Source organism: Mastigoproctus giganteus, chromosome 10, assembly GCF_048544385.1.
Source record: "Mastigoproctus giganteus isolate SK-2022 chromosome 10, ASM4854438v1, whole genome shotgun sequence".
Lineage (NCBI taxonomy): Eukaryota > Metazoa > Arthropoda > Arachnida > Uropygi > Thelyphonidae > Mastigoproctus > Mastigoproctus giganteus.
The window spans coordinates 92,485,437-92,729,421 of NC_143584.1; the positions used below are offsets into that span (position 1 = coordinate 92,485,437).

Consider the following 243,985-nt stretch of genomic DNA (forward strand, 5'->3'; position numbering starts at 1 on the left):
AGCTTATATCAATATTTCATATTGATTTAAAAATGAAAAGAATAAATAAATACCTTTTATGTGCATGTCCTTAGCACCAAGATGTCTGAATATTTTAATTCCTTTTATTTCTTGTTTGTGATATTTGTTTACAGTTTTCTTATTTAGAATTCTAATATCAATTCCATTCACAAGTTCTTGAACTATTGTATTCTTTTGGACAGAAAGGTCTCCAAATTGTAGCCCATCTGAAGCCATAAAGCTTTTGTAAGCAGTAATCTTCTAAAAAATTTAAATATGAAATTTTAAATTACTATTTTAGATTTTACTAAAAAATTCTGATTAAAGAATTAATATGGTAGGGAGAATTCCAGTTCATTGCAAATTAAAATTCAGGAAGTTATATACAGTACAAGGTTGTTTGAGCTCATTCAATATATAAACTGCTGAATTTATTTCAAGACAGTAATAGTTTGATTTCAAACTAAATCAAAGTTACAGAAATTAGCAAGTAGCTATTAGGCAAGTGACCAGAAAGATTTAAGATTCTCTATTAAGACCTAAAAATCACTAATGTCAGAAGTGCAAATAACAGATTATAGGCACTCCAGTTCAATTACTAGAACTTTAGATAACAAGTCAGAAGGTTGCTTCATTCCTTTTGCTTTGTCACAAACCTAGATTATACTTTTTATAGTGGGGGAATTCTCCACTCTTCAGCATTTGATTTGCTTTCTGTTAATACAAAGTTAACTGCCCTTAGTTGTCCATGTGAAAACATGTTAAATCAACACCAACCTTAGACAAGGTTGGACTTTTACTTTTTGTTGTACAAAAAGCCAATTCACATGAAACTGTTTGTTGAAAAATGAAGTTATATTCCCTTTGTTTGAATGCATATCTCTGGAATATGCTTTCCATCCAGCCATCACCTATGATGTGTTCATAAATTTCTTCCTTATTTCCACTACTTAGCCTTGTGATATAAAAGTAATCTTGTTTTTCATATCTTTCCTTTCTGAATTGTTAAGCCTTTAACTTGTATAGTTTTCAACAATTGGTTTTTCTTTGATATCAGGATTTAAGTTCTGCTTCATACTCTAGATTTTTTTCTCAGCCTTTCTGATATGATCTTTCCCTTCTATTACTGCCATTATTAACATTGCTAATAGCTTAAGAAACTTTAATCATTGCCTTGAGACATGTAGAATTCTAAAAATTAAAAGCACTATTCTTTTATATATAGAAAAATTTAAAGACTAAAAAATAGATTTGTAAAAGTCTAAGACAGACTTTCAATCACTGTTGTATGATGCAATAGCAGTTAGCCCCACCTTGTTGAAAGCAAAAAGTGGGCATGTGAAAAAGCAAAATATTCTTTTATATATAGATTCCAAGCTAAGATTATTCCAGTAAACTTCAGGTCAAATAAAGCTTTTATGCCAACTCTTGCCTTTTATCTATTGTATTAAGTGTTGGATTTCATAATCCAGTTTGAAACATACAGATAGCTGGTATTAACTAATAATTTGAAAATTGCAGTTTTGTGATAAATGGCTGAAGTGATCACTGGTTAGTATATGCAGAGTGTTATTTTTTACAAACAGCTTTTAGACAAGTGTAAAGCAGAAGGTAGTAAATAAGTTAACAGAAAGCTAGATAATTCATTATCAAGCAAATAACTTTATTGAAAAAAGTTATTAAAAATTAGAATTTACAGTTATCAGGATTTTTAAACTACCTTGGGAGGCCATTTATAGAAATCTTAAGCATAGTTTAAAAGATTATGAAAAATGTTTTCATGAAAAGATTGTTCAAAAAATTAAATCTTCAACTAATGAAATTTCAAGAACTTTCTGATCAAGAAATAACCATGAAAAAAAAAAAAATACTTATGAGTACAATATAAAACACCTGAAGTAGATCTTAAAAAGGAAGATAATACTGAATTTGATTCAGTATTAAGTACTTAAGAATAGCACATTGCACTGAGAAATGCATAGTTATGTATATATAGATGTGAAAGAGATTCTTGCACTGCTTCTATTAGAATGAGCAGAAGCCTGAAAAACAAGAGCATGATATTTCAGAGACTGCTGGGAGCCATTGTGGTACAAGTAAACACATGGGTTGTGTTAGGGTAGCTAAGAATAGAAACAGGTGCAGGTATACTTGCATGTACACCAATGCTAGGAGTTTAGGTAAATAAATTTGATGAATTTGAGGTATTGCTCAAAACATCAAAGGTGGTTATGGTTGGGATATCAGAGACATCGTGTCACACAGATATAAGGGATGCAGAACTGCACTGCAATTTGGGGAGTACAACGTCTACAGAAAGGATAGGAAGGGGGGGAGGGGTTATGCTATTAGTTAAGAAACACATAAAAACCAAGGAAGTGAAGCCAGTCGACATTGCTGGACAGTGCAGAGTTGAGTCAGTTTGGTGTGACATAAGCATTGGCAGATCAAAATTGAGTAGGAGTGTGCTATAGGCCTAATGACTCTGATGAGTATAATAAGAAACTGTACAGGGAAATAGTGGGCCAGTAAATCAGAGTCTTATAATGGGGGATTTTAATTTCCCAGATATTGACTGGAATTTGTGGGTTGGTCACTCACACTAGCAAGGCTTTTGTGGATTTATTGGACGATTGTTTTCTACATAAGAATGTTCGGGAGGCAGCTAGAGGGAGTAATACTCTCTATAATACTATCAGCAGTGATTCTTCATGCATTAAGAATCTGCAGATAAATGAACCACTAGGTGGCAGTGATCACTGTGCTGAAGTGGGATTTACTCAAAGAGGTAACTACCATTAGGGGTAAAGGGAAGGGTTATTGCTTCCATAAAGGCAACTACGATGGACTGAGATAGCATTTAAATTCTATACAGTGGGACCAACTGATGATGTTACCAACAGCAAATTCAAAATGGGAAGCATTCAAAGAACTTATCTTGGAAGGCTACTAGGCTTTACATACCAACTAAGAAATATTGTTCAAGGTTTAGGCCAAAATGGATGTCCGATGAACTAATGAGGCATATGGCAGAGAAGAAAAATGCATGGGATACATACAAATTAACACATCACACAGAAGCCTATGATAGATACAAGTTGATATGCAACCAAGTTACAAAGGAGGTTAGGCAGGCGAAGGCAGATTACGAGAAATCCTTGGCAAGGGATGCAAAGAAAAACAGCAAAGAGTTCTTTACTTATGTAAACTCTAGAAGGAAGGGGATGAATCAGATTGGTCCACTTGATATTGATGGGTCAAGTGTTGATGATCCTGCTCAGGTAGCTAACAAACTAAATGAATATTTTGCATTGACATTAACACATGAGGAGTTATTCAGCGAGGGGAATGCCAGAGGTGTATTCAACTCTAGCAGTAAGCTACAGAATCTTGAAATAACTGGGAGTAAAGTGGAGGAGAAACTGTTGAAGATAAACACAAGAAAGGCACCCGGGGTGGATGGGATCTATCCAGTTATATTAAAGGAGGCAGCAAAGGAAGTAAGCAAACCCTTAGCCATAATTATGAGAGCTTCCTTTGACTCTGGGAGGTACCCATAGACTGGAAATGTGCAAATGTGATCCCAATTCACAAAGGAGGATCAAAGGCTGACACAAGTAATTATAGACTTGTGAGCTTAACTTCTGTTCCAGGAAAATTAATGGAGGCACTGGTTAAAGAAGCACTGCAGGATCATTTAGACAAGACTTCAGTTATAGCTCAGACACAGCATGGTTTTGTTAAGGGGAAATCTTGCCTGACCAACTTGATTGGATACTATGATGCAGTCACAAAAGAACTGGATGCAGGGAATAACTTTGATATTATATACTTGGATCTTAGAAAGGCATTTGATACTGTTGCACATGGAAGACTGCTACACAAATTGGAGCAGTGTGACATTGGAGGCAAATTGCTGCTATGGATAAAGGGGTGGTTGAAGGGGAGAAGACAGAGTGCTAATCAATGGACACTGCTCATCGTGGACTGATGTTATTAGTGGAGTCCCTCAGGGCTCAGTGTTGGGTCCATTATTGTTTTCTGTATTTATAAATGATATTGATGATGGTATATCGGGCTTAATGTCCAAGTTTGCAGACGATACAAAGGTTGGCAGGGTTGTCAAGGACACTACGCTGCTGCAACAGGATCTGGAAAGGTTGAGCAGATGGGCTGAGAGGTGGCAAATGAAGTTTAACATTGACAAATGTAAAGTACTACACATGGGAAACAGCAACCCCAGAGCAACATATCAACTCTGTGGTACTACACTGACAGTGGTAGAGAATGAAAGTGACTTGGGGGTGGTTGTGCAGGCAGATATGAAGTTCTGAGCAGTGCAGACAGGCTGCAAGAGTAGCTCATGGAGTACTGTCAATGATATACAGGAATTTTTCCAGCAGGGAATAAGGAGGTGATTATTCCATTGTATAAGGCAATGGTCAGGCCACACCTAGAGTACTGTATACAGGTCTGGAGGCCTCATTTCAAGAAGGATGTAGAGCTGCTGGAACGAGTACAGAGAAGGGCAACAAGATTAGTGAATGGAACAAAGGGGTGCTCTTACGAAGAAAGGCTTAAGTTTTGCAAATTACAGTGTCTGGAGACTAGGCACCAGCGAGGTGATCTGATAGAGGTGTATCAAGCCTTGAATGGTTTAAGCATGCTCAATGCTGATGGGATTCTTCTAGCTCAGAAAAATCACCTGAGAGGGCATAAATACAAATTGAGGAAAGACAGATGTAGGATAGACATGCGGAAATTTGCCTTTAGCCAGCGGGTGGTTGGTGGAACAGACTTCTGTCCCTTGTGGTGGAGGTTAGCATTAGCATTAGTAGAGGCATTTGATGCAAGAAATGCAAGCTTATGCAGCATCAGCCAAAAAAAACCACTTCCACTTCACCCCTCTGTTCATTCAAAATACCTGTCCAGCTGAGCCTTAAACTTATTTAGGCTATCAACCTCCACCACAAGGGATGGAAGTCTGTTCCACCAACCAACCACCCGCTGGCTAAAGGCAAATTTCCGCACGTCTATCCTACATCTGTCTTTCCTCAATTTGAATTTATGCCCTCTCAGGTGATTTTTCTGAGCTAGAGGAAGAATCCCATCAGCACTGAGCATGCTTAAACCATTCAAGGCTTTATACACCTCTATCAGATCACCTCACTGGTGCCTAGTCTCCAGACACTGTAATTTGCAAAACTTAAGCCTTTCTTCGTAAGAACACCCCTTTGTTCCATTCACTAATCTTGTTGCCCTTCTCTGTACTCATTCCAGCAGCTCTACATCCTTCTTGAAATGAAGCCTCCAGACCTGTATACAGTACTCTAGGTGTTGTCTGACCATCACCTTATACAATGGAATAATCACCTCCTTATCCCTGCTGGAAAAATTCCTGTATATCATTGACAATACTCCATGAGCTACTCTTGCAGCCTGTCTGCACTGCTCAGAGAACTTCATATCTGCCTGCACAACCACCCCCAAGTCCCTTTCATTCTCTACCACTGTCAGTGTTGTACCACAGAGTTGATACGTTGCTCTGGGGTTGCTGTTTCCCATGTGTAGTACTTTACATTTGTCAATGTTAAACTTCATTTGCCACCTCTCAGCCCATCCTTTCCAGATCCTGTTGCAGCAGCATAGTGTCAGTAGTGTCCTTGACAACCCTGCCAACCTTTGTATCGTCTGCAAACTTGGACATTAAGCCCGATATACCATCATCAATATCATTTATAAATACAGAAAACAATAATGGACCCAACACTGAGCCCTGAGGGACTCCACTAATAACATCAGTCCACAATGAGCAGTGTCTAATTGATTACCACTCTGTCTTCTCCCCCTCAACCACCCCTTTATCCATAGCAGCAATTTGCCTCCAATGTCACACTGCTCCAATTTGTGTAGCAGTCTTCCATGTGCAACAGTATCAAAAGCCTTTCTAAGATCCAAGTATATAATATCAAAGTTATTCCCTGCATCCAGTTCTTTTGTGACTGCATCATAGTATCCAATCAAGTTGGTCAGGCAAGACTTCCCCTTAACAAAACCATGCTGTGTCTGAGCTATAACTGAAGTCTTGTCTAAATGATCCTGCAGTGCTTCTTTAACCAGTGCCTCCATTAATTTTCCTGGAACAGAAGTTAAGCTCACAGGTCTATAATTACTTGTGTCAGCCTTTGATCCTCCTTTGTGAATTGGGGTCACATTTGCACATTTCCAGTCTATGGGTACCTCCCCTGAGTCCAAGGAAGCTCTCATAATTATGGCTAAGGGTTTGCTTACTTCCTTTGCTGCCTCCTTTAATATAACTGGATAGATCCCATCCACCCCGGGTGCCTTTCTTGTGTTTATCTTCAACAGTTTCTCCTCCACTTTACTCCCAGTTATTTCAAGATTCTGTAGCTTACTGCTAGAGTTGAATACACCTCTGGCATTCCCCTCGCTGAATAACTCCTCATGTGTGAATGTCGATGCAAAATATTCATTTAGTTTGTTAGCTACCTGAGCAGGATCATCAACACTTGACCCATCAATATCAAGTGGACCAATCTGATTCATCCCCTTCCTTCTAGAGTTTACATAAGTAAAGAACTCTTTGCTGTTTTTCTTTGCATCCCTTTCCAAGGATTTCTTGTAATCTGCCTTCGCCTGCCTAACCTCCTTTGTAACTTAGTTGCGTATCAACTTGTATCTATCATAGGCTTCTGTGTCATGTGTTAATTTGTATGTATCCCATGCATTTTTCTTCTCTGCCATATGCCTCATTAGTTCATCTGACATCCATTTTGGCCTAAACCTTGAACAATATTTCTTAGTTGGTATGTAAAGCCTAGTAGCTTCCAAGATAAGTTCTTTGAATGCTTCCCATTTTGAATTTGCTGTTGGTAACATCATCAGTTGGTCCCTCTGTATAGAATTTAAATACAGTCTCAGTCCATCGTAGTCACCTTTACAGAAGCAATAACCCTTCCCTTTACCCCTAATGGTAGTTACCTCTTTGAGTAAATCCTACTTCAGCACACTGATCACTGCCACCTAGTGGTTTATTTATCTGCAGATTCTTAATGCATGAAGAATCACTGCTGATAATCAAATCAAGAGTATTACTCCCTCTAGTTGCCTCCCGAACATGCTGATGTAGAAAACAATCATCCAATAAATCCACAAAAGCCCTGCTAGTGTGTGAGTAACCAGCCCCCAAAATCCAGTCAATATCTGGGAAATTAAAATCTCCCATTATAAGACACTGATTTACTGGCCCACTATTTCCCTGTACAGTTCCTTATTATACTCAGAGTCATTAGGCCTATAGCACACTCCTACTCTCAATTTTGATCTCCCAATGTTGATGTCACACCAAACTGACTCCACACTGCACTGTCCAGCGATGTCGACTGGCTTCACTTCCTTGGTTTTTATGTGTTTCTTAACTAATAGCATAACACCTCCCCCCTTCCTATCCTGTCTATCCTTTCTGTAGACGTTGTACTCCCCAAATTGCAGTTCCGCATCCCTTATATCTGTGTGACACCACGTCTCTGATATCCCAACAATATCTGCCTTTGATGTTTTGAGCAATACCTCAAATTCATCAAATTTATTTACTAAACTCCTAGCATTGGTGTACACGCAAGTATACCTGCACCTGTTTCTATTCTTAGCTACCCTAACACAACCCATGTGTTTACTTGTGCCGCAATGGCTCCCAGCAGTCTCTGAAATACCATGCATCTTGTTTTTCAGGCTTCTGCTCATTCTAATAGAAGCAGTGCAAGAATCTTTCACCTCTGCCAGTGGCTACTGTCAATCTATTGGTCTTTGTCTCCCCCCAAGCTAGCAGTTTTCCCGACCCACCTAACACTGCCTCCATAGCATCAGCAAAGGTTGATAGCCTAAATAAGTTTAAGGCTCAGCTGGACAGGTATTTTGAACGAACAGAGAGGTGAAGTGGAAGTGGGTTTTTTTTTGGCTGATGCTGCATAAGCTTGCTTTCTTGCAAGAAATGCCTCTACTAATGCTAATTTTAAAATAGCTTACTTATATAGTCAAACTTCAGGAAGTGAACTAAATTCATGAATCCAGAAGTTAGCTTTAATTGAAGTACTGATGCTTCTACTTACTGATTGCTGGAACAGACTTCCATCTGTTGTGGAAATTGACATCTTAAATAAATTTAAGGCTGAACTAGACAAGCATTGAGTGACCAGATGGGCAAAATGGAAAAGGTTTTTTGGTTACTGCTGTATAAGCTTGTTTTCTTGTATCATATGCCTCAACTAATGCTAACTAAAAGCTAGAAATCCCTCAAGTATTTCAATTTAAGATTACATTAAATTGAATTTACATTTATCAGATTAGTTTTTTGTTAAAATAGATACTTACCTGAATAACAGATTTTTTAACTGCAAATTTAAGCAGATGTTGCAAGTAAACATCATTAATGTTTCCTCTGATATCAAGATTCCTTCCTCTTAAGTTATTGAATTCTGTAATATGCTCTTTGCATTGTCCAGAGCTTTTCCAGCAAGTCAGATCATGACCATTCAATAATCCTTCTACAACTATGTTTCCAACATGAAGGTTGCCAATATTTTTGATTATTGTTTTTCCCCCACTTAGATACACAGGTGATGCCAGAACCTGTGAAAGAAACAGATTAAGACCTATAAGTTGTTTAAACTAACCATAACACTAAAATTAAAAAGTTTCCTTGCCTAAGGCATACTGGTAGTTTGATTTTATGAAACTAAAATTTATAGTTTGCTTCTGTTCTTGAAGAAACAAGAATTCAATTTCTCTAAAAAGCATGTAATTAGAAAATAGTGCAATAGATTTTTAGAAAAGTTCAGATTACACTTGTAGTCTGCATTTAGATAACTACTATTCTGCATATTACAAAAGCATATTAATACAAATTGACAATTAAGGAACTAAAAGCAAGAAATTGCCTTAAACATTTAATTCAAATGCCTGAATTTAGTGAATTCTTAAACTTCAAGAAGTTTAAGACTTCATGAAATTCAGGCATTTGAAAACTTAAGTAATGGTTATAAACTTCAAAAAAGTCAAGTTGCCTGAATGAAGTGTATTCAAAGTACTTCAGTCTGTTTGACATTCAGATTAGAAATTTTGCTATGGCAGACTGCCTTGAGTATCTTCTATTCTATTTTCTAGTAGTTGTAGCACTGTCTAATAGGCCCATCAACAAGATTTGACTTGTGTTTATGGTGCAAGGGTGAATAAAGTCATGAAGCTTCAAGTCAACCCATCAGCAAGATATTACATATGCAATAGATATTTTGCAGGTAAAATCTAAGGCAATGTAAATTAACAGAATGTGGCTCTAACTTATTAATTTGACTTATGAGCAGTCCTGCTAATTGAAGCTTATGGGATAAGTAAAATAGTGATAGAGGCACAACTGCCTTCTGCTTTGTTCTTAAGCAAAGCAAAAATTAAGTCAGTAAGTGATACAAAGGCTGGCAGTGTGATTAATACTGGAAATTAAGGAATACTACTGCAACAAGACCTAGAAGAATTTTACAGATAAGTGACAATTGAAGTTTAAGTTTATAAATACAAAGTGCTACATAAGAGTAGCAGTAATTCAGGAACATTAAGTGTAGTACCACTCAAGGTGAGGAGAATAGACCTAGAGATAACTGTACAGTCTAACAGAGTTGAGCAGTACAATAAGTTTGCTAGGACATGGTGTTGTTTCTATTAACATAGAGGAATTATATCAGCATTAGCATGGATAAGTGGTTATACTATTGTATAAGGTACAGCCAAATCTTTAATGCAGGTTTAAGCCTAATTTAAAAAAAAATTAGGGTTTGAGTAGGTGCAAGGTAAACAGGAGTAGAAGGGAACTGAAGGATACTTTTAAATCATGAAATAATTTGCAATCACTGCAACTTTCAAACTAGGTACTCATAGGAGACCTTAAGTATTTAATTAAGGTACTAAATGGAATCAGTAAACAATGCTGATGGCATCTTTACTCTTTACTCAGGTAAAAAAGTGACAAATTAAAATGGATGGTTGCAGGACAAGTGAAAATTTGCTTTCAGCCAGAGTAAATGAAACTTCCATCTGGTGTTGGAAAAGTTGGTTTGAATTTAAAGAAATAGACAACTTAGAGTGTGGATAGACTAGACTGATAGTCTTAGTCATGTATATAAGCTTGCTCTTCCTTATCATTCACCACTATTAATATTAGTTAATATTCAGATGGTGACTGGTATAGACAGATACCATTTGTTTCTTGTTTAAATTAAAGTGGCTTATATTTATAAAAATTGACAAGTATAGAAGCATAACTGAGTTGTGCACTTCAATGGTTTGAATTGACATATTTTCAAAGTTAACTTATTGGAAATAAATACAAAAACCATATAAGAAATTAATTATTACACCAAGTATCAATACATAGTGAGTGTTCTCTGGCATTTTCATATAACATTGAATGCAAGCTGGAGCTTAGCAACCAACTGCTTAAAAAAAAAGGTTTTAAGTTTACTATTTTGGTTTTTAGGAGCATTAGCAACTAAGGCTATATTGCTCTGGGGATATGTGGTGGTCATTCCCTGACCTTTCTGCATCCTGTGGTCACTGGCTCTAACCCTGGTCTTATCAAGAAGTGTGCTATGCACTGTTGCTCCTGCCCATGGAGGCACCCCACAGGTTTAACTTTGGGAATAATAAAATCAAATGAAAGCAGTTCAGTTATGACACTACCACTATCAATTAGTTCTATGGGTATGTTTAGAAATCTATAGCTTAGTTTAGTGAGCATCTACATTATGCAAGATTTCTGGCTGGTGCAATAAGAGCACTACAGCTTCCTTGCTCCATACAGCTTATAATAAATAAATCTTTAAGAAACTGATCTATGAAACATTTGGTTCTAACAGGTCAACTGTTGTCATGATTTGGAGTGCTACTGCTGAGAGACAGAAGCAAGCAAAATAGTTGGTTAAAGTGAATGGCAGCAGCTGGTGACAGTTATCACTGAAAAAAGGAAAGCATCACTATAGCAATAAAGGAATGCTTTAGTAGACTTGCCAACTAGTCACTAAAGTGACAGCCTTACCATAGTTGCATATACAAGGGGTATTTGTAAAGTGTGGCCCAAGTGTTAAATCTGTACAATTGGAAGTGTTGCCTACCAAGTTACTTGCAGTTTCAATCATAGGTCCTGAAGTCAGTTGTGTGAATAAGGAAAGAGACAATAAAGTCCTTGTCCAATCATCCAATATTTAAATAAAGACTAATATACAATACAAAAGGCAATTCTTGAGGATATTGTTATAATACTAGGGAGGATGCCCCTTTCTATTCCATGATTAAGTGGGCAGAATTTAAACAAGGGAAAAGAGACTGGAAGATAACCCATACTGTGGATGACCTGCAACATTATCACTGCAGAGGTTGATAGTGTGCATAATTGTGATTGTCAGTTTATTGTAAGAAGTCTTTTCCTTCTGCTGAAAAAGGTGATGGCATTTGTTTTTGGGATGCTGATGAAATATTGCCAGTGGATTAGCTTCAGAAAAGCTAGACTATCATATTGGCATATTACATATGAATTTGAGGCAATTGTGTGAAAAAAAAAAATTCAAGGAAAAATGAAGTCTTGTTCCATCAGGAACATGTGCTACTCTCAAATCTGACTGCCATGTCTGCACTGCAACAGTATGGCTTTGAAATCTTGGACCATCTCATATTTAGACTTTCCCACTTAGATAAAATCCTTGGCTGGCATCCATTTTCCCCACAGACTGATGTCATTGCTGTAGTGTATATACTCCTGGAGGCTGAAGAACTTTCTTCACAGCTATAATTAACACATTGCAGCAATCTTCACAAAAGTGCATTGACTGCAAGTGGAATTTATGTTACCAGAATCTTAAAATAAACCCTTGATACTCTTGCCACAAGGCCTTCAAATACCCTTATACTTAAAGGTATATTTTGTATAGTGAGAATAGACTTTGCAGTAAGTGAGGCTCAGTTCAATTTGAGTGTACCCAAACTTTTCTACTTTGCACAAATTTCTTAGGCAGATTAAAAGTTTCCATGATTATCTAGAGATAAAGTAATGAATAACTATTAGAATTGTTGGTGACAATGAACAAACTATTTCTAGTTTAGAAATAACTAGTTCAGGTTAGTCTTACCTCTGTCAAGTTGCAACTGTTGATGAAACCCAAGGAACTGATGTTGTTAACCACTATGCCAGTATTGATGCTTATTGGAAAACTGATATACTGATTTTCATCCAGTGAAATTAAGTTACTGAAACTTATTCCATCTAATGTTCCAAGATCCTCCATATCCAGTTTACCTAAAGAGAAAGTGCAGATTTTAATGTGGATTTAGAAATCAGTTAATAGATAAGTGTATTGACAAATCAGAAGGTTTAATTAGTGGTATGCTGCCAATTTGACAATAAGGAACTCATTTGAATCTTAAGTGTCATTCCTAGTCATTTATTTTAGGAAGACTGATGCATAATTTATAGAAGGGACCTTGATTGAACCCAAAGTCCATCCTCACACTCATAGGTGTAAGCCTCTAGAAAGTACCCTGATATGCCATTTTAAATCTTAAATCCACTGGAAAGGTATTTAGTTTCAATCTAACAAAGACTGAGCTAAAAGTTTATGGCACTCTATAAAGTACACATGCTTGACTTGTTTTTGCTACAGCTTTTGTTTCTTTACTACACTGCTAAGCATCTAAAATTCAACTGGGAAACTTGTAGGGCTTAAGTCATTTGAGCTTATTATCCAGTTTGCCTTTTATGCCAAAAAAATTGCACAAAAATCAGCTACATGTCTGCAAGTAGCTATTTGATTTGCCCATTAGGTTGAATTATAGATATCTTATGAAAAAGATATAGGTAAGAGATTATGACTATTTGAATGTGAACAAATAAGACTGGCATCTAGAATATAACATCTTTCTCAAGCAAAAAGGCTTGTTTAAAACAAATAGCTGTCTTGGCTATTTTGACTAAATTTCTTTAGAAAGCAAAGTAATTATAAAAGCATAAAGTTTAAAAGATGATATTTGTCTTGTTATCAAATAAAGTATAGTTCAAAAGGCATTAGAGTAGTTTAAAATATTGTGAGCCTCAAAACTGATATCAAACATGGAGATCTTAACTTTTTCTGCAAAGTTCATAGACTAGTTGAAATGACTTCAGTTGTAATTAGTATGTGAAAAATAGTTACCTTTCATACCTAGTTCTCCATACAGATCTCCCAGAATATTTACTTTCTCTGAAGGCTAGTTATGCTAGAATTGGCAATTAATTCATACTAGACAACTTCATTAAAACAAACAATCAGGAAAAAACTATCTATGAGAAACCTTATTACTCCAATCATGCATCTGCTCACAAAGCACTTCTGAATACCTTTCCAAACAGTCTTACAATTTTATTCATCTAATTTATTCTCCCAAACTAAACATGAGATAATTTTTCATAAAGCAGAAGTTATAGGCCATTATAATTAAGGAACTGAACAGTTTAGTTTTTTTGCTATTAGCACCAATGGGGCAAAGCACATAGATAACCAGTGGCATTTACACCAAGCCATTTTGAAAAATGGGATAATTCTAAAATGCCGATTACAAGAGTTGTCCTACAACTAATCCTAACTTAATTTTTAAATTAAAAAGAAATTGCCCATTTAATGTCTGAGGTTGCAGTTCTATACACTCATTACTAGAAGTAATGATTTCAGCTTTTAGTTGCTTAGGTCACCATGAAGTTCAGGGTTGTAGAGAAATTCTAGTACCACCACTATTGGCAGAAGTGCATTCTTATCTATAATATTTAAGCAATTCACTTAAGTTCATTCACTCAGAAAGTTCTTTTGCTTGTTTACTCTATGTAAAACCATAGATGATTATGGGGGAAGCAAGAGTTCCTGAGAACTGAAAGCCTCATCTTCCAAGATAAGTTGCTTTTAGCACAGATTTTACTAATTTACATTTGCAAACTGATAGGGATAATCAATTATAAATGCACCAAGCAGGCAAGTATTGTTACACAATTCATTGAAAGTATAGGATTTGATTGACACATCAGTAACCAAGGCTATAATGCACCAAAACCAGGTCATAGAAAAGACCGGTTAATATTTTGGTGATCTAACAAATTAGGTCACCATGTCAAAGTACACTGATAGGAGTAAATCTAAAAGCTATAGAAGGTACATTTTAAAGATATACCAAGATTTAAAGATTTTAAATAATTAAAAACAGCTTATGATCATTTGTTAGATCAAAAGCTGATATGTACAAGGCTCAGTTGGACAACAGAAAAAAAAGTTATAATGGGGACTAATGAAAATGTTGAATGGTTAAGTCAATTCACATAAGAGAATAATCTGCCCTTAGCAGGAATGGCTGTCATGTGGAGGCAAGCAAGAACTTGCTTTGGTTTTTGCAGACCAGATTACAAGCTTTATCTGAGTAATATCAGATTGTTACCCCTGATCCTAATGTGCCTTGGAATCCAGCAGAAGTGGATGCCAAATAGATTTGTAAAGAGAATCTTCTTCTGAACCCTAGACTGGACTAGGATTTTCATTGATAGCTTGTAATGCACTTGAAGTCTAAACCATATACCTTTGATAATTATTCAGAGTAATGTGGTCCAAGGCTATCTTCTAGAGCCCAGCTCTCCTGCACTTGTGGGAATCTTAGATATTGTATTATCTGGGCTGCTGCAGTGGATCTCCCACTGATTTATCCATCAGAAAACCAAGCAGGAGTAAGCAGACTAATGGGCAGCACAGAGTTGTTGTTATTAAGCTACACCATCTGTTTACCAAGTCCCTTGTTACTAAACAACATGGATGGTGGAAAGGCTGACTTGGTGCCATTATATCATGATATTAAGCTCTGAGCAGCTTTTGGACACTAATACCAGAGGGATGGATGGTTGGCAGTGTATGTTAGAAATTTTTCCATCATAGCTCAAAAATTGATGGGCATATATGGCGGGCTTTCAGAGCAAAAGGAGGCAGTTCACTTGGTTTGATGTATTAAGTCTTAACTGATGTATTAATCAGCTGCCACTTCTCAGCCCATCTGCCCAATTTTTCTAGATCTTGTTGCAGCAGCATACTGTCTTTACTATCATTAACAACCCTGCCAATATTTGTATTTGCAAACTTTCACATTAAGCCTGATGTCTTCATTGATAAATACTTCAACAATGAGCCCTGCACCAAACCCTGGGGGACTAAAACATTAGTCCAAGTAGAGCAGTCTCCACTTATTACCACTGCCATCTCCCACTCAACCATCCCTTTATCCATTGTAGGAACTTGCCCTTGATGTCATACTGCTCCAATTTATTTAGCAGTCTTTCATGTGCAATAGAATCAAAAGCTTTCCTGAAATCCAAGTATGATATCAATTTTTTTGTATCAAATTCCTTTGCAACCACATCATAGTATTGAATCAAATTGGCCAGACAACACTTCCCTTCACAAACCCATGCTGGGTCTAAACTATTACTACAGTTGTCTAGGTGATCCTGCATCACCTCTTTAACCAGACTCCATTTTCCCAGGAAAATAAGTTAAACTAACAGGTCTGTTTGCACCACTCTTTAACACCTTTAAGTTGTGGTTAAAAGTTATGTTCTAGATTTGTCTTATGTCAAGTCACTAATTATTTTATATAACTAACCATAATATAAAATTTCATGTCTATTGTTATCTGAGTATACAAATTATAAATGGATATATGATTGAACATAAGAGCAGAAGCAAGTCTTAATGTGATAATCTGTACAGAATTTTACTTGTGCAAGTCCAGGTGAGTGCATATACATGTGTGAGAATATAGGTACAGTGTATCTTATGCTAGGTGAGGAATGATTCCATTTAACCTAAAGGAAAAAATGTGTGGTCCTATTCAAGGATCTAATTGAGTGGGATAAGTGTGTGAAAAATGGGAATGAGTGTCCCATTAGTATCAACTGTTGTACCCTAAATATGTATAATGAAAAGAGTTAAATATAAAACTAATTAGCTATTCTTGCAGGTTAAGTTATATAAATGTAAATATCACATCACCTATGTAAACTATGCAGTGTCTGTATAATGAATGTAAGGATAGATGTGAGAATGTTATTCTACTATTCAATCTGCCCCAAAATGCATAAAAAATTGCATTGGGGGTTAGAGGGGAACAGGTATCCTGTGTGTTATCAGACACTCAGCCTAAAACACTGATGGATCCAATATCTCTCTATTACAGAAGATTTAGGAGAAGTCCGGTTGGCCTGCCTCCCTAAAATCCACTCATGCACACCACCTTGATGGTAAGTCCTGTTACGTCACTTAGGTGGCAACGAACGTGTAGAGTGGTTCTCTTCAAGATGCCTGGTCAGCGTGAAGAGGAAAAGACCAAACCCTCCAGCAATGAGAGCACAACAATACAAATGGCCCTCAGTCCCCAGCAGCTTTCACTCTCCCTTTTACGGCAGCAAGAGGATCAGAGTGGAAGCAGAGGGTGCTAAGAATCTCTGGGTACGACCAGGCTGCCATGCACAGAAATTGAACTTGTGCCTGTTATAACGTACGATCACTCATCGGTGAAGACAGGATATTAGAACTGGAAAAGGAATTAGAAAATGTGAATTGGAATATCATTGGTTTGGCTGAAACAAGAAATGAATCACTTATAAGTTTATCAAGTGGAAATCTGCTGTACACCAATGGAAACAGTGAAAGGAGTGAAGGTGGAGTTGGGTTTCTGGTCCATAAAGATTTTAAAAACAACATTTTGGAATTCAAAAGTACATCACCAAGGGTGTCAAGACTAATACTCAAGATTTCTAAGAGGTACAAGCTAAAGATTATAATGATTTATGCACCAACATCGAGCCATGATGATGAAGAGGAAGAAATGTACACTGAAATTGAGTCTTGTAGATGAGCAGAAAACCCACTACACTATTATCATGGGGGACTTCAATGCTAAGGTTGGAAAAAGGCAAAACAGCGCAGAAAGAGGAACTATAGGAAATTTTGGAATTGGTGAAAGAAATAAAAGAGGTGAAAGACTTGTGGAATTTGCAGAATCTCAAGGAATGTCAGTAATGAACACTTTTTTCAAGAAAAGGGTGAACAGAAAGTGGACATGGAAGAGTCCAAATGGATTAACAACTAATGAAATCGACTTCATCCTCACTAACAGAAGATATATTGTGAATGATGTTACCGTCCTGAATAAGGTAAATGTTGGAAGTGATCACAGAATGGTAAGATGTACACTTGATATAGATGTAGGAAAGGAAAGGAAAAAAACTGACTCAAGTAAATAATACAAAGGTCTTTGAAATAACAGAGGAGGAGAAAAAGCAGTATGTACTGGAACTTAAGAACAAGTTTGAGCTTCTGCAGACTGCTCAGGACCAAGATATTGAGGAGGAATATTACAACTTTCTGAAAGTGATAAAGCCCAAGAAACCTATAGGGAAATAGAAATCCAAAGAAGAAAAAATTAGTCAAGAAACACTTGTCATGAACTAAAGACGACAAATGAAGAGCAAGAAAAACACTGACAGGGAGAAAATTGAGTATACTGAGTTATGCAAAGCCATTAGAAAGAGACTCAGAGAGGACATAAGAAGATTTAACACAAGAAAAGTAGAACAAGCATTAAGGGAAAACAAAGGATTTAAATCAGCAGCCATGAGCAGTAATACAGGAAGACAAATGATACTGAAACTGAATAGCGATGGTGTACTTACAAACAGCAGAGAAGGCATAATTCAAATAGCAGAAGACTACTATAGAGAATTATACAAGGAGCGAGGGAATGATACCAGCAGTGGGGAAGATGGATTGCAAAGTAGCAACACATACGACATACCCGATATTCTTCCTGATGAGGTAGAACATGCATTGAAGAAAATGAAGAATCGGAAAGCCCCGGGGGAAGATGAAGTTACTGTAGAGTTGTTAAAATTGGGAGGAAGAGACATAACACAAAAACTGGCAAGGCTCTTCACAAAGTGCATTAGAAAAGGTGTGATGCCTAAGCAGTGGAATAATGCAATCATAGTTTTGCTGCATAAGAAAGGAGATAAATCAGAAATTGGAAATTATAGACCAATTAAGCTTGTTATCCCATATCTACAAGTTGTTCACAAGGGTCATTACTAACAGATTAGAAAGAATACTTGATGAGAATCAACCGAAAGAGCAAGCTGGCTTTAGGACAGGATTCTCAACTATGGATCACCTTCACGTAATATCACAGCTAATGGAGAAAGCAAATGAATATAAAACACCATTATGCCTGGCATTTGTGGATTATGAAAAGGCATTTGACTCCATACAGCATAAGGCAATGTTTCGGGCACTGGAAAGACAAGGCATAGATACTCCATATATTATGATTTTGAAGAAAATATGAGAGTGCTACATCCTTTATTAGACTAGACAAAGACAGTAGCAAATTTAAAATCGAGAGGAGTTCGACAAGGAGACAATATCTCCAAAGCTGTTTACTGCTGCCCTTGAGGAAGCTTTCAGAAGATTAGACTGGTTGCAGAAAGGAGTCAATGTGAACGGAGAGTACCTAAACCATTTACGATTTGCAGATGACATTGTGGTCATAAGCCACGATCCCAAAGAATTAGAGGAAAATCTTAATCAGTTATGCACAGTTAGTAAGGATTTTGGACTAAAGAAGAATATGGCTAAAACAAAAGTAATGATGAACAAGTATGCCACGGAAAGGGAAATAATGATTGAAGGAGCAGTAATTGAAAAGGTGGAGTCATATACTTATCTGGGACAAGTTATTAGCTGTAATAATGATAAATGGCTGGAAGTCAAGAGAAGAATAAATTCTGGATGGATAGCATTCAGGAAATATAGTCACATACTGAGGAGCAATATCCCAATTTGTCTGAAACGTAAAATAATGAACCAATGTATACTCCCCACCATGACTTATGGAAGTGAAACTTGTTCACTCACCAAAAGAATGGAAGAGAAGCTGAGAACTACACAGCGAAGAATGGAACGAATCATATTGGGAATCAGACTGTTAGATAAGAAGAGAAACACATGGATTAGGCAGCAAACTCAAGTAAAGGACATTCTTATCAAAACTAAAGAACTAAAATGGTCTTGGGCAGGACACATAGCTTGAAGACATGATGACAGATGGACTAAGAAAATAACAGAATGGTACCCAAGAGGAGCTAGAAGAAAACCTGGAAGACAAAGGCAGAGATGGATAGATGAAATTCATGAGTTTGAGTAGTAAATGGATGGCCAGTGCTCAAGACAGAAGGAACTGGAAAGTTGCTGGAGAGGCCTTCATCCTGCAGTGGATTGAAAATGGCTGATGATTATGATGATGATGTAGAATTATTTTAAGAGGCCCCCAATTTGACCACTTTATCTTCATCTGTTCCTCATTCCTTGCTATCTTCCCACTCGCAGAGTTTCTCTGCTTAGACCCTCACTGACAAACTCAGGCATTGCCCATGGCTTGCCCTGTAAGAGACCTATTCTTACTACATCTAGCCTGCCTTCTTGAGGCAAGAATGGAAAAAGTGGGGTCTCACCAGGACCCCACTTTTGGGGTCCTGGTGATTAAATGACCAGAGAAATACACCAACAACTCAACACTAAAACATTGCCTCTGTCATGGTACTCTGTAAAGGGTAGAGTATCTAAGCATGGGGTTGGGGAACCTCAGTTCCACTTAACAAATGGTCCATATCTTCCTCTGAAAAAATATCAGAGATCATATTTTCATTTGCTTCCTTCACCTCTTGATTTCATCTACTGCAGGCAGCAAATGACAAGTGGTATCAATTGGGAGTGGCAAGTGATTGTCTTGCTTTCAAGTGTTTGGTAAGTAGCATGCAAAAGATCAGGGAGTGTAAGTGGAATGAGAGTTACCTAGATACTATAGCCAATTCTTTACACTGTCCAAAAAGACAAAGCAAGATCTATTGGAGTACAGTTGACCCTAACAAGCAGATTTGCCAGCCAGTTGATACTGAGTGGACTAACATGACTTCCCATCTTGGCACAAGTGGTATATTGAAGTAGGGCTGTTGACAAGGCTACTCCTTTCCAGAAAGTTCATGGGTTACAGCACATGATAAATACTTTTGATTCTAGTGATTACAACATAGAATAAACCTAAACAGAGAAAAGGTAGAGTTCACAGTGGAAGCATCTGCAGTCCAGCTGCCTTACTAGGAAAGCTGTAGTAATGTCTTTATTCTGCCCATTTACCCTCATTCTTGGCTTTCTTTGATGCAATCAGTGATTGTTGTTCAATCACAAGTGCAAGAGCTGGATACCAGCAACACTAATCTGTAGAGCCAGCAGCATCACTGGGAGGTCCCTCAGCATATATATGAGGTAAAAGTTAGGCAAAAGTAATAAAAATGGCTATCGTGTGTGTGTGTGTGTGTGTGTGTGTGGCTATTCCTTTCCTTTCTATTATATAAGCTGGTTAAGCTTGCATTATGTCAGTGGTGTGGCTCTGATCTAGAGTGCTGTCTGTTCTATAGATTATTTTTTGCTGCATAAGGACCACCGCCATGCAAATCCTCTGCATTGGTTGATCTATCGGAGAATGGAGGGGTGGTTTGGTTCTTTGATATTTCTGCCTTTGCGATGATTTGTATGACGATTGAAATGCAGCGATTCCATGACCATTATTGGCCTCGTGGTCCTCTGTCGATATGGGACATGATGGTCAGTATTTTGATATTTTAGTTTTTTGGTAGTTTCTTTAAACCTTTTTTGGTGATATTTCACGTCTTTTGGAACTGGTACCTTCGAGGGGGTTCCGCTAAATTATTTATAATTGGCATTATTTTAAATTTACATCATGTTTTATTAATTGGGTTTAATGACTTAATTGACTAAATTATACAGGGGATTATAGACTACCTTTTTGTCCTATTATCTCTACTTTCCCTTCCCTGTTTATTTTATATTATTTTGCGTTTCGTTCTGCATTATTGCCGTACTACTGGCTGATGTTTTTATTTTAAAAATCATATTTATTTTAATTCAGAGAGAGATATATATATATATATATATATATATATATATATATATATAAGTGCTGACAAAGATATAGAATTAAGGGCCAATATTAAAGTAATTAAGTGCATAGGTTGGCAATATTGTGCAGATTCCTAGTAATATTTTTACTAGAAATCTTTCCAGTTAAAAAAAAAGTAGAAACTTTGCTATTTAAAAAGATTTGTTTTGAAAAAAAAATTACAAGTAAAATGTGGTATAATTGCTACTGAAATATTTCATGAAGTTCCATATGCTTTTCCTCCAAGTATAGCAGTCAGCAGCTATAAACTTCAGTGAAGTTTAAGCATGGACATGTCTAAATACATCTAGATTCCATATATGGTTATGTAGTATTATGCCAGACAAAGCTTGCAAAGGTGAAGCAAAATAAGTCCTATGAGGCAATGAAATACTAAGTTTCATCAGCAAAAGTGTTTTCCTGTTGCTTGAGGAAGCACATGCTACTCATTTTATTCAGAAGTATTAAAAAAGTTTATCTAAGAAAAAAAACTAGAAGAAAGTGGTAGTCCAGGGTTAAAGAATTAAGTTAATAAAATACAGAATTTATTTTCTTATATCAAGCTTTTGAAACATGAAGCTAAGCAATTGAACCTATCTTGTAGAATGAAATAAATTAGAGTAAAACTGATTTTTTGCATTAGGATCATTAAAGGATCTGTAATGACATGCAGACAGTCAAGGAAGAACTCAACTTCCATACTGTTAGTATTAGAGTATAGCATTTTATTCATGAAAAGTGAATGTTTCACTTTTCTAGTGAAATTTTCTGGTCAAAATAAGATTGCTTCAAGCTGAAGACTAAGGAGAAACTGAGCAGTTTTACTCACCAGATGAGAGTAGTTGATTGAAGAAAATCTTGGCTTTAATAAGCTTCCTTCCTTCTTTCCATATAACAGAAGTGAACTCTGAAATATTGATTCCATTTAGAGAGCCCAAGACTGTTAGATTACCTATATAAACATCTCTGTAAAGAAAAAATTTTACTTATAATCTAGTTCAATTAACTCAGCACTATACATTTAAGGTTTAAGATAATACTGAAAGCTTAGTTTAAGGGGGTGGTTGTCACTTAAAATTGAGTCCACCCATTTTATTTTGGGAATAAAAATATCCTTGGTTGATTAGAACCAGAAATGAACTATTTTTGAATCCCATGTTCTTATATTAAAATTCTAGGATGATTGATTTCAATATTATATTTAAATCAGAACTCAATACTGAGATCCATTTCAATTTAAACACTAATCCTGTAACAAGCATAAATGTAGTCACAACATTAAGGACAGTAAAGCTCAAGACCAAAGTTAAACTAATCCTGGTAAATGAGGTGTTTGCTACCAGTAAACAAGTAGGGCACAGTTCATTGCTACATAAAAATAAAGCAAATTAGTCATAACTATATATGGTTATGTACATGATTTATTATGAAGCAGACTAGGTTTGCTAGTTTGTCTTAACTAGCAGACAAGTTTCCTTTGCATTATGTTTCCAAAGTATTATTCAATGCAAAAGAATTGGTATTTAAAGTGTGCCATTACCTATACTGCATTGACCCTTTTGAAGTCTCAGATTCAAATTATTAGAGTCTTCAACCTACTGATAAAAATGAAGGGTCTTAAATCAGAGTATATATAATGGCATACAATTTAACCAGTTAAACTGTATATAAAGAGCTAAGTGTTGCAAAATATGGACATATACAATTATAGGAGTAGTATACTGTTTACACTATTAGTAATTGAGCACACAAGGAGGCTGAGAATGAATTAAGTTGTTTGTACAGACTTATTTTTCATTTATAAGTTGTACAGGTTAAAGGCTAGTAATATGTAATTTTGGGCATTAAAACTAATTAAAATTGTTGATAGTTTACATTATCATTCAAAAATGAAATTACTTCACTGGAGCATGATTTATAATCTATAAAGGCAATTAAGAACAGGGATGTCCCCAGAATGGGAGGAGTACACTAAGCAGCAAGTTTAGTTTGCCCATTGCTATACACAAAATGAGGCTACGCTGCAAGCAAATACAGCACAAGTTTCATGGCTCTTTTGCCACAAGGTTTTAACTAAATTAACTGTTAATGCAAAGTAATTTTACTATTTTGATAAATATTCTTAAAAGAATGTCTGATAAAGACAAGCACATTCTGAGAAATGCACTTACAGCAAGGTGTGACAGTAAGCAGATGAACCTCTACAGATGTTTGTCTTGACAAAATACAATTGTGTTAAATGAGGTTAATACATTCTTGAAAGAATTATTTTTACATTCTTCACTTGGTTATTTCCATGGCATTAGATTGGAAACAGTTTATTCAGCTGGTCTGTCAATGTGATGTTTAATGGCAGATTTACAGTTGGTATAGGATATGGTAGGATAAGGAATCAAGTTTTAGTTCAGAGCAACTGGTCTCCCTAAACTATAATGGGGCACCATTGTGCCACTTGTCTAATCAAGGTTTTGTATAAATGTAGTAGTGCATGATGGTTGTGCACCCCACATTACACTATAGCTTTTTTTCAGACTGTGTACAAAAGATTAAAGATCTAGAAAGCAATTTTTTTTATCAAGAGTTATTCCAAGAAGGGTACTAGATGTAAGAGGTATCAGGCCATTTAAGACTTCAGGATCAGGATGCATTCTCCCTTTGCTGCAAACATTTTGACTCTGCACTTATTCTTGGTGCAAATTTATTTTATTTATTGTGCACTGAAGTAGCCTCAATTTATGCATGCTCTGTAAGTGATAGCAAGATCATTTGCATATATTTGCACTACATCTGGTATGTAGGTTGTAATAGATTATTATGGCAAATAGTAGCACTGGGCCCTGTGGGACTCATATCTGAAGAGGCTTTGACTTGAAAGGGTCTCCACCTCGGGAAGTTTTATTAGTAGTTTTCACCATAGTTGAAGATATTTCAATATGATAATCTTGAAGTTGTCATGCTTTCCATCAAGGTATATCATTATGATATGTTCATTGTAAAGGAAGGTTTTCATAATAGTAGTTTATTTTTAATAAACTAGAGTTTATCTGGCTTTCCAAAAAGCCAATTGATGGATGCTTAAGTTCTGGGTGTCCAAGAAGCAAGATAATTTATTGCTAACCACTGAGGTTTCTCTCATGCAACTAGTTAGGGAAAAAAACAAATAGCATAGAACCTGGCAGTTGGATAGGAGTTCTGTATAGAAATAAGTAAAGGTTTCTCACCAAGTTTTAGAATCATTTAATGGAGCATTTATCCCAAATAAACTTTGACAAAGAGCTTTGACCACATTGACAAAGAGCTTTGTCAATGTGGTCAGAACAGTTAACTTGTCTATTGAGAATGGCTGATTACATGGGGGGGGGGAAGTGTCCAGTATTAGAATTTAGTAATTCTGAGAGAGTGTCATGTTCTTACTGAAGAAATATTTAGTAAAGTTCACTAGACTGTCTAGAGGATAGCATTTCCTTTATTTTTTTCATTAACAAACTTATTTGCATTAACACATCTTTTGTTCATATAGGTTCCTACTGCCTTCATAGGCACCCCCACTAACTCAGATTAACTCATTGGCTCCAAGTTGTTTAATTTATTTCAACTATCAAAACTTCCACAACACATGGAAGTTGTTCTAGCAATCAACCATTCACTGACTAAAGGCAAACTTCCACACCTATTCTGTAACTGTTCTTCCTCAATCCACTTAAAAGCATTAAACACTATTTAAATGGATTAGAATTTGATGAAACCCCAAACAAGTTTTCAGAAACTATAGTACTTGGCACCATGTATAGACTGAAGTGTGAGAATATGAAGATACTTATTGACATTAATTTGTTATTGTCATTTTCAGGAAATGTGAAGGGAGGTTTGTTCCAAAAAAGTTGAAGGGATAAATGAAAAAGTTGATTCTATAAGTTTCAAGTTAGAATAAATGGATGTTGAGTGGTAGCACATGTTTGGAAAGGAGGGAGAAACTATGGAAGTATCTATAGAAAAGGCATGTAGTAAAAACATCTAAGACAATGGATACTTTGTAAGAGATTGATCAATAACTGCCCTCTTTGGAGTCTAGAAGCACAATAGATTATGGGGCACCACTCTAGATGTGGGAACAATATTCCATGGTAAAGCTGATTTGAAATTTGTACAGCATGAGTAGGGGTTCAGAATAAAAAAGTAATGTATGAGATGTAATGTAAAAAATGTAATGTAAAAAAGTAAAGTATGAGAACAGAAAATACAACTTTTAGATGGAGATGAAGCAATATTTGATGTGCTTATATGAAGATAAGTCATGATAATCCCTTAGAGAAGGGGTGATCTAGTCTAGAAAACTGAGCATCACTTAAGATAAACATAAGAGCAGAATGATTTTTTGCTAGATTAGATAGGACTGGGAATTGCCTAGAGATCAGTATTTAATGAAATTCTAATAATATTTAAGTTGAAATTATTTGTGTAAGACAAGGTTACTGAAAATGGAAGTTCATTAATTTACAAGATTAAAATTAGAAAGTGAAAGTTGGGAACACCAGCATTACTGGAGACATTAAAGCCCATCACCCATAGTGAGTGGGTAGAGAAAATGGGATACCCATTTACAAAAAAATGTAAATCTTTATGCCACAGATGGGTAACATAAGCTAGTATATTATAATTGGTGGCTCAGTACAGACTGCATCCATGGATAGGTTAAGATAGTTTAGGAGTTGGCACTTAATAGATTTCTATATTACTTTGGAATAAGTAGAAATGTGTAATGGGATGAAAGGATTAGTTACTCTTAGGAACTCACTGGACAGCTTCCAGCAGAAGGAAAAATGTCATAAAAAGGTGACAGAACAGGAGTAAGCTCAGGATGTGAGAAATACCAGAGCTTTCTTGGAATCATGATTGCTTACAGATTCTAACATCCCTTTGATGGAAGACTAAGTCTTGAGTGGTGCACTGGAAATGGTTGGAGGTGCAACAAGTTCTGGCAATGATATACATCAAGTTGTAACAAATGAGTACAGAAAAACAAGTTGCAGCAAATAGCTTTAGCTAGAGGCCAGCATGCTTGACTGTTTGGACATGCAAGTTTTCTATTATTATCCTGTTTAAAATCAAGTTTAGTATAATTGCTTTACAATTGTTGAAAGCTTTAACATAGGCAGAAAATTAACCTGGCAATTTGTATAGGAGCCAATTGCAACAAGTACCATTATCTTGAATGGCATTAGAACACTTATTGGAAAACCAAGGTTTAGATAAAAGATCTAGTTGGTACTTACCCCTTAATTGCTTTAATTCCTCCAACTGATGCAATGGTATTTTGTTGAACAACATCATTAAAGATTTCATTGCAATCTATTCCACTTAACTGAGAAGCACGCACATCACTCAGCTGAATAAGGTCTTTAAAATCTTTATTTCCAGTAATATTCTGAGGAATATCAACTCTGACAGCACGTCTTTGCAGGTGTTCAATATTTACTCCATTTACTTTCCCAATAGCAATCATATTGCCAACTGAAAGTATTAAATTAATGAAATTAAATTAGGTTAAACCTAGATCTGTTAAAAAGTTGAGAAATGCCAAAGCCTTAGTTTGGCTAATAGATTAGAGAATTTGCCCAAGTATAAAGTTACATTAAGTAAAAAAAAAGTAACTGAAGGGAGAAGGACATTTTATCTTTCTAGAAGCTTAGATACAATGCTAACAATATCTAGTATTACAGTAAAGATACTTTTAGCACTAAGCAGAAAGTGACTGTACTAAGCTAGTCACAATTTCAATATTTTCTTCTGTGGAAAAAAAAAAAAACCAGTTATTGTTAAGCATTAGCTACAATGCATGAACATTAAAGTAGAGTTCTCAAATCTGAATGACATCTTGTAAAAAACTTACTCAGTTAAGCTGAGTATTAGCCAAATCAAAGTTCAGCTAACATTAAGTATTAGCTAATGTCACATTAAAGCAGTCAAAGTACTACTTCTGCAGCTTTTGGGAATCGAGATCCTGATAATTTAGTGTGGTTAGCCCTAAGTTGTAATGGATTTACAATTGACTTGGTACACACTGACTGCCAATCTAGTTATAGAAATTAATTTAGATAAGAATTGACTATAGTATAAACTAAGATGTCCACAAGAATTAACTAAATTTAGTTAAAGAATTTAGTTACTAATTAATACAAGTTGCCTGCAAGTTTACTTAAACTTGATTTAAGTAGTTAAAAATGTTACATTAACTACCTAAATCTGGGCATTAATATGGTGGTATACTATGCTTCCCAGAAGTAACTAAATAGAAATTTATAGGTTCTGGCTAGTTCAAAACTATTCTAAAATGAAAGAAATGCCAAATTGAATAAGACTACTTACCTCTTAAAGAGCTAAATCTCTTGTGGAAGACTGGCTGGGGATGTTGAAGAATTCTATTTGTTAGAATTGTATTCTGTTCTAATTCAGAGAATTTTATTCCATTTACTGTTCCATTTATTGTTTCAATACCAGCACTTCCTTCCACTTTTAGTGAAGTTGTGAAAGTTAAGTAACCTATAAACCACAGAATTTGATCAGATTCACTGGTTCATTTAAAATGAAAGTGTTGCTTTAAAATATTAAAAGCAACATTTAAGATTAATGTAAGTAGAACAGTTACCAAGTTTATAGAATTAAACTTTGCAGTTTTAGGTGGCATAAGAAATGTCAAGCATTAAATTAAACTGTTTCACCTGAAGTTTTACTGCCAGGGAATTACTCAGATGAAGTTCTAAACTGAAATGTTAACCAGTGTTAAATTAGATCCACCAAGATAAACATGTTATCTTGTTTAAATCTTTAAAGGCTTGATTTAGTTATTGCCTGTCATCCTGAGTACTTTGAATCACTCAAGACAATGTGATATAGCAGTCAAGAATTTAAAGTTGAAATATAGCTAAGCTTTCATTAGCTGTTCTTGGAATACAAAGTTAACCAATACAAATGCTGTTTATTTAAGCAGCAAGTCATGATCTGCTGTAGACAGATTGTGAAAATGGTTAAATAGGTTTTGGGGTTGGGAAAGTTGACTCATAACTGCAATGGAATACACCAACCATACATGATCAAAACCTAATAAAAATTATATTACAGGATAAAGTTTGATAACAAACTATTGTTTTCCCCAAACCCTACAACATGGAAAATTTTCTATGTTTATTGAAAAAGCAGCAAGGAAGTTACTGGCCACCATAACTAATGGAATATGGACTAGAACTTAGGTGGTTGAGCCAGGCTAATGTAGCACCTAATTTCACCATAATCCAGAGAAAGGCTTAGAAAAGGAATTAAAGACAGGATGAAACACTGTTGTCCTACCTGCAGAACAAGAGGTAAACTGATCCTCAATAAAATTGGAAGTGTTAAATGATAGGACAACTTTACTCATAGGAATCCTTTGGTAGGATTAGAACAATATACCAAAAAAATCCTGTAGGTTTGGCTGAATACCAGGAAGATTCCCAAGGAGACCTATTGGTACTGCATGCTGCAGTTGCCTGGAATTTATGGCCTACAAAATTTCATAAGTTAGGGATCCTGCTTAAGCCAATTGTCATTTGTGGTCCATATTTCTAACCATCTCTCCTATTATAGAATAATCAAATTTTGCCATCAAAGATGGTAGAGACTTAAATTATATATGCTTGGGTAATTAAAGACATGCTATGGTGTCATTCAATGTGGTGTCCCTCTTCACATGCAACCCATCAAGCATGTATGGCATTGGAGAGTATTGACACCTTAAGGAAAGAGACCTTAGTATGGAAGATATCTATAGTACTGGTGGCAAATTATACCTTTTTAGTACTACTATGTTGTATCAAGGAATAATAGGCAGGTTTATAGTACAGCTATGGGCTCTCCAATTATCACTATTTTTGTCAACTAAAACATGGAAGAGCTTGAGTCTAGAATTTAATGTCTATTCTACCTTTCCATGTGTGCATGGAAATGCATACATTTGCCATTATAATTCAACTTTTAATTGTTTATTCCTCTTTCATTTGGTTTACCTGAGAGGTGGAAATAAATGGTATCCTTTTCCTTGATGGGGTTTATAGGGATGGCCCCAGCATAAAAAAATTCCTATACACATGTGCTGGGACAATATATGCATTACAATGCCAACAATTTAAGTTATTTAGGGCCCTATTAGATAGGACTGGGTCCTACTTCAGCACCTCCAAGGATAGAAGAAAGAGAAATGTCACAGCAGATTTCCAAAAATGGAGCTATTGCCCAGAGGATCTTTAAACATTTGAGAAGTTTCTCTAGAAACTTATGCACTTGTCAGATATGCTGTGTGTGTCAAAAGGCAAATTGTATACCTATTGAGGGTACAAGTGGAATTATGAGATCAAGTGTCCAGACTATAGGGAGTGATATTGGAGAACATGGGTTTAAAGATTGTATAGGGGAACCTACTAACAAAATAAAGACTGCAGACTGAAATTAGGCAAAAAAGTATTGCTACTGAACAAGAACTCCTGCAAGTTAGAATTTTCTCCATCTAGATCCATAAGCAAATCAAAAAACAACCTGAACAAGTTACATTCTTGGCACAAGGATCTGCTATTGTCTTTGAAGAATATAGTTAAATATTAGCTGAGTAATTAAGGCATTTTGAATCTCAAGTTTAACTTGTTATTCTTAAAGGAAAGTAGTTGACATTTGTCTAAACTTAGTGTCAAATTACTTTAAGTAGAATTACTGAATTTCTAGATCCAAATGTTCCTGAATCAAAGTTTGCAGTGGAAACTGACACCCCTGCAAAGGATGCACAAGGATTGTGTTTTAATTGCAGTCTGCAGAGTTTCCCCTATATACTGCAGTAGCATCTGCAAAGATGCAAAGGCCAAGGCTGGCAAGTATGTGTTACGTTGAGTGCAAGCACCTGACAGCTTCCAGCCAGGGGACACCTGGTTCCCTGCTGCACAGTCAAGATAACCAAATCAGAAAGGCACTTACTACAGAAAAAAGTAGTCTGGACAAAAAAAATTGAAATTCACAGCTAGCCAAAATACCAAATGAACTGTCCAGATGATTACTGCATCATAATGCAAGAGTGCACAGCCTCAATTGTAAAGAAAATTGACATGTAGTTAATTCAAACTAATATTCCTTAGTTTATCTTGCTCAGTTAGATATTTTCTAAGCTGAAGGGTGAAATAAAAAAAAGGTTTCCATTTACCAAACAAACTAAATGATAATCTCAGACTACTGTTCTAAAGCATTTAGTGAAATAGATAGAACTATTATCCAACTAGATTTTTTAAATAAATAAAAACTGAACTGGACTTTACAAGGTAAACAGAAAAATTATCTACTATGCAGGGAAGTTTTTATAAGTGGACAATAAGAGTTATTGTCCATTAAAAAGTTGGACAGTCTATTAAACAGAATTCACTTAATGCCAAGTTTGTAATAAACTAATTACCAAAAATTCTCACCTGACACGTGCTGTTCTTTATTTAGTAAGATAACATCTTTCCACAAATCAAGCATATTTATAGTCTGCTCCAGGAGAATATCTCCTATTACATTAAGATGATTTATTTGTTTTTCTCCATCTATGAAAGAGAAGTCTTTATTTGGAACTGCCTGTAAAAAAGGCAAGACCAAGTTCAAACATCAGAATTAAGTTTCCATGACAAGTAATAATTTGTTCACCTTTAGCAAGTAAAGTTTTAATCTAAGTTTTGTTGCACTGATTTTCTTAGTATGGGAATCTGTTCAAATCACAGGCAATTTGAGGTTACAAGATGTACCTTAAGGTTTGTATGGAATTTGTTTTGCATAAAGCAATGCATTAAGTTATTAAAAGAATTTCTCTCATAAGCAAAACTGGAATCTGTATAGCATTTCATTAATTTAGTTATACAAAATTGTGCTATAAGCAAAACTGACTATACTAGAGAATATTAAATTCTATTGTAAAGTCAGGCTTTAAGAAGACTTAAGATATTTATCTGTGCTATAAGTGATGAGTTCTGCATGCTGAACAAGACTACCAATAGAAAGGAAGTTTATTCTACAAGCTATAAAGAGCTTAACACCTAGTTCATTGTGATTTTCAAAACTGACTCTGTCCAGTTTAACTTTGCTTCTGTTGGTTCATTTGAATTACTTTCATATATATTTCTAAGAAATTGAAGTTTACAGGATCCTAAATCAAACTGGCCACTTCTAATAGTTGTATCATTCCCAGCTGATTTCCTTCAGGCAACCAGTGTTTCTAGAGGTACTCTAGTCTCCTAGGACTAATTTTGTATGTTAGCAGCTGAAAGTAGTTATGAATTAGAAGTCAACCTTTAGAGAAATATCATTAAGAGCAAGGCTCTTAATGATATTTCTCTAAAGGTTCTTATTTGAACCCAGGTTACAGGTCTGGTGCACTGTAAAGAATCATTAAAATAAGGCCAAATTACTCTCCAATATTAAGTAGTAACTACTCCTGAAGCAGGGGAGATGCTATCCATGCTTTATTTGAAGGCAATTTATGGTCTTGAAATGCCATATCAAATTCAAAATAACTTGCATCTAACAAGGGCTAGTTCCTTGTGATTTATATTTGTAACTCCTGAAGGAATTACAAGAACAAAGATGTGGCAATATTAGACTTGATGATAGCTGCTTCAATAGCAATGGAAATAGGCAAAGTTTCTACATAAGATTGTAAAATCAATCTGTTACTAGTCCTCTTAATAGAACTAAGACTAGTATTGTTAGCATTAGATTCAACAATTTTGAATAAGTTAAATATTGTCCCACTTCTTCAAAAGACTTTAAGAGGTAGCATTAATTTGTCAAACTACACCAGTAGTGGCTCACCTCCATTTTAGTTACTAATGATAGTATTTTTAAATAAAGTCATTCTATATATTTGTAGGAAAAAAAATGTATCTATATATATTTAATTAAGCCATAGCAGTAAGTCTTAAGGCAGGGAGTTATAATACCAACTATTGTCAGTACTTAACTGACAAGCAATGGATCTAAAGTTTAGGTTCTGTAATAGGAAGTGAATTTTTGGCAGGTCTAAATAAAGACAAATTCTTATATAGAGGGAAACTGAAGGATTGCATTGTTAAATATACAACTGATTACAAAAGTAAATTATCTTTTACTGATGTAGTGTAATATGAAACACTTAGTGTGAGGTTATGTTAGAATGAGTTCAAGATTTCTTGTGAGAAAAAAAAACTGAAACTGCTTCAACTAATGGCCAGTATCACAAATGACACTGGGCCATTAGACACCTTGTGAAAAGATACATGGCTTTATAAGCCATTGTCTATAAAGATTGTAATAAATGCATTTTTAAATTTAAAAAAATTAACACAAATTGATATACTAAATATCAAATATTACAGCATAATTTAAGTCAAGTATTTGAATTACTATGTATTTTCCTAAATTAAATAAATTTATAGTGAACAGATCTGAAAGCAATAGAACTGGCTGAGAAGAGTTGTAATGCTTCTAAATACATTATATACTTTTTCATTTTGGCCAAAATTCTATTATAAGCAATATGCTTTTACCTTTGGCTGTTTTATCCAAATATCTACAGTTAAGTGCTAGTGCCACTTATTTGGAAAAAAAAAAAAAAGTCTGGTAAATCTGGTTGAGATCAATAGTGAAGACTAATTCTGCCATTGTGGAAAGTTCTTTAAACATGCAAAATGTTTTTTATATTTACTTATTTTAGAGCAATCTAAAACTTTGCTTAAATTGAGCACCCCATAATTGGAGTGATAAGATTCAAGGTCACTGTGCTAAAATTAACTTATTTAATATAAGTCTGGACTGAATTTGCTGTGATCATTCAAGGAATGGCTTTATACAAAGGGTACTAGGAAAGTTTTTCAATACAGCTTTGTTTATTTAATTTTTTCAAAGTAATTTTCTCTACATTCAATACACCTCTCCATCCTCCGAAACCAATCTTTAAACCAGTTCTGCCAAGTTTCACTAGGGAGTAAAGCACACTTGTTGTCCTAAGCCCGTAGAAGGTCCTCATCACTGGAAAACTGCCTCCCTTTAGCTTCATTTTCACATGCGGGAACAGTGAAAAGTTGCAGGGAGCAAGGTCTGGACTGTAGGGAGGGTGCTCAAGAAGTTTCAGTCCTGTCATGGTCAAATATTCAGTGCAGGCTTTGGCACGGTGAGCTGGAGCATTATCGTGATGGAGGTACCAGGTGTCCATTCTTGACTTTGGCTGCAGGTTCTTCCTAGATCCAATGACTTCAGGCAGGCATTGTTCAGTATACCACTTAGCTGTGACTGTCTTCTGCGTGTCCAAAACGACACGTTCCACAATTCCACTCGATTTGAAAAATACAGCTATCATTTTCTTCTTTACAGATTGGGATTTTCTGACAATTACGGGTGTGTCGTCATCAAAGACCCAAACTTTGTTTTGAGCCTTGGTTGGCAGATCGTAATAGTACAGCCAAGTCTCGTCACCTGTCACAATGTTGTTCACATACCGAGATTGTCCCTTATCAAACTTTAACATCTCCCGGCACCAAGTCACACATCGTGTCATCTGCTCTTCAGTCAGTTGATGTGGCACCCAGAAAGAACAAAGTTTCTTCACGTGCAAATGATCTTGCAGAATCTAACAAATTGCTGGTGCATTTAGGCCCAAAGTATCCTCTATCTGTTGGTAGGTCACTTGCCTGTTTTCGTCAAGCATTTTCCTCACAGCAGTAACGTTTTCCTCCGTAACTGACGTTCGTGGCCTTCCCGGCCTCTCAGAATCCTCCAGAATGAAATTTCCTCTTTGGAATTCTCTATACCACCTGAATATCGTTGTATGATGTGGACAATCATCATCTAGTGCAAGATGCATTTCTTCTAAGCACTGGTCTATGGTTAAACCACGCACGAAATTATACCGCAAAAAACTGTCCTTATCTCATTTCGTGACCAAGATACCATCGCAAGCACTTTACACTCGCTACTAATGAATAACTGAGCCCATCGACTTGCCGCGGCGGCTACTATGCACGTATGAACATGTCTCAACATGCAGCTTCCTGTGATTCATTGTTGCGTCATATTGCAAAACTTTTCTAGTACCCTTTGTATGAAGTGAAAGCTCATTTGAAGATTTAAATGAATCTTCTGGAAAAAAAAAAACTTAGAAGTGAGGCTAAAATTAAAGTAATTAAACAACAAAATGAGAAAGCTACTTGTTTTGGCAAGAAAGTTGGAGTCATTATGAACTTACATATTTGTTAATGTATGACATATCCATTCCATTAATTCTGACTGAATCTTGTATTTTCAGTACTTCCATTATGATGTTTTCTAATTCTAATGTTTCTTCTATTATTTCATTTCCTTTCACATGGATAACATCTTCTACTAGATCAATGTCATTTACTGTACGATCAATTACTAGTTGCTCTATATTCAACTTGTGGAAAATAATATTTTCAGGAATATTCTGAAAGGAAAAAGTTCAGAAAAGATTATTCAATTTTGCAAATTTAAAATCAATACTGTAGTTAGGCTTTGAATATATAGTTCAGACATTCTATACAAATTCTGTTCTGCTATTTCAGTAATTTAACAAACTAAAAAAATTAGATAGACAAGCTTAACTTTAAGACATTAGCACAGGCACATAATATAAGAAAGTAAGCTTATATAGCATCAGCCAAAAAACCACCCTTCTCATTTCACCCATCCACTTGCTCCAAATATTGTCTCGTTCTGCCTTGAATCTATTTAAGCTAGCAACTCCAATGACAGATGGAAGTTTGTTCTAGCAAATCAATCACCTGCTGGCTAAATGCAAACTTCCACACATCCACTAATGCTACAACTGTCTTTCCTCAATTTGAATTTATGCTCTCAGGTGATTATTCTGAGCAAGAGAAGAATCCCATCAGCATTTAGCATGCTCAAACCATTCAAGGCTTTATACACCTTAATCAGATCACCTTACAGGTGCCTAGCCTCCAGACTAATTTGGAAAACTTAAGCCTTTCTTCATAAGAGCAACCCTCTGTTCCATTCACTAATCTTGTTGCCCTTCTCTGTACTTTTTAACAGCTCTACATCCTTAAAATGAGGCCTCCAGACTTGTATATAATACTCAAGGTGTGACCTGAGTATTGCCTTATACAAGGGGATAATCACCTTATCCCTGCTAGAAAAATTCCTGTATATCAGTGACAAGACACCATGAGCTATTCTTGTAGACCATCTGCACTGCTCAGAAAACTTGATCTGCCTGCACAATTATCCTCAGGTCCTTTTCACTCTACCACTGTCAGTGTAGTACCACAACAGTTGATGTTACTCTGGGGTTACTGCTTCCCATATGTAGTACTTTATATTTATCAATGTTAAAGTACAGTTGCCACCTCTCAGCCCACCTGCTCAACTTTTCTAGATCCTATTGCAGCAGTGTACTATCTAACTCTGCCAACCTTCATATTGTCTGCAAACTTGGACATTAACTTTGATATACCATCAATAAATACAGAAAACAATGGACCTAACAGTGAACCCTGGGGGGACTCCTAATAACTTTAGTCCATGAAAAGTAGTGTCCATTGATTACCACTTCTTCTTCCACTCAACCATCCCTTTATCCATAGCAGCAATTTCCATCCGATGCCACACTGCTCCAATTGGTGCAGCAGTCTTCCATGTGCAAGAGTATTAAAAGCCTTTAAGATCCAAATATAATCTATTCTTTGCATCTAGTTCCTTTGTGACTACATAGTATCCAATCAAATTGGATAGACAAGACTTCCCTTAAACCCATGCTGTTTCCAAGCTATTACTGAAGTCATCCAGATGATCCTGCAATGCTTTAACCAGTAGCTCCATTAATTTCCCTGAAACAGAAGTTTCACTATTAGGTCTAATTACCTGTCTCCCTTTGATCCTCCTTTGTGAATTGGGATCCTATTTGTACATCTCCAGTCCAAGAGTTCAAGAAAGCTCTCATTGATAGAGATCAGATCTGCTTTGATTCAAACTTGAAAAGTTTGAAAGTACTTGAGCAAAAAATGCTGCTATATTAATTAAAAGCACTATTAGTTGTGCAAGTAATATCCTTCAAGGTTATTCATAATTATGGTAGTATATTAAATGAACAAAGCTGTGGGACTGACTAAGTTGTAGTGGTGCTGTAACAAGTTAACCCAAAGAACATGTTTCATAACTTATCTAGACATACTTACCAATGCATGAATTATCTATTTGTGGACAACTGAAATTAGAGATAAACAGATTTGTTGCATGAAGATGCAACCAAGCAAAAAAAAAAATTTACATTTTTTAAATTTTGGGAAGTGCAAACCCATGAAATTTGTGGCTTTCTTGGCTGCTGTGTCATTCAAGAAATTCAGAATTTCTTGACCTGCTCATCTTCTGAATTCTAGGCACCCTTCAACTTTAAAAACCAATGATTCAACTACTGAGCTAATCAAATATGGTTGATGTTTAACTGAAGTGCCTAATGAAATATTTCATAAAAAAACCAAGTTTAACAAGATTAGGAATGAATGTTACATATCTTCATTAATGTGAATGGAAAGTTTATCAAGATTGATGCTGTTGACCAACTTTGTCATTACAAGTGACAAACAGCCATGGCCATTCCTCTCAATGGAAGGCTGTTTTCTAATGCCCAAGAAAGGAAATCAGATCTGAAATGCCAACATTATGCATATTTTGACTTGCATGGTATTGCTAATTATCAGTGAGCCATAGTGAAACAGGGAATCAGAAATATTAGTTTTATGACAGCTGCCAATACTGTTGAGAAAATTAGCTTCAGGGAATTGGTGCTTGCATAATACTCACTATTTAAGAAGTGCAAGTGCTCCATCCATACTCATTAAGGTTAGCTTCCTGCAATTGCTTTAAGCCCTCTTGAAAGATTGTTTCTAATCTAATTTAAGGAAACCTAGAATGTACATAGAACAAACTATTAGTTTCTAATGAAAACTATCAGAAATAGTTCTAGAAGCATAAGCAGCAGTGTCAAGGAGACCACTTTGAAGGAGCTCAATAGATAAAGCCATTGTACAATGCAATGGTTGGCCATATCTTCAGTACTGCATATATTTGATTTTGAGATGAATACAGAACTCCTGGAGTAGGTATAGAGGAGGGCAATGAGACTGGTGAAAGGAACAAAGGAGTCCTTTTACCAAAGAAGGACTCCTTTCTGAAAGTTACCAAGTCTGGAGATTAAGCACCTGTAAGGTAATCTGATATGTTTAAGGCTTTGAATGGATTGAGCAATCTTAATGCTGATGGGATTCCTCTTGCTTAGGAAGAGGGGGCATAAATTGGGGAGGGATGGTTACAGAAGTAGATAGGTGAAATGGGAAGGTTGTTTGGCTGATGCTGTATAAGCTTGTTTTCTTGCATCATTTGCCACTAATATTAAGGGTAACTCAAGTAGTGCAAGCATGTAGTATTACATGCACTTTAAGATACCTTCACTCTGAAAGAAGTGGCAAAGAAAATAGAATAGCTATAATTTAGTCCAACTTTAAAATGCTAGTTTCATCAAATGTTGATTATGCACATTTGAACATTCCTTAATAGTATAGCAAGGATATTAAAGTCCAGAGTAGTAAATGTTTATTGCTTAGTTTTTTTTGTGAAGTCTTATTCATATCATAACTGAAGAAAAGACATGTTTACCATTAGTCTAATCCAAGAAATTAAAAGCAAAGTTTAGCTTTGCTCAAGTATAAAATGATTATACTCAGATAAACTTCCATTGAAATTAATGCTGTGTTAATGTACCAAGATTGACTTCTTATTTGCAACTATAGAAATCCTTATAGCCTGTAAACCTTCCAATTTGTTCTTTAAGAACTTAAGATACTGGAAGGCAGGAATTTCAAATTGCCAATATATCTGCTCAGAAAGGCATTTTACTACAGATGTAAGCAAGCAAATAAGTTCATACATAAACGTTTTCCTGCATATAGCAGAGCACCCCAAGAGCTTTCCTGCAAGGTAACACTTATTCAATTCTTAAAACAAGAAACTTAGTTTAGTGCAGGGTATCTAGTTTGTGGACAATCTTAGCCTTGTATTTAGATAAGATATTTTTATAGGAAAATATAAAGTTACACACAAACCCTATTAGGGAAGAGACCAAAACTTTAACAAAGTTCCTAGACAAGGTCACATCTGGGCCTAAATAAGATGGATATCTTAAGTATAGAGAATGCACTTGCACCTAGAGCTAGGTTTGTATGAAGGGTAAACTGTAATGGCAAATTTTCCCAAATAGATGGTAGAGAAGACAGGAAGAGGGGTTAAATTGTCTAGAAATTTATTTAATCCAATACAGACCTCAGTAAGCTGTTTAAATAGAGCTCATGATTAGGCTATAGGTAATTGTTTACCAAAACAGTAAAAATTGCTTAATCAAATCTAGACATCAGGAATATTGCTACCCTTTAGAACAAGTGCAGTTAATTGTCACAATACAATTAATATTTAATCTCTTCAATCTTAATTGTGACCAAGTCTCAGACTGACTTAATAGCCAGGTCAGTAGCAGCCACTTCAATTTTATTGAAGTGGCTGCTAGTGTCAAGTTGGCATAGGCTTCTGTTCCAGTGGCACTATGCCATTTATTATAGAGCAATACATGCCATGTGAAAATAGCTCTTGTTTATTAAGAAGCATTTCATATGCTAAATTCTCAAAGCTGATCAACCTAACCCTGATACCAGCAAGTTTATATTTAAGTGGAAAATAAACTTCCAGTTTTTGTGATTAAGCCTTTAATCATATTAAAGGCTACCAGGACAACAAAGTGCAAAAAAAAAGTTAACTCAAAATCAAACACTAGACTGGACAAAACCTATAAGAGGCTTTCTGGAATGAAACTAGTTTTTCCCTTTAGCAAAAAAGCTGCCTATATCAGTATTGAATAAGAAACTTCTCTTAGCAAGTTTTACATTACTCTAATATAACAAAGGCTAATTAGGATTTGCAGGTAATTCACATTTTAATAAGAATTCTATAATATTAGTTCAGCAACTATAATAGGAATCTGTCATGCACCTTTCTCTAAACTTGAAATAATTGAAGATCCAGACCATATCTACTATAACAAACTAGCAACTTCAACTGAGAATAGTAATTTCCAAGCAAAATTTTAGCTTTTGTAGTTAATCTTGGGTAAGATTAACTAAAAGTATCTACAATGTAGTAATGTATACTACTGCAAAAAAGTAACCATTGATGATACAAGCATCAAGTTCATGTGAGTTAGTTTTCAGTTAACTGCCAAATCAAATTTGAATTCCAGACAAAAAAAAAAATTTGGAACCACCACATCAGGAGAGCAGCTAGTAAATGACATCTGCAGCTTACCCATTAAGTTTGATATACCTGAAGTTGTCTAATACATAACTGCATTATACCTAAACTTCCAAAATGCAGTTTAAGTAAGCAACTGACTGCTAACCTAAAATGATCTGAATAGTCTTGATTTGCTTAACATAGTACTTGTGAGAAGCATTCATGAGGGGATTGAAAATCTTAATTAGTTCACAATTATAACTATTGTAAGAACAATCAAAGGGTACTTACTTGCTCAGCAGACTTCATCCAAATATAGTCTTTTATTTCTTTTAGTTTTATTGCATTTAGTTCTCCTATAGTTATATTCTCAACTATTACATTTTCAACAAATAAGGGACCAACAAGAGTGACATCTTTCATTACTGCTTGAAAGATTAATCTTGAAGGATCAATCCCATCAATAGTGTCATAATCATCAAGAACAATTGACAACTCTACTTTGATATCATGTTCAAAGTACTTTTTACTGGTAATTTCATTCTGAGATTTTAGAACAGCTTCATCTTTTAGATTTATTCCATTAACAAAGTTTGGGATAAAGTCTTTCAGAAAAGAACTTTTACTGAAAGTCATACTGGTTATCACTTGATCAGTATTAGGAGTTAAGATGCTTTCAATATCTATTCCATTGATATAGCCATTTGACATAGCTTTAATCATATATGTTGTACTGCTAAACACTTTTCTACCTGCAAGAAAACCAAGAAACAGTTTAGTTAGTTGCACAGAGGTCAAGTTTAATCTTTACTGAAGGCTAAGCCAATAATACTAGACATTACACCAGTGTCCACCTTATATGTAAGGTAGTAGATAAATTCATTTAAATTCTAATAATTTGGATCCATATTTTAAGTCAAGGTTTATAAAATGCATTGTAAACCTGCTCACATTGTTCTAAGTTTCCTTTATGCTCTTAAGTAGAGTATACTACCAAAATTCTAGGCTATTTTAAGCCATCAGGTAATTACAATTTAGAAAAATCTAAAACATGCTCATACCTTTTCATACACTAAGGTTAAGTTTGCTGTTACTAAGAGCAACTCCACTTGAAATGAAATGAGGAAGTCTTAATTTTTAAAAATTAGATTCAACTAAGCTAACTTGGTAATAGGAACAGAGCCACCATCTAATATTGAGCTAGTTAATCAGATGCAACTGAAGTTCTGAAAATTAAATTGCTATATTTAGTCTGAAATAAATCATTGGAAGAGTAACTCAAGTTGTTTAAAAGTTGAATGAAAGCTGCAGACTAGAGAAAGCCAATGAATTGTGGCATCAAGTTTAAGACTTAGTATTGCTAGGTCTTGAAATACCCTTTAACTCACCAGTAGTGATACTATCACTTATAGTTTATTAGCATGTAGACAAATATCAAAATAATTCTGATTCAGCACCCATACCAGATTAATTTTGTAATAGATTATACCTTATTTAATAAATAAAATATTAAATTCAAAAACAGGTCATCCTTTTAAGAATGCAACTCCATTTAACAATTGAACTTTGCTATATATATAAGATCTCCACATTGGTCAGAACAAACAGAATTATAGTATATACAAATATATCAGATTACTACAAGCTAGTAGGAACAGCACTGCCTTATGGATATCATTGTTGAATGACTAGCAAGTTCCCTAGCAGCTCATCCCATTTTGCACTAGTGATTTGATAATCAAGATCAGCTGTAGTGGTCTTAGTTACCACCTGTGGCAGTAGACAGTCTAGAAAACTATCATATTCAGGTCAAGGAAGCAGATCTGAATGGATCTTGAGTGGATCAGCTGTGGGGTCAATTTAGCAAAGCAAACCATAACTGGTCTCTGCTCTATACCTCCCAGTCAGGAATAGAACATGAAGGATCAGTATAACTGGACTAATGCTACCAATCCATTACACAAGCTTGCTATACATAAAACCAAAAAAAATAGAGCCAGAAAGCATTTAAGGTAGTAGCAGAATGTGATGCAAGAAAGCAAGTGTATGAGCTTATACAGCATCATCCAAACACACACCATTCCTCCAAATGCCTGTCCAGTTCCTCCTTAAATTTAAGGTATCAACTTCCACAATGACAGATGGAAGTTTGTTCCAGCAATTAACCACCCACTGGCTAATTTCTGCACATCTATCTTTTTTTAATTTGAAAATTACTTCTACCCATATGTCCCTTAGGTTTGTAATCTGAACAAGTGGAAGGATCCCATCAGAATTCAGCATACTCAATCCATTCAAGGCCTTATATGATCACCACACAGGTGCCAAGTCTCCAGCCACTGCAATTTGCATAACTTAAGCCTCTCTTGGTAAGAGGATCCCTTCATTCCCTCAATCTTGTTGCCCTTCTCTGTACATGCTCAAGCAAATCTACATCCTAAAATGAGGCCTCCAGACCTGTATGCAGTACTCAAGGTGTGGCCTGACCATTGCCTTATACAGAGGGACAATCACCTTTTCCCTGCTAACAAAATTGCTATATCATTGACAAAACCCCATGACCTTCCCTGGCAGCATTGCTCAGAAAACTTCATATCTGACTGCACAAGTACTCCCAGATCTTTCATTTTCTACCACCTTAAGTGTAGTACCACACAGTTGGTACATTTCTCTGGGGTTACTTCTACCCATATGTAGTACTTTGCATTTGTCAAGGTTAAACCTCAGTTGCCACTTCTTAGCCCATCTGCCCAAATTATCTAGATCCTGCTGCAGTAGAACACTGCCATTAACAACTCTGCCAACCTTTGTATCATCTGCAAACTTTGACACTAAGCCTGATATACCTTCATCAATATCATTGATAAATATACAAAACAGGACCCAACACCAAACCCTGTGGGACTCCACTAATAACATTAGTCCATGAAGAGCAGCACCCATTAATTACCACCCTCTGTCTTCTCCCACTCAACCATCCTTTTATCTATTGTAGCAACTTGCCCTTAATACCATTCTGTTCCAATTTGGAGCATAGTCTTACATGCACAACAGTGTCAAAAACTTTCCTGAAATCCAAATATATCAAAATTACTTTTGCATCTAGTTCCTTTGTAACAACATAATATCCTATCAAATTTGTCAGACAAGACTTTCCCTTAACAAACCCATGTTGTGTGAATTATTGCTGCAGTCTTGTCTACATCCTGCAATGCATCTTTAACCAGTGTCCATTATGTTACCCAGAACAGAAGGTAAACTGGTCTAATTACTCGTGTCATCCTTAGATCCCTTTGTGAATTGGGGATACATTTGCACATCTCCAGTCTGGGGACCTCCCGAGTCAAAGGATGCTCTCATAATTATGGCCAAGGGTTTGCTTAGTTGCTTTGCTGCCTCCTTTAATATAACTGGATAGATCCATCCACCCCAAGTGCTTTTTTATGTTTAACTTCAATAATTCTTTTCCACTTTGCTGTCAGTTATTACAAAATCATTAAGCACCCTGCTACAATTTGATAACCTTCTGCCATTTTCAAGCCTTAATAACTCCTCATGTGTGAGTGTAGATGCAAAATACTCATTCAGTTTGTTTGCTATCCAAGCAGCACCATCAGTCAAACCATCAATATCAAGTGGACCAATCAGATTCATCCCCTTCCTTTTAGAGTTTATAAAAAAGAAATCCTTGCTGTTTTTCTTAGCATCTTTTGCCAAAGATCTCATAATTTCTTTGCCTGCCTAACCTCCTTTGTGACCTGATTACAGACTAGCTTATCTGCCATAGGCTTCTGAGTCACTTGATAATTTATATGCATCCCATGCACTTTTCTTCTGTCACCAGTCTCATTAGATGACCATTTAGGCCAAAACCTTGAACAATTTCTTAATTAGGTATGAAACTTTTAGTAGCATCCACAATTAATTCCTTGAATGCTTCCCACTTAGAATTTACTGTTGGTAACATCAGTTGATCCCACTGTACAGAATTTAAAAAAAATTCTGTGAGACCACTGTACTCACCTTTACAGAAGCAAAAACCCTTTCCTTTACCCCTAATGTAATCATATCTTTAAGTAAATCTCACATCAGTACATTGATCACTGCCACCTAGTGGTTCCTTTATCTGCAAATTCTTAATACATGAATGATCACTGCTGATAACCAGATCAAGGTTCTTTCATAACACTAGAAAGTGCAGGCTGTTCTTTGACTCTTACATGAAATGGAAGCATCCAGAAATAGGTACTTAGCTTAGTCTAGTTACAATGACTAGACTTGTAGTCTAGTCAGTTGCCAGACATCATGCAAGAAAACAGTGTTCTATTGAATGCCTATTTTGGATGGTTTGTTTATACATATAACATTGAAGCATAGACTATTTTTCTATAAAGAGTCTGGAATTATAGAAAACATGGCACAACCTGCCTGCTGATACAACCCATGCTATAACATAATTTCCTGCCTCAAAGCAATAGACTGGAAAATTTAATGAAAACTCACTGTGACAGTTATGTCATCTAACTTAGGAGACATTGTCAAGAAGCTAAAAAACAGTTGCATAACTGAATTTGGATGTTTTCTGCCTGTATTTGTTGGAGAGCTTAGTGTTTTAAGTCTAAATGTAGAGTGCTACCATTAGAACAATGGATACTGATATAGTAGATTGTGCAGTGATGCTTATTTTTTGTTAGGTGTAAAAAAAAAAAAAACACATTGGCAAATCTACAATCAAGTGTAGACAAATATGTTAAGTGAGATTAAAAACATCAGCAATCTAAAACAATGTACTTTCTTTGCTGGAGAAAAGGTTTCAGAACTATCCAAATGCTTTGTCAGACTTTACTGTAGGTCAAGGAAATTTGACCAATTCATTCACATGATCATTGAACTTCAAGAAGCCTGCACAAATTTGAATGAAATTTAGGTAGATGGCTACTGACAGTCAGTAGCTCAGATTGTTGTTTATATAACAAGCTAAATCACATAAGCTACTTTCCAAACTACAGAAGCATTTCTTTAATGTAGTATCTGAATGAATCTGATAGACAATAACAAATTAGACTAGTTGAATCACTTTAGAAAAAGTAATCAGTTAAGAATTTATTGATCCAAAAAATTTAAACCTTTTAAGGTAGAGATGAATTTAATTCATCAGAAGCCAAACAAATTAACTTTAAGATTATGTCCTGAAACTAACATATAATCAATATCAGATTACAATTCAGATTTAGTTGGTAACAAAAATGCACAAGATAAGTTACTTTTGTATTTCCAGTACAGCATTAATGAACATGCTTAACCCATAAATGCAAATTCAGGAAGTAAAGTGAGACTACTGATTTACCTGATATTTCTTGGATGGTATTTTGGTTTATACTTTCGGTAGCCAGATGCGAAATATTTACTTTTTTATTTATATATCCATCTATTTGAATATTTTTGATGTGGATAGGAGACTGGAAGTTAATGTCAGCAGATAAGACTGTCCCATCTTGATTTAGTAGAATCACTTTCTGTGAAAGATCTGCAATCTGTTTCTGCATGATAACAACAAGACAAGATTAATCAGTTCATCTATAGATCTATCAGCTAAATGCTAACATAGCAAGTATAATTAAGTCCAAATTCACTTTTGCCAATAAACAGGATGTTTAATAGGACAGTATTTCTAATTAATAAAGACAGACATAACACTAAACCATGTTAGGTTTATTATAGTGCAAGGAAACAGCTTTTTACACCAGCTAAAAATAAACCCAGCATTTGTTTCCCTCCCCATAGATAAATCTATTAACCTTTGAATTTATCAAAGGCAGTCAGCTTTAGCTACCCATGGAATTAGCTTGTTCTGGTAATCAAGCCAGGCTGAAAACTTCAACAATTTAGTCTAAACCTTTCCTCTATAACTGGTATTTATGGTCCCCAGTTCTGGAATCAAAATGAAAGTTCACCTCTACTCATTTTATTACTGTTGCTCAGAACCTTAGACTTCATTCATGTCCCTGGTTGCCAAGCTATGTAACCCACAAAACTAAAGTCTTTCCTCATATGGTTATCCTTTTCATCTTTCCATGTAGGCTGCTTGTCTTTGGACCCTTTCAAGAAGCTGCCTTTTTAGGACAAGGTCTTCACACTTGGACATTTCCTTAGACAGTGGGATGACCCATCTTTGATATGACTCATACTATATTGCTCAGAACTTGATATTGCCTAAATCATAACTCCCAGATTCCTTTCCTTCCTGTTTAATTCAATCCCACCAAGTAGGAAAGTTGTTTTGCTGTTACTATTCTTAAGTACAGGAATTTTATTGTACTATAGCAAAACAGCAATAAGAATTTTGCTTTCTTAGCCAGTGCTTCATACTCTACCTTTTCTGCCCTAACTTTTTTTGTAGTATTACCTACAGATCAACTTGGCTATTGAAGGTGTCAGTACTTTTGACTTAACTTGCCAATGCTATCCTCTCCTATAAGATAGGACCAGCTCTGTATATTGAACATGCTATACTTTAACAGCAGAAAGTATTAATAGCTTTGACTTTAAGTCATTCCATAATTCTAATTTATTATTCTGCAATCAGATTGCAGTGTATTATCTTAAACTCTCCTTCCTGATTATTAAACTAAAGCTTGAATAATCACTTCCTGCCAAGGATTCCCTATACTGTGAGCCCCTGTCATCTGATTTAGGAATCATGATCAGGTCCAGAATATTCTTACCTGTTCATGAACAAGTAATTTTTTGCTGGTTTCTCCCAGCTTTCTATCCTGACTAGGATTAGTGACAAGGTTTAACAGGATCCAGGAAGTTTGAGTAGATTCAGTTAAGTTACCATTTAAATCAACATTATTCATATTTTACATGAATTCACTGATTGTGAACCATGTCTTTACATTTATTTAAAAGAGCATAATGTTAGTTCTTGCAACTAGTAAAAATGTTAGTCACAAATCTTGTTTATATTACAAACTAGTGGTAGGTGAGCAACTAGGATTGAGAAGTCAAGTAGAAGTTGGTAAGACAGTTCCAAGTGAACTGCTCACATTCATAGCATGTTATTTATAACTAGCAGAATATAAAGCTACAATACTTTAGTTTACAAAAGTTCTTTAATTTCTAAAGATTGCAGATGTTTTTACCTTATTTATTGTTCTTTCAACCTGAACAATGATAGTTTCTAAATCACTGAAGTGTTTATGCCCATTAATCCACTGAATGCTGTCAGCAGTTATGATGTTATCTGGCACCACTCTGTTGATAGATGAGCCCAAGTCCACTACCACATTAGCCAGTTGCATATCTGTTAGCTGAACATTACCTGAGATGTGCTGTTCACCTGAAGCCATTAGAAGATCTAGGAATAAAGTTTAGGAAACTTTAGCTAGTAAATGAGCAGTGCTTTGTAATTTTATAAACTGTTGCAATGTTAGATTGATTAAAAAACTTTAATTGCAAACACAGATATAATACCCATGATATAGAAATACTTTATATTACTTAAGACTTCAGATATTAGAAGTTAATGTGTTAGATTTATTACTTATTTATCTAGTAAATGCCAATTGATATTTCATTATAAAAAAATGATTAATTCTCAATTTTATATAGCTATATAAAATTAGGCAAAAAAGTAGTTTAAAATAAACTTTAGGCTCATCAATAATGGCAGTTGTAAGATCAATTAACATTTAATTCTTAAGATATTAGAAGTTACCAGTAAAGGGAGAAAAAGCCAAGTTAGACTTACCTAATAGGTCTATGTCATTTATTTGTCCTTCAATTTGAAGGACAGTTTCAAGTCCATTTAATATAATGGATCCTGTAATTATTTGGTTTCCTGTGATCTTCAATGCCATTTCTTGAAATTTTTGTAGAGTACTATTATTCAGATAATTGCTGGTAATAGCAGATGCCATGGCTACTATGGCATCTAGTTCATTAAATGTAACTGGACCTACAAAAGTTTAATAGATTTATTGAAATCACTCTAGAAAAAATTAAGAGTCTAATTAGATGTAAAATTAATGCAGATTATTAATCAAGTTAAAGTGACTATTTCTTGGTAAATAATCAAGTAGAGCTTTGCAAGGCAAAGCCTTATTACGTCAATAACAATTTATATGCATTAGCAAAATAATGCTAGTATTAACATTAGTTAATTTGTTCATTAAGGCCCTGGAATTATAGCAGCTTGACTTTATGCTTTTACTTTACTAGAGGCAAATTATTCCTTAACTAAAAATAGTACCTATTGTGAAATTGATTTATATAAAAAAAGTCCATGAGAATAAAGTTCAAAAATTAATTTGAGCCCAGAGTAGCACAAGTGGATATTGCTTACTTACAATATTAGTATGGTATTATTGCATCAACACTATGCAAGCTATGAATTGCACCAATACTATGCAAGCTGTGGGCAAAGGTGCCCAAAGTATCTTTTACTCATTTTCAGTACTGGCACTAAGGGCAAGCTCCTTTTAAATTGGTTTATTAGGAAAAAATAAAATCACTACAATAGGATAACCTGGAATTGCTTTGTAATATTACTGTCACCTATAGGAACTAAGACTTCTCACAATATTTCCATCTAAACTTCACTATATGCTTTTTATACTTTAACCACACCACAAGTATTGTTTGTCAATCACCTGAGAAAAGTAGTTGAGTAATGTCCTGCATGTTTAACCTAGTAAACATGCAATTGTATAATTTTTTCAATATTTCTGTTTGATACTACTGCTGAGTTAAATTACTGCAATGAAGTTTGTGCATGAGCCAGAATTGCAAATGAGTGAAATCTACAAATAAAATCTAATATTGTACACTGATGTAATAAAGTATTCATTTTACTTTTTAGCACTAGATAATAGCCAAACTTCAGTTGAAACAATATATAATATACCATAATCAAATTAACATTGGAGTCTCACTAGAAAGTTTTCTTACAAACTATTAAGAGTCAAATGTTTAGCCCCCATTATTACATTAACTGGCATATAGAAGTACAGAGCAGAACACCTAATACTCAGTTACATTGAAATGTAACTTTAATATTTAATTCAAGAAAATTAAATTCAGACTGAAAGTCAAATTACACTAAAGGAATATTAAAATTCCTTTTACTTTAATGGCAATTTTTTTGGTTGAAACCTTTAATTCCATAAACAGTGGATTGTGTTTATTTGGGACAGATCTTAAAGAACAGAACCTAATTGACAAAATAGCCAGGGTTTTCTTCACTTAATTGAGACAACATGCCATTTAATTGGGGCAGAAGACTGCAGCACTTGAGATTACTGTACAATTGTATTTTGTCTGGTCAGATTTATGGAAGTCTGACCATAAAACAATTCAGCATTTCTGGTTGGAGCTTTTCTGTTATGACAAAAAAGTTTCCCATTCCATAAAATCTTCAATCATACAAAAAAAAAATTCAGAATCTTTTTCATTTTAAGCTTCATAACTTGGTACTCCATTCTTATTTGGGCATATTGTGTTATTTGCAATTAGGGCATGCCATAATCTTTGTTATAGATTGCTCATCTTTTTTACTGTTTTAAATTAACCCCCAAAATGTCAGCGAACAGAAATGTCAACTAGTTAGTATGTACATATACACAATATGTATGTAAACTATGTAGTATGAATTAGAGCCATAATGCTCAATACATTCTACATTGATAAATATTTGTAAACTTCTAAGAGAAGTTTAGATCAATATAGTATGTAGAACAATTGTGTATGATACTCTCCAGAAATTAAAATGAAAAAATCTAAACTTGTCCTTGAGGTTGTCACAGACATTGTCTCAGATATGCCAGACAAGCTGTACTTGCTACCTGGGAGTCTAAAACGCTGATGGAACTGATATTCGGGTGACACTCAAGTCAAGTGGACCCAATTTCGGCGAAGTCCAGACGGTCTGTGACAACCAAATCCTCTGCTTGCACCTTCACGATGGTGGGACTGTTAGTAATCCTGGGTATAACCTCCATGCACAAGCACATGGTGGGTGACCACCCAGGTGTGAACCAACATAAGCAGGGGTCGAGGTGTGGCGCCCACACCACATGGAGGAATGCCGCCCCTCTATGTTACCAGGCAGTACTAGGTGGTAGATGACTCTCATCAACCGGTGAAATACCACCACTTTGCTTATTGGAGGCTTGAAGTGGTGGAACCCATGTTTAGTCTCTAGAGCTAAGTTCCGGTCAACCCTTCCCTATCTCTTCCATCATGCAGTATGATTGATGACTTTTGAGGTTATGATGAACGTTGTGGTGAGATCCAATATTCCTTACATTTCGAGGGTACAGCTCTAAAACGGTTTTCGCAGGCCGGCCGCTAGTTAGTACACTGGACCGAACCTATTGGTAACTCTCTAGGAGGCTTCCTGATCAGCTAGTGTATAATCTTGCTACCTCTACTCTGCCAGATAGTGACTGGAGGGAGTCCGAGTAGTGTGTATGCGGGGAGCATTGTCGAGGCCACGTTATGTCAAGGATCTGGGTATATTCTTCCCACATGTACGCCATATCCAAAAATTTCATTACTTCATACAGCATGTCCCACCCACTTTTTCTTACTATTGAATACACCATGAATTGTCAAACTAATAGAACAAGCTTATCTGCGAAAAAATCTAAACCTCCCAAGGATTTCCTAATTCATTTCACAAATATACGTGGTCTCAATTCTAATCTCAACGATGTCCATTTCCACTTGCAGTCTGCCAAACCCCATGTACTTTTTCTGACAGAATCTCAGTTAGCGGTTGATTCAACTACTGTTCATCTCAGATGCCCAAATTATTCTCTGTATGATTCCTTTCGCCTCAAAGGTGGTACTTGTGCATATGTCTGTTCTGATATTCCCTGTCAGAGACTTGGCAATTTGGAATCTCCTCTCCTTGATCTTCTCTGGCTTAAAATCTCTCTACCTCATTGTGTCAAATTCATCTGTTGTCTCTACCGTTCTCCCAACTCCACTAATCACTTGGAGCTCTTTGACTTCCTCTCGTTGCAACTTGACTTTCTCCAGTCCAACTTTCCTAACAGTGAGGTAATTTTCCTTGGTGATTTTAATGTTCACAACTCCAGCTGGCTTCCGTTTTCTAGTCACACCGACCCAGCAGGTCGAGATGCTGAGGCTTTTGCAATTACTAATGACCTAGCACAGATTGTTCATTTACCTACAAGAATACCGGACAATCCTAATCATACAGCCAATACGCTTGATCTTTTTCTCACAAACAACCCTTCTAAGTACACGGTCGAAGTGAGAGGTCCTTTAGGCACTTCAGATCACAACTTGGTGATTGTCTCTTCTCCAATGGAACCTTTATCTCATGGCTATTCCCAACCTCGTGTTGTTTGGCATTACAAGAATGCAAAATGGGATGACCTGCGAGACTTTTCTTCTTTTCCTTGGTCGGATTACTGTTTCAAAACTCCTGATGTCAACGTTTGCTCAGATTGTGTCAGTGAAATTATTCTTGCAGGAATGGAATCCTTTATCCCACACTCCACTTTAAAATCTCGTCCTTTATCTAAACCTTGGTTTTCCAATAAATGTGCTAAGGCTATTCAAGAGAAGAATGTTGCATATCGTAATTGGCTTGTTTCTAATTCTTCAGTTTCATTTTCTGCCTACACCAAAGCTCGCAACAATTGTAAAGCAGTTATTAATCAGTCCAAACTAGAGTTTGAACAGGCTAAGAGTAGAAAACTTGCTTCTTGCCCTAATGGTAGCCAAGCATTCTGGTCTCTTGCCAAAGCTATTGGCTGCAACTTTTGCCCATCTCTGCTTCCACCTCTGTCCAAACCAGATGGTTCTGTTGTCACTTCAGCCAAGGATAAAGCTGACCTGCTAGCATCCCATTTTTCTTCCAGCTCATGTATTAATGAACTTGGTAAAACACCTCGCACCATTCCCAACACGGTCCATTCAATGCCTCCTGTGGTCTTCCGTCAAAAGGATATCAGAAGGATTTTGATGAATCTTGATGCTAAGAAAGCTCCAGGTCCCGATGGTATTTCTCCACTTGTTCTCAAAATCTATGCTCCTGAACTTACTCCTATTCTTTGCCGCCTTTTTTCACTTTCTTATTCCAAAGGTGTTTTTCCTTCTGCTTGGAAATTTGCTCATATCCAGCCAGTTCCTAAAAAGGGTGACAAATCCCTCCCATCCAATTATCGTCCCATTGCAATTACTTCTACTCTTTCTAAAGTAATGGAGAAATCAATTAACCGCCAACTCTTAAACTACCTAGAAACCTTCCGTCTGATCAACGATCGCCAGTATGGATTCTGTCGGTGTCGATCCACTGGTGATATTCTGGCTTATGTTACCCATTTATGGACTACTTCAATGGAAAGGTTCGGTGAAACACAAGCAGTTGCTCTTGACATCTCAAAGGCTTTCGATCGTGTTTGGCATAAAGGTCTTCTAAACAAGCTTCCATCTTATGGTTTGCCAACTGTTTTTAGTAATTGGTTATCCAGTTTTCTCTCTGATCGCTCACTGAGGGTGATGGTAGATGGCTCTCTGTCTTCTAACTTCTCCACTAATGCCGGTGTCCCCCAAGGTTCAGTTGTTTCCCCTACTCTTTTCCTCTTGTATATCAATGACCTTCTTCCATTGACTGGAAATCCTATCCATAGTTTTGCCGATGATAGCACATTGCATTCAACTTTCCATTTTGAGAAACCTTGCCCTGCTCAATCAGCTTCAACTTCTCGAAGCTCTGCTACCAATTCCTTAAATGCCGATCTTCAGGTAATTCTCCAGTGGGGCAAAGACAACTTAGTTGATTTCAACCCTTCTAAAACTCAGTCTTGTCTTATATCTTGCAAAAAGGATTCTTCTGCTCCTATGCTTATCTTTAGTGACACTCCAATTTCTAGGCAAAAGGATATATCTCTTTTGGGGATTACCCTGACTTCTAATCTCTCTTGGCACAAGCACATTACAAATATTGCTTCCTCTGCATCTAAAGAACTTGGTTTTCTCTTTCGCTCTCGGCGTTACTTTTCTTCCAAACAGCTGCTCACTCTGTATAAATCGCAAATCCGCCCTGCCATGGAATATTGTTCCCACATTTGGGGCGGTGCCCCCAAAACCTCTCTCAGGCTTCTTGATTCCATTCAGAAGAGGGCAGTTAGGTTAATTAATGATTCATCTCTAACAGAGTCTCTCCACTTGCTTTCTCATAGACGTACTGTTTCTGCTGCATGCCTCTTCTACAGATATTTCCATGGGCACTGTTCTTCTGAATTGGCTTCTATAATTCCCGCTCTCTTTCAAAACAGTCCGAACACGTGCCGCCACCAGCCAACATCCATTTACTGTCCAACTTCAAACCCACAGAACCAACTTTTCATCTTCCTCATTTATTCATTCAACTGCCGTTTTCTGGAACAACCTTCCTTCATACGTATTTCCTGAAAATTACAATCTACAGAAGTTCAAGTCCAATGTCAACAAATATCTTCTTTCGTCTTCTCAACCTCCAACCCAAGCACGGTACTAAGTACTATAGGTTCTAATACCTCTCTTGTTTGGGGTTCACATAAAAAAAAAAAAAGAGTAACAAATTAAATCAATTTAACAATTAAAAATAAAATTAATTTAGCAAAATGATTTTCCTTCCTGAAGCTGACAATGCTTTGACTGTATGTTGTGATCACAGAAATGAAAATTACTGAATAGGGGGCAAGTATGAACCTTAAATGGGAATTATTTGCCTTTGTGCATGTAAGCCCCAAATTGGAGATCAGATATGGCCAATGAACATTAACAGAATTAATTTAATTTCTGCAATTAGTCAATTACATTGGACAAAGTATTTGCCTTTTTAAATAAAGTGTTTTTCGTTAATGGCATGAAAGGCCAATTCTGATGCTGAACAAAAAGCACAAACTGAGGCTGCATGTTGATTAACATGAGTATTCAAAGGAAAACGTGTCAAACCTTGGTAAGACAAATTGCAATTACTGCAAGAAATGTATACCAGGTCATTAATTTGTTGCAAATGAGGAAAGGACTGAGTGATTGTTCAGTATAGTGTGTAATTTCCACATTGCCTGCAACAATTAAATTTGGTATCTTTGAAGAATCTGTTAGTGCAACATATGGGACAGAAATAAAGTTTTTTATATTACTATAGTTGGTTACTATATCTAATGTAAGTTTTGATTTTTTGTTTTAATTTCTGAAGAGTATCATATGGAAGTGTTCTACATACTATATTGGGGTAAACTTATTTTACAAGTAAGTTTTATGCAAGCATAAATTTTATTTTGCTAACCTGTGGAAAATATTCTTCCAATTTTCATGAATCATTTAATTGGTAAGGAAATAATGTAAATTTGTGTTTAATATCTACTTTGTAGCCTGTGGATAATATTCCTATTTTTGCTTATTATAATTTGTTTAATGGAAACAAAACAGTTCACAATGACTGGCACTTACTACATACAGTAGTAGCAAACTTTGCTGAGCCCATCATAATGTGATCATACAGAGAATCAAAGCAGGGGTCCACTGTTAACTACTTAAGTTAATTATCACTTAATTGGGACAGCTGCTTAAACAGGCCAAAATGCACTATCCCAATGTGTCCCAAATAACCAGAATCCACTATTTTGAATCTAGTTAAATATTATTCATTGTCTAGGAAGTAGACTTATGATTAAGGATAATTTATAAATTAAGTTGGTCCATTTCATGGATTGCTAACCTGGCAATGTATAATTTCATGGAATCAAACCTAGGCCCAAGATGGATTAATCCAAAAGGGCAAATTTATTGCCTTGTTTGGAGTCTAATATAATTTCTCTATGTGCACCTAAACTACTAATTTAGATTGAAGAATTCACTATATTTAAAATTAATTTTAAAAATAAAGAAAGATGCCATAATCTTCATGAGGAGATGATGCACCAGTGAGATCCAATACCTACCTTACAAGAATACTTTTTTTATTTAAACCCCAAACACGAGAAGTATTAGAACCTACAGTACTTAGTACCGTGCTTAGGTTGGAGGTTGAGAAGAAAGATTTGTTGACATTGGACTAACTTCTGTAGACTAATTTTCATGAAATACATATGAAGGAAGGTTGTTCCAGAAAACAGAAATTGAATGAATAAACAAGGAAGATGAAGTTGGTTCTGAGTTTGAAGTTGGACAGTAAATGGATTTTGGCTGGTGGCGGCACATGTTTGCACCATTTTGAAAGAGCAGGAATTATAGAAGCCAATTCAGAAGAACAGTGCCCATGAAAGTATCTGTAGAAGAGGCCTGTAGCAGAAACAGTATGTCTATGGGAGAGTGAATGGAGAGACTGTTAGAGATGAATTATTAACCTAACCATCCCCTTCTGAATGCAATCAAGAAGCCTGAGAGAGGTTTTGTGGGCACCACCCCAGATGTGGGAACAATATTCCATGGCAGAGCAAATTTGCGATTTATACAGAGTGAGAAGCTGTATGGAAGAAAAGTAATGTTGAGAGCAAAAGAGAAAACCAAGTTTTTTAGATGCAGAAGAAGCAATATTTGTAATGTGCTTGTGCCAAGAGAGATTAGAAGTCAGGGTAATCCCAAAAAGATATTTTGCCTAGAAATCTGAGTGTCACTAAAGATAAGCATAGGAGCAGAAGAATCCTTATTGCAAGATATAAGACAAGACTGAGTTTTAGAAGGGTTGAAATCAACTAAGTTGTCTTTGCCCCACTGGAGAATTACCTGAAGATTGGCATTTAAGGAATTGGTAGCAGATTTGAGAAATTGAAGTTGATTGAGCAGGACAAGGTTTCTCAATATGGACAATTGAATGCAATGTGCTATCATTGGCAAAACTATGGATAGGATTTCCAGTCAATGGAAGGTCATTAATATACATGAGGAAAAGAACTGAACCATGGGGGACACTGGCATTAGTGGAGAAGTTAGCAGACAGAGCCATCTACCATCACCCTCAGTGAGCAATCAGAGAAAACTGGATAACCAATTACTAAAAACAGTTGGCAAACCATAAGATGGAAGCTTGTTTAGAAGACCTTTAGGCCAAACACGATTGAAAGCCTTTGAGATGTCAAGAACTACTTGTTTCCCCCAAACCTTTCCATTGAATTAGTCCATAAATGGGTAACATAAGCAACAATATCAACAGTGGATTGACACTGACGGAATCCATACTGGCGATTGTTGATCAGACGGAAGGTTTCTAGGTAGTTTAAGAGTTGGCAGTTAATTGATTTCTCCATTACTTCAGAATGAGTAGAAGTAATTGCAATGGGATGATAATTGGATGAGAGGGATTTGTCACCTTTTTAGGAACTGGCTGGATATAAGAAAATTTCCAAGCAGAAGGAAAAACACCTTTGGAATAAGAAAGTGAAAAGGCAGCAAAGAATAGGAGTAAATTCAGGAGCACAGGTTTTGAGAACAAGTGGAGAAATACCATCGGGACCTGGAGCTTTCTTAGCATCAAGATTTGTCAAAATCTTTCTGACATCCTTTTGAAGGAAGACCACAGGATGCATTGAATGGAGTGTTGGGAGTGTTTTACCAACATCATTAATACACAAGTTGGAAGAAAAATGGGATGCTAGCAGGTCAGCTTTATCCTTGGCTGAAGTGGCAACAGAACTATCTGCTTTGGACAGAGGTGGGAGCAGAGATGGGCAAAAGTTGAGACCAATAGCTTTGGCAAGAGACCAGAATGCTTGGCTACCATTAGGGCAAGAAGCAAGTTTTCTACTCTTAGCTTGTAGAAAGCTCTAGTTTGGACTGATTAATAACTGCTTGACAATTGTTGCAAATTGTAAGAATACTATGCTCACAATTCAATCAAGTATAGGAAATTAAATTTCAGTAAGCTATAAGATCTAATAATTTAAGCAAAATGGTTTTTTACTTACCATAAAGTATTTGTGGAATGGATTTCCATGCCACATCATCAAGTTCCTCAGTAATGTTCATATAAATGGCATTCTGTTGAGCAACAGAAGTTAGAAGAGGGTGATATATATCTGGCTCTTCCTTGTCAAGATGAAGATTTCCAATAGTAACATCAGTTGACACAGTCACAGTACCTAGGAAAGATCAACTCTTGATAATAGATCTTTAATTACTGGATTAAAATGCATGTATATTTTATTCATGATCTAGTAACCTCAAGTTGAGGTAACTTAAAACAGTATAGTTTATCTGTAAAATTGAGCTAATATATTAAAGTGGAAAAATCTAGTTTCCTGTCACTGAATCAATGAGGAGTGAACATTTAATTTGCACAAGGTCTTACTTATCTTCTAAATCTGCAGATTTTGCCTCTAAATACTCTCCCTTGAACTTTGCACACTTCTACCACACACATTAAGTGTCTCAATACCCACTATTTGCACACTCAATTGGGTATTTGCACACTCAATACCCACACATTGTGTCTTGCAGACATTTTTTGAAAGACTGAAGTGCTTGGTTTTGCACTGCAAGCATCATTGCTGGATGCAAAATGCAATGCCAAGCCATATGGGGTCTGGCATTGTCTTCATGGATTGTTTTTAAAATGATCAAATGTAAATTTCAAAATAAATAACAAACTAAAATTACATGGCACTCCAAGAATGTTGTTGCAGTATCCTAGTGTGCATTGGCACAGTTGAATACTGCTGCTATAAGTCCCTGATAAGGGTCAGGTCATAAGACAAGTTTACCTTCTGGTTGTTGTTGTTTTGGTTTTTAGGGGCATTAGCAACTAAGGCCATATTGCTCTGGGGATATGTGGTGGTCATTCCCTGACCTTACTGCATCCTCTATTTGGTGGTCACTGGCTTTAACCCTGGCCAAATCAAGAAGCATGTGCTACACTGCTGCTCCTACCCACAGAGGCACTTACCTTCTTGATCATTGCAAATGTTGCATAAGGTTTGGAACAAATTTGCCATCAAAACAAATTTTAAACAATTCACAGTGCAAGACTGTATCAGTCCAGTCCTATGAATAGCCATAAGTGACATTATGGAAATAATGCCATCCTGTTGTAGATAACCCTGCAAGTTTAAAAGCAAATGAGATTCAGCATTGGTTACAATGCTGCTAACTTGTTTATTAGATGATACACTAGTAATTAATTTCTGAAGGCAATTACTTGCTTTCATTTCTAGTGAAAATGGGAATGAAAGCTGGTTCCATTATTTTAACCAGCTGAAAGAAAAAGTAATGAATGGCATTGTAGCATATTGAAGAAACCAAGTGTAGTATCATTGTGATGAATGTTGATTTTTAACAGAGGGAAAATTATTGGAATCATCACTGGTGCTCACTATAATATTTGTTTGTAATGCATAACTATTAGACCATGCAGATCAGGGTAAAGTTGGGAAGTGGTCACTCCCCAGATTACCAAATCTTTTTAGGCCCTTAAAACACTTAAGCATAAGTCATAATTGCATTCTTCATTTTGAAGAGCTGAATGAAGTAAAATCACAACTTTCCAACAATAGAAGTAATTTATGGAAATTAGTTTTATCCTAACTGTCATTTAATGATCAGAAAATCTAAGTACCATTCCTTATAAAAAAGGAATGGCCCCTTTTAACTAATCATTCTATTATTGGTCATGATAAAATAAATCATGACTTTGTTTACACTAAGTTGGCATATATTCACCTCATTTATATGGGATTTGGTGAGCTTAGATGCTTTTCTTAGTTCATCTAAATAAAAAAAAACAAACCTTTTCCCTTTCAATTATAAAGGAAATTTCCTGGTTAAGTTTGAGTTTATATTAGATAAATTTCCTTAATGAAACAAAGCTTAATTGATAATTAGCCATTCACTCTAAAATTATTTCTCTCAATATTTATTTAGCCAGAAGCTGGCTAAATAAATGCTCTTATCCAAAAAATTCAGAATGATTGCCAAACTGGGCAGGATCTACAGTGGTCAAGTCTGTTATACTTATAACAAGTATAAAACCTAGCTGATGTTAAGTCACCTTAAAAATGTATTGGAAAACTAGTATTAGTGGCAAGCTATGGAAGCTTATAGTATCAGCCAAAACCTACTAGTTGTCTAATCTTAGAGTTTAAAATTCCTCCCAATAGCAGACTAAAGTTCACTAACTATCCAATATTTTCAGCCAAAGAAACTGATTAGACAAATGTGTGGAAGCCAAGTTTTCACATATCATGGAACCATCTATCCAGTTCATCTTTGTGTTGGAGGGAAATGAGAACCTTAACCTACTGGATCAAGTTATTTCAACTGAAACAAGAGTCTTGTTAGAGCACAAAAGGTATTCTAACAAGAAAATTTCTGCACTTACTACTAGATCCATATCCTTCCAAACCTTTATTCAATATTCATCCTAGAAATTTTATTTAAATAAAACACTTTGTCCCTACAGTTCAGAATTGAGCAGATCCTATCCTTGTTCTATTTCCTTCAGTATCGTACCATCAAATTAGTACCCAAATTGCATTCATTAATTGCCACTTTTCAGCCTATCTGCTTTAAGGCAGAGTTACTGTAGTAGCACACCAACTGGTGTTTTGAGATCAGCCTGTGAACACTTTGTATCATTAGCAGATACAAATCTGCTATTAATAAACAAGGTATGACAACTTTAAGACCACTAATAATATTAGTCCATTGAGACAGCCACTCAATCATCCCTATATACTATTTGGGTATAGAAGGGCCTGCTCAATGGACTTGAAAATTGATGTTACAAAATTTATCCTTCACTGAATTAGTTTAAAAGCACCAAAGAGAAGGTAAAAACTGCTGCATACATAGAATGCATTTTAAATAACTTGATGTCTTGCTCTGTAAATGTAATAAACAGATATAAAACTGGCTAAAAATCCTAGAACATTGAGTGTACCAAAATTCAGAATGAAGACCTAGATATATCTTCAGAATTAACTATCTAGGAGATAGACAATGACTAAGTGTTGTAGACTGTTTTCAGCTGTTATAAATGTGGCTCTGCTATCCACAGTATTTTGAAGCTTTGTCAGAAAGCCATTTCTCACCTGGCTGAGAATGCTTAGCCAGTATTCCAATAGGGAATTAGAAAAGAATGCTAAGCAAGCATGACTGGCATTTTATTTTAATGCTTCCTTGTATAGTGGTCCTTGGTTGAGAAACCAATAGTGCCTCAGTTGACAGGTTCTGACTAAAACCTTTGTTTTATATATTCTTTAAATATATCCAGGAGTATCTGAAAGTTTCCAATTTGAAAATAATTGGAATTATCTATTCCTATAAAGTAACCATATAATTTTATATAATTTGGCCAGATCTTCTGCCTCTGCCATGTTGGCAGGGAACTTAATCTATTCTAGTGTGACAATTAACATGTAAAATCAATATTCACATCCCAATGAATGAGGGATATTGGGGGCCAGTTGTCCACATTAAGTAATGTCTTAATCTGACTGTTTTCCCATAGTGCTCTATCTATAGTTTAAGTTGTAGCACAAGTTGTCTTTAATCACTTAACTATATTTTAGAAGAGAACTTGTTCCCTAACTATACAAGCATTTAACTTCATTATCATGTCATCTAAGACTTAAATGTTAATTTCCTTCACTTTCAAATCAACTTCTAGTTAAACTTTGTTACTCACTGAATAAAGTTAGAAATAAGAGGGACCAACACCAAACCCTTAATTACCACTTGTTACACAAGAGAGACAAATTACTTGATCATTTTGGCTTGATGGTCCACCAGTTCTTCACTAAAAAGTGAAGAAAACAAGCAATATTTTTGTATTGCATCAGTTAATATTACTAATTTTTAGGTAGATAACTGTTTTTTGAAGTTGTTGTTATTAGGTTTTTAGGAGCATTAGCAACTAAGGCCATATTGCTCCGGGATATGCGGTGGTCATTCCCTGACCTTTCCACATCCTCCGTATTTGGTGGTGACGGACTCTAACCCCGGTCTAACCAAGAAGCGTGTGCTACGCACTGCTGCTCCTTCCCACCTGGCTACAGAGGTGCCGTTTTTTGAAGTGGTCCTGAATATTGTATATCCTTAACCACATGAGTTAATTAAAAAAAAGTAAAGTGCAGCCATTATCAACCCACTCCAGGAGTGAAGCCTCCTCTACAATTCATGCTGAGGGAAATGGACCATAATCTGCCATGCTGGTCCAGTGCGGGTTGGCAGATCAACCGTATTCAGCAGTCAGGGGCTTGAACCCTGGTCTACTCAAAGAGCATGTGCTACTGCACTCCCGCTCCTGCCCACTCTGCTACGGAGGCTGTTAATTATTGGCCTATAATTAAATAACTCCTTTAACAAGGGAGTTTGGGCTGGAGATTTTAGCACTTTGATTCAAGGGACTTTTACTGGAATTGCAGATTCCCAATTGTTTGATACTCAGAATCGAGCCTTTTAATTTGATTATATGCCATCCTCTCCTGGAGTGTACCACTTTCAGTGGGTCAGCTCTTGTAAAAAAGCTCACTTGTTTTACAGTGATCCAACTACTTAATATTCTCCAGATGTTTACCTTGTTTTCTACTGTAAAGCTATCAAGTAACTTGTCTGCCATTTTGGACCTACTACAATCCATTAAGAGACCCATCTAATTGACTTTATTTACAATAAAGTCAATAAGATGGACTTTCATTTTCTTGGGGGTCAACTTTTATCTACCTTACCCCATCCATGACTTTACATGGAGTTAATGCTTATAAAAATCTGATTATAAATTGCATGTAGCTATACTATGCTTAGCTCTGTTGCGTAGTTAAATTGAGCTTCACCTATTGTCTATTTTTGCACCCAACACTTAGAAGTTGCACAAGTTTGTGGCTTTGAGGATAAGCTCCTTGACTATCTTCATAGCATATATTTGCCAATTCTATTTAAGTATAGTTAAACCAAGAAGTCAGTTTTCTTGAAATTCTTTTAGAACCTTAAGCTTCTACCCTGAATTAATTAAATTCATAATTTTAAGTATCCAAAAGCTTTTTAATCTCCTCTCAGCCTGGTAGCACAAGTTGTAACATTCAACTGTTTCCTCCATATTTTACCATGAAATTGGTCATTATCTTATAAAATTTGTGTAAAGATCTGTTCATGTCTTGAACATTTGTTGGACTGTATACTTAACTTTAATGGGTTAATCTCCTTTTTCTGAATGAAAAAAAAAAGTTGTACAATTTTCTGTATAATTTCTTTTGATGCAAAGAGTTTGCATAACTATTTGTTTGAGACTAACTACCATCTATCTACAGTTGAACAGTTAACTATTTCAGGTTCTCTAAATAGTTACCATTTTCAAAGGAACTCAACTCTAAACAATTTCCTTCAATTTTAATCCATAATTTAACCTGAAATGGTTTTTCAGGTTTAGTTTTTCTACCTACAGACATATCCTCTATCACCACAGCAAAACACTACAGTTGAACTGATGTTCAAGGTGCTTTTATTCAGATACTGTTACTTAAGTCCTCTTGAAATTTAAATTCTTGCCTTTAACTTTGGCAAAGGCAATTTCTGTATGCTATTTTTTTTTTTATCATAGCACTTGTTTCAGTTGGAAACTGCACCATAGTTACATTCAGCACTAAACTGCCAACTGAAAATTGGCAATTTAGTGTATTTTAAACCCAGAGATGCAGTAGAAATACTGAAATCAGAATTATCCTTTCATTTAATCAAAGTAGAAGACTGAAAATCTGATATAGCAAATTTACCTATTGAACACTTACAAATGTTTAGAAAATTTTATTCAAGCTAGGGGAGAAAAAAAATAGATTTTTTGAATCTGAATATGGCTAAATTTGTCTAGAATTCTTCAGAAATCACTAACCTCTTCTCCACAGGGAGAGGTTAAATGTAACCTAAGACAGCCAGTATACACACATTCCTTGTGGATATACAAGGAATGTGCACAAGATAAGTGTATCAAGTGCTACTGATTTTTGGCAGTCAAATGCCAACTTGCCCACCACAAGTGGTCACTTAATACTTGTGCAGCTCTACTTTAGGCCTACCATAACAGGGCATTAACACTAAGACCATTAAGGAATGTCAGATTATTTTGGTTCTATTCTATAGTTATCATTCAATGTAGTAAGAGGGAAAGCTACAAATCACTACCATCTACAGAAACCAAAAAGATGAATCCATTTTTCCCCATCTTTCCATCAATGCAATTTCACTAACAAAGTGTTTAGTGTCCCAACTAAAAATTCAACACCAAGAATCACTTGGTGACTGGGAATATGCATGAGGAGATGCTGAGGAAGATTGTTTTATGATAGATAAATATTTGAAATATGACCAATGACATTTTTATTTCTATGCATGGCCTGTTTTCCCACTTGTAGAAATATGATTACATGTTCCTGTCACTGGAAATTGATTAAATACACAAGATTTATAGATTTCATAATAAAAATATTTAGGAAGTCTTCTGCAATTTGATATTAACTCAAAGTTCATGAAGCTTTAATACTAGAAGTATTTTTTTGCAATAGATTTCACCATATGAAAGCCAATTAGAATTCGAAATTAACTTATATAGTTTATTATTTCTTGCAAAATAGAACTTTTACAAAAGTTAAGTGATGGGCAAGTTGAGACAGGTTCATTCCAAACCTCAGTTGGCAACCATGCAATGGTTAAACCACATCTTCAATATAGGCCTAAAAGGCCAATTTTAGGATAGATCTCTTTAAATTTTTTTCTGTAAAGAGAATTCCTAACTAATGGGCACCCTTACATAAAGGTTGTTTTATAAATTCCTTTTATAGTCAAACTAAATCAATATTAAGTGGAGTTTGATTACACTGAATGCTGATGGCATTCTCTTGGATGACACTCAAGAGCAATTTAATTAAGATGGCTAATAATAGGTATGCAAAATTTGGCATCAGCCAATTATGGCTTCTTTATAACACAGCTATATTTTACCACTAAAATAAGATTTATGTATTGTTTAGCATTTATTTTAGTAAATAAAAAAGTTACATACCATTGATAATTACTTCAGTAGTCACATATTGCTTTTTGTTGGTAAGCCACAGATTTTCTATAGGACCTATTAGATTAATTTCTTCAGCAAGATGATTGAGAGAGTCATTAAGATCTTTTAGACATTCATGTAGTGGATCAAGAGTTGCATCACCAACTACAAAAGATACTTGAGTTAGTTAGTTAATTTAATTTAAGTAATTAAATTAATTTTTAAAGACAAGACTTACATTTTTTCTGTATTGAAGATGTATTTATCTTCCACACTGAAGAGTACTGTGGAGAAGGAGTATCAAAAACTAATAATAAGTAATAGTTCTCTGTAGCTTGTAAAGCATGCACTGCTTCTAAGGACACAGTTCCTAACTCAACTCTTGATGTCTCAACATAATATGCAGCATTATCTTCTGTAAAGAAGATAATTTTGTCCTGTAAAAGAATAGAGTTTGGTAAAAGTAGCCTACATATAGTTTTAAGATTTAAAACAGAAATTTAGTGAGTCAGTTTAAATCAAAAATTGGGCATTCTTTGGATACAGATCTGAAAGATTGCATACAGTTTCAACAGGAACAAACATTAGGCTAGTATTCCACTGAATCTAGTTTCAAGCCATATCTAGACAAGGCAGTTAACTGCCTGATACCTTGCAATTGTGTAACTGTTTGAGAAGGCATGAAAAGAATACCAAGTGTTACAAAAGTTGTCAACATTAATTAAAATAAATGACTGCAAAATAAAAACCAAGTACTGAAATGCAGGATAAACATCCAGTACTAGTTAAACTTAATATCTGGCTACAATTTAGGATTCCTTTATGAATCCAAAATAAAACGAAACTGGCTTCAATACTGAACTTTCTACTTTCAGCTGGTGCAAAGTAATTACACCAACTCAGGAGAAGTCAAGACTGAAGACAGCAAGATCTTAAATGGACAGATCTTTTTAGAAAGACTACTTCTAAATCAAATTAGTTTGTCATGTAAAAACATGAAAACAAGGCAACTTTGCCTAATAAAGGCAAGGAACCTTTTACCAGGAAGTAACCTATGAAGTTACTAATGAAAAGCAGTTTCAAATTAGGATATTATATTTCAGCAATTTAAAATTGCTTAAATTTGGTTAGCAGTTAAAGGATATAAATCAAGTAAACCCTTTATATAAAAGGGCATCTCAATTGTATACAGCTGGTAAAAATAGCTTTGAAAGAACTTTTGTACTTAGGTCTACTAGTGAAAAATTAAAGTTTTAAAATGATTTAAATACCAAACAGTATATCCCATTCTTCTATTAACCAATCATTTGTGGTTATTATGGAAAATCAGAATTTGCCTATATAGCTGGTTTGGTACCATTTTAGTTAAAATGGTCATTGTATAGCTTAAGAGAAAAGTCATTCAATAAGAGGAACCTAGGTTTGTAGTCATTACATAAAATGACTAAAAAAAGTCATTCAAATTCTTGATTGAAGTCAGTATTCAAGAAGAGTATTTTAAGTAATTTAAGAACCAGTTTATTGAAATTAAACTTCTGAAGCACATTTCCTATTTGGGCATACTTCTGAAGCAAGAACAAGCTAGAAAGCATTTTAGGCCATTCAAATCCATTACCTATAGGACTGACCTGCAAAAAAATGCAAAACCTTAGTTAGTTTTGAACTAAATAAAAAGCTATAGGCTTTGGATAGCCTGATGTTGTGATAAAGTCTGATAAGACTTAGTCTAAGAAACAAAAGGTGAATCACTTCTGAAAAAAGATCATGAAAAATTAAGGCTTTGCAAGTGAGGTCTTCCATTCACATACCTGTGAGAGAAATCCAAGGCTTAGTACAGAGAAGATGAGGCAGGCATTTGTTGGTCCACAAATAAGGAAACTTTAAAGACAGTGATAGCTATAATCTGTGTGGTATCCTTATTGATAGCTATAAATCTTCCCACTTAGAATATACTGTTAGTAACATCAGTTGATCCCACTGTACAGAATTTAAACTGTCTGAGACCACTGTACTCACCTTTACGGAAGCAAAAACCCTTTCTTCATCCCTGATGGGAATTATCTTTAAGTAAATCCCACATCAGTACACTGATCACTGCCACCTAGTGGTTCCTTTATCCATAAATTCTTAATACACAAATGATCACTGCTGATAACCAGATCAGGAGTATTACCCTGTGGTTGCCTCAAAAATACTGCTGCAGAAAGCAATCATCCAATAAATGCACAAGTCTTATTAGTGCGAGTGCCCAACCCACAAGTTCCAGTCAATCTGGGAAGTTAAAATCCCCATTATAAGACATTTATTTACTAGCCCACTATTTCTCTGTACAATTGTTCATTGTACTCATTAGGTATATAACACTCCTACTCTTATTTTTGCTTTTGCAGTGCTTATGTCACAAACTGACTCAACAGTGCACTGTTCATCTATATTAACTGGATGCACTTTTGATTGTTTTTCTTAACAGCATAAACACCTCCTCCCTTCCTATCTTGTCTGTACACATAGTACTCCCAAATTCCAATTCTGCATTCCTAATATCAGTGTGACACCACATCTGATATTACAATATCCACCTTTGATATCTTTACCAACACCTCAAATTCATTTACTATACTTTTAGCATTGGTATACATGCACCTATTCCTAGTTACCCTAACACATCCCATATACCCACCTGTTTCACAATGACTGCCATCAGTCCCTGAAACCCCAGCACCCCTTGCTACTTATTCTAATAGAAGTTGTGCAAGAATCCCTTCACCTCTGCCTGCAGCTACTTTTAACCTTTTAGTCTGAATCCCCAAGCTAGCAGTTTTCTGACCCATCTAACACTGCCTTGATAGCATCAGCAAATATTCTTGCACCCTTTCTATTTAAGGGTATCCCATCCCTGTAGAAGCAGTCTCCTGCTAACAAGCATATGCCACACTGAAAAAAAAAACAACATTACTCTTTGAGCCTTGCACATTACCTCCAGGGTTGAATTGATTGACAAGGCTCTCATGTACTCTATCATGCCTGGGCAGAATTGCAGACAGTTGCAAATTTAACCCTAAATCATGAATTTTTGCAACATTGACTTGTACTTAAGTAAATCTGCAGATTTTACTCTTAATGTCATTGGTGCCAACATGTACAACAGTATCACCTTTTTGTGCCCTTAAAAGATGATATGCTTTACAATGTCATCAACTTTTGCCCTGGGCAGACATACCCTGGTCCTGTTCCATCTATCCTTTTTACACAAAAAATTCCCCATCTCCCTGACAATAGTTGCCAATAACTAGTTCCTTTGGGACTAGCACATTCTGCCTTGGAGATTGCTGCTGCCCGATGCCCAGGAGTTATTTGGTTTTTTTAGGAGCATTAGCAACTAAGGCCATATTGCTCCAGGATATGCGGTGGTCATTCCCTGGCTTTCTGCATCCTCTGTATTTGGTGTTGATGGGCTGGAACCCCGGTCTAATCAAGAAGCATGTGCTATGCACTGCTGCTCCTTCCCACCTGGCTACGGAGGCACCTGATGCCCAGGAGTGATCTCTGCAGCTGAGAGATTAAATGGCCCCTCATTAACTTCTTAGAGGGCATCTACCCTACACCTTAAGCTCTCATAGATGCCCAGTAGAACTGAATTGATGCCTAATTTCTAGACACTGCACCTGGCACACAAAGACATCCTCCTTGACTAGATCATGTTCTGTTCCAGAGAGTTTGGCAAACATGTCACAAGTTGCATTTTTTTAGGCTGTGATGCTTTGGAGAATTGCCCCCCTCAGTTCTCCTGAGTCACAGCACTCCTGCCACTTTGTGCCTGTTGCTTTGGGGCATGATATTTTAAATTAATAAGATCAATAAATTTAATTGTCAATACTATGCTATCTAATAGAATCCTAAGTACAGTGGTGTGTTATGCTATATAATTATATATTAGAGCTGCCTAGTTACCAACTAAGTTTGAATTCCCTACTACTCTATACAAAAACAATGGCTGCAAGATTTGAACAAAATAACAGTTATGTATATTTAGTAATTACAAAAACTTTATCTAAAAAAAAAAAACAACCAGTGTAACTATAACACTATGTATAAAGTACAATATAAAATAATTAGGTAAATGAAAAGGCAAATACTTGAATTGCTTTTTCAGAGCCTGTAATTCACAGCTGTAATTTTTTAAAGAGTCAGCACCCTCTCTGCAGTCATTAAATTCTCCAAGCAATGCATGCAGACAGGACAGCTCATGGTGTTTTGCCAATGATACACAGGAATAGTGATCATCCTATTGTACAAGACAAGGGGGTCATGCCATACCTTGAGCTGTATACAGCTCTGGGAGGCTGTATATACTATATCTGTTTAATAGCATTAAACAGATCATGTTGCTATTAAAAACAACCACTTATATCTTAAGTCATTGCAGAAAAACTGACAAATTATCATCATGTTGAGAAAAATAATGTATAGCAGATAACCAATACAAATTCTTGGTATTTATGAATTCTGTTAAATGAATAAAGATGGAAGCAGAGAAAAGACCACAAAGAACTTTGGTCATCCTAAAGTAAAGCATGAGATATTTAAGATGCACAAGTATATAGAACAAGATGAGGATTAGCTAAATAAATCTAATCAGATACAGTAGACCTAGACAGAGCAAGAGGGAAGCAAATGTGTCAAGCAAGTAGAAGACTAAGGCTAGAGGTAGTAATGGGAATGAGTGTCTAAGACCAATGCATGTTAATCTGCTATACCTAGTGGTATAACAGATGACATCCTTAACTTAAGATTTCAAATAACAATGTTTACTTCATTTCAGTACAAGTGTTCAAAATAGCATTTTAATAACAATGCCATTTCCACTGTAAAGGGCAGCACCTGTCAACTTACATAATTGGCTGACTTTGCAATATTACAGCAATTTGTAAGACAACCATGGCATTGGTACTTTATTTCTAAGTAGCCTGTTACAGGAGGTAGATATAAAGGTCAGTCAATTTATAACCTTGCATTTGACTGCAAGCATAGATTGAGCACCAAGATCTATGCTGAAGACCACCCTCAATGAAAACAAACTTCTCTATAGTTCTAAGCTGCTAATATCAATGTTTCCCACCATATAATATGGAAGATAGTTCATGCAAACTTGTTCAAATTAAGGTTAAGTTTATTCTGTGGACAGAATAACTCAAACAATGAAGTCTCAACAGCATATGCTTAACAAAGCAAGCAATGTTGTAAATAGCACAGAGTTCAGTATGCCAATAAAACAGTTAAGTTCATTGTCTACTTCTTTAGTATTCTTCTACTTCTTATTCACTGCTTCTTAGTCTACTTCTTATTCACTGAGTACATGTGCACTATAGCACTTAATATCAGTGTCATTTGATAGAAATCAGTGGGAAATTTGATTGCACCACCAGAATAAATGAATCCATTTAAAAATGAATGCCAAGAAAGCAAGAAAGAAAATAAATAACTATAGTTATAAATAACTATACTGAAATAGTTATTTCATCTATTCATGTAAATAGTTGATGTCAGAAACATTTGAACTAGTAATTGTTCTTTTTACAACTTTTAACATAAGGTTGTAAGTCTGATAAGGGTAAGTAATGATCAGAGAGAAACAATTACTAATACATTAATTATTAACTTGAATTTTATGTTTCATAAAATGAAAAGCACAAATTCCAGAGAATTTGGATATTCACTAGCATGATCTCCTGTTAATTTGTTCCATCTTGGTTTGGTCAATATGGGTCTAGTTTTAGAAATGGACAAGCAACAAATGAATCTTAAATTGTCAATATAGTAAACTGAGTGGCAGTTCTTTAATGGGGTGCTAATTATAGTTACTTTCTATTGAGGGGTAACTTGACAACCTCAAAGCACCAGACTATCAAATGGACAGAACAAAAGCAAAAAACAGCTGTCCACTGAATAAAAGGGAAAACATGGATTATTCCATATAATCCGACACCAGTCTGATTACTTCAAGAATCATCAACTATTGCCATTGCTTTCCTATTTCTTTAATCTGCACTAATGTTGGCAATATTATACCAAGATCAACTTAAGTTGGACTGATTTTTGTCATATAATCTTGAGCCTTTGGGAGAAGCTATTTTAAGCAGTTAACTGGATTATCCAAGTTGGTTTAGGTAATGTGAAATAACCCATTTATAAAGGAATTCAGTAGTTAAATCAGTCTAATAAACATTCAGAAATGCTTTTGCTAAGCAAAGCTAAATCTAACATTTAGAGATAATGCAATATTAGGTTGCATTTACTTATCTGCCAATAAACAAGGTTTTTGAAAAAAATTTCCACATAGCAAGCAGTTAAAGCTTGGCTCAACATGTTGCTAGTAATGTTATTTTAGTGATAAAGTTCATTAAGTGATCACATTTAGTCAATACATACATGGAAAGCAACTATTATGGCCACTTCCTTGTCTCTTAAGGTGATTACAGCAAGATCTACAGGGGCTTCTGGAAGTATCTTAATCCACTCAAGGCTTTGTCGTCTCACAAATTGGTCACCTGCAAGTGAATGAAAGTTTAATATCTCTAAGTTATAAATACTTAAATAACAAAATATTTTTGTTAAGGTATTCTTACCTATCCACCAATAGATCTGAAGACCAGAAATACCCGTAAAGATAACATAACGGCTGTTGCCCCTTGAAAAACTAAGAACCTTTGTTGGCTGCACACGAATGCGCTGAATTAGTGTTAGTGCTTCTTCCTCTGAAAAAAAAAAAAAAGAGAAGCAATCCTAATGACTTAGGATAAAACAAAGCAGTTTAACAGAGTAGTAAACAGCTTCATAATATAAACTAATGGAAATTAAAATAAATCTTATATGGATCACTTAACCTCCATGAAGTTCACATTTGATTCCTACTAAGAAAACTTCAGTTTATACCAATGTTTGATCAACACTGACTGTACTACAACTTTAATGTAAATTAGTGGTGCCAAGTTTATATTTATAGTAATAAATTAAGAGCTGCTCTAAACTTCAGGGCAAAAGTAAAATCAAACTTCAGATCAAGTGAACTGAAGAGATTAGTTCAAGAAGCCCAACTATGGGAAAGTTGATTTTGGGGTCCAAAAAAAATTAAAAGCCAATAGATCAATTAATAGGAGAGATTAAAAAAAGTTTATGGGTGTGCCTGCTTCAGGTTAGTCTTTCAGACCTATTGTATAGGTAGTTTTGGTTATAAGACTTATGAATTAACTCATTTAAGTCCCCAACTGAAATGAGTTTAGTAAACTATTTCCTAATCATTTAGTTCAGTAAATACATTAAGCTATCTTAATGTATTTGTTTTCAGTGTCCAAACTTAAGTGCTCTACATATAGAGCACTTATTCTGACTGGTGTTACATGAGATTTCCCTTCAGCCCCTATTTATATACTACTTGTATTGAAGCCTTCTGGTAACTGCCATTTTATGTATTAGCAATATGGTGTAATAAAGCCTTGGGCAAATGCTATACTAAACTAAAGATCTACTCTCAACAATGCATATAGGTACTCTTTGAATTTCAAAGCTATTAGCCTTAACCTCCTATGGAAGGTTAATTCCAGTAAATTAAAACACTGGCTAAGAAAGCTTCTTACAATTTAGTCTAAACTTCTTTTCTTTTAGTTTATGGCACAGTTCTGGAATCTGCAAAACTGTCTACCCTCAGTTTACTAATCACTTTTCAGATCCTTATGTACCTGAAGGTACAATTTAAGACCTGTAGCTTATATTGAAAGCTGTCCTCCTATAGAAGGGCTTTTCTGATCTCACCAGGTATATTTCCTTATCTTTGGAGCTTTCAAGAAAGGTTTTTTTAGTTGTAGTCCAAACTTAAACATTGTATTGCAAATGTGGTCTCATAACTGCCTTATATAGGGGATTAAAACCTCCATAAACAATAAATCATTGTTAGGACACCACCTTTCACTGTTATGAGAACTTTGTCCAACTATTACAGCAGAGCCTTAATATCCAATAGTAATTTGTTCCACAAAACCTATTGTATGATGAAAATATTGTAAGTTGAAACCAATAAATACATTGATTTCCTACAGTTTGTTCCCAACACCACAATAGATATCTTACATGTTATACATCCTTTTACATTAAAAAAATAGTTTTATAAAGACATGATAATAGTCATAAAACATTAAAATAAAAAAGAATTAAATTAGCATTTACCTTAAACTACTTTAAGTGCAGAGATTATGAAATAAATGGTGGCATAGTGGTGAGACTATCATTTGTCAGGTGTCTTTTCAGTCTGTTGCTACTGGCAAAGAAAGTGTCCAAAGGAGACTGACTTTAGCTTCCTGAAGTAAGAAATGAGTCTATTTTGCACATCAGTTGTTTTCAGTGTCAGGAATTTTTATCACTTCTTTAAACACCCACAACAAGAAATGAGTAACTTCAGCTGAGCTTTTGGGTTTTTTCTTCTATGTCACTCTCCAACTCTTGTAGCTCCTGTTAGCTCATACCCATGAGTGTCAATAAGGTCCTCCACATCCTTATCACCAACCTCCAGATCTATTGATTTACCAAAAGTAACAATCATTTGTCAAAGTACCATCTCCAAATCAGTCAACATTATGGATAATTAAATGCCAGATGCTTTTAAAAGCTGAATTTAAGCATCTGGTGATAACATTCCAAGAACTTATGTCTCCCCACAATCCAGCATGTTGAACTATGACCTCAATCTTTGAGGGCAACAGCATTTTCATTAGAGGTTGCTCCAAAGCAACCTCTAAACATTTGTGGCATAGATTTTCTTTAAGTTTGCAATTGCTTGTAGGTCCACTGGTTGAAAAAGATTGGTGTTGGGTGGGTGGCAAAAGTTTGCCTTGAACAAAGTCAAATTATGCCTCAAGAGATTGAACAAAGGTTGGGATCATGGCCTGGTGCATTATCCAGCATGATAAGTGCCTTCACAGGAAGCTTTTTTCCAAGATAAGCTCTTTACTGAATGACAGAACTTCAAGTTCCCATTCATTGAATGACATGTAACCCAGGCCTTGTTACTGTGCCAAAACACTCCTAGCATGCTTTTGTCAACCTTTTGTTTAAAGACTCTGGGGGTGTTAGTGATACACAAGTAAAGGTTTTAGCTTAAAAGCTCAAGAGGCATTTGGCACCCAACAGGAGAGCAAGCTATCTTTCATAGTCATGCCCAGGTAAGCTAGCCTAATCCTTAGTAAGGAAGGTTCTCCAGGGCATTTTCTTCCAGAAGAGCCAATGATAAACCTGTGCAGACAGGCTGTAAGAGTAGCTCATGGAGTATTGTCAATGATATATATAGGAATTTTTCCAGCAGGGATAAGGAGGTGATTATTCCATTGTATAAGGCAATGGTCAGGCCACACCTAGAGTACTGTGTACAGGTCTGGAGGCCTCATTTCAAGAAGGATGAGGAGCTGCTGGAACGAGTACAGAGAAGGGCAACAAGATTAGTGAATGGAACAAAGGGGTGCTCTTATGAAGAAGAGCTTAAGTTTTGCAAATTACAGTGTCTGGAGACTAGGCACCAGCGAGGTTGTTGTTTTGGTTTTTAGGAGCATTAGCAACTAAGGCCATATTGCTCCGGGATATGCTGTGGTCATTCCCTGACCTTTCCGCATCCTCCATATTTGGTGGTGATGGGCTCGAACCCCAGTCTAATCAAGAAGCGTGTGCTATGCACTGCTGCTCCTTCCCACCTGGCTACGGAGGCACCACCAGCGAGGTGATCTGATAGAGGTGTATAAAGCCTTGAATGGTTTAAGCATGCTCAATGCTGATGGATTCTTCCTCTAGCTCAGAAAAAAATCACCTGAGAGGGCATAAATTCAAATTGAGGAAAGAAAGATGTAGGATAGACATGCAGAAATTTGCCTTTAGCCAGCGGGTGGTTGGTTGGTGGAACAGACTTCCATCCCTTGTGGTGGAGGTTGATAGCCTAAATAAGTTTAAGGCTCAGCTGGACAGGTATTTTGAATGAACAGAGGGGTGAAGTGGAAGTGGGTTTTTTTTGGCTGATGCTGCATAAGCTTGCTTTCTTGCATCAAATGCCTCTACTAATGCTAAAACCTGCTGGGAAAAATAGTCCTCCTGATCAAACTCTTGGAATTCAATTTTAAAGGTCTCAGCTACTTTTTTCAGCACTGGATGCCTCACCCATGTCATTCAACACTGAAACAATTGTAGGTGATGTTCCATGCACTGAACAATAAAGATTTGGTAGAGAACAATCATACAAGTGATGATTGTATGATTGTTCTCTACCAATCATACAAGTGATGTTCTGTGTGCACTACATGTCTGAAAATCTTCACCCATGTATCATTCCAGCTATAGTGGAAAGCCATCAGTACCAGCAAATATCACTTGTCTTTAAAATAAATGATTCTTTGGAAGGTATATTGGATGTTGATTTCATAAGTAGAGGCCCCATTGTACTCCAACTACTGTTGAGATATTGGAGATGAGTCACTTGGATATAAGGGATGCAGAATTTGAATTTGGGGAGTACCATGTATACAGAAAGAATAGATAGGGAGGGATTATGCTGTTAGTAAAGAAACTAAGGAAGTGCATCCAGTTGACATAGATGGACAGTGCAATATTGAGTAAATTTGGTGTGACATGAGCATTGGGAAAGCAAAAATGAGGGTAGAAGTTTGTTATAGGCCTAATGACTGATAAGGACAATGATACAGAAATAGTGGGCCAGTAAAGTCTTATAAGGATGGATTTTAACTTCCCAGATAAACTTGTGGGTTGGTCACTCTCACACTAGCAAGGATTTTGTTGCTTGTTTTCTACAGCAGCATGTTAGAGTGGTGACAAGATGGAGTAACACTTGATCTTATCAAGAGTGATCATTCATGCATTAAGAATTTACAGATAAAGGAACCACTAGGTAGCAGTGATCAGTGTACTGATGTGGGATTTACTTAGATTTAAGTACTATCAGGGGTAAAGGAAAGGGTTTTTACTTTTGTAAAAGTGACTACAGTTCTCAGATTTAAAAATTCTATATAGTGGGATCATCTGACTGTTATCAACAGCAAATTCTAAATGGGAAGAATTTCAGAAGCTACTATGCTTTTTGTTCCAGCTAAGAAATATAGCTCTAGATTAAGGCCCAAAAGAATGTCAGATGAACAAATGATTTGTGGCATAGAAATTGCATAAGTTGTCAGGTGACACAGAAGCCTATGGTAGATAAAACCATTCTCTGATCAAGAGAAAGGTTAGAGAAGCAAAGGGTGATTGAGAAATCTTTAGCAAAGGATGCAAAGAAAACAGCAAAAACTTTAAAAGGATGAATCAAATTGGGCCACTTGATATCAATGGTTTGACAGTAGAGCTCATAAATGAGTAGTTTGGCATCTACATTCACATGTTACAGAGATAGCCAGATGTTTATCAAACAAAAAGGGAGTTAAATGATTTTGTAATAACTGAGCAAAGTGGAGGAGAAATTGAAGTTAAACATAAAGCACCTGCAGTAGATGGGATATATAGCAAAACTTCTGACACCTCTCGTTAACGGACATCTCTACAATGGAGATTTTCAAATTCCAACTCACCTCCATTGGTTTTAACGTGTTTGCAGCTTCTGTCTAGCAGACATTCTCTGTAACGGATGCAGACAGGCAATCCGCACTGTCTCGTTTAGATTAGCACTTAATTTGATCTCCCCATAACGGACAGTGAGCAAGCTTACGGCCCTTTTTCTAGGAACTTTTCTTCCACATATTGCCTCAATCGTGTGTTTTTTATATTTCCGATTCTCTGAATTTTATCAAGGTTTACGTCGCGGTTCTAAACCCTTTTTCAAGAATTTTAAGGCACGTGTAAAACTTCTGATGAATTTGGTGTGTGCAAGGGGGGGGATATGGTCGGCCTTTCGTCTTTTCAGTTTTGTTCAGTGTACAATGTATTCTTGTAAGCATTTAACTTTAAAAGATAAAGTCGAACTCAATGCGTATGATCAGCAAAAAAAAAAAAGTGTTTGCAATCTCGCTGCAAAACTCAAAATCGGGAAGATGCAGGTAAGCGACATCCTAAAGAAAAAAAATGAACTGCTCAAACAATTATGGCAACACGGAAATGATCAGGTTCAAAAATCATTCCCAAAAACTGTTGGACTTCAAATTGACAATGTTACGTATGAGTGGTTATGTCGCACATGTGCGAAAAAAAATTCCCATTAATGGGCCTATTATTAGGGAAGAGGCTTTGGAGGTTGCATAATCTATAGGAGTAAATGAGTTCAAAGCTTCTGTGGGATGGCTAGACAAGTTCAAAACTCAGCATAAAATTTCTTGGAAAACCGTAAGTGGTGAAGGTGGATCTGTTGATACTGGGGTTGTAACAGAGTGGACGGTCAAATTGGAAGATTTATATCTTGATTTTAAAGCTAAGGATATTTAAAACTGTGACAAAACAGGGTTGTTTTTTAAAGCTCTTCCTGAAAAAACAATGAGTCTAAAAAACGAAAAGTGCCAGGGCAGAAAAATTTCTAAGGAACGCTTGACTCTACTATTGTGTACAAATATGCTGGGAGACTTTGAACAACCTCTTGTTATAAGAAAACTACAAAATCCTTGTTGTTTCAAGGGCATAAAGTTGAATCTTGAGTGTTGATTGGAAGTCTAATAAAAAAAAGCGTGGATGACACAAGATATCATGAGCGAATGGATAAGTCACTTTAACCAAAACATGATTCGTCAAAACAGAAAAATTATTTTCATGGATAATGCTGCATCTCACCTGCACATTGAATTGTCCAACATTCAAATCGTTTTTATGCCACCAAACACATCTGCAGAGTGTCAGCCCTTGGATCAAAGGATAATAAAAAAAATTTAAACTACTTCACTACAGAAAACATGTTTTAAGACATCTCATTGCAAACATGAATGATGTAACATGTGCGAGTGACCTTGCAAAGAAAATCAGCATCCTAAATGCGATTCAATGGATTTCCTCTTCAGTAAACGCAATTAGAAAACAAACTGTCGTGAACTGTTTTGTAAAGTCTGGCTTCTTAAACGCAAAAATTGAAGTTGTGAACAGCAATGTGGAGCACCAAGAAGAACAAGAACTTCATCTATTGATAATGTACAATACTTCAGCTACAAGTGACCCTGGCTACAAAGATATAGACTCTAACCTCACTACAGAAGATGGTGCTCTAGATATCAACGACATTATCAGATATTTTTCAAGAAGTTCCTCATGAGGATGAAGAAATGGAAGGAGGTCATTATGTCGAACATATTAACGACGAACCACGGCCTCCGTAGCCAAGTGGGCAGGAGTGCAGTAGCACACGCTCTTTGAGTAGACTGGGGTTCAAGCCCCCGACTGCTGAATACGGTCGATCTGCCAACCCGCACTGGACCAGCGTGGCAGATTATGGTCTATTTTCCTCGGCATGAATTGTTGAGGAGGCTTCCATCCTGCAGTGGGTTGATAATGACTGCACTTTATTTTTACTTTTTTTACTGATGAAAATAGAAGCGCTCATACAAATCAATCGTTTAAAAATGTTTTTTTGCCGCTGAAGTATCTTACTGAAGGACTTTCGATGGTTTATTCACTCCAAACAAATGTTGGAAACAAAATTATCAGCCGGAAGAAGGTGCAGAAGAAAATAAGTGATTACTGTATGTATTTTTCATAAGATAAAGTCATAATATGCATAGCACAATTGTATGTATATTATTTATAAAAAATAATTGTGCAAAATCTGTATATAAATCAAATATTTAATTTAACATTAAATGTTTAACAATTTTCTTTTTTCTCCCTCAGACTTCTTGTTAGTGGACACTTCTCTCTAACAGAGATTTTCGTTCCCCATGGCTGTCTGTTAAAGGGAAGTTTCACTGTATACAGTTATATTAAAGTAGGTGGCAAACCCTTAGCCATTGAGCATTCTTTGACTCAGAGGAAAGATCTACAGACTAGAGATATGCAATTGTATCTCCAATTCACAAAGGATGAGTAATTAAGCCTGTTAGTTTGACTTCTGTTTCAGGGAAAATAATGGAGTCTAATTAAAGCATTGCAAGATTATTTAGACAAGACAACAGTAATAATTCAGACAGCATTGGTTTGTTAAGGGGAGATCTTGTGTGACCAATTTGATTGGATACTATATGGCCACAAAGGAACTATGCAAAAAAGTTTGATATCATATACTTAGATTTCAGGAAAGCTTTTGATGCTGTTGCACCTGGAAGACTACTATACAAATTGGAGCAGTATAGCATTAAGGGCAAGTTGCTACAATGGATAAAAGGATGATTGAGTGGGAGAAGATAGGTAATCAATGGATATTGCTGTTATATAGACTAATGTATTAGTAGTATCTCAGGGTTGTTTGGCCCATGTTTTATATTTATCAATGATATTGATAAAGGTATCAATACATATCAAGCTTAATGTCAGTTTGTAGATGATACAAAGATTGGTAGGGTTGTTAATAATAGTATGCTGTTGCTACAACAAGATCAGGAAAAGTTGGGTTGATGGGCTAAGAAGTGGCAACTGAAATTTAACATTGTATTTGCCAAAGTACTATATATGGGTAGCAGTAACCTCAAATGTACTAACTGGTGAAGGGAAGACCTGGGGGTCTTGTCAATGTTATACAGGAATTTTGCTAGCAGGGATAATGAGGTGGTTATCCCTTGTATAAGGGTATGATCAGGCCATCCATTTAGTATTGCATACAGATCTAGAACCCTCATTTTTGGAAGGAGGAGGAGTTACAGAACTAGTACAGAGAAGGGCAACAAGACCGGTGAGAGGAACAAAGGGGTGCTCTTACAAAGAGCTTAAGTTCTGAAAATTGTAGCTTCTGCAGACTAGGCACCTCATTGAGGTGTACAAGGCCTTAAATGGATTGAGCAGGCTCAATGCTGATGGGATTCTTCCTCTTGCTTTGATTACAAAGCTGAGGGCACAAATTCAAACTGAGAAAAATTTTAGAATAGATGTGGGAATTTGCCTTTAGCCAGCAGGTAGTTTATTGCTGGAACAAACTTCCACCTGTTGTGGAAGTTGATAGCTTAAATAAATTCAAGGCAGAACTAGACAAACATTTGAAACAAAATGGATCAGTGAAAAGAATTTTTTTGACTGATGCTATATAAGCTTGCTTTCTTGCAAGATATGCCTCTACTAATGCTAGCTTGTTTTTAGAGATCAAGTTTATTTTTTTGATTGCCATTTCCCAAATATTATATTTGGCTACATTAAACACAGCTACCACTTTGACCATACCTGAAAACAGTCAGTCATTCTGAAATGCTGCTCTGATCATTACATAGAAATATCCTTAGAAACAATCCTCCTGCAAACAAATGTGGAGCACCAGCAGGCACTTGCAGCCCTAGAAGCATATAAAGATGCTGATGGTGGCAAACAAATGCTACAGCGTGCCCCATCATATACCCAAGCACTGAGGCAAACCCCAAGTGAGAGGGGGAAAAAACCAGCGAATTACAAGTTCAAAAGAAGAAAGTACTCACGAAAACTCCAAATATAGTGATACTGAGACCTACCGGGGACAGCAACCAATCAAGTGAGCAAATCAAACAAAAAGTCATAGATAATATGAAGGAAGACTTTCAAAACACCAGGATAAAGTCTATTTGCAAAACCAGGAACCCAGGGACTGTGATTGAGACTGAGAGCAAGGAGATAGAAGAAATAAAAGCAAATGAGAAAATAACCACATTAGGGCTAAAGGCAGAATTACCGAAAAAGAAAGGCCCAACTATACTAATATTCAATGTAGAGTATGATGACACAGATGAAACTCCATGGACAACTGTGATAATCAGGAACCCCCATATCATGGTCACAAAAATCCCACAATTCTGCACACCATGGGCAGCATGTGCCCACCTTGTCACCTCCCTGGGAAGTCTTTATGTGGTTGCTCTATACTGCAGGCCAGGGGCAGAAATAGACTATGCAATAACATACCTGGAGAATCTTCAAACTGCACTAAGCAGACACAAGATAATAGTGGGGGCAGACATCCACTGCAGGTCCCCCCTCTAGCACAGTACCATGCCTGAAAGAGGCTCAACAAATGGGCAAAGGCTCAAGGAGCACCTAGCCAACTCAATATTTGTTAAAAATCAACCCTTCTGCAACACGTTATGGGAAGCAGAGATTGACATAACATTAGCCACAAGAAACAGACACCCACATCACAAATTGGACGGTTAGAAATGCCTGGATGACCTTGGACCATTGTACAATAACCTTCACATTAGAAAGGAACCTGACAAGAACAGCTGCCGACAGGCACATGCTAAATAGATTTGCCCTCAGCAAGGCAAACTGGGACACCTTCCGAGAGAATCTACACAGGCCAGCAATACCTGCACACACTGAGGGAGCAGGAATGCGGGAGCGAAAATCCAGAAGGATTTAACAAAAATAACAGAAGCAGCAGAGAAAGCCATGAAGAGAAGAATCCCCATTGCAAGGGCCACACCCTGGTGGACTCCAGAGCTCACACGAATGAGGAAATTAGTACAACACAGAAGAAAACAATTTCAGAGGGCTAGGAGGAATTGGCTGCAACAAGAAGTCACTGAACTCAGGAACCAATATAGAATTGCTAGAAATTGTTATACTGAACAGATAAAGAAAAAGAAAAGAGAATCATGGGAGAGGTTGGTACAAGGGTCAGGAAACAGCAACCCCTGGGGGGGTATACAAAATTACCACTTAACTCCCCAGGGGGAGAGTTGTGACAGCCACCAAAACAGCACAAGGAAATTTAACCATAACCTGGGAGGAGTTGATTGGGAACATCCTGGACAACATCCTTCAGGAGCTGCCATCACTAACAGATGAGCAGCAGGCTATCTGCAAAGGAAACAATTGCTATAATGACCAAATAGAACCCCCTTTCACCTTAGAAGAAATTCAGGATGCAGCAGCCGCACAAAAAAAATAAATGCCCTGGACTGGACCTAATTGAACTGGAGATGGCAAAAGAAGCAATGGAACATACACCAGAATTACTGCTAAAACTATTCAATTGCTGCCTGGAAGCAGGTAAATTTCCACTACAGTGGAAAAAGCAAATTTAAAACTGCTCCTAAAAAACCCAACAAAGCCACCAAGTTCCTACAGACCCATAGCCCTGCTACCAACCCTCAGTAAAATATTTGAAAGGCTGCTACATACCAGAATCACAAGGCATTATAATGAAGTAAATCCTAACATGACAAAGCAATATGGATTTACTCCTGGCAAATCCACTATCGAAGCAATACAGAACCTCCTCTCTAGAGCCACCCATTATCAAAGGAAATACTTCCTCGTCATCACAGTGGATTTTGCTGGGGTGTTAGACATCCTCTGGTGGCTGAGCATATTGGCGAGACTCAGAGCTGCCAACCTTCCATTGAATCTTGATTATTGCATGAAGGATTACCTGGCTGATAGAGCAGTGCAAGTTACTCAACCATATAAATGCCTCAGTTGCCCAGTCTGAGGAGGCTGCCCCCAGGGTTCTGTCCTGGGGCCACTCCTGTAGAACTTGGTCTTAGACCAATTCCTCACCATGGATCTGGGTGGTGTGGAGGCCCAGGCCTATGCAGATGACTTGGTCTTGACCATAGAGGCTGACAGCAGATCCTCCTTAGAAATGCAGGCAAATGATGCCCTGTAAAAGCTGCTAGATTGGACGAAGCTACACTTGCTCAAACTAGCACCTGACAAGACAAAATCGGTGCTGCTAAAAGGTATGCTAGACTTAAGGAGACCACCACAAATTAAGATTGAGAACAAAACAGTTAAGCTGGGCAAACAGATTAAATACCTAGGAATAATCCTGGACAGAAAATTAAATTTCAAGCCACACCTAGAATATGTTAAACAAAAGATATGCAGCCCTCATTGCTAGAGTCACTTGCAGGGATTGGGGACTCAGATGTAGTACAGAGACAGGGTAGTACAAAGCTCTCTTCATCCCTGCCATTACATATGGCTCCCCTGTCTGGTATGCAAGGGCAGCACTAGAAGTGAATAAACAGATCCTGAAACCATTCAGAGGACCATCCTCCTTACTATGTTGAGAGCAACTAGAACTAGCACGGCTGCCCTCCAAGTCCTGGTAGGAGTTCTGCCCCTGGATCTCGAAGCTATCTGCTGTGGTCTGCTCTACCATCTTGCCAGAAACATATTGGCTACAATGTATGACCTCACCACTGACATCACTAATGACTGCAACTATGAGAAAAGAATCACCAACCACCTCATCCAGATTGGATGAGGAGATGGAACAACACAGAAAAAGGTGCAGTGACCAGAAGATTCCTCCCCACTGTCACCAAGCTGTACCCTAAAGTGCCAGCATGGTTTCACCCTGGTTGAAATACCACCTTCCTCCTTACAGGACATGGCCTGTTTAAAGCTAAACTTCACCAACTTGGCATCATAAATAATGTGGACTGTCCCTGTGGCAACCCAAAGTCCTGGAGACACTTAATGTTGAGTGCGATTTGTATGATGACCTACAACTAATAATGGCAATCCAATATATCCCAGACAACCAAGACTCTTAGATACTCAGGACTACAAGGCACTCAGTCAATATGCCTAGGATCTATTTTCTAGAAGGAAAACAATGATAGAAATATATCAAAGGCAACCTGACTAGAAAGAATGCAGGAGGTCAAACAAGAAAAAACTCACTTTACCACAGAAAGTCAAGACTTTAGGATGATTTGCTTGGCCTACTGTCGACCCAAAACTACACTACCTTGTGCAGTTTTTTCTGGGGGGGGGTATTTGCTCTTCTCCCCATATTTTTTTCTCTCCTCACCTCCCCATGTTGTGGGGCATGGGCATGCCCCACTGAAAATGGGGGGCCACCTTCCTATCTGATGCCCTCTTCTTCCTATTTCATCCCCCATCTACACCCTCCCTCCCATTACTTTCTCTTGTACAGCAATTGCCCCACATGTCCAAATTTAAATCATATCAAATTTTGCCTGATCTTTTTAGGCTCTTTAGAAAGAGTTCTTTTAGTGTAAAACCCCACGCATCACTTTCTAAATGCAATTTTACTTAAATCAGTGATAACTCCAACCTTTATTTTAGGTCCTAGTCACTGAAATCCCAGGAAAGTAAGTGGCAGGACCTGCTGGAGTATAATTAGTCTCTTGGTACACCTGGCTGGTGTCCCCAGGTATGGTAATGCCAGGTCCCACTGGGGGCCTGGCAGTCAACAGGCCAGATGAACAATGGGCACAAACTACATACCACATGACCCATACATTATTTTTAAACCTCTGGCATTGACAGGGTACTGTCACTTGATACATAGAACATACGCAGAGATGGGAGAAATCCCCAGAGCTGTCAGACCCTCAACATACCTATACAAATATCCCATTTTATTCAATAAAAATGAAGACAGCAGTGATCCATGTACCAATCCTTGGTAACCACCTGAAGAATAACTATAATTCATATAACCCTCAGCTGCTTGCACTACAGCAAATTCAAGGACACTGCTATTCCAATATTCATAGCTTGCACAATAAGTTCTTATACAGGACTGACTCAAATGTTTTGCTGAAATTTGAGCAGCATTGGAATTATTTCTAACTTCTACTCACAAGTGATTTAAAGTAGTCCACCAGCTTATTCAAGCTGGATTTTCCTTTAAAAAGGATACTGTTACATTTAGCATTAACATCTAAATGATCCTATGTTGTACTCTTCAGCATTATCTGAATTTGAGATTCATTACCAGATTCATTTAGTGTGGGGTTTATATATACACACACAAATAATAGATTGTCAATTCTCCAATCCAAGGGAGATTTACAGCCTGTTATGTTCTCCTAATTAAATTCTTTTGCCACCTTTAAGGTATGCAACATGGTGGGCCTACAAATGCAAAGTAGTTGTTCATGTCATCTGCAACATCACATATGTTATTTAACACTTCCATGCACCGATTACATAAGTATTCTTACTTATAAATTCATCATCTCTTAGCTCAGTCTACCTTTTGTGGTACTGTTACAGATTAGTATAACTGATTCAAGTTATAGATAGCACTAAGTTTAGTCAAGACATGTTGGCCACTAATTTCAGCTTACAAAAACTAGACTATTTTGAATAAAGCAGTTCAAAACTAATACATCCAGTTTAAATTGGAGTTGATAATTTTATTGGAGAAATTAAAGGTTGTGAAAAAATTATAGCACTAAATGGTACTAAAAACCAGTCTGGGTCACATGTTAGGAAAATGGGAAGTTAAAGGGGTAATTAAATTGTATTGTTATGCAAATACTTACGAGCATCATACACAAATACAGGAGAGCCAACAGAATCTTTCCTATCTTCTGCTATAGAAACATAAAGAGTGCCAACCATGTCCCACATGGCAATAGAAACAGGATCAGTAGTTTCAGAAGCTGCTACTACATCAAACTGGCTGGATTCCCATCTGTAGAGGCTATAATTGGATTGTTAAGTCTTATAATCACCTGAATAAGCATTTTATGAAACCAAAGTTATTTTATATCTAAAGAGATCTTAGACTAGACTATGGGTTTCAGTATGAAAAGTGATTGTAGATGCTGATACCTCTGAAGTTTCTTAAAATGTTGACTTCAATTATGTCAATGACTGCTAATTATCTAATGTTAAAAATTAGATATTACTTTCTGTTGGGTGATGTGTATAAGTGAAATTAAGTTTCATATCAATATAAAATAAAGGAAGAAAATGTATAGGGTGCCCATTTCTCTTTAAACATTAAAAGTTGTCCTAGTGATTTATTTGAACCAATGGGAGAAGAGGGCAGGGCAGTTACATCACTATAAATGCACATGTAAATTACCTGCATCATTGTTGGTCACATTAATTACATGGCCAACAATGGCAGTTAGCTGTGATTTGTGCTCTTGCTAAATTTATGTTTGACAAGTTGTGAATGCAGGGGACTTTAGGTGGAAGGGTTTGTCATGTTGATTAGTTGTATCAAATTTTTGGACAAAAAATTTGACCTTATTGGAAAAGATTTAAGGGCAAAATTTTAGCACTTATCCATAAGTGGATATAGGGCTCCCATGATTTAACAGTATAATGTACCTTGCAAATACATAATCTGTGTTATTAATGACAGCACAGTGCTGCTGATTTTAAGATCTTTCATTGAAGATCATTAAGAACCTCACATTATGAAGTAATTATTTTTGTAATGCATAACCAATAACATTTAAAATAAGAAATCCTACTTGAATAGACTAAGGGTTCTAGGTAGGGTTTCTATATTTTAGCAATCAGAAAAGGCTTGCTGATGCTCAATATACGTAACTTTGATTAATCTGCACTAAGTAGATGCAAGTTCAGAGAAAATTTATCCCTTAAGATTAGGATTAGTTCATAGCATATTGTGCTCTATATTAGAGCAAATGTCTTAACTGCTTAAACACTAGGTCAAAAACATCTGGCAACCTCAGTATTAGATAAGGTACATGGGACAAATACTTACATCATGGTGGTTTTAACTGATACATCATAACTAGTGGCTGGTATCTGAGTAGCAACAGCCAAGTATACATGATTTTTACTGCTGCAGGTATCAAGAACTGCTCTTCCATTCAATAAGACCCTTTGCTGTTTTACTAAAGAATAGTTAGTAGCCAAATATAGTTGCAAATAGTGATAATCAGCCTCATGAGCTGCCAACACCCATAGGTTACTCCTATCAACAAATGCCTATAAAAAGAAAATACAATTTGTTTAGACTAATTACATGGTTTTTCTATAAAAAAAGTTTAAAATATATCTTTGAGTGAAGAGTTACATGGATGCAATACCTGTTAGTGATAATGCTATGGGTTAGCATTATCTAACATCTATTCTCTGATAAGCTCAAAATTAAGATCACACCATGCTTATATAATACAGAGATATTCCATCAATGGAAAGGATGGATGTAGGTCATAACTTAACCAATACAATTGAGTTACAGAAGTTAATTTTTTGATACCAAGCCAAAAACATGTCTTTCATGTTAGTTAAATTTGAGAACAAGTAAAACATGATTACTCACATGCACAAGGGAGAAATTTATATATACTTTTATACTCATGTTTATTACCAATTTCTCCCAATATTTTCCTGGCATTCTTAAATCTGAATGGACAAAGTAACATTTGTTTCTGTGGTGTTATGTAGTTCTTATTCAAATGAGGTGAAGTTAGCCATATTTATTCAAACTCCTGGTAGTTTATGGGGACCAGACAGTTGATTGAAGTAATGCCTAGAGGCAACTCCAATGGTTTCAGGAAAGCAATTGAAAAAGGAAGATCCAGAAGATTGGCTGTTGTAAACACTGAAAGCTAACTTTGACTAGATCATTCAAAATGACACTAACCATCAAACAAGTGATGAACATTGCAAAAATCACTAAGGGAAGCATTTTGACCATCTGATTGAGAGATCTGTACAATGGGTGTGTAAGCTAGTCACTCGAGACAGCAGTAAGGAAAGATCTGCAAATGTTTTCTAGAGAGTTGTACTAGTCCCGAGTGCTTTAAATTGGTTAACCACAAATGAAAAATGGCTCTTCCATTATAACCCATAAACCAAACTAAAATCCATGAAATAGTCATTGATAAACCAACAAAGGTGGCCTAATTTGCCAATTTCTTAAAAGTGGAATAACCAAAGAATGCCTGTCCATGGTAAAGTTTAATTGATCTCCAAAAACAATCTGAACTGAATAAGCAGGACAGTCTTCAGGAAAAATTACTGCACACAGAAGAGAAATAGAAAAAGATTGTCCAGTTGAGGAACACAATGCCTCACCTTCCCAATAGCCCTGACATTACCCATAAGATGGTTTGGTAGTTGAGGCATACAATGCAAGAAAGCAAGCTTATGCAGAAACAGCCAAAAAAGCCTTTCATTTCACCCATCCATTCTCTCCAAATGCTTGTCTAGCTCAGCCTTAAATTTACTTAAAATTTAAGTTCCACAACAAGAGATGGAAGTTGTGCTAGCAATCAACTACCTGCTGGCTAAAGGCAGATTTCTACATATCTATTTTACAACTCTTTCCTCAATTTGAATCCATGCTCCCTCAGGTGTATAATCTGATCAAGAGGAAGAATCCCATCAGCATTAAGCTTGTGCAACCTGTTCAAGGCCTTATACAACTCAATCAGATCACCTCTATGGTGATCTAGTCTAAATGCTATAATTTGTAGCAAATTATAACCTTTCTTAGTTAGAGCACCTCTTCATTCCCTTCTTTGTACTCTAGGTCCTGCCTAAAATGAGGCCTCCAGACCTGTACATAGTACTGAAGGTGTGGCCTGATAATTGTTTTGTATAATGAGATAATCACTTGTCCCTACTAGCAAAATTGCTATCATTGATAAGACTCCATGACCTGTTCTGGCACCCCATATGCATTGCTCAGAGAACTTCATAACTGACTGCACAATTACAACCAGGTCTTTTCATTCTCCACCTCCCTGAGTGGAGTACTTTTCTTAGGTTACTGCTACCCATATACAGTACTTTGTATAATTTCAGTTTCCATTTCTCAGCCCATCTGCCTAACTTTTCTAGTTCCTGTTTCAGTAGCATACAGTCATTAACAACCATGCCATCATCTGCAAACTTTGACATTAAGCCCAATATACCTTCACATGAAATGAAGGCATTTAACACTGGTGTCAATGCAAGCTTCCTGATCTTATCAAACTGCATTTGCTGCCTAGAAAGAGTGCTGGAAAAATGTAGTGTTATATTAGATAAGTTTTTTAAAGTTTAAAGATTGCCAAGTTTCAGGTAAAGGTGTTACAGCTTACAATGCATTACTTATTCACCCATCTTTGGGTTAGTTCAAATTAACACTTTGTACAAATCTTAAATTACTAAGTCAAAAAGGAGTACAGTGCTGAAAGTTAAAATAGTAGCTAATAAAATTAGCTACTTTAATTAAAGCAAGAATTTTAAAACCCTGAAATTACTATTCCCTGAAGGAAAAGGAATTGACACCTGCATTTGTGTAGCAATCCATAGTTTTAGGAAAATGTTATTTCATGTAAGATTTAACTTGCATGGCCATCTCACAGAGACCACTGTCTGTCTATAGGATGTACAGAAGTCTAAAATGAGTTTAATAAAGAAACTGAAATGCTATTTAATTTTCTAGTATAGAAAACTTCTATTTGAACAGAAGAGAAGTGGCAAGGATCTTGGAGTATCAAGAAATTGAGATGAAGTATTTAGAAAGTTTATTTGAAGGAACCATCCTTAAAACTATACACCAAAACATGCTTCTACAAGCATTACTGATATGCTTGTTTTAGAATTGCTGAAAATTATTCTGAACAAGCAAGTTCAAAATTTTTGACTTTGGGGGGTTAAACTTGCCACAAGAAGCCAAGTCTAGCTAGGACAGTAAATGGAATGAAAAATTTTATGTAAACCCCAAACAAGAGGTATTAGAACCTATAGTACTTGGTACTGTGCTTGGGTTGGAGGTTGAGAGGATGAAAGATGTTTGTTGACATTGGACTTCTGTAGCCTAATTTTCAGGAAATAAGTATGAAAGAAGGTTGTTCCAGAAAATGGGCAGTTGAATGAATAAACTAGTAAGATGAAAAATTTGTACTGTGTTTGAAGTTGGACAGTAAATGGATGTTGGCTGGTGGTGGCATGCGTTCGGACTGTTTTGAAAGAGCGGGAATTATAGAAGCCAATTCAGAAGAACAGTGCCCATGGAAGTATCTGTAGAAGAGGCATGCAGCAGAAACAGTATGTCTAAGAGACAGCAAGTGAAGAGACTGTTAGAGATGGATCATTAATTAACCTAACTGCCCTCTTCTGAATAGAATCAAGAAGCCTGAGAGAGGTTTTGGGGGCACCACCCCAGATGTGGGAACAATATTCCATGGCAGGAATTGCAATTTATACAGAGTGAGAAGCTGTATGGAAGAAAAGTAATGTTGAGAGCAAAAGAGAAAACCAAGTTTTTTAGATGCAGAAGCAATATTTGTAATGTGCTTGTGCCAAGAGAGATTAGAGGTCAGGGTAATCCCAAAAGAGATATTTTGCCTAGAAATCAGAGTGTCACCAAAGATAAGCATAGGAGCAGAAGAATCCTTTTTGCAAGATACAAGACAAGACTGAGTTTTAGAAGGGTTGAAATCAACTAAGTTGTCTTTGCCCCACTGAAGATCAGCATTTAAGGAATTGGTAGCAGATTTGAGAAGTTGAAGCTGATTGAGCAGGACAAGGTTTCTCAAAATGAAGTTGAATGCAATGTGCTATCATCGGAAAAACTATGGATAGGATTTCTAGTCAATGGAAGGTCATTGATATACAAAAGGAATAGATGGGGGAAAGAACTGAACCTTGGGGGACACTGGCATTAGTGGAGAAGTTAGAAGACAGAGAGCCATCTACCATCACCCTTAGTGAGTGATCAAACTGGATAACCAATTGTTAAAAAAACAGTTGGCAAACCATAAGATGGAAGCTTGTTTAGAAGACCTTTATGCCAAACATGATCAAAAGCCATTGAATAAGTCCATAAATGGGTAACATAAGCCAGAATATCACCAGTGGATCAACACTGATGGAATCCATACTGGCAATCTTTGATCAGACTGAAGGTTTCTAGGTAGTTTAAGAGTTGGCAGTTAACTGATTTCTCTATTACTTTAGAATGAGTAGAAGTAATTGCAATGGGATGATAATTGGATGGGAGGGATTTGTCACCCTTTTTAGGGACTGGCTGGATATGAGAAAATTTCCAAGCAGAAGAAAAAACACCTTTGGAATAAGAAAGTGAAAAAGGCAGCAAAGAATAGGAGTAAATTCAGGAGCACAGGTTTTGAGAACAAGTGGAGAAATACCATCAGGACCTGGAGCTTTCTTAGCATCAAGATTTGTCAAAATCTTTCTGACATCCTTTTGAAGGAAGACCACAGGAGGCATTGAATGGAGTGTTGGGAGTGTTTTACCAAGATCATTAATACACAATGTTGGAAAAAAAATTGGTAGCAAGGTTAAAAAGAATGGTGGCATTTTTCCAAACGAGAGGCAAATCATGGACATTAGTTTTGAGCATTGTTGGGTGGTCCTATTGAGTTTAACCAAGTTAAATACCACCACATGTCCAACATCCTATAATTTTCTTCATTATCAACAGAAATCAGTCTTAAGAGACAATGCTAATGATTGGCATCAACGGCAGTGTTATCAGATGTCACATTATTGCTTTTATAATAGTGACATTACTGACAGCCTACCTCATCCAAATTATACCATTCTAATAGATTGTTCATATTCCGAGTCAACCACAAGAGTTCAAAATTTGAAAAGTACAAAAACATGCACCATATTTATTTGCGAAGCATACTAAAACCATGGTCACTCGAAGCATATGATCGTATGTACCCTCATGGGTAGCACACTTTGCAGCACTGGGTTGACAAAGACCTTGAATCCCATAATGAAGATTCATGGCCCTATTCAAGTTATGCAGACTCAATCTAATTTTTCCTGGAAATTATATTATATTCACTGAGACAATTTTTACCAATTATATAAGGGGCAATATTCTATGCTGCTGTAAGTGTAGAAGGACATAATTCACTAGAGATTGCAGCATCATTAATACTGGCTCCAAGTAATGAATGGTAGGAGGTATGTAAGAAGTGAGAGAGAAGCAAGCATCATTAATACTAGTTTCAAGTAACAAATGGTAGCAGGAGGAATGTAAGAAGGGGAAGATAGTAGTGGCCATTGAAAGCCATTATGAGAAAACAATTGCAAATTACACTTCAGGCTATATCATGTTTTCCTAGGCCTAGAAAAAACAAAAAATTTGTATTAAGTGGTATTTGTGTAAATAAATTTACATTAAGCAAATACATTGAAATAGCATGTTAGGTCCATTCCTATGTGTAGGAATGTACCTAACATGCTTGTGTTAAGTGTCCATGGTAACTCAGCAATAGTGGCACCTCTAATTGTAACAAATGCAAGTGAGTTACTTGACAGTGGTGATTTTTGTATTCTACATGGAAAAATGTAGATATTTGACTGTTTACTAATGGATTTAGTACTTTAGTGAAAAGTTTGAAATGCATAATTGAGAAATCTTCAAAAATATAAAATTGAATACTGCAAAAATAATGTTAGACATAAAATATAATGTGACACTAGTCTCTTCTATTTTCCCATTTGTAGCTGAGTGGTCAAGCACATAACTGCAGTAGCACACATGTTTAAGCATACCTTGATACATTTAAGCAGTACCCTGTGTGATTGCCAAATATGGTTAACAATTGTTTTCATTATTGGAAAAACTGCAAACATCTTTGGCATAATGGTTGTACTGCACTCTGCCAGGACAACATTATATCCAGTCCAGAACATCAAGAGCTGCCCACTGATAAGGCTCCACAACAATAAATTTCCAGGACCAGACCTAGTTGAACCAGAGATAAGACTGGAGCAAGCCTCATCCTCTACCTGTTCAATCACTGCCTGCAGACAAGTCTTCCCTTCTGATTGGAAGACAGCTAACATATGCCCAATTCTGAAAAACCCAACCAAGCCTCCAGAAATCCATCTTCATATAGACCTTCAATTGCTCTGTTATTGGTGCTAAGCAAGCTTTTCCAAAACTGTAGAATTACAGTACATTATAATGCAGCAAATCTGTCCTCTACAAGTCAATATGGTTTCAAACAAGGATGCTCAACAGTTGATGCATTCCAGAATATCCTTACAATTGGCACAAACTCCTGTAGAAAATAATTCTGGATTATTGCCATAGACTTTGCTGGGGCATTCGACTCTGGTGGCCAAGTGTCCTCAGCCGACTAAGACTTTCCTGTCTTCCCAGAAACCTCTAACACCATAAACTACCTCACAGCCATTGCAATAAGTGTCTATGCACCATACTGCATAGTCAAATGGCAGGCTTACAGGGGCTGTCCCCAATGCTTGGTACTGGGGCTGCTCCTTTGGAATGTCATACTTTACTTCATCACCACTAACCTGAATGAAGGTCTCCCAGGCCTATGCAGATATTCTGATCATGGCCATGTTTGCAGACTGCAAAGTACAACTAAAATTCTGCAAGGGATCATCTTCAAATCCCTCCAATGAAGACTAATTTCATCTTACTGAAAGGCTCCCTCAGAAGACTTCCACAAATTAAGTTAGACAAGACCAACCACAATACATTTTACTACTGAACTGAAATATCTAGGAATAATCATGGACTCAGGATTTGCATATCTCCCACATTTGAAACACCTGCAGAAAAAGTTAAGGACCTATACTGCCTTGGTCACCAGAGTTATGCAGCAGGATTGGAACCTCAATTGCCAAACTCTCCCACTGTTCTACAGAGCAGTATTTCTACTGGCAACTACATATGCTGCAGGGATATGGTATCAGAGCAAAAATGGAAGTAAACAGAAATCTCAACTATTCAAAGACTTGTCCTCCTTACCATTATCAGGGCCTGCCATACTGTCAGCACCCATGCCCTTCAGGTGCCCTCCCTTTGGCACCTGGAGGTGATACAATACAGGTTCCTCTACCAACAGGAGGATCATTGACCTTCATAGACCATACCATTGATCCCACTAACAACTTGAAGGCTGAAAAGAAGCACCTTAGCCTCCATTTACAGCAGACCTGGCAAGATAGATGGGTTAACTCCACTAAAGCAGTTATCACTAGGAAATTTATTTCACATATCAACAAGGTATATCCCAAGTCTCCTTCATGGTTCTCCCCTGGCCTGCATGAAACTTTCATGCTAACAGGTCACAGATCCAAGCTCTCAAGTCTTGGAATTATTGATCATCCCTCTGCCAAGACTGGTGTCACCTAATGTAGGACTGCCCTTTGTATGATGACCTTTGCCACTACATTCTGATTACCAGAATCAACTTCAATCCAAAACACCAGGAGCCTTACTTGGACAGCAACAGAGTACAAGGCCTTCTTGCAATACTGCCAGCTCTTCACAACATTGCTACCACTGGAACAACATACACCTGACTAACTCATCTTGCCCAAATTCAAGCAGGACAATCAACCCAACTATCATCAATAGTTGGATGGACCTCTGTCCCATGAATGACTTAACACTGTTTTGGACCTTCCTGATTTAGACTCTTCACTAACTGATATTATGTAGTGGCATGTGATGGAAGAAAGTTCTCCTGACCCAGCGACTATATGGACAGGAACCCTAAAACCGATCCCAAGTCAGACTGCAGTGAACGTACATCTAATTTTGACTTTGCAAACAAGAAAAAAATCCAGCAAGTGACCCCTACTAGGGACAATTCAGTGATAACCACACATCTAATAAACAAACAGACTTGAAAGCTCCAAACTTAGTAACCAGTATACATAGGATAGACATGTCCAGTCCTAAGTGTGACCACAACTGACATCAGACAAAAAGACAGGTTGGGACATTTGTCCCAGGTATGACACTACCAGTGCAGCTCAGCTGCTGCACTTAAGCTTTCCTTGCCACACTCCCTTGTGTGGTCCTTTGCCTCCACCCCTAGACAGGGCAAGTTACCCCTTATCTGCTCCCCACCTCTCCCTTTGGTGGGAGAAGGGCCTGCTCCATTGTCTTGAGAGCATCTTGTTCTATGGACCCCTTATGTCTTTCCAGCCTTCAGTCTCCCTCCCCTTCTCTAATTTAGGACCAGCGTCCAAATAGTTTAAGTTGCTTGACACTTATCAAATTGTATAACCAGTACTCTTTTGGCTGACTGCCATCTGTAGTGGTTTTTTTAGGTTCTAGCCACTGAAGTCTCAGGAAATTGTGGCAGGACCTGCCAGAGTAAACTATAATACTGGTGTACTTGGTTTGTCTCCACAGGGGAGAGTGGGCCCAGCAGCTAAATGGCTAGAGTAACAATGGTATACAACACATACAAAATCCATATAGCTTTAAACCTCTGGCACTGACAGTGTTCTGTTTCACACCAACAATGTATATAACACTGAGATGGGAATCTCTGGTGCTGTTTGACACTAAACACTATAGCCAAAGTCAGTTCAGTGAAAAACTACAGACCAATTGCCACACTTAACAGCATAGCTTTGCCAGCTAATTCCATTAAGTGGAACAAACCAGATGCTTTATCAGAACTAGATATTCCTATAGAAATATACCTATGGTCAGTCATACAATGGTGCTATCACAATGTCAGGTGAACTATCAGGGCTCCAGTAAAGGGTTAAAAAGCTACACTTTATGTACTGATATTGCATTGCTGTGTGCATAATTTTGTTAACTTTGTTTTAATTGATTCAGTTAAATCAAACATTCAAGCCAAGCTATTTTTGAAACTGAATAGCTATACTCACTTTTCAAGTAGTTTGCCAAGATTAACAATTCTCAAAAAAAGCAATGCATGAGCTTGAAAAGCTTTTCACTGCCCTTTAAACAGCATTGACACTAGGTGGGCACCTAGAAAGGCAGCAGTAGGATCAGTTTTGCAAAACTTTCCTGCATTGGTTACTGCCTTAAAGAAAATTGCTGCTGTTCAATTGAACTGTACTCCTAAGCAGTTAGCAGAAGTAACAGGGATTTTGACAACCCTGCACACATGAGTTTGGTTCTGGTTGTATTCTGGAGACTGCTTTCAGGTAGTGACCATATTTAGTATGGTCACTGTGGTAAGCTTTATTCAGAGTATTGCCATGTATATGACAGAATTTAGAAGAGACTGATAATAAACATAGCTGGATGAAGAAAAATTACTCTTGCTCAGAAATTTACTATAGCAAGTACATAAACAGCAAAGAATGCTCAAGTGTCAAAGAACTTGCTCAAGATAAGAGCCCGAGCAATGCCCAAAGGAAGTTTAACTTTGGTATAACAAGATTCCAAATATATTAAGAGTAGATGTGAAAAGTTTAAAAAGATATAGCTACAGTTCATAGATCTTTACCCCAAAAATTGAAGACAATTTATGCATAATTGAATTTCAGATAAATACCCATACACAAGACATTGATTGTAAAGATTAACTTGTGCAAGAGTTTGTCATTTAAAAACTTTAGAGAAATGTTGGGCAGCAAAATTCAAGTGTCTATGAACTGTACTGAAGTTGTTAATTGCAAATTTGTGTGCTATCTACCCCAATCTTTCAACAATGTTGAGAATTTACATGACACTGTAAATTAGCAGTGCTGCAGCTGGATGTTTCTTCAGCAGACCCAAGCTTATTAGTTAAGTAATTATTTGAGAAAAATTATGGCAGAAGAAAGGTTGTCAACACTTGTTGTCCATTTAAAGATTCATGGAAAATGGTGACTAATAGACCACTTTGCAAGAATGAAACTTAGATGAAAGAGGCTGTTGTAAACAATGCAGTTATGCTGCCTAATGCAAGCTGTAGTTATAATTCAATTTAAGATAAGCCAGATAATTGATTTAAAGTAAATTTTTGTCAATGATTAAAGTTGTCTTAAATTATGCATATACATGGCATTTGTTCAAGGCAGTGGATGGCTTTCTGCTAATAAAGACAGGAATTAGCAAGACTTTAAATATCATTTTTAGCTACATGCTTTAATTTGCATAAATTAAACTCAGATGCCAAAAGTTTAATTGGAAATTACTAATGCTGATATATGTTTTGTAAGTTTACATTAAAAAAGCACTTAAGATTACTTCTTCACTACTAGTAAGTAAGAACTGATTTAAAGGCTTTTATTCACCAAAAGCCTAATGGCTTATGAGCTCTCAAACAATTTTCTTAAATGGGAATAACTATAAAAAAGCATCCAAACAAACATTTGGGGGTATTTTATCCCTTTGCTCCCCTCACTTCAAAACTTGGCCATGCATACAGCATGGAGATGGGAACCCTTGGTGCCATTAGATCCTAAGTACTTTAGCATCTCAGAATGGAACATTGTACAGTAGTTTAATACACCCATTGGTAACATAACTGCTATTATGATGCAATTTTATTAACGAGCTTACTGAAGAGCAAAATTAGGGATTGAAACTGGACAAGTTTCAGTTTTTAATTGAAACTTCAACTTAATGGTGAAAATACTGACTATTGCATAGTTGGTAATTGCAATTAAGAGCTCAGGTACATGTCATTAATAAAAATCAGCAGGCATGTTCTTAAAATCAGATCACCATATCCTAGGGTCAAACATTAGTGACCCAGTCAAAGTATGGGAAGGGTGCAGCCCTCAAACCATTTGAAAAATGGAATTACCCATCCTTCATGTTGCAAATGAGAATCACAAGGACAAGTCTTATAAGCTGATATATGCTTGCAACTGGCTGCCAACTAGTGTTATGCCAGAGGATAATGCACAGCAATTGTTCAGAAATACAGGTCTTTGATTCTGTTCTAAAAAAAGAATTCCCCAGTTCATTTATAGTAATGCCAGCCACTAAATTCACAAGTGCTTGTAATTTTCAGGGGGAAATTAGTCACTGGTTAAAGAGGAGATGCAGGATCAGCTAGACAAGACTGCAATAGCATGGCTTTGCTAAGGGGAAGTCTTGTCTGACCAATTTGCTTGGATACTATGATGTGGTCAAAGCAGATGCAAAAAAATATAAAAAACCATATTTGGATCTCAGGAAAGCTTTTGATATTGTTGCACATGGAAGAATGGTGAACAAATTGGAGCAGTAGGGCAAGTTGCTAAAATGGATGGTTGAGTGGGAGGCAGAGATTGGCAATAAATGGACACTGCTCTACGTGGAGCAATGTTATTAGTGGAGTTGCCCAAATTTGGTGCTGATCCCATTGCAGTTTTCGGTATTTATCAATAAAACGTATCAGGCTTAATGTCAAAGTTTGCAGATTATACAAAAGTTGGCAGAATTTAATGACAGTATTCTACTGCAACAGGATCTAGAAAAGGTAGGCAGATGGGCTGAGAAGTGGCAAATGAAGTTTCATTGACAAATGCTAAGTACTGCATATGGGTAGCAGTAACACTAGAGAAATGTACCCACCATGTGGCACTACACTCAGGGAGGTGGAGAATGAGACCTGAGGGTAATTGTGCAGTCATATGAAGTTCTGAGCAGTGCAAACAGCCTGCCAGAGCAGGTCAAAGTTCTGTCAATGATAAGAATTTTGCTAGCAGACAAATTGATTATCCTTTTGTGTAAGGTAATGGTCAGGCTACACCTTGAGTACAGGTCTGAAGGCCTCATTTTAGGAAGCATGAGGAGTTGCCTAGAACTAGAACAGAGAAGGGCAACAAGATTGGTGAGGGGAAATTGCTGGAACAGACTTCCATCTGTTGAACTTGACAGCTTAAATAAATTTAAGGCTGAAGTAGAAACATTTGGAGTGCCTGGATGGGTCAAATTGGAAAATTTGACTGCTACTATATAAGCTTGCATCATATGCCTCAACTAATGGTTCCCATGAAGGAAGTTGAGACAGTGAATAAACTTAGTTTTCCACAATTCTCCAAGAAAAAAACCCGATTAAAGGCCTCCCACAGAGATTCAAATCTCAGCTGATAATGAGTAATAAATTGGCAGTTTTTTAATACTGACTACCAAAGGAAAAGTTGGCTTTGATTATGAAAGTTAGAAACTTGTTGTTTTGTTTTCCATGTTTACTGTTCAGAGACTTTGTGTAAACAATCTGTACAAACAAAAGAAAGAAAACTGGAAACATTTTGAAGAAACATTGATGTGATTTCACTAATTGCTTTTAGGAAGCATAAATAGAAAACCTTAGCGAGGCCTACAGACATTCGATCACAACAGAAAAGCTACCAAGAATTGCAAAGTATTAGTTAAAATAGACCGAATTAAATTGAGTTTTGAGATCCCTTGTACGTGGACATGAAAGATTCTTAGAATCATGGAATATTCAGAGGATTAATAAATTTTGCTATAAGGATGTTTCAGAATATACACAAATGTTCATTTTTCTTAGATATGAACTGAATGGAGACAGCATTTTTCACTCTGGAAAACTCAATGGCAAACGAAATAAATTCTAGATCAGTTAAACAATCCTTGAATGAAATACTCTAACTGGTTGCTCAGACACTCCATGGAGCAAGTGTGATGAAAGGAGGAAGTTTGGGATAAAATAGGTGTGCAATGCACATTTTATTTGCTGCTATACACACAAACTGAATCTGATGAGAAATGCAGCAAGTTCTACCCGACATTCAAGAATATTCTTTTCGAATCTCATGTCGATACCAACATTTTTCTTGAGATCACCACAGCGTCTGTTCTCATCAAGCATATGTACAGCCGTGTACCCTGTCCTTCCCTACAAGATTTAACTTCAATATATGCACTGTGAACAGCGTTTATGAAAGTTGAATCTTCAAAAAAGTGCATAGAAGAAATACAAGTGACAGGAAATACAGATAAGACAATTTCGGGAGCAACTGGAATTTTGCACATCTTCAGAATGAGAAATTCGGGTTAGAATTTTTCTAGATAATGCTTCATGTGGAAGTTATTTATAAATCAAATTCAATAGAGAACTTCACGCATTTAAAATAAACGAATATTGTATATAGCAAACTTTAAGAAAGCCATTCTAAAAATTAGGAATTCAAAGTACTGTGAAAAATCCTTCAAAAACACTGAAATGTAGGAAGTATGCGACCATGTAAGAGTAGACATAGGCAGGATATTTTAAAGAAAATGCTGCTAAGTTGTTTAACAAGGCGAACTTCGTTATTTTTCGTGCGAAAATGACATGGAAGAGATAAGGGAGGCATGTAACATGATTGACAGAACCTGTAACGGAATTAGTTTCTTAGAGCAGACAAGATCTACACAATTATTGCAAATTGTGTCTCAGAAAATCTAGCCGATATTCTTGGTAAACTTACAAAACAATTCTTTTGACTACGTCCAAGCCCGAACGCTACCGTTTGACATTTTAAAAGAGCACTGAATCAGGAAAGGATTAATGCTTAAGTAATGCTCAAGCAATGCTTTCAATAAAAAAAAACTTAGTCAACAGCGCACCAAATTTGAATGAAAGTTATTTTCAATAAATTAGAACCGAAGAATGGATTTTATTTTTAAATAAAATGATTACCCAAGTCTGTTAATGGTAAGTGTCCAGTTAATATAGTAGTAGTGGTGGCGGCGGCATGTGATGCAAGAAAGCAACTGTATGAGCTTATGCAGCATCAACCAAAAAATAAATAAATAATAAAAAAATAATCACACCATTCCCTCCAAATGCCTGTCCAGTTCCTCCTTAAATTTATTTAACCTGTCAACTTCCACACCGACAGATGGAAGTTTGTTCCAGCAATTAACCACCCGCTGGCTAAAGGCAAATTTCCGCGCATTTATCTTTTCTTAATTTGAATTTAAGCCCCCTTAGGTTCGTAATCTGAATAATTGGAAGGATCCCATCAGAATTCAGCGTGCTCAACCCATTCAAGGCCTTATATACCTCAATCAGATCACCGCGCAGGTGCCTAGTCTCCAGCCACTGCAATTTGCCAATTTTCAGCCTCTTGGTAAGAGGATCCCTTCATTCCCCTCACCAATCTTGTTGCCCTTCTCTGTACACGCTCAAGTAAATCTACATCCTTCCTAAAATGAGGCCTCCAGACCTGTATGCAGTACTCAAGGCGTGGCCTGACCATTGCCTTATACAGAGGGACAATCACCTTCTCCCTGCTAGCAAAATTCCTATATATCATTGACAAAACCCCATGACCCGCCCTGGCAGCCTGTCTGCATTGCTCAGAAAACTTCATATCTGACTGCACAATTACTCCCAGGTCTTTTTCATTTTCTACCACCTTAAGTGTAGTACCACACAGTTGGTACGTTTCTCTGGGGTTACTTCTACCCATATGCAGTACTTTGCATTTGTCAAGGTTAAACTTCAGTTGCCACTTCTTAACCCATCTGCCCAAATTATCTATATCCTGTTGCAGTAGCACACTGCCATTAACAACCCTGCCAACCTTTGTATCATCTGAAAACTTCGACATTAAGCCTGATATACCTTCATCAATATCACTGATAAATATACGAAACAACAGTGGACCTAACACCGAACCCTGTGGGACTCCACTAATAAAATTAGTCCACGAAGAGCAGTCCGTGGGGACCTCCCCCGAGTTCAAGGATGCTCTCATAATATTTTATGGTATCTTTAACTTTCTTATTATTACTACCTGTCTTATAACCAAGGTAATATAACTTTAAGTAGCAACCCCTACAGAGTCACGAGCCATCACTAGTTTTAGAACTGAATTCTAGGATCAGTTCAGTGTGGCACCGATGTTCGTACTGTAACAGATACTGATTTTACCCATGACAACAGTACCGGCACAATATTCCCTGTGAAAAGTTGTATCGTTGCTTTTCCACTGATAAACGTACCCATTAGTTAGTGGGTACATTTATCTGTATACAGAAAAAAAAAGTACCATTAAAATACATTACCCACAGGATTTGTATGCAGAACAATGCTCTTTAGTTAATGTAAAACTGTGGGATTGGCTTTCGTGGATCGTAGCTGAAGGTTGATTCTAGGGCTACAGAAATCAATTCCCTCTTAAAATGAGGGTCTGAATTCTTAGGTGATAGAACATCCAGAAAGGATTAATTCATATAGGTTGGCTACTTTTCCCAAGATGGAGCTCAACTGTTATAGGTTCCTGCAAACCTGAGGCAGCCATGTTTCTAGCCATTCCTGTTGATAAAGGCAATCAAAAATGTTTCATGGAAGACATTGACAGCGAGTACACCATGGAGGACTTTTACTTCTCAGAAGTGATTTTAGAAGATAGTGCCCACGGCGTAGTTGTGGGAAGTAGTATAAAAATGTGCAGATAAATTTAATTAAAATACAAGTACTGTTTCTCTGGAAGACGGTAAAGGAACAATTCTTATAGAACAATTGCCCTTTAGCGTACAATCAATTGTATATCCAGCGATTACTGGATATTTGGCAATTTGCGGCGAATGTTAAATATTCAAGTCATTCTGAGTGAACATAAAAGCTCACTAATCTTAGTGAGCAACTTTGGTAGAAAATAAATTCAAAAGGAACAATTCTTAAATTGCCTGGTAAATGACTTGCCTTCATGTAAGGTTGTCTAAATTCGTAATTGAAACTAGAGAATTCAGGAAACCTAAATTTTGGGTAGCAATTCCCGACGTGAATTTTACATCTTAAACATCCACTTGCTCATACGCAAGTTAATTTGAAAAAAAATGAGTCGCCCATTCTTAAATGGTTCATGCTCTTAAACGCGCAACGTGAAGACTCTACTCAACCACAACTTAACTCACTTCGAACGTTTTTTTTAAACTGACATTTATATACTACATTGCAGAGAGCAGTGACCACTATTATCTGTAACTAAAACAGCAAGGTGTGCCAACTACAAGAATTAGCCCCATTTTGAGCTGTGGTACTTATGAGATTAGTCTATCATATGGACCTTTCGGATTTCCTAAAATCTACAAGCCAGATCATCCGATAGACGATTAAGAGTTTTACCCAAACGCATGGTTAAAACTGCGCGTTCTGGTATATAACCGTTTCATTTTGGCAGTTCAAATCTGCAGGAAGCTTTGTGTATAGCCAGCGATACATATCAGGGAGTTAAGATCCATCGTATTGTGGAATGACCTGAATACTGTGGGACAAGGAACTCTTCGATTGGTTATGTACATAGTCGAGTAACCTGTACAACTGTCTTTGTAGAGATGCTTTCTCTATGTGCACTTTAAAGTGTAGTAGCTACTGCCTGCAAGACAAGCTGATGGGATACCTATTTCAATCTTGAAATAGTACGGTTAGAATCAAGTTTAAATCGCCTTAGGATGTGAAGTACGCAGGCCCTTAGTTTTGTGCTGTTTAAATTCAGGTTGGCAGTTCGATTTAGAGACTGTATTTAGGCATGTTTAAATCTTTTGTTTATGCACCAATTAAATGTATGCACCATTTAATTTTTCTGAAGTGGACACCAGCGATATCTGCTTACAATAATAGAAGGAAAGGAGTGTTCAAGTTGATGTCCCAGGAAGAAAACTGAAGCTAACAAGCCAGGCTGCCATTTTAACTTCCATCGGTAATGTGAAAGTTCTTTCCGATGACATCGGGCATTCTGTCAGAATCGAATTAAACTGCTGTAAGCTTTCGATTACTAATACCCCCATTGTAATGCGAAAATCGTATACCTAGAATCTTGACCAATGTGTAGAACAGACAATTCTGCAAAATAAGTTAGAGCGGTATTAGAAGAATACTGACAACAAGGGGGCAAAAGCATACATTAAGTTGAAGGCCAAATATAGCGAAACTTTTAGAATGACCAAGAGAAAACTTGAAATTATGGATTAATCGTGGAGGACAAAAAAAGAACGAGATTTGGATACGAGAGGTAGTGCATATATTTAGGGCAGAGTTTTCTGGTGGGAGTCTCACTTGGTTAGTGAGATAGAGGATAGCCAAGCCTGAAGGAAGTTGGGTTGAAAAGCCATGGCCCAATGGTGTTCAAAAAATTAGTTAGAAGCCTGATAATTGTCTGAACTCTAGTAAGAGATGTCAATTGTAAGGACTTTATCCCAAGTTTTAAATATAGTAATAGCATTTCATTGGTGTCTGGAAATTAAAAATGAATAATTTCATATATCTAAAAACATTTCGTGGCTACATGCTATGAATGGAATTGGTTATGCACAGGTACTGCACATACATCGTTTCTACTACCCGAGATAAACGATGCAGTCATACTATATGGGCGGTATGAAATGTATGTGCAGTACCCATGCATAACCCAACTTTCAAATGTATTTACAGATGTCAGAAAGTTTAACGTTATAAATTAATGTCAAAATACTATATTAAACTTTTCTGCAATCACTTGTTTTGAGCGAATTTCTTTACCGAAAATTTTTTCCGTAGTCAGAGGCCCTAATGGAAATGAACTAAAGGAGGAAGATGCCCTTTTCACACAAATAACAATTAGCTTTAGCCACCTACACTGCTTTTGCTTAAAGCAAAATTGCTCACTTGCGTGAGATTAAAATTTGCGCAGTAATGGAAATTCAAGGATTAAACTTACCTTTATATCATATACTTGATTATTTGTTTTCACGGATGCCATTTCTCTTATCTGAAGCACATTACAAATGAAGAGCGCCAGCCGAGATTCATCTGCCATTACAAGAATATCTTTACCTTCGAAATGCACCGAGTTCCAACGACGAGCTGCATATTTCACTTCATAGTTTGCTGTAGGCGACGATATCAGGAATTTTTCTTCGATCAAAACTGTAATGTTAAAAGAAATTATATTCAGCATAAGATAAACTAGTAATCTCTTGGAATGATTAATATGCAAGTTTACTGAGCCTATTACCCCGAAATATTATCCACATGCAAGCTTCTGGTTATTATAAGGTCCCCTAGGCAACTTCAGTACTGGATGCAGACGTGGTTCACGTGGATAGTATTAAGATAGTTGTGACTGCATCCAAGTGCACAGTTACCAGAATCAACTATTGTGCTGGATTAACCAATAGACCCATGCCTGAGATAATGTCAGGATTTGGCCCCCGTACCTGGCAAAATGCTGAATTAGAAAAGACAATGTCACTCTAGTCTTGTCGCATAGTTCATCACCTACTACATGGAATTAAACCATAAGATATCTAATTCGCAGTATGCCAGTTTGTTGAACACACAAGACAATGAGAATTGCCATGTTTTAAATAAAGGGTTTGAGAGGAAATTTAATATCGTAAGAAATTAAAGGAATGTCAAAGGCTTTACCAATAATTTTGTTCTAAAACTATTGGATTAATAACCTTTACATTAAATTTAACCATACCACTCGTGGTTTTGACTTTAGAAACAGGTAGTATTCTAAACATTTATTATACTGCAGGAACGTTAGTTGATCGACGGATTAACTTATTCAAATGAAAGATTTCTATTGTATTTGAGATACTGGTGGACAAGTAGAACTTAATTAATCATGAATTTCTTTAGATAAACATCGTGCGTGAGAAGCGACAAAGAAAAGACGAGGTTGCTTCAAAATGACCAAACTAAAGATCTAAGCCATCATTCTAATTTCACCTCTTCTAAAAAGAGGAAAGCAACATCTCGGTTTGAAATTCCATCAGTAATTTCAAATATTTGATACTTAAAAATATTTAAAACCATCCAGACTTTAGTGAAGGGTATGGCAGCTCTTCACTAAAATGGAGCTAGGATTCCACGATCCAAAACCATGGCAATTTCAATTTTTTTACTGCTCTGACAATAACAATGCAGAAAAGGAATTTTCTGCATTATTTTTCAGCCTTCATATATTACAGTTTATATATAAATCGCATACAAATCAATGTAGTTGGTATAGAAATCAACTCTTGAGTAACTAGTAAATTTCTAATATGAAAAAGCAGTATCTTAATGTTACTCTTCAGAAATATCCAAAGGAAAATGTGAAGAATTGAGAACAAAAGTTTCGGAGGGCCGTAGTATTGAGTCTTCTTTCGTTAAGTGTGCTATACATATTTGATGTAACCTCCGTAGCTGAGTGATCAGGAGCGGGAGTGCAGCAGTACACCGCTCTTGGAGTAGACCGGGGTTCAAGCCCTTGACTGCCAAATAAGGTCGATCTGCCAAGCTACACTGGACCAGTGTGGCAGATTATGGTCCATTTCCCTCAACGTGAATTGGAGAAGACTTCCACCCTGCAGTGGATTGATATCGGTTGTAGTTTGCCTTTACCTTTTACAGGGTGCATTCCTGAATTAATCTTAATGCACACATATCGTGTCCTCAGTCCGGAAGAAGGTTAGTATGTGAAGTAGATTCCTGGCACCTTCAGTTAAAGGATTTTGCTCTTTTCAGAAAAATTTGTTAGCCAATTTATCAAACCAGATCGGTATAATCAGGGAAACTATTTGTTCTTTCATTTCTTTGAGAAAATGAAAAAAAAAAACGAATGAAAGAGCCAAATACAAATTTTAAAGAGAAATATTCTTAGCCAGAATAGTCCCATGGCAGTAATATTTGAACCAACAGGATGACGGGCAAATTAATGCACCAAAATAACTGATGATATTTTAAGGAGTCCTTGCTGCAGACTATAGAGGATGCGGGAGGGACAGTTTCTGACATTTGTCCAATCTGTTGGACAAAAGTTTCAATAAAGTAATATTTCCAGATCCATCTCAGCCTGGCAGGTTATTGCTTATATAAACAAATTATATAAGCAAGCATTAACTTACCCCAGTGGCCATTTCAACCTTTTTTAATAACCGCACCCCTAAGTCATTTTATTTTGCGGCACCCCTACTCAATTTTCTGAGTGTTAGATCCGATTCTCTCTGTGTGTATATATTATGAAAAAGTTATTAGAATTATAAAAATTACATTTCATAATACAAATTTATATATATATAATAATTTTATTCTTTATATAGAGGTACTAAGGAAAGAATTATGGATCAACACAAAATTAAAGATACTGTACACCTTTTTATAATGAAATAAAAATATTAATTTCAAAAAATAATAAGTAGCTTAAACCCAAATTACGTGACACTCCTGAATTGTTGTTGCAGCACCTCGGTTGAAAACCACTGACTTAGCCCACACTTAGCATATCTACTCTCCTCTTAAGAGGACTGCCAATACTATAACGCGGTCACTGTAGAACTTTGTTGTCCTCGAATCTTTAGAAAGATTCGCTTAAGGAATTAATCTTTCCCCCACCTCCCAATCCCTGCACGTTCCTTGTATGAATATTAAGATTCAACGGAATACTCAAACACCGGCATTGCAAAAAGCGTCTGAGAATTAGTTTAGTTTATGGATCTCGCCATTGACTGTGCGACAAACATATGTAGCTCCATCCATTGCTTCGCCATGATCGGCTGATAATCAGCAATTTTCTGATAGAGAAGATTGTTTTGCAAACGACAGCATTTTTTGCTTAAGTAAATCTTCAGTGTACCTTAGGAAAAATGGTTGTGTTGTACAAATACAGGAAAGGATTCAAGCCAAAAGAGAAAAATGTTGGATTTATTTTTTGCTCATTAATTCGGTTAATCTTTAACCTACCGTAGTAAAAAAAAACTAGTATCATATTTTTTTTTCACTTGAATCCTGCTGAAGTCGTACAAAACGACAAATTTCACTTAGTTCCGTTAATAAAAAACAATTACGTAAAAACTCCTGGATATTAAACACATTGTAAGGCAAATGAGGCAAAAGCCATTGATTATTCACTGTAGTACATCTACCCATCAGTGCCTACACGTGTCCATAACTCCATATCGCACAGATTCATGAGCATCAAACTAAAAACTAACCCCTTTTTGAATAGCATTTCCACTTACTGAAAACCATTTTCCTCACCTTTAGAACCATAGAGATCAATCTTAGAACCAATTTCTCGTTTCCTTTGTATCCTTTCAGATTCAAATAATTGATCCAGCTGGAGTCGGAATTCCAATAGTCTTCCTTCAATGTAATCATCGAGATTACTGTTTGGAACAGCCTGTTGAGAAGATACTCCAAGAAACAGTAATAATATTGCAGTAAACTCCCACGTAAGAGGGAGCCACATTTTTTCTGAAAAAAAAAAAAAAATTTCATGTATGAGAAGAGTGAAAGAGTTGAAAATAATCACACATAACTAAGTAAGCTGAAAAGTACAAGATACTACCCAAAAGGATCAAAATAGTTTTATACTATTTCATAAAGAAAGAGAATATACATCAGTAATAATAGCGAAGTGTATATTATTACACAAGGCTGAGGATTAAGAACTTTACCTAGGGGATACACTAGTTAAAATAAAAAGGCAATTTAACATACGTAACAACGATCTGTATAACGAACCAGAAGGCGTTCCCGCCCATTCAGAATGCGAATATTACTCAATTTACTAACTAAATATGAAGCTTCATTTCAAAAGTAGCATCAAAAATCAACTTAAGTAAAAAGAACTTAATTGCAAAGCCTGATGCTGCTTCTCATCAAACCCTTGAAGATTTCCATTTGTTCACAATCAACGGGTTGCAACTTATTTTTTACTCAATGAAACACGTTGCAGTCTTATAAAAATAAGAAGACTAGTCTAACTTAAACTATAATCTGCACGAATGTTCTGGGCATCTTTTGAACGCAGTGAAGTTCTTTTATTTCATTAGGCTTCAAAAATTGATTTCCGTAAAAAGAAAACCTTTAATTTCCGTTACCTCAAATCTTTTTTTCAGCCATTAAAAACACTACTTCCCCCGACCAAAACACAACCAAGAATTTCAAATGTTAAAACCTACCTAACAACAATTCAAACCGTACAATCAACAAGCCTTAAAAAACTACTGGAAATTATCATTTTATTACTGGTCGGGATATCCGATTGTTGTTTGAAGGGAAGCACGAAACTACAAAAACGCTATCTTATTGGTTCTTTTACAACCAATTTGAATGCCGTTATATGCTAGAAGGCTGATTGCGAAAGAAAATGTTTCAGTATCAGGAATGGCTGTAAAAATTAACATTTTAAAATGAATGCAATTCTGAATACATTCACTTTAGCAATTTTAAATATTTGATGTACACCGTCATCGAAAAAGGTGTCGTGATTTCCGTTTTAATTATCTTCGGAAATATTTGATCGATTGCTGTAATCGTAGCTGCAAACAGTCCGGTAACTCACTAAGTTTTATTTGACACCTCAACATTGGCCTTTCCTGCGCCGTGAGTATGCGCAGAATGACTCCTACGCGCACCACCTCAGTCAGTGTCAGTAAGATAGCCGTGCAACAGAAACTGCAGTGTGTGTTGTGGTGCGCTGAATTTAAATCTGTCATAACAGGCCCTCCGAAGCCGAGTGATCAGGAGCGAGAGTGCAGTAGCACACGCTCCTTGAGTAGACCGGGATTCAAGCCCTTGACTGCTAAATAGGTCGATCTGCCAACCCACAATGGACCAATGTGGCAGATTATGGTCCATTTCCGTCAAAGTGAATTGTTGAGGAGGCTTCCATCCCACAGTGGGTTGAGGTGTCAAATAAAACTTAGTGAGTTACCACACAGCAATCGATCAAATATTTCCGAAGATAATTAAAAGTTGCTCCAAGGAAATCACGGACATCTTTTTGGTGACCCTGTATTATAAGTGTTTTATAAGTGCAATTATAAGTGTTTTCTTATGAAACAGCAGGTTTCAAGAGTATATCTGCAGGGCTCTGTGCTGGGGCAACTTATCTGGAACCTGGTGCTGCAGCATTTTTTGAACCGGGTATTTTCCAACTCTAAAATAATAGCATTTGCTGATGATCTGGAAATTATTTTTTCTGGAAGTTCGCGATCAAATCTGGAGCAAAATGTTAATACTGTCTTGGAAGATTTTAATAGTTGGGCACACAATTATAAGCTAATATAAACCCTTACAAGACTAAAATGATGTTATTCAAGATTAAATTAGATATTAACCGGGCTACCTCGAGTCAAACTAAATGGAGTACGATTGCCAATGGTCGCTGAAACAAAATATTTAGGGATTATCATTGATAATAAACTATCATATTACTCACATTTGCAATATTTAAGTCAAAAGGTTAGGAAGTTTTCAGGGTTGTCAGAATATCTAAATCGGATTGGGGACTATCACTGAGAACCTTGCGCTTACATTATGTTACAGTATTTCTCCCTATTACGGCGTATGCTACTGGAGTATGGTTTCATAGAGCGGTTAGATTTCAGTTCAAACTTAATTCCATTCAACATACCATGCTTCTTTGTTTATTGTGAGTATGCAGAACTGTCTCTACTGTTGCTCTTCAGGTTTTGGCCAAATCTATCTATCTATCCCACTGGGCTTATTTTTTGTTTATCGAGGCTTGATCTACAGGATTAAGAGAGGGATACCAACTAATGTTATGGGCATTGAAATTAATATAAATTCAGACGTTAAGAGTTAAAAAGAAGAGATGCATGAACGAGTTAGTAAACTTATGGCAAACTAATGGGACACAGTGACTGCAGGTAGAGTTACAAAGCAATTTATTCCGGAGGTCACATTTTTAGTAAATAAGAAAGTAAGGAGGTGGTTTACACCTAGTTTGCAGTCACTGTTTTTTATATCTAGACATTGGTCATTTAATGACAAATTGTTTGCCTTCGGACTAGTCTTGACAGGGATTTGTGATTTTGTGGAGCTAGAGAAACTTGGGGGCCACACATTGTATGAATGTAATATTTCTGACAGCGTTAGGACGATAATTGAAGATATTTTAGCGTCAGTTTTGCAAGGACAGGAAATGAGTTATTTGACTGAAGAAAGGATTTTTTGCAAATTTCAGGAGGAGTTTGCCAAAGATGTTTTCCAGCTGAGGAAGAACCGAATTCTTCAGACATCCAGGAACTGATAATAATATCAGTATTTTGGTATAGTTAATAATTGTTCCTAAGGGACCTTGTGATGGAGTTGGCAGTTTTTCCTCCCTCTGGATTCGGCTTCAAAGGGTGAGTTTTTTTTTTTTTTTTTTTCTCCTCTGGAGTGGGTTCCCAGAGGAATCTGGCAACTTCAGGTGGGTCAGAGTTTCGAATTGAGACAAGGTCAAGGTCAAAGTGTATTTGTTTAATTGCGGTCTCCAGGGTTTCGCCTATATACCGCTGCAGCTTCTGAAATGGCAAAAGGCCAAAGCCGGCAAGTGTATGTTTTTTTTTTGTTTTTTTTTTATGAAAACCCCAAATGTATGTAGGTGTGTAAGTATGTGTGTTGCTGTGTTGAGTATTGAGTGCCGGCACCTGGCGACTTCGGAGCCAGGGGGCAAAGGACACCAGGTGTCCTGTCCTCTGACTCCCAACCTTGGCCACGAGGAGGCGCGCCAGGGTCCACTTTTAACCAGGGACACTTACTGGGCTATTAGGTAAGACTAGGAGCACCGAGTTTTCAACTGAAAGGAAGATAGGAAATAGAACGTTTAGTTAGGGAGATGGAAGGGGAGGGAAAGCAGAAAGAAGACGGGGAAGAAGAAGAAGAAGAAGACATCCCCGAAAATGAAGAAGTTAGAAAAGAAAGTTTAAAGCCGTTAACATAATCTAAACTTATAATACAATTATACAAACGTTTCCATGTGCTATTATCATTACTAAATCAAAAATTAAATTACAACTATACAGTGGTTGCTTGTACCAATTCCATAGTAAAAATAATTTAACAGCTGTACGGGAAAATTATCCCCTGCAACAAGAAACCCTCGTAAAGTAAGCCATTAAACAACAATGTGAAACATATAATACAATATACAGTAATTACAAAGATACGCATCAAGCTGAAACATGAAGACAGCTGTGAAGGGAGAACAGTCCCAGTATTTTAGTCAAGACAACAGTATCAGTTCCAAACTAATAGTCCAAAACCAGTAAGAGGGATGTCAACTAAAGATTCAATCTCATATTTATCTTACATACATAAGTTGCAATGCTGAACAACAGAGTATCAAGCAAACAGCTCCTAAGAGAGGTTCATATTCATGGTCCTTATACATAGCCAAACTGCCAAATAGTCTGCGTCAGTTCCCAAACTAAAACAGTCCAGAACCTGTAAGAGAAATACCCATTTACTATACAAGCTCACGCATAGCATATAATTTTGATGCTACAGTCTTCTACGCAGAATACTAAGTATACAAACGCCAAAGAGAGGATCTAACACAAGAAGACAAAAAAAAAAAAAACAAAAAACAGTGCTATTAACATTCCAATCTATGTTAGCACAATAAAATACTCCTGCCTAAAGTATTTTAGGACAGGAAAAAATCAACCAGAACAAGTTCAGAGAGTGCTAAATTAGTACTTGAACATATTACATTATTTATTTATTTTTTTCCCAACACCCAGAATTTTTATGCACCCTAAAAGGCAAGTTCAACCTATTAACAGTATTTACAGTAAAGAGTTTACAATTTTAAGTAGTTTACAATATTTACATTAAAGAATTTACAATTTTAAGTAATTTGCAATATTTACATTAAAGAGCTTACAATATTTACTGTAAAGAATTTACAATTTTAAATAGTTTACAATATTTACAGTTAAGATAAGATCTGAAAAATCTTCAGATCAAAACAACTATTAAACATAAGTACAAACAGAAATTTAATTATGTTGCCAAGTGAGAAAACCAAAGTAGGTAGTCAACACCAAAGTATTCAACTACAATGAGAAAATTATTCTGCCAATTATTCAACCTAGAAATAGCAATCAGATAATATTTATTATTCTCCTCCTTCTGTGGAATACCTTATCAGCAAAATTTGCCAGGCCCCCAAAATTTTCTTTATTTTCAACAAGTTTCGGGAGATCGCATTCATCATAAACATTATTTAACATCTGTAATTTATACCTATAATCAACATCGTAATTACACACAATTATTAAATGTTGGACAGTCTCCGGAGAACCACATTTACACCTCGGAGAGGCAGCCAAACCCAGATTATGCAACTTTGAATTTAGACTATCGTGTCCAGAAAGCAAAAAGGTTAAATTTAGCCCTGGATTAAACCAAAGATAATGTTTATCAAATTCAGCTACCCTAGGCAAAAATCCAAATGTTATCCGGCCAGTAATGGCATTTACCCATTCATTTTGCCAATCACTAATGAATCGATTTCTTAGTCTTGTTATATCATTCTTAGTAGGTGCATCAAGATTAAGGGAGTACTCTCCAAGGGTTTTAGGCACATTCTGCCTTCTGAAATGTTGAAATAATTAAAAACGACTTCATCTTTTATAAGTATTTTACCCGAAATAACATGTAGAGCCGCAGTTGAAATTGTACGGCTAGGAGGAAAAACCATTTGGCTAGGAGGAAAAACCATTGGGCCTAGGTTATGTACTTACTAACAATATATTTACTAATGCAGAGGCCCCATGAGCCTGCTGCGTAGCACACCACAGGTATAAAAATACATTTATAATACCGCCGCAAAGTGGAGGGTTTAATACCCCAAGAGCATTTTGTTACTTTTATTGGTTTTGATGTCAGCACTTTTATTTTCTGCAGGATATATTTTGTGTGGGAGATGAAATTTAATCTAGAATCCAACATTATGCCAAGATATTTATAAACACTTACTAATTTAATAAGTTGGTTTAATAATCTGATAGTAGGAGGCCTGTTTTGATCTAATCGCCATTTAAAGAGCACTTCCTTTGTTTTAGTAGTGGAAATTTCTAATTTGTGCACTTGACACCAGTCGTTCAAATCAGCAAGCACTTCATCTGCCCTAGTTTCAATTTGAAACCTTGAGTTTTCATAAACAATAGCGACCAAGTCATCAGCATACACAAGAGCAGCTACGATCAATAGGATGTACAGTATAAATCACGTGCTATTTACCCATTTACCCTGGGATGACATCCATATCATTATAATGGTATTAAGTTAGACCAGTGATTATTATTTATAGCTTGCAAAATTATTTATTCATGGAAACATGTGTTTTGTAAAGGGCGGCTCCTAGAACGTCTGTTCAACTCCGCCTCGTATCTCTGTGAAGTACAGTATCATTGATTTATATCATAACATGACATGCAGACATGTATAGTATCTTATGTAGGACGGCACCTGATTGTCAATTCATCTCCGCCTTTGTACACTGTGATGATTACAGAAAGCACTGTAAAAGGCCAGAAATGTGTGTGAAATTGTGTTCGTGCAGTGTGTGTGTGTTGTTTTGTTGTTTCTGGCCGTTTTGTCACCAGGTAGGCGGTCACCTGGAAAGCCTGCCCAGTGTCCGTCTACACAACGGAGAGGTAGGCCACAACTACACATGTATCGCGACCGCCCTGGTTTACCAGCTCTTACTGCCCTAATATCAGAGCAAAAAAAAAAAAAAAATAAAAATAAAAATAATAAAATAAATAAAAAAAAGAAAAGAAAAAATACTAATAATGATAAATAATAATAATAAGAAAAAAAAAATATATATATATATATATATCTAAGAAAATAATAAAACCTAGATAATAAAATCCTGTCCATCGGGCAGCCCAAACCCAGGGAACTAGCAAAAATAAATACAAATTAAAAGTGTAAAGAAAAAAAAATAGTAATAATAAAATATATATATATAAATAGATAGTATGAATCAGAGCTGTAATACTCATTTTTACAGAAAATTTTTACAAAGTTTTACAAATGTTTCAATGTTACAATTGTTAAAAATGTTTCAATGTTTTACAAAGTTTATATTGAGGTAAACTGCTTTTAATAAAAAAAATAAAAAAATGATAAAATAAAAAAAAATAAAAAATATATAAAATTGAAGAAAAAAAAATATATATATATATATCTGATCCCACACTGACCAAAAGCCAGTGCCAGCAGGGGTCTCTACTAGGAAGGCTAGGAGGTATACCGTAGTTGAGTGAGAAGACGTCTCCGGCGATCAAAAGCATGACGAGCAAATTCTTGCAGGGACTGGAAGTTTTCTCTGGTGCTCAGGAAGTCCGGCTCATTTCCAGGGACAGTGATATTGGTGGAGAGAAGAAGGTTTTGTCGAAGAGCTTGGTATCGATGGCTGTTGTTGTTGTTGTTGTGTTTAACGACACATAGGCTGCTAGGGCCATATTGTGTCTTTCTAATGATGAATATGAAATATTAACTTAATTGTGATAACTATATTTTATGATATATTCCTATACGATTTAGGAAAGTAAATTGTTCTTTTTGATTAAAATCATCTCCCAGAATCTGTAATAAATTTATTGATGACTGCGTATTAGAAATTGACTTAAAGGTGTCTAAGCGGATGGTTTGAAAGTGGGGACAGTATACTAGCAAATGGCGACTGGTCAGTTGAACTTGGCATGATGTGCATTGGGCAGTGCTGTCATTAGTTAATAGATACAGGTGAGTGAGGTGAGTATGCCCAATCCTAAGCCTTCCTAAAATTGTTTCTTCTTGTCTATTTTTCCGGAAACAGACCCACAGCTTTGGTTCTGATTTTATTTGGTATAGTTTGTTTCCTAGATAACCTCTCCAGATTGACCAGCTATTGTAACATGCTTTATGGATGATATGTTTGAAGTCGGAATACGGAACTTGGCAATTCTTTAAAATAGAGGTATCTTTTGTTTGGCTGCAAGATCTGCTCTTTCATTTCCTGCTATACCAGAACGCCCTGGTGGCCAGCAGAATGTCACTGTTTGGTTTGACTCATTACACACAAGTAATTTAGAATGGATTTGTTTGATAACAGGGTGAGAGGAGGTGATATTACTATTTATGGCAGAGATAGCACTGAGCGAGTCAATGTATATTAAGGCAGACGAAATTAGAAGTTGAGTAATGTGATCTAGAGCCAAGTTAATAGCATAAAGCTCAGCAGTGAAGATACTACATTCTACAGATAATGAGGCAGAAGTGGTGAATGATGGGAAGATTGCCGCAGCGCCTACTTGGGTCTCAGTTTTTGATCCGTCTGTATAGATCTTACAGGCCTGTGAATTAGAAGCAGAGTGAATTTCACGTAACTATGCGATGTTGAAGGGAGACAAGGTGTTCTTTCCCCACTGTTGGAAATAGCCATCGTAAATTGCAGGGATATTTGTCCACAGTGGATCAGTCGGTGTCATGTCCTTATATATATTGCTGATTTCAATATTCCACGTTTGAGTTAGTTCTTTTAAGTCTAAGTGCAGCAGGTCTGTTTTCGTTTGGTTTACTGTTGTAAAATGACTTCCATTCGGTATTGTACAGACATCTCCAATTCGGGTGAGAGGGAAGACTGCGGATTTTTGCGGCATACATCAAAAGCAATGTTTTCCTCCAAAGATGTAAGGGAGGTTCGTGGGCTTCAATGTAAAGGCTCTGAACTGGGGAGGTTCTGAAAGCCCCTAGAAAAACTCTCAGAGCACTGTGCTGGATCGTGTTCAATCGCTATAAAATAGTTTTCCTAGCAGAGTCATACACTGGGGAGCCATAGTCTGATGAGAGATCGATAAAGATGGATCAGGGTATGTCGATCAGCGCCCCATGACATAGATGACATACACCGGAGAATATTCAATTTCTTCAAGCAGATGGACCGAAGGTAGGTCACACGTGATTAAAAGTTTAGTTTCCTATCTAGCATAAGGGCAAGAAAACAGACAGTGTGAGCAAGTGGTATTGGCATGCTATTGACTTTTAGCTCAGGATCAGGATGAAGTGATCGTAGTTTGCAGAAGTGAGTAGTGGTGGATTTATGTTCAGCAAGACGATATCCATTGCATAAGATCCAGGCTTCTATTTTGAATAGAGCAATTTGAAACTATCTTTCGATAGTATTCATACTTTGTGACTGGCAGGATATAGTGAGGTCATCTGCATACATATAAATTTGAATGGGGTTTGGAATATTTTCCAATATTTTGTTGACCGGAATCGCAAATAGGGTAGCACTCAGTATTAAACCTTGCGGGACACTATCTTCTTGAATGTAAGATGCTGACAGCACGTTTTGATATCGGACTTGAAAGGTGCGTAATTTTAAAAAGTTCTGGATGATTTGAGGAAGATAGCCTCTCAGCCCCAACTTATGCATATCTTCAATAATTCCATGATGCCAGGTGGTATCGAATGCTTTGTGAATATCTAGGTTAACCATCGCTAGGTGCTGTTTCATGACGAAGGCATTTCGTATGTAGCATTCAAGTTTTACAAGTAAATATAGGTAGTAAACAGTAAATCTGTTTACTACCTATAGGTAGTAAACATATAAATATAGGCAAGTAAACAGTAGATCTGTTTTTACGGAAGCCATATTGGTGATCAGAAAGAAGATTCTGAGAATCTAGAAACCAGGTGAGCCTCTTATGCACCATCCTTTCAAATATTTTGCCTAAACAGCTTGTTAATGATATCCGTCTGTAGTTCTGGACCAGAGTGGGATCTTTGCCTGGTTTTGAGATAGCACAGATATAGGAATGCCGCCAGGATAGAGGATAGGTATTTTCTGAAAAGATACAGTTATAGAATAGTAATAATATGCCAAGGTCAGCTTCTGTGAAAAATATTTTCATTTTTTAGCCCTTTCGCTTGCTTTCAAGAAGTAATTTTGCTCATAGTGCCTGATACTTTTTTCCACGGTCTGTACAACAAAGAAATAGCGTCACTTCGATGGAGCTTCTACTTTACCTTTCGTTTCCAATCTCCCCAGGGGTGCAGTTGCCGTAATACTACACTACAGTGATGTCACGCTGTTCTCCTGTATAACGGGAGCGTCGAACATGTGATGTACCAAGAGCAGTGTAGGCAGGAAGGCGACAATGGTTATAGGAGTAGAATTAGAGAACAAGACACAGCACGTCTTGAGTAATTAGAACTCTATAACATATCATTTTTAGGTGTCAAATACCACGAGTTGGCAGTCACGAGTGTAATGTTTTCCACACATTTGACGTGTGAGATCAGTAAAAGGTCATGAGAAAATTCAGTTAGGGGGAAGCAAAGATATATATATATATATTTTGGAAGGGGTAAGCAGAGACACATTAACTTTGGGTGAGACATGACAGGAAGATGAGAGCAGTGAGAGTCTTGGCCGATTTTTAGTCATTGTGTGAAGAAGAAGAAGTAAAATAATAATTACTAGAAAAAGATGAGAAAAGAACCATAATGAACGTTGGATACGGAATTTCCACACCCGCCCCCGAGGATGTGCAGAATTATTCAGGTAAGTCAACCCTTATTGTTTAATAAGAAACTGTATTAAATTGCCCAAAGCCGAACCTACCATCTGCACACGTTTTAATGCATTTATAAGACATCTTTCCTCACATATATATATATACCCAGACTATTGTAGTACCATCTGCTTAGTACTCAGATTTAACGGATAATGTGACTTATTAATCTAGTTGTCAAAATACTAATTATACAATAGAGTAAATATATTTTCCTGTTCTAGCATTGAACAGTAGTATGATATGACAAACACAAATCATTTTGTACTTGCTGGAGAATTAGTGGAAAAGCCACATCAAGAACATTACAAAACTATAATATTGCTAACAGCAAGATAATGTTTGATTCAGTTAATTTACCTAACAATCACATACCAATTAATCTAAACTATATACAGTTCTATTGTACTCATTTGTATACTTATATGTTTAATAAAACTTGTTTTGTTTGTGTACTATTTTGCGTCCTGACCATTCCATCTAGTTACACACAATTCACCGAACAGTTTTTTTTAAAGAACCATTAATTGCCGTCACCCCGGGCCCCCTATCTAAGAGGTACCTCTGTGTGAAAATCACAACGCGATCTTGATGCTGCGGACTCACTCTTATTTAAGTCTGAGTGGGCTTGAGGGTGCAAGATTTATTGTCCTAATTTAACTGCTTAGAAGGTCATATTGAAACCCGGGTTTTTCTGGATACACATAGTGTTGTGTGGTCTTGCTGGAAGCCGAGTGATCCATGAGTACGTTGATAGGCAAGCGCATAATACGACGGAAAACCCCTGTGGAACACCTCACATAGATGCTGCAGCATACTGTAGTGAATACCGTCTGGTCCTGCTACACTATTTGACGATTTGCTTAAGCATTCCTTGAGTTCAACTAGAGTAAAAGGCTGGTTATAAAGAAGTGAGAGTCTAGTTTGAAAATTCAATTTTTGACGTTCTTCATTAGCTTTAATGCGTTGAAAGGATGTCACATAAAATGATGAGGCATAATGTTATAAAAAGACTCTGATAGTGCATTTGCAATATCAATAGGGGAAGATAATTCCTGCCCATTCCATTGTATTATCGGTGATTGCAACGGTAGAAATTTCCCATTGAGTGCTTGTATTTTTTTCTAAATAATTCGAGTGTCGGTATTTTTGTTAATGGATGAGGCAAAGTTAATCCAGGATTTATGTTTTGCTTTTTTTCTCATTTGTCTCGCTTTAGCTCTGAGTTTTTTGTAAACAATTAGGTTGGTGGTAGTTGGGAATTTACGAAGGTAGTTCCAAGCTCGGTTTTTATCACGCTTTGCTTTGAAGCATTCTTCATTCCACCACTCATTTTGGTGTACACTTTTGCGGTAGTTAGATTTTGGAATGGAAATTTCTGCTGCAGATAATACATGGCTGGTAATGTTGTCAGTTACGTCATAAAAATTCTGCTGCTGTACATATTGCTTTTCAAGTATGACACAACTGGAATACGTTTTTCAGTCTGCTTTTTGGAAGTTCCAAGAAGTACGGCCTTTAGAGTATGACACGACCTGTGTTTGAATTGAACTGATGATAGGGAAATGGTCACTGTGGAATGGATCATTTAGCACTAACCATTCCATGCTTGGAAAACGGGATGCTGAACAGATGTATAGGTCTATGGCGGATGTAGCACCAGCAGGTAGTTGAACATGGGTTGGAGAGCCAAAATTTAAAAGAATCAGGTTATGATTATCCAGGAATGTTTCGATTAATTTGCCTCTACTATCCATGGTGGAGGATCTCCAGAACGGATGGTGACCATTGAAATCACCAAGTAAACAGACGGGAGGTGGAAGTTGTGTAATAAGACTGTCCAGTTCAGTCTGGGAGCAAGGATAATTCGGTGATATATAAATGGATGCAAGTGATAACGATATTCGCATTGCTATCCGGACTGCTACAACTTCTATGGAGGTTTGTAGTTGGAGATGTCTTGAGGGAATTGTAGATTTCACAAATACAGCTACCCCCACCACGAGCAGGAGAGTTAGAAACCGTCTCGCCTAAACATAGTATAATTTTTGAGTTTGACAGAAGCATATGGTGATAAAAATGTTTCCTGTAAGCACACACTTACTGCATTAGTTTGAGTTAATAAATCACTGAGGTCGTCTATATTACTGCGTAATCCTCTACAGTTCCATTGTAGGAATTTCTTCATTGGTTGGATTTGTTTGAGGAAGATTGATCTGACTATTTTTCTGAGAAGGTTTCTGTCTGCTTGGTTTTGGTTTTTCATTTCTGGGAAAGATTGGGCGTCCTGTATCCATGATATCTATAATACTGTGTAACTCTAATACTGTGTCGTCATCCTCTGATTGAGCATCAGTTTCCATGTTGCTATTTCGTGGCTTTACCTTTTTCTTATTTTCAACGGTAGTTGATTTTGTTGTTTCGGGCAAAGTTGAGATAGCATCAGTTGGGATGCTGATCGGCGTATTGCTGGTTTCGTTGACTGTAGGTTTCTTATTGCATGATAACACAGTTTTGGCCCAGGTGGCAAAGGAAATGCTTGGTTTTATGGACACATCTGCAGCTGAGCGGCTGGTTCTGGTGACAGATGCATATGATCGGCTAGGCATGGTTAGTAGCACTTGCTTTATTGCTTCAGGGTAAGTGACTTTATGTTCCACTTTATATTTCTGGATTTTTTTCCTGTTTTCCAAAGGTCACATGCTTTAGAAAATGCAGGGTGGTTTTCCTTAGAGTTTGGACAAATAGGAGTGGAAGCTGTACAGTCTTCTTGAGAATGCTACTTGGAACCACAAAGAGGACACACAGCATCGCCTCGGCATGCTGTTTGAGTATGACCGTACTTCTGACATTTAAAGCAACGAATGGGGTTTGGGATGTAAGATCGAATCTTGCAATTTAGGTAACCTGCTTTAACAGAAGACGAAAGAGTCAGAGTACTGAATGTTAAAATGATGGACCTGGTTGGTAGTAGGTTGCCATCTTTTTTGGGCATGATTCTCCGTGCATGAGTCACTTTTTTGTTAACTAAGCTCTTGTATTATTTCTTGTTCAGAGACAGTTAGTAAGTCCCATTTGCTGATGATGCCTTTAGAAGTGTTCAGAGTCGACAGATCTGGAGCCCGTGGGCTCTAGCAGTGGATATGCATCACAATCCATTGTTATGTGGCGTAATTGACACTGGACGATTAACGGACAATTGTTAAAATTGACTTTGTCAATTTTAACAATTTTTCTGAATGGCTTGGCTTAGAAGCTTCAATTAAGTCTCCAGATTGGAGGCGCTTCACCATTTTAGGAGATCCAACAACCGATTCTAAGCATTTCTGTATTAGAAACGGCGATAATTTGCCGACAGGTTGTGTGGATAATGATGCATTATTAGAAATGCTGGCATATCTGCACTCTGTTTTTCAGTCCGCTGTCTCTTTGGACGATTCAAATCATGCTCTGAATCAGAGTCGACAGATCTGGAGCCCGTGGGCTCTAGCAGTGGATATGCATCACAATCCATTGCTGCTCCTTTTAGCCCTGGAAGAGGGAATTCCTTCTGCCAGGTTACCGACTCCACCACGTGCAGGCAGGAGCGGTGCCAACCAGTGACCAAGCGATCAGCAGAAGAGGAGAGCAGTATGTTGCTAGCGATAGCAGTAACGTTGCAAGCGGGGTTAGCAATAACGTTGCTCAGCGAGGGAAGCAGTGACTTTGCGAGCGGTGGAGGGATTATTTAAGCACTAGTACTCGCTCTAGGAAAAAAATCGCACTAGAAAGATCGCTTGAGAACTATTTCTTGGCACTCGGGGCCGATCGGAGAGCATATAGATAGATCTATTGCAGACACTGATCCTGTTGGGAGATGGATGTAAGTTGGTGAACCAGTATTTAGGATGGTTAAGTTTTGTCTGTCAACGAGCATTTCAATGAGTTTCCCTCGTCCATCTGTATTGAGAGAACCCCACAATGGATGGTGTCCATTGAAGTCGCCCAATAAACATAAAGGGGTTGGCAATTGCAGGATAAGATTTTCAAGTTCATGAATAGTACACGGATGACTGGGTGGTAGATAGATCGAAACAAGGGTCAGAGTGATGCCAATTGCTATTCAGGTAGCAATAGCTTCTATAGAGGTTTGTAAAGAAATGCGTCTGCATGGGACTCGCGAATCTATGAGAATGGCTACTCCACCAAAATTGCAATAAATTTTGGTTTGGTGGAAAGACGTTTGTTTGAAATCAATTACGCTTTGGCTGAAAGCAAATATCACCATTTGTTCCTCGAACTATCCTTCCTCAGTTTGAATTTATGCCTCCTCATGTGTGTTGTCTGAGCAAGTGTAAAGCCATCAGCATTTATCTTACTCAATCCATTTAAGGCGCTAAACACATCAATTAGATCCCCTCCCAGCAATCTCCGCAACTCCAGCCTTTCTAGATAAGAGTAACCTTTTGCTCCTTCACTAATCTCATTGCACTTCTCTGCACCCGTTCAAACAGATTCATATACTTCCAAAAATGGAGTTTCAACACCTGTATGAAGTACTCAAGATACAGCCTGTTGCCTTATTCAATGGGATAACCCATTGAATAAGGCAACCCAACGCCTGAACAAGGAACTAATTTATAATCGCTTTGTGTATAATATATACATTGTGTTACCAAAAGTTGGAAACACTGAGCAAAAAGAAAACAGAAGTTTACAGAACAGTTCATAACACAATATACAGCCTCTTTTGGCTTGTTATATTCTTCAGGGATTGTTTTCTACTAATTTGTGGTAGTATCAAAGAAATATTTCTTCATTTCTCCAACTGAACGCTTTTAATAGGACATGCGATCTTGGCTTCCTTGGATAAGTCCTCTTTTTCCAATTATATAAAAGTGCTTATTTGTTAAACCATTATGAGGCTAGCCTCTTAAATGCGTTATCAAATACACGGATCTTCTTTATCTGATGGTTCCTCGTATCAGTACCAACGTGTACGACTAAAGCGCCCTCTGACGGCCACGAGGTGGACCTGTTAGTAAATTAGCGCGGCATTATCCAGCTCAGCTATTATATCTTTATCTGTAAACACCGGCACATATCATTGGTGACTTTTAATACGTGAAGATCAATAAACGGAAGTATAGTGAGCACGTGTGTCCTTACGTCACCAATAAACCATCTGTTAAAAGAAGTACCTTGCAGGTCTGTCACCACGGTTTCACTGAAGATTCCGGTGATAATTTGTGGACCAGTGAATCCTGTCAACGGTCATGGAGGTAAGTGTTGTATAAACGCAGTAGGGGAGTAATAATGTCTCTTTTATGATGGGATGGAAGACATCTAACAAGAATATATTAATCCGTTTTAAATTGTGGCAAGTTAGATGATTCTGATAGATAGAAGGCTTGACATTATCTTTTACATTCCATTTTTTTCCATTTATTTGTACACACAGTTATTTACAAATTATATACAAAACTTACAAAGAAGATATATATACAATTTTATATACATTAGCATTCTCATTATACATGTATAAAATACTATTTTATATATGTATAATGAGTATATGTATAATACTAATTTATATATGTATAATAAAATAGTATTTTATATATGTGCACGTGTGTGTGTGTGTGCGTGTTTTACCTGTATCAAGGGTGGCTCCTAGACCTTAGCCCATCTCCACCTTGCATGTCTGTGTTGGTGCAGCAACTCTGCAAACCTTTTTGTATTGGTGTATCGCTTGTGTACGTCCAACTTGCCACCAGGGAGCAGCCAACACCTAGGCAGCCGCTGCCCACCCCCAGGCACAAGCAGTCGAGCCTGACTCTACTATCACCTTTAGTGCCTTGTGCACAAATTCCGCACCCACCGGAGATAGTGCAATACCGGTGGGTGCCAGCAATCCCGTCCCCAGGTTGCCCAAACCTGGAAACCAGCAAAAAAAAAAAAAAAACTAGTGGAAAAATATTCAAGCCTCAGCAGATACAAGCCAATTTGAAAAACTTCAATAAACTTAGCAAAGTAAATATTTACATTTGTACAAGACAATAGAAGTTTAACTCTAAATCCTAGCAATACAATTAAATTTACATATCTTACAACAAGTCCTATTTATATTTAATGGGATACAAACATATATATTAACTTCTCAGCTGTCAGATTTATATTCGATTTTGGATTTGAGTTCTTAGTTCAAGTCTTTTCTTAAGGACCGATTCTGCAAAGGTCTGGAATGTCTCAAAGTTTGTTTTGTTCTCAACTAGTATTTTTACATTGTCCTCAGCTAGACCTGGAACCTGTTTAAGTAGCAATACTCGATGGTCTGTATATTGCGGACAAAATAGTAAAACACAGATCCAGTCCTCCATTTGACCACAGGTGCAAAAAGGATCCAGCTCCAAACCTCTGTCGAAAAGTTTGGCCCTCAAAGATCCATGGCCTGTTAATAAATACGTCGTAGACATGCTTGGTGCAAACCATGAAACAGAAGGTTGAGTAGAAGCAAACTCAACATTTTCAATATACTTCTTTGTGACTTCACCATGCACAGACTCATTCCATCTACTTTGCCAAACACTAACCACTTCACTCCATAATCTTTTCCGTTCTGTCTTCAAGTTACTAACTGGGTCTGTTGTAATTCCCACAAAAGATGCCTGCAGTATCCTGAAAGAGGCCTCTGAGTCGGGAAAACTCATATCTAGGAAATAAACTCATACACCGACCATTGAACAAAATTTTTACTGTAACTAAAATTTTTACAAATAGTATAAAAACAAATTATTTACAATAAACTAATAATTGTATGTTGCGGAATACTAAAAACTGTAATAAAAATCGTTTGCCATAAAATAAGCTAAAATATAAAATTAAAAGCGCTAAAAACCTGGAGCTTTCGAGAGCGTCAGCTCTCTTCAAGAGTAATATGACTTTCTGCAACATCTCCTTAAATAGCAGGTTCACGGTACCTCCACACGTGGTTCAATCGGCACATGAGCAGAACCGGAAGCGGAAATGTCTCGGGTACGTGGCAAATAAAATCGTTCATCCGAAACGATTGAACCACGTGAAAAAATACCACGTGTGGAGGTACCGTGAACCTGCTATTTAAGGAGATGTTGCAGAAAGTCATATTACTGTTGAAGAAGAGAGCTGACGCTCTCGAAAGCTCCAGGTTTTTAGCGCTTTTAATTTTATATATTAGCTTATTTTATGGTAAACGATTTTTATTACAGTTTTTAGTATTCCGCAACATACAATTATTAGTTTATTGTAAATAATTTGTTTTTATACTATTTGTAAAAATTTTAGTTACAGTAAAAATTTTGTTCAATGGTCGATGTATGAGTTTATTTCCTAGATAAGATGCCTGCAGTCCTTTCTTATGTTTATAAATCATGCCACGGTATAAGATAAATAAATCTAAAGGCAGTTCTCCTCCAAGGATTTGGAGGGCATTGTTTGATACTGTACGAGGGGCATTATTTACTGCCAGAAGTACTGTTCTTTGAATTGATAGTAGCTTATTTTTGATTTTCACCTTAACGATGTTCTGGTGCCAAATACCTGCTCCGTACTAAACTATAGGCAGAAATATTGCTTTATAATATAGTTTCATGGTCTTTTTATTCAAACCCCAGTCTCTTTTTGGAGATTCTTATGACCGAAGCAGTAAAATTTCTAATTTTTTCCTTCAGTTTGGTGAAATGAGGGAGAAAGGTTAATTTATCATCGAGGATTATGCCAAGATATTTGTTTTGAGGAACATAAGTTATCTGTGAACCATTCAGTTGAATTCTTGGTGGTCTTCCATAATTAAAGTGGTTTTTAAATGTCATGAAATTTGTTTTACTCTGAGATATCTTGAGCTTATTGATTTCAGCCCATGCCACCAAATCAGCTAAGATGGGTTGAATTTTGTCCTCTAATACCTTACGTGACCTTCCTTCAATAGCAATCACGAGGTCATCGGCGTAGGCCACCTTTAGAGAATTCGCGTGTGTTCTCGTGAGCCACTGATCTAATACGGCATTCCAGAGGAGAGGCCCCAACACCGACCCCTGGGGGCATCCTCTTGAAACCTGGGTATTATAAGACAGATGCTTTGCCTTGACCATGATGTATCTCCCATTAAAGTATGATCTCAGTACCCTGTACACATAATTATCACATTTAGCCAACCTTAAAGACCTGAGGGCACTCCCCCACCAGAGGGAGTCGAAAGCGCCCTCAAAGTCCACAAAAATGGCCAAAACATATTTAGAAGATGAATTCTGGATAAAGTTAGTCAACGTAAGATCAGTGGACCTCTGTTTTTTAAAGCCAAACTGACAGCTTGAGCATAATTGGTTTTCCTCAAATTACGAAAGTTTGACTGGAGAAAGTCGAGCTTCAAAGAAAGGAAATGAAACAGTTGCAAATGTATACTGGAATTGGGAGATTGTTAGAAACAACAGTACATAGTGTTTAAGGTAATGCTGCACCGATTGTTTCCTACAACTCTACAATCAGTTCTCTTGTGTTGCATACTCTACCCTGTAAAGACCAGATAGTGTGAATGATATATGGTTTGTGTAGACTTATGTTGTTCATCTGGCCTCTTAGCCTAGGGCCCGTGGAACACCACCAACTATTATTTACCATACCAAGAGGGAGGGAACCGGGGCAGGTAGCTAGAATTAGCTCTGGTGGGGTGATCCCCGGCGTCGCCTGAGCTTGCCACGGAGGAGCAAAAAAAAAAAAAAAAAATTTTTTATTGGAAGCGAGCGCATCAGTGACAGTTTGAGTTTTGAAGAAAAGTGGAAGCTGAAAACTGTGGATGGTAGGAAGAATCAAAGGATCACCCCTGAAGAAGCAACCCACCCTCAGCGGGGAAATCTGTAAAGAAAAATGGAGAGTATTTAGGTGGGTAGGGCCCACCAGGCAAAGTGTGGGTGCAGAGGGATGGACAGAGCCTTGAAGTAAGGGGAAAAGGGAAAGGTCATATGGCCAGGACACCCTCTGTTGGGTTTGAGTGGCTATCTTGGCATTTTTTGTCAGAATTCCGACGTCCCACACTGGCCTCACCAGCTGAAACCAGTGTCAGCATCCCACACCATGCTGCCTGAGAAAAAGAAGCAGCAAGTCGTTAGCAGAAGGCAGTGGGGTGTCCTACGTAGGTTGACCCCCAGATGCGGTTATGATCCCTGTACTATGAGGACCACCTCATTCACATTGATCAGTCATACACATAACATACTACATGCACACAGGACATTTTTTTAACATACACTAGTGTTCAAAGAAAGTGCATCACCTAGGAATTACACATTTCTAACACTTTTTCGCGATGATATGTTACATTAATGACACAAATAGAAATATAAACAAAAGATATTTATGAATAGTTAAGGAAAAGCTAAGTAATGTTTGACAGGTGCTCTCAAAACATTCCAAAATGAGCATTTGCAACCTTTATACAACAGTTTTGGTAAACACCATAATTATGGCAAAAATGTTATCAGAATTTGTTTCACTTTATCATTTTAAATGGAAAACAAAATGAAAAGTTCACCAGATGCAAACTAATATTTAGTTGAACCGCCTCTGGCCCTGATGACATTATCGAGGCATTGACAAAATCAATTTCTGAACATAATCAACTGATAGTTCGTGGTTCCAAACACCAATTATGAAGTTCACGAAGGGTCTTTGGTTTCTTTCTGGCAACTGCACATTCCACACGCTGCGAACAGTTCTCTATAGGATTCAGGTCCGGCCGGGCTGCTTCCTGGCCAGCTAACAGTTGTAATAGACCGTTCTTCCAACCATTTTTTCACCTGTAGCAAATGTAAACACATTACTGTCGAACATCTAATGCAGGAATGAAGCTAAAGTAACTACAGAAATGCCTACTTACACGTTTCGCCCGATGACAAGGAGCAGCAGAGTCGTCCTGAAAGATGCAGTTACTTGACAGGTTGAAATGGTCTCTAATGGCTGCAGGCACCAATTTGCTTCCAATATAGCCAGGTATCCACTGGCAGCCAGACGGAACCTTTTATAAACTGGTGGTGATACGAAATGCACCCCCCCCATATCATTTGGCTGATAGGGAATTTCACTGTGCACACCATACAGTCTGGATGGTATTCTTCACCACGTCTACAGCAAATCTTTTGTCTCCCATCAGAGCCATGAAGGTTGAATTTCTTCTCATCCGAGAAAATAACTGACTTCCACTGCTCGGGGGTTTATTTGACATGCTCCTTACACCCAATTAATCAGGCTTTTTTCATTTTTTGTGTGAGGTGGGGCTTCTTCTTAGGACTACAAGTCAATTTTTGAAGATGCGTCTTCTGACTGTTACTGCACTTGCTATCACTCTGTATGTTCTTCCCATTCTTTGCTCAGCTCAGACGAAGCTTTACGGTTTTTAAGGCATAAGTGCATAAATACACAATTTTAAATAAAAATAATTATAATAATGAATTTTGGATAATATCCATCTATTTATATTTTTAAAATATATACATATGTTGTTTTTTGATATATTGAAAAAAAATGTTACCACTTTGAATATGTCTGATTATTAAAAAAAAAACAAAAATAATTAAATCTTCGAATATTGTAGAACAGCTGTCAGTACTTACGGATGCTAAAAGATGGCGCCTCTGATTTGATTTTAAATATCCAGAATGAAAATTTTAATGTACTAGTTTATAACAATGATTGGATCCAACTTTCAATTTTTATTTTAACCCACAAAACACTGGTCAGAATCCAGTTGGAATGAACTGAAGAGCAGAAATAAGAAACAGCCCAGGTGTCCTTTTTACGTAGTGGATCTCAGCCATTGTTTAAAAGACGGATGGAGTACAATACCACCAACTTTGTGACAGACACTAGTAGAATGATATCCATCACTCATTGATGCATTTCGAGTAACAAGTTATAGTCGCATGTTTAGCAGCTATTTCAAAATGGTAAGGTTTTTGACATTACGTATTATAAATAAGCAAACAGACCACAAAACACACGCAATTCATTGACATAATAAACACGGGTAAAATGCCCTTATCAACCAGTGTGTGTTATGCCTGTAAATTGGGAGTGTTTTCTAGTCCGTTTGCCTATTTTCTGGTACAAAAAGCTGAGTTTCCACATGGGGAGAACTGTGCTATCCTCTCGCGATTGGTAATAGCCCATTAAAGTCCCTCTAGTCATTAATGGGATTCAAAGACGGGCCATTCCTAACTAAGATTTAAATTCAATCTATTTAACTTTTTTGGAAGGTACGAGATAGTACGATTTCAACAGTTCCTTATTCGTTTTGAGGATTCACATTAAAAAGACAGCTGTTTGATTTTTAATTAAGATTGTATTTTAATATTTTTAAATTCATGGTTAGATTAATTTTTTTAAAGTATAAATTCTTCATTATTGAGACGCAAATAAAAAGCAGACTCAACTGCCGTGACCAGGATTCGCACCTGGGTTACTACGGCCACAACGCAATGCCCTAACCACTAGACGATCACGGTTCTTGTTGAAGACATTGCAGTGATTTCTTAAATAACATCAAGACGTTCAACTGATACCGGATATCCTGTCTTCTCGATTGGTCACTTTTTATCAGGGAAAATGTCGGTGATGCAGTCAGGCGTGCATCTTCTGCTAAAAATAAGAAAAGACAGGGAAACTTCGAGGTCCTCGATATTGTACTTAATCCAGTCCCGCATGTGATTTAAATTTTCGATCTGAGTTGCTTAGCTAGGTTTTTCCCCATTATGTGTTAAAGATCTCACGAGTCAGTTGACAAATAAATGGACACTCTGAAAACTGAATGAGTTCTCATTTTCAGTTCAGGTCAAAGTCGAATCGCGTGTTTGATGCTTGGTACCCTGTTATTCTTGAATTACAGGGTTTCATAAATTTTCTTGAATACCAGGACTTTGGTCCACAATCGCTCCAAGATGTCCAAATTAATGATCAAATATCAGGTTCCGAATTACATCTTGTTGGGGGTAGCTTATTTCGTCATTAAATTGGATCGCGAACCCTCTTCGGTTCACACTTTAACAAGTGATCTATACTACCCTCCAAAAGTGTCGGGACACCCTGAGTTTTTCATCTCTGCGATTCTGGTTGTGTGCTGCTTTCTGATATAATAATTTAAAATATTTTTATAGTCTTTTGAGATATGTCTTTCCGAGTGCTGATGTCCAGCTACATTACTTAAAAAAAAAATAATAAGACAACTGGATCATGAATGCGCAATTAAAAATTTACTTTGAATATTGTAGTTCAGCTGATAGTACGTAAACCTACTAAAAGATGGCGCCACTAAAATGGTTCGCGTATGAATCTTAACTTGTTAATGTGCTAGTTTCCACATTTTTTTATTTTAAAATTTTGTATTTTAATCCTTATTTTATTCAACATTAAGTGACGTGCTGACAAAAATCTAATAAAATTGTATCAAATCCAGATGAAAATTTTAAGGTACTCGATCAGTGTTTATAACACTGACTCGGAATCCAACTTTCAATTTTTATTATAATTGTAAAGCACAGAACACTCGTCAGAATCCAGTTGGGATGAACTGGAAATAAGAAACATCTCAGTTGGCCTTCTTGAATATTCAGCCATTGTTCAAGAGATGGGTGGAGTACAATACCACGACCATTCTTATAGAAACTAGCAGAATAATTTCCTTGATTCATCGATGCATTGCAAGTCCCTTGTGACTTTTCTACTGCAGTATTTTGATAAGACCCGTGTTCACATTTCACCAACATGTATATCAACAGTTCCATTGTGAGGATTTAAATCAAACGCCTTTGGACAGGATAACATTTTAATTTCTAGTTTCATTTTATATATTCATAGTTCAATTAATTCTTTGAAAGTCTAATTTCTTTTTTATTGCAACAAAAACGAATTACACTTGCAGTGACCAGGTTTGAATCCTGGTCACGGCAGAGAATGCACTTTTACTAACCTTATCACAGTAAATGTTGTATTTTATTATTTAGAACAAATGAAAAATGGATTTTCTTTTTATCACTTCGATAATCAGTTACCATTATATCTTGCTGATCACGGGAACCTGGTGGCAGATCAAGTTCCTCTTCTGACACTTGGATGAGGTCCTTGACGATTACAAAAGTTAAGTCAGGAGTTTAATTCGCTTTCTAGAATAGTCTAATGAATAAAATGTAAAATTTTATAAAATTAGAAACCAATGCATTGTTTCGTTTTAAAAAATTAAAACTTTTCTCATTTTGGTCAAAGATGTAGCCACCTATGTACATTTGACAGTAGTAGTAGTAATGGCAAATGACACAAGAGAGCAAGATTATATAGCATCAGCCAAAAAACCCTACATACTTCACACTTTATCTAGTTTTTCCTGGAATTTATTAAAACTATCCAATTTCACAACGACAGATGGAAGCCTGTTCCAATAATCTACCACCCACTGGCTGAATGCAAAGTTCTGCACATCTATCCTGCAACCATCCTTCCTCAACTTGAATTTATATGTCCCCGCATGTGTGTGTGTGTGTGTGTGTGTGTGTAGTCTCAGCAATTCTCATTCAGCTTATTCAATGCCTGAAGCACCATAATCAGATCACCCCACAGATGCCTAGTCTCCAGCCACTGCAATTTACAGAATTTAAGTCTTGTAGGTAAGAACTTTTGTTCCCTGCACCAATTTGGCTTTCTCTGAACTTCCAGTGCTCTGGAGAATTTCATATTTGACTGCACAATTACCACCACATCTTCATTTTTCACTCTCCTGAGTGTAGTACTATACAGTTGATAAATTACTCTGGGATAACTGCTATCCATGCAGTACCTTGAATTTGTCAATTTTAAACTTCAACTGCCATTTCTCAGCCCATTAACCCAATTTTCCTAGATATTGTTTCAGTAATTCACCCTGATTACTGTCTTTAAACACCCTGACAACCTTTGTGCCATCTGCAAATTTTGACATGAAGCCTGATATACCTTCATCAATATCATTAATAAATATTGAAAACAAAAATGAGCCCATCACTAACTGGTGAACTCCACTGATGATATTAATCCACTCTCCATCTTCTTCCACTTTGCTATCCTAGCAGGATCTTTTCCTTAATGCCACATTTCTCCAGTTTACACAGCAGTATTTTATGTGCAACAGTATCAAAAGCTTTCATGAAATCCAAGTATATGATATCAAAATAATTTTTTGCATCCAGTTCCTTGTTCGCTGCACCCTAGTAACCTATCAGATTGGTTAGACAAGACCGCCCCTTAACAAATCCATGCTGTGGTTGCAGTATAATTGCATTCCTCTTCAGATTGTCCTGCATTACTTCTTTAACGAGTCACTCCATTATTTTCTGTGGATGTTAAGCTAACAGGGCATTAATTTCTCATTCTCCTTTTCATCTCCCTTTATGAAATTGGGATACATTCACATATGTCCAGTGCATAGGGGCCACCGTTGAATCCAAGGATGCTCTCATAATCATGGTTAAAGGTCTGCTCATCTCCTTTGCCGCCTCTCTTAGCATGATTGGATAGATGTCATTCAACCCCAGGTGCCTTTTTATGTTCAGCTTCAACAGTTCTTCTTCCACTTTCTTTCAGATATCACAAAGTCACTTATTGCAGCTTAATAAACTTCTGGCATCCCTTCCCCTAAAGAAATCGTCATGTTTGAGTGTAGATCCAAAGTAACTGTTCAGTTTGGGGACCAACTGACGATAACATCATCACCTGGTCCAACTGCATGGAATTTAGAAACTGTCTGAGACTACATAGTCAACCTTACGAAAACAACATGTCTTCAATTAAATTCCACATACCAGATAATCGGCGAACATTGCACAAGTTTCACATTTTGTTAGGCTGTAATGTGCAGGAACATCGCCCCCTTCAGTTCTCCCCGAGCCACAGCATTCAAGTGGGAAGCATTCAAGGAATTAATCGTGGAAGCTACTAAAAATTTCATACCTATTAAGAAATATTGTTCAAGGTTTAGGCCTAAATGGTTATCTAATGAACTAATGAGACTCTTAATAGAGAAGAAAAATGCATGGGATGCATATAAATTATCAAGCGACTCAGAAGCCTATGGCAGATATAAGCTAGTCTGTAATCAGGTCACAAAGGAGGTTAGGCAGGCGAAGGCAGATTACGAGAAATCTTTGGCAAAGGATGCTAAGAAAAACAGCAAGGATTTCTTTACTTATATAAACTCTAAAAGGAAGGGGATGAATCTGATTGGTCCACTTGACATCGATGGTTCGACTGTTGATGATCCTGCTCAGATAGCAAACAAACTGAATGAGTATTTTGCATCTACATTCACACACGAAGAGTTAAGGTTTGTAAATGGCAGAAGGTTATCAAACTGTAGCAGGATACTTAATTATTTTGTAATAACTGAAAGCAAAGTGGAGGAGAAATTGAAGTTAAACATAAGAAAAGCACCTGGGGTGGATGGGATCTATCCAGTTATATTAAAGGAGGCGGCAAAGCAACTAAGCAAACCCTTAGCCATAATTATGAGAGCATCCTTAGACTCAGGGGAGGTTGCCACGGACTGGAGATGTGCAAATGTATCCCCAATTCACAAAGGGGGATCGAAGGGTGACACGAGTAATTACAGACCAGTTAGTTTAACTTCGGGTAAAATAATGGAGTCACTGGTTAAAGATGCATTGCAGGATCATCTAGACAAGACTGCAGCAATAATTCAGACACAGCATGGGTTTGTTAAGGGAAAGTCTTGTCTGACAAATTTGATAGGATATTATGATGTGGTTACAAAGGAACTGGATGCAAAAAATAATTTTGATATCATATATTTGGATTTCAGGAAAGCTTTTGACACTGTTACGCATGGAAGACTATTGTACAAATTGGAGCAGAATGGTATTAAGGGTAAGTTGCTACAATGGATAAAAGGATGGTTAAGTGGGAGAAGACAGAGGGTGGTAATCAATGGGTGCTGCTCTTCTTGGACTGTTATTAGTGGAGTCCCACAGGGTTCGGTGTTAGGTCCACTGTTGTTTTGTATATTTATCAATGATATTGATGAAGGTATATCAGGCTTAATGTCGAAGTTTGTAGATGATACAAAGGTTGACAGGGTTGTTACTGACAGTAATGGCAGTGTGCTACTGCAACAGGATCTAGATAATTTGGGCAGATGGGCTAAGAAGTGGCAACTGAAATTTAACCTTGACAAATGCAAAGTACTGCATATGTGAGTATGGACTTGGCACACCCAGGGTCCTGAGCTGGATATCATCATTCTTCTCTCTCTTTCTTGGTGATTCCCTTCTCTCTCTCTCTGGGTAACTCAATTTTTTTTTTTGGCTAGTGCAGCAAAAGCTTCAGGCTTCCTTGCATTATATGGCTATTAATAATAATAATATGGGTAGAAGTAACCCCAGAGAAACGTACCAACTGTGCATTACTACACTTAAGGTGGTAGAAAATGAGAGACCTGGGAGTAATTGTGCAGTCAGATATGAAGTTTTATGAGCAATGCAGACAGGCTGCCAGGGCGGGTCATGGGGTTTTGTCAATGATATATAGGAATTTTGCTAGCAGGGAAAAGGAGGTGATTGTCCCTTTGTATAAGGCAATGGTCAGGCCATGCCTTGAGTACAGGTCTGGAGGCCTCATTTTAGGAAGAATGAGGATTTGCTTGAGCATGTACAGAGAAGGGCAACAAGACTGGTGAGGGGAATGAAGGGATCCTCTTACCAAGAGAGGCTTAAGTTCTGCAAATTGCAGTGGCTGGAGACTAGGCACCTGCGCGGTGATCTCATTGAGGTGTATAAGGCCTTGAATGGGTTGAGCACGCTGAATTCTGATGGGATCCTTCCACTTATTCAGATTACGAACCTAAGGGGGCATAAATTCAAATTAAGAAAAGACAGATGTAGAATAGATGTGCAGAAATTTGCCTTTAGCCAGCGGGGTGGTTAATTGCTGGAATAAACTTCCAGCAGTCGTTGTGGAAGTTGATAAGTTGAATAAATTTAAGCAGGAACTGGACAGGCATTTGGAGGGAATGGTGTGATTTTTTTGGCTGATGCTGCATAAGCTCATACACTTGCTTTCTTGCATCAAATGCCACTACTATTCCCGCTATTTTGCCCTCATTGCTTTGCTGCTTCAAGCTACCCATTTATCAAAACTGAACCTTATTATTCCACTACGCTAAAAATTTAAAAATAAGCTAATGAACTTGACAGTTAAACCTATTCGTCATCGTCAAACACATTTTAATGTTAATAAATTAAAAAGGTGGTAACAATTTCCAATAAACTTATCCATTCATACGATCTCAAAAATTTTCAATGATATAAATTAAAAAAACGATGTAAGTATAAGTTAAAAATCATGCGAAACTGATTATTATTCCTGGGAGAATCTGTTACCTTACTTAAAAATTTACTTTTTTATGTAATAATTTTATGAATTTTTCAAACTGTTTGAAAATTAAACAAAATTTTAAAAAACTTATTCAATTTTGAAATATTATAAATGCTCTGATCTCTGCCAATAGATGTCGCCAATTATAAAGAAAATTTAAAAATAATAAACATGTATAAAATTTAAATTCTAAGTATTTCTTAACTCTGTGGATAGATGTCACCACATGTATGCATCCAATATAACAAATTAATGTCAGCCACTCTAGAATTGAGGCCTCCGTAGCCGAGTGGTCAGGAGCGGGAGTGCAGTAGCACACGCTCTTTGAGTAGACCGGGGTTCAAGCCCCTGACTGCTGAATACGGTCGATCTGCCAACCTGCACTGGACCAGCGTGGCAGATTATGGTCCATTTCCCTCAGCATGAATTGTTGAGTAGCCTTCCATCCTGCAGTGGGTTGATAATGGCTGCACTTTACCTTTTTTACTCTAGAATTATTATTAAATATCTAATAGAATTTAAGTTGGTGCAATGACCGATTGATCATCGATTCATCACCAAAATACTTCTAGAAGCTGTTAGAAAATGAGATCCGCAGTTTTCAGCTTAGGGCAGTGGAGTCCGGGTCAAGCAGTGCCCCCTGCAGGATAGGTCACTAAAAGTCATATCATGTGTGTTCGATGGCATTCCTGAATTGAGTGGAAAACACTGCATTGAGTAAGTATCACTATTCTGATCTACCTGCCAGATTCCTATGGTCCTCTAGACACCAAATAAATCCAATAAAATCATTTTACTTTTCACCCGCTTTCGACCTTTCTATGATCCCGACTTCGGCAACTGCTACACCTTCACGTCATCCCAAGAAAGTGAAGAAACACTGCAGGCTGTGGAATCTGATATCTGGCAAGAAGTCAGTGGTGAGTTGTTTAAACTTCCTCTTAACCATAACCATTAACTTTCCATTAAATGATTGTTCTTTCCTGCATATTGACCAGCTGGCCAAGTTCATGGACTCAACTATTTCATGGGTATTCTAAATTCGGATAAGAACTCAAGTTTATTAATGGTTGCAGGTTTGGTGCTATATCTGAATATCGAAGCCAAGGAGTACCTGGAAGCTGAGAGAGGACCCAGCTGGGTAATCACAGTTCGGGTCGTTTTCCAGATCCATATACAGATGGGGTCAAAGTCCAGCCAGGATACTTCTACGACTTTGCTGTTAAAAAGGTTATTTTATATAATACTGTATTGCATTTGATTTATTCATAAAAATGTTTACATTCATTTCAGAGTTTTAAATATGTCAATTTTGAGCTCAGCTTGGAACAACTCAGATCTACATTGTATAATTAGGTTCATTTTAGATTTTTGGTGACAGTTCTTTCAGGAACAGAATGCAGTCATAAACAGAGGGCTGCTTGTGGTTGCAAACTAAAAACTTAGGGCTAAAAGCCTCAAAACGCACTGGCCATAAAGGTTTGTTCCTTGCATCAAGTCTATAGACAGCCAACTGAAGTTGATTACATAGCTCATTTTATTTACATCTCATTGAAAAATGCCTTCACAGTGAAATGAAGTCTTTTGTTGGGAAAAAGACTTATTCAAAGTATAATAAATATAAACAACTTTGTGAAGGCATACAAAGTTGCAAATAAAATGCCATATAATCAAGCTATTTTTTTTCATTTAGTTTTAAACTATGTACACTATGGCATCTGTGTGCAGTTAGTTTCACAACTAGGTTGTCAGCTGTAATACCACCAGGTACCCACCAAAGGTGCAAGTAGCCCTGAAAAGGCTATCTGGATGATGGTATCCACTGAGGATAAGTATAGTGTTCTCTATTGGGAAGTGTTACTTATTTGAAGTAACAAACAGGCAACTGAAGGTTGTTCAATGTGATGTAAAAAAAAACTATACCATGTAATCTACACCATATAAAAGTGTATTGTACTATGCAATGCACTTTTATATTGTATAGCAAGTTTTGTAGACAGGCTTTCAGCCTTTAATTTAGGCTTAAAAATTCTATTATGTAAAAAAAACTTAAATTTATGTGTTATTTAAAATTTAAATTCCTAGAATAATCCAGAAAGGTAGAAGATTCTTGGAAGTGTTAGAACATTGTAGATGATTCTAGGATGTGGGAGTTGTTACAAAATTATAGGTGTTTCACAATAATATGCATTGAGAAGTAAGAGCTATGATTTTAAGATCTATTACCTGTCATCCAGGAAGTATGATGCAAGTTGCTTTGTAAAAAACATGGCAATAAATGAGGAATTTAGTGTTGAAAAAGTGCTATTATAATTCTGTATAAAGATTAGGACAACCACAGTAGAAGCACAATACCATGACACTGGTTTCTAAATGCAATTAATGATTCACTGCATTTCAAATCTGAGCTAAGTTCTATAGAAACAGAAATTCATGTCTATATCCACTATAAAAAGTGGATTAAACAAGCAGGACTTAATGGTCATGTAGCAGTCCAAAACTTCTATTAAAACCAGAAAATCAAAATAGTTGGCTTGGGGTAAGAGCCATACATAACTTGGACAACTGAAGTTGTCCAAACTTACTATGGATTGATCCAAATTTGAATCCAATTTCTAGAGTTGGGGTGAGATGATCAATTAAAGAAAATTTGTCTACATATATATATATAATAAATATTTTATTTTGAAAACTAAAAATGTGAAAGGCATAATGTTATGGGTTGAAATTAATTATATAATGTTGGGGTAAATACACCCCAGTTTACACAGAAACTTAACTACATGAGTAGTGTGAAAGCACTACTGTGGCTACCTTCACAAGATACCAGGTATTGCACTACTTAGAATAAACATCTCTAATATAGAAGATGTTTATTTTAGAGTAGTGCAATACTGGGCATCTTGTGAAGGTAGCCACAAGATGCCTCACTACTTAAGTAGTTAAGTTTATGGGTAAACTATGATGTATTTACCCCAACATTATAATAAATTTTATATATACACTGGTATTCAAAGAAAGTGCATCACCCCTTAAAGTTGTAATTGTTGTCCAAATAACACAAGTATATGGCAATGTTTCTTACAGATTGCATCAGATAAGACTGATATGAATAGGTGATGTAACATTGTATCAGCTATTACTTTTAGCTATATAAGCATGTTCTGCAAGAGGTGGTCATTCCTTGCTTGTCAGGATGGAGAGTTACATGCAGTTGACACCATGAAGAAAGTACTATTGTTGCTTTAGATGAGGAAGCATCTACTTCCTGTCATTGCTTATATAATGTATTGTAATCAGTTGACTGAAAAAATTTCTTTCCAAATTCTAGAATACTGGTTCTTCTGATAGGAAAAAAGGAACTGGATGCAAGTGAGTATGCCAAAACAGGACCAAGTTTTGAAGTGCTTATGCCTTAAAAACCATAAAGCTTCAACTGAGCTGAAAAGATGAATGAGAACATACAGAAGTTGTGGCAAGAGTAGGATCAGTCAGAAAAATGACTCTTCAAAAAATGGACTTTTAGCCTGTCATCCTAAGAAGCCCCTCACAAAATGAGGGGCAATTAATTTGGTGTAAGGAGCATGTCAAATGGACTAGGGACTTCCTAGCAACTAAATTTTAAATTAAACCCCTCACTATGGCTCCTAAAGTTAAACTACACACAGAGAAGAAAGAATAAAGCTCAGTGGCAAACTTTACATAATAATACAACAGAATGGCAAAAAATATTCAACATGTTTTATGTGCAGTTAATAAAATTGCATTCTTAATTTATTTCTTATTTAGCCTCTATTTTATTTCTGCATTAAATATATTAAAAATTTACTTTCTAGATAAAGGAAAATCTAAATAATAGCAGCTTGAATCCCCAAAGCTGTTATTCTGAAAGTCTCTTGTAGTACTTAACAGTCAGAATATTTATTTTTGGCCACTCAATTTCTAGAGATTAATGTTTATGCACTTAGTCACTCTTTACAAGACAGACACCACATTGTGGAGGAAGTAGAGTCCCTTGGCAGCATTCATGAATAGAATTTATTTTGGCAGAGTGTTCCTTGAACTTAAGTTTCCCATCTAACTTTAATATTGAAGCTGTTGATTAATCACTGTGCTCAGTTACATTAAAGCTAAAAATGAACTAAGTTTCCATCTTTAGCTGGAAAGTGTTTATAAACAAATTCAAAAGTTAAGCTATAGTTCAGGATATCACTTTAATACCCCCTTTATTTCCAATCTGTTATAGCCAAAACTATGAAAAGTTAGTTCAGTAAGCTTTTTAATATAAAGTAATTGTAGTGTTTAAGATTCACATGCTTTGTCCTACAAACAATATGCAACCTGAAAACCCACATGCCTCCACTACACCACCAGCCAGACTCTTCCATAACATGAAGAGCAAAGCAAGAGAAGTGATTGGAGGCACTGCCATAAAACAAAAGTAGCACAATTCAATAATTGGACACAAGAGGTGCCACTAAATTTAAGCTTGAAAATAATTGAATAAGCATGACTTAATTCTGCATTATCCTTAATTTCAGGAAGAGTTTATAATTTAACAGAGAAAAAGAAAATTAGTTCCTCTAAAGGGTATTGAGTTTCAGCTGTGTGAATCAAGTAAACAGAAAAACACTGAAATTTTTTTTCAAGACCAAAGAGTCTTTAAGGCCCCAAATGCCAAGCTAAAGTTTAATTCTTTTAGTGGATGCAGCTAAGTATTTCTTTGGAATATCAAAAGCAGAGGTAATGTTTTATTAGTGACTGAGTTTAAGTGATGTACTGAAACAGATACCACTGAAAAAAAAAACAGATTCATAAAATTTATTAGGTAACATTATTTACATAAAGTGATGTCTTTGACAGTCTAAAACAAGTTAGTATAATTTGTTAAGTGACATTCTAAAACAGTTAATTCAACAATGAATTAAGGCATATGAGAGTAGTTGTAAGTTTTCAACTGATTAATGTTGTTATATGGCTCTCTATTTATGTTTACTTTTGTTCCTCTGACTAATACTTTGAATACTTTTGTCTTAACTGAAGCTTCTGCTACATGTAAGCTATCTTGAGACCAGTACACATGGGTTGCCATAGCTGTGGAAGGGATATCTTTTATTACCTGGAAGCCATTAAAACCCATCCACTGAAGAATGTAGGTGATTTGCAAATATGGACTACTTGCAAGAATATATGTCTCTCCTGCAAAGGAAATTTTGGTCAGAATAGGTGGTTAAAGCTTTAAAACAGCTATCAAAAATTAATTACTTAATGATATTAGATAATTTAACAAACTTAGGTGTTCTAAGCATATAGAGAAAACCCATTCTCAGTTTGTCTACAGTGCATTGTAGGAATTGTCCTACATGATTCTGTGGCACAACTAGATAAGAACCAAATATGCTATGAGCAGTATACATTTTTTTACTGTTTCAGGAAGGAAATTACTCCTGCAATTAAGCATCCTTCTTGGAAGGACTTCAGGCCTGTAAGTGGTACCATGGCAATGATGTATAATATGCATTCCTCTATAAATCATATTGCTTACAACCTAGTAAGAAAGGTAATTTTGTTTAAATAATGGTTGCTACCAGATTCACTTACAATACCAAATCCAAAGGCACAGGGACTTGGACTGAAATGATTGATGCATTTCTGGAGTGAGTTGCAACTCACACCAGAAATGCATCAATCATTTGTATAGTCTGTGGCATGTATTCTAAGGCTGGTCTAGTAGACAGACTTAGCTCAACTGACAATTTTCTTTGCAACCAATATAAGGAGCATGCCAATCAAATTAGCACTGGATAAATTACAAGTGTTACTGAAAACAGTGCTAGCCCTAGAAACAGATATTGGGAGCTGGTCAGACTCAAGTATCATGAGCTAAGTGATGCTGCCTCTGATTCAGGTCCAAAAAAGACTGCTCTGGTTGAAAGTAGTTTTATTGGTAGACTATTGAAGGAAATGGGTAATTTTTTACAATAAAAATAGGTGGTCAGTGTTTGCCAGGGGCAACAATTGATGTTACCAACAGATGTTCAGATTTTAAGGGAGGTAAAGAGCATTATTATTCATGTGGGGACTAATGATATTAAACTTACAACTGACCATCTGCATAAATATACAATTACACCAGAAAAAAAATGCTGTGAGTTAGGTCAGAATGGGTATGTGTCTGCAATTCTGCTGAGCAATAGGATTATATGCTGAACTTGATGGATTAACTGAAGACTGGAGGGAATCTGTAAGGCTCTAGGGAATTTTAGTTTGTGTGGCCCACATTTGTAGATAGGAATTATTTTATGGAGTATCATTTGGATAAGTGGTGCAAGGATTTTTGCCAGTATCAAGAATGTTATCAATAAAATGGCTGAATTTGAACTCTTGGTTAGGACAACTAATATTGATATAGCAGGACTAACAGAAATATGGTGCCACCTGAAAATTTGGAATAAAGATAGATGTGGAAGGTCATGCTTCTTATCAAAAGTAGCCTGAACGCACAGCTTTTTCAGAGTCTGAAGTTGTCTGCCAGCATAGAATCTGCTTTGCAAGTTAGGTGGAAAGAAAGGTGTAATCAGAGTGGAAGTAATCTACAGACCAGATGTTAGGAGTATGATAGTCTACATGCAGATGGAATGGGCAGGCAAGTGTGAATGTATTATGGGTGATTAATCTGCACCAGTCTGATTGGAATAAGTGGGAGGGCAACTTGCCCTGGGGAATTTAACTGTATTATTTGTACCAACATATTATAGAAAGTACTAGAATGTGAGAATATTGACATCATTACTAACTAATCAGATGACACAGGACTTAAAGTACAGGAACCACTGTCAAGAAGTGATCATTAGTGTCAGTTAAAATGTTGCAGTGGTTATGGATTAACTTCAGAAGAGGGGACTTTACAATTTAAGAGACTGTATGGCATCAATGAAAGGTGGCAGATTGCCCAAGGAGGGCAAATACATTTGAATTATGGAATAATTTAAAGTAAAAATCAGAAGCTATGTATGCATACATAAAAATATTGTAGGAGGACGCCAAAATGGATTATGCACAGTATTATAAAAATAGAGCAGATAAAGTAGTATGGAATAGTTAGAGCAGTGAAAAGTACTGAAGCCTACAACAGGTACAAGTAAATCTATAATAATACTATAAATAAGGTTAAGGAAGCCAAGGCTGTGTATGAGAAAGCATTGGATAAGAGTAAAGAATGGGGATAAGGAATTCATGTATGTGAATACAAAGAAGAAAGCTAATCAGATTGGATCCTTGTGCACTGAGTTTGGGAAATTTAGATAACCCAGCTGATGTTGCAGGTGAACTGAATAGGTACTTTGCATCTGTCTTTACTGATGAAAGACCTTTTATACTGAAGAGGCTGTATGAGAGAGCTGAACTGTATGAAACAGGATTTTGTAGTTAGATTGTTTATTAGAAATAACCTGAGCATAAAGGCAAGTAAGGCCCCCAAAGTAGTTGGCATATACCCTGTAGTTTGGAGGGAGACCACCAAGGAATGTATTAAAGCTTTCCCATTAATTATGATGGCATCTTTGGATGTTTGGTAATTCCTTTGGATTGAAGTGCCAATGTATCACCAGTATATAAAGGTGGTTCTACAAGTGAAGTTGATAACTACAGACCAGCACTTCAGTGCTAGGGAAAAATCTTAGAGGCAAGCAATGATTTAGAGCAATCTAGGGCCATTTAGATATTGCATTTGAAGGAAGGACATGGTTTTTTTGTTAAGGTAATATCATATTTAACTGACATAGCAGACTATTCAGTTGCTCATGAGCTGGATGTAGGGTGCAATTTGTTTATTTGGATTTTAGCAAAGCATTTGACTGTCCCTGATGAGATTGCTGTATAAGCTTGAACGTTGGGATTACTGGTAATATTTGAATATTACCAGTCTGGATACCAGTTTGAATATCCAATCTGGATATTCTTCAGATTGGTGTAATGTCAGGAGTAGGGTCCCTCAAGGAGGGATTCTTGGACCACTTTCATTTCCATAAATGAAAAGACTAAAGAATAGAAAGCATATCAATTTGCAGACTACATGAAGATTAGTAGAGCAATGATCAGCACCAAGCAGCACTCCTTCAAGATGACTTGAAGGGGCCTCAAAGATTATAAGAGTGGCAGCTATGTTTTAATGCAGCAAAATGTATTGTCGGCAAAGGTAAAGAAACCCCACACAAGAAGCATGCAAAAGTTCAATAAAAGTACTTTGCCATAATGGCATTTGTATTGTTGCTCTCTCAGTAGACATAGTGGGTGTTATTGGTCAGGAGTAGAAATTGAATCCCATGGGAGATTGAAACCCTCTCAAAGTGTAGGGGGTAACCTGACCTTTTCTTTAGAATCACTGGTGGACTAGTGAATAAATTTAAGAAAAAAGGCAAAGGAAGCCCACACAAGAAGCACAGCAAACTTCGAAAAAGTTTGCCGGTGAAACTACATTACGAACATTTATGACGACAGAACTTCCAATATGACTGTTTGTGATTCTAAAGAAAAAGGTCATGTTACCTCTTCCACTTTGGGAGGGGGGGGGGGGTAAAGCTCCTGTGGGATTCAACTTCTACTCCAGACTGATAACACCCACTTTAGTGAGCAAGCAACCAACAATTCAAATACCATTACAGCAATGTACTTTTACTGGTAAATTTCAAACTTTTGAATGCTTCTCGTGTGGGCTTTCTTTATCTTAGCTGTAAGGTATTACATTTGGGGAAGAAAGCGGCCTCCGTAGCTGAGTGGTCAGAAGCGGGACTGCAGTAGCACACTGAGTAGACCGGGGTTCAAGCCCGACTGCTAAATACAGTTGATCTGCCAACCAGCACTGGACTAGAGTGGCAGATTATGGTCAATTTCTCTCAGCATGAATTAAGGCTTCCATCCTGCAGTGGGTTGATAGCTGCAGTTTAACTTTTTAACCCCAAAATAAATTATACAATTGGTGGAAATGGAATTAAACAGTTTAGGAAGAAAGCTATCTGGGAGTTATGATACAGGCAGATAAGTTTTCTGAACAGTGTAAACAGGTAGCTAGGAAAGCTCATGGTGTCCTATCTATGATTTATCAAATTTTATCCTGTAGATATAGGGAGGTTATAATTCTTCTGTATGAGGCAGTTATAAAATAACCTTTGTAACATTGTTCAGGTATGGAGACCATCTGTAAAAAAAAAAAGTCTTGAAAGGGTCCAAAGAGACAACTTGAATGATAATCAGCAAGAGGATGACCATACAAGGAAGGACTGGACTACAGTTTGGCAACCAGGCATCTCAGAGCTGACCAGATTTAGGTTGGCTGAGAGGGATTTTTAATATGAAATGAAGGTAGCATTTATTAAGTTTTTTAGCCAGCAAGTCATTGACTGCTAGAACAAAGTTTCCCCTCACAGGTAGAGGCTGACAGTGAATAAATTCAAAGGTCAACAGGAGAATTAACTGTATGAGAGAAGTATACAATTTGAGTTTTTCCTTATAAATGCAACAAAAGCATTGTGGCTTCCTTGAACTATGATAAATTGGTTTGGTCTTTTATTGGTGCATTAGCAACTAAGGCTATAATGTGCCAGCACTATGACAAATACTATATATAATAATCCAAATGCAACAAGACATATTAGAGCTTGACTTGCCCACCCACTGATGAAAGCCAAGCCTTGAAACAGTGCCATCCCGGTGGTGGTTCCCACATAGAATAAGTAACAATAGTCTTCTCTATTAGTGAAGACTTAGTGCAATACATTGTAACTTGTGAAGGATGATCACAATGAGACAGTTGAAACAATGCCTTTACACTATTATTATAGTTTTCATTTAAATATATAGTTTATCTACACCAATATTTAGACTGATAGTTCCTAACACTAAAAATTCCTAATTCAATAGTAATGCTATATTGTCAGATTCAGCCTTTTCCCTAGGAACTATTAGAACAGAAGTCAGTCCTTTGTTTATTATAAACAAAAAATTCTTCATACATGCCACTTGGACAAGATTACATGAAAATCTGTCAACCTGAACAGATTGATTTAGTTTGTAGTCATTAGGGATGACTGAGCACTTTGAGATGTCAGCAATAAAGCTAGACAACATACTGGACCCATCTATTCTTGCTTTGGATTGCCAAAGATGCTGCTTGTAACATTTACCTACTTTACTTTGAGATGCAAGTGTACCAAGTACTTAAAATTAAACTAGTTCATTTTAGCACTGAATAGAAGGTTAAAGTTTTAGATACATTAGCAACAGATTGTGCTCTTGTGTACTGAGCCTGTACTTGCCAATGTACAAGATGTAGGAAACTTTACTTTCACCTATGATTGAAATACTACAGCCCATATAATTCCTCCAATGTGATAGGGCTAACCTACATCTCTCCAAACATGGGGGAAAACCAATATCACAGGACTATTGTGTTGGAGTAATAAAAGTACCACTGGCATAACCTGGTATGCATAGGTACAGTTGCATAATGCCCATCAGTATTAGTTTGGAAACTTTCATAGAAATTGAAAAACATTCAAACATACCTGCTAAAACAAATCCTGCCACAGAGTGAATACCATGAAGTGGTATACTCTGAAACCATTCAAAGTTTTTACCATTAAATTTATAGACATTAATTGGCCCAATGTGAAGAACCTTAGGAGCACAGTCATTTGAGACTGTAGTTCTTTCATTAGTCACTATGAGAAATATGTCCTCTTCAATAACAACCCAGAGAAGTGCAGTTGGGAAAGCTTCATTGATGTTTTGCAGTGGTTTGAACTGGAATAAAAGTAAATTCCATTAGCACCTTCATTCTTCCAAAGAAATGAAGTTTTAAATAACAAATAAAATTAGTTTAAAAAAAAAAATTTACTGCACCCTTTAGTACAAGACTGCTATACCACACTTTCAATTAATTTCCATTTCTAAGATTGCAGCAGCAATCTTAGAAATGGAAATGACATTAAAATAAAGTGCAGGCTGAGCATTAGATACAGAAATCATTTGGGATGAACAAGAACCAATACAAAAGTAATGCCTCTTCATTTTTTGCTTTCAAATTGATTCCTTAGATTAATGTGTCACTGGAGTCTAGTTTCACCATACTGAATAGTGATGTGATCACTACTGAGTGCAGCACATGGATAGTTCAAAGTGTCATATATACATAAAAAGAGTGATCAATTTTTTTACCAAGACATTCCTATCGAAACCCACAGGCATTTCAAAAATGTCTATGGTGACAACACTGGAGATGCAAATACAGTTAGACATTGGGTAAGACATTAAGAGTGGGGAAAGTGATTGTTGACAAGCCCCAAAGCAACTGGCCAGTAACAACAAACAAGTTGGATTGACGTGTTGAGCAAAGGACTTCCACATCACACACGAATTGTGCAATGCAGTAGGTATAAGGAACCTGCTGTGATAACCATCAAAGCAACTAGGCTATAGTTTGCACCTAGTAGGCCCTGAAAATGCTGACAAGCAGAAAGTTCAGAACTGTACAAAACTTCTACACTGTTCTTCCTCACCCCCACTTTATAGCTGAACCTTGCACTTTTGGCTGTCACCTCTTTGGCTTGCTGAAACATGAACTCCATGGAACCCATTTTGTAGATGACAACCAGCCCAGGCACAGTGCATGAAGCCCTCTGGAGCAAGAGTGAAGGCTTTTACAGGATTGCAATAGACTCAGATTGAAAATGAAAAAGGCAGTTGTAGGAATTAAATTTGAGGAAAAAATACGAGACATTACTTTTGTACCATCCCCGGTTACCAAAATTGAGTTTATATAGTTAAATATCAAACTTTATAGAACAGTGCTTTGTTTGAAAGCAAGTCTTATGATCAAGACCAAGTCATTCCAGTAAGATTTAAGTATTGGACCATGTTTCCATAACTAAAATTTCATTAAAATAATCAATTACTTTAAATTTTAGTTTCTAAAAACTTAGGTTTTAGTAGCTTATTTAGTAGGTTTAAATGTTAATACCCAGAACCTTAGTGGGCTAAGAGTGTGTATAACAATGTATAATATTATACATTTGTTACCTTTGGGAACTCCATAATTTGGAGTGTATGAAAGCCATTAGTTGGTACCTAATGTCATATCCATAGCTTAAAATTAAGCTCTTGAAAAGTAGATTAGACTAACAATCCAATTGTAAAGTTGGAGTCTGATAATTCAACTATCACAGAAGTTGGCATGCTAATTCCAACCAGGTCATGGAATGTAGATCTGGTAATAGCCAATAATTATTTAATGGAACAGAAAAAGAGAGCAAAGTTAATATTGTATTTTTATAAAGTAGAAAATTTACTTCTGCACGTGACAAACATCAATTAGTCACTTGGAAGTCTGGAACACTAGAAACTGTCCAAACATTTAGATTTTACATACTGGCTTTGTCCTAATGCACCACAGATATGGAAAGTAGTATGTTATGGTTATAGGGATAAACTTGTTACAGAACTGAGGATATGTGCGGAAGTTTGCCTTTAGCCAGCAGGTAGTTGGGTGGTGAAACAGACTTCCATCCTTTGTTTTGAAGTTGATAGCCTAAATAAATTTAAGGCTGAGCTGGATGGGTATTTGGAACAAATGAGGTGAAATGGGAGCAGGGGTTTTTTGCTGATGCTGCATAAGCTTGCTTTCTTGCATCATATGCCTCTACTAATGGTAATGCTAACTGTTGTCACTCATTTTCCCAGCTGAAAAAGTTGGAATACAGTAATCATTTTTAGAAAATGGAAAGTGACATTTTCATCCAACAATGAGGTTGTTATGAGTGGTATTTCCATAGTGGCTAAAATTAAGATTGGTATTGTCTTGCATAGTTTGCAAGTATGTCTGACTAAAGTATAGTAAGTCCCAGACATGCATTCTAGGACTTCTTATGCAAGTTGAGAATGACTAATGTTTCTGCTGCTATATCCCTGATGTGCCAAGATTACAAAATCACAATATCCTCAGAAGAATGAAGTTTTCATTTAGTTATATGTTTAATTAAAAACTTGATGAGGGGATAACCAGCAAAGTAGCCCAAAAGAAAAATGTTATTTTACTGTAAAAACTGATTTAATAGTTCTGGTTATTATGGTTGACTTCATTGGTGCTGTTTCCTTTGCTGCTCTTATTCTGTGTTCTTTAGTGTGTTCACTGTTGACACTGACAAATTTAAAGTTGTCTGATACTTGTTAATGTTTGACCATTTTCATACATACTTTGTTAAAAATTGATCCAAATCAATTGCTTTCCTTTTCTTGGTAGATTTACCAGTACCACTGTCACTTATCTTAGTTGTTACCAGGATAAGTCAAAGTGAAATTGTAAGGAATTTCACAGGGTGAAGGCAGAAACACTTAACCTCATGCAAGCTCACATTTTACTAAGCACATTTGGGTCACTGCCAGGAAAAAAAAAAAATTGCAGTTTCTGGTTTATTGGGCTTTACTACTATAGATTTCACTAGCAGAAAACTTACTGCATTTGTGATAATACCAATAGCTGGAACTGGGTTTATGTTATGGTGAAATAATGTCTCCTCCACTGAAATTTTCAGTGTCCTTTCAGTCAAAAAAGAAAATTCAGAATCTTCTCTTCATTCCTATTTAAACTTTGTAAACTTGTAATTCACTTGTGCAATTTGTGAGTGTTATGTCTAGGGGAAAACAATTAGTTGGATTTGTTTCAGGAAAGAAACAAATCAGTTCTGCATCTATGGTATGACAGAGACATGCTCATGTAGATCTGAATGCAGTTTGAGTTTTTTTAAAAAAGGTACAGTCAGTTATGCTTTACTTAGTGTTAAAGTAAACTGCAGAGGATCACTTCCTTGAGAAGTGAATGTGTGGAGTGAGACTGATTCAGGTTCTGGTAGGATTACTTCCTATACTTGCAATAGCAATTCATAATTGCAGTATGAATTGAAAGTTTGTTTGCATTTGGAATAGAAAGATTTCCATTGTTCCATATACTGGAGATTATGTCAGTATATAGGATTAAGCAATTTGCTTGGGCTGTGATGGATGTTTAATTGCTTGATCTGCACATTTGTTCCCTGATATTTTATTCTTGGCCTGGAATCAAAAATCAAACAGAAGACAACTGATTGCTTTTGCTTAACAGCTTAGATCTTTTATTTTAAGAAGGTATTAAAAATAGGTGAGAAAGTGCTTTTCAAAGCTAAGAGCACTAAGTATATTACATTTGTACTGACAGGTGTAAAGTGGTTTTTAGGGAAAGTTCAAATGGCATATAATTGAACAGCATTCAGTGGAAGTGAAATAGAAACAGCTGTATTAGGGAAGATAGCAGCTGCACACACTATTGCCAGACTGAACCTTAGTGTAGATCTTAGTGAAGTGGTAATTGTGTATAAGCAAGATGTCAATATTTGCTGCAGAATTTTAGAGATAGGGATCCTTTGCTCTTAAAGAGCACTAGAAGTAATTTGTGGCCTATTTGCAGATGAGCTAATGTTACCTATTTGGTCTGAAACTTTAAGGCCATTGTTTGAGAATTGGTTTGACACTAAACCTTGTGCTGACTTTCCCAGATTAAGTTTCATAACCATTTACTTTTTCCCAGATTATTGGCCTTTAATATTGACACTTGCTGGTTAAGATGTCAAGAATGGTTTTCATAGCATTTTCAGCCAAGTAATTTTGTAGAATTAGCATGTCCTGGAACCAGGACATGTAATAAATTTGAGGAACTGGACAGGCATTTTGGAGGGAATGGTGAGATTTTTTTTCTTCTTTTGGCTGATGCTGCATAAGCTCATACATTTGCTTTCTTGCATCACATGCCACTACTACTAATAGAATAGTGCTTTTCCTGGGTATTCAAGGATAGTTCTCCATAAACTGGGTGGGTAACATTCATAGTGATTTTTAAAACTGATTTTAATTAAAAACTGATTTTAATTAAAGAATCAGAGAACAATGATACTATTTTGAGTATCAGGAATCAATATACTTCACAAGTGCTGTTAGCACTCATAGCAACTTATGGGCTAGTGTGGTGTCAGAAAATTGCAGCTATTCTAACATGGTGTCATTCTTTGACAAATGTTTGAACTCATCCACTATGGCATGGTATAGCTGCAAGAAGTTGTGCAGTGCATATTTTCCATTAGAGTTAAACTCACATGGAAGAAATGTTGCAATACAAGGAGCAGAGAAAAGTGGAGTATTTGTAACATTATCAAACAACTCACCTTTGTTAACAATTGTTAGTCTCACGCCTAAAGATTGGTTAGCAATAGGATAGCTTTTACATAAGCAGTACTAAGGAGTAAAAAAGGATTATAAAGGATCAATGCTGATTTGGCTGCAGTGTCTGCCAAGTAATTAAGATCTGAATGTTGCCGGGGATCCAGTAGAAACTCAAACAAAATTCAGATTGAGGAAGCATAGCCTCTGCTGTACCCAGGACAGGATGAAACATCAGTGACAAAGACTACAATGAACTGAAAGAATCAGTATATAAACATTTTTGGTAATGGTGGGTTGTATACAAACTATATCAAAAGGTGATATAGTTGTACACGTTGGCACTAATGATATTAAGAGTAGGAGACCGGCAGAATTACTTAAAAGTACAGGTCACTGTTGAAAAAAGCTGGGAATTAAAGGTTGAATTTGAGTGTCTGCAATTCTGCTCAGACACGATAGAAGGGAGTATATGATGAGAGCCCTGTCGCTCAATTTGGCCCTGGAAAGATCATGCAAGGCTCAAGGGGTAGAATTTTTTCCAGACTGGTCTGTACTGTTTAACACTAGAGACAGCTTCTACAGGGATGGGACACACTTAAATAGAAAGGGTGCAAGAATATTTGCTGATGCTATTGAGGCAGTGTTAGGTGGGTTGTAAAACTGCTATCTTGGGGGGGATACAAGGACTAATAGTTTAACAGTAGCCGCAGGCAGAGGTGAAGGCGATTCTTGCACAACTATTAGAATAAGTAGTGACTTGGAGCAAGGGGTGTTGGGGTTTCAGGGACAGATGGCAATCATCATGAAATAGGTAGGTATATGGGATGTGTTAGGGTAACTAGGAATATAAATAGATGCATGTATACCAATGCTAGAAGTATAGTACATAAGTTTGAAGTGTTGGTCAAGGACAGATATTGTTGGGATAGCAGAGACATGGTGTCACACAGATAAGGAATGCAGAACTGGAATTTGGAGAGTACAATGTGTACAGAAAGGATAGGAAGGGAAGAGGTGTCATGCTGTTAATTAAGAAAAACAAAATTAAAAGTGCATCCAATTCATATAGATGAACAGTGCACTGTTGAATTAGTTTGGTGTGACATAAGCACTGCAAAAGCAAAAATAAGAGTAGGAGTTGTTATAGGCCTAATTACTCAAATGAGTACAATGAATGATTGTACAGAGAAACAGAGTGGGCTAGTAAATCAGAATATCTTATAATGGGGGGGATTTTAACTTCCCAGATATTGTCTGGAACTTGTGGGTTGGTCACTCACACACTAGTAAGACTTGTGGATTTATTGGATGATTTTTCTGCAGCAGCATGTTCAAGGGGCAACCAGAGGGGGTAATACTCTTGATCATTCATGTATTAAGAATTTGGAGATAAAGGAACCACTAGGTGGCAGTGATCAGTGTACTGATGTGGGATTTACTTAGATATAATTACCATCAGGGGTAAAGGGAAGGGTTTTTGCTTCTGTAAAAGGTGAGTACATTGGTCTCAGAAAGTTGAAATTCTGTACAGTGGGATCAACTGACAAATGTTACCAACAGTAAATTAAGTGGGAAGCATTCAAGGAATTAATTGTGGATGCTACTAAAAGTTTCATACCTATTAAGAAATATTGTTCAAGGTATATGCCTAAATGGTTATCAAATGAACTAATGACTCTTAACAGAAGAAAAATGCATGGGATGCATATAAATTATGCAGATGACTCAGAAGCCTATGGCAGATATAAGCTAGTCTAATCAGGTCACAAAGGAGGTTAGGCAGGCGAAGGCAGATTACGAGAAAAGATGCTTTATGGCAAAAGATGCTAAGAAAAACAGCAAGGATTTCTTTACTTATATAAACTAAAAGGAAGGGGATGAATCTTATTGGTCCACTCGACATCGATGGTTTGACTGTTGATGATCCTGCTCAGATAGCAAACAACTGAAAGTATTTTGCATCTACATTCACACATGAGGAATTAAGGTTTGAAAATTGCAGGTTATCAAATTGTAGCAGGATACTTAATGATTTTGTAATAACTGAGAGCAAAGTGGAGGAGAAATTGTTGAAGTTAAACATAAGAAAAGCAACTAAGCAAACCCTTAACAATAATTATGAGAACATTCTTGGACTCAAGGGAGGTTCCCATGGACTGGAGATGTGCAAATGTATCCTCAATTCATAAAGGGGGATTGAAGGGTGACAAGTAATTACAGACCAGTTAGTTTAATTTCTGTTCTGGGTAAAATGGAGTCACTGGTTAAGATGCATTCCAGGATCATCTAGACAAGACTGCAGCAATAATTCAGACAGCATGGGTTTGTTAAGGGAAAGTCTTGTCTGACAAATTTGATAGGATATTACAAAGGAACTGGATGCAAAAAATAATTTTGATATCATTTGATTTCAGGAAAGCTTTTGACACTGTTGCACATGGAAGACTATTGTACAAATTGGAGCAGAATGGTATTAATGGTAAGTTACTACAATGGATAAAAGGATGGTTAAGCGGGAGAAGACAGAGGGTGGTAATCAATGGGTGCTGCTCTTCGTGGACTAATGTTATTAGTGGAGTCCCACAGGGTTCGGTGTTGGGTCCACTGTTGTTTTGTATATTTATCAATGATATTGATGAATGTATATCAGGCTTAGTGTCTAAGTTTGCAGATGATACAAAGGTTGGCAGGGTTGTTAATGACAGTAATGGCAGTGCGCTACTGCAACAGGATCTAGATAATTTGGGCAGATGGGCTAAGAAGTGGCAACTGAAGTTTAACCTTGACAAATGCAAAGTACTGCATATGGGTAGAAGTAACCCAAGAGAAAAGTACCAACTGTGTGGTACACTTAAGGTGGTAGAAAATGAGACTTGGGAGTAATTGTGCAGTCAGATATGAAGTTTCAAGCAATGCAGACAGGCTGCCAGGGCAGGTCATGGGTTTTGTCAATGATATATAGGAATTTTGCTAGCAGGGAAAAGGAGGTGATTGTCCCTTTGTATAAGGCAATGGTCAGGCCATGCCTTGAGTACAGGTCTGGAGGCCTCATTTTAGGAAGAATGAGGATTTGCTTGAGCATGTACAGAGAAGGGCAACAAGACTGGTGAGGGGAATGAAGGGATCCTCTTACCAAGAGAGGCTTAAGTTCTGCAAATTGCAGTGGCTGGAAACTAGCACCTGCACAGTGATCTGATTGAGATGTATAAGGCAGTGAATGGGTTGAGCACGCTGAATTCTGATGGGATCCTTCTACTTGTTCAGATTATGAACCTAAGGAGCATAAATTCAAATTAAGGACAGATGTAGAATAGATGTGTGGAAATTTGCCTTTAGCCAGCAGTTGGTTAATTGCTGGAACAAACTTCCATCTTGTTGTGGAAGTTGATAGGTTGAATAAATTTAAGGAGCAACTGGACAGGCATTTGGAGGGAATGGCGATTTTTTTTGGCTGATGCTGCATACGCTCATACACTTGCTTTCTTGCATCACATGCCACTACTACTACAAATGAGGCCAGTTCAATTTCATGCAATTCTGAAGTGAATTGCTGACACTTGACTAAAGTCTGTGCACACTGGCAAAAAGTCTATGTTCAACTATGTGCTGAATCATAGGGTGGAATATGAACATGCCTAGGTAGGCAGGTGCCTTGGTGATTGGGCAACTGTTATATCCAAGTCTTACCCATTGGATATAAATACCAAACTGCAGTCTGTTGTACATATTTTCCAGTATGGCTCAAAAACACATGTGCAGTGGTCTGGCAGGGATTTCATTTTGAAAGCATACAGTAGAGAACTGCTTAAGTTAGTTCACTTGCTCTGAACAAGGTGTTTAGAATGCTCCCAGTGGCAATACAAATTGCCAGATGGTGGATGGGATCCAACCAGAGTACAATAGGAAATGCATATATCTGGGACCTGTAATCTACTTTAGATTGCAGGATAAAGATTCAATAGTATATTGATTGGCACCAAGAATTAGTTGTGCATGGGATATTAAACATTTTGTGAATTTTGGAAATAGTTGGCAGATGCATTCTAGAAAAGACTTTCTATCAAATACAAATCCCAAAAATCTAGTCTCATGTACTACTGGAATAGCATTTTGTCCACATCTTAGTTCAGGTTAAAGGTTACTCTTGTGGCAAAAGTGTACAGAAATAGTCTTCTGCAGCACATTGTTCATTGCCCATGAGGTCTGGCAATCAATGGCATGTTATAATTCTCAATTGCAATAACTTGTACGTCAGGTAAACTTGCTTGCAACATGAGCAAGTAATAAGTTCATAAATGAAGTTAAAACAATGAATTTTTTTTAGAGTACTCAACATTAACCATCGGTTTCTACAATATTCAGAGTTGCCTATACTATATTATGATGGAATGATTTTACATGGCTTAATTCTGTACCAAGCATGGTACAGAATTAAGCCTATAGCAAATTTATTCTGAATGGAAATATTTCCAATAAGAAATAACTATTCTGTTGGGAATATTTCAAACCAGACTAGTATGCAAAAATAGTTTCTGAACAGCATTCAAAAGATTGAAAAGTCAGATCAAACTGACCAACCATTGTCATTCAGTTGAGAATAAATTTTAGTAGCTTTATTAACTAGTTAAATTTAGTATTATGGAAGAAATTTGATAATTTCCCTGTCTGCATTTGAGAGTGCATCCAATTTGGAATTTCTGGAATACTGAAGATCTGTGTTCCCACATCCTCAGAAACTTAGACATAATGGTTGAAAAGTTTGGAATTCATAGCTAGAATATTAAAAACTTTTACTAAGCTGTAAATCAGCACCAAAAGACTTGTGCCAATATAGAGTAAATTTCATATTACTTTAACTTTTAATGATACTTATTCATTGACCTTAAGGACTTTGTATTACAGCTCAACACTTGAGTGGCCTTGCAGTCATGAAGGATTGCACATTTTAGTGCTGCTGTTTTGGTTTTTAGGAGCATTAGCAACTAAGGGGATATGCGGTGGTCAGTCCCTGACCTTTCTGCATTTGGTGGTGACAGGCTTGAACCCCAGTCTAATCAAGAAGTGTCATTTTAGTGCTGTTTGATGCTTGTGTGTCAAGGCAAGCAAGCATGTTAATCAAAGAAAAGTTGCAAACATTAAGACTGCCTTACCTGGTTGACTGAATAATTAAATTCATAAATTGAGAGGGAATTTCCTATGTTTGTCTGGAGCAAACTTGCTATTGCCAGAAATATCTTCCCTTTTGTTTTTATTATATCTACTGCACCACAGGTTAAAAGATGCTGGTGTACTGTCCAGGATCCTGTAGGTTGGTCATAATGATATATAGATGTCTTTTTACAGGTATCTGTAAAGAGTTGATTACTGTTTTTAGCTCATTTGAGTAAAATTAAATTTATCTGGATACATACTAGAAGTAAATTAATGATTAACATTTCATTTAAGAGAAATTAATGAGAACAGTTTTGTATAAACAATGAAAAATTTAAGTTAAAAATTCAGATACATTAATACAATCAGGTACAAATGTTGGCCAAATCACTATACAATCTGAAACCCAAACCTTATTATCAGATTAAGATAAGCTTTATCTTAATACTCTAAATGGTGGAATGATCACTTTATCACCAGCTGAATATTTGATTTGTGGCAATCAAATTATCAGATTTCTCACCTATCCAACAAGAACTCAGTTTCAACTAAAAGTTCTGAATTATTGGAGTGAGTCACATTACTGACTGCTTAAGTTCTGGAACAGTAGTTCTTTTGGTCTCTCCACTGAGATGTGGATCCAGGGAAGATACAAATGCTGACACTAAAGTCTAACACTATAACATTAAAATTAATCTGTCAAGTACCATGTTTGATCTCAAAAGCAAAGCTTCAACATTAATATATAATTCAATAGAAGTCACATCTTTAGAGGACAAGTACCACCATTTTGACAAAGATGGTAAATGTCCAGTATGTTTAACATCAATATTAAACATACTGGACCTTTACCATTTTTGTCAAAATGGTGGTACTTGTCCTCTAAAGATGTGACTCCTAGTGAACTAGATATTAATGTTAGCTTTGCTTTAAAGCTATTTTTGCAGGTGGCTTAAAATCTACAGCACTTAGCATACTTGTCATTCTAAGGAGGCATCTGGATTGGCTGGGGTATAATGTTGCTGTCCCTGCTATGACCAGCAGTCAATATATATAAAAACTGACTAGAACCACAGAAGTGAGCATTTTGCTGTGTACACCATTATGTAATAGCATACACAGCTGATGCTCTACCTACCTTATCTATAAGAATGCATACAGAAATTAAGTAATACTTATCTATAAGTTAATTTTAGATTAACTAATCTGAATTGTCACTCTTATTTTGTCCTAATTTGCCAATTACTTCTGCTTTAAATGTGGTATTTCTAAATATGTCCACATATTCTGTGTGGGGAAAAGGAACCTGGATTGGTTTATCAGATTTGCCTGACTGACCTTATACTGCAAAATTAGTATTGCTACTTTCTTAATTCAAATTAAGAATTCTGCATTGAAATAAAGCAGAAAGTTTCTGCTAACTTAACTTAGCTATTAAGAAACTGCTTTGTTTTCAATTTAACAAATCCAACTGGCTTCAGTTTTCTGCTCATATAGGTAGAAGATATGCTGATGGCTTTTTACTGACCTCAACTAATCTAATAGCATTAGATGGGTCTAACCACTTATTTTCTCAACTAAGCTGAAAGTAGAGTTAATCATCATACTTTAGATTAAAAAGTTCTCTCATGGAACTAATGTCCATTCTTATGCTTGTTTTAAGCATTTAAAACATACTGATCAGCACAATGTATTCCTCTTTGGGATGACTGGTTTTAAGTCTGATATTTGCTAGCTGTACTAGTGAAGTTACACTTCCTCATTCTAACTTAACCTTAGCCAGAAACCAAGTTTCTGTTAAACCAATACCAATAAAATGGTCAAGAAACAGACCAAATATTAGAAGTGTGTAAAAAGAATGGTTCTTTAAGTTAAAAAAGGTTTACTATTTTCTACATTTTTTTTCAGGAAGAAAATTAAAGGAAAGTCTTATACCACATACCTGGTACAGAGTTGCTCTTCCTTTAAATAATTTGCTAAGTTGTTCCAGATATTACATGCACTGCAATTGGCTTGTATACCTTTAGTCTGCCTAAAACTAATACTCACTACTTGTACTTAACTCAAATTTTATAAAAAGTGAATATTAGTTACAGCCAGACTAAAAAATTGGCTACACAAGTTTGGTTGCTAGTTTTCTGTATGTTATGGCAGATGGCCAATTTCAAATTTTAATGCTGGAATTGTGTAGCTTCCAGTTTTGTATATTACTTTCACCAACCTGGAAATCTATTATGATACACTACATTCCATCTGGTTCTCTGCCAAAACCAGCTTTAAATATGAATCACCAGTTCTTTGAAAGACTGACCTCTAGGTCATTCTTTAGGAGGCAGAATGAAAAAACCTTAACTTCTATTTTCACACCCAGTCTGTTCCCATACTCATCTTTAATGTTTAAAGAAAGATTCTTTAATGGGGATAATCCAAACAAGACAACTGGATATTAAGTTTTGCTTTCTCTATATCAAAACTTGTACTCAGTATTTCTTCTAAATAGCTATGACTACAGATCAGCATTCCACAGAATGTTATCATATACTGCTATTCCAAAACACTTCCTAGACTAGTCAAGCAATTCATTTTACTTAGTCACTAATCCTTGTCAATCTCACCTGCCTACTTTTTCTGTAAAAAGTAGATCAAAATTAGAAGAAAGCAAATTAGAAAGGTAAATATGCTTCATCTAATCAATATCCATTTAGAATGAAATTCTAAAATCACTGGGCTAACTAGAGCCTTTTGATTTATCCTTCTGTTTTTGGACAGTTTTTCCTGCAAGTTACTCTAGAACCTTAAGTCCAATGTCAACAACATTATCTTTTTAACCCATACATAGTACTATAACACAATGTTCTGTGCTACTTATATTTAGCAATCACCATAAAAATCTTATGTGCATATGGCAATTACTCATTTAAGATTCAATACTAGATATTAATCTACAACCAAGATGGGTAGCACTTGAGAGCTGGTACCTTGTTTAATTTTATTTAAAGAGTGGTAGCAACCTACCATTCTTTATTTCCAAAGTGAAATTGGTCTGGCAGAGGCTGCATAGCAAGTTTAGAAATAGTTAAACTTGTGATAGCCTATTTTTTATGGGTTACTAAATTTATAGGTTATTTATGGTATTACAAAGTAACTTACCATTAGCAATATGGGGTATTATCAAATAAATGGAATTGTTTAATTCAAAAATCTTGGCATCTCTAAAAGATGAGTTTAAGTAGTACTTGTTGCTGCTATTCATTGCAGATATCCATCCATTCTTAACACTTGAAATGTAAATTTCTTCAAAACTTGAATCTTTGCACCTGTAAAACAGTGTAAAAGCATTCAGAGAACTGAATGATTAAATCTAATCAATCAAAACAAGCATATACAAAGGGTACTAGGAAAGTTTTGCAATACAGCTTTATTTATTTAATTTTTTCAAAGTAATTTCCTCTACATTCAATACACCTCTCCATCCTCCGAAACCAATCTTTAAACCAGTTCTGCCAAGTTTCACTAGGGAGTAAAGCACACTCATTGTCCCAAGCCCGTAGAAGGTCCTCATCACTGGAAAACCACCTCCCTTTTAGCTTCATTTTCACATGTGGGAACAGTGCAAAGTCGCAGGGAGCAAGGTCTGGACTGTAGGGAGGGTGCTCAAGAAGTTTCAGTCCTGTCGTGGTCAAATATTCGGTGCAGGCTTTGACGCGGTGAGCTGGAGCATTTCGTGATGGAGGTACCAGGTGTCCATTCTTGACTTTGGCTGCAGGTTCTTCATAGATCCAATGACTTTAGGCAGGCATTGTTCAGTATACCACTTAGCTGTGACTGTCTTCTGCATGTCCAAACGACATGTTCCACAATTCCACTCGATTTGAAAAATACAGCTATCATTTTCTTCTTTACAGATCGGGATTTTCTGACAATTACGCGTGTGTCGTCATCAAAGACCCAAACTTTGTTTTGAGCCTTGGTCGGTAGATCATAATAGTACAGCCAAGTCTCGTCACCTGTCACGATGTTGTTCACATACTGAGATTGTCCCTTAAACTTATTTAACATCTCCCGGCACCAAGTCACACGTCATGTCATCTGCTCTTCAGTCAGTTGATGCGGCACCCAGAGAGAACAAAGTTTCTTGACGTGCAAATGATCTTGCAGAATCGAACGAATTGCTGGTGCATTTAGGCCCAAAGTATCCTCTATCTGTTGGTAGGTCACTCGCCTGTTTTCGTCAAGCATTTTCCTCACAGCAGTAATGTTTTCCTCCGTAACTGAAGTTCATGGCTTTCCCAGCCTCTCAGAATCCTCCAGAGTGAAATTTCCCCTTTGGAATTCTCTAACCACCTGAATATCGTTGTACGATGTGGACAATCATCATCTAGTGCAAGAGTCATTTCTTCTAAGCACTGGTCTATGGTTAAACCACGCACGAAATTATACTGCAAAACTGTCCTTATCTCATTTCGTGACCACGATGCCATCGCAAGCACTTTACACTCACTACTAATGAATAACTGAGCCCATCGACTTGGCACGGCGGCTACTATGCACGTATGAACATGTCTCAACATGCAGCTTCCTGTGATTCATTGTTGCGTCATATTGCAAAACTTTCCTAGTACCCTTTGTATTAAATGAAACTATTTCAGATATTCACTCACTTTAATGAGAATTGTGATAAAAACAATTTTTCAATAAAAAAATTGAACCAAACAATTGGTTACAAGAGGCAATGGCATTTGTTATAGAACTATCAGTGTTGCAATAGTAGTAAGCAGCACTGCCTATGAGAAATAAGTGCTTTTGTAATATAGTATTACAGCAATAAGATCTTTATAAAAGTTACTGGAATTTTAAGTTAAGTCTCCAGTCCAACTTATCCATGTTTAGAACAGGGGTGTAGCAGTACACCCATTTGAGCTCACATGATTTATGAATGTGATAAAATCTCATTTGACTGTATTTAAAATCAGACTTATTGTCAGGTCAGGGCATATGATCATATCCCTTATGAGAATTTTGAATCCATCAGAACCAATTAAATTCATTTAATGAATAGACAAATACTAAAAGATAGGCAAAATAATGCATGCAGATGTAGTAAAAGATAAGATGCTATCAACATTTTTCCATTTATCTAATTGAAATCAGATTCTCTGGATTTAAAAGTACCAAGTTTTAAATGAATTTTTAGAAAAAGTATTTTCTATGCAATACCTTTGTGATGAAAAACAGTTTCTCAATGTGACTAATCATAAAATGACATTATCATCCAAAACTATTTTAAAAGCAGAGCAACTTTACAGATTGACAAATGTCATATAGTACAACTAAGCTTTGTAGCAAGATCCAAAAAATGACTCTCCCCTCACACAGGTATCTATCTAGCTAACCTTTAAGTTTCCTATCTGCTAGCCTTTAACACTTGAAAACTCAGTTATTCCAGTAATTAAGTCACTGGCTAAAACAAGTTCCATGTTTGAGCTTTAAAATTGCAGTTGTTTCATGAATTGGTCTTTCTGTAATACAGTCAACCTCTTAATTATTTGGATTGATGACACTTAGTTCTGTAAGAATTTATAACAGTGAATTTCACTTTACCCTCATTCATTTTTCTTTCACTTTGCCTTCATTCACCAAGTAAAGTGAATGAAGGCAAAGTTTTCCACCTTTTGCCAATCTCATCAAGGAAGTTGCCTTTATTTGGACACTAAAGTATTGTCCAAGAAGTCTAATACTTCAACAGTATTCACAGTGTAGTCTTACAAATGCCTCACTGTGCAATTATGACCTGCCTGTCAGCAAATATTCAATAAATCAAATTGGGCACCATGGCCTTCTTTGCCACTTTTCTACAATGCTTGGAGCAATTCAAGTCTGAAGTGACTGGGTTGAACTTCAATATGAGCCTTAGATCTTTACTTGAAGAGGAAGATCCTGCCCATTTCTATTAGAAAATTTGGGCATTTTCTTTAACATAAAGGACCAGGAGTTTAGATTAAAGTTCCTTTTCTTTTATGTCTCCAGGAATAGTTGGAATTTCCAACTGAAATATCTACTTCAATTGCACTAATCAAATAAAGTCACCGTGTTTCAAGTTGGGTTATAGAATTAGGGAACTAAGCAAAAATTTTTCTAAGTAAAAATTGGTTTTGCAATACCAATAATTGTAGTCTATAGTATTTGAATCATCAACTTTACAGAAAAAGTTTTGCCTAAAATAATACTGCACATTGTTTCCCACCTTTTTGAAATACCCTAGTGGAAGAGGAAGGTTATTGCATCTATAATTGAGATTGAGGTGTAGGGTTGATGCCCTTGAAGAAATTAGGGGGGCCTGTCAAGCTCTCAGCTGCCCAACTCAATGCCAGAGTTCATTCCTGTGCAGCAGGCAACAGAGGTAATCCCAAGGCTGAATGCACTGCTCCCACAGGAATGAGTTATTGTGGGTGATTAGTGTCAGAGAATGTTATGTAAAAAGGACAGGTGGAACAGAACCAAGGTATGTCTGACAGGTGCAAGAGTTGAAGTTGTAGAGCAGATATCTTTTAAGAGCACAAAAGGTGATATTGTTGAAAATGTGTGCACCAATGACCTTAAGAGTAGGAGATCTGTAAATTTAATTAGCAAGTACAAGTCAATGTTTAAAGGTCACAAGCTAGGGTTGAATTTGGAAGTGTCTGCAATTCTGCCCACACAATAAGAGGGAGTATATAATGAGTCTTGTCAATCAGTTTGGCCCTGGAGAGTAAAGTTTGTTGGGTAGAATTTCAGTGTGGTCTGTGCTTGTTAACTGAAGAGACTGCTTCTACAGGGATGGGGTAGACTTAAATAGAAAGGGTACAAGAATATTTTGATGCTATTGAGGCAATGTTAGGTGGGTCAGAAAACTACTAGCTTGGGGGGGGATACAGACAAAGTGTAACGATAATTGGATGGCTTTGGCCGCTGCAGGCAGAGGCCAAAGTGATTCTTGCACTGCTTCTATTGGAAGCAGTAGCAGCCTGGAAAGCAAGTTGCTGGGGATTTCCAGCACTGCTGGGGGCCAGTGAAACAAGTAAATACAAATGCTGTGTTAGGGTAACTAAGAGTAGGAACAGGTGCAGGTATACTTGCATGTACACCAATGCTAGACTAGAAGCATAATTAATAAATTGAGTTTGAAGTGCTGGTCAATGCAAAGGCAGATATTGCTGGGATATCAGAGGAGTGGTATCACACATAAGCAGTGCAGAGTTGAAATTTGGGGAATAATTTGTACAGAAAGGACAGGAAGAGAAGAGGGGTTATGCTATTAGTTAACTAAATAAGGAAGTGCATCCAATTGGCATTGGATGACAAGGCAATGTTGAGTCAGTGTGGTGTTTTTTTGTTAGTGCATTGGCTTCTGTGGCCATAATGCACCTCCCAAAGTTTCTGAATTTTACTTAGGTTCAAGCAAGGCAGGATTCGAACCCGTGACCTGTGGGTTTCCAGGCAGGCACTTTACCCACCTGGCTAGCCCGGTCAGCCAGTGTGGTGTGACATAAGCACTGGGAAAGGGAAAATGAGTAGATGTGTTAATGAATCTGATGAGTACAATTAGCACTTGAGCAGAGAAAGTAGGCCAGTAAATCAGAATGTTTCAAAGGGGATTAACTTTCTGGATATTAACTGGACCTTTCAGTTTGGTCACACACACTAGCAAGACTTGTGGATTTGACTTTTTTACAGCAAAATGTAAAAGCAACCAGGGGGAGTAATACTATATTGATTATCAGCAGTGATTATTGATGCATTAAGAATTTGCAGATAAAGGAACCACTGGGTGACAGTGATCAGTGTACAGATAGCAGATTTATTTAAAGATGCAAGTACCACACAAAGGTAAAGGCTTTTGCTTTCATAGAGGCAACTACACTGGTATCACAATTTAAAATCTATATAATGAGATCAACTGATGTTACCAATGGTGAATTCTAAATGGGAAGCCCTCAAAGAATTAATTTTTGGAAGCTACTAGGCTTTTCATACCAACTTTGCAACTTGACTTTCTCCAGTCCAACTTTCCTGACAGTGAGGTGGTTTTCCTTGGTGATTTTAACGTTCACAACTCCAGCTGGCTTCCATTTTCTAGTCACACCGACCCAGCGGGTCGGGATGCTGGGGCTTTTGCAATTACTAGTGACCTAGCACAGATTGTTCATTTACCTAAAGGGGTGTTGGACAGTCCTGGTCATACAGCCGGTGCACTTGATCTTTTTCTCACAAACAGCCCTTCTGGGTGCGGGGTTGAAGTGAGGGGTCCTTTAGGCACTTCGGATCACAACTTGGTGATTGTCTCTTCTCCAATGGGACCTTTATCTCATGCCTGTTCCCGGCCTCGTGTTGTTTGGCATTGCAGGGGTGCAAAATGGGATGACCTGCGAGACTTCTTTTCTTCGGTCTGATTACTGTTTCAAAACTTCTGATGTCAAAGTTTGCTCAGATCGTGTCAGTGAAATTATTCTTGCAGGAATGGAATCCTTTATTCCACACTCCACTTTAAAATCTTGTCCTTTATCTAAACCTTGGTTTTCCAATAAATGTGCCAAGGCTGTCCAAGAGAAGAACGTTGCATATCTTAATTGGCTTGTTTCTAATTCTTCAGTTTCATTTTCTGCGTACACCAAAGCTCGCAACAATTGTAAAGCAGTTATTAATCAGTCCAAACTAGAGTTTGAACAGGCTAAGAGTAGAAAACTTGCTTCTTGCCCTAATGGTAGCCAAGCATTCTGGTCTCTTGCCAAAGCTATTGGCCGCAACTTTTGCCCATCTCTGCTCCCACCTCTGTCCAAACCAGATGGTTCTGTTGTCACTTCAGCCAAGGATAAAGCTGACCTGCTAGAATCCCATTTTTCTTCGAGCTCATGTATTAATGAGCTTGGTAAAACACCTCCCACCATTCCTAACACGCTCCATTCAATGCCTCCTGTGGTCTTCCATCAAAAGGATATCAGAAGGATTTTGATGAATCTTGATGCTAAGAAAGCTCCAGGTCCTGATGGTATTTCTCCATTTGTTCTCAAAACCTGTGCTCCTGAACTTACTCCTATTCTTTGCTGCCTTTTTTCACTTTCTTATTCCAAAGGTGTTTTTCCTTCTGCTTGGAAATTTGCTCATATCCAGCCAGTTCCTAAAGAGGGTGACAAATCCCTCCCATCCAATTATTGTCCCATTGCAATTACTTCTACTCTTTCTAAAGTAATGGAAAAATCAATTAACCGCCAACTCTTAAACTACCTAGAAACCTTCCGTCTGATCAACGATCTCCAGTATGGATTCCGTCAGTGTCGATCCACTGGTGATATTCTGGCTTATGATACCCATTTATGGACTAATTCAATGGAAAGGTTCGGTGAAACACAAGTAGTTGCTCTTGACATCTCAAAGGCTTTTGATCGTGTTTGGCATAAAGGTCTTCTAAACAAGCTTACATCTTATGGTTTGCCAACTGTTTTTAGTAATTGGTTATCCAGTTTTCTCTCTGATTGCTCACTGAGGGTGATGGTAGATGGCTCTCTGTCTTCTAACTTCTCCACTAATGCCGGTGTCCCCCAAGGTTCAGTTCTTTCCCCCACTCTTTTCCTCTTGTATATCAATGACCTTCTTCCATTGACTGGAAATCCTATCCATAGTTTTGCCGATGATAGCACATTGCATTCAACTTTCCATTTTGAGAAACCTTGTCCAGCTCAATCAGCTTCAAGTTCTCGAAAATCTGCTGCCAATTCCTTAAATGCCGATCTTCAGGTAATTCTCCAGTGGGGCAAAGACAACTTAGTTGATTTCAACCCTTCTAAAACTCAATCTTGTCTTGTATCTCACAAAAAGGATTCTTCTGCTCCTATGCTTATCTTTAGTGACACTCCGATTTCTAGGCAAAATGATATATCTCTTTTAGGGATTACCCTGACTTCTAATCTCTCTTGGCACAAGCACATTACAAATATTGCTTCCTCTGCATCTAAAAAACTTGGTTTTCTCTTTCGCTCTCGGCGTTACTTTTCTCCCAAACAGCTGCTCACTCTGTATAAATTGCAAATCCGCCCTACCATGGAATATTGTTCCCACATCTGGGGTGGTGCCCCCAAAACCTCTCTCAGGCTTCTTGATTCCATTCAGAAGAGGGCAGTTAGGTTAATTAATGATTCATCTCTAACAGTCTCTCCACTTGCTTTCTCATAGACTCACTGTTTCCGCTGCATGCCTCTTCTACAGATACTTCCATGGGCACTGTTCTTCTGAATTGGCTTCTATCTTTCTCTCTCTCTCTCTTTCAAAACAGTCCGAACACGTGCTGCCACCAGCCAACATCCATTTACTGTCCAACTTCAAACCCACAGAACCAACTTTTCATCTTCCTCATTTATTCATTCAACTGCCATTTTCTGGAACAACCTTCCTTCATATGTATTTCCTGAAAATTACAATCTACAGAAGTTCAAGTCCAATATCAACAAATATCTTCTTTCGTCTTCTCAACCTCCAACCCAAGCACGGTACTAAGTACTACAGGTTATAATACCTCTCGTGTTTGGGGTTCCCATAAAAAAAAAATACTGTTCAAGGTTTAGGCCTAAATGGATGTCAGATGAACTAATGAGGCTTGTGGCAGAGAAGAAAAATGTATGGGATGCATATAAATTATCAGGCAATATAGAAACCTATGGCACATATAAGCTAGTCTCTAATCAAGTCACAAAGGAGGTTAGGCAAGAGAAGGCAGACAGAAATCTTTGGCAAATGATGCAAAGAAAAACCGCAAAGGGTTCTTTACTTATGTAAACTCTAGAAGAGAATGGATGAATCAGATTTGTTCACTTAATATGGTTTGATTAATAATCATGCTCATGTAGTTGAAAAGCAAGTATTTTGCATCTACATGAAGAGGTTAGATCCAAGGAGAGGAATGCCAGAAGCTTAAACTAATAGAGAGCTAAGTGATTTTGTAATAAGAGCAAAGTGGAGAAAAATTGAAGTTAAATATAAGGAAAGCAGCTGGGGTGGATGGGATCTATCCAGTTATATTAAAGGAGACAGAAAAGGAAGCAAATAAACCTCAAGTCATAATTATGAGAGCTTCCTTAAATTCAGGGGTTGACTGGAGGTGTACAAATGTATCCCCAATTCAAACTGGGTTCAAAAGGTGACAACTACAGATATTTGTTTTAACTTGTGTTCTGGGGAAAATAATGGAGTCACTGGTTAAAGAAGCATTGCAGGATCATTAGACAAGACATCATGGGTTTGTTAAAGGGAGGTCTTGTCTGACCAATCTGATTGGATACTATGTGGTCACAAAGGAACTAAATGCAAAAAATAATTGATATCATACTTGGATTCCAGGAAAATTTGATACTGTTGCACATGGAAGACTGCTGTACAAACTGGAATGGTATTAAGGGCAGGTTGCTACAACAGATAGTGATGGCTGAGTGGGAAGACAGTGGTAATCAATGTACACCGCTATCTGTGGACTAATGTTATTAGTAGAGTTACTCAGGGTTTGGTGCTGGCTCCACTGTATTCAATGATGAGGGTATATCAGGCTTAATGTTGAAGTTTGCAGATGATAAAGGTTGGCAGGGTTGTTAATGACAGTATGCTACTGCAACTGGATCTAGATAAGTTGGGCAAATGGGCTGAGAAGTGACAACTGAAGTTTAACATTGACAAATACAAAGTACTGTGTATGGGTAGCAGTAATCCAAGAGAAATGTACCAACTGTGGTACTACACACAGGGAAGTGTAGAGTGAAAAAGACCTAGGGATCATTTTGCAGTCAGATATGAAGTTTGCTGAGCAGTGCAGACAGGCTGCCAGAGCAGGTCATGGAGTTTGGTCAATGATATACAGGAATTTTGCTAGAAGGGACAAAGTGATTATCCCATTGAACAAGGCAATAGGTCAGACCACACCTTGAATACTGTGTACAGGTCTGGAGGCTGCATTTCAAGAAGGATGTAGAGCTGCTGGAACAAGTACAGAGAAGGGCAACAAGATTAGTGAATGGAACAAAGGGTTGCTCTTACAAAGAAAGGCTTAAGTTTTGCAAATTAGTGTCTGGAGACTATGCACCAGCAAGGTGATTTGATAGAGGTGTGTAAAGCATTGAATGGTTTGAGCATGCTCAATGCCAATGGTATTCTTCCTATTGCTCAGAATAATCACCTGAGGGCATAAATTCAAATTGAGGAAAGACAGATGTATGGAAATTTTCCTTTAGCCAACAGGTAGTTGGTTGGTGGAACAGACTTCCATCCCTTGTTGTGGAAGTTGATAGCCTAAATAAATTTAAGGCTCAGCTGGACAGGCATTTCGAACGAACAGGTGAAAATGGGAGTGGTTTTTTTTGGCTGATGCTGCATAAGCTTGCTTTCTTGTATCATATGCCTCTACTAATGCTAAACAATTTGATGACAAGCATTTTTGCTATTATTTCAGTGGCCTGTCATTTGATTTAAAATGATACAGCAGCACAGATTGATAACTGCTTTGCCTATCATTAGCTGCCTAGATTTTTCTATCAAATTTTGCAAATTCACATTCCACTGTGCGTATACACACAGCAATGTTAAATTTTCCTCTATATGAGAGCCTGTTGAGAGGTAGTGGGTAATACATTATTCAGATTTAGTTTAGCAAAAATCTTTCTAAAATTCTTTCCCATTTATTTTACGTTAAGTTTTGCATTATGGGATTCTTTAATGCAGAAGGGAGCTGAGATGACACTCAAGGTCACTAAGACATGTGGTTAATGGGAAGATTTAAGGAGACAATGGCAAGAGTAACAGGAAATTTCTAGCAGCCACAGCTTTTAGATCTGTAGCATTAGTGGTTGGAAAGGAACAGTGGAGCCAATTAGAATTGCAATGCCTTTATGAGCTGAATTTTGTCAATCATCTTGTCTGTAGATTGTTTTTAATGTAGTAAAAATGCTGTTAAGTTAGTTTCTTAAAGACTAAAGGCAACTGGGTTATACTAGATCCTAAATGTCAAAGGCTGCTGCAATATCTTCATTTTCATTGAAAGAAATTGAAAATTTGTTTAGTGTGGCCCTGAATTTGTCTGAGGGCTGATTCTGATCAGATTTATTTTTGTCAGGAAGTATGGTCTTTTACTTCTTCCTCTGCAATGATGTAGAGAACTGGAACTTCTTGGTGTTTTCTTTCCTTTCTATGCCTACTGCATCAATTTGTATATTATCATGAGCAGTGCTTTCTGAATACTCTGGTTAAGTATTAGTATGTGATTGGTGTGTTAACATCTTAATTTTACTTTGCAAGGGCAAAAACTTGGCAAAAGTGAAAGTCTAGTTTAACACTGATCTATCTGGGGGAATATGTCTAAGTATAAGTCATTGTTCCCCGCACAGTAGTTATTAGTTCTGACTTAATGACTTCAGTCAGGTGCTATTTTCAGCTCTTACTGATTTTTTTGGCATTTAAAATGTTTGCTCCAACCCATTGAATATCTTAATTTTTCAAGATAATCTGGAGGGTAGATACCTCAAAGTCATATTGAAGGAAAAATGGACCATAATCTGCCATATTGATCTAGTGCAGATTGGCAGAATAACTATTTATTAGTCAAGGGCTTAAAAACCCTAGTCTATTCAAAGAGCAGAAGCATAATAGTACTCCTGCTCTTGACCACTTGGTTATGGAGGCATGAACATTTACTCTATTTTAGTCTGCATAAGTGTGCTCATGAACCACAAGTAGTACCAATGTCCACTGTTTTGGAAATGGCCAAATTTTTGGCATTGGAAACAATGTTTGGGGGTAAGAATGTATGGTTCAGAGAATATACTCTGAGCTGTCATGTATCAAATGTTATGGGGTCAGAACATACAGCAGTCTCACTTCCTGTTCTAAATTCATTAACTCTTCTGAAAGAGTTTAGATCCCACTTTGCTATTCCTCCCCAAGTGCCGAGTTGGATGCAATTTTTTACAAGAAAAAAAAAAACTTATTTGACCAACACCAGTTGTATGATCTGTTGTGGTTCCAAGATCAACTCCACCCTGCCCAATCAATGTGTAATTAGTAATTTTATTTACATTAATTTCACACTGGATTAAAATTCAATCCTTGTGAAATTACTAATAGAAGTATCTGCCAACAAGCAAAGTACCAAATTTATATTCAAATTATTAGAAAAACCTTAAATTTAAGATACAGCAAGCACACTATCCTAAATTTGGATTTCTCTACAAACTTAAGGTGAAATTTAAGTTACCTTTCACTGTATTCTGCAGTAGTAGAAAGAATAAACCCATCTAGATCTCCAATCATCTCTTCTATGCCAGTGAAGATCAAAGGTATGTATTTTCCTTTATAGGGCCCACTATGCCCAGTCAACCATCCTGATTCATTCAGATTATAAACATAGGAATACATTTTGCAACATTCAAACTGGTCACAGCTACTAGTGTCTTGGGTCCATATCAACAACTGGTCTGCTGGGTTGTTTTTGTATTTAACACTGAAAGAAAGATTGTGAAATTAATAAAGTTTAGTTTTTTTAACAAGAATTTAAAAGACAAAATTCTCTTTACCTGTGAGTTGTATGGACTGGTATGGAATAAAGTCTTGTTGCAAAGCCCAGTTCTTGGCACAAGTCAAGATGAGCAAGTAACACTGCTTGATCTGGAAAAGAGTTTAGAAAGGCAAAGTTACTGTTTTACTAGATGTAGTGGTTAAAAAGTTTTGTAACCAGTAAAAAATTTAAGTAGGATAGGTTTCTTCTGGAGTACTGAAATGAAGTCCTAGATATTTTGAAAAAAATTAGTTCAAATACTAAATTTGAAATAAAACCAGCAGGTTCCATAAATTGTCATATGGTATATATTCAAGTAAGATTAACTATTCAGTAGCAATTAAGTTTCCTATAAAAAAGTTACCAAAAAAACTTTTGAAAAGGCCATGGCTTAAGTTAACTTCAAGTGAATAACAGAAGTATTCTGAAACTCATGTTCTTTGCTCAGAATGTTTACACACCCATGCACAAGCAGATAGTAACCACTTTAATTAGTAATTTTGCTAGACTAATTTATAGCCAGTGAGAAACAAGTGTAAAATTTCCTACAGTTGCAATATGGGGTGGAAGGGACTTTCCAAATACTTTCCACACCAAGGCCTTTTTATTAAACTCAAATTTAAATCACAAGGCTTGAGAACATGTTCAGTCTTGAGTTTAAATTTAAAAGAACATGCCACCAATATTTTTCTAGTCACCTGGCTCTGACTGTTCTCAAAACTGAGCTTTCTTAAGAGGTTAAGACAAGTTTTGAAATGGTTTTCAACAAAGTCTACCAAAAGATAGAAGAATTTCAGTATACTTACACTTATGAGCTTCAAACTGCTGAAGTAACATCAAATCATGAATCTGTAATGTATTATCTGTACTGGATAATTCTTTGGTAGTATGCATTTGGATGTTGTAGAATTGAGTTGCCATAAGCCCAGCATCAATTCCATCTATTTTAGGAGTCACAATTGAGTGGACAATCACATCTGCCTGGAAGATCTGGAAGTGGAGGCTTTCTAGTGAGTTCATTGAAACAGTTGAGTTAATTCAAGTTAATTTCATAAAACTGACCAGTTTAGAGAATTAATATTAGGACAGTGAAGCTTGTGTGTATAGGCAGGCAAACCATAATTACCATTAATGGTTTTGCAGTAGTCACTTAGGCTATAAAATAGCCTGCATTAAATTAAAATGTAGGAGAGCTTTTATGCTTTGGTAAAGTCAAACGTTTTAGGCATAGGAATGTTATGACTCATTTAAGCTAAACATGGAATACAGAAGTCTTAAATCAGATGTATATACACAATCTTACAAATATGACTAACTTCAATACAGTTAGATATTTATGTTGCTCAGAAGTACAACTAAGAATAATTTGTGAAGTTCTGTTAAGGATTCAATGGGTTTAGGTTGATAAAGACTCAAATGTGACTTGGGAATTCAGACTTTACCTTAATTTGAAGGCTATAATACCAGGGATGGCAAACTAATGGCATGTATGAAAATTACAATCTGCCAACCTGCACAAGACCAGTGTGGTCTGCCACACTGGTCTAGTGCAGGTTCATTTTCTTCAAATTGAGAAGGCTTCCATCATACAGTGGATTGATAATGGCTGCTGCTGTTTACCTCAACCACCTATAAGTATATTTTTATTGCCAGATGAGTCTGAAACCAAGATACCTATAATTTTAAACTAAGGTATCTTGGTTTCAGACTCATCTGGCAATAAAAAATGTACTTATAATACAGCAACTGCCATCTCAACTTGACAAAAAGCTAACACTTAAATGTATTTTTCCTAATGGTATGTAAAAAAACATTTTTCGCATACAGGAAAAGAAGATTAGATCAGAAAGTGTTGATGTTAATATTCTATGGAATAAAAAAAATTAAATACTATCAGTAGGAAAACTTCCAACATGAAAGGTATTAAAATTGAAGGCAGATACATTTGACATTAGACTAGTCACTTTTGATTGCAATTTTTGGGAAAATACATATGAAGGATGGTTTTTCTAGAGCAGAAATGGAAAGGATATGAGAAAATTAGTTTTGCAAGTTGCATATTAACTTATAGGTCAGTGTTTGGAATGGTTTAGTAGTGGTAAAATTATAGGTGCCAAGTCAGAAGTGCACTTGGACATTGGAGTATATATAGTTAATGCAAGCCAGTTTAAACTGGATTGCATTATTTATAGTTTGAACTAAGTTTAGTTCAACTTGGTGTTTGGTTTGACTAAACATAAAGCAGACTACTCATAGATACATAATGCAACCTCAACATACTTGTAGTTATACTGCTGGTTCAGACAGCAAGCATGTCTCCAGCAGAATGGCACAAATCTCAATAGACTGCAAACTACTTCAAGCAGTTGGCAACTATTGTATCCTCATCTACAGGAAATTAAATTAGTTTTTATGAATGCAGTTTTAAAAAGTGCATAAGTTAGCCACATTTCCTCAATTACAGCTGCAATAAAAAAGTGCAAGGAAATGGAAACTGAACATGGCACAGTCAAACTGCCAAGGCATGATACAAAGTTTGAATGAATTGACAAGTGGGTTGTACATAGTTACTGATAAGTGGTCTCTTTAATTACTGTATCATGTATAATTTGCTTGTTTATAACCTAAAGTATTATTGTACATCCTCTGTGGGAAGGGCCTTTAGTCTAACCCAGAATGTAACCCAGCCATGTTACATTTTCTATGGAAAATAGTGCTCCAGGATAGTTTATATATACACTGATTTGCAGGCATGCCTCAGTTGACCATTCAACTATAGCAACAGCTAAAGTTGCTTATTTTCTGTTTTTGCATGAGATAAGAAATTAATGACATTTTTAGATGTGCGATATGCTGCTATCTAACATAAATTTTAAAATATATAGTATTAAAATTAGTAATTTGGCTTTCTATGGTATATACTTGAAAAAACATTTGTCACTTCATTCACTGAAAATGGTTGTTGTTATTTGGTTTTTAGGAGCATTAGCAACTAAGGCCATATTGCTCCGGGATATGCGGTGGTCATTCCCTGACCTTTCCGCATCCTCCGTATTTGGTGGTGACGGGCTTGAACCCCGGTCTAATCAAGAAGCATGTGCTATGCACTACTGCTCCTTCCCACCTGGCTACGGAGGCGCCTTCCCTCTGAAAATGGTAAAACTGAGGAAGTTTGTTCACAAAAACACCAGTATAGTCAATGTTAAAAGTTGTCCCAACCCTTAGAGGCTATACTGTATAGAATTCAATTTCAGATATAATTTATGAAGTGAGCTTAACTTAAATTAAGATCTCATCATATCAAACTTCATTGATAAAAATGAAGTTTAGAAAACATCTGAACAAATCAGTAAATCAAATAATAAGAGTGAAGGAAGTTAATTTTGATGTATAAACCCACTCTAAAAAGTCAGAACACTTACTGTTAGTCCAGAAAACATCTGTTGATTTATGCTGACTAAATTTTTTGACAATTTAGCTATGTTGACATCATTAATGAAGCTAATATTTGCATCAGCATGCACAAGAAAATTGCCAAGGAAGATCTTATGTCCTGTAAGGAGGCAGTCTGTTATCACTATATTGGATATGGTGATATTGTTTAAAGCTCTTTGTATTGACAAGTCACCTAAAGAAGAAAATAGTTGTAAAGCTCATGGCTATTTAATATAAACATTAATGTAAGCCACTATTAAACAATTTATTGTTAATGAAAGTTCAGTAAATGGTTTCATAGAATATAAAGGGCAGTTCATATTTCATAAAGCAGATGAGCCAGAATTAAACATACTAACTTTAGAGATCAAGTTCTACATTAAACAGAACTCAGTTCTGAGTTAGTTCCCTGAACTTCCTTGTATAAGCATAATTCTCCATTCTAAAACTATCTGAAGATGGGCTGTAACTAGGTAACATCCATTTACTGTCTTAACTTGAAACCAAGAACCAATTTTTCTTCCTCATTAAGGAAGTATAGACTAATGTCAGGACATTTGATTCTGTCCATAACATACATTAACAAAAGTAATTCCCTTTATATAAGGGGAATGGTTAGCCCAAGTCAAAATATTGGCTATATTGGGTTAGAAGTCATTTTAGGAAGGATTTAGATCTGTGGGAACAGATCTAGTGGAGAGCAACAATTAGGAGCATAAAAGGGTACTCTTGCCAAGGAAGTTTAGTACTGTAGATTATCCAGAATATAGTCATCTATGAGAATACCTGATTGAGATATCCAAAGTTGGGAAAAGTAACAATTCCATTTTACTTTTGCCTCGGGAAGTTGTGGCAAATTAAAATAAGCCATGTAAAAACCCTCAACAAAAACCCTCATTTCCTTTAGGAAAAAATACTGCTACATATTTAAAGAAATCACCTTTTGTCACAATACAAGTCAGTTTTTCTTGAATGCTCTTCTCATATCATTTCCAAATAGCTGTCTCATGTTTCAAGTTGTTCTTGCATACTTTGTAGAACATCAAATTTGGTGCTTTTGTTTTCACAAGCAACCAAGAAGGAAAATATTAGAGCTAAGACACTTATTTTTCAAAAGACAGCAATACTGAACTAACAATGTTTAACTTGTTATTTATAAAGCTAAATTGTGGATGATTTAAGAAACTTCTTGACAGTAACTTTCTTTGACTGAAATTAACTGTACAGAGCTTAATGACCTTAACTAATATAGAAGCATTTATAATATACCAAGCATTAAGAATATAAGCAATAATTATATATTTCTAGAATATAGTTTTCTAATTAACTTGTGGATAAAGTACAATGTTAAATCTAAAAATAGTTCTACAGAAAGCTATATGGAATTCCAGCCAAAACAGAAGTTTGTTCATAAAATTAGTGTGAATTCTGTAATGCCAATGAAGCAGCCCTGATGGAATATTCTGATCAGGTCCACCACTACTACATAATCTGAAGTATATTGCATTACCAATAAGCCTTCATTTTGAAATTAAGGTCACTTCAAATAATGTTTACATTCAATTCTTGTACAAGTCAGCATGGATATTTCTATGCTAATCTTGTTTAGTTATATTGTTTGGAACAGAATTATAGCAGAAAAAATCTAAGATAAACTAATTACTCATATTACCATCTGGATAAAGATGTTGTTCCAAGTACTACAAAGATAAACATGAGTAAGACTTCTGTAAAATCTACAGAACTACCCCTGCACATTTGAAAATGGATTTAAAAGGAATGAAAAGAAAATGGGAGACAAAAATTGCATCACTTTAAAAAATAAAGTGCAGTGAAACAAGATTACAGTAATTGTTTGTTGCAAAGCAAACATCGTCAGATAACCTCTATTGCAATACAGTAATTGCATCAGCTGTTTCTATAAATATGGTCTTCAAAGGTATACACTCAGTACCCTGCTTTGCAGATGTACTCATGGCTCCATATGTTCAGTTGACACAATAGAGTAACTGCTGCTCTGTCCCAGGAAGGACTTTCTACACATGCTATGAGCAAGAAGTGACTTGCTTGGGCTAAAACATGTTTCATGGACAAAAGAGCAATGGGACACTATCTTTTCTGACAAATTGAAATTCAGCCTGCATGGCTTGGATGGGAAGTGATATATCAGACAACAAATCTGAGGCATACCACCCTGACTACATAGACTAAAGTTCCCCACTGGTCAGATGGTCTGGGGATGCATAACAAGCAAAGGGGTGAGGCAAATTAAGTTTATTAATGGAACACTGAATACAGAAACCTACACTATCTTGGAGTGCCTGAAACCCATTATTGCAGATCACCACACAGACATTGGAAACTGTTTTAACAGGACTCAGCACCTTGCCACACAGCAAAATTGGTAAGTTTTATGCTATTTAGATTTAATGATAATCTCTCACACAGCTTAAAACATACTTACAATGTTTTCCCTTGTTTTTCTCCCTTAAGGTACAGTCATACCTGAGAAATGCTGGCATTGTTGAACTGCCCAACCAACAATCCAGATTTGAACCCTATTGAAAATTGCGGGTACATAATGTAGTCTAAAATTTTACTCAAAAGCAAACAAGTAAGGTTCAGCTGCAGGAGAGCATTGTAAGGGTGTGGTACCACAAAATTAGGCCAACTATATCCAGAAGTTAACTATGCCAGATTGTTGCAAGGGTGTAATTGCAGCTCTTGGAGGAACAACAAGATATTGGACTTATTTTACTGATTTTCAGTACATAACTATTACTTAACTTGTCATTTGTTTGTACATGTAAATGCATGTACAACCAAACATGATTTCTCATATTTCCATTATGCATTTTACCCTTGGGGAAGATATTTGTTGGATTTCATTCAGAGATCCATATCCATCTAACAAATGCATTTTGAACATTTCTGCAACTCTCAATGAAGTGCAAAACATTTTCAAAATTCATAAGTGATGCAGTTTTGTCTGCCACTGTAGTACTGCTGATAAGTCAAGGTTGTTGCTACTATAGCAACAACAGTTACTATGAATGGAATGTATGAATGAAAGGAAAAATGTTAATTCTGTTCATTGGAGAATGATCTTGATAGTTAGAGTAATCATAACTGTTTAAACATTAATATGAAGTTTGACTATGAGGTGACCAAGTATAAAAAATAGCAACTATAAAAAAGTAGACAATGCTTTGACTAAGCTATATAGATTACACTTTAGGTAATACATATGAGAAGGAATGTTAATGAATACTGAAAATGGTACCTTTTACATTAATATCCTTTAAGATTATTGTTGCAGAGATCAGTTCATTGGAGCTGAGAGAAATTCTCTTTTCCACAAGATCAGCTATATTAATGCCATCTGTTCTTCCTTTTACTGTCACATGTCCTTTTGCTGTCAGTGGGACTGTGAAGTAAGTCTGGGACTCAATAGTTTCAGGTACTGTGGATAAGATCACAGAATCCAATAGGGATATCTCATTTAAGTATCCTGTAAATGAAAGGTTTCAGCTGTTCAATAGAAGTTTGGATATTTAATTAGGAATGCCTAAATATTTAGTTTTAGTTGAACATTTTAAAGCTTATATCAATATTTCATATTGATTTAAAAATGAAAAGAATAAATACCTTTTATGTGCATGTCCTTAGCACCAAGATGTCTGAATATTTTAATTCCTTTTATTTCTTGTTTGTGATATTTGTTTACAGTTTTCTTATTTAAAATTCTAATATCAATTCCATTCACAAGTTCTTGAACTATTGTATTCTTTTGGACAGAAAGGTCTCCAAATTGTAGCCCATCTGGAGCCATGAAACTTTTGTAAGCAGTAATCTTCTAAAAAAATTTAAATATAAAATTTTAAATTACTTTAGATTTTACTAATAAATTGATTAAAGAATTAATATGGTAGGGGGAATTCCAGTTCAGTGCAAATTAAAAAAAATTCAGGAAGTTATATACAGTACAAGGTTGTTTGAGCTCATTCCATGTATAAACTGCTGAATTTATTTCAAGACTGATTTAGTTTGAAATCTAACTATTACTAAGTTACAGAAATTAGTAAGTAGCTATTAGGCAAGTGACCAGAAAGATTTTTAAGATTCTCTATTATGACCTAAAAATCACTAATGTCAGAAGTGCAAATAACATCAGATTTTACAGGCACTCCAGTTAGATTACAAGAACTACTTTAGATAAGTCAGAAGGTTGCTTTATTCCCTTCTGCTTTGTCACAAAGCTAAATTACACATTTTTATAAATTTTAGTGGGGGGAATTCTCTATTCTTCAGCTGTCTGTTAATACAAAGTTAACTGCCCTCAGTTGTCCATGTGAAAAACATGTTAAATCAACACCAACCTTAGATAGGGTTGGAACTTTACTTTTGTTTGTTGTACTAAAAGCCAATTCACATGAAACTGTTTGTTGAAAAATGAAATTATATTCCCTATGTTTGAATACATGAATCTCTGGAATATGCTTTCAATCCACCTGTGATGTATTCACAAACACATTTCTTCCTTGTTTTCACTACTTAGCCTTGTGATATAAGTAATTTTTTTGTATCTTTCCTTTCTGAATTGTTAATCCTTTAACTTGTATATTTTTCAATAATTGCTTTTTCTTTGATATCAGGATTTAAGTGCTGCTTCATACCCTAGATTTTTTTCAGCCTTTCTGAAATCTTTCTCTTCTATTACTGCCGTTATTAGATATTGCTAATAGCTTAAGAAACTTGAAAAAAGTTGAATCTTTGCCTTGAGACATGTGGAATTCTAAAAATTAAAAGCACTATTCTTTTATATATAGAAAAATTTAAAGACTACTAAAAATTGAGTTTGTAAGAGTCAGACAGACTTGTCAATCACTTTGTATGATGCAATAGCAGTTAACCCCACCTTGTTGAAAGCCTCAAGTCTGTCTAATTCAGCCTTGAATTTAAGCTGCCAACTTCCACAATGGAAGTTGGTTCCAGCAATCAACCACCCAGTGCCTTAAGACATTCAAAATCTATTCTACAATAGTCTTTCCTCAATTTGAATTTATGACTCTCAGGAACAGAATCTGAGCTAGAGGAAGAATCCCATCAGCATTGAGCTTGTTCAAAAAGCAAAATTCTTTTATATATAGATGCCAAGCTGTAAGATTATTCCAGTAAACTTGAGGTCAAATAAAGCTTTTATGCCAATTCTGGCCTTTCATCTGTTGTATAAGAGTGTTGGATTTCATAATTAAGTTTGAAACATGCATATGGCTGGTATTAACTAATAATTTGAAAATTGCAGAATTTTGTGATAAATGGCTGAAGTGATCACTGGTTAGTATATGCAGAGTTATATTTTTACAAACAGCTTTTAGACAAGTGTAAAGCAGAAGGTAGTAAATAAGTTAACAGCAAGCTGGACAGTTCATTATCAAGCAAATAACTTTATTAAAAAAGTTATTAAAAATTAGAATTTACAATTATCAGGATTTTTAAACTATCTTGGGAGGCAGTTTATAGAATTCTTAAGCATAGTTTAAAAGATTATGAAAATGTTTTCATGAAAAGATTGTTCAAAAAATTAAGTCTTCAACTAATGAAATTTCAAGAACTTTCTGATCAAGAAATAACCAAGAAAAAAAAAAAATTGTACACTTATGAGTGCAATATAAAACACCTGAAGTAGATCTTCAAGGAAGATAATACTGAATTTAATTCAGTACTAAGTAATTAAGAATAGCACATTGCATTGAGAAATGCATAGTTATGTATATATAGCAGTTAATGGACTGGCACCTTAGGAGATTTAACTTTCCTACTTGCTGGCTTTTGTATTAAGCCAAAGACCTATTTCAGAAAAACTGGGTTTAGTTAATAGATCAAACTAATTTATTATAGCAGATAAATATTACTAAGTTTTTGTACAAATTTATAGCAAATAAACATTAGATCTCAGATTAGATATGCTAAAAAGAACTTCAGTATAAATACTTTTATACTTAAGGTGTTGAAAAAACTAAATTGGTTATATGAATAAATAAGATCATGACCATACAGTAATATGCAATAACACTAACCAAGATGTCAGAACATTGCTAAACAAAAACCATCCCCATGAATCAGCTAGGGAGGTCTAATTATCTGATCATATTAATCCTATTGATAAAGAGAGAAGAGAAGTTACTAGAAAATTAAGACCAGTTAACAGGTTACACTTAATGCTCATAAAATTGAAGTCAAAGTGTTTAGTGTTGTGACATTCAAGTTTTATAGTAAATGTCAAGTGACAACTTGACATTTACAATAAGCCTTTAAAAACTGAAAGGTTCCCAGTAACTAAATCTCTGCATTTCCTATGCCTAAAAAGTTTGAACAATATACAATTCTGTTTGCAGTATTCACATTTGAAAGTTTCAGAAACTTAAGTCTATTCATTTAATCTTAAAGTGTTATGACCAGAAATTTATAAAAACTATAAATTATACAGTAATATATAGTCTGAACTTTTAGCACTGAAATTAAGTTTTCAAGAAAACAGCTTAGGACTGCCAGATTCCTACATAATCTTAAGTTGTACACATTGATATGTACATGAAAAATCATTAGATTGCATTTCAGTCTATACCAATATTTTTATTTTATAAAAAAGCCAAGGCACTGAAGAGGCAAAGTTGATCTCTTAATATATGAAAGAAATAAGCTATTTTGTAATATACAAATGGCTCTATTTAAGAATATCCAACTGTAGAACACTTGTATGACAGTTGCTATATCTTTAATTTTGGAAATTAATTTCACATTTTCTAGATTGAAAACCAAGAAAATGCTCAATTTAGAGCCTTGGTTTGGTTAGAGTTGACCAACAATTCCTACAAAAAAGATTAGCTGACTGGAATCTGATTCCACATGAAGTTTTGGAATTAGTAATTAGCAAGAAAGTAAGCTTATACAGCATCAGCCAAAAACCCTTTCCTGTTTCAACCATCCATTTACTCCAAAAGTGTCTAATTCAGCCTTGAAATTAAGCTGCCAACTTCCACAATGGAAGTTGGTTCCAGCAATCAACCACCCAGTGCCTTAACACAAATTCCACATCTATTCTACAATAGTCTTTCCTCAATTTGAATTTATGCCCCTCAGGAACAGAATCTGAGCTAGAGGAAGAATCCCATCAGCATTGAGCTTGTTCAAACTATTTGTCTTATAACACCTCAATCAGATCACCTTGCAGGTGTCTAGTCTCCAGATGTTGCAGAACTTAATCCTTCCTTGGTAACAGTAACTTTTGTTTCACTAATCTCATTGCCCTTCTCTGTACTCATTCTAGCAGCTCTATATCTTTCCTAAAAGGAGGCCCAGACATTAGTAAATACTCAAGGTGTGGCCCGACCATTTGCCTTATAAAAGGACAATCACCTTATCCCTGCTAACAAAATTCCTATATATCATTGACAAGACCCTATGAGCTACTCTTGCAACATGTCTGCACTGCTCAGAAAATTTTATATCTGACTGCACAATTACTCCCAAGTCTTTCATTCTCCTACCCTAAGTAGGACTGCACAGTTGGTATGTTACTCTGGGGTTATGCTACACATACAATTTTGTATTTGCCAAAGTTAGACTTCTGTTGCCACCTCTCAGCCCATCTGCTTAACTTTTCTAGATTCTGTTGCAGTAGTGTACTGTCCTTAGCAATCCTACCCACCTTTGTATAGTCTACAAACTTGGACATTAAGCCTGATATGCCTTTGTCAATATCATTGACAAAATACAGAAAACAATGGGCCCAACAATTTGATTAATTTTTTAAATGAATTAATTAAGTTTGCAATTAATCATTGTACAACCCACAGGTAGGTTGAGGTACAAATTACACAATATAATTGCAGTTGTTTATGTAAGCTTCAAGGGACAATGTTCTAGATGAAAAGCTAGAAGTGAAATTAGTAATATCTATTTTTTTCATAAATAACAAAAAAATTAAGCCATAAACCAATAACCTAAGCTAAAAATTGAATAAATAATTTTGCCAGATGTCATACAAAATACATCTTATTTAGAGAATGCAATTTTGGATTTAGAATTAAGGATTTGACAACAAAATAACTTACTCCTAGTATCTAAGGGTCATTAAAATGGCTCTTCCTCCATGAATTAGAAATCATATTATGCCATTGTTCAGACCAAGGAAAATGCTATTGTCAAAATGACACTATTTTCCTTGTGAAACTATTTTAACTAGGGTACTTTATTGAAATACCCTGGTTGAAGTCTGTAGGTTAGTTGTTTAGACAAACCCAGCAGGAGGGGTACTGGTGACTGAAGTTACCAACTAGAAATAATTAAGGCTAAACATTGATTGTTTAAGCCAGAAAAAAGGGATTTTATAATTTCATACCTAAAAGTGCACATCAAATCATTCAACCAATGAGCAAGTGAATATTACATAATACATCTTTGCAAAAGAATTATTTTAAAATGAACCATTTCTGAAATCATGCTGAAGAGTTCAGCAGTATTGTATCCTGCCAGTAAGAGATTAAGTTCTATAGCTGTATAAAGTAAAGATGTAGATTAAAAGATGAAATACTAAGATTTGTAGCAACATTGTGGATTAATGTGCCTAATTATTTAAATGAATAAGCACTGTTTGGCACTGATCAAATTAAAAGTTCTGAACATAAATTGCCACTTATTTTTTGTATTACCAGGTTATATCAATGCATTAGTTTTCATAGTTATGAATCTATGGTGGTCATATCAAATGTACTTTTAAACCCACAAAACTAATGAACTTTTAGATTAATGATACTAGTTTGATATGGATAAATCTACTGATATGGATACAATGTTGAAAAAAAAAATAAGCAGTTGTATACCTAGCTGTAGGAGGTTGAAAAGTTAAGCCCAATATAGATAGGAAAGGTTTGTGAAAGATACTACCAACATATGGCTTGTGTTCATAGAACATTTCAGGTCTGTGGCTATATTTCTTTAGAAAATAAATAAGTATGGAAGGTGAATGAAGATTGAAAATGCAAAGAAAAATCAAGCACCATGCACTGACTATAGGTTATTCAGTGCATGGTGCATTTAAAAAGAATGGTTGCCAAAAGTTAAAGACAAACATTAGGGGAATCTTGTCCTTCATACACCATGGTCAAGTGGGTGAAGAATGTAAGCATGAACAAATGTTCAAGATGCACCCCCAAAGTGGGGGGCCTGTTACATTTACACTGTCTCATATGGCCTGATTCATGCAAGACAGCAAAATAACTCAAGTGCATACATCTCCTATGAGCAAGCTCATTATGGTGAATATCCTAGGAATAAAAGATTAAGCCCCAAAACACTGAATGCAGATCAGAAGAAGGAAAAAGCAAGGTTATCATGATTGTGCAGCATTTAAGCTAAGTTTTGGGGTAGTACATCACTTTGGCATACTACTTTGGCCCTAAAACAAAACAGTCAACTGTGGGGGCATCCCCTCTCTCCTCCTTAAGGGAGGAGTGCAAAATTCTGCTGGGCAAGTCATGGCATCAATCCATCTTCTGGAATGAGGTGCCACTACCAAATGCCAGGTAGTATTCTAGGCTACAGATGTTTCTGTGAGGAACTGAAACTCAGGAGGCACAAGAAATTATGCCAAAGGAGTCAACATGCATCAAGATGCACTCAAGCAATGCTGTATGACTACAAGTTCAAGCTATGATAGCATCCATCCTACTCCAGTTTCCTTGTTGCACTATTTGGACTATTATATTGTTTGGACTATTATATTTCAAATAATAGAGAAAACTTATTTCTGGGATGGATGTAGTTTAACTGGTTTTATTCTATTTTCTGATTAAAACCAGTTAATGTTCCTGAACTGCCATAATTTGTAATTATGGTAGTTCAGGAGCAGAAATTCAAGAAATCCAATTATAATAGCATGTTTTGTTAAAAACAAGCAAACATTACAATAGCAAGATGGATAGGTCAAGGACAAAGTTATCCTAAACTTGGATAGTGCAATATGGTAACATGTTTAACATACTATCTAAGTATGCTATTTTAAAGTGTAGCAAAGCCAGTTAATCAACTTGATACTACAAGTTGCCACAAACAACTTCAGGAAGTTAATTAAATTCATGAATCCAGAAGTCAGCTTTAACTGAAGTACTGATGCTTCTACTTATTGATTGCTGGAACAGACTTCCATTTGTAGAAATTGACATCTTAATAAATTTAAGGCTGAACTAGACAAGCATTGATTGACCAGATGGGAAAAATGGAAAAGGTTTTTTGGTCAATGCTGTATAAGCTTGTTTTCTTGCATCAACTAATGCTAACTTCAAGTTAGAAATCCCTCAAGTATTTTGATTTAAGTTTACCTCAAATTGAATTTAATACATTTATCAGATTAGTTTTTTCATTAAAATAGCTACTTACCTGAATGACTGATTTTTTAACTGCAAATTTAAGCAGATGTTGCAAGTAAACATCATTAATGTTTCCTCTGATGTCAAGATTCCTTCCTCTTAAGTTATTGAATTCAGCAATATGCTCTTTGCATTGTCCAGAGCTTTTCCAGCAAGTGAGATCATGACCATTCAATAATCCTTCTACAACTATGTTTCCAACATGAAGGTTGCCAATATTTTTGATTATTGTTTTTCCCCCACTTAGATACACAGGTGATGCCAGAACCTGTGAAAGAAACAGATTAAGACCTATAAGTTGTTTAAACTAACCATAACACTAAAATTAAAAAGAAAGTTTCCTTGCCTAAGGCAGTTAGATTTTATGAAACTAAAATTTATAGTTTGCTTCTGTTCTTGAACAAACAAGAATTCAATTTCTCCAAAAAGCATGTAATTAGAAAATAGTGCACCACACTGAAGACTGCAGTTAGGAGACTAATTGTATATTAATTTTTAGAAGGGAGTTACATGAATGCAACTGTACACCAATGGAAACATTAAAAGGAGCAAAGGTGGAGTTGGCTTTCTGGTCCATAAAGACAAACTTGAATTCAAGAGCACATCACCAAGGGTGTCAAGACTACTACTCAGGATTTCTAAGAGATACAAGAAAAAGATTCCAGACTAAAGGAACAGACTTCCATCTGTTGTGGAAGTTGATAGCTTAAATAAATTTAAGCCTGTACTAGATAAATATTTGAAGTGACCAGATGGGTGAAATGGGAAGGTTTTTTGGCTGATGCTGTATAAGCTTGCTTTATTGCATCATGCCTTAATTAATGCACCAACAGATCCATGAAGAAATGTACACTGAAATTGAGTCTTCTAGATGCAGAAAACCCACTACACTATCATTATAGGAGACTTCAATGCTAAGGTTGGAAATAGAAAACAGAACAGAAAGGGGAACTATAGGAATTTGTGAAAGAAATGACTTGGGGAATCTCAAGGAATGTTAGTAATGAACACTTTCAAGAAAAGGGTTAACAGAAAGTGGATGTGAAGAGCCCAAATGGATTAACTAATGAAATAGACTTCATCCTCACTAACAGAAGATATCATGAATGTTACCATCCTGAACAAGGTAAATGTTGGAAGTGATCATAGAATGGCAAGATTCACACTTGATATAGATGTAAGAAAAAAGCTGACTTAAGTAAATAATACAAAGGTCTTTGAGATAACAGAAGAGAAAAAGCAGTACATACTGGAACTTAACAAGTTGAGTTTCTGCAGACTGTTCAGGACCAAGATATCAATGATAAATACAACTTTCTGAAAGTTGTAAAGCCCAAGAAACCTACAGGTAAAAAGAAATCCAAAGAAAAATTTAGTGGAGAAACACTTGTCATGAGCCAAAGACTACAAATGAAGAGCAAGATAACACTGACAATAAAATTGAGTATACTGAGTTATGCAAAGCTATTAGAGACTCAGAGGACATAAGATTTAACATTAGAGTAGAACAGGCATTAAGGAAAAACAAAGGATGGCTGCTTAAATTTGTTTTTTCCCCACTTAGATACACAGGTGATGCCAGAACCCGTGAAAGAAACAGATTAAAACCTATAAGTTGTTTAAACTAACCATAACATTAAAATTAAAGATTTAAAAAATACAAAAGACATCGAAACTGAAGAATAGCAATGGTGTACTTATAAATAGCAGAGAAAGCATCATTCAAATAGCAGTGACTACTATACAGAATTATACAAGTGAGAGAATGATGCCAGCAGTGGCAAGATGGATCACAAATTAGTAACATATGACATCCCTCCTGATAAGGAGGAACATGTGTTGAAAATGAAGAATCAAAGCCCAGGGGAGATTGAAGTTATTGTAGAGTTAAAACTGGGAAGAGACAACTGGCAAGACTTAACAAAAATGTATTAGAAAAGGGTGTGACACCTAAGGAGTGGAATAATGCAATCAGTTTTGCTGCATAAAGACAAAATCAGAAATTAGGCCAATTAGCTTGTTATCCCACATCTACAAGTTGTTCATAAGGTTCATTACTAACAGATGAAAAAGAATATTTGATGAGAATCAACCAAAAGAGCATGCTGTCTTTAGGACAGGATTCTCAACTATGGATCACCATGTAATATCACAGCTAATGGAGAGAGCAAATGAATATAAAACACCATATGCCTAGCATTTGTGGATTATGAAAAGGCATTCAACTCCATACAGCATGAGGCAATGTTATGGGCACTGGAAAGGCAAGACATACTCCATATATTATGATTTAAGAGACCAGATGGGTAAAATGGAAAAGGTTTTTTGGTCAATGCTGTATACACAAAGACTAGCAAATTTAAAAAGGAGCTTGACAAGGAAATCTCTGAAGTTGCTTACTGCTGCCCTTGAAGCTTTGTCTGGTTGCAGAAAGGAGTCAGTGAATGGAGAGTACCTAAACCATTTACCAATGACATTGTGATCATAAAGAATGAGGAAAATCTTTATCAGTTATACAGAGTTAGTAAGGATTTGACTAAAAATGAATATGGCAAAAAACAAGAGTAATGAACAAGTATGCCACAGAAAGGGATATAATCATTGGAGTAGCTGTTTGTTATTGTCATTATTTGGTTTTTAGGAGCATTAGCGACTAAGGCCATATTGCTCTGGGATATGCGGTGGTCATTCCCTGACCTTTCTGCATCCTCCATATTTGGTGATGGGCTCGAACCCCGGTCTAATCAAGAAGTGTGCTACACACTACTGCTCCTTCCCACCTGGCTACGGAGGCACCTATCCCAATTTGTATGAAACTTAAAATAATGAACCAATGTATACTCCATGACTTATGGAAGTCAAACTTGGGCACTTACCAAAAGAAGTGAAGAGAAGCTGAGAACTACACTGAAGAATGAAATGAATTATATTAGGAATCAAGACTTAGATAAAATAAACATGGATTATACAGCAAACTCATGCAAAGGACATTCTTATCAAAGCTAAAATGGTCTTGGGCAGGGCACATAGCTTAAAGACATGACAGATGGACTAAAAAATAACCCAAGAGGAGCTAGAAGAAAACCTGGAAGACAATGACAGAAAAAAAAAAAAATTCAAGTTTGTGGGTAGTAAATGGATGTCCATTGCACAAAACAGAAGATTGACAGCTACTAGAAAGACCTTCATCCTGCAGAAAATTAAAAATGGCTGATGGTACATGAATGCATACTACCTAGTCATTGATAGGTGGGTTCTGTACAAGTTTAATTGGAGACTTGAACTGATGGAGAATGAACTGTTTTTACTCTATTACCCAGTAATAGAGTAAAACTGTCACCAGGCAATACTATTATCAACCAATGTGTTACCACCACTTTGCTTATTAAAAGCTTGAAGTGATGAAAAGCATGTTTAGTCTGAAGAACATGGCTCCAGCAACCCCTTTTTCCATCATGTAGAATGTCTTGAGGTTCTGGGCAGCAGGGTAATATCCAATCTTCCTTGCATTAAATACAGCTCAAAAACACTGTAGCACAGCTGTTAGATAGTCCAGACTGAAACTAGTGGTAATCTAGGAGGCCTCCTGATCAGCTAGTGTATAATCTTGCTGCCTATACTATGTCAGACACACTGGAGCAAGTCCAAGTTGGTTGTGGGGTAAATTGTTGAGGTCATGTCAAGGAGCTGGGTATATTTCTGCCATGTTTTTTGGCAAATTGAAATTTTTGGATCATACCGCCTGTCCTCCATCTTCTCTTACTACTGATGAAGTCAGTAAGAGTCAAACTAATATAAGCTTATATGCAAAAAGATTTAAATCTCCCAAACATTTGTTTTACAAATGTGGTCTCAGTTCCAACTTCAATGATATCTAACTTTGACAAAATCTAAAATATTGGTTGATTCAATTTGACAAAATCTAAAATATTGGTTGATTCAATAACTGCAACTCAGTTGAGCTAATTATTCACTGTATGAATCCTTGCAGTTTGAAGGTGGTAACCTATGACTGCCTGCTCCAATATTCTGTCAGACTTTGAAATCGTATTTGGTTTAAAATCTGTACTATATTCTGTTAAATTCATCTGTTGCCTCTATTGTTCTCCCAATTCCACTAATTACTTGCAATTCTGAATTCCTCTACTTGAAACAACTTTCTGAATAGAAAGGGGTAATTTTCCTTTATTTTATTATTCACAATTAGACTGGCTTCTGTTTTCAGTCACATAGACCCAGCTGGTCAGGATGCTGAGACTTCTGCAATTAGTGACCCCAGATTATCCATTTATTGATAGACCACAGATTGATCTTTCTCAAAAAACCCTCAAGTACACAAAGTGAGTGGTCCTCTAGGTACCTCAGATCACAACTTGTGAATGGTCTCTTCTCTAATTAAGCCTCTAATGCCTATGATCTTGTAATGCCAACCTCTTAATTAGCATTACAAGATTGGGTGATCTACAATTTTTCCTTTGTTGGATTACTGCTTCAAATCTTCTGAAGTCAATTTGCTCCGATTGAGTCGGAAATTCTAGGGATGAAAGTTTACACTATCTTAAAAATCTCAACCTTTATCTAAAACCTGGTTTTCCAAAAAATGTGCAAAGGCTGTTCAAGATGAGTGTTGCATAATGCAATGGGCTTGTATCCAAATCTCCAAGTTAATTTCCTGCCTACACCAAAGCTTGCAACTGAAAAGCAGCTATTAGTTGATTCAAACTAAATTTCAAACATGCTAAGTAGAAAAAACTTATTTTTTGTCCAATGGCATTGTGGTCTCTTGGCAAAGCTATTGGCTGCAACTTTTACCTATATTTCTATTCCCACCTATGTCAAAACCCAATGGCTCTGTTGCCACATAATCCAAGGTTGCAGTGGTGGACCTGCTAGCATCCTATTGTATTAATGATCCTGTAAACCACATCCAACCATTCCCAGTGCATTCTATTCAATGTCCCTTGTGGTTTTCAGCAAGAATTTAAGTCTTGATGCCAAGTGCCAGGTCCTGATGGTATTTCTCCACTTGTTCTCAAAACCTGCACTGCTGAGCTTACTCCTGTTCTATATTGCTGTTTTTCAGCATTCTTATTCTATAAGTCCTACTTAGAAAATAGGACATATAGAATAACAAAGAATATAATAAATACAATAAATAAACATAGAATAAATATAGCCAATTACTAAAAATGGTGACAAATCCTTGCATTCGTCAAGTCTCATTGCATTTCTATTCTTTCTAAAGAAAAGAGAAAATCGATTAACTAATTTCTTTTAAACTATCTAGAAACCTATCTGATCAGTGATCACTACTGGATTCCAGTGTTCTACTGGCTTACATTTCCACTAAGTTTGTCTATAGACAGACAAAGTTTGGCAAACTCAATCTCTTGAAATTAAGTGATTCATTGTGTTTGGCATAATTTCTTCTAAATAAGCTTTGATCTTATGGTTTACTAACTTTTGTAATTCTGTATCCAGTTTCCTGTCCACTCAGAGTGAAGGCAGATGGCTAACTTCACTAATGCAGGTGTTCCCAAGGTTCAGTTTTCTACTACTCTTTTATACTAATGACCTTTCATGTCTTGTATACTAATGACTTATTATAGTACTATAAGAACTAATTTTTTTAGAAAAACCTTTCATTAACTGGAAATCCTATCCCTAGTTTTGCTGACAATAGCAAATTTTATTCCACCTTCCTGTTGGAGCAGGGTCTGCCTTGCACAAACAGCTTCAATTTCTCAAATATCCACTATGAATTCCTTAAATGGAATATCTCCAATTTGGAGAAGCTTAGTTGATTTCAACCCCAAAACTGTCTTGTTTTAACTTGCAAAAAGGATTCTGCTCCTATGCTTATCTTCAATGACTGATGATTTCTAGACAAGATCACATCTCTATGGATTAGAAAACTTCCCAACTCTTGCCATAGGCACATTACAAGTATTGCTTTCCTCTGCATCTAAAAAATGGTTTTCTGTTGGCATTACTTGCCTTCCAAACAAGTGTTCACTCTACAAAATGCAAATCTGCCCACCATGGAATATTGTTCCCACAACTGCAGCTGTGCCCCAAACCTCTCAAGCTTCTATTCAAAAGAGGGACACTAGGTTAATTAATGACCCATCTGACAAAATCTCTCTCCACTGTCTCAGATGGTTTCTGCTGCATGCCTTGTCTATAGATACTTCCATGGGTGCTTTCTTCTGGATTGGCTTCCATATTTTCTGCTCTTCCAAACCAGTTGGCATCCTTTCACCATCCAACTTAAAGCTCACAGAATAAACTTTTTCTCTCATTTCTTCCTTCAACTTCCAATTTTCTGGAAAAATTGGAAGTTATTTCCTGAAAATAATCTACAGAAATTAAGTCCAATGTCAGCAAGTATCTTCTTTCATCTTCAACCCATGCACAGTAAGATAGGTAACAAGTGGTGATAAAATGTATAGTTAATATTTCAGTATAGTTAGAGTAATAACTAACTATTACTTAACCAATGTGTAATACAATTTTATTAGTGCCTAAGGTCCTCTACCATGGTTCTTACCAGAGATTTTAGAAAAGTTCTGATTACACCTGTAGTCTGCATTTAGATAACTACTATTCTGCATAGTATGAAAGCTAATACAAATTAAGGAACTAAAAGCAAGAAATTGCCTGAAATATTTAATTCAAATGTCTGAATTTAGTGAAGTCTTAAACTTCAAGAAGTTTAAGTCTTTACTAAAAATTCAGACATTTAAAAACTAAGTAATGGTTATAAATTTCAAAAAAAGTCAGGTTGCCTGAATGAAGTGTATTCAAAATGCTTCAGTCTGACATTCAGATTAGAAATTTTGCTATGGCAGACTGCCATGAGTACCTTCCATTACTGGATGGTAGTCAGTAGTAACAACTGACATGTAAAAATTTAACTATGCATAAATTCATTTGTTTCAAAACAAATGATTGTTCCAGCAGTTTTGTTCTGTGTGCTTCAATTGTCAAATTAAATTTAATACACCATACTATGATTATAGTATGGTGACATAGTATGTGCTAATTTACTGAAAATAGCAATTTCAGGAAATTAGCTATTTTCTAGTAGTTGCAGCATTTTGTCTAATAGGCCCATCAACAAGATTTGATTTCTGTTTATGGTGCAAGGGTGAGTGTCATGAAGCTTCAAGTCAACCCATCAAGCAAGATATTACATATGCAATAGATATTTCACAGATAAAATCTAAGGTAATGTAAATTAACAGACTGGCTCTACCTTATTAATTTGCCTTATGAGCAAGTCCTGCTAAGTGAAGCTTATGGGATAAGCAAAATAGTGTTCTTAAGCAAAGAAAAATTAAGTCAGTAAATGATAAAGGTTGGCAGTGTGGTTAATACTGGAAATTAAGGAATACTATTGCAACAAGACTAGAAAAATTGTACAGATAAGTGACAATTGAAGTTTAAACTTTATAAAAACAAGGTAGTAGTAGCAGTGGCATGTGATGCAAGAAAGCAAATGTATGAGCTTATGCAGCATCAGCCAAAAAAAAAAAAAACACCATTTCCTCCAAATGCCTGTCCAGTTCCTCCTTAAATTTATTCAAGCTATCAACTTCCACAACGACATATGGAAGTTTCTTCCAGCAATTAACCACCCGCTGGCTAAAGGCAAATTTCTGCACATCTATTCTACATCTGTCTTTTCTTAATTTGAATTTATACCCCCTTAGGTTCGTAATCTGAACAAGTGGAAGGATCCCATCAGAATTCAGTGTGCTCAATCCATTCAAGGCCTTATATACCTCAATCAGATCACTGTGCAGGTGCCTAGTCTCCAGCCACTGCAATTTGCAGAACTTAAGCCTCTCTTGGTAAGAGGATCCCTTCATTCCCCTCACCAATCTTGTTGCCCTTCTCTGTACATGCTCAAGTAAATCTACATCCTTCCTAAAATGAGGTCTCCAGACCTGTACGCAGTACTCGAGGCATGGCCTGACCATTGCCTTATACAGAGGGATAATCACCTCCTTTTCCCTGCTAGCAAAATTCCTATATATCATTGACAAAACCCCATGACCTGCCCCGGCAGGTTGTCTGCATTGCTCAGAGAACTTCATATCTGACTGCACAATTACTTGCAGGTCTATTTCATTTTCTACCACCTTAAGTGTAGTACCACACAGTTGGTACGTTTCTCTGGGGTTATTTCTACCCATATGCAGTACTTTGCATTTGTCAAGGTTAAACCTCAGTTGCCACTTCTTAGTCCATCTGCCCAAATTATCTAGATCCTGTTGCAGTAGCAGACTGCCATTAACAACCCTGCCAACCTTTGTATCATCTGCAAACTTCGACATTAAGCCTGATATACCTTCATCAATATCATTGATAAATATACAAAACAACAGTGGACCTAACACTGAACCATGTGGGACTCCACTAATAACATTAGTCCAAGAAGAGCAGCACCCATTGATTACCACCCTCTGTCTTCTTGCACTTAACCATCCTTTTATCCATTGTAGCAACTTACCCTTAATACCATTCTGCTCCAATTTGTACAATAGTCTTCCATGCGCAACAGTGTCAAAAGCTTTCCTGAAATCCAAATATATGATATCAAAATTGTTTTTTGCATCCAGTTCCTTTGTAACCACATCATAATATCCTATCAAATTTGTCACACAAGACTTTCCCTTAACAAACCCATGCTGTGTCTGAATTATTGCTGCAGTCTTGTCTAGATGATCCTGCAATGCATCTTTAACCAGCGACTTGCTTATTTTACCTGGAACAGAAGTTAAACTAACTGGTCTGTAATTACTCTTGTCACCCTTCAATCCCCCTTTGTGAATTGGGGGATACATTTGCACATCTCCAGTCCGTCGGAACCTCCCCTGAGTCCAAGGATGCTCTCATAATTATAGCTAAGGGTTTGCTTAGTTGCCTTGCCGTCTCCTTTAATATAACTGGATAGATCCCATCCACCCCAGGTGCTTTTCTTACGTTTAACTTCAACAATTTCTCTTCCACTTTGCTCTCAGTTATTACAAGATCATTAAGCACCCTGCTACAATTTGATAACCTTCTGCCATTTTCAAACCTTAATAATTCCTCATGTGTGAATGTAGATGCAAAATACTCATTCAGTTTGTTTGCTATCTGAGCAGGATCATCAACAGTCAAACCATTGATGTCAAGTGGACCAATCAGATTCATCCCCCTCCTTTTAGAGTTTATATAAGTAAAGAAATCCTTGCTATTTTTCTTAGCATCTTTTGCCAAGGATTTCTTGTAATCTGCCTTCGCCTACCGAACCTCCTTTGTGACCCGATTACAGATTAACTTATATCTGACATAGGCTTCTGAGTTGCTTGATAATTTATATGCATCCCATGAATTTTTCTTCTCTGTTACAAGTCTCATTAGTTCATTTGACAACCATTTAGGCCTAAACCTTGAACAATATTTCTTAATAGGTATGAAACTTTTAGTAGCTTCCACGATTAATTCCTTGAATGCTTCCCACTTAGAATTTATTGTTGGTAACCTAGTCAGTTGATCCCACTGTACAGAATTTAAAAACTGTCAGAGACCACTGTACTCTCCTTTACAGAAGCAAAAACCCTTTCCTTTACCCCTGATGGTAATTAAATCTTTAAGTAAATCCCATGTCAGTACACTGATCACTGCCACCTAGTGGTTCTTTTATCTGCAAATTCCTAATACATGAATGATCACTGCTGATAACCAGATCAAGAGTTACTTTCTCTGGTTGTCTCTTGAACATGCTGCTGCAGTAAACAATCATCCAATAAATCCACAAAAGTCTGACTAGTGTGCGAGTGCCCAACCCACAAGTTCCAGTCAATATCTGGGAAGTTAAAATCGCCCATTATAAGACATTCTGATTTACTAGCCAACTCTTTCTCTGTACAATTGTTCATTGTACACATTTGAGTCATTAGGCCTATAACACACTCCTACTCTAATTTTTGCTTTTGCAGTGCTTATGTCACACCAAACTGACTCAACAGTGCACTGTTCATCTATATCAACTGGATGCACTTCTTGATTTTATATTTTTCTTTATTAACAGCATAACACCTCCTCCCTTCCTATCCTGTCTATCCTTTCTGTACACATTGTACTCTCCAAATTCCAGTTCAGCATTTTTTCTGGGTGACACACCACGTCTGATATCCCAACAATATCCACCTTTGATGTCTTGACCAACACTTCAAATTCATCAACTAATTCTAGCATTGGTATACATGCACCTATTCCTATTCCCAGCCACTCTAACACATCCCATATACTCAACTGTTTCGCGATGACTGACATCCGTCCCTGAAATCCCAACACCCCTCGCTCCAGGTCGCTACTTATTCTAATAGAAGTTGTGCAAGAATCACCTTCACCTCTGCCTACGGCTACTGTTAAACTATTAGTCCTTGTATCCCCAATAGCTATCAGCTTTCCAACCCACCTAACACTGCCTCGATAGCATCAGCAAATATTCTTGCACCCTTTCTATTTAAGTGTATCCCATCCCTGTAGAAGCAATCTCTCCTGTTAACAAGTACAGTCCAGGCTGAAAAAAAAAAGTTCTACCCCTTGAGCCTTGCACAATCTTTCCAGGGCCAAATTGATCGACAAGGCTCTCATCATATACTCCCTCCTATCGTGTCTGGGCAGAATTGCAGACACTTTCAAATTCAACCCTACTTCACGGCTTTTTTTCAACAGTAACCTGTACTTGTTAAGTAATTCTGTCGGTCTCCTACTCTTAATATCATTAGTGCCAATGTGTACAACTATATCACCTTTTGTGCTGCATAAGAGTAGCAGTAATTCAGGAACATTAAGTGTAGTACCACTCAAGGTGAGGAGAATAGAGACCTAGGGATAACTGTACAGTCTAACAGAGTTGAGCAGTACAATAAGTTTGCTAGGACATGGTGTTCTTTCCATTAACATACAGGAATTATATTGGCATTAGCATGGATAAGTAATTATCCTATTGTATAAGGTAAGGCCAAGTCTTTAATGCAGGTTTAACCCCAATTTAAAGAAATTAGGGTTTGAATAGGTGCAAGATAAATAGGAGTAGCAAGGGAAACAAAAGGATACTTTTAAATCATGAAATAATAATTTGCAATCACTGCAACTTGCAAACTAGGTACTCATAGGAGAACCTAAGTATTTAATTAAGGCACTAAATGGAACCAGGAAACAATGCTGATGGCATCCTTACTCAGGTAAAACAGTGACAAATTAAAATGAAGGATGGTTGCAAGACAAGTGTGAAAATTTGCTTTCAGCCAGAGTAAATGAAACTTTCATCTGGTGTTGGAAAAGTTGGTTTGAATTTAAAGAAAGACAACTTAGTTTGATAAGTGTAGAAGCATAACTGAGTTGTGCACTTCAATGGTTTTAAAAATTGACATGCTTGTTTCATGGCTGTTTGACATTTTCAAAGTTAACTTATTGGAAATAAATGCAAAAACCATATAAGAAATTAATTATTACACCAAGTATCAATACATAGTGAATGTTCTCTGGCATTTTCATATAACATTGAATGCAAGCTAGAGCTTAGCAACTGACTGCTTTAAAAAACAGGTTAAGTTTATTTTAGTTTTTAGGAGAATTAGCAACTAAGGCTATATTGCTCCGGGATATGCAGTGGTCATTCCCTGACTTTTCTGCATCTTCTGTATTTGGTGGTCACAGACTTGAACCCTGGTCTTATCAAGCATGTGCTACGCACTGCTGCTCCTGCCCAGAGAGGCACCCAACATGTTTAAGTTTGGGAATAATAAAATGAAAGCAGTTCAGTTATGACACTACAACTAGCAATTAGTTCTATGGGTAAGTTTAGAAATACATAGCTTAGTTCAGTGGGCATCTACATTAGGCAAGATTTCTGGTTGGTGCAATAAGAGCACCACAGCTTCCTTGCTCCATATAGCTTATAAATACATCTTTAAGAAACATTTGGTTCCAACAGGTCAAGTGTTGTCATGATTTGGAGTGCTACTGCTGAGAGACAGAAGCAAGCAAAATAGTTGGTTCAAGTGAATGGCAGCAGCTGGTGACAGCTATCACTGAAAAAAGGGATAGCATCACTATAGCAATAAAGGGATGCTTTAGTAGACTTGCCAACTAGTCACTTAAGTGACTAGCCTTACCACAGTTGCATTTACAAGGGGTATTTGTAAAGTGTGGCCCAAGTGTTAGTCTGTACAATTGGAGTGTTGCCTACCAAGTTACTTGCAGTTTCAATCATAGGTCCTGAAATCAGTTGTGTGAATAAGGAAAGATGGACAAAATAAAGTCTGTCCAATCATACAATATTTAAACAAAGACTAATAAAAAGGAAACTGAGGATATTGTTACAACGCTAGGGAGAATGCCCCTTTCTATTCCATGATTAAGTGGGCAGAATTTAAACAAGGGAGAGAGACTGGAAGATAACCTATACTGTGGATGACCTGCAACATCTATCACTGCAGAGGTTGATAGTGTGCATAATTGTGATTAAGTGTCAGTTTATTGTAAGAAGTCTTTTCCTTCTGCTGAAAAGGTGATGGCATTTGTTTTTGGGATGCTGATGGAATATTGCCAGTGGATTAGCTTCAGAAGAGTTAGACCATCATATTGGCATATGAATTTGAAGCATTTGTGTGAAAAATTCCAGGAAAAATGAAATCTTGATCCATCAGGAACATGTGCTACTCTCAAATCTGACTGCCATGTCTGCACTGCAACAGTATGGCTTTGAAATCTTGGACCATCCCATATTTAGACTTGCCCATTTCTTTAGAAAAAATCCTTGGCTGGCATCCATTTTCCCAAAGACTGATGTCATTGCTGTAGTGTATATACTCCTGGAGGCGGAAGAACTTTCTTCACAGCTAGAATTAACACATTGCAAAAGTGCATAGACTGCAAATGGGAGTTAACAAATTACATTACCAGAATCTTCAAATAAACCCTTGATACTCATGCCACAAGGCCTTCAAATGCCTTATACTTAAAGGTTTATTTTGTATAGCAAGAGTAGACTTTGCAGTAAGTGAGGCTCAATTCTATTTGAGTACCTAGACCAGTGATGGCGAACCTTTTTGAAGAGTGGGTCAATTATTTTTATTTCTTTTTTTAAATACTAGCCCATGAGTCATAAGTTAGTGGCCTCAATTAGAAAGGGGGGGGTGAAAAGGGTACCAATTATTTGGAAACATCAAACATTTTGTTAAGAGATAAAGTTGACAGTTGAATCTTTTTGGTTCTCACTTTTGAAATAATCCAAAAAAGGTTTTAGTTTCCTTTTTGATTTATAACTTTAACTTTTGCAAGTGAAGAGCTAAAAAAAAAAGGTAAATATCGAAGCTTGATTTGATACCTTGTACTGCACCAGGTGACATCATGACCAGTATTGCCTCTGCACAAAGTATTTGAATGGGCAAGGAATAAAAGAAAAAACTCTTATTTTGAAATATTCTTCATTAATAATTAACATAATTACTTGTTTGTTTCGGGATTTATTGGGCGCATCGGCAACTATGACCATAGTGCGCCAAACATAATTACAGATACAGTACGTGTAATAAAGTTGATAAAAGTATATTTAATGCGAAATTTGTTGTTGCTTACTTTCAGACAGTTTCTTAATATTAGGTACATATTTCGTGTTCATTACTTTAATACATTTTGCAGTCAATTCATTTCCAAGTTTATTCCGGTTGGAAGATTTAACAAACTTCATTGAGGAAAACAATTTTTCACATGAATATGTGGACCCGAACATTGTGAGAAGAGGGTTAGCCAGTTTCCTCATACATGTAAAATTGTTCGGTAAAGAATACCATGCGTTTAATATAATATTTTCAACTTTTAGTGTGGAATCTTTCTGAAATTTTTCCTTCTACTTCGAAAATCAAGTTTTCAAATTTATTTTTCCATACTATGCTGCTTTGGAATTCAATTAATTCCATTTCTAAGTTAGTGATACCTAGCCACATAAAATCGTTTAGCTGCATTGTATTGTACTCTGCTTTATGTGGGCATAAAATAAAGCGAAATGTATTTTCCAAACTTTTAAATTGATTATATCTCTCATGGAAAGCTTGTTTTATTTCTTGCAAAATGGTTAAATATTTTTTAATTGCATTTTCTTGAATGTCAAGAAAATTTTCAAAATCTTTAGTGTTTTGAAAATGTTTTTGTAATTGAGGAAAATATTTCATGGTGCTCATTTCCAAATCTTTAGTAAAGATGTCAAGTTTTTTCATAAATATTTTGATATTTTCAAACATCATTAATGCAATTTGTCCATGTCCCTGAAGTTTTTTATTCAGTTCATTGAAATGCTGAGTGATATCACATAAGAACATTAAATCATTTAGCCAATCTATATTTGAAAATTCGTCATAACTATTGTTTTTTTCATTCAAAAAGAGCTTTATTTCGTCTAATAAAATGACAAACCGATTAAGAACTTGGCCGCAACTGAGCCATCGAACATTGTTGTATGTCAAAATCCCAGAATATCGGCACTCAATTTCCATTAATAATTGTGCAAATTCTCGCTTATTAAGTTTATAAAGTTGATAACTTTAATTCCAACTGGCATTACATTAGACGCGTACGTCAAGTCTGCCTCTTAGTCCAATACTGCGAGAGTACGAGCTGGTAACTTTGTACTAGCCCGGTACATCTCCGTTCTTCAATGCAACGACAAATCGCGCCAAGTTTATGTCAAAATGTAATGAGTCACCCACACGCGTAGTTTAATACAATAGAACAGTTGTTTGCCGACGTCCACATTCCTCTTGGATTTTTGTTATTTTTTATTTATATATTTTATTTATTTTTTTATAAATCTGACATTACATATTTATATTTTATAATTGTTTAATATTTTCGATTATCTTTTCTCTGTTTTAATTAAAAAAAGTAGGCCAATATTACAATAAACGCATGCGTGTGGGTTACTTACAAAGCCTTCGTGGGTCAGTATCTGACCCACGTGTCATAGGTTCGCCACCACGGACCTAGACTCTTCTACTTTGCACAAATTTCTTAGGCAGATTACAAGTTTCCACAATTATCAAGGGAGATAAAGTAATTAATAACTATTAGAATTATTGGTGACAATGAACAAACTATTTCTAGTTTATAAAAACTAGTTCAGGTTAGTCTTACCTCTGTCAAGTTACAACTGTTGATGAAACCCAAGGAACTGATGTTGTTAACCACTATGCCAGTATCAATGCTTATTGGAAAACTGATATACTGATCTTCATCCAGTGAAATTAAGTTACTGAAACTTATTCCATCTAATGTTCCAAGATCCTCCATATCCAGTTTACCTAAAGAGAAAGTGCAGATTTTAATGTGAATTTAGAAATCAGTTAATAGATAAGTGTTTTGACAAATCAGGAGAAGGTTTAACTAGTGGTATGCTGCCAATTTGACAATAAGGAACTCATTTGAATCTTAAGTGTCATTCCTAGTCATTTATTTTAGGAATGACTGATGCATAATTTATAGAAGGGGCCTTGACTGAACCCAAAGTCTATCCTCACACTCATAGGTGTAAACCTCTAGAAAGTACCCTGATATGCCATTTTAAATCTTAATTCCACTGGAAAGGCATTTAGTTTCAATCTAAGAAAGACTGAGCTAAAATTTATGGCACTGTATAAAGTACACATGCTTGGCTTGTTTTTGCTACAGCTTTCGTTTCTTTACTACACTGCTAAGCATCTAAAATGCAACTGGGAAACTGTTATAGGGCTTAAGTCATTTGAACTTCTTATCCAGTAAATAAATTTTGATTAACTATGCTTTTTGCAAAAAAAGCAAAACCAAAATCAGCTACCTGCCTGCAAGTAGCTATTTGATTTGCTACTAGGTTGAATTATAGATATCTTATGAAAAAGATACAGGTAAGAGATTTGCCTATTTGAATGTGAACTAATAAGATTGGTGTCTAGAATATAAGATCTTTCTCAAGCAAAACAATTTTAAAACAATCAGCTGTCTTGGCTACTTTAAAGACAACAACTTTTTTTAGAAAAAAGTAGTTATAAAAGCATAAAGTTTAAAATACATGATATTTGTCTTGTTTTCAAATAAAGTATAGAGTTCAAAAGGCATTAGACTAGTTTAAAATATTGTGAGCCTCAACTGATATCATTAAACATGGAGATCTTAATTTTTTTCTGCAAAGTTCATAGACTAGTTGAAACAACTTCACTCTTAATTAGTATGTGAAAAATAGTTACCTTTCATGACTTAGTGCTCCATACAGGTCTCCCAGAATATTTTTCTGAAGGCTAGTTATGCTAGAATTGGCAATTAATTCATACTAGACAACTTCATTAAAACAAGCAATCAGAAAAAACCTTATCTATGGGAAACTTTATTACTCCAATCATGCATCTGCTCACAAAGCACTTCTGAATACCTTTCTAAACAGTCTTACAATTTTATTCATCTAATTTATTCTTCCAAACTAAACATGAGATAATTTTTCATAAAGCAGAAGTTATAGGCCATTATAATTAATGGAACTGAACAGTTTAGTTTTTTGCTATTAGCACCAATGAGCAAAGCACATAGATAACCAGTGGCATTTACACCAAGCCATTTTGAAAAATGGGATAATTGAAAATGCCAATTACAAGAGTTGCCCTACAACTAATCCTAACTTAATTTTTAAATTAAAAAAATTGCCCATTAAAGTCTGAGCTTGCAGTTCTATACACTCATTACTAGAAGTAATGATTTCAGCTTTTAGTTGCTTAGGGCACCATGAAGTTCAGGCTTGTAAAGAAATTCTAGTACCACCACCACTGGCAAAAGTGCATTCTTATCTATAAGATTTAAGGAAGTCACTTAAATTTAAATAAGTTCATTCACTCAGAAAGTTCTTTTGCTTGTTTACTCTATATAAAACCAGACACGATTATGGGAGAAGCAAGGATTCCTGAGAACTGAAAGCCTCATCTTCCAAGTTGTCTTCAGCACAGATTTTACTAATTAACATTTGCAGACCACCACTAGGGATAATCAAGAACTATAAATGCAACAAGCAGGCAAGTATTGTTACACAATTCATTGAAAGTACAGGAATTGACCAAAACCAGGTCATAGAAAAGACCAATTAATATTTTGGTGATCTAACAAATTAGGTCACCATGTCAAAGTACATTGATAGAGATAAATCTAAAAGCTATAGAAGGTACATTCTAAAAAATGTACCAAGATTTAAAGCTTTTAATTAACAGCTTATGATCATTTGTTAGATCAAAAGCTGATGTGTACAAGGCTCAGTTGGACAACTGAAATAAAAATATTCACATTTGTAATGGGGGACTAATAAAATGTTGAATGGTTAAATCAATTCACATAAGAGAATCTGCCCTTGGCAGGAATGGCTGTCATGTGGAGGCAAGCAAGAACTTGCTTTGCTTCTTGCAGACCAGATTAATCTTCATCTGAGTAATATACTCTACTCTCAGAGTAACATACTAATCTGGCTGCAGCATCTATCAGATTGTTACCCCTGATCCTAATGTGGCTTGGGATCAGCAGAAGTGGAGGCCAAATAGATTCATAAAGAATCTTCTGCTGAACCCTAGACTGGACTAGGATTCTTTCATTGATAGCTTGTAGTGCACTTAGAATCTAAACCATATACCTTTGATAATTATTCAGAGTAATGTGGTCCAAGGCTATCTTTTAGAGCACAGCTCTCCTGCACTTGTGGGAAGCTTAGATATTGTATTATTTGGGCTGCCTGCAGTGGATCTCCCACTGATTTATCCATCAGAAACCCAAGCAGGAGTAAGCAGACTAATGGGCAGCACAGCTGTTGGTAAACAGATGGTGTAGCTTAATAACAAGTCCCTTGTTACTAAAGAACATGGATGGTGGAAAGGCCAACTTGGTGCCATGGTATGATATTAAGCTCTGAGCAGCTTTTGGACACTAATACTGGAGGGATGGTTGGCAGTGTATGTTAGAAATTTACACTATCATAGCTCAAATTGATGGGCATGTATGGTGGGCTTTCAGAGCAAAAGGAGACAGTTCACTTGGTTTGATGTATTAAGTCTTAACTGATGTATTAATCAGTTGCCACTTCTCAGCCCAATTTTTCTAGATCTTGTTGTAGCAGCATACTGTATTATCATTAACAACCCTGCCAATATTTGTATCTGCAAACTGACATTAAGCCTGGTATACCTTCATTGATAAATACTTCAACAATGAGCCCTGCACCAAACCCTGGGGGACTACACTAATAACATTAGTCCAAGTAGAGCATTCTCCACTTATTACCACTGCCATCTCCCACTCAACCATCCCTTTATCCATTGCAGGAACTTGGCCTTGATGCCATACTCTTCAATTTGTATAGCAGTCTTGCATGTGCAACAGAATCAAAAGCTTTCCTGAAATCCAAGTAATATATCAATTTTTTTTGTATCAAATTCCTTTGCAACCACAGTATCAAATCAAATTGGCTAGACAACACTTCTCCTTAACAAACCCATGCTGTGTCTAAATTATTAGTAGACTTGTCTAGGTGATCCTGCATCACCTCTTTAACCAGACTCCATTATTTTCCCAGAACAGAAGTTAAACTAACAGTTCTATATTTGCACCACTCTTTGAATGACCTTTGTGAAGTGGTTATAATGTATGTTCTAGATCTTTGTCTTATGTCATGTCACTATAATTTTATATGACTAACCATAAATAAAATTTCATATGTCTATTATTGTTATCTGAGTTTATGTTCAATCATAAATAGATATATGATTGAACATAAAAGCAGAAGCATGTCTTAATGTGATAATCTGTATAGAATTTTGCTTGCGCAAGTCTAGGTGAGTACATATACATATGTGAGAATGTAGGTAGGTACATCAGTGTATCTTATGTTGGGTGAGAAATGATTCCACTTAACCTAAAGGGGAAAAAGTGTGCCATCCTATTCAAGGTACTGATTGAGTGGGATAAGTGAGTGAAAAATGGGAATGAGTGTCCCATTAGTATCAACTGTTATACCCTAAATATGTATAATGAAAAGAGTTAAATATAGAACTAATTAGCTATTCTTACAGGTTAAGTTGTATAAATGTGAATATCACATCACCTATGTAAACTATGCAGTGACTGAATGAGATTAATGTAAAGTTTAGGTGGCACCTGTGTCTGTATAATGAATGTAAGGATACATGCGAGAATGTTATGCTATTCAATCTGCCCCAAAATGCATAAAAAATTTGATTGCAAAAAATTAGTATGACAGGTGTGCAATTAGGCACAAGTATGTAGAGTTATTCTAATAGGCCCCCAATTTGACCACAATGTCCCCTGTGGAGGATGGGACACCTTTCACTTTATTTCTAGGCAGAAAAGGTCTTGGTCATCCACTTCATCTGTTCCTTATTTGTTCCTTCATCTGTTCCTTGCCACTCTTCCAGAGTTTCTCTGCTTGGACCCTCCCTGGCAAGCTCAAGCATCACCCATGGCTTACCCTGCAAAAGACCTTTTTATTTCTACTACACCTAGCCTGCCTTGAGGCAAGGATGGGAAAAGTGGGGTCCTTGTGGATAAATGACCAGAGAAATATACCAACAACCCAAATTACCTGTCACAGTACTCTGTAAAGGCCTGAGTATCTAAGCATGGGGTTGGGGAACCCCAGTCCCACTTAACAAATGGTCCATATCTTCCTCTAAAAAAAAGAAGATTTGCTTCTTTCACCTCTTGATTTCATTTATTGCAGGCAGCAAATGACAAGTGGTTTCAATTGGGAGTGGCAAGTGATTATTTGTCTTGCTTTTGAGTGTTCAGTAAGTAGCATGCAATAGGAACAAAAGATCAGGGAATGTATGCAAGTGGAATGAGTTACCTAGATACTATAGCCATAGTTAATTCTTTACCCTGTCCAAAAAGACAAAGCAAGATTTATTGGAATAGAGTTGACCCTAACAACCAGATTTGCCAGCAAGTTGATACTGAGTGGACTAACACAACTTCCCATCTTGGCCCAAGTGGTATATTAAGGTAGGGCTGTTAACAAGGCTACTCCTTTCCAGAAAGTTCATAGGTTGCAGTACATGACAAATACTTGATTTTAGTGATTAAAACAGAATCAACCTAAACAGACAAAAGGTAGAGTTCCTAGTGAAAGCAACTGCAGTCCAGATGCCTTACTAGGAAAGCTATAGTGCTTTGTAATGTCTATTCTGCCCATCTACCCTCATTTTTGGCTTTCTTTGATGCAATCAGTGATTGTGTTCAATGGCAAGTGCAAGATCCCAGCAACACTAATCTGTAGATCCAGCAGCATCACTGGGAGATCCCTCAGCATATATAGGTGCCAACATAAAGGTATAGAATCAAAGGCTAATATTACAAAGTAATTAAGTGCATAGGTTGGCAATGTTGTGCACAGATTCCTAGTAATATATTTTTACTAGAAATCGTTCTAGTTCTAAAAGGAACTACCATTTTAAAATGGTTGTTTTGAAAAAATTACAAGTATAATTGCTACTGAAATATTTCATGCTATTCCTCCAAGTATAGCAGTCAGCAGCTATAAACTTCAGTGAAGTTTAAGCATGGACATGTCTAAATACCTCTAGATTCCATATCTGGTTGTGTAGTATTACACCAGACAAAGCTTGCAAAGGTGAAGCAAAACTCAAGTCCTTTGAGACAATGAAATACAAAGTTTCATCAGCAAAAATGTTTTCCTGTTGCTTGAGGAAGCACATGCTACTCATTTTATTCATAAGTATTAAAAAGTTTAGCTAAGAAAAAACTAGGAGAAATTGGTAGTCAAGGGTTAAAGAATCAAGTTAATAAAATACAGAAGTTTACATTTTCTTATATTAAGCTAAGCAATTGAACCTATCTTGGAGAATGAAATTAGAGTAAAACTGATTTTTGCATTAGGATCATTAAAGGATTTGTAATGACATGCAGACAGTCAAGGAAAAACCCATAACTTCCATACTGTTAGTATTAGGATATAGCATTTTATTCATGAAAAACACTTCACTTTTCTAGTCAAAATAAGATTGCTTCAAGCTGAAGACTAAGGAGACACTGAGCAGTTTTACTCACCAGATGAGAGTAGTTGATTGAAGAAAATCTTGGCTTCAATAAGCTTACTTCCTTCTTTCCATATAACAGAAGTGAACTCTGAAATACTGATTCCATTTAGAGAGCCCAAGACTGTTAGATTACCTATATAAACATCTCTGTAAATAAAAATTTATTACTCATAATCTAGTTCAATTAACTTAGTACTATACACTTAGTTAATACTGAAAGCTTAGTTTAAGGGGTGGTTGTCAATTAAAATTTGAGTCCACCCATTTTATTTTGGGAATAAAAATATTCTTGGTTGATTAGAACCAGAAATAAAGTAGTTTTGAACCCAATGTTCTTATATTAAATTCTAGGATGATTGATTTCAATATTATATTTAAATCAGAACTCAAGTAATACTGAGATCTATTTCAGTTTAAACACTAATCCTGTAAACAAGCTGCTTGACAAGCATAATGTAGTCACAACATTAAGGACACTAAAGCTCAAGACCAAAGCTAGACTATCCTGGTAAATGAGATAGTTTGCTACCAGTAACAAAGTAGGGCACAGTTCATTGCTACATAAAAATGAAGCAAATTAGTCATAAGAAATTAACTATATATGGTTATGTACATGATTTACTATCAAGCAGACTAGGTTTACTAGTTTGTCTTAACTATGAGACAAGTTTCCTTTGCATTGTTTCCAAAGTGTTATTCAATGCAAAAGAATTGGTACTTAAGGTGTGCTATTACCTATACTGCATTGACCCTTTTGAAGTTTCAGATTCTAGTTGTTCAAGTTTTCAACCTACTGTTAAAAATGAAGGGTCTTAAACCAGAATATATATAAAATGGCATACAACTTAACCGGTTAAAACTATATATAAACAGCAAAGTGTTCCAAAACATGGACTCACATATTATGGGAGTAATATGCTGTTTACACCACTAGTAATTGAGCACACAGAGGCTGAGAATGAATTAAGTTGTTTGTACAGACTTATAAATGAAAAATAAGTTGTACAGGTTAGAGGCTAGTAATGTGTAATTTGGGCATTTAAAACTAATTTTGTTGATAGTTTACATTATCATTCAAAAATATAACTACTTCACTGGAGCATGATTTATAATCCATAAAGGCAATTCAAGAACAGGGATGTCCCCAGAATGGGAGGAGTACACTAAGCAGCAAGTTTAGTTTGGCCATTGCTATGAACAAAATGAGGCTATGCTGCATGCAAATACAGCACAAGTTTCATGGCTTTTGCCACAAGGTTAACTTTTAGTGCAAAGTAATTTTACTATTTTGTGCATCAAATCCAATGGCATCAGTTGACAGTAATATTACACTGAGTATAATGATAGTTGGTATGGATGAAATAAGGTTTTTTGGCTGATACTGTATAAGCTTGCTTTCTTGCCTCTACTAATGCTAGAGTAGGAATTTTTTGCAGTTTCAATGACTCAAAATAATGCACAATTACCTCCCGAATTGTTGTTTGGCAAGTTTTTGGTACAGCAGCAGTAGCTTAGGGTATTGCACCTAATGAAAATAAATCAGGTTTTTAGAAAAAATGCTTGAGCTGCACCTACAAGGATGTAGGGTGGGTCTTGTCTATTCATGTTGTGAATGACTTTTGGACTAAGTTCAAATCAAATTACAAATAAATATTCTTAAAAGAATGTCTGATAAAGATAAGCACATTCTGAGAAATGCACTTACAGCAAGGTGTGACTGTAAGCAGATGAACCTCTGCAGAGGTTTGTCTTGACAAAGTGCAAATGTGTTAAATGAGGCCAATACATATTCTTGAAAGAATTATTTTCACATTCTTCACTTGGTTACTTCCATGGCATTATTTGGAACAGTTTATTCAGCTGGTTTGTCAATGTGATGTTTAAAGGCAGATTTAAAAAGTCAGTATGGGTAATGGTAGGACAAAGAATCCAAGTTGCAGTTCAGAGCATCTGGTCTCCCTAAACTATAATGGGCACCATGGTGCCACTTGTCTAATCAGGGTTTTGTATAAGTGTAGTAGGGCATGATGGTTGTGCACCCCACATTACACTGTAGCTTTTTTCAGACAGTGTACAAAAGATTAAATATGATCTAGAAAGCACTTTTTTTTTTATCAAGAGTTATTCCAAGAAGGGTACTAGAGGTATCAGGCCATTTAAGACTTCAGGATTAGGATGCATCCTCCCTTTACTGCAAACATTTTGAGACTCCACACTTATTCTTGGCACAAATTTATTTTATTTATTGTACACTGAAGTAGCCTCAATTTATGCATGCCCTGTAAGTGATAGATAGCTTTTTTTGGTAGTTGTTGGCGCATCGGCTTCTGTGGCCATAATGCACCTCCCAAGGTTTTTGCAGTACTTTGATCCAAGCCCGAGGCGGGATGATAGATAGCGAGATCATTTGCATATACACATATTTGCACTACATCTGGTATGTAGGTTGTAATAGATTATTATAATGGCAAATAGCACTGAGCCCTGTGGGACTCTTATCTGAAGAGGCTTTGTTATTTGACTTGAAATGGTCTGCACCTTAGGAAGTTGTATTAGGAGCAGATTTCTCATCATAGTTGAAGATATTTTAATATGATAATCTAAGTTGTCATGCTTTCCATCAAAGCATATCATTATGATATGTTCATTGAAAAGGTAGGTATTCATAATATTATTTTATTTTTAAATAGTTTATCTGGCTTTCCAAAAAGCCAATTGATGGATGCTTAAGTTCTGGGTGTCCAAGAACCAAGATAGTTTATTGCTAACCATAGTTTCTCTCATGCAGCTGGTTATGGAAAAAACAAATAGCACAGAACCTGGCAGTTGGATAACAGTTCTGTATAGAAATGAGTAAAGATTTCTCACCAAGTTTTAGAATCATTTAATAGTGCATTTATCCCAAAGAGCTTTGTCAATATGGTCAGAATAGTTAACTTATCTATTGAGAATGGCTGATTACATGGAAAAAGTCCACTGGTATTAGAATTGAATAATTGTCAGCTAGGATTCTGAGAGAGAGTCATGTTCTTACTGATGAAGAAATGATATTTAGTAAAGTTTACTAGACTGTCTAGAGGATAGCATTTCCTTTATTTTTTCATTAACACATCTTTTGTTCATATAGGTTCCTATATGAACAAAAGCCTACTGCCTTCATAGGCATCCCCCACTAACTCAGATTAACATCCTGAAACACAAGTCTATAAGAGGATTTGCATTGACATAGGGCATACTGCCTACATCAATTTCACCATCATGCCACAGTTCATGAAGGGTGCAGCTGCATACTACAATTTAGTTAGCACACACAACCTGACAGTGGGAATATTTTTTTCAGTCTGACCCCCACAGAACATGTAGGGACTTATTTGCATTTAAGCTGATACATACTTCTGTTGAGCTTTGTGGCCTATCCCAGTTTGCAGATTCAGACAGTTTTACAAAAAATAAACTTAATACATTACCATTTTGCATATATTTTCTCTACAATTACCTAAGAGGAACTCAGGAAAAACTGGTATGGGACAGCAGAAACTGGTATGTATGAGACACTTTTAGTCTGGCTATCTGTCTGCTCAAAGACACTGATGAAGTAGCAAACAAATGAATAGTGGAAGAATGTTACTCACTATTCTAAGTTCTATTTTCCTTTAGATTCTATTATTAGCTTTCACCTTTAGAATATAGACCATCAAGACTAAAGCTAGTTTTGTTTACTAACTTGTTAGTTTGGTCCTTATACACCTAATTCCCTACAGACAGTTTTAAAACATAGCTGATGACTATGCAAGGGTTATACATATGGAAATTGCCTGTAGTGGTTAAGTCTTGTCCATGCCTTGTGTTATTAGTTGGCATGTGTGGCTACAGATTTGCCATTAAGTTGGCCTATTTTATTCCATATTACCTGATTTGGTAGAAGCAAAAAAGTTCATCCAAGATTGTCAAATATTAGGCTTTTGCTCTGTTTCTTATAAAATTAAGTAGAATGTTTTGTGAAGAGATTCTGGGCCTTATGTCTCTTTTTTGGCTTTGCTGCATCCAGAATGTTTGTGAAACTTACTAGTACATGAAGCTTTAACTGATGATATGCTTTGATGCATTTCAATGACAAGCTGATCAAGTTTCAGCCAGATCATTCCAATGAGAAAGCTATTAAGAAAAGGTGGAATGAAGCAAATGGCAGACTGGCTCTTGATTCAGGATGATCACATTAACAACCAGACATAAGCCCACCAATGGCTACTATAGTTTTAGTGAGTAAAGTGATATCATTGCATATTTACTTTATTCCATTTATGGGAAGGGCCATGAAAAATTGTACATTCAGAATCAGTATATCTGAATTAAAAAAGTTGATTAGCAGTAGCATATGATGCAAGAAAGCAAGCTTATAACAGCATCAGCCAAAAAAACTTATTTCACCTATCCATTGGCTCCAAGAGTTGTCTAATTCTTCCTTGGATTTAAGCTAACTTCCAGAACAGATGAAAGCTTGTTCCAGCAATCAACCACCTGCTGGTTAAAGGCAAGTTTCTGCAACTGTCTTTCAATTTATGTCTCCTCAAGTGCCTAATCTGAAGAGAATTGCTCACTTGCTGCCTCCATTTTCCCATAGAAGTCCTCATGGGTGAATGAGGATGCAAAATATTCAGTTTGACAGCTATCTGAACAACAGTCAAACCACTGATATCAAGTGGACTATGACTAATCTGATTCATTCCCTTCTAGAGTTTAGAAGGGTCTTTGCATCCTTTACCAAAGATTTCTAGTATTCTGCCTTTGCTTGCTTAACCCCTGACAAGCTTATATCAACCTTGAGTCATTAACAGCAACTATGAAAACTGGTTAGTATTATATACTAACTAGTTAAGAATGTAGCTATATCTAAATTAAACAAATTTACTCAGTTTAGTTGAGTTACAGTAAAACTGCACTTGAATCTTTCAATTTTTTTGCTATGGAAAATTAATCCAAGATCATACCAATAAATTGGTAAGCATGTTGAAAGTCTTCCAAAATAGAAGTGGCTTGGAAGTTATTTGTAATATTGTACAATACTTTTGTTATCTACTCAACTTTATAGTATTATGGTAAAGGTAATTTTTATGCAGATCAATAGATATCCTTGGGTTTCTAAAGAAACCAGCAATGACAAATGATGCAAGAAAGCAAGCCTATAGCATCAGCCTATAAACCACTTCACCTATATTCCCTCCAATAGTTTGCCAAATTAATTTATTTAAACTATCAACTTCCACAACAAATGGAAGCTGTTCCAGCAATCAACCATCCACTGACTAAAGGCAAACTTCCACCACCTACTCTGTAACTGCTCTTCCTCAATCCACTTAAAAGCATTAAACACTATTTAAATGGATTAGAATTTTAAGAAACTCTAAACAAGTTTTCAGAAACTATAGTACTTGGCACCATGCATAGACAAGTGTGAGAATACGAAGATACTTATTGACATTTGTCATTTTCAGGAAATGTGAAGGGAGGTTGTTCCAGAAAAACAGTTGAAGGGATAAGTGATGTTTGTTATTTGGTATTTAGGAGCATTAGCAACTAAGGCCAATGCTCTGGGGATATGCAGTGGTCATTCCCTGACTTGATTTGATTTGATTTGGTTTTTTATGGCGCATTGGCAGCTAAGGCCATAATGCGCCAAGTCAAATTTTAAAACGCTACTAAACATTTTGGTAGCCAAAGCTACCACGTCAAGTAATAAATCATTGTCAAAAGATGTATAGTAAAAGTATAAGAAGTGTAAACCTTAGATTCTTTTATAAAAATTAATAGACTGTAAAAAGTTAAAAACGTCAGACATATTGTCTCTGTCACCTATAATGTGACTGAGTGTAAATGGCTCAGTCACATTAGTAAAAACGGTAAAATACAAACGTCGCGCTTCTATAAAATCAGGACATTCTATTAAAATATGACTAACGGTTAAAATAACATTACATATCTCGCACATAGGTGCGTCATCCGCCCTCAGCAAGTAGGAATGGGTTAGATGACTATGACCTATGCGGAGCCGAGCAAGAACAACTTCCTCTCTTCGGACCCTGCGTAGACTGGACTGCCATTGCGCAATTACAGGCTTAATGCGATGTAATTTATTTGTGGCCTGTCCGTGCCAAGAATCTTGCCATTGGGAGAGTAATTTAGAACGTATTATTTGCCTGTAGTCTGTATAGGGGACTGACAGGCAATGATTATCCAGGGAAATGGCTGATTTAGCAGCGGCATCAGCCGATTCATTTCCCCGGATCCCAATGTGGCTTGGGATCCAGCAAAAGCGAATATCATATTCCAATTCTATGAGAGAAAAAAGAATCTGCCGGATCCTGGACAGGATCGGATGAGGATTAAAACTCACCGATACCAGAGCCTGTAACACGCTTGATGAATCGCAATAAATCATATACCTCTGGTAGTCGCAATTTTTAATGTTATCTAGGGCTGTTTGTATTGCATGCAACTCTGCAGTATAAATGCTAGTTTCTTGTGGGATCTTATAGGATATTGTTTTGTGAGGGAACACAACAGCAGATCCCACATGACATTCTAACTTTGAGCCATCTGTATAGATTGGCAGAAAGTCAGAATACTGCTGTCGATGTACTGCAAAGAGTTGCTGGTAGACAGATGGCAGTGTAGTAGCCTTCTCCCAGATCTTAAGGGAGAAGTCGCAAGTTGGAAAATGAGCATGCCAGGGTGGAAAGAATTGCCTTGGTGACTGGGCAACATTGTCTACCGTCAAGTTCAGCTCATTCAGCAGCCCTTGAATGCGAATACCAAAAGGTTTGTTGGCAGTCCGACGGGTGTTGTAGAGATTTTCCCAACGCGGCTCAAACACGGATGGCCACGTGGGATGATCGGGCAGGGATTTTAATTTGAATGCATACTGTAAGGACAACTGCTTACGTCGAAGAGACAGAGATGGTTCATTTGCTTCGACGTAAAGGCTTTGGACAGGAGATGTGCGAAATGCTCCAGTGGCTGTCCGGATGGCTTGATGGTGGATTGGATCTAACCACCGAAGTGCACTATCTCTAGCAGAACCATAAACCTGAGACCCATAGTCGAGTTTGGAACGGACAAGTGCTCGGTAAAGGCGAAGAAGGGTAGAACGATCTGCGCCCCATGAAGTTGATGAAAGGGCACGAAGGATGTTAAGCCCTTTGACACATCTTGTCCTCAGCTGACGAATGTGTTGTAAAAATGTCAGCTTTTTGTCGAAAATAAGTCCAAGGAATTTGAATTCTGCTACAACTGGGATGTTATTTTGCCCAAGCCTTAATTCTGGGTCAGGATGAAGGTTACGTTTGCGACAGTAGTGTACACAAACGGTCTTCTGTGGTGAAAATCTGAACCCATTAGCCAAAGACCAAGCTGTGAGACGATCAATGGTTTTCTGCAGTTGCCTTTCAATGACCCTCATATTGCATGAATTGCAAAATATGGCAAAGTCGTCTACATAGAGGGCATTGTTTACAGTGGGTGGAAGTTGTTCTGTGATAGAGTTTATTTTGATTGCGAAAAGCGTAACACTTAGAACGGATCCTTGTGGGACTCCCTCTTCCTGAGAGAAAACTCGAGAGAGGGTGGATCCTAAACGGACTTGAAACTGGCTTTTGGTTTTTTTTTTTTTTTTTTTTTAGGAGCATTAGCAACTAAGGCCATATTGCTCCAGTGATATGCGGTGGTCATTCCCTGACCTTTCCGCATCCTCTGTATTTGGTGGTCACGGGCTCGAACCCCGGTCTAATCCTTGAAACTGGCGATTCGAAAGAAAGTTTTTAATAAAAACAGGAAGGTTACCTCTAAGACCAAAGTTATAGAGGTCTTTTAAAATTCCAAATCGCCAGGCTGTGTCGTACGCTTTTTCAATATCAAAGAAAACTGCTACCAAATGCTCGGATTTAATAAAAGCGTCACGAATGGACGTTTCCAATCGGATTAAATGATCCAGAGTGGATCGATTTCTTCGGAAGCCGCACTGTGTCCTGGAAAGCAGACCATTTGTTTCTAAATACCATACAAGGCGTGCATTAACCATTCTTTCCAGGACTTTGCACAAACAGCTTGTCAGAGCAATAGGACGATAATTACTTGGATTTCTAGGATCCTTTCCTGGTTTTGGGAAGGCAAGGACGATTGCTTTCCGCCAGGAGTCCGGAAATTGTTTATTAAGAAAAATTCTGTTAAACAGAATTAAAAGGTGATCCTTACATTGTGGTGTGAGGTGTTTTACCATTTCGTAGTGGATGTCATCGGGCCCCACAGCACTTGCGTGCGTGAGAAAGAGTGCAGCATTTAACTCCTCCTGTGAAAAGGGCTTGTTATACGATTCAAGCCCTTTTGAATAGAAGTTCAGGGGGTTTTTCTCATTTTTCTCTTTCAGGGCCAAAAACTCTGCGGGAAAAGATGTTATTGCAGATATTTTTGCAAATGTTTCCCCTAGAGTATTTGCTACTGCAGTTCGATCTGCAATTGGACATCCGTTATGCTCGAGGATCACAGAAGGGCATGGTGGATATTTTCCCTTCATTTTCCGGATCTTATCCCAGACTACTTTTGAGCTAGCAGCCTGAGTTATGGAAGATGTAAAACGAATCCAAGATTTCCTTTGGCTCTGACGTCGTACATAACGTGCTTTTGCACGTGCACGTTTGAAGGATATTAAATTTTCAGTGGTGGGATATCGGCGGAATATCCCCCACGCTTTGTTTTGCGCTTTTTTTGCTGCCGTGCATTCTGAATTCCACCAAGGTTTGGGGAATAGTGGGAACCGGCTGGATGATTTTGGGATTGCAATTGCAGCTGCTTGGACAATCGTTTCTGTGACATACATGACTGCTTCATTGATTGGCTCCTGACTGACTGTAGTGATGTCAAAGTTTGCCAGATATTGAAAGGCATTCCAGTCAGCCTGATCGATCTTCCACCGCGGTAAACTAAATGGCAGACAGGGTCTACCATTAGTTAGGGTTGTTATCACGGGAAAGTGATCGCTTCCATATGGATTTTCTTCTACCTCCCAAGTAAGTGAAGGAAGGAGAGAAGGGGAGCAGATAGAAAGATCAATGGCAGAGAATGTACGGGTAGGCATGTGGAAGAAGGTGTTTGTTCCCACATTTAGGAGGGAGAGATCATTGTCAGTGAGCATATGCTCTATGACTCGTCCCCTTCCATTGATGTCAGCACTACCCCACAGAGTGTTATGTCCATTGAAATCCCCAAGAATTAAACAAGGGGAGGGCAATTGCATGATAAGATCATCAAGGTCTTTCTGGGGGATGTCAATCCCAGGTGGCAAATAAACAGAGCAGACAGTTAATAAGAACCCCACTGTAAGGCGAATTGCTACAGCTTCAATGCTAGTTGTAAGCTGCAAAGCCTGAAATGGGATCTGGTTGCCGACGAGGATTGCGACTCCTCCGTGGGCAGACCCATCCACAATTCTATCCTTACGAATGATGGTAATGTTATACATGGTGGGGTCATCATTTGCCTTTAAATAAGTCTCCTGTACGCAAAAGCAAACTGGTTTGTGCTTTTGCAGGAGTGCCTTGATGTCGTCAGTATTTTGCCGGAATCCACGACAATTCCACTGTAGGAATTTAGCCATTATTTGGACTTGGTGGGTCCATCAGGCGGCTTCCGAGGTGCTGAGGGCTTAATTTTGTCAGTCTTGGATTTATCTTTCCTGGGGAAGTATGGACGCTGTCCTGTGTCCATTTCTTCCTCAGCAAAGAGTTCCAAAACTGACTCATCATGTACCTCCTTCTGCTCGACATCCATGTTTTCCTGGGTACTAGGTGTTACTTCCCCTTTCTTATTCTTTTCTTTTGCTTTTGTAACTTGTGGAGCATTAGGAGGTATCGATATAGGAGTGGCAGCTGATTGGTCCTTTTGTGCAGGTTTTTGGGAGCTTAAAAGATAACGTGCAATGGGAGTAAATGATTCTTTTGGAGGGACAGACATGTCCGTCTGAGTCCCAATCGAACATCTCCCTGCTACCTTCTGGGCGTAGGTAGGTTTTTTGATGTTAAGAGGTTTCACTGCTTTTCTTGCCTCCTGGTACGATATGTTTAGCTCTGCCTTCAGCCGTTGAATTTCTTTTTCTTCTTTCCACCTCTGGCATGCCCTTGAATAGGCCGGATGTTCTCCCTCACAGTTAATGCAGGTGGGTTTAGTGGCTGAACATGCTGTTGTTTCGTGGTCCTTTGCACCGCACCGGGCGCATGCAAGGACTCCACGGCAGGCCATTTGAGAATGTCCATACTTCTGACATTTAAAACACCGTAAAGGGTTCGGAATGTATGGACGTACTGGACAGTTGATGTATCCAGCTTTAATCTCATCAGGAGGTTTGGGAGAGTTAAAAGTCAGGATAACACTCCTGGTTTTAACAATTTTCCCATCCCTTCGCGCAGTGATTCTCTTGACGGCAGTAACTCCCTGTGGTTGTAATTCGGAGCAGATTTCCTCCTCGGTGACGTCGAGAAGGTCCCACTCCGAAATGACACCTCTCGATGAATTTAGTGTTCTGTGTGGTGTCACTGTTATGGGTATACCTCCGATTGATGTTACTCGGAGTAGATGTTCAGACTGCCCGTCATTTTTTGTTTCAATCAAGAGGTCCCCAGAACGGAGCCTCTTAACTGACTTGGGTGTACCTGCTAACCCATCCAACCCTTTTTGTATAAAAAAGGGAGACATTTTACCAATCGGTGTTTCATTGGTGGAATGCATTATTAAGAACCTTGGGACAGGCCCTGATGGTAGTTCGGTTCGCTGCCTCTTTGTAGCAATAATGCTATCTGCCTCTCCGTCGTTATTTTCAGATAGGGACCGGGTTGGGGCCCCTGAAGGAATACGTTTATCAGGATTCATATAGTTTTTTTAATTGTTCAGTGCCCGGGCTCCCCACCCACCACGGAGCCCAAAGGGACGCCCACTACCCGGCATGCAATAAATGCGCTCGGGAGTGGGACGCCAGGGCTACCCAGACACTATACCCGCACCGCCGCCAGCCTGAATCCTGTCCCTCGGACCATGAGGGTAGGGGCGTGGCATTGACACGGTTGACCCTCGCAGGCGAACCTACTAGCCGATTGATCCTAGCCGGGCCTTCCAGGACCACCCGTCTTGTCGAAGCAGGGGCCAAAGTGGTGTATTGAAGCTGGGCCCCTCAACCACCAGGATCCCCCTTTCCGAATTTCCACGGGTCGCAGCGCAACGCAAACACGCCGGATTCCATTGATGTAAGCCCGGAACCTAGGCTGTGGGCGTTGGATCCCAGTGATGCTAGTCTGGAAGTCCAGCAGCGTCACTGGGAGGTCCCCTCACCACGTACAGGTGCCCACGTCGAGGGGGGTCATTCCCTGACCTTTCCACATCCTCCGTATTTGCTGGTCATGGGCTCGAACCAAAGGGATAAAATGAGAAAATTGATTTTGTAAGGTAAGTAGGATAGCAAGAGGATGTTGAGTGGTAGCACATGTTTGGAAAGGAGGGAGAAACTATGGAAGTATCTATAGAAAAGGCACATAGTAAAACATCTAAGACAATGGAGACTTTGTAAGAGATTGATCATTAAATGCCCTTTTTGGAGTCTAGAAGCCTGATAGATTATGGGGCACCACTCCAGATGTGGAAACAATATTCCATGGTAAGGCTGATTTGAAATTGGTATAGCACGAGTAGTGGTTTAGAATAAAAAAGTAATGTAGAGAACAGAAAATAACTTTTAGATGGAGATAAATATTTGATGTGCTTATATGAAGAGAAGTCAAGATAATCCCTTAGAGAATAGGTCATCTTGTCTAGAAAACTGACCATCACTTAAGATAAACATAGAAGTAGAAGGATTTTTTTGCTAGATTAGATAGAACTGGGAATTGCCTAGAGATCAGTATTTAATGAAATTGTAATAATAAAGTTGAAATTATTTGTGCAAGGCAAGGTTACTGAAAATGGAAGTTCATTAATTTACAAGATTAAAATTAGAAAGTGAACCTTGGGAACACTAGCATTACTGGAGAAGTTAGAGCCCATCACCCATAGTGAGTGGGTAGAGAAAAATGGGATACCCATTTACAAAAAACTATTTAGATCTTTATGCCAAAGATGATCAAAAGCAACTGCTTGAGTTGTAAACACTGGTTTACCCAAAGATGGATAACATAAGCTAGTATATTATAATTGGTGGCTCAGTACTAACTGCATCCATGGATAGGTTAAGGAAGTTTAGGAGGTGGCACTTAATGGATTTCTACATTACTTTGGAATAAGTAGAAATGTAATGGGATGAAAGGATTAGTTACTCTTAGGAACTCACTGGACAACTTTCAGCAGAAGGAACAATGTCATAAAAAGGTAACAGAACAGGAGTAAGCTCAGAATGTAAGAAACAGTTTTCTTAGAAGCATGATTGCTTGACAGATTCTAACATCCTTTTGATGGAAGACTATAGGAGATCTTGAGTGGTGTACTGGAAATGGTTGGAGGTGCAACAAGTTTTGGCAATGATATACATCAAATTGTAACACATTGGAGTACAGAAAAGCAAAAGTTGCAGCAAATAGCTTTAGCTAGAGGCCAGCATGCCTGACTGTTTGGACAAACAAGTTCTATTCTTTTAAATATCTAGTTTAGAATGATAATTTGCTTTACAATTGTTGCAAGCTTTAGTATTAGGCAGAAAATTAACCTGGCAATCTGTATAGGAGCCAATTGCAACAAGCACCATTATCTTGAATGGCATTAGAACACTTATTTGAAAACCAAGGTTTAGATAAAAGATCTAGTTGGTACTTACCCCTTAATTGCTTTAATTCCTCCAACTGATGCAATGGTATTTTGTTGAACAACATCATTAAAGATTTCATTGCAGTCTATTCCACTTAACTGAGAAGCACGCACATCACTCAGCTGAATAAGGTCTTTAAAATCTTTATTTCCAGTAATATTCTGAGGAATATCAACTCTGACAGCACGTCTTTGCAGGTGTTCAATATTTACTCCATATACTTTCCCAATAGCAATCATATTGCCAACTGAAAGTATTAAATTAATGAAATTAAATTAGGTTAAACCTAGATCTGTTAAAAAGTTGAAATGCCAAAGCCTTAGTTTGGCTAATAGAATTAGAGAATTTGCCCAAGTATAAAGTTACATTAAGTAACTGAAGGGAGGACATTTTATCTTTCTAGAAGCTTAGATACAATGCTAACAATATTTAGTGTTAGAGTAAAGATACTTTTAACACTAAGCAGAAAGTGACTGTACTAAGCTAGTCACAATTTCAATATTTTCTTCTGTGGGAAAAAAAAAAAAAAAAAACCAGTTATTGTTAAGCATTAGCTACAATGCATGAACATTAAAGTAGAGTTCTCAAATCTGAATGACATCTTGTAAAACTTACTCATTTAAGCTGAGTATTAGCCAAATCAATGTTCAGCTAACATCAAGTATTAGCTAATGTCACATTAAAGCAGTCAAAGTACTACTACTGCAGCTTTTGGGAATTGAGAGCTGGATAATTTAGTGTGGTTAGTCCTAAGTTGTAATGGATTTATAATTGACTTGGTACACACTGACTGCCAATCTAGTTATAGAAATTAGTTCAGATAAGAATTGACTATAGTATAAACTATAGATGTCCACAGGAATTAATCAAATTTAGTTAAAGAATTTAGTTACTAATTAATACAAGTTGCCTGCAAGTTTACTTAAACTTGATTTAGGTAGTTAAATGTTACATTAACTACCTAAATCTGGGCATTAATATGGTGGTATACTATGCTTCCCAGAAGTAAGCTAATGAAATTTATAGGTTTTGGCTAGTTCAAAACTATTCTAAAATGGAAAGAAATGCCAAACTGAATAAGACTACTTACCTCTTAAAGAGCTGAATCTCTTGTGGAAGATGGGCTGGGGATGTTGAGGAATTCTTTTTGTTAGAACTGTATTCTGTTCTAATTCAGAGAATTTTATTCCATTTACTGTTCCATTTATTGTTTCAATATCAACACTTCCTTCCACTTGTAGTGAAGTTGTGAAAGTTAAGTAACCTATAAACCACAGAATTTGATCAGATTCACTGGTTCATTTTAAATGAAAGTGTTGCTTTAAAATATTAAAAGCAACATTTAAGATTAATGTAATGTAGAACAGTTACCAAGTTTATAGAATTAAACTTTACAATTCAGGTGGCATAAGAAATGTCAAGCATTAAATTAAACTGTTTCACCTGAAGTTTTACTGCCAGGGAATTACTCAGATGAAGTTCTAAACTGAAAAGTTAAATTAGATCCACCAAGATAAACATGTTATCTTGTTTAAATCTTTAAAGTAAGGCTTGATTTAGTTATTGCCTGTCATCCTGAGTACTTTGAATCATGTACTCAAGACTTAATGTGATATAGTAGCCGTTAAGAATTAAGTTGAAATGTAGCTAAGCTTTCATTAACTGTTCTTAGATTACAAAGTTAACCAATACAAATGCTGTTTATTTAAGCAGCAAGTGATGATCTGCTGTAGACAGATTGTGAAAATGATTAAATAGGCTTTGGGGTTGGGAAAGCTGAATCATAACTGCAATGGAATACACCAACAATACATGATCAAAACTTAATAAAAATTACAGGATAAAGTTTGATAAACTTTTTTTCAACAAACCTTACAACAGGGAAAATTTATGGGTATTGAAAAAGCAGCAAGGAAGTTACTGGCCACCATAACTAATGGAATACAGACTAGAACTTAGGTGGTTGAGCAGGCTGATGTAGCACCTAATCTCACCATAATCCAGAGAAAGGCTTAGAAAAGGAATTAAGACAGGATGAAACACTGTTGTCCTACCTGCAGAACAAGAGGTAAACTGATCCTCAATAAAGGAAAATACCATCAAAGCTTTGGAAGTGTTAAATGATAGGACAACTTGACTCATAGGAATCCTTTGGTAGGATTAGAACAATATACCAAAAAATCCTGTAGGTTTGGCTGAATACCAGGAAGATTCCCAAGGAGACCTATTGGTACTGCATGCTGCAGTTGCCTGGAATTTATGGCCTACAAAATTTCACAAGTTAGGGATCCTGCTTAAGCCAATTGTCATTTATGGGCAGCACTACAGTCCATATTTCTAACCATCTATTATTGTAGAAGAATCAAACTTAACCATCAAAGGCTGTAGAGACATGAATTTATATATGCTTTGGTAATTAAAGATATGCAGTGGTCATTCCCTGACCTTTCTGCATCCTCCATATTTGCAAATGGTGGGCACAGGCTCAAACCCTGGTCTAATCAAGAAGGGTGTGCTATGCATTGCTGCTCCTGCCCACCTGGCTATGGAGGCACAACATTAGAGTATTGACACCTTAAGGAAAGGGACCCAAGTATGGAAGATATCTATAGTGGTGGCAAATTATACCTTTCTAGTACTACCATGTTGTATCAAGGTAATATGTATTAGGCAGGTTTATAGAACATCTATAGGCTCTCCAATTATCACTATTTTGGTCATCTAAGCCATGGAAGAGTTGGAGTCTAGAATTTAATGTGTCTATTCTACCTTTTCATGTGTGCGTGGAAATGCACACATTTACCATTATAATAGTTCAACTTCTAATTGTTTATTCCCTTTCATTTGGGTTACCCGAGGTGCAAATAAATGGTACCTGCTTTTTCCTTGATGGGGTTTAGAGGGATGGCCCTAGCACAAAAAAAAATTCCTATACACATGTGCTGGGACAATATATGCATTACAATGCACAATGCCAAAAATCATAAGTTATTTAGGGCCCTATTAGATAGGACTGGGTCCTACTGCAACACCTCCAAGGAGAGAATGGAGAGAAAAATGTCACAGCAGATTTCCAAAAATGGAGATATTGCCTAGAGGATCTTCAAACATTTGAGAAGTTTCTCTAGAAACTTATGCACTTGTCAGATATACTGTGTGCCACTACTAGGGTGGAGAATCTGCACAGTAGTGTCAAAAGGCAAATTGTGTACTTATTGAGGGTACAAGTAGAATTATAAGATCAAGTGTCTAGACTATAGGGAGTGATGTCAGAGAACATGGGTTTAAAGATTGTATAGGGGAACTACTAACAAAATAAAGACTGCAGACTGAAATTAGGCAAAAAAAAAAGTATTGCTACTGAACCAGAACTCCTGCAAATTAGAATTTTCTATGTAGATCCATAAGCAGATAAAGACAACCTGAACAAGTTATATTCTTGGCACAAGAATATATTGTCTTTGAAGAATAGTTAAATATTAGCTATGAGTAATTCAGGCATTTTGAATTTTAGGTTCAACTCCTTATTCCTAAAGGAAAGGAGACTTGACATTTGTCTAAACTTAATGTAAAGTTATTTTAAGTAGAATCACTGAATTTTTTAACCCAAATGTTCTTGAATCAAAGTTTGCAGTGGAAGCTTAACACCCCTGCAAAGGATGCACAAGGTGTATTTTAATTGCAGTCTGCAGAGTTCCCCTATATACTGCAGTAGCATCTGAAAAGACAAAAGGCCAAGGCTGGCAAGTATATATATGTAGGTGCGTAAGTATGTGTTATGTTGAGTGCTGGCACCTGACAACTTTGCAGCCAGGGGACACCTGGTTCCCTGCCACACAGTCAGGATAACAGAATCAGAAAAGCACTTACTACTTCTACTACTACAGAAAAAAGTAGTCTGGACAAAAAAAAAAATTAAAATTCACAACTAGCCAAAAGAGACCAAATGAACTGTCCAGATGATTACTGCATCATAATGCAGGAGTGCACAGCCTCAATTGTAAAGGAAAATTGACATTTACTTAATCCAAACTGATATTCCTTAGTTTATCTTGCTCAGTTAGCCATTTCCTAAGCTGAAGGGTGATTTTTTTTTTTTTTTTGGTAGTTGTTGGCGCATCGGCTTCTGTGGCCATATTGCACCTCCCAAGGTTTTTGCAGTACTTTGATCCAAGCCCGAGGCGGGAATCGAACCCGCGACCTTTGGGTTGCCGGGCAGGACTTTACCCACTCGGCAAGCTGAAGGGTGAAATAAAAAAAGGTTGCCAATTACCAAACAAACTAAATGATTATCTCAAACTGTTGTTCTAAAGCATTTAGTGAAATAGATGAGGGAGATGGAACTACAACTAGGTCTCTCATAACACTAGTTTGATTAATGCAATATTCAGTTAATGCTATTTGAAAAATGATAGCACTTTTCATACTGCAAATTTCCAGTTAACGCGATCTTTTTCATGTGATAGTTGAAAAAGATTTGAATCTCACATTAAGCTTACCGCGAGTTGTACGGTCAATAAACAAACATTTGCCTGCTGCCCGCCTCTGTTTCATCAACCCGCGACCTTTGGAAGAAGATGTGTTTGTCTCTTGCTAATAAAGTCAATGCAGACTTGCATTTAAAAATTGCAATTTTTAAATGAGCCAGATGAAAAATGTTACCGCAAAGGAGATAACAGTAAAAGAATTAGATGAAGTCTTTCTTATTGCATAGAACCTCAAACAAAAGGTGTGATGTTCTCTACAATATTTATTTCGCCAGGGCCCAGAGAAGATTGTTGTCAGCTATCAGAAATTGATTGAGGAAAAGAGAAAGTCAACACTGTTCAAATATTTCTGCAACAGTAATTTCTTCATTGTGTATTTTATGTCATAGGTTCCCAAAGTTTCTCGGTTCACAGCACCTTTAATGTCTCAGTAATTTTTTCAAGGTGCACCCAGACCAAAAGAAATACCTAACTGTTTCATTTAGTAGTTAGGTCCAAACAACTTAAATGCTGAAACTGAACTACCTTGAGCTAGTAGCTTGCTGTGTCAAGTATTGCTGTGTTTCCCTTGAAAATTTACTAATGATATTAAGAGTAGGAGACCGGCGGAATTACTTAGCAAGTACAGGTCACTGTTGAAAAAAAGCCGTGAATTAGGGTTGAACTTGAAAGTGTCTGCAATTCTGCCCAGACACGATAGGAGGGAGTATATGATGAGAGCCTTGTCGATCAATTCGGCCCTGGAGGGATTGTGCAAGGCTCAAGGGGTAGAATTTTTTTCAGCCTGGACTGTACTTGTTAACAGGAGAGATTGCTTCTACAGGGATGGGATACACTTAAATAGAAAGGGTGCAAGAATTTTTGCTGATGCTGTCGAGGCAGTGTTAGGTGGGTCGGAAAACTGCTAGTTGGGGGGGGATACAAGGACTAATAGATTAACAGTAGCCAGTGGCAGAGGTGGAAGTGATTCTTGCACTGCTTCTATTGAAATGAGCAGAAGTCTGAAAAACAGGATGCAGGATATTTCAGAGACTGCTGGTAGTCATTGCGGTACAAGTAAACACATGGGTTGTGTTAGGGTAGCTAAGAATAGAAACAGGTGCATGTATACCTGCGTGTACACCAATGCTAGGAGTTTGGTAAATAAATTTGATGAATTTGAGGTATTGCTCAAAACATCAAAGGCAGATATTGTTGGGATATCAGAGACGTGGTGTCACACAGATATAAGTAATGCGGAACTGGAATTTGGGGAATACAATGTGTATAGAAAGGATAGACAGGACAGGAGGGGAGGAGGGGTCATGCTATTAATTAAGAAACACATAAAGTCCAAGGAAGTGAAGCCAGTCGACATCGATGGACAGGGCAGCGTCGAGTCAGTTTGGTGTGACATAAGCATAGGGAAATCAAAATTGAGAGTAGGAGTGTGCTATAGGCCTAATGACTCTGATGAGTATAATAAGATATTGTACAGGGAAATAGAGTGGGCCAGTAAATCAGAGAGTCTTATAATGGGGGACTTTAATTTCCCAGATATTGACTGGAATTTGTGGGTTGGTCACTCGCACACTAGCAAGGCTTTTGTGGATTTATTGGATGATTGTTTTCTACATCAGCATGTTCGTGAGGCAACAAGAGGGAGCAATACTCTTGATCTGATTATCAGTAGTGATTCTTCATGCATTAAGAACCTGCAGATAAATGAACCACTAGGTGGCAGTGATCACAGTGTGTTGAAGTGGGATTTACTCAAGGAGGTAACTACCATCAGAGGTAAAGGGAAGGGTTTTTGTTTTCGTAAAGGCGACTATGATGGTCTGAGACAGTATTTAAATTCTATACAGTGGGACCAACTGATGATGTTACCAACAGCAAACTCAAAATGGGAAGCATTCAAGGAACTAATCTTGGAGGCTAGCAGGCTTTACATACCAACTAAGAAATATTGTTCAAGGTTTAGGCCTAAATGGTTGTCAGATGAACTAATGAGACATGTGGCAGAGAAGAAAAATGCATGGGATACATACAAATTAACGGGTGACATGGAAGCCTATGATAGATATAAGTTGGTCTGTAACCAAGTCACAAAGGAGATTAGGCAGGCAAAGGCAGACTATGAAAAATCCTTGGCAAAGGATGCAAAGAAAAACAGAAAAGAGTTCTTTACATACTTGAACTCGAAAAGGAAAGGGATGAATCAGATTGGTCCACTGGATATTGATGGTTCAACAGTTGAGGATCCTGCTCAGGTGGCTAACAATCTAAACGAGTATTTTGCATCTACATTCACGCATGAGGAGTTATTCAGGAAGGAGAATGATGTAGGTAAAGTAAACATTGGCAGTGAGCTGGATGATTTTGTAATAACTGAGAGGAAAGTGGAGGAGAGATTGTTGAGGATAAACATAAAAAAGGCACCTGGGGTGGATGGGATCTATCCAGTTATATTAAAGGAGGCAGCAAAGGAAGTAAGCAAACCCTTAGCCATAATTATGAGAGCTTCCTTGGACTCAGGGGAGGTACCCATGGACTGGAGATGTGCAAATGTGACCCCAATTCACAAAGGAGGTTCAAAGGCTGACACAAGTAATTATAGACCTGTTAGTTTAACTTCTGTTCCAGGTAAATTAATGGAGGCACTAGTTAAAGAAGCGCTGCAGGATCATCTAGACAAGAATTCAGTTATAGCTCAGACGCAGCATGGTTTTGTTAAGGGCAGGTCTTGCCTGACCAATTTGATTGGATACTATGATGTAGTCACAAAAGAACTGGATGCAGGGAATAACTTTGATATTATATATTTGGATCTTAGAAAGGCTTTTGATACTGTTGCACATGGAAGACTGCTGCAAAAATTGGAGCAGTGTGGCATTGGAGGCAAATTGCTGCTATGGATAAGGGGATGGTTGAGTGGCAGAAGACAGAGAGTGGTAATCAATGGACACTGCTCAACGTGGACTAATGTTATTAGTGGAGTTCCTCAAGGTTCAGTGTTGGGTCCGTTGTTGTTTTCGGTGTTTATGAATGATATTGATGATGGGATATCAAGTTTAATGTCCAAGTTTGCAGATGATACAAAGGTTGGCAGGGTCGTTAAGGACAATACTGACGCTATGCTGCTGCAACAGGATCTGGACAGGTTGAACAGATGGGCTGAGAGGTGGCAAATGAGGTTTAACATCGACAAATGTAAAGTGCTGCATATGGGAAACAGTAACCCCAGAGCAACGTATCAACTCTGCGGTACTACACTGACAGTGGTGGAGAATGAAAAGGACCTGGGGGTAATTGTGCAGGCAGATATGAAGTTCTCTGAGCAGTGCAGACGAGCTGCAAGAGTAGCTCATTGTGTCTTGTCAATGATATACAGGAATTTTTCTAGCAGGGATAAGGAGGTGATTATTCCCTTGTATAAAGCAATGGTAAGGCCACATCTTGAGTACTGTATACAGGTCTGGAGGCCTCATTTCAAGAAGGATGTAGAGCTGCTGGAACGGGTACAGAGAAGGGCAACAAGATTAGTAAATGGAACAAAGGGTTGCTCTTACGAAGAAAGGCTTAAGTTTTGCAAATTACAGAGTCTGGAGACTAGGCACCGGCGAGGTGATCTGATAGAGGTGTATAAGGCTTTGAATGGTTTGAGCATGCTCAATGCCAATGGGATTCTTCATCTTTCTCAGAATAATCACCTCAGAGGGCATAAATTCAAATTGAGGAAGGACGGATGTCGGATAGATGTGCGGAAATTTGCCTTTGGCCAGCGGGTGGTTGGTTGGTGGAACCGACTTCCATCACTGGTTGTTGAAGTTGATAGCCTAAACAAATTTAAAGCTCAACTGGACAGGTATTTCGAACGAACGGAGGGGTGAAATGGGAGTGGGTTTTTTTTTTTTTTTTTGTTTTTTTTGGCTGATGCTGAATAAGCTTGCTTTCTTGCATCATATGCCTCTGCTAATGCTAAAATTTAAAATATTCTGCAGTGCACAGTTTAAGAACCACTGTTCTATGCAATAAACATTTAATTACATAATTAAATTCATTATCTTTTACATTATATACATTTAAAGTTATTTAAAAGGTATTTTTAGAATTCTTTATGGACATTCCAGAAGGTAGAGGACCAACTAATTTTTTCCTATTGGTTATGATATTCAATTAACGTGTTTCCATTTTGTGTGATGTGCTTGCGGGACGAATTAAGAGGCCTGCCTGTATTATCCAACTAGATAATTTTTTTAAATTAAGATGACCTGGACCTTACAAGGTAAACAGAAATTTACTATGGAGGAAAGTTTTTACAAGTGGACCAAAAATTGTCCATTCAAAAGTTGGACAGCATTAAATAGAATTCACTTAATGCCAAGTTTGTAATTAAAACTAATTACCAAAAATTCTCACCTGACACATGCTGTTCTTTATTTAGTAAGATAACATCTTTCCACAAATCAAGCCTATTTATAGTCTGCTCCAGGAGAATATTTCCTATTACATTAAGATGTAATATTTGTTTTTCTCCATCTATGAAAGAGAAGTCTTTATTTGGAACTGCCTGTAAAAAAAAAAAGTTAAGACCAAGTTCAAACATCAGAATTAAGTTTCCGTGATAAGTAATCATTTGTTCACCTTCAGCAAGTAAAGTTTTAATCTAAGTTTTGTTGCACTGATTTTCTTAGTATGGGAATCAGTTCAAATCACAGGAGATTAAAGATTACAATATGTACCGTAAGGTTTGTAGGAAATTTGTTTTGCATAAAGCAATGCATTAAGTTATTAAAGAATTGCTATCATATAAGCAAGAGTGGAATCTATAGCATTTCATTGAAATTTAGTTATAAAAAATTGAGCTATAAGCAAGGCTGACTATCCAGAGAATATTGAAAAGTTGGGCTTTAAGTATTTATCTGTGCTATAAATGAGTTCTGCAGGCTGAACAAGACTACCCTTAGAAGAGAAGTTTATTCTACAAGCTGTAGAGAGTTCAACACCTAGTTCATTGTCTGATTTTCAAAACTGACTCTTGAAGTTTAACTTTGCTTTTCTGTTGGTTCATTTGAATGATTTAACTGAATCAATTTCATATTTCTTAGAAATATGAAGTTTATAGTATCCAAATCAAACTGGCCACTTCTAATAGTTGCACCATTCCCAGTTGATTTCCTTCAGGCAACCAGTGTTTCTAGAGGTACTTTAGCCCACTAGGACTAATTTTGTATGTTAGCAGCAAGGCTACTTACTTGAATCCAGGTTATTATAGGTCTGGTGCACTATAAAGAATCATTAAAATAAGGCCAAATTACTCTCCAAATGTTAAGTAGTAACCACTCCTGAAGCAGGGAAGATGCTATCCATGCTTTATTTGAAGGCATTATGGTCTTGAAATGCCATAACAAATTTAAAATGATCTACATCTAACAAGGGCTAGTTCCTTGTGATTTATATTTGTAAATACTGAAGGAATTACAAAGATGTGGCAATATTAGACTTGACAATAGCTACTTCAATATCAATGGAAATAGGCAAAGACTTTGTACATAAGATTGATTTTACAATCTGTTACTAGTCCAAATCTTAATAGAACTAAGAATAGTATTTCTAGCATTAAATTCAACAATTTTGAATAAGTTAAATATTGTCCCACTTCTTCAGAAGACTTTATTAAGAGGTAGCATTAATTTGTCAAACTATACCCAGTAGTGGCTCACCTCCATTTTAGTTAATAATGATAGTATTTTTAAATAAAGCCATTCTATATACAGTCAGTCCTTGTATAGCACAGTAGTTGTTCCTAGAAACCCTCATGCAATGCAAAATTGTGCAATATAAACAGGCCCTATGGGAAAAGGGTTAGGTGCCAACCACACCAAGGTTGAACACATTTGTAACTAAAACATTACCAAACAATGAATAATTGCAATAAAATACATAAGTATTTTATTACAACTATTACATAATAAAATATTGCTAATGCTTTTGCTTCTATTGTAAGAAAACTTGTTTGATTTTCTATCCAAACAGATGACAGCCATTCCATTTCTTCCAACTTGTCTTGATCTAATGGATTTTAATTACACTGAGTTGTTCCTGCTATGAAAGCATATTTTCTCTACATTCTAATTCTCAGCATTGCCACATTTAGGCCTGTAGCACGTGCAATATCACATGCTCTCACAATTTCATATTTTTTGCTATTGACAGTGGCTGACTGGCCACAAGCCTTACCAGGGAAACTTAGGGGGGTGGAGTGATTTTGGCCATAAACCACAGTATGAGGCCACTACAAATTTTCCCGGGTAAGAATTTTACCCCAGTCCACCCATTTATTGCTATTGCTTTTCTTTCTCTCTGAAAGAGTCTTCACCAGGATGCTTCCCTTTCACACCTTAAGTATTTCTCATTTTTAGGGAATAAAGAACAATTACAAAATTGAGGAGGCACTTGGTATACAAACAAAGCTGCACACATGTAGTAACTGAATAAACACTGTAAAGGCAGAGACTATGAATAGCTCACATTTTACTAAAGCACATTTCTGGGGGTTACTACCAGAAAAACTATTTCCAGTTGCATTTATGCTAGTGGAATCTGTTATAAACTGGTAGTAAACTATCTAATGGCATTTGCAATAATACTGATAGCTGGAATTGTGGGTTTACTTTATTATGGCGAAATGTTTCCCCTTCACCGATATAAAAAAAAACAAATACATTTTTCAGAATCTTGTCTTTATTCCTATTGTGTTTCATTCAGTTTGGGTGATTCCACATTTGATTGCCATTTCTTGACAACGCAAAGACAAGTTGTGCATAAGTGAATTTGGTTCATGTTATATATGATATTTTCCCCTATTTATAAATCTTGTATGATTGAATTCATGTAAATGTAAACCTGTTATACGACTGACTATTTGTAGTCAATATCTACATTAACTATGGAGTATTTACACCAATACAAACTTGAACTACGTATGTAGCGTAGAGGGCTTTGTTTTAATTGTATCTCATATTGTGGCTGCCTTCACAACAAGATAGCTTTACTTCAAATAAATAATCTCTTTGTGAAGGCAGCCACAATATGAGACAATTAAAAACGAAGCCCTCTACACTACTTATGTAGTTCAAGTTTATGGGTTAACTATAGTGTATTTACACCAATACTATATAGTTAATTATCAAAACGCATAAGGATTATGGGCTGTGCATTTCATTTTCAGAAAATATCTATACATATTTAATTAAGCCATAGCAGTAAGTCTTAAGGCCGGGAGTTACAATACCAACTATTGTCAGTACATAACTGACAAGCAATGAATCTAAAGTTCAGGTTTTGTAATAGGAAGTAAAGAATTTTTGGCAGGTCTAAATAAAGACAAGTTTTCTATAGAGGGAAACTGAAGGATTGCAGAGTTAAATATACAACTGATTACAAAAGTAAATTTTACCTTGTACTGATGTAGGGTAGTATGAAACTACTTAGTGTGATGTTGTTAGAATGAGTTCAAGATTTGAGAAAAAAACTGATAAACTGCTTCAACTAATGGCCAGTATCACAAATGACACTGGGCCATTAGACACATTGTGGAAAGATGCATGGCTTTATAAGCCATTGTCTATAAAAATTGTAATAAATGCATTTAAATTTAGATATTTTAACACAAATTTGATATACTAAATATTACAGCCTAAGTTAAGTCAAAAGAGTCAGGTATTTGAATTATGTATTTTCCTAAATTAAATTTATAGAGTGAGCAGATCTGAAAGCAACAGAACTGGCTGAGAAGAGTTGTAATGCTTATAAATATTATACTTGTTCATTTTGGCCAAAAAATTCTATTTTAAGCAATATACCTTTGGCAGTTTTATCCAATTATCTAGAATTATTAAGTGCTAGTGCCACTTATTTGGAAAAAAAAAGTGGTAAATCTGGTTGAGATCAATAGTGAAGACTAAAATTAGTTCTGCCATTATGGAAAGAACTTTAAGCATGCAAAAACTGTCTATATTAACTTATTTTAGAGAAATCTAAAACTTTGCTTAAATTGAGCACCCCATAATTGGAGTAAGAAGATTTAAGGTCACTGCTAAAATCAACTCATTTAATAAAAAAGTCTGGACTGAATTTGCTGTTGGTACAATTTTCTATGAAAATTGTACCAGTGATAATTCAAGGAATGGCTTTCTATGAAGTGAAAAAGCTCATTTGAAGATTCAAATGAGTCTTCTGGAAAAACTTAGAAGTGAGACTAAAATGAAGGTAATTAAATAACAAAATGAGAAAGCCACTTGTTTCAGCAAGAAAGTTGGAGTCATTATGAACTTACATAATTGTTAATGTATGACATATCCATTCCATTAATCCTGACTGAATCTTGTATTTTCAGTACTTCCATTATGATGTTTTCTGATTCTAATGTTTCTTCTATTATTTCATTTCCTTTCACATGGATAACATCTTCTACTAGATCAATGTCATTTACTGTACGATCAATTACTAGTTGCTCTATATTCAACTTGTGGAAAAGAATATTTTCAGGAATATTCTGAAAGTAAAAAAAAGTTCAGAAAATATTATTCAGTTTTGCAAATTAAAATCAACACTGTAGTTAATCTCTTAAAAAGATACTTTGATCCAAGCTTTGGATAAATTAATGTTAATTTCCATATAGTTGGAATGTTCTATACAACTTCTGTTCTGCAAATTTTCAGTAACTTAACAAACTAAAAGATTTAGATAGACAATGTTAACTTTAAGACATTAGCACAGGCACATGATACAAGAAATCAAGCTTATATAGCATCAGCCAAAAAACACCCTTCTCATTTCACCCATCCACATGTTTGTCTAGTTTTGGCCTTGAATCTATTTAAGCTGTCAACTCCTATGAGAGATGGAAGTTTGTTCTAGCAAATCAATCACCTGCTGGCTAAATGCAAACTTCCACACATCTATCCTACAACTATCTTTCCTCAATTTGAATTTGCCCTCTGGTGATTATTCTGAGCAAGAATCCCATCAGCATTCAGCATGCTCAAACCATTCAAGGCTTTATACACCCCAATCAAATCACCTTGCAGGTGTCTAGCCTCCAGACTGGAATTTGGAAAACTTAAGCCTTTCTTCATAAGAGCAACCCTCTTTTCCAATTCACTAATCTTGTTGCCCTTCTTCCAACAAGCTCTACATCCTTAAAATGAGGCCTCCAGACTTATAATACACAAGGTGTGGCCTGACCATTACCTTATATAAATGGTAATAATTGCCTTAAGGCAATTATCCTGTATAAAGATAAATTCCTGTATATATGTAAGTCAAACTTAATGACTTGCATATATAGTGACAAGACACCATAAGCTACTCTTGCAGACCATCTGCACTACTCAGAAAACTTAATATCTGCCTGCCCAATTATCCCCAGGTCCTTTTCACTCTACCACTGTCAGTGTAGTACCACAACAGTTGATGTTACTGCTTTCCATATGCAGTACTTTATATTTGTCAATGTTACAGTTCAGTTGCCACCTCTCAGCCCACCTGCTCAACTTTTCTAGATCCTGTTGCAGCAGCAGCAGCATACAGTCATTAACCCTGCCAACCTTTGTATTGTCTGCAAACTTGGACATTAAGTTTGATATACCATCATCAATAAATACAGAAAACAATGGACCCAACAGTGAATCCTGGGGACTCCACTAATAACATTAGTCCATGAAGAGAAGTGTCCATTGATTACCACTGTCTTCTCCCACTCAACCATCCCTTTATCCATAGCAGCAATTTCCTTCCAATGCCACACTGCTCCAATTTGTGCAGCAGTCTTCCATGTGCAAGAGTATCAAGAGCCTTTAAGATCCAAATATATAATATCAAAATTCTTTGCATCCAGTTCCTTTGTGACCATATAGTATCCAATCAAATTGGTCAGACAAGACTTGCCCATAAACCCATGCTGTTTCCAACCTATAACTGAAGTAGTCTAGATGATACTGCAATGCTTTACCAATGGCTCCATTAATTTTCCCTGAAACAGAAGGTTAAACTAATAGGTTCATTACCTGTCTCCCTTTGATCCTCTGTGAATACTCAGATAAACTTCCATTAAAATTAGCAAAGGCATTAATGTACCAAGATATAGACTTAAAGACTTATTTGCAATTATAGGAATCCTTATAGCCTATAAACCTTCCAATTTATTCTTTAACTTAAGATACTGGAAGGCAGAAATTTCAATTTGCCAATATATCTGCTCAGAACGGCATCTTACTATAGATGTAAGCAAGCAAATAAGTTCAAACAAATGTTTTCCATATAGCAGAGCACCCCAAGAGCTTTCCTTCAAGGTAATACTTAATTCAGTTCTTAAAACAAGAAACTTAGTTTAGTGCAGGGTATCTAGTTTGTGGACAATCTTAGTTCAAAAGAACTTAGCCTTGTTAGTAATTAGATAGTGTTATTTTTTATAGGAAAATCTAAAGTTACACATTAGCTTCTGAAACATTCAACCCTATTAGGGAAGAGACTAAAACTTTAACAAAGTTCCTAGACAAGGTCACATCTGGGCCTAAATAAGATGGATATATTTAGTATAGAGAATGCACTTGTGCCTAGAACTAGGTTTGCTGAAGTGTAAATTGTAATGGCAATTTTTTTCCCCAAATAGATGCTAGAGAAGACAGGAAGAGGGGTTAAATTGTCTAGAAATTTAGTTAATCCAAAATAGACCTCAGTAAGCTGTTTAAATAGAGCTCATGATTAGGCTATAGGTAATTGTTCACCAAAACAGTAAAAGTGGCTTAGTAATCAAATCTAGAGACATCAGGAATATTGCTACCCTTTAGAACAAGTGCAGTTAATTGTCACAATACAATTAACTAATATTTAATCTCTTCAATCTTAATTGTGACCAAGTCTCAGACTTAGTTAATAGCCAGGCCAATAGCAGCCACTTCAAATTTTATTGAAGTGGCTGCTACTATCAAGTTGGCACACGCTTCTGTTCCAGTGGCACTATGCCATGTGAAAATAGCTCATGTTTATTTTGCTTATTAACAAGCATTTCATATGCTAAATTCTCAAAGCTGATCAACCTAACCCCAATACCAGAAAGTTTGTATTTAAGTGGAAAATACATATTCCAGTTTGTGATTAAGCCTTTAATCATATTAAGGCTACCAGGGCAACAAATTGCAAAAAAACTCAAACACCAGACTGGACAAAGCCTATAAGAGGCTTTCTGGAATTAAATTAATTTTTCCCTTCATCAATTAAGCTGTCTATATCAGTACTGAATAAAGAAATTTCTAGCAAGTTTTACATTACTCTAACAAAAGGCTGAATAGGATTTGCAGGTAATTCACATTTTAATAAGAATTCTATAATCTAATTAGTTCAGCAACTAATAGGAATCTGTCATGCACCTTTCTCTCTAAATTTGAAAATCCAGACCATATCTACTATAACAGACCAGCAACTTCAACTGGGAAAAGTAATTTCCAAGCAAATTTTAGCTATTGTAGTTAATCTCAGGTAAGATTACAAAGTATCTACAGTATAGTAGTGATGTATACTACTGCAAAAAAGTAACCATTGATAATATAAGCAATGGTTCATGTGAGTTAGTTTTTAGTTATAACTGCCAAATCAAATCTGAATTCCAGACAGAAGTTTGGAACCACATCAGGAGAGTAGCTAGTCAGACATCTGCAGCTTACCCATTAAGCTTGATATACTTGAAGTTATCTAATACATAACTGCATTATACCTAAACTTTCAAAACAAGGTTTAAGTAAGCAACTATGGCTGCTAACCTAAAATGACTTTAATAGTCATGATTTGCTTAATTAGTACTTGTGAGAAGCATTCATGAGGGGATTTACATCTTATTAGTTCACAATTATAACTACTGTGAAAATAATCAAAAGGCACTTACTTGCTCAGCAGACTTCATCCAAATATAGTCTTTTATTTCTTTTGGTTTTATTGAATTTAATTCTCCTAGAGTTATATTCTCAACTATTACATTTTCAACAAATAAGGGACCAACAAGAGTCACATCTTTCATTACTGCTTGAAAGAGCAATCTTGATGGATCAATCCCATCAATAGTGTCATAATCATCAAGAACAATTGACAACTCTACTTTGATATCATGTTCAAAGTACTTTTTACTGGTAACTTCATTCTGAGATTTTAGAACAGCTTCATCTTTTAGATTTATTCCATTAACAAAGTTTGGGATAAAGTCTTTCAGAAAAGAACTTTTACTGAAAGTCATACTGGTTATCACTTGATCAGTATTAGGAGTTAAGATGCTTTCAATATCTATTCCATTGATATAGCCATTTGACAAAGCTTTAATCATATACGTTGTACTGCTAAACACTTTTCTACCTGCAAGAAAACCAAGAAACAGTTTAATTAGTTTCATCGAGGTTAAGTTTCATCTTTACTGAAGACTAAGCCAATAATACCAGATATTACACCAGTGTCCACCTTATGTAAGGTGGTAGATAAATTCATTTAAATTCTAATAATTTTGGATCCACATTAAGTCTGAAAGTTTATAAAATGCATTGTAAACCTGCCCATGTTGTTCTAAGTTTCCTTTATGCTCTTAAGTAGAGTATACTGCCAAAATTCTAGGCTATTTTAAGCCATCTGGTAATTAAGATTTAGAAAAATCTAAGATGTGCTCATACCTTTTCATACACTAAGATGAAGTTTTGCTGTTACTAAGAGCAACTCCACTTGAAATGAGGAAGTTAATTCTTAAAGATTAGATTCAACTAGCTAATAGTAACAGAACTAACATCTAATATTGAGATAGTTTAATCAGATGGCAACCAATGTTCTGAAAATTAAATTGCTATATTTAGTCCGAAATAAATCATTGGAAGAGTAACTCAAGTTGTTTAAAAGCTGGAGACTAGGAAAATCCAATGAATTGAATTGTGGCATCAAGTTTAATACTTAGTATTGCTAGGTCTTGAAATACCCTTTAACCTACCAGCAGCGATTCTATCACTTATAGAATATTAGCATCTAGTCCAATATCAGAAGTTAATTGATTCAGTACCCATACCAGATATTAATTTTGTAATAGATTACACCTTATTTAATAAATTAGATGTTAAATTCAGACAGGTCATCCTTTTAAGAATGGAACTCCATTTAACAATTGGAACTTTCACTGTATATACAGATATTAAGATCTCCACATTTGTTTGTTCTGACCATTCTAGTATATACAAATGTATCAGATTACAAACTAGTAGGAACAGCATTGTCTTAGGGATATTGTTGAGTGACTAGCAAGTTCCCTAGCAGCTCATCCCATTTTGAGCTAGTGAATTGATAATTAAGATCAGCAGTAGTGGTCTTAGTTACCACCTGTGGCAATAGACAGTCTAGAAAACTATCATATTCTGGTCAAGGGAGCAGATCTATATGGATCTTGAGTGATCAGCTTAGCAAAGCAGACCATAACAGACATCTGCTCTATACCTCCCAGTCAGGAATAGAACATGAAGGATCAGTACAACTGGACTAATGCCACCCCCATGCAAGCAATCCACTACATAAGCTTGCTATATATAAAACCAAAAAAAGCACCAGAAATAGTGTTTAAGGTTCTTTCATAACACTAGGAAGCAAGTGCAGGCTGTTCTTTGACTCTTCCATGAGAAATGGAAGCATCCAGGAACAGGTACTTAGTCTAGTTACAATGACTAGACTCTAGTCTAGTCAGTTGCCAGACATGCAAGAAAAGTGCTCTACTGAATGATTTGTTTATACACAACATTGAAGCATAGACTATTCTTCATTTCTATAAATAGGCTGGAATTGTAGAAAACATGGCACAACCTGCCTGCTGATACAACCCATGCTATAACATGGCATGTCCTGCCTCAAAGCAATAGACTGGACAATTTAATGAAAGCTCACTGTGACAGTTGTCATCTATAACTTATGAGGAGACTGACATTGTCAAGAAGCTAAAAACAGCTGCACGACTGAATTTGGATGTTTTTCTGCCTGTATTTGTTGGAGAGCTTAGTGTTTTAAATCTAAATGTAGAGTGCTACCATTATAACAATGGATACTGATATAGTAGATTGTGCAGTGAGCTATACTTGTTTTTGTTAGGTGTAAAAAAAATTGGCAAATCTACAATCAAGTGTAAACAAATATGCTAAGTGAGATTAAAAACATCAGCAATCTGGAGAAAAGTTCAGGACTATCCAAATGCTTTGTCAGACTTAGCATAGGTCAATGAAATTTGACCAATTCATTCACAGGACCATTGTGAACTTCAAGAAGCCTGCACAAATTTGAATGAAATTCAGGTAGATGGCTACTGATAGTCAGTAGCCTAGATTGTTATCTACATAACAAGCTAATTCACAAACTACTGAAGCCAAGAAATAATATGCATCTGCTGCTTGGTTAAAATGAAAGTTTAAACCAAGTAAATATTTGCTGTTTAAGAAACAAGTTTATCCAAGAATTAGCATTTAAATGCTTTTATCCCTAATTAAAACTAGGGCTAACATTAAGTTTAAATCTGAAGGTCTAGAAAAATTAGGAGGCAAATTAAGTAAAGTTTTCAGCTGATGATTTTATCATTGTACCAGGCATAGGCCACAATTTTTTAGGAGGAAAAGTTGAGAATTGTTCAAAGCAGCGGACAAAGTTTCATATTACATTTTTTCCTACTCATAGTGGATGGTACACTAACTGGTCACATTGGTTAATTAGAATTGTTTGCTTGTATTATTTTGGCAAGAACTAATTTTGAATATTGAAATATTCAAAGAGTACTTTAAACTACAGAAGCATTTCTTTAAATATAGTATCTGAATGAATCTGATAGACTAACAAATTAGACTAGTTGAATCACTTTAGAAACACTAATCAGGAATTTAATTGTTCCTGATCCAAAAAACTTAAGCCTCTTAAGGCAGATGAATTTAATCCATCAGAAGACAAACAAATTAATTTTAAGATCTATTTCTTGAAATAGATTTATAATCAATGTCAGATTACAATTCAGATTTAGTCAGTAAAAAATGCACAAAATAAGTTACTTTTGTATTTAGAGTACAGCATTAATGAATCTTAACTCATGAAGGCAAATTCAGGAAGTAATTAAGTGAGACTACCCATTTACCTGATATTTCTTGGATGGTATTCTGGTTTATGCTTTCAGTATCCAGATGTGAAATATTTACTTTTTTATTTATATATCCATCTATTTGAATATTTTTAATGTGGATAGGAGACTGGAAGTTAATGTCAGCAGATAAGACTGTCCCATCTTGATTTAGTAGAATCACTTTCTGTGAAAGATCTGCAACCTGTTTCTGCATGAAAACAAGACAAGATTAATCAGTTAATCTATAGACCTATCAGCTAAATGCTAACATAGAAAGTATGGTTAAGTCCCAATTCACTTTTTCCAATAAAGTGATGTTTAATAGGAGAGTATTTCTAATTAATAAAGACAGACATAACACTAAACCATGTTAGATTTATAGTGCAAGAAAAGTTTTATACCAGCTAAAAATAAACACAGCATTTGTTTTCCTCTCCATAGATAAATATTAGCCTTTGAATTTATCAAAGGCAGTCAAGCTTTAGCTACCCATGGAATTAGCTTGTTCTGGTAATCAAGCCTGGGTGAAAACTTCAACAATTTAGTCTAAACCTCTCCTCTATAAAAGAGGTATTTATGGTCCCCAGTTCTGGAATCAAAATGAAAGTTTACCTTTACTCATTTTATTACTGAGTCTCAGAACCTTAGACCTCATTCAGGTCCTGGTTGCCAAGTTATGTAACCCACAAAACTAGTCTTTCCTCATATGGTTACCCTTTTCATCTTTCCATGTAGGTTGATTGTCTTTGGACCCTTTCAAGAAGCTGCCTTTTTAGGATAAGCTCTTCACACTTGTACATTTCCTTAGACAGTGGGATGACCCATTTTTGATATGAATCTTACTATATTGCTCAGAACTTTATATTGCCTAAATCATAACTCCTAGATTCCTTTCCTTCCTGTTTAATTCAATCCCACCAAGTAGGAAAGTTGTTTTGCTGTTACTGTTCCCAAGTATAGGAATTTTATTGTACTGTAGTAAAACAGTAACTAAGAATTTTGCTTTCTTAGCCAGTGCTTCATACTCTACCTTTTCTGCTGCAACTTTTTGTAGTATTACTACTACAGATCAACTTGGCTATTGAAGGTGTCAGTACTTTTATTGACTTTACCAATGCCATCCTCTCCTATAAGATGGATCAGTTCTGTACATTGAACATTGTTATCCTCCTCATGCTATACTATAACAGCAGAAAGTATTAATGGCTTTAACTTAGTGATTCCATAATTCTAATTTATTCTGCAATCAGATTGGAGTGTATTATCTTAAACTCTCCTTCCTGACTATTAAACTAAATCTTGAATAATCACTTCCTGCCAAGGATTCCTGTACTGTGAGCCCATGTCATCTGATTTAGGAATCATGATCAGGTCCAGAATATTCTTATCTGTTCATGAACAAGTTATTTTTTGCTACAGTTTCTCCCAGCTTTCTATCCTGACTAGGAGTAGTGACAGGGTTTAACAAGATCCAGGAAAACGTTTCTGGAAGTTACTTTAATCAGCATTCATATTTTACATGAATTCACTGATTGTTCATAATGTCTTTATATTTGTTTATTTAATGTTTGCATTTATTTAAATAAGCATAAAAGTTAGTTCTTGCAACTAGTAAATGTTAGTAATAAATCTTGTTTATATTACAAACTGGTGGTAGGTGAGCAACTTGGATTGAGATCAAGTAGAAGTTGGTAAGACAGTTCCAAGTGAATTGCTCACATTGATAGCATGTTATTTATAACTAGCAGAATATAAAGCTACAATACTTTAGTTTACAAAAGTTTTTAATTTCTAAAGATTGCAGATGTTTTTACCTTATTTATTGTTCTTTCAACCTGAACAATGATAGTTTCTAAATCACTGAAGTGTTTATGCCCATTAATCCACTGAATGCTGTCAGCAGTTATGATGTTATCTGGCACCACTCTGTTGATAGATGAGCCCAAGTCCACTACCACATTAGCCAGTTGCATATCTGTTAGCTGAACATTACCTGAGATGTGCTGTTCACCTGAAGCCATTAGAAGATCTAGGAATATCAAGTTTAGGAAACTTAATCTAGTAAATGAGCAGTGTTTGTAATCTTACAAACTGTTGCAATGTTAGATTGATTAAAAAAAAATCGTTGCAAACTCAGATATAATACCCATGATATAGAAATACTTTATATTACTTAAGATTTCAGAACTTAATCACTTGTTAGATTTATTACTTGTGTACCTAGTAAATGCCAATTGATATTTTATTTAAATAAAATATCATTCAATTTTCAGTATATAGCTATATAAAATTATAGCAAAAAAGTAGTCATCAAAATAAACTTTAGGCTCATCAATAATGGCAGTTGTAAGATCAACTAATATTCAATTCTTAAGATATTACAAGTTACCAGTAAAGGGAGAAAAAGTCAAGTTAGACCTACCTAATAAGTCTATATCATTTATTTGTCCTTCAATTTGAAGTGTAGTTTCAAGTCCATTTAATATAATGGATCCTGTAATTATTTGGTTTCCTGTGATCTTCAATGCCATTTCTTGAAATTTTTGTAGTGTAATATTATTCAGATAATTGCTGGTAGTAGCAGATGCCATGGCTACTATGGCATCTAATTCATTAAGTGTAACTGGACCTACAAAAGTTTAATAGATTTATTGAAATCACTCTAGAAAATTAAGAGTTAGTATAATTCTAATTAGAATTGTTAAAATTAATGCAGATTACTAATCAAGTTAAAGTGACTATTTCTTCAAGTTAAAGTGACTATTTCTTGGTAAATAATCAAGTAGAGCTTTGCAAGGCAAAGCTCTATTACATCAATAACAATTTATATGCATTAGCAAAATAATGCTAGTATTAACATTAGTTTAATTTGTTCATTAAGGCCCTAGAATTATAGCAGCTTGACTTTATCCTTTTACTTTACTAGAGGCAAATTATCCTCTAACTAAAAATAGTACCTATTGTGAAACTAGATTTCTTGTACTAAAAAAGTACAAGAGCATAGAGTTCAAAAATTAATTTGAGCCCAGAGTAGCACAAGAGGATATTGCTTACTTACAATATTAGTATGGTATTATTGCATAAACACTATGCAAGCTTTGTGCAAAGGTGCCCAAAGTATCTTTTAGTCATTTTCAATACTGGCACTAAGGGCAAGCTCCTTTTAAATTGATTTATTAGGAAAAAACCACTACAATAGGATAACCTGGAATTGCTTTGTAATATTACTGTCACCTATAGGAACTGAGACTTTTCACAATCTTTCCCATCTAAACTTCACTACATGCTTTTTATAACCCCACCACAAGTATTGTTTGTCAATCACTTGAGAAGAGTAGAGTAATGTCCTGCATATTTGACCTAGTAAACATGCTATTGTATATTTTTTAATATTTCTGTTTGCTACTACTGATGGGTTAAATTACTACAATGAAGTTTATGTGCATGAGCCAGAATTGCAAATGAGTGAAGTCTATAAATAAAATCTAATATTGTACACTGATGTAATAAATATTCATTATTTTATCTATTAGCACTAGATAAGACAAACTTCAATTGAAACAATTATATATAAAATACCATAATCAAATTAACATTGAAGTCTCACTGGAAAGTTTTCTTACAAACTTAAGTCAAATGTTTAGACCCATTACATTAACTGGCATAGAGAAGTACAGAGCAGAACACCTAATACTTAGTTACATTAAAATGTAACTTGAATATTTAATTCAAGTAAATTAAATGCAGACTGAAAGTCAAATTGCACTAAAGGAATATTAATTTTTTTTACCAGCAATTTTTTGGTTGAAACCCTTAATTCCATAAACAGTGGATTCTGTTTATTTGGGACAAATCTTAAAGAACAGAACCTAATTGAGAAAATAGCCAGGGTTTTCTTCACTTAAGACAACACGCCATTTAACTGGGGCAGAAGACTGCAGCACTTGAGATTACTGTACAATTATATTGTCTGGTCAGATTTATGGAAGTCACAACCATAAAATAACAATTTAGCAGTTTCTGGTTTGAGCTTTTCTGTTAATGCAATCTTATTGAATTTGCAATAATACCAACACTTGGAATTGTGGGTTTTTACATTATGGTGTAATGTTTCCCCTTCCATGAAATCTTCAATCATACAAAAAAAAATTTGGAATCTTTTCTTCATTTTAAGCTTCATAATTTGTTACTCCATTCTCACTTGTTCATAGTGTTATGGATTGCTCATCTTTTTTACTGTTTTAAATTAACCCCAAATGTCAACTAGTTAATGTATTGTGATATGTACATACTAAGCTATGTATGTATGAACTAGAGCCATAATGCTCAATATGTTCTACATTGATAAATTTGTAAAATTAATAAGAGGAGAAAAAAAAAAAAAAAGTTTACCTCAATATAGTACATTTAACAATTACATATGATACTAAAAATCAATTTAACACAATTAGAAATAATAACAAAATTGAACTATTTCCCTTCCTGACACCGACAATGCTTTGATTGTATGTTGTGATCACAGGAATGAAAGTTACTGAATAGAGGCAAGTATGAACCTTAAATAGGGATTGTCTTTGCACATAAAAGCCCACAAATTGGAGATCAGATGTGGCCAACAAACATTAACAGAATTAATTTAATTTTTACAGTTTGTCCAATGTAATTATATGGAACTAATTGCATGAAGTATTTGCCTTGTTAAATAGTTTTTCATTAATGGCTAATTCTGATGCTGAACAAAAAGCATAAACTGAGCCTGCATGTTGATTAACAAATATTCAAAGGAAACAGTGTCTAACCTTGGTAAGACAAATTGCAATCACTGCAAGAAATGTATACCAGGTCATTAATTTGTGTTGCGAATGAGGAAAGGACTGAGTGATTGTTCAGTATAGTGAAATTTCTGTATTGGCCTGCAACAATTAAATTTGTTATATTTGAAGAATCTGTTAAGATGTTTGTGCCACTGTTCAACACATGGGACAAATAGTATTTTTTGATACTACTATCTAATGTAAGTTTAAATTTTTTCGTTTTAATTTCTGGAGAGTATCATATGGAAGTGTTCTATATACTATATTGGGGTAAACTTATTTTACCAATATTAAGCTATATGCAAGCATAAATTTATTTTGCTAACCTATGAAAAATATTCTTCCAATTTTCATGTATCATTTAATTGGTAAGGAAAGTGTAAATTTGTGCTTAATATTTACTTTTGTAGCCTGTGGATAATGTCCCTATTTTTGCTTATTATAATTTGTTAGGAATTAACAGTTCACAAACTGATCACAATGACTGGCACTTACTACACAGTATAGCAAACACTTTACTATATTGAGTCCATTGTAATGTGATCATACAGAGAATCAAAGCAGGGGTCCACTATCAACTATTTAAGTTAATAGTCACTTAATTGGGGCAGCTGCTTAATTGGGCCAAAATGCACTATCCCAATGTGTCCCAAATAACCAGAATCCACAATTTTGAATCTAGTTAAAGAATATTATTACTATCTATTATTTATAGTCCCAGAAGTAGATAGACTTATGAGGATAATTTAATGAATAAAGTTGGTCCATTATGAATTGCCAACATGGAAATTTGTATAATTTCATGGAACCCAAAAACCTAGGCCCAAAATTAATCCAAATGGGCAAATTTATTGGCTTGTTTGGGGTCTAATATAATTTATTTTCTACATGCACCTAAACTACTAATTTAGATGCAAAATTCACTCCATATTTAAAATTAATTTTAAATAATAAAGAAATGCCATACCATCTTCCTCATGAAAAGCTAATGCACCAGTATGATCCAATACCTACCTTATGAGAAGAATATTATGCTTACAATTCAATCAAGTATAGGAAATTATTTCAGTAAGTTATAAGGTCTAATAATTTAAGCAAAAAAATGTTTTTTACTTACCATAAAGTATTTGTGGAATGGATTTCCATGCCACATCATCAAGTTCCTCAGTAATGTTCATATAAATGGCACTCTGTTGAGCAACAGCAGTTAGAAGAGGGTGATATATATCTGGCTCTTTCTTGTCAAGATGAAGATTTCCAATAGTAACATCAGTTGGCACAGTTACAGTACCTAAGACAGATCAACTCTTGATAATAGATCTTAATTACTGGATTAAAATGTTATTTTGTTCATGATCATCCAGTAACCCAAGTTGAGATAACTTAAAATAGTATATAGTTTAATCTAAAATTGAGCTAATATTAAAGTAGAACAATCCAGTTTATTGTCACTGAATCAATGAGGGGTGATCATTTAATTTGCACAAGATCTTAAATGTCATCTTCTGAATCTGCAGGTTTCTCCTTGAAATACTCCCTTGAACTTTACACACTTCTGCCACTCAATACCCACACATTAAGTGTCTTGCAGACATTTTTTGAAAGACTGAAGTGCTTGTTTTGCACTGCAAGCATCATTGCTGGATGCAAAATGCAATGCCAAGCCATATGGGGCCTAGCATTGTCTTCATGGATTGTTTTTATAATGAAATCAAACAAATTTCAAAATAACTAATTTAAACTAAAATTACCTGGCACTCCAAGAATGTTGTTGCAGTACCCTAGTGTACATTGGCACAGTTGAAAACTGCTGCTATAAGTCCCTGATAAGGGTCAGGTCATAAGACAAGTTTACCTTCTGGTTGTTGTTGTTTTGGTTTTTAGGGGCATTAGCAACTAAAGCCATATTGCTCCAGGGATATGCAGTGGTCATTTCCTGACCTTACCACATCCTCTATTTGGTGGTCAATGGCTTGAACCCCAGTCAAATCAAGAAGCATGTGCTACACTGCTGCTCCTACCCACAGAGGCACTTACCTTCTTGATCATTGCAAATGTTGCATAAGGTTTGGAACAAATTTGCCATCAAAACAAGTTTTAAACAATTCACAGTGCAAGACTGTCTATCAGTCAAGTCCTATGAATAGCCGAATAAGTGACATTATGGGAATATTGCCATCCTGTTGTAGATAACCCTGCAAGTTTAAAAGCAAATGAGATTTAGCATTGGCTACAATGCTGCTCTAACTTGTTTATTAGATGATACACAAATTTCTGAATGCAATTACTTGCCTTCATTTCTAGTGAAAATGAAAGCTGGTTCCATTTTAACCACATGAAAGGAAAAGTAACGAATAGCATTGTAGCATATTGAAGAAACCAAGTATAGTATCATTCATTGTGATGAATTGATTTTTAATATCAGGGAAATTATTGGAACCACCACTGGTGCTCACTATATTTGTTTAAAATAACTAAATGCACAAGGCATAATACATTAAGAGTTTAATATCTATATAATATTGGTGTGTAGATACACCATAGACAACTCTTAAGAAACTACAAAGTAGTTGTTGCAGGCATCATTTGCTCTTTCTCATATTGTGCTCTGCCTTCACGACGAGTTGCCATGATATTGCACTACCTTGAATAAGTAACGCTTCACTAATAGAGAAGACTATTGTTACTTATTCTCAGTGAGTACCACCACCCAGACATGTTTCAAGGCTATTGGCCTATCATCAGTGGGTGGGCAGGTACCCTGGCATTGCAGACATGACAACCCAGTTGTGAAGATAATCACACAATATGAGAGATGGCAAAAGGTGTATATGACAATATTTAAAATAACTAAATGCATAAGGCATAATACATTAGTTTAGTTAGGCATAATATTTGTTTGTAATGCATAACAATTAGACCATGCAGATCAGTGTAAAGTTGGGAAGTGGTCACTCCCTCAGATTACCAAATCTTTTTAGGCCCATAAACATTTAAGTCATAACTGCATTCTTCATTTTGAAG

General features: G+C 36.3%; 2 protein-coding genes across 2 annotated transcripts; both read right to left on the bottom strand.

Moving 5' to 3' along the window:
* Nucleotides 1-21,956: 21,956 nt before the first annotated feature.
* Nucleotides 21,957-57,500, bottom strand: LOC150079156 (uncharacterized). The gene is made up of 10 exons (XM_090382973.1): nt 57,380-57,500; nt 56,403-56,576; nt 46,617-46,831; nt 44,819-45,011; nt 39,763-40,223; nt 34,400-34,618; nt 30,612-30,762; nt 27,502-27,675; nt 26,409-26,646; nt 21,957-22,101 (listed from the first exon to the last, which is right to left on the bottom strand). The coding sequence occupies exons 1-10, from the start codon at nt 57,498-57,500 to the stop codon at nt 21,957-21,959; spliced, it is 2,091 nt and encodes a 696-aa protein (XP_090239099.1).
* A 5,976-nt stretch (nt 57,501-63,476) lies between these two features.
* LOC150079157 (uncharacterized) lies at nt 63,477-216,752 on the bottom strand. The gene is made up of 22 exons (XM_090382974.1): nt 216,519-216,752; nt 203,688-203,824; nt 197,739-197,905; nt 182,554-182,811; nt 175,762-175,969; nt 175,397-175,624; nt 172,101-172,306; nt 169,485-169,668; nt 168,698-168,788; nt 168,379-168,624; nt 157,266-157,432; nt 154,115-154,311; nt 144,284-144,521; nt 138,718-138,920; nt 105,967-106,108; nt 102,656-102,864; nt 85,053-85,279; nt 83,851-84,011; nt 70,102-70,230; nt 69,905-70,023; nt 63,714-63,912; nt 63,477-63,640 (listed from the first exon to the last, which is right to left on the bottom strand). Exons 1-22 carry the CDS (start codon nt 216,746-216,748, stop codon nt 63,477-63,479), a joined length of 4,110 nt encoding a protein of 1,369 aa, XP_090239100.1. The 5' UTR covers nt 216,749-216,752.
* Between the last annotated feature and the right edge of the window lie 27,233 nt (nt 216,753-243,985).

What these genes read in the sequence shown, in the direction of transcription:
- LOC150079156 (XM_090382973.1), bottom strand. Translation starts at nt 57,500, where the DNA reads ATGTCACTTATGGCTATTCATAGGACTGGACTGATACAGTCTTGCACT. An exon ending in CATTCCACAAATACTTTATG is followed by an intron (nt 46,832 to 56,402) that starts GTAAGTAAAAAA and finishes CTTTATTCCTAG; the next exon opens with ATCTTCTAATGGCTTCAGGT. An exon ending in TTGAAAGAACAATAAATAAG is followed by an intron (nt 45,012 to 46,616) that starts GTAAAAACATCT and finishes GTTATCATGCAG; the next exon opens with AAACAGATTGCAGATCTTTC.
- LOC150079157 (XM_090382974.1), bottom strand. Translation starts at nt 216,748, where the DNA reads ATGATTGCTATTGGGAAAGTATATGGAGTAAATATTGAACACCTGCAA. An exon ending in TGTATTTGTGTATGATGCTC is followed by an intron (nt 70,231 to 83,850) that starts GTAAGTATTTGC and finishes TTTTTTTTTCAG; the next exon opens with AGGAAGAAGCACTAACACTA. An exon ending in TCAGATCTATTGGTGGATAG is followed by an intron (nt 70,024 to 70,101) that starts GTAAGAATACCT and finishes ATTCACTTGCAG; the next exon opens with GTGACCAATTTGTGAGACGA.